Below are 288,358 nucleotides of genomic sequence, written 5' to 3' on the forward strand. Positions count from 1 at the left end.
AGGATAGGGTCCTCAAATGCATAAGACACAAATGCACTTGCTTAAAGTAGAATACATAGTTATACAGGAAGATTAAGAGTCAAAATAAAAACTATGCCTGGTTACCTATACTTATTTTAGCTCTACCCCAAAATACATTAACAACTGAAACATTCCAACTAGTGTTGAACAGCTGTGAGTTTCACAAACTGTCTCTGGACTTACTAAACTGGGCATAAAATATTGTGTATACTACTTCTAAACGAAAATGTAGGGCAGTTCTATTTTACTTTAACAACATGGCTTTTCTATAAGCATACTCTAGTCACAGAATAACCTTCAATGAAATCAATAAGCATTAAGAATTTAAATAGCTTCCAGGACTGGGGACAAAAAGTTTACTACAGGATACCAACAGTCACAGTTTGGCAAGGCTGAATAAGGAGTTCAAGATATGCACAAAGTTTAGCTGTAAAATATTTTACCAAGTATGGCTCATAATGATGAATTATGTGAAAATCAAGAATGTTTCTGATCTTTCAAAAATACTTTTAGCTTAAAATTAATTAAACTTCTTTCACAACAGTTTTAATGGCACAGAATTTTAATTTTTTTTCCCTTGCAATCTGTTCAGCTATTCAATAGACTACGATTTTAATATTTGGTTCATGTCTTGTAAATTGATCTATGGAAAATGAAAAGCGTTCAAGAGATCAGCTGTAGCCTAAACAAAAATCAAATATTAGCTCCTGAAGAGCATTAGCTGGGGTTTTCTACAATATAAATTATAACCTGCAGTATTTAATTCTGTGTAAGAAATATATTGATAAAATACTTGCACTTGTTTCCCTGCACAGTTTTCATGAAATCTAGCGCCTAGTCCAAAAGTCCTTCATCCTTATTTAAAATAAATATGGATTTTGACACATATTCACAGATGGCTACCTAAGAAATTTTAGTGTGTTTTTTGACATAACTGAAAAAATATATTCTTAGAAGCATTTGCAATTCTAGGTAGATGCTACTTGAGAAGTACACATGTAAAAAGGTGAAAAGACCAGCCTCTGTCACCATGGATGTGTCAGCGTCTCCATTACCCAGATCAAATTTAGCTATAGTTTGCATAAAGAGGAAGGGTGATTCACCTTGGGTCAAATATTCAGTGCTCAGTAAAAGGGTAAAATTTAAGTGACCTTATCTATTGCTGTCACTTGTCACTGTAGGGATCAATTTAACTTTACAGCATCCAAAGCATCTTTTATTCCTTTTTGCTGCCACAGCACAACTCAACACGATTCTTTCACTGAGTGCTCTTAGGTCCCCAGTGGGCACTTGAGAGTCTCAGGGTAATTGTGTAATAGAATACAGTCTGACTGGCTGCAACCTACTGGCTTTCTGGCACTCCAGAACAAAAACAAATCAAAACAAATCCCCAGCATCCAAAAACCTCTTTCACTCTTCTTGTCTACAAAGCATGATCATAGGAGATTTCATGGGTTTTTTAAGAGGAAAAAAGGGGAAAGGAAGGATAAACTTGAATAATGTGACTATCTAAGGAATGCTAACAAATTCAGAAAAAAAAAAAAAAGTTGACCACAAGCATTCAGTACAAAATTGAATTAATTGCATGCAGAGTAAAGACTGATTTAAACTCATAGAAGCATCATTAAGGAGAAATCTAGGCCTTCAAACAAGAATTTCTGATGTAAGATTAAATGCTATACAAGGTTATACCATCCAAAGTCTCAGTTTTTAATATATATTTTTCTTTAGCTTACCTGGTAAATCTGGCAAACAGAATTGGCTATGCAAGCCATCTACTTAACATCTCCTCAAAGTCAAACAGAATAAAGTTACATCACTTCTTTATCATATGCTCTTTTTAAAAGTTATTTCCAATTTTTATTTTTATTGTATGCAGGTGGTTGCGAGAATACACCAGCAAATTGAATGTGTTTATAAAAACAGTTATAGATCTCAAATATTGTTCAGTATTTAATAATGTTGTCATCCACCCTGTTTGCAAGCTAAAAAGTCAGATTTCCAGGGGAAGCTGAAGAAAAGATGATGGACCCTTTAGATCTAAAAAACACCCTAACTAAAAGTCCTTGCCATTTTGGCTTTGAAGTTAATTAGGGGAGGGGACTTAGCACTAATAAATTATTCAGTAAAATGTGCACAATTAAATGCCATTTATAGTATTTTAAACATTGACTTTCAAGCTTTCTTTTAAGAAGATAGTAGTCACAGAAAAACAGGGTTAGCAAGCTAATTATATGAAGCTATCATATGAACCTTTAAAGTTTTAAAATTACTACCTTCAAAGAAAGCCAGTAGCTCTAACTAAATAAGACAATGTGATGTTTTATCTGACTTGATTTCCAACCTCAAGGTCTGTATGTTTTCATTGTGCACCCAGAAATTTTGCAAACATGAATTTATTTCCCACATCCAGTGAGGCTGCTCAAACATTTAACTACGTATTTATATGATTTTTGAGGAAAACCTGTAAATCATCTGATAGGTGACAGGAAAATTAAAGGAAATACTTGCTGGTTTAGTATATATATGTGTGTATGTTTGTGTGTATATATGTGTGTGTATAAAAATTTGTTTAATTTTTTCACCTCAACACCCATTTCAGAGATTTAAACCAGTTCAAGGACCTAGGACTAATTCAAGGGTATGGAAGGTGTGTTACAGAGACAACTGGTCTCTGAATCAGCAGGTTACACATCACTGTACTGCAATCTAGAAGAACTTTCAATATTAAGACATTTGTCTTTTACTAACAAGAATAACTCATGTACTGATTGTGGTGTTTTAAAGTACACAGCCTTGTCTTTAAGTATCTAATTACAGCATATGTTTTGAGATAAACCTGAAAATATAAATAATGGGCTATTTCCATCTAAATGTCCGGCTCTTCTATTCGGGGTTGAGAACAATCTCTCCTTACAGCAATTATTCTGGCTAAACCCTGTTAAAGAGATGACCAAGATCATCAAAACTGTTCTTAATCTTATGGGTGGAATTAAAGCAAAATAATGAATTTGAAATACTGATTAGAGAGTGTGTATTTCAACACTGATTATTGAGAGAGTTATGAAATTATAATACTTCTTTTCAACTTCAAATAATTACAGCTCTGTATGAATTTTTGCCAAATATAAGAAACACACAATTTTTTCTTATTTATATGTTATTTGAAAAATACTGGAAATATTATGATTTGGTGCATACACTGTAAATACATAGACTTGTAAATACAAATTGGTCAATTCAATCCTTTAAAAGAAAAACTTCATTTTGCCTTAGGCTTTTGCCTTTTTTATTTTCTAACAAATAATTTTTAAATAAGGAAAAAAAATATGAAAGCAATAATTATTGTGCCTTTTGTAGTGCATCAAATATTCCACAGAAGACTTTTTTTTTTAAATGCAACATATATCAAATAATAGCAGTTTAATAAATTCAAGGGGCACCTTGATCAGAAGGCAAGAAAGAATATGAATGCCACACTAAGGAAACAAAACCTACTTGGCACTAAATTTATTTCATCCCAACAAAAGAAATTCAGGAAAACTTCAGAAAGACATACAAACAAACAAAAATAACCCACAGACTTTAAAAATGTGTAAAAGACATCTGACTTTTCACACTATTAAAAGAGCAGCCTCTGAGTCCTTTAATGGAATTAAGAAATTGCATTCTCCCCCTCCAGCTGCACTACAGAGGGCAATATAACCCCATAGCCAACTAAATAAAGTATCATTAAGAAGATAAGTTTTGTACTGATGTTGCAAGGCCTCAGAAATTAGCTTTTTCAGGATTACTTTGTACTTCTCTTGACCTTCCTGGAACTTTTTTTTAGCTTGTTTAGCTATAACAGCCTGACTAGGTGGCTATGACTAGTTTGTTTTATTTTTTAATAACTCTGCATTATATAACTGTAATCCTGTATATTCTCTTGCAACAAACTATCCATGGCTCTAATGTAATGGTGTAAAGCAGAGAAATAAAGACTTGGTATGACAGTGAAGGCTTTAAAAGCAGGTTGAAAACCACGAAATGTAGAGGACCACTGGCATGGGATGGTAAGAGAAGTGACCCAGGGCTGGCTCTAGAGAGCCTAGACTTGTAAAGTCAATTACGGACAATTAAAGGAATGCAGGGTAACAAGGAGAAAAGCAAGAAGTTTCCAGTACATGCAACACACTTTCTATACAGTAAATTCAGCTTTAACATGGACCTGCAGACCTGCAAAGAAAGGTCAAAGTTTGAAATATGTGTTAGGAGTACATAGAAATGATCCTAGGCAGCTCCTACAGTGACAGGAAGGCAATTACCATTAACATCATACTGCTTTTCTCAATGGACTCCGGATCCTGAAAACTTGCATGTCCAACTGAAGACGTTAACTGCAAGAAGCCAAGGAGGAGTGGAAGGGTGAATATAAATTCAAGGAAAGGGGTAGATAAAAATAAGTCCATGTTTAATGATTTTACTTTATTACTATTACTGATTCTTCCATAGAGGGTTTGTTAATTTGTTTTTTCTTTATTTTCCTGTCACAAATTTGAAGCAATGAATATTCTTTAAATAGCTGTTTAAGAGTTCAATTACACAAAGAAAAAATATTGTCTTTACATGTATAAAGCTGTTTATTTTTGCCCTTAGAAAGACAGAAACTTAAGTTTAGATCCCTGCAAAATGGTACTGAAAGATTATTTAGTGTCTCAACACAAATAAAAAACTTCTAGTTCAGTCAAACTCATGCAACCTGGTGTTGATTTGGAACAGTTTTCCCCACAATCTTCCACACTGCTTTTCCTTCTACATACCCTTCTTTTCTGTTTGTATGTACCAACATTTACATTTAAAAAGAATCCATGGGGTTCTTTTTGTTCAGGCATTTGAAGAAAAAAGATTTTTATGCTTTGCTGTCTACTTTGAAAATATTTGATTCTAACAGAATACTATTGGAATAACATTTTTCATTTCAGTTTCAAATAACACGAAATGGAAGAAACACTTTATATAATGCATTTATTTCTATAACAACCTACTCTGACAAGACCTCATTATACTTCAGGCTATCATCTGGAGCATCTGTTCACATATCCCTTAAACTGTGAAGTGGGCAATGTATCAGCACAAAGTGTGTGCTAAACCACTAGAGTGATACTAGGATCATCCCTTCTCAAGTGAAAATGAAAATGAATACCTCAAGCCAAACTTTTTTCTCAAGTGAAAATGAATACCTCAACATATGGGCTGCTACCTGCCAAAAAGTAACACGTAAGTAAAACATTAGAAGAGACTATACAGAATATGGTTTCTCTGTGGAAATATTTCTGCAGGACAAGCAGCCTACAGGCAGAGTAGGTTGAACCTATTCTAGCACCAGGTAACAAATTTCAAAACTGAAGGTATCTGTAAAGCTACTCATTTTCACATTTTTTTGCACACATATTACAGCTACTTCTAGCAGATCTGGAAATCTGAAAGACTATGGGGTTTGATTGAAACAAGTGCTATTTCCTTACTAACTGTGCTAATTCAGCAAAATGGTAAAGCTGAGCTGAATCATCATGCAAATCTGTGAGAAGCTTTAAAATACTAGCTGCAAAATGAATACACACTTTATATTTATTCATAAAGCCAAGAGACTAAAAATTTGAATCTTTCTTATGTCTGCTGAACTTTACAATACACTACAGAGCAAGAATTTTAATATTAAAAATTTAAGAATAAACTCTAAACCTAGTATGAGGTACAGTCACAACGATTTGGAATAGAATTGGCTATCATTTATATCACATTATTATAATGTGCAGAGAGCACACACTTCCTGATAGAGCTGTTAGTTATGTTTATGTTCCAGTAAAAGACACATGCACAGCATGCTTCATTAAAAGTAGCATGTAAGAGAAACAGGCACACTGTTTGCATCAGAATTCTAGCTGCAGAGTACCTTAAAAATATCTACCACTGCACTTCCAGCTTCATGTTCAGTTTTCAATCTCCTATAAACCAAAACACCTGAATATTAACATGAAGTTGGCCACCATTCTGAAACCCATTGACCACTTTTTCTCAGAAGAGAATAAATGTGGTAGAAGCTACATAAACACATTCAAGTGTTGTCCCAAAACAGACGACTGCATGCAACCAGCAAGTTCCAAAGAGGTTCTGCAGCTTTCAAAACATACAAAAATCTGATAAACACCCTCAGCCTTCTGAATGTCAGAAAGCATCCAGGCACAACTCCAGAGACAAGATATCCTTGTTGAAGATACTGCTCCAAAAGCTTAAGCTTAAGCTCCAAGAGCTTAAGCTGTCTTCTTTCTGAAGCTGATCCACAGGATTCCTTCTTCACTAGCAGTACAAAGAGATAAACCTTCCTCGACTTTTCTTCCTGGAAACTAAATTTTGTCTGAATAGGCTCTGCTTCAGTAGGGAAATATGCCTAGAAGATTCAAGATAAGCATCTTCCGTTGCTGCTGATCCAAAAGTCGTGACTGACCAGAAGGCACTACGGTTACGTGCCAGCATTTCAAAGTGCTTGCATACTCATGTGCTGAGCAGACTGGAAACAATGAGGCTGAATATATCTGGTCTCAATTGACCCCAAACTCCTTAGTCTACTATTTCCCATCTGCTTTATGTCTCACTGAATACTCATAATCAAGAATCAAAACAGTTCAACAGAGGAGGAAGAAATAGAATACCCAGAAATTTTGAAAGGTAAGAAAAAATTAAAGTAGGAGCAGTTAAAGGGTCGGTTAGCTTATTTTCTGATCAAAATTATGGCAAATTTCTTATTTTTGTTCCAGGAGATTTAATTAAAATGTGGTGAGATTTGATGTAGATGAGTTGTCATCTACAGGAGGACTCAGTACTTCAGTAAGCCTAAAGACAAGAAGCCTAAGGACATCTATGGATTATATTTCCTGGTAAGTTTATTATATGGATTAAAGGAAAAAGAAAAAGGAAAAAGAAAATGGCTCAGAAAAGTGCAATTCTCCAAAACGTATGGAGAACCCTATTCTTTCTAACAAGTGACTTATTTTATATGTCTGAAATGTCTTCAGTTCATAATTTATTTTAGGGATTAGAAATTTCTAAAAGTTCAAATGAGTCCCAGTTGTCATGTTATGCCAATGTAATGACATTGTTATATGTAATATATTATCACACTGACAATTTTGTAGTGCAAAGGGGAATGAAAGATAATGGATTACAATGAAGGACCTTGAAAAGGTAAGTTTCAGAGTTTAATGATTTCAGTTTAGGAAGAAATCCTTTTCAGGGTTGATCATCTTGTTATTTTATTTTCTCCTTCATTTAGGCTTAAAATGTTGGTAAAAATCTAATCACTACCAAATGTTTCCAACAACTCTATTTTCAATAATGGCCTTGCATCAAAGCATTCTATATTGCTGCCAGTAGCCTGGCAAAGTCTCTGAAAATTACAGACATTAAAAATGGTCATTCACTATATATAATTCTCTGGCCACTCTCCATTTTTTTAATACTAAATGAACAAAATCTAATAAATGATTTTTCCTCAGGCTCAAGACCTTCTTTTTCCTTAGAATTTAGGTGAAACAAGTATACATTATAAAGAAGAAAGTAAAATACATTTTACCAATTGTGGCATGTACCCAAAATCATAACAGAGTGCTGGAAAAGCATAAATTTTCTAAGTAACTTGTGATAATGTTTCTCCTGTTATTTGATTATATTCATACAAAAGTATATATCTTTGATAAAAGTAGAACTGCTATAAAGAGGAAAGAAAGACATAGACTGCAAAATAGCCCACAGTCATGTATCGACTTCCATCTGGAATTAGAGTTGGAGCTTGTACCAGACTTTCCCACATACCAAGTGCATAGTCTAGCAATTCTGAATTATTTGCTCAATTTTTCAATCTGAAAATGCTCAGTCTGAAATGCTCATAAAGGAGAAGTTGATTCTTATTTTTAAACATGACTTCCTAATTTTGTATATTGGGAAAAGTACTTGCAGGTAAACTGGACCATCTCTGAAAGCACTGAACCATCCACTGAATAGTGTTACTGGTAGAGCTTCACTAGTTTAAGAAAACTGTGCTCACTGTAGCTGAGGACACAAGACTGAGAATACATCCAAAGTTCTTCCCCTTATAATTCCATGCAATTTGAAGTCATTGTTCCTCAGGGATCAGTATTGACACCAATGGTATTTAATATCTTTTTCAGCAAAAATACGGAGAGTGGGATTGTGTGCAAGTTTGCTGATGACACAAGGTGTATGGTCTGGTTGACACGATGGAGGGAAGCGAAGCCACCAGATGGACTTTGACAGGCTTCAGAGGTGGGCCCGTGTGAACTTCATGAAGTTGAACAAGGCAAAGTGCAAGGTGCTGCACCTGGGTTGGAGCAATTCCAAGCTCAAATACAGTCTGGACAGAGAATGGATTGAGAGAAGCCAGAGAAGATGGACTTGTGGGTGTTGTTTCATAAGAGGCTCAGTATGAATTGGCAATGTGTTTTCAGCCTAGAAAGCCAATCAGTTCCTGAGCTGCATCAGAAGTAGTATGGCTAGCAAGGTGAGGGAGGTGTTCTTCTCCCCCTCCTGAGACTCCACCTGGACTGCTGCATCCAGCTCTGGGTTCCCCAGCATAAGAAGGATATGAACCTGCTAAAGCAAGATCAGAGGAGGGCCACAAAAGATGATCAGAGGGCTGGAACCCTTCATCCATGAGAACAGGCTGGTGTTGGGGTTGTTCAGACTGGAGAAGAACAGGCTCCAGGGCGGCCTTATAACACTTTCCACTCTCTTAAGGGGATCTACAAGAAGTCTGCAGGGACTTGTCACAAGGACATATATTGATAAGACAAGGAGCAAAGTTTTTAAACTAAAAGAGGGTAGATTTAGATGGATATTAGGAAGAAATACTTTACTGTGAGGGTACTGGAATAGATTCCGCAGGAAAGCTTTGAATGTCCCATTTCTGAAAGTGTTCAAGGCCAGGTTAGATGGAGATTTGAGACATCTGGTCTAGTGGATACTCTCCCTGCCCATGGCACAGGGGGTGGAAGGAGATGATCTTTAAGGTCCCTTCCAAGCCAAAATATTCTATGATTCTATGATTCTTTGCATGTCCAAATTTTAATGGCTGCAAAAAACTTGAAAATCTAAATACATCTCTGAAATTTCACTTGTAATGTGTGTAGGTGGCAAGATTTTGAGCAACATAAGGGCATCAGGTGTGGCTGCTTTGGCAGGAGATCAAAAGGAGTCACCACATTGGAACAAATATCCATCTTGCAGCCCTCAAAGGACTCCCCTCTGGAATGTTGTTGTTTATTTCCTTTTAAAATTAACATATAAAAGAATGTATATTTTGTATATTTTCAGATTCCAAGACCTACTATTTATTAGTCATAATGCATCTAGGTTGCATAATGGTCTAGGTTGCTTTCTCATGCAAGATTCATGACAGTTTTTAGTTAATTTATGGTACTCCTGGAGTTCTGAATGCCACAGCTATATAGCACAAGTTTAGGAAGATTTACTTGCTATCAAATATCATCCTCCAATTCAAAAATTTTTATATTAGGAGATCAGAGGATTAGACTCAAATAAAAAGGAAGAGCTAGCACTAATGTAATATGTCTTTTATGAAGAATTACCCTTAGATTTTTCACTCTTTTTGTTTAGTTAAATAACAAATAATTTCTGTACATAGATGTACAAGTGTGAACAGGTATAGATACATAAGTGCTTAAGTGTTTATATATATTAAAAATATGCACATATGTCTAGCCCTTGAGACAGCATGTTGTGCATTTGGATTTCAGATTACAGCAAACAGTTTGGATTATTTGCATGTACAAAGCTATATTGGCAGTACCTTTTAACTTTTTATACCTAAGTGAGGCTCAGGTGAGAGATTATTCTGAACGTTAAGATGCCATTGGAGAATGTTAAGTCTCTGACAATAAAGACATTTATCTTGATTTGCAGTGCTGCGTCATTCACTCTTGTCACTTCTTAGTTAATGGAGCATACCGGGGAGTTCAAGACTCTTCCCTGAGTCAGGCTGTTTCAGGTTAACTCTAATTCTATCTGGTCCAAACCATCAGAAACTATTCAAACTCATAAGATGGCTTTATTGGTATACAAGTGTTTTATCTCTCCCTTTTAGTCTGCCAAATACCTCCACCAAAGAAACTTAACCAATAGCTACCCATTTGATTTTATCAACTGATGCACTTCTTGAAGAAAAAAGCATATTAGAATCTATGCCAACTTTCTACTGCCATTTCACAACTACAATGGAACTATTGGAAGGCAACAAAACTGTGTAGAAAATGTTAACTCTTTAGCAGTTGTGTACTGCTTATCAATTTAACTCTATGCCACCACTAAAAAAAATGCACACTTACCAAGAACTCAGTATATTTTGACAAGAATGTGCTTTAAAGGGTATGATTGTATATCACTTTATCATAAGTGGAAAAAAAAAGAAACTGGATTTCCATTTCTCAAAGTTTTAATTGTCAATAGCACAACATTATTTCCACAGAAAGAAAAATATGACCGCCTGTTTTTTATTGTCACATGAATAAATCATTCCAAAGATTGACATACTCACAGAAGCATGTGATTTCTTCTCTTTGTTTTATTTTGGCAGTTGTGCACTTGTTTATTTCCTGAGGTGAAAATTTGGTCAGGACAGAAGGAATTTGATTAGGGTAAGGCAGAAAGGGAGAAAATAACTGAAGACAAATAAAAGGCCTATGAAAAAATAGAAAGCAAATAGGAAAAACTGGAGGGATGATGATGTAAAGAGCCTGAAGGAGACAAAGGTATGGAACTGAATCAAGCAACAAATCAACATAAAAGAATGAATGCCCAGATTAAAAGCTCTGAAAGTCATCTGGAATTTATGGCACCCATCATTTACATTTACCATTTTCAGCCACCATACTCTGCTCATAGCAGTTGAATTTTTCTGTACTGTAGAAATCATGGGGTTTTTTTTTTCTTCTCTGATTTAATGGCTTGGGAGTTCTTTTTCACTTCTTTCCACCATGACCAAAAAGAGTAACTGCTGAGGTGTTCTTGGTATTTCATACAGAGGAAGCAAATTGAGCTTTAAAGCTATGCAACAATATTGTTTCAGTCCCATGCTCAATATCACCTCAATCACTGTTTTCCTCAAAACATCTTAGTTCTCAACCCAGTATTAGCGGAGCCAGGTACTGCTTGTCTGATGAGACCAGATGCAACAATATCTTGGGTACTGCAGCTGCTTGTGACAAACTGGTTTTTGGCTACAAACTCTCTCTTGCTAGTGATTGGAAAAATATTTTTTTGCATATACATATGGTCATGCAAGTGCAAGGGTTCCATTCAACCTATTTTGTCCATGGATTTTTGAGATACTGTACTCAGAGGCCTGGCCCTGAGAGTACCTGCAACATTCCTGCCATTACATATCCCATTATGTCTGGTCCTGTTTAGCAATAGCCTACACTGGAGTAAAACTAAATGGTTCTGTTCTAAATAAAATGTACATTACTGAAAAGATGTCCCTGAAGTCACAATGAAAATTTGATAAATAAGTAATGCACCAAAAAAGCAAGAAACTACTTAGTTGTTTAATGAATAAAATAAAATCTATTTAATGAAATTGATAATATTTTCCCACTGCAGTATAATGTGACGTAACTTGGAGATTTTAATTTAATATAATATGCTACAATAACTATACAGTTCTGATTAAAACCAAACAGGGACCAAATTATGAATGTATTAATAATAATGCTTTCTTCATGAAATCCTATAGCATTTTTGTAGTTCCCTAAGGATGTCCCAGAATACATCAGAACTCCATAGTTATCCAATGATGTGTAGAGATTATACATTCTGTGTAATTTTTTTAGCAAATTAGTACTTACTAAAAATGATATGAATGAAACAAAGAATTAGAATTTAGGAAAATAGTACTCATTAAATTGGATGCAAAAGGGGAGGATGCCAGGGAGGAAACAACCCTAGATTATGTTTTCTGTCATTCCTTCAGCCATTCAACACATATTTTCTGGATCAGTGAAAATGGAAAACACCTTTTCACAGATGCATGTTAATTTCCTGTTCTCTCTCAAGCTTGTAGTTTACTTTTGCAGGAAGACAGCATGACTGATCAACTGTATTCCATGCGCAATATTTGGTTACTGATATTTTCTCAACTGAGAATGAAAATAAAGTAAGACTGTTTTGGTTTAGCAGTTTTGCACTATTAGTTACTGACTAACATCATTACCAGGGAATAAAAGGTAAATTCAGGAAATAGAAAGTACCACCCAAACATGTGATGTCCTGAAAGCTTTAATCCCTTGCCTTGGCTCCTAAGACAGGGAGAGTGCCAGAAGAGAAGGAAGCAAGGTCAGCAATTAAATGAAACATCCGTGCAAGCTCTTGAGAGGCTGCATAGTGTAAGGGGCAGTTGCAGTCTCACCAATTAAAGATACCTTGAGGTCATACTTACTAAACCATACAAAATGGGCTGACAGACTAACGACTCAAATCAGCATATGCAAACTTAGATTTTAAAATGGTTGTCTTTACTGCTGTGACAGCTGCTTTATAGACTATTGCATTGTTAAATGGATCAGTATTCCTCTGATGCTGTGGAAAACCTGAGATACACTCATAATGGGAGACTGACTAAGAAGACATTAAATACAGAACTCATTTAGGTAACTGCTCTCTTTCTTTAAGGACTTCACTGTGAGCTGGTTAACCTCAAGTCCGATAAGGGAATATAATTACCTATTACTTTTCTGCGTGAGTTATTCCCTGCTATGGGCATAAAAGAGAATGGAGAATGTAGATGAAGCAAATCCATTGCTTTCTCCACAACATAAACAATCAGAAAACAGTCAAATGCATAGAGAAAAGGGAATAGGGAGAGGAAATATTTTCACCAAAGGGAAAACCCTTTATAAGACCAGTCATTCTTGCAAAGAAATAAAGTGGTGATGCAGGCAGGAAAAAAATTAAAATTTTTCTCAGTATTCACTGGCAACATGCAGAAGACGCAAGCTTAAATTGCTGTCCAGAAGTTTTTGGACAGGCACTGCTCCCTTGAACAAATAACTAGTAGAAGGTGGACTAACAACATACTGGAATTAAAAGCCAGTTTTTCACAAAGCAAGGACTGAAAGTCCACTGAGTTCTGCCGTTCAAGAATATTTACAAAATGATGATAAAAATCTGGTGAATAGAGAGATGATAAACTTTATATTACAATATTCAAGGTCATAAAAATAAAGGTTGAAGGTGAAGAGCTCGAGAAGAACTTTTCAGGAATGGGCAATATGTTAGATGCAATTCAACAACTGCTATTTAAAAAGCATTAATACATGCAAACTGTTTCAGATGCTCCACCCAAACCTCTATTTTTTCTCTTAAGCCCATGCTACACCACCATGAAACTGTTATCTGCCAATATGTAAAATCTGTAAGTACTTCCACTAAGCAAAAATAAAGAGATGAGCCTTTAAAAACAAGGATTTTCTTTGCTGACACTCTCAGATTGAAATATTAACCCCTCTCTTTTTATGAGTGCAGCCAAAAGCCTTGTTCAGACCACTGTCCCTGTAGACAGAGGGACTCTGTCATATTTCATATTATCATATTATCATTCCTATTATTCAATATTTCATATTATCCTGTCCTTCAGTTGTTAGGGCTGAAGGAAGCAAATATCTATGGTTTATGCATATGCCCTAAAGTATTAGAGAGGATGGTCAGAAAGGAGAAAAAACATTGCAGAAATAAGAACAAGAAATGTGTATGAATATGAAAGTGTAACTATTTTTCAAAATTGCCTAGTGTTTCAGTTTGAAATACACTGTCTAATTCCATGTAAAAGTATTAAGTATAGAAATATGTTGTCATTTTAATTACTGAATACTCATAGAAAAACAAACTCAAATTAAGTGTAAAAATATAAACACCTAAAAGAATTGTTATGCAAATTATTGCAAAAAAGGAAACCCCACAGTTAAGCTCTTCCTAGTTGAATAAGATAACATAGAAATAACAACAGGAAATGCAGACAGAAAAACCTAAAGTATTTATCTGTACTGGAAAAGATTTTAGTTGATGAAAATATTATTTAAAGGACAGATTTAAGTTTGAAACTATTACCTTTAAATAACTTTTCTCAAATATATCTTGGTTTAGGCTTGTACAAAACAGCAAGAATTTGAAACATTCTGATTTCAATGGTTTGATATAGGAGGAAACAGTTGCAGTGAATTATTAAAATTTACTGTAAGCACTTAAATAAATTAATATAGATTTGTTTTGATAGCAGCAGTTGAATTTTGGCAGGGACTATAAGGATGTGCTGATTTGCTTCTATAAGAGCTAATGCTGATTCATTTGAGATCTTCACAAGACCTTTTATATAATCTTTCTTGAGTATTATATTATTTTCCTCCAATGCACTATGGTTTATTTTAGCTATGAATGGATGATGTAATCTGATAAGAACATATTCCATATGAAGTTGAACCTTGAGGTCTTTTTCTTTAATGTTTTTTTGCATTACTGACATTATGTCCATGCTCTGCTAGGTTCCCTTTTTCTGTTATGACAGAAAGGACAACTGATGGCTGTGATGGTGCATTCCACCCCCATCCTTTCCTTGTCCCACACTAAGACTTCAGAAATGCTCATTAGGCCTTGACAAATAGCACCTGGACTAATCTCAGAAACAGTCAGCTCCCAGGAACTAGTGCTGTCTAATGAGCTCCTATTTTTTAACCAACAGCTTTCATAACTTAAATTTCTTGCCTGAGAACAACATTTTTGTTATTGAATTTTTGAAGGAAGTTAGGGACTCAAATTGCTGCCAGGATGGAAAATTACTATGACTGAATCCAGTGCTCTTGCAACCATATGAACAGCAGTTCTAAGTGAGATGCTTTGAGCTCTCCTGGACCCCAGTGGGCCAGCAACCAGCAACCTCCCTCTGTGTGGGGCCTCTCAGAGACTGTGAACTCTCAAGTTTGCTGTACTTGGATGACTGAACAATGATGACACAGCCTGAGCTGGCAACCCCACTCCTTTACCTTTTGCCCATTATGAAGATGCAAAGATGTGGGTACTTCACAGAATTTGAGGGGAATTTTTCACAGGTATATATCTCACACATGCTCCTTTAGGTCTGTATGTGCTTGGCTGTGAATACACAATAGAAAATGTATTATGAATGTTGCTCTGTTAGATTCTTAAGTAGCTTAGATTCCTAAGTAAGATAGGTCTATAAACAAGTTATTGTTGTGTTTATAATAAATTCTATAAAATCTTTTGTTAAATTATTTAAAATAGGCTATAAATTTAGCACTTGTTAAGCTGAAGTGCTATTAAAACCTTTAGGCCTAAACCATTGGTCAAGTCCAGGGCTAAGTTTGGCAAAGGGGTCTACTCTGAACTTTGTGACTCAAAGGGAGAGTCTCTTTTATTCCTCTTTATCCTTACCCTTTTCCATCCTCACCCTTTTTACATCTCCAGACTCCACAAAGATAATTTTTGGCTGATTTTAGTTTTGGATTTATTTATTTTTCTCTGTGTGTTTTAAACATCTAGCAAGTACTAGAATGAAATTTTGCAACAGATCTTGACACTATTTCACTTTGAAGATGGTTTTGCTCAGACATTTGCCGATCCTTTGAACAACCTAAGACACTCATTTGCAACAAATGATCAGAGAAATGATTGTTTCCCATCTAGTGTAAGTAGTAAATACTGGAAATATTGCAAGGAAAGCCAATCCTCAAAATTGTGATGGTTTTTCCAACACAAGAATTCTGGTAAGTCAATATTACTTTAGAATGAAATTTCTTATACAAGAAACATATGACTACTGTCTTTGGAAACATTAAGTGTTTTTCAAAAAAGCAGCTTCTAATTGCATGGTACATGTTATAAGAGAAATGAAAACCTAAGCAAAATCATTACTCCACAACTTTAGCTTTCAGCTTGAGTTGGTGAAGATGAAGGTTGATCTTTTCTCTAGTTATTATCAAGGAAATGTTTGGAAGATCTCCTCACGACAAACTAATACACATGTTATCTACTAAATGACTATTTTTCACACAGTTGCTAAGATTTGATGTGAATTTATGCAGCCTGTGTGAAGACATCTTAATGAAATATGGCCTGAGTTGTATCTCTGTACTTTAGCAAGTAATGACATGTGCTAGAGACTACATGGCATGCTATAGACCAGCACTAACCACGGCTTTCTTTGCTGCCAAATAATTCCTACATACAAACACACCATGCACTAAAATTAACATCTGTCACATGAACTAAAATTATGTGAAGACTCTAACAAAGAAGATTTAAAGATACATTAGATCCAAGAGAGAATGCTACTGTTGGAAAATAGCAGGCAGAATAACAGCCATGGTGTACAGACTTCACCGAAAATAAGTGAATTTCCCCTGGAAGATTATATATAAAGCATACTGTCAATATATAATGGTATAAACAGTTTTCCAAGGCTGTAACATTGTGATGTATTTCAGAGCTAGGGTTTGTGGTTAAGTTTGTATTCCATACTACTGAAAGTATTAATTTAACTAATGCTTAGAAGGCATTTATTTGTCAAATTAGCATTGTAATTTCAGGTATCATTTTAACACACAAAACAGGCAAACTTTCTTCTGGAAACAGTCATAATTAGAGAAAAAAGAGAGATGTGTGATTATATCATAGAACCATAAAATACTTTGTACTGGAAGGAATCTTTAAAGTTCATCCAATCCCCATATGATGAGCAAGGACTTCTTCAAATAGGTTAAGTTTCTCAGAAGCTCACCCAGCTTAATCTTGAATGTTTCCAGGAGTGAGACACCCACAGTTATTTGGGCAACCTCTTCCAGTGTTTCACCATCATCATGATAAAAAATTTCATGTGTATTCATATTTATTTGTTATAATGAAGACTTCAATATCTTTATGTTTTAAAAAAATAGAAGACCTATTTTTAACTGCACAGTGCAAACTTATTGTGCATTAACTTATCCTGCATTTTTAGTAGAGTTCTTCACTAATCTTCTTTCTCCTTACTAAAGAGAAATAATTAATAAAATTTTTAATCCAAAAAAGCACATAACACCAGAAATTTTGTATAGTAACATAAATTGTTAAAAACCTTACCACTTCAGCACCAACATGCTGCAATCAATTATGTTTTCAAATAATTATGGTTTTTTAATACTATAAATCAGATTAGTTCATGCTGCTTCGCAGGCTTATCAGGTAGGTACAAATAGATACATAAGATGACCATTAATGCTTATTTATTTTTCCAGCTTTTCCTAGATTCCAGCAATTTATGTTTTTGAGATGGAGTTTTCTTGATTCACATTATAACAAAAGGATTCTGTCATTAGCAAGATTCTTGTGTGACCTTCAGAGCTGTGTCTCCAATTTTTTCCTAGCCTCTTGTTGGTCTATTCAGCCTGCAGTTTTTTGGGGCTACGTATTTCTCGAGCAAAAAACAACAAAATAAGGTGCTATTCTCAGTTGGAGTATAAATATAATTGTAAGACAATTAATAAAATTAACAAACCCCAACTAATTATATAGACCATATTAAAAGCTATAAAACTGGGCAAACTTTGACTTGTTGTAATCCTCTATAGCAGATTATTCTATATAGGAATCTCCATAATTTATGCTTTCATATGCTTTCCTCTGGATTTATACCTTTTAGCCTTCCAAAGAAAACCTATTAAAGCAACCAGTATGGAAAAAGCAGAATTGATCTTTACCACAATCCTTACTTACCACCCTATATTACATAAGAAAACATTATGCTGTTTCACAGTAGTAAATTTTGCTTGAAAATCCTTCTTTATAAATCCACAACATGCTAAGTATTCTTCAAACTGATTAAATCTTGAAGCATGAGCTGCAGGAATAAAAATACATAAGAATCCAGACACAAGTAACATGACTTTTTTTTTATTATTTTTTATTTTTTAAAGCAAACAAGAGAGAAATAAGTATTTAAACATTTCTAACTTAAGTTGAACTTCCAGTTTCTTCAAATGGACAAGGTATGCATAATAAAAGTAACAGCTACATGAAGATGTGTAGAAACCAAAGATTTGGAACCTCTCAAGTGTCTTAGTATTGCTTCAAAATGCTATAGAGCAAAATCAAATTATGCTTTGTTGTAGCACTGGCCACATGAGAGTTTAGAAAAAGAAGAAAAAAAAAATAAAGTAGCATGTAATTTTTTTTTACTTAATACTTAATTTTAAGTATTTACTTAATTTATTTAATTAATTGCGGCTTTCCCCATAACTAAATTTTGCTGGATTGTCTTAACTGCTATTTATTTAATAAAATTGAAATTGCAGGATAGCAATGTTATTTCTTTTTTCTCACGCACAATTATGCTGTTCTTCAAACCATATGTAGGTTTTCTTACCTCTCATTTTTAAATTTTTCTAATTCCCTCATTATAAATCATTACTTCTGTTATTTATGTCAATTTTATTCTTAGTTTATGCTTAGGATGAAATTTTATGTCACCTAAGTTTTCTAATCAAATGTCCAATCTTATTAAACTGCCCATTATAATTAGCCAGGAAAAGTCACTTCCAAGGAGCATTTTATCCCCTTCCAAGATGGAAATTTTCCTCAAGTTTTAATTTTCTCCACTACTTGTGATGCTGTGGCTTTGGCTCCTTCTCTTCAGGTAAATTATACTAGCACAGCTTCAGTCTTGCCATTACTTCTTTGCCTTGCTCCTACCCCCTCCCTTCAGCAAACCAGTAGGTTTGCAGAAACAGATCAGTGAACAAACCACGAGGCACAGTTGCAGGGGGAATATGGCAGCCTGAGTTTTCTCTAGCTTTTAAAGCACTGATTTTTACTCAATTACCTTTAGTTCTTGAAAATCTGACCAGGCCAGGTCTACAAAGAACTCAATCTCTTCAGATCCTCAGAAGTAATTATTCTAGGCTGATAAGCATCCTTTTGCCAATCTTTTTGAGTGTTCATTTTCTGGACAACTGTGAAACAGTGTCCTGTGGGCCTTCCAAGAGTGACTAACTCCATTTTAATTTGCTCCTGATAATTGTTATGTGCCTCTAGAACTGAAAACACATCCAAATTGTTAGTATTAATTTTTTGCTAAAGTAGAATACCTTTCTAACTGCTTGTAAAAATAATGGTGCTCATACATTTCTTCAGCATACAATTTTTAGCATAAATTGTAGTAAGTTATTTTATTGATATTTATAGGCAAATAAAACTATCAGGGCAGTCCAACATTCTACCTTGTTATGCTTTGAGGTGTTATTATTAATGCCACAAAATATGTTGCTCTATCGATTCTAAGACTCTTTAATTTCAGACAAACATTTTTGAGGCATTTCTGCAGATGTGAGAACAAAGTAGCTGATATGCACACTTAATTTTCAATGGAATAAAATTATCTACAACATGAGCAAGACTTTGCAGGTTTCTGTTTCTCCAGAGGCTTGTAATCATAGAAAGGATTGCTAACATCAGTAGGTATTAATTTCAAGTGAAGAAAGGTTTTTTCCTCTTGGTAAGGAAGACAAGGTAGTCTGGTTTGCAAGAACAACAGAAATACCAGAACAAGTAGCAGTTCTAAAAATAAGGTAAATTTGTCTACAAATATACCCACACATAACAGAACTGCACTTCCCCTCAAGTCCCCAAAATACTCTTACCAGTCAGGACACAGACCTCGATTCCAAAAAATACAGATTCAAGAAGAGCTTGAGAACATTGCCTAAAGTGTTGCTGACTGCTGCAAGATGTACAGCAATCAGTGCTCACATCTGTGGCCCAGATGTGCTAGTTTTGTCTGGGACGCAGCTAATTTTCCTTACAGTGCCTAGCATGGAGCTGCATAGAGATGTTTTTCCTATCCCTAAGGAGGACTTACACAGAGCCAAGGTATTTTCCACTTTTTGTACTGCCACACTAGTGAGGAAAGTGGGGGTGCACAGAAAACTGGGAGGTGATACAGCTGGGACAGATGACCGCAACTGAGCAAAGGGATATTCCAGACCATATGCATTATGCTCAGTATAAAATGTGGGGAGAAGGAGAGGCGGTCGTTTGGAGTGATGGAATTTTTCTCCTCAAGTCTCTGCTACGTATGATGGGGTCTTGCTTTCTTGGGGTTGGCTGACCACCTGCCTTCCCATGGGAAGTGGTGAATGAATTGCTGGCTTTTCTCTGCTTGTGTGCACAGCTTGTGCTTTCTCTATTTAACTGTCTTTATCCCAGCCTGTGAGTTTTCTAGTTCTTAGCCTTCTGGCTTTCTCCCCAACCCCACTTGTGGGGGATTGAGAGAGTACCTGTGTGGTGCTTGGTTTCTTGCTGGGGTTAGACCATGACAGTCCTTTTTGGCATCCAGTGCAGGGGCACAAAGTGTTGAAGATCATGTCAGATTTGCAGTCTTTCTCTCCAAGACTTAACTAGGGTATCTTTGTTTCTATATACTTAAATTTTCTTTTTCTGCTACCCATGCATGACTGACATACATGACTCAGAGTCTCATCTCAGAAGCAGATTTAGTCAGCTAATAACCTGAAGCTCCTTCTACAGTTCTATACTGTGGAAATTAAACCATTAGTACATTCATTGTGCATCTGCATTTGTGAATATGCAGATGTTGGCTAATATATAAAAGTGACATGTTCAAGTTTGAATTAATGATCTTACACTAGCTTTTACCATCCTTAAGGAGTGCTCATATAATATTATTTTCTGCCTTTGGTACAGTTAGATTAGCAACTTAGCCTCGCATTATTGGAAAAAAACCCAACATTTGGGTAATGCCATTTTCCTTTCCATTTCTCATTTCCATTTTCTCATTTTTGGAGAATGAGAAAAGCATGTAGGAAATGAAATTATTTGAAAGAACCTTACAAAAAAGTACATGGCAAAGCATTTTGCTATTGCTCCTCCTTTTTATCCATTGTCTACATCATTCATAATTGTTTAAATGGTAAATAGAATTAACAGTGAATTCAGATTTGTGTTAGATACTCTGAGATACTTTCTTCTTCTGGTTAGTTTGTCTCATATGTAACCTCTGTAAAGATGAGAAAATACCAGCAACTTGCTTTCCTAATGGGTAACAGAGATAGATGAAACTCAGAAATTAAATTTTGGAGTTTAATGTTGTATTCTATATGCAAACCCTTCACAAAGAAGGTGCAGACGAAATTGTCGTAGGAAACTAAACCTACCCAAAAGCAGGTGGAGTACTATTTGAAGCATATCTCTTCTAAAGGATGTGGAAAATACACAGTTATGCTACAATCTCTCCTCACTTTAGCGTGTTTCATCAATAAACTTACACATCTTGGTATCTATCCAGAAAGAGCCCCAAACAACCCTTCTGTATACTGATGCTTTTGTATACTACCACAGATGGGAGAGCACGTTCTCCACAGTCAAAACACCTCCTACGATCATTTTTTAGCTTGTGAATATAAAAATGGTAGAAGATGAATGAAGCCTCTAAGGAAGCTAGCAGAAGGAAGAAAATTATCAAATCATATGGGGTTTTTTGGTCATATATTTATGAATAGGAGAAGTGTGAAAGAAGCAGCTGTAAGTAAAAAGTAAAAATCAAAAGAAGGGGAAGATATCTAAAGAATTTTAGTTCACATTTATTAAAAAAATAAACTAGTAAAACCTACAGAAATCTGAAGATCTATGTTGAACCAGTTCTGGATAAGTATTCTGATAGCAAGGTCTTGTTTTTTTTTCAATCTATCCTGTAAACACTGTTGTGTTTGCTATTTGTGGCTTGGCTTTCCAGGTTGGACACTCATCTTTATGAAGTTCTGGCTTGTGCTTTTACATCCTGCTAAAGATTAAGTTGAATTCGGTGGGAACCTTTCAGTGAGAGGTATTTCAAGGATTAGGTGTGCTGTCAACTTTTTGTGCCCAGGTCAGAGTGTCTGACCTGAAAACATTTGAATATTAACTGCAAAATGAATTTTTGATAACTGAAACACAGAAGTATGTATATAAAGGAAAACAAAACAAAAGGTTCTCTTTTATAGAAAGGGGTGAGAAGGATGCCAGGTGAAATTAAAAATCCACTAAAAAGTTCAGAGCAACTATGGCTTGGTCTTGTAGACATGATAGAAGGATACAAAGGATCCTTTGCATCCTTTGCAGTGACGAGTCCCCAGGAATGGAATGCAATAAATCCTTATTTATTTCAGAATTGTTCAAAGAGATTCAAGCAGCAGCTGTAATAGAGTTAAACAATAAGTTAAACAAAAGGTCAAACAACAAGCTGGTGATAGCAGGTAGTATGAAAATATAACCTAGATTTATCTGAGATGATTATAATACTAAAAACCACAACATCAGGGAAATTTGCATAGGTAAATTATAATATAATGAACTAGACTAAGATCAGCATTAGGAATTTTGTGATATGCATCAGTGATGCGGCATGAGTGTCCAATTACCTATGTTTGTGAAACAAACCTGCTTTAGGGACAACTAAATTTATTGATATCTTTATTGACAACTAAATTTATTTATATTAATTTAATGTTGGGGGCTAGACTGAACCACAGCAGTGCATGTGGAGGTAACTGTACTGCCTCAGGAACACGACTGTGTTTTTGAAAGGCACTTTCTTTTCTTCACTTACTATTTTCATATTTCTTTCAGAAGATGAGGCAAAGTGAAGGAGATACTACCCCCAGACTAATATTCCTGTAGGAGCAGTCAGGTGATGTTCCAAGCCCTTTCTGCTTGAATGCTCAAAGAACCTGCTTCTTTTGTCTTTTAGATTGCCTAGGGAGCTGTTCCCTACATCTCCAATCCACTACAGAAAATCTTTTTTCCTCCCAGAACTTTCCCAATTTGTTTATCACATATCTCTGAGTTTTAGTTTTTCCTCTGCTTTGACCCTCCTAACCATAGTAAAGTTACCATTTCCTTCCCTTTCAACTGTCCACCTTTTTCCCCATTTCCATGTTCCACAGAAAAGACTGTAACAGCCAAAGCTGCTGAGCTGTCCTTGCTTGTTCTGTCTCCACCACCTCAATTTCTGGCAGAACCCATGCTTCAACACCTCCACCAGCAGGTACCTATTTTTTCCTGGGCACCACAGCTGGAGCACCCCAATCTTCTTCCAAACTTGAGCTCCAGAGTCATGCTCTGCAAGGCACAGCAGAAATTTCAGATGGTGGAAACAACCTCCTCAGGTGACATTCTGAGGGCAGAAATGAAACATGCAGAAAAAAAGGTGTTTCCTAATCTGCCCTCCTTCCTATTTTATCAGTTAATTGAAATGCTATATATACACCACTTTGCAGCAGTTTCAGGTCCCTCTTGACTCAACATAGACATATTGGCTGTCAGTCTTTGCTCCTTAGTCTGTGCTGCCAGTGTTTGGCCACTGCTAAGAAAATAAAAAAATAGCAGCTAGACATTTACTGCTTTTATCCCATTTTCTCCTTCTGGTAGAAAGCCATGCAAGGAGAACACTGATAATTTACTCTCTTCTAGGATACAGATGCTGAACCACACTTGGTATTGGAGCCCATTACAAAGGATTTACAATACATTTTAATTAATCAATCTCCAGAGTTTCATCTGGAATTAATACTACACACAGCTACACTTGGAATTATTTTTAAATCAAGTATGCCAGTGTACCATTTTCCTCTCACTCAGTCTTTGAATTTGGCAATAAAGCTGGATGAATTTTTGCCAAGGTGATTCATTTTATCCAGACCTCTAATTATATTTGGGCAATTATGGAGAGAGATGGGGGCAGTTCAACAAGTCAAGAGGATTTTATAAATAAAAATTTGTCTAGTATAATGGAAAGCAGTAGCTACCAAGTAAAATTATACAGAGAGCTAATGTTTACTGAAGAAAAATAAAAACAAAAACTGACCTTTCTGCAATTATGCAGGTTGATTTGCTCTATGAGAAAAATGCAAAATCTGGAATGAAACAGGAATGGGATTTCAGACTCATAAAATCCAAGCATACAGAACAAGTAAGTAAATTCTGCTACTCCAAGACAACAAAAAATGTACCTTGAATCCAATACATACTGAGAAACCACATTGGTCTTTAACTTCAGATATTTCCCAGTATGCTGTTTTACCTGGGTTCCAGTTACATAGTGCACAAGGCTACGTTTGGTAAGGGTGATCAAGGACCTTTGATAACCATCATTAGCTGGTTTGTCAGCATAGCAGTGAACTCTAATTTAAACTCTATTTATCTTTATCTTTACTCTTCTGTTTAATCTGCTAACAAAAATCTGTTGTGAAAACATAATGTATTTCTTACTATATCAAATTTTATCTCTGTTAAGAATTAGGATACAGTAACCACTTCAAGAAATCAGAGCAGAACTCTGTAGAGACTGAGCCCTATATTCTTTAGGAAAGAAAAACAGCACTGAAAATCAGCAGATGTTTAGAGGGTTACAGAGGGTTCACAATTTCATATCTGTCTTTTAAAAGATGAAACATGATAGTCACCACTTAGTTTTCTTGTAAGCACTTACTTCAAGCAAGTAATGCTAGAATAACAATTCAATTCTTTAACTTTATTGATACAGCACAAGTCAAGTGTAACATTGTCAAAATGACCTGAGAAAACATTTTTATAGCTGTTTTTCTGATGTGAGTGATGATTCTCTATATTTTGCTTGAACTATTCATTTTCACCAGAAGACATTTGAAGACAAATCTAATCATTTTCTGAGTCATGTTTAAAATAACTGTGAGACTGATTTTCCATTGTCCTGAAGAGTGCATAGTCATTTCACTGGTTCAGAATGGTCCCACTTCAGCAATCTACTTAAAGTACATGCCTGACTAAGTGTGTGAATGGTCCCATTGATTTCAAAGGAAGTATTTATATCTTTAACGAGAGGCACACTTGGAAAAGGCAGGCTGAATCAGAGCTGGAGCCAGACTCAGTCTCTCTCCAGCTTGTATACTGGCACTTCATTCCGTATACCCACCTGTTTGTGACACCTGCCTAGGCTGAGTGAAAGGGTGACCAGCCTGCTGGTTCCAGGTCACAAACACAACAATCCAATCTATGATGGGCTGCCAGATGGATGCAGTGCTCCTTTAGACAGATAAACACCATTATTCTAACCCGTGGTATGTGTATGCTAACTCACCCCATACAACATCATTGTATAAGACCTCTAAATGCACACAATTGTGCAAAACCAGTCAGCTAAATAAATACCAAAATGAAAGAACAATTGTAATATTTTACATGTAAATCATGTAAATCATAACATAACACAAGAATTATTAGTAAGATGTAGAAACAGCTGAAGTATGACTAAACTTAGGTTCTGTCTTTGATATACCATTTCCATGTTCAGGGCAGGATTATTCTGTTTCCACAACCAAGGTTCCTGAGGATGCTAAAGCTAAACATCATTATATACATTAAACAGACTGAATTGTATATCAGATCATTTTGCCTTTCAAATTCGTGTGTAATCAGCTGTGGTCACTAAATTTAGGTTATTTAGGTAATTCTATTATTCTATTCTATTCTATTATTTAGGTAATTCTTGCAAGATATGCACAAAGAGCAAAGACAAATAAAGGGTTGGTAGATAAAGAAGGTTTAAAGATGTTCTAACAACTGCATCTTTAATAAGCAATACTAACAGCATTTTACAATTTTATTTTCTCTATAGTTTAGTTACATTTCTTTTAGTTTTTTCCTACAGGTGTTTAATTTCATGTAAAGCAGAACAGAGATGGAAAGAGATCTTAAAACAAAACTGTATTAAAGTTAAGAGTTTTGAATATATTTTTAAACTAAGTTTTAAGTTATTTTCTTGTAAATATTTCAGAATTCTAGGTACACAAATGGTGTCTTAAATAGGAGTTCTGTTTTCTCCTCCACATCACAAAAATTGCACTAGTGTACGCAGATCTAACAAATAGCTTTGACATTCTCAGCACTTTCAGTATTACTCTCCAAAGTTCCATCTCTCTTTCATTGGTTGTTCCACCATGGAAAGACATTTTGCTACTTTTATGTTATGACCTCAGCCCCACAGAACTGAAAATAGGGAAACATAGGTTGGCTGAGGACTGCTTAGGGAAGGATCTCTGCTTCCATCTATTGGTGAACTGCTGGAAGAGAGGAAGAAGACCCTTCTCATTTCCTTACTTCCTCTATTCTCAGTGGGAGTTTTCTGCACAGAAGTCCTTTAGGCCCACAGTTACCCTCTTGCCCACACCTGTTGCCACAGAAAAATTAAGTGAGACCTTCTGAATGAGCTGGTAGCATTCTTCAGCTGCTATATCCTAGATCTGCCAATCTTATTGACAGGCAGAAAATATCAACCAAAGAACATGTCCCATTGCACTGTCCAGTCACCAGTTTTGCTGAGGGACACCAGACAGCTCCCCTGGGACCAAAATCACAACTAAAGACAACATCACAGCTAGTTATCACACAGAGAAAGTTATCACTTACAATATGCCTCTAAATGTAGCAGTCCACTGGGAGAAAGACAGAAAGCAGTGCTCTACATAGATTTACCTCAAATAAAATAACCAAAAATATTTACTATTCCCAGATTTTTAAGTGAAAGCACAAGTCAATGCATTGAATTCAAGAACTGCTAGACATTTAACCCTTGCTTTTCTTGTTCAAATCTTACATTAGCATAGTATTGACTAACGTAAAATCAGAAAATCAATAATATTTATTTCTTAGTAGTACACATAACCACTTCACTACATGTTGCTTTTTCCTGCATTGACTCTTTTTCCTTGTATGTATTATTGCCTCTTAATATCTACCTTCTTAATATTAGTCTATTAATAATTATCTTATATTTTTTAACATCTTTTCTCTGTAGTCAGCTTTATTTATTCCACTTCAATTGCTATTCTCCCATCTCCATCAGTATTTCTTTAAATATTGTAACCACTTGCCTATCACTTTATTTTCCCTCATCAGCCCACTGTTGGTATCCTTTATTTTCCTCTTCCGGGCATAGTTACTTGCTGTTTCAAGAATATCCCTTCACAGCCTTGCTCCTTTGAACCCCTCCCAATATATCTTCACTTCCTGGGCCACCATGTTTACTTCAAACTGTCACCCACAAGGGCACTGGAAATCTTTCTATTGCCAGCAAAAGGACTCCCTCAGAAGTCTTCATGTGGTGTATGGATCTGTATTCAAGCTAGTACTACACACTAAATTAGACAGAAAATTTCTATCATCTGTTCAGAGTAGCTGTAAAGAGTTGCACAGACGTCAGTTTGACTGCACAGCAACAAATTTTATTTGTCTTGGTAACCCCAGAGATTATACTACACACTGAGCACCATCTACTGGCATCCAATTATTTATACATATATGTAGATATAAAGCATTTCTCTATACTTGAACTGAAAAATAGTTCTTTTTTAAAGAATCTTCTTTTTCTTAGCAGATCTACAATTAGTTTTCAGATCAGTGCACAGTAATAGCTACAATTCTGTCTGGAAGGGAAAAAACCATGATATTTAAAATACATTATTTTAAATTAAAGCAAACACACATGTAATTTAACACATGCAATTTGTAGATAAATATACAAAAAACCAAACACATATTAATGGTAATCTTGGCTTTAAATCATCTATATTTTTATCTGAGGAAGCATACCTAAAGGAAAAAAAAAAAGGTGCTTGATCTCACAGTAATAACCGCAGATATTGCAGCATGAATATATATTATTGATATTCTAAAAATCTCTTGACTACAGAAAGACTCTGAAGAGGGAGAGATTTTGAAATACAAATTTAATTTGGACAAGTATTTGGTACATACACATCAAAGGAAGAACTGGACAGGAATTTTCTAATCAGAACAATTTTTTAAGAAATGCACTTTTCACCAGCTCAGAATGTTCTGAAGGGAGCTTTGATTTTCTTCTAAGCCTTATACTTTCTGTGAATAAAACCCAAAAAATTTATTGTAGAAAAAGGAATCTACTGTATTTAGTTTTCTTCTTATTCAAATAACAGTATTTCATGCCATTCAATTAACATGGTTTAACATCAAACTGGCTTCACCAATTATACTTCTTTACACTATAGAAGTGGTAGAATTTGAATTTCATGATGTTTGGGGTCTGTTTATTGTTGCTATTGTTTCACTTTTCAGACAGATTGTTTAATTTTTATTTTAACAGTAGGAATACAAGAGTTTTAATCCCATTTTACTAATGGAAAAGTTAGAATATACTCTTATTTAGATCCTGTGCTTTCCAAAAATGTAGAGGTTGCAGAGATAAGACATCCCTTTCAGTTTCTTGCATAAGGAAGGCTGTCAGGACAATGTCCATACTACACAACTGAGTGAGCCCAGGACTTGTACTTTTGCAAAGTACAAGTAGCATGGAGTAGCTTGTTGGATTTATGGTATTCAAAAAATATGATCAAATTCTCTTATTCTCCACCACAGGAATTGCTGCCGGAAGCTGAACACTGGGAACAACCCTTGGAGTTGTTGGAGTTCAGGTTCATATAAACCTCAAGCTGTGCCAAGAAAATGTTTAGGATTCATTAATTTATTTTTAGGGAACATAGGAATAGTTTGATGGACTAGACATTCATCTTTCAGTGCCTAGAAATGCTTGTTGATTACTCTACTAGCATAGACACACCCTTAGAGGTTTAAGATGTTAAACTAATCCTAGTGACAGGCTAATTGAGATGTACTTCCCAAAGCTGCATGTTATGCCACAGAAAACCTGGAACCACATATAAGGTGCACTAATTGTCTCATTTATGTGCCGTAGGGGAGATCTACAGGGGTTTTATTTATAGTTAAGGAAAAATTACATCATTGTGCTTGATATCATTGGCATGTATATGCCAATCAGCAAATTAATTCAGAGTAGTGACTCTGGACTTCATAAATATGTATCACAAAAGAAATACATTCAAGGATATTCTCCTGATATTCACCACCAGTTAATCTGTGAGTTCCAATGTACTTCAGCATATAATCTAATTTCAAAAAATAATAATACCTATTAAACAAATTCTGTTAAAATTCTGCTAATAACACACTGGCTTAACTAAAAAGCTTTTACATGCTTTTAAATGGATGATAACCTAAAGTTGGCCAAAAGAATTCTATGTGTTTTAACATAATATCTGATCCAGAACAGTAAAGGCCACAGTTTGGAAGTATAAACAGCACAGCACATAAATTTAACCACTGCCTAGCTTTCTCTACATTTTCTTGATGAAGACATTATTTCCAGAGCAAAGATTAGGTTTCCTCCCTAAATGCCAGTTAGCTACTCTATCCTAGAAGACTCCTCTGGGACAATATGCACAAGGACATTTGGACTAACCCCATGTTACCCCTACAGCTGCAGTCTTACAGCTATTCTTCCCCCCTGAATTGAGATAATGAGTTAAGCTTGCATCCTCTCCTGGCATTCTATCCTTGCTAAATTTTCCTCAACATAAAATATTCTTTTAAGCAAAATATTTTGTTGGTCTAAAAAGCTATTTAATTATACTGCATTATACCAGATGAATGCAAATGAATTATCAAAAATGCTACTGAGATTTAGCAGTGAATTTCTATACAGCTCATTACTTGTGCCAAAAGTAATGAAGACTTTCCCTTTTCAATTTTGAGCTTACAAAGGGAAAACACAAATGGGCATATATACTTTATGCCATACCATACCTTTCTCAATTAACTAGTGAGAATAAGCCTTCCTCAGACTGATAATTCTTCTGAAGATTTCTTTCCATGCTTCCACATTAGACCCTATGTGTGCTTTTAAACTGATTCGTGCATGCACCCCAAAGCTCTATCCAGGCACATTAAAAAAATTGCAATAAAATATGCATCAATATTTAAACACATTAGATATTCTTGAACTTTTACCTTGAGCAGTTTTTTGGTTTTTTTTTTTTATTTGCATAAAAATGTATTTCTTTAAAGGCTGAGAAGAGACTGGAACATGAAGATACACACTCTAGAAACAGGCATGCTTAATGCTAACTTTAAGGAACATTTTAGCTAGATAAAAAGTTTCAAGTTCAGGACTTGAACGAAATGGAATATTAAGGGCAAGTGCCTCAGTAAGTGTAATACATACAAGAAACAGAAAGCAAGGAGAATAAGTTTAACCTTCTAAATTCCCTCAAAATGTTTTGTAGCACTGAAAATTTTTTAATTTGAAAACGGATTTTTTCTGTTTTCTTTCAAAGTTTCTGAATGAAGAAGGGTTTCTGTGAATATGAAAAATTAAAATCAGCTGAGAAACCCTCCACCTTCACCCCAGGGGCACCATTACCTTAGCTAATAAAGTCTCTTAATGTTCAGGTATCTTGACAAAATGCCTGAGCATCAAGAAGTTAAATTCTACTTGTAACTCCACTGCTTGCCAAAATTATGTAGGCTACTCCTGGTATCTCCTTGCCATTTCTTAATCTACACCTTATCATCTCCACTTGGACTGAAGTGGCTCAGGAAATGCTAGATTTCTGTGGAATGACAGTGTATATATAATTTCTTAGAATTAAAAAAGCCCCTTGGTATTACCCATAAGCTATGACTGCAAACTTCAATATTACTTGATATAAAATTCTCGTGTAGCTTCACAAAACAAATAGATACGCAGCATCAGGCATATACTGTTAAAAGGGAGAATCTGACTGGTTTTTAGTTTTTTTTTACAGCTACCACAATTCAAAATCTCCCCCAGTTTTTACCGACAACACACTCAGCAACAGACTTGTGTTTCCTGTTGGAAGTTACAAGATAGCACCACCACAGGTGCTTTTCATACCGCAAGACTGATCGTACAGGCTCTAAGTTTTATTTTCAATAAACTAAAGATGGCTGCTGAGTTAACTTGTGCATCTCAGAAAGCCACAGAAGACAGTGACTTGTGAGAAGAATTTATTTCATTATGGATGCAGGCACACCTCAGATGTTGCTGGGAAAGAATCAATACAAGAACCACGATTAAAACCCTCAGTTATATTACACAAAGTTGGGGCTTACAACATTGTTAATCTATGCTTAACTCACACTATCTGGGGTTTCTACAAGCTGACAAAAACTGTCAGCTGTTTAGAATAAAGAACTCAGACAATATACTCCAGATGCATCTAAATTGCGGGTCCAGATGTAGTTACAAGATGTACCATGCCTGAGTGCCCCTTAGCCTCTCAGGGTAGAGACATTAGAAATTTAACCTATCACCAGCAATTGTCTTGAGGCTGTAAACTGGCAATAGTATTGTATCATTTTATCTTGATATTGTGCTGTTGGGAGGACAGTGTGATCAGGTAAAAGATTAAAAATTATCTTCTAATCTTCCTTTCCATTCTAATGTATTGCCTAAAATACAGTTAGTCTCAGGCTTATAAATCAACTAGAGGATCCCTCAGATTATTTCATGGGAAATCCAGGTCTGTACTCCACCAAAAAATAAATATGTGGTACTAATGAACACCCTAAAACCAGATACTGTTGTTGTTGTTGTTGTTGTTATTATTTTTATTTTTATTATTATTATTAATAATAATAATAATAATAGTAATGGGTTTAGTGAATAGTCTGATTCTTTAAAACACGAAATTCAGATTTACTTATTTGATCTACAGTCTGTTATCTCACCATGGAAGCTGGATACAGAAGAAGTTTATTAGCTAGTCTGGTCAATTTGTTTGCAGACACAGGACAATTCTCCATAGCTTTTCTAACTATTATGCAGCACTTAAGATCCAAATCAAAGGGCTTTCATTATATTCACAACACACATTATCTCAACATTACAAATTGTCCCTGATACTGTCTCCTTATTTTTATCTCTCTCCATTTTGTAACAAACCCTGTACCTAACTTAATTTTTTTGCTTCAGGGTTTGAAAGGTACTTGGTATAACGTGGCTGTTCTCAGCCAAATGCTGCTAATACTCTCTGTAAGCAAATTTCTCTGCTAAAGTGAGATCTACACAATTTGGATTGAAATTTGTCATTGTTAGGAGTGAATTTTAAAGTAATTTGAGCCTGTAATGCTATTAGAAAATCAAGGCAATCTAACTAACTTTGATGATATGTGACTGAGAACTTAGGGATACAACTTTTTCCAAATGTTGTTCCAAAAGGATAGGATTTTCAAAGGATTTTTTTACTGAAGCCAATCACAGTCCAGGTGGACAGATTGAACTTTTTTGAGCAACCCCAAGTATCCAGCTGTCAGATAATCTTTCCTTAATGGAAAGATTACACTATGTACAATCTTATGTATATTATAATATATAATATTATGTATATATATATACATACATATATATATATATACATACATATATATATATATATAAAATAAATGTAAGTATGAAAATCACTGCTATATGTCAAATTAGAGTGTCAAAACCTCACAGTATACATTTATAACATGTGCAATTATTTGAGTTTGAAAGGAGAAACCTGAATGCACATTCTGGATGTGTTTGCTGAACAGCTTCCTACCATAAGCACAGCTACTGTTTATATACCCTAAATTTCAAAGATAATAAACATCAAATTGAACCGTATTTTTTAGCACATTAATGTATAAGGTTTGAGAGAACACAGGACTTTTGTCAGCACTTTGAAAGAAATTAGAAAATAAGGCTTCCTCAAAAGTGACATGGAGGTGGGTTCCCCATTGGTGATGCCAACCAGAACCTAAAATACCTGAAATATATGCAGGAAGTTCATAAGCAAATGGATGAATCCAGAATAAATAAAATAAATAAATAAAATAAAAAACAACAAAAAAAAACCCCAAAAATAAGCAAAACAGAAGAGATGGAACAAATATTTATATGACTTATCTATCTTTATGATGGAAACTAATTTGCTTTCTGTTAATTAGATGATTGAATATAAAAATCTAGGGAAATTTCCTTGAGGAACCTCACATGCAAAGTACATAGCACTAACCAAAATTAAATTAAGTCTATAACACAAATCCTAAGAAATCATAATTGAACTACAAAGCACATTTGAAAGTGATAGCACATCTTTCAAAGAGTGCAAGTACAACATCTGTATTAAAAAAAACAACCTCAAAACCCAAAATGCAAATTTTTAGTTCAAAAATATCTCCCACTATGTTTTCTTTCCATCATTGGTGGAGAAGATCAGACCCTGACCCAGGTGCAGGACCTTGCACTTGATCTTGTTGAACTTCATGAGGTTGGCATGGGACCTTCTCTGAAGCCTGTCTCGGTACCTCTGGATGGCATTTCTCCCCACCAATATGTCAACCACACAACACAGCTTGGAGTAACTGTGAAACTTGCTGAGGGTACACTCAATCCCGATTTCCATGTTGCTGACAAAATTGTTTAACGGCACTGGCCCTGACACCAATCCCTAGGAACACCACTCAGCACAGGACTTTCTATGTGTCTATTTAAGACTATAGTTTATTGAGAGATGTAAAAGGCTTTTAACCAATAATAATCACTAGCCCAATGGGTTTCATGTTTTTGACTCCACTGGGATCCTTCATAGCAGCAGAGCTATAACAGTGGAACACGCAATGTGTGTGAATAAATCAGATAAAGCCCCTTTCCCTCCTTGCAGCTCTCTTTTCTCATTTCATCCTTCAGCTGAATTCTGGTTCTAGGCATCACGCACTTGTCTATGACTGAGGCAGAGTCTGAGCTCCATCTTCACTGTTTCTAGCAAACCTGTGCTTCATGACAAAACTAAACTTAACCAAACCTTGAACACAGTGAGCACAAGGAATTTTATGGACAAGTAGTTCTTAGGCTGTTTGCAGGTTGACTGATGATTGTGGCTACACTTTCTGCAAAAGACTGAATGGTTTCTGAAACAGCAAAGCCCCAGAGATTATTTGAATTTAAAATTATAAACTTTTAAATAGAGAAAACACCAAGAAATGTGGGGAAACAGGAAGGTTGACAAGTACTCCACCCTGCAGCCTTTGAGGGAAGGCCTTAATCATAGTCAAATCAGGGATATTTTTTCAAAGTTGCAGCCACTTGGATAGCTCATGTCATCCCTAGTCTGGCTTTCAATTCCCAGTCTGGAAAAGTTTCTTGATATCCATGAGGTTCAGGCTTCAAACTGCAAATAGAAATTCTTCCCTAGCCTTACCCTCTCAATTTTTAAGTACTTTGCATATTGAGCAAGCTCAATAGCCTCTAAAAGAAGAGCAATTTCCCATCTTCTTCCAGAGGACTTTAATGGACTCTCTAAAAGAGAAAAGAGCAAACAAAACCAAAGGGAAAATAGGACCATAAGGACCATAAGCCACATTTAACATGTGGCTCTACATACCCCTGCATAGCATCAATTTGCAATTGAACTCCTGGGTTGGAGCAGTATCTATTACTGTAAATCTGAACAATTTTAATACTGTAATTTTCTTCTTACCATGTGCCAAAATAGGATGGACTATGTAATGTAAATTCTGATTCTTTCCCTATTACTCTGTCTCCTTCAAGTGTTGAGTGCATCACACTTAGCAGCATTCTTTTCCCGCATAACACTGTCAAACCTTTTAGCATCTACAATTACTGCAATCTCATTTTGTAGACTGAAAGCCTGTTCTGAGACACTGGAACACCTTTCCATCCCTTGGGACAAGTTCTCCAGTCCTTTACCCCAAAGGGGATAACTTCTTGTCCATGACTTCCAAAGTGGCTGGCAAGGGATACCTTCACAGTTGTCTTGACCAGACGGACAGAACAGACCAAGCCTGCATGTCAGAGCCTGCATAAACGGCCTTGTCTTGCTCAGACTATGTGCAGAATGACCAGGTAGAAAATGCTGTCTTGAACATAGCCTAATTTAAGGTCAATGACAGAGCTCCTGCTTAAGCAGGTACAAGTTCAAGCAAAGAAGCAAAGAAGGCAAAGGTGGTGAATACTGCTGGTGTGTGCCAGGCAGGAGATGGAGCGCACCACTGTGCAGCTCACAGCCCCCACAGAGCAGCTCAGCTGCTCAGCAATGAGCGCTGCTGGGGTAGAGCTGCATAACACTGCCACTGCTCCCAAACAGGAGGACTGTCTCTCAGGTTCCTCCTTCCACTGGTTCTAACAGGGAAACTGTCTCAGAGGTGAGTAGCACAGAGAGGCTGATGTCTCCTAGCAAAAGAGGAACATTGCCAGTCAGGTTCTGACCTCAGCTGTCAGTGATGCTTTGCCCATGGGTTGAAATGCAACTGCTGCAGAGCTGCTCTTCTCTGTTGCTGGGAAGGTCACACAACGAGGTGCCGTTTCAAATAGAATCCTGATAAGAACAATGTGTTCCCAGGCCTGGAACAACGTAGCCCTATACACCTCAACTACTGCTTGCTTCCCATCTGAGGATGCTGGGAATACTTTCTGCTCTGTCTCTTGGTTCACTCTGCTAATCAGAACAAGAAGGCACACTTCTGACCTTTTCCTTCTTGGGGCAGGCCAGAAGCTGCACAAAACCTAAATGCGCCCTGACTTCAGAGAAGTCTACCTCTGAGTTCCAGGGAAAAGCAATGAGTAAGTGAGTCACCAGAACAGAGCTGGTAACAGATCTGACCAGGTCATACTGATCTCCCCTCTTCACCCTGAATCTCTGGTCTCTGTGCCACTGTATAGTCAGATAGAACATGTATTTCCAGTGATGATTAAACTGTTTTCATAAGGCACCAGTGTGACTCATAAATCCTATTATAAGGATTTAGTAAGAGATAGAAATCTGTGCACCCACAGCCCCTCTTGAAAATATGCAGCTTTGTGCTTTTCAAAACATAACCCATAATACAAGCTTAAATCACTGCAATTCATTTGAAAGTACTGGGTTTGAGCGATGACTATTTTACCCACTTGAAAGACTGGCCAAAAAAAAAATTAAACATATTTATTCTTGCAAATGTCATTGTGACAGAAACCTTTCACACTGTAGAAACAAGTAATTCAATAACCAAATTGGTAGAAAGATTTCATTATTCCTCTGTAAAATTCTCCTCCATAGGTAAAAAGAGGAAGTTAAATTGCACGACTCAACACTGCCTACCAGCACTGAGACATGAATAGTGTCTGAGTTTACATCATTGTCCAGAATCAGAACAATATTAGAGAAGATTTGGGAATACCTTACTCCTCTTCAACGTTTCTTTTTTCAATTTAACCTCAAAATCTTAAAAAAAAATTGGTTACCAGCAAGTTCAACTAAGAAATAAGAATCACATATATATATATATATATATATATATATATATATATAATATCTATTATATATTATATATATACATATAATATATTTATATATATATATATATATATAAATCATAGTCTGTATGAGAATTTATTAGAATTTTCTGTTTCTCCAAGGGAAGAATAAAATGAAATATGACATACATGTGCTTAATTAACATGTTATGGCTGTATTAGGAAAGAATGATCTTCCAGACATTTAAGAAATTTATATATAAACAATAATGCACAAAATTAATAACATAATGAAACTTATAAAAATTCTAAATTGATATCATATTATTTAATATATTTTTCTCTGGCTTTTCCTTATAATTTTAAAAGTTCTCCCATTCTTCCAGAATATTTAATAAATTTTGTTTAATTTATTTTGTAGGCAGATATTACAGAATTGTTACAGGGAAATTCCTCCTAAAATAAATGTACACAACCAGCAAAAGTGACTTTGCTGCTTTGATTGAAATAATATTGTAAGTGCAGAGCTATTGCCTCTGGCTAACAAACAGCACGAGCAAAGAAAAAGCATTACATGTTGCCAAAACATGAATCAGGATTTTTCTAAGTATGATATTTTAAGCTCATGATCCAAAGAAATACAATATAATTCTCCTATTAACTTCAACTGAACAGGAAAAAATTTTCTTATTAACAAAATCATATCTAATACTTGAGATAAACACATACTTGCCTTCAGCTAAGTTAGCTCCCAGCACAATATTCTTAATAGTCCTTGTGAATTTTATAATTGGAGAAACCAAGTGCAGTTGTGTTTTAAACTTGAAACTTACATAATATTAAAAACTCCTTTCTATAAATAGCATCAATTTTAAAGTCACCTATACAAAATATTCAGTTTTCAAACTCGTGTTCTTTCTATCACTGTACTAGTTTTCAGAACAATAACAGACATTACACAATTTAAGTGATGTAACTCGAAGTATTATGTTGGGGTTTTGTGAGTCAAGCATACAGAACAAAATTTTCCTTATGAATTTCATGGCAACATTTCATGACAAATCATGCTGAGAAGTAATTGTGACAGAAGGGAGGTATTGAAAGATACTCTTCTATCCTGGCAAGCCAATAAAAGTGTAGAGATAGTGAATCAACATTTTGTGTTAATAATGTCTAAGACTACAAAGGATCTAGGCTTAGTAGATGTAACAGATATGACTATATAATTTAGTACAAGGATAGTCAAGAATAAAGTGCTAATGAAGTAGTAGGAATTTGATACAGAATCTTAGAGCCAGACCAAAATATGATCTGAGAGTGCTAATGCTATCAAAGAGACTAAAACTGGAACTGCTTCATTATGGGAGATTAAGATCGCAAAATACTGATGGAATTTCCTCACCAGTTTATCACAGGGGCAAATTCCTAGAAGGATGCAACAACTGATTATTAATTGCCCTTGACAGTATTTTTTATCATGACTTTGACAGATAAGTAATACAATCCAGATGGACAGGTCAAGAGAGTTGACCCTGTAGTTGTGACTTCATTCCATGAGAGAAACCCCAATAAATAGAATTATCTCTGTAACGCAGGGTCTCAGTTACATATCATAAGGTGAAAAACTAGAAGACCAAGTCAGTGATGTGAGCTGGAAAGAGAAAGAAAGGGACTTCAGGAGTCATGGAACTCAGAGCTGGTAAGTGTTTTACTTTTTTCTTAGCTTTTCATTAACAAATAGGAACAAATCTGCTGGATTTGCATGGCTGCTAATAGGGGAGGTATAAACAATATAAACTTCTAGAAATAAACATTTAAAGTAAACTACTGCTAAGAAAAATTGTCAACCTGAAACTCACACAAAAGAGATGAATTTGCTAAAGTCTGCACCAGCAATTAGAATCACTTCCCAGTACCACTGTCAGATAATAAAAAGCACATAATCACATCTGAACTTAGAGAAGCATTACGGAAAAACCGTAATGTGAGATTTTGGAGTCTTAAACACTGTGTTCATTAGGACCACATCTGAGGAATCCCAATATGTTTTGAGTCATTCTCTGTCTGTGGTCCTCACTGCCCAGTAGCATCTGACTGGCAATTTCAGTGACTCCTTGCTGAATCTTTACATATCCAGCCAATCAGCTGGAACTACTCTTTTAACTTTCCACAAGACATCAAGCAGTGCCCATATACTTTGGGAACAGAAGCTACAGTCTCTACTCCCATCTCTGATGATGAACTTTCAATCGTCCAGGTGTTCTGAAAGGCATAACTTGGTCCATTGCTTATTCTCAGTACAGCTGGTTCACACATGCTTGAAATAATTTTACAACAATATTCTGCAATGTCTAAGATTTCCCTTTGATGTAGTATGCAACAATATTAAAGGGTTTTTTTTTCCCCACTTTCTTCTATAAATAGTCTATATATATAGGCAAAATAAAATGAACATTTGATTGTGCCTTCTATTTTTTCTTTCCCTCTCATTCTTCTGAGATTACTTTTTTTCCTATTAAAAACTCCAGGAGTTTCAGACTCTGGCTGATAATTGGCTAATACTTAATTTTTGGAACATTCACAAGCTAACATTTTATTGTTTTAGTTTCAATTTAATTTGTTTCAAACTTGAAGGAGTATAGCTTTTTTATATTTACTTTACCATCTTGTATCTTACAAAAAAAAAATAAAATACAATGGATGAATAGATGTAATGACATTGCAGCTACATGTCCCCAGGTTTGGCCAATATTGAGGATGACAGTAAATATATGCAAAATATATTCACATACTACACATACATGTGGATGCATGTACATACACAGCTGGACATACAGCAAATGTTACTTTAGCAGAACACACAGGAGAATTAAAAAAAAAAAACATTCCCACAAATGTGAGCAACACAGATGGGTCAGCCCTGTTCCTTTTCTCCATCTGCGCAGTACTGAAGTCAGCTACTGCACAAAAGTGAGCAGACAATATGGATCACTCCAGAGGCTGAATGGCCTTAAGCATTCAAGTCACCAGTGGCCTTAGACACTCAGGTCTATCCAGTAGCTTCCCCCCAGACATCTTGAGTCTCCCTGGCCACCCCCACCAGGACATACAAGAACTTGAGGTTTGCAGCCCCACTGCAGCTGATGGTATTTTGATTTCTTGTCATTACACACATATACATACACAGTACATTTACACTCCCTTTCCTCAACAATTCTCTCCAGTAAGTTGTCCAGACTGATGATCTTTGCCATTGCTGACCTTTAGGTCACCTTGTCTTTCTGGGAGCTGTTTTGGATTTATGGTCCCTTCAGCAGCTAACTCTCACATCTGTCTCTTCATTATTTCACTGGTGCTGTGCAAATCCAGAATATTCCACACAGAAAAAGAAGAATGGGGTTTAAAAAGAAGACGTGACACAGAGCAATCACAACCACAGGGCATAAGTGGATAAATTTGCTGGCTAGCCATCAGCTTAAAATCAACTGGTATCTTTTCTGCCTTTTCATATTCTTGTTCATGTGCATGTTTTCATGTGCTTGTTCCTTCTTGATCCTCCTTTAGTTGTCCTTTTCCCTGCCTTTGCTCCCCAACTTAAGAAACCCATATTCAGTTTTCCCACTTATCCTCTAGTGAATTTTACACATTCCTCAAATCTCTTTCTGCCCCATACTGGCCACTGTAACAATAGCTTACTGTAGTCTTCAAGGCATTCTAGGGAAGAAGTTTCTTTGATGGAACCCTCTTGGTGGGTCACACTGGGGCTGAGTGCTCCTGTGATAGCCTTAGGAGAAAGGTACAAACATTCCTTCTAATGTGTCTGGTCATCTGATCCTCAATGGGTCTTTTTCTTTCTTCATTATGACCAGACACTAGACATACAAACTAATAAAAGCTAAAAGCATTTTAAACTAATTGTAAAGCTGGAAATATCTGTCAGAGAATTACTGAGAGAGAGAAGTCAAAATGCAAATATCAGAAAGTCTTATGTTTTCATTTAGTTGTCTCTGAGTATAAGAAGCAAAAATTTTCAGGTTTTCCTTGCACTATCAAACCCAGGCATTGCCTGGCCTAGATTAATGAGAAAAATAGCAAACAAAGCCTATTAGAGTTTGAATTTTTTTTCTCAACAAAAATGTAATTGAGTTTATTTAAGGGAAGTTTATTTAAAGAAATTTTGCACTCGTATCTTTTTCTCTCTTTCAATGAAGTTCAACATTTAAAAGCAAAAAATGAGGCTACAGCAAGAAAATTTCTGGAACAAGCAATAACAAAAACTATGCATACAGTCCCTTTCACATATATTTTAAAGCCACTGGCCAGTTTAAAAAAATAAATTAAAAATTTTAAGACAGCAAAAGTATCCATTATATAAATTGTCCTAAGTCATATGGCAGCTGTACATGAACTGAGTGCCATTTCAGAGGGAAAGGACACACTCCTCTGGTTAGTACTACTTAAGTAGGTGGAGAACACAGGGAGAAGCTACTCTTTCCTCAGCCATTTATACATTCCTGACAAATTCCCCATTGTGATATTTTTGTCCTTTAAGATGTAGTTCAGCAGCTGATGTAAGAACTTTAAGCAGCTGATAGAGTCATAAAAGATTTGTCTGAAAAGGGTCTCTGGAGGTCAGCTAATTTGATTTCTACTTGAAGAGAAACTTTCCACAGAACTAGGTCAGATCAGCCATGGCTTTGCCTACTGAAGTCTTGGAAATCTCCAAGGAGGTTCCATCACATCTCTACGTAAACTGACACAATGCTATACATATATATATACACATCTATCTATCTATCTATCTATCTATCTATCTATCTATCTATCTATCTATCTATCTATAGATATATACACATCTATATAGATATATATATATAGATATATAGATATATACACATCTATATAGATATATATATATACATGGTAGATATAGATATAGATACAGATGCTATAGATATAGATTAGATATAGAAAGATACATATATATTTACTCCCATCCCCTTCAACTTAGTTAGGAAAGGATAATATCTTATATGCCAGTATCCAATTCCAAGCTGCAACTCATGGCCATTGTTCTATCACTTCTCCTGCCACTCCTGAGAAAGATTTGTCCATGACCTTTGTTATTCCTCTTCAGGTAGCTGCCAATTACCCTTACATTAAAACTGCATCAGCTTAAAAAAAGTCCAACCTTCTCACCAACTTATTCTAGTGCATGCTTTCTCAGTTCTTATTATCTTGATTTTTCCACCACTGGACTTGGTTTTCTCAACAGCTTTTTGAACTGGGAGAATAAAAGGCATAGGAAGTATTGCATGTGCAGCCTCAGTAACACCAAACAAAAAGAGATAATAATTTATTTTGATCTGTTAGTCACAGCAGTATAGCTCAGTATGCAATCTGTCTTCTATAGTGAGCACTGTCGACTCATATTCAGTTCAAACTCCAGTACTTTTCTGCAGGACTGCTAACTCACCAGTCAGTCCCAGTCTCTGCAGCTGCATGGGGTCATTCTGCTGCAGGTGTAGAACTGTGTTCATCTCCTTCTTGAACTACATGAGATTTCCAATGTCGTGATCAATCTGCTGCTGTGCATGTGTTAAAATAAAAGTACATTAAGAAAAAAACAAAACATCGAACTACAAACAAAACCACTTCATTTTTCCTTCTCATGCCCGGTTCAAAATCTCAGCCTTAACTTCTCTTGGTGTCTATGCAGAAGAGTTGTGGTACAGTGATGGGAACTGGCCAGGAAGGGTTACTGGGTTATCAACTTGCAGTCCCATATCTGGATGTTCAACATAATGAGCATTCTGCATTTATCTACCATTGCATTCCAATTACTAAATATCTCACTGACTTTATTGATGCAGCTCTGATGCCTGTAGCATCTTGCTAGTGGCAAAGCTTTCTGCTATGGACTTCTTTGGGAGAAAAAAAATCTAATTTTGCTGCCCACATCTCACTGACAATCATTGGTGAGAAGACTCTAAATAGAACTCTGGCAACTTAGTTCTTATGTTGTTATGTTCTTATGTTGTGGTCAACAGCTCCGTGTCCTGATGGACATTGGTATCATGTTGTGGGACCTGATGAAGCAAGTCCAGAGAAGGGTAATGGAGACGGTAAGAGGCACAGAATACCTCTCCTACAAGCAAAAGTTGAAAGACTTGGGGTTGTTCATCCTGGAGAAGGCTCCAGGGATACATTATACCAACCTTCCTGTACCTAAAGGTAGCCTGTAAGAAAGCTGGGGATGAACAAACGCAACTCAGAAAAATCATAAAATTACTTGAAGCCTTCCGTTAAACAGGAAAATATTGTCTGTATGCAGGCAGCACCCGTAAGAGCCAATTTCAAAGCAAACTATATAATCATTTTTGTCATGTTGTAGAAAAAAATTGAGGATTTTGTCATGTTATTAGGGATAAGTTTTAGAGTCTCCACATCATTTCACCTTAGTATCAGCCTTATTAAAAGTCTCATATCTTCTTGCATTAATTTTAAGTCCCATTCACATATAGGACTCATGGCATAAATTAACTTTATAGAATGAGAAAGATTTAACCTCATAACATTATTCTAATTCTTATATCAGCAAAAGTATTTTAATTCTTTTCTCTTTTTGTACCTTTCTTAGAGATTCCACTCATACCCTTAATCTATGAAATAGTACAGTAAAATACTGTGATTTCCCTCTCAGAATACCTGTATATTTCTTATTTTTGCCGGTTTATAGGTTGTAGCCTCATGATTCTTTATTGAATGTGGATGATTGAATTTTGAGTGCAAAAAGAAGTTCAGAGTGACCTAAATGGATGCCTCATACTCCTTGTTTCTCACAACTTTAACAGCATCTAATGTATCTCTGCATTGCCCTTCCTTCCAGCTGTGACCTGTCATATCTCTCAATTCATATCTTTAGTTACATGGCTTGCAAGGATAGAAAACCCACTTCTATGACAGTGCTTCTAAATGATGTGAACCGTACAGTCATGTCCGTCATCAGACCCAAAAATATCATGTCTGAACCACAGTTAAATGAAACCAAACTTGCAATTTCTATTTTAGCAATTGCTCAAGCAGGTGAAATGTCAGGAAACAAACTCTGCTTAATCCTCTGTTATTCTGTCCCCAAGCTTCCTTTAAAAAGGTTTAGCATTGTTTGGCACTGCTTATACTGGAGATTATGGAAAGGAATCAATTAATGGTTTGCACAGGAGTTACTTAACAAAATATGAATGAAATATTCCAAGATGTATCGGTTACAATAATTCAGATGGAGAATAATAGCTGACAGAACATTCTTTCAGAATTCTGCTACCTAGTTTTAATATTGATGATAAGGTGCAGTGCAACCCTTAGATATCAAACCTGGAAAATGGACACTTTTTCAGTTCAGTTGTGTCCTAGCTGAACCTCAAATGATGCTTAAGCCTTGTCACTGATACTAGCTATGTTAAAGTCAACCAATTTCTGAATATCATCATGCCCCACAAGGTTCTTTCTTTCATGGTCTTGTGAGCAAGTGATGACCACAGATTTCTGCATGAAAATGCAGCCCTTTGAAATGGAAGCATTTATAGTGAAGCATTTATAGTGAAGGCAGATTTAATTCTTGATGATGAGTCAAATTTGAATTGTATTTACGGGTTAAATAAAAATTTAGAATTCTGTATAGAGCTCAAGGAATATTTGCATTCATTTTTACTTGAACAGCTGAGAGGAAAAAAGATTGAATAGGTTTTTATCTTTCACATTTTGCTTAAATACAACCTGGGGAAAAAAAAAGCAAAACAGGAACTTTACCATTTTAATACCCTTCCTTAAACAGACCTTAAATGATTTAATAAAAAGGACTTCTATGTTCCCTCCCTTTGCATGCATTATCTTTCAGTATAAACGAGACATCACCTTTAAGGTTCAATTACTGCACTGTGTTACTATAGCAACTCCCAGGAAAAGTCTATAAGCAACCTTCAACAAAAAAAACAACTCTACTTCATTTATAAACACTCTAAATTAAGCAAAATATCCTCTTATTTTAGTTGTTAAATACCTGATTTTAACAACTATATAAAGCAATAAAAGATCTTTGCTTGTATCATGAAACCGGTGCTGCCTATAGAGCTCAGGGGAAGGACAGTCAAGGCTGGAGTTAGGGCAACATTCAGATGAATGAATAATTCTTCGTTAAACCTTATGATTAAAAAAAAGACCTCTTTGAACGTAACCTATTCTGTAAGTTAAAATGGCCACATTTCCAGTCATGGAAAACTGACACAGTTTCACTGAATTCAATGGAGCAAAGGCAATTTGCACCTGCCGAGGCCCTTCATATTGTATGAGATGAATAGTACATTCGTTCAGGATGAGAGAACTTTTTGATCATACTCTCTGAAGTGAATGGGAAACTCTGAAAGCAAGATGATGGCAAATGTTTAAATCAATATTAACCCAAGTAAAATTGAATTTGGATCATAACATTTTTCCCATTGAATGTTCAAGATGAAGTCCCTGTCCTGACCTTGATAAGTGCACATACACACACTGAATTTTCAGACTGTGATCTAAAATATTTTATGTCAAGGCCTATTGTTGAATACATATTTAAAAAACAAACAAACAAACACCCCCCCTCCAAAACCCCACAAACAACTACATATTTTACATTTTATGTGGAATCAATTAGAATTAGCTTGGAACCAACATTCCTTCTAACTGGTATTATTTTTATACCTTGCTGCTAAAAACACCTTTCCTTGGAAAAAAAATCTGTTTAAGAAGTGGGCTTTAGGATCAGCTATGGATTTTAATTCCAAACATATAGTACCTCAGTTACAGATCTGGGACTGTTTTCCAAACTGCTGGCAGTCCAAGTCCAGTGCAGAACTTTCCAACACTATATTTAGTGGCCAAGGAAAACCAAAACATGTATATACCCACAGATGTCAAAAGTGATTAGGCCAGATTCTGTGCACTCTGTCTTTTCAATTTTCAGCTTTCTTCCCCTCTTAGATATAGTGGAACGATATCTAAAGTAAGAAAAAGTAAGCTGGAAGGATACTCACGAACTCATCCATTTCCACCTTCTGCCTGAAATTGTTTGCAATACTTAATTACCATTTTTATGATGTTCTTTCTTACCTGTATTGGTTTGACCTAAGTGTAGCTGAGAGATGACTATTGTGTTTTCCTTTTGAATACAATGTCGAAGAGAAAGAGAGATGGAATTAGTATTACAACAGTACAACTACAAAATTTCATTAATAATGTATTTTGTACTTTAGTGAGAAATTGATAAAAAATTTTGGGCACCAAAATAGTCAGGTGATTTTCACTGGAGTAGCCATTTGGGAAGAAGAATATTTTACATTCACAAGTTTAGATGCATTAAGACAAAGTGTCTAACATGAGTTTTTAATAAATGCAAAAGCACAATACAGTGGGATCAGGAACAACGAGTAGAGAGAATGCATACTGAGATTTAGACAGATATGGTGGTTTTCCAAATGCATTATTGGTTTCATCTAGTATTATTAACTCAAAATCTTCTGGCTGTCATGAAACCTTAAAATCAGACTACACCAATGTCTCACTGCTGAAACCTTATAGAAGCTTAAATTCAGAATTAAGTGACAGAGATTTTGTTCTGAAAGGTCAGTTGTACACTAGATGAAATTTAAGAAGTTAAAGACTCTAAATCATTAAACAGTCTTACAGCTGACAGCATAGCTTCTTGAAATTCTATCCAATTTCAGCAGTGGCAATAGTAAAAAACAAAAAAAAATGAACACAGTAAATTTAATAATTCCATTAACCACAAACAAATGAAGATGGCTTCCTCCGTGGCATATAGTTAATATTCCATATTATTTAATTTTTAGTAAGCTTGTTATGCAAGTAAGCTTGTCATTTAGTAAGCTCACTCACTTCTCTCCACATCCCCCACCCTGGTGGAACAGGGGGGAGAATGAGGGAAAAAAAGTAACACTTGTGGGTTTAGATAAGAGTCCAATAATTAAAATAAGGTAAAATATAATAAAAATATAAAATAAATTGAAATAAGGTAAAATATAATGACAATACTAAGAACTACAAGTGATGCCCAATACAATTTCTCACCACTTGTTGGCCAATGTCCAGCTTGGTCTTGAGCGAAGATCAGCCGCTTCCAGGTAACTCCCCTCAATTTACGCTTTGGGCATGATGTCCTATGCCATGGAATGTCCCTTTGGCTAGTTCAGGCCAGTCTCTAGCGTAACTCCTCACTGGCAGAGCATGAGACACTGAAAAAGCCTTCATTTAGGTACCTAACTGCTCACCAAAAACTAAAACATCAGTGTATTATCAACATTATTTACATACTAAATCCGAAATTCAGCACTGTAACAGCTAGTAAGAAGAAAATCATCACAGCTGAAACCAGAATAAAGCACTAAGCTCCTTCAGCAGTATCTTTGTCAAAGCTTTTCTGACAGCATTTTACTTTAATAAAATGTGCTAGAACTTAGCCTTCAAGACCTTTATCTCTTGTTCAATTCCATCCAGACTAAATACATGGATACATGAATTCAGAAGTTACAGAAGAAAAAGTTCCATATTGCAAAAAGAATAGAACAAAATTGATTTATTCAGGAAATTTTGCTATGGTAACTTCTTTTTCTAGATATGTCCAAATGTTTAAAACCATATGACCATATTTTAATTTTTAAATGCAGAGTCTTCTGGAATTTTGCCCCACAGAAAATTTTTCTTCTGTTTCAAGAGAAAATTTTAAAAGTATATGCATGTTCAGAACATTTTTAGGGAATATGAACGCCACAGTTTCCAAAGTCCTTCTGTCTTGCTATAGCAATTATTTTACACATTGTTTTACTTAAACTAAATTGTTATCTTTAAAGTACATCTTCTTAGTCTAAACTTTATTATTTTATACATAACACAATAACAGCATTATCTCAATAGCTTTCCTATTTCTTGTTAAATTCCAAATAGGAAGAAAAAATTTTCCTGGAGTGAAAACAATATTCAGATTTATGCTAACCAGACCAACCGCAGTGGAAGTTGCAGGGGAACATCTTTCACCTAAGTGAAAGAAATGAAAAGCCAAGAGACAAAGTAAGCAAGAAAAACAAAGAGAAACCAAAACACTTGAGAATTGAAGAATAGGATAACCAGTGTTTTCTCCAAGATGACTGGTAAGCAGATGAAAATTTCAGTGTTAATAAAAAAAAACCAACCCAATAAAAAACCCCAAAACAAAACCAAAAAAAACACCAAAAAAAACCAAAAAAAAGAGGACACTGGGACAAATAAAACAGAGTTTTTCATAAACTACTTACTGATATTCCAAATAGGTAGGATCTCTAGTCTTCATAGTGCAAATGAGGTCTATTACTATCCTACATGACCATCTTAAAAACACTGTGTGCTGGTTTCAAGGTTAACAAGCAGGATGAATTATCCCCACGAAAATGCCTTTGAAAGATTCCGAGTCAGAGCTACAATTTAAAATGACAATTACAAGAAAGGCAATAGTTCAGAGACACTGGTTTAAACTGACCAAGCCAGAATACAACCTGAAACCCGGTTGGTCAGGGTGGTGGTAGCAGTCTGATTAAAGTGTGGCTGCAGTCCTCCTGGAGTGATGGAATGTGGTTTTGTTGAAGCAGTGATTCTGTAGAAAGGTCTGGCTCTTCTCTGGAGGTCCAGTGGTAGTTGTCAAGAGCTTTTCTCCTCTGGGTATCCAATGGTGGGATCCTGGTGTCCCAAACCCCAGATTACCTACAGGCAGGAATGTTTGGTACCTCCTCTAGGGTGGGGAATTTCACAATGGGGTGGTGTAATTCTGTGAGCTGTTCTAGGGAGTCCTTGGTGATCCACTAGCAGAGTTGGCCACCTCACAGCGGCAGGAGGTTCCCTGGAGGGAGTTATCACAATTGAGTGATGGCAATGAAAAGAAGAGAAGAAACACTTCTCCACCCATTTTTACTGCTCATCAGAAGGTAATAAAGATGGTGGTAGGATACATATTTTGGTTACAGCATTGTAACCCAGGACAAACCGTATGCCACAAAAAAAAACATACAAAAAACCCAAAACGCCAAAACAAAAACTAAACCAACAAATCCAAATAAAAACACAAACAAAACTACCCCCTACTCCCCCCCACCCATGCAACAACACTCCCACTAAAACTGGCAATTTTATTACTACTGTAAAATTCAAGTAGTAGAAGCCTAAGTGTTCCTCCATAATCTTACATATTGACACATACGTGAATTTCTGTGGGAGTTATAGCTCATTCAGAAAGTTGTCAGAAATTAATTATGATTAGGTAACTAGAAATTATCACAATGCCCATGTGTACATTTTGAAATTGAAGGTCACTCTGACAGTCTTAATTCTGTTATTTTCTACTATGCTATTTAAACTTCATAGATATAATTCCATAGTCATTGGTTGATATTTTTCATTATATTTGCTAAATTATCATAAGCAAGCAGGACAAGTAAATGGATTTTTAAAAACACACTAGTCATCTATATCTAACATTTGAAGTGTTTTATAAAGATCGCTGTTATGAGATCTTAGTTTTGCTGCATGATGCAATCTATAAAATAAAAGTTGCAGCAAGCAAGTTAGGCAAAAGTTTCTACATGCAAAACTTGTTGCTCATATCACACTTTAAAGAACTAGACTTATTTACAATAATCTGTATTTTAAATATTTTCAAATTTTCAAGGTATTCCAATAGTGTCTTTCCTTTCTATATCCAAGGAAGTACATCAAAAAAATAAATGCTTTTATATGGCCCAGTAACCTTGTTTGAAACAGTTCCTTATTGTGCATAAGATAGATGCTTAGCAGATAGAGTTTATTAAAATTAAATACTTACATTATAAAAAGAAAGTTGCTTAATAGGAGAACAGATGGCTAATGGGCTGTGACTAGCCACAAATGGATTGTGAATATTACAGCAAGAATCTATCAACAGATAGGAAAATTATTCTGGACAAGGACTGATTGCCTGGAGTCAGAACACAATCTAATTTTAAACCCTTTCATTTTGATTTTTACTTTTTTTTTTTCTTTCAAATAATACGAACAATATGATGGAGTCACTTTACTGGAAACAATTGAACAGAACTGACAAATTCATAATGCTTCAGACCATGAAATCCCAATTGGTCCAATCACAGATACGTTTATCATGCCTGTAGAGATATTATTCTAGTCACAAGTTATAGTCTTTCCCACTGTGATAACTACTTCTTTGAAACTGGCCAGTTTTTCAAAATAATACACTCAAATTTCTACCCAGCACAATCATTTCTTAATCAGAAAGTTCTTTCATAATTTAATTTTTCTTCTTAAAACTGCACCTGAGAAGCACTCTAATAGGGCTTTTAACATAAAATAGTCCACCTAAAATCTTTGTTCTCTGTGTCCATTTTGACAGTTTTTTGGCAGCCAAAGGTCAAAGCAAATGTGACTAAATTCACATATGACCACTATCTGCATAAAGAGCTTCCTTTTATACAATGAACACCAGTCTGCTTTGTTCCTATAATTTTTTGTAAGGATTTAAAATGTTGGCACAGGAAACCCTGACTACTTTGCTCCTACTCTCAGTTCCTAGAACCAGCATAAGATATAAAAGCTGTCCAGGACAATATAGTACAAAAAAAATCACACTAAGTTAAACCACTAGGTTAATTATAAATATTTATATGAATTTATTTAAGCCTAATTGGGCTGAATAATTAATTCCTGGTCCTGTTTCAGAAGCTGTCTTTTACTTTAGAAGTATAAGAAACTCTTAATATTTTTCTAGTACACAGATAAACAGAAGAGTATAACAGAATAAAACAGAAATAATTTCTCTTTGGACTAAATACTGTATTGTCATTGTCAGACACAAAATGATTCACACAGACACAGCTCGAAGTGTGATGAAAGAAGAAGAATTCTGTCTTTTCAGTATTTATAGATTCTCAACAATGACCAGGGATTGGATAGTCAGGTTACCACTTTCTTAACTACACTGGTCCTGAGAGACGTTTATCAAAAGGCATATCTTTAATGGAATGTATAAACATCGATGTTTATAGTTACTTTCCTGGGAAAGTGACTGGAAATTATGAAAACAATATCAAAAGGTTTGATTCTCAGGATGACACTGTATAGCAGAGGAATAGCCCATCTTCAATTACAGAATTCTAATGATGGGGAATCCACCAAAATCATACTTAAACAATGATTCATAGTTAAAATGTGCTTATCATATCTATACTTCATTTCTACTCTAAGTTCCAGCATGGGCATTAACAATATTTTATTTCTATCTAAGAGATCAGTTCACACTGAGCTACCTGTAGTCTAATCACCATTCAGTTCTTTCTCAGAAAACAAACAAACAAAACAACAAAACAGGCAGTTTGAGCTCACCAAGTTGCTTTCTATTTTTTTTCTCTTTAACTAATGCCTCTTCTCTGTACCTTCTAAATTTTCAATACAGTTATTTTGAGCACCTACACAAAAATCAAGAGTATTTCCATTGCAACCAGGACACACAGAGCACTCAATTTTCTACCTCAACATTCCCCAGTATTTATTGCTTTTTTTAAGAAACAGTTTCATAGTACAAACTACTGTTTTATTAAACATCTGATTATCTTCAAACCATTCAGAGTTGTTTTGGTTTGGCTTGGTTTTTGTTAAATATTGACACATATATTTTAAAATATGGCCTGTAAAATTTTTAATTATATAACTTTATATTAGGGGGTAGCTCCACTGCATCTCATTCTGCACATTACATAGTGAAGGGAAAATATATAAAAACCAATCTTTTTGTTATTCTAACAAATTCTATTCACATCCATTTCCCCGTATGCAAAATTTGGGTAACATACAACTACAGATATCTAATGCAAAAAAAGTCCTTAACTATAATAACATGTTTGAGAATTTGAAATTTGAAGCTAAAAAAATTCTGAATTAGGACTTTTTTTTTTTTAATTCCTTGCCCTCAGAACTCTAATTTGTCTTGTGTGACACCAGTACTACAATTTGAACTGCCAAGCTACTAAGTTTTCTCTTTCTTTAAATCACAGAACACTATTGCATTAAATGCTGCTAGCCTGCAAAATCAGAAAATAGTGTTAAAATGAAATGATGAGACTTGAGTGCTTATACCTATGACATTACCTGCAACTTATTTCTTCCAGGGTCTGAAAAGTCCAGTCTAGTAATCAGTGTTGAAATTTTAAAGACCTTCTACTGATTGAATCACAAAATTATAGTTTGGTAGTTTGTTTAAAACAAAAACTACCTAAGCAAACAAATAAACAAACCAACCAACCAATTTTGTGAATATCATGTGTATCAATAGACTGGATCTTTTTTGCCCACACAAAGGATAAAATAGTGCATTTAATTAAGTAAATGATGATCCATAAATGTTGTGACTTCATTTTAATTTGTGTCCACTAGCTGAGATCTTTTATTTTCTAAACAGATTCTAATTATTCGTTATACTCATGGGAAAATATTAGATAACCTACTGTTCATGTCTGTTAGCAACCAAATAAAATCTCATAAACACAGTAAAATGTATGAATCTGCTCCAACTGAATAATAAATCACGTATTTCTACTCAGTTAAATGATGGATGAAAATCTGTCAGAAGAAAGAACCTGGGCTGTTTTGAAAATCCAGATAATTCAAATTCTTCTCATATATACTTGGTACCTGCCTATTTAATCATAGACTGAATACTATTTCCTATCCACCAAGCAATGCAATCTAGTTTAGAGATTATATAATTATATTTGTCCTTTTAATATTTATTCCAGAGATACTGATATTCTATGTCCTTTATCTTAGAATCCTTCTCATTTCAATAGGATTATCAAGAGGTCCTTTTCCAAATACTTGCTAAATGCAGTTCTGAAGCAGCATTCTCCTACACTTATAAACATCCAAAAAGTACAATTTTTTTGCCCATGGTTAGCAAAGCTGCATAAAGAAGGTTTCTGTGAAGGCCAGATGACAAACAAGACTTTAAACTTTATTATCCAGAATGTTCCAACAGTCCAAGGAAAAGGAAGATTAGACTAATTGAAGGTAGCACTTAACAATCAAACTACTTCTAATCTTCAAAAGCGACCTCTGCTTCTTCATGCTCATCCACTGGTTTAAGCTAAAAATTTTTACACCCATTGTGTCAATGATCTCTTTCTTATAAAGAGTAAAAGCACATTCTCATGAGTATTGCAGAGCTACCCTCAAAGCAGGAGCCTTATGTGAAGTACAGGATGGAGGATGGAGCACCTCCTTTTGAAGACTTAAGGGTGAATCATGTGCCTTTCTCAGCTCACTTGTCTGAAGCAGCAGAGTGAGAGAGGATTAATAAAACCTAGCTTCTCCAAGATTTCTCTTTGAAATTCTAAGCTGCTTACTGTAAGAACCTTGGGAGTAGTCCTGCTCTCCTTGATCTTCTGTACTCTGCCCTTAGATGCACATGCTCAAATAAGAGTTAAGCAAAACTTTGGCCATAAAAATACCTCAAACTTGGAACTAGCTTGATTTTTTCTTGCTTGGAACTTTCTCAATAGGGACTCAGAGTTCAGATTAGCAGTTGCTTCCAGTCTGCTTTCTTCTATAACTGCAGGTGATTGCTATAGCATGCAGAAGTTGAAGAGGATGTTTCCAACTCATAGAGTAACTGACTGAAAGAGAAAAAGCAGACCAAGGGTTACAAGTAGAAGATTAGCTTGCCTTTGCACACCTGACACTGGCCAGAAATCATGAGAAAACAGTTTTCTGCTGTTGACATTAGGTGCCATTCCCTGATCAGAATTACTGTAATGAAGAAAAACTTTAGACGCACAGGTCAGCATAAAGAACAGCTGTAGTAGTACTATGAGTTTGGTTTTGGGTTTTTTGTTTTGTTTTAGTTTTTTGTTTGGGTTTTTTTGGTTGGTTGGTTGGTTGGGAGGGTTGTTTTCCATTTTTTGTTTTCTTTTTGTTTTGGTTTGGGTCTTTTTTTCTAGTTTGTTTTTGGTTTTTTTGGTTTTTTTTTAAAGAGAAGATCTTATATTATATTCCTGCTTTCAGAATGTAAAATTATATCTGGCTAGTTTTTCTGTATTTACTGGTTCTAGACTCCCATCTGTGTTTTTTGCAGAACATATTTGCGTGAATAAATTTTCAGGAGGACTTAAATTCTCTGATCCCTATATATTGAATTTTTTTCCTACTTCATATGAAGAAGTAACACACACCCAAAATGTTGCTCCAGGATTTTGACTTCACAAACAATTGTCTTAGTTTAAAAGACAGGTGTCTACTAGGGAAGGCAGGAACCTCCCTCGGAATGGAGAATGTAGACCCCCTCCCTCCAAATTATTACAATTTTAAATCAAGGGGCTTTCAGGCAGAGATCTGGGGATAGGAATAACAGTTCTTTACTAGTATAACCAGGCAAACAAACAACAATAACTACAGCATTAGCGAGAAAACAGAACCAGGGACCCCGTGACAGCTTTCTCAGCTGAGACGGGATGGAGGAGAGGCTTTGTTTCACAAACCCCCTCGGGCGGGCAGTCCCGGTGCTCCTGCAGGGCTCTGAGGAACACTCAGCTGGAACGGCAGAAATGAGCAAAAATCCCTGGCTGATAGATGAGATATATCAGAGGCTCTGGAGCTGTGGCTGGAAGTGCGGGATGTCCCGGCAGGGCAGGGTGTGCGGGTCTACAGCGCAGAGAAACCCAGAGCAGCGTCGAAGAAGCAGCGGGGCTGGGACAGCAGCGGTCCAGCTCTGAGAAGGGCAGATGGGTGAACTCAGGATTCCCGGGCACATGAGCACATGGGGTTAGGTCCTTCTTTTAGTGAGGTAGGTGTTAATAAGCTCCCAGTTCAGTGGCTGGCCTTATGAGAAAGGTTCACCCACAGAAAAGAAAAAAGCAGTACAGGACTGGACTCTGGCAGTGACAGGGAATTTTCCCTGCAGTAAGTAACAGGTTGACCATCCTCCTCCCCGTGCTGAGAGCAAGAGAGAGCAGCTGCCCCCAACCCCATCCTTTACCTGCCTCTAAAATTTGCGGTATCTCACTCCTCAGAGAGAAACTCCCAGAGAAAAAGAAGTGTAGCCAGATGCTACACTCCTCTCCCCACCTTGGGCACTTTTTTTGTTTTTCTTAAATTCCCATAAGTACCCATTGCTGGTTTCCTAGCAACTAATGGGAAAAAAAAATTATAAGCAAATAAAGAAAGAACCCCCAAAACAAGGCAAGATGCCCTCCATTGCTTCCTGTCTAAAACCTCTTAAGTCAAAATGTTGGTTCCTTAACTTTGTGGGCAGACACTCAACCATTTTAAATTAAGTTCACATAATCTGATGTTCCATCTCTCTTCCTTATTCTATTGTGATCCGTTTTATTCTGTTGCCTGAAAGCTAAAGCTGGAGCTGGAGGTCCCAATCTCCTAGGGAAGAAAGAGGTCTTCATCATTCTTAGTATTTTGCACCTCAGGGCTCTGTGTGTTTTTTGCTCTGTACATCTTTTCAGTTCTATAGCACACCATGTGATTGCTTTCCAAGGAGCTTTATGTATTAATCATTGTCAACAAGTACAGAAAATCAGGTCATCTTCTCTGTCTAGATATATTGGATGCAACTTAGATTTCTTTTTACTGTAGCTCTACAAGCTGCTTTTGTTATAAAGCCCCACAAAGCCTGTGAAATTTTTGCTAAAGGATAGTCAAGGAAACTAGGCTTGATAACTGTTTCTCTTCCCAGTTCTTTGAAAACTAAAAGCTTTAATTCAGTAAAAATTATATTAAATTCTTAATTTTAATTACGTAACAACAGTTTGTTCTGCATGGGTGTCCACCCATATGAATTGGTTGTGCAGAATTCTTGCTCATCTCTTATATAAAACTTAGTAGGCACATTTGTTCCAGTCAATTGATAAATATTTCAACAGATGAACGTCAACACTTTAGCATAAACATATGAAAATTAATTGAAACCTCCCAGGTGGTACAATGCAGGTGACAGATGCAAAAATGACATTGAATAGGAAGGGGATAAAGAAGACAAATAAGGCATTTTACACTGCATGATTTTGTTTTCAGTTTTGATTGCATGTTTCCTAAAAATACAATAAGCTAATTATAAATTTGTGTAATTCAATACACTTACTTTAATTTGGCCAGCAGAAAAAGTAAATCAGTAAGTGTAGCCAAAGGATTAATTATTCAAAAATCTATATTCAGCTTATTTTATTTTTCAGGTTTAGAATTGGTCTCAAATCCATTTTCAGTCTATGTCGCTTGCAAGAATTTTGATTTCTACAGTTCTCCAGGTGCAATAACCACTCTTCTTAGCATTAGAACATCCTCTTGGCTACACTTCTCATTAGCGAGCATATTGCACATCAAGTAAATCTCTGATGTCTCTTTCTTATTATATGAAACTATTTGAGATATATTTACTTCATTCTGAAAAGTCTGTTTAACTTGGCGATGCTGGATAGTTGTAATATTCTATGACATCTCTTAAACTAATAGATATCTTCTGTGACTATCACCTTCATCAGTTTATTTCCATTTCCATCTGGTAGAGTTACAATATCAGACTCAAAAGTAATTTGTTTTTATAGTACAGTGGAAAAAATGTGGTCTGGTTTTTGAGAGCTGTTTTTGAATGGGTTTTATTGTTGCTGTTTAAGGGTTTTTCAGCACAAATGCTGAAGTAAATAGTAGGCAAATGAAGCAAAAAACTAAATATCTGAAAGTGTTTTACATGTAGAAGATCATTTATGATGCTGAGGATGAGGGCTCTTACATTCCTTCTTAAGCAGTTTTTGTGGTTACTGCACAGTTTCCTTTGAAAATATTTTTTCCAGTTTATGGTCCTGTCATGTGCATGTTGTTTCAGGATGGCCTCTTAGATTTTACTTTTTTTTTTTTAAATTAGAATTGTTCTTCAAAAGCTATGACTTTTCATGTGCTTTTCTTTTAGGTCAGCTGAGTATTATCTTTTCCCTTTTCCTATTACACCTTGGAAAGAATAGACCATTGCCCTATATGAGATGCAAATGTTGCAATCCTTTAATGATACCCAGATCCATTTTGATTTAGTATATCTATTGCATTAATACTGGCAATGCAGCTCAGAAGATCTTTCTAATAAACATTACTTTAGGATGGCATGATTTAATGATTATCCTTTTTCTGTATCAGTAACTGACATATAGCAAAATGACAAAATAAAGGATTTTTAAAGAGACAAAAATGATAAAGTATTAAAAACAACCTCAGTATTTTGAAGACTATATCATATGCTATACAAAATCAAGAATGTTGCAATTTGTAAAAAGCAAAGGAGCTTTAAGCTTAAGAGAAAAAAGAGAAATGTTTGTGAATGCTCTTCCTTTCAACACAATGCCACAAAGAACAACAATGCCACTGAGTTTCAGCTTTAACCTCTAGCTATAACATTCAGCTGCCTAGTTCCCACCCCTACCTCTCTAGAAATCCACACAATGTTCACCGTGCAAGTAATTTATTCATTTCCAATAGCGAAGCACATAAGTGATGAATTTATTTTCACTATCTAGAACCTGGTAAAACAAATTAGACAGGAGCAAAATGTTTCCACTCTTGCCTCATATATATGTTTTTCTTCCTCCCTGCTGCATTTGTTAGAGACTGCATATGTGAAAATTATCAGCCTGTTACTTTAGAGTGATAGGGTATCCTGCGCAGTCCTCTCCCAATGGAGATTGTTTAGTCACTCCTTTATCAAAGATATTTCATGTCTGTCACCTTAATACTTTTTGCCTCTAGAATTTCCCATATCACTGAAGATGAAAATAGGTCTATGAATACAGTCTATAATCTCCGCCTCTGCTGAACTTTTGACTACCCTTTCTGCCAAAATATAGCTCTAGGTATGAGGTGCAGCAGGAGAGTGTGATTTCTAAGAAGTTTATTTTGGATGAATAACATTTCAGAATGTATTCCTGCCAAAGGGTTATCTGTGAATTCTGACTAGCATCCAATCCATATATCATTTGAGTCTGTTACAGTCTTCAACAATTCTAACTTGACTTCAGTTTCCAATTTTAGTGGTTAGTGGAACTTTTTGTTTTTTCCTCTCACTGAGTGTTTGTTCTGTCTCCTTTGTGTCAATTAAAACCATTGTCCTCTCCCTAATGTTTATATTAGATAGCTTTTACCAGCTTGTATTCCTTTTATTTACTCAAAAAAAATATTTTATTCTCATTACTTACTTACTTACTAATAGCTGTATTTAGTGTAAAAAATCTTGGGGACTAAGGTTTTTTTCGAGTTGCAGCTTGAAAGTTCAACCATACAGGACACAAAGATTGGAAGAACAACCTATATTTGTATTCCATTACCGTTTTCCTCTCTATAGTAAAAGTATAGTAAATAAAATCTGGGTAGCTCCACTTTCTATAACAAATATATTTCAAAAAGCTAAGATGTTCTTAGGATAGTACAATATCATGCTTGCAATAAAAGGACTAAAAAGGGCTTCTATGATCTCACCCAGAATACTATGTTCCAGGAACAATTTTTTCAGCTTTACTTCCTGAATGGAAGATATTCTGTTTATATCATGATGACATTCATACTTGTAGCACAAGGAGCACACAAATCAGTTTCATAATTTAGATCAAAATGCAAGTCTGTTCATATAAGTGTATTGAAAACACCAGAGAGGAAATCACTATCCGTTTGTTGTTTTTTTTCTGATGCTGACAGAAAATCAAATGGTGTAGGACACTTTTTATCCTAATAAGGCTGTTGAAAACAAACACTGATTGACTGACCTACCATTTCTGCTTGGAACTTCCTCCAAAAAAATTGCAAGAAGGTGTTAGGAAAATATAGTAGTATTATGTCAAACAAATGCTACAATTTTTTTAAATCCCCAAAAATCCAACTCCCACTAAAAGTTAGTTGTAAAGCTTTTATAAAGTGTAAGTTAGAACAGGATAAAACCCAGACTGATAACTTGGTTTTCCATATATTTTGAAAATTTTTTTTCAGCATTAAAAGAATTTTTACTAAAGACATTTAAGTCTGGCAGCAAAAAAACAGCATTCTTTTGATTACAATAAATTACGCAATCCAGATTTATAGCAACATATCTGCTTAGAAGTGCATATCAACACCCAGTAAATTGTCCTCTAGTAAAGCACAAATGTAGAATGTGGCCATCTGTATACTTATCTCCCAAACCTGCTTCACCTTCTACTATACCCTCCTCTGAAAAGATGTTTAACATTTTCCTAGCAATTTTCTAAGTGATAAGTCAGATTAATTATTATTATTGTTATTGTTATTGTTATTGTTATTATTTATCCTGGTAAAATCACAAAAGCTTACATTTAGGGCATGTCTAACCTAAGCATGGCTTAGGTTTGGGCTGGATGTTCTGATGGATGTAGGCTTCTGGAATTACCTCTGTTTTGGGGTTTTTTTTCCTATTTAACTATACTATTTACAATCCCAGCACTGTTCTCATATTGTGTTAGGCACTACAGACAAATGTCTCTAGCTCAGGGCCGATCACCTGCCAGCCTAGACCTTAGCAATCTTTATCCTGCACAAAATATCACTAAAGACTCTTGACAAAGCGTATTTCCTGGGGTCATACATTGTAAACTTTAAGTCTTACATTTTTTTCTTACAAAGTCCTGATTCTTCTTTCTCAGTCCTATGGGATAGGTTCCTGCCTACTCTTTCCATGTTGTGGCTTAGTGCTCCTCTTAAACGCAGAGCTTTTTCCACATTTCTGTACACAAATTCTTACAACTAACATTCCACTAATGAGGGACTTGCTCTTTCTTTTCATGGTTAGGTGTAATTTTCAACTTTTAGAATTACAATCCAAGCTTCTTTTTTGCTTTTTGAATCTTCACATTGATTGCTATTTTGATAGGCTTCTTCTAAACATAGACAAGTTTATACCAGAATCTGTTTTGTCTGGATCAGTCATCGATGCAAACTTAAAAAAAAAAAAGTACTTCTCTGTCCCTCATTGAATACAATGACATCATTTGACAATTCTTGGAACTGGGAAGTGCCAGTGGAAGAGACCTTTTGTTGCCAAATACCATGGTGGTGGAAAACTCAGGAGAAGACAGGGATTCCTTGGGTTCTATTAACTGGCTTCTGAGCAGAATCTAGCATTGTCTCAAAGGCAACAGATCCTATTTCCTTTTGAATTGGTAACCTCGAAAGAGCCACAGCACTTAATACTGATATCTCAAGTTACTACAGATCCTAGTGTTAGATGCCTGTTCAGCCTTTCCATTTCCTGCCTTTGGCAGTTGCACCATAGGATACTCTTAAAAGTGAACAGATGTAAAACAGTTATGACTCTTGAAAGTGCACTATAGAGAAGAGCCTTAGCAAAGAGGTGGGAATAACAAGAAATTCTAGTCTTCACAACACTGAAATCAAGTGCATCTTAAATACAAGTGGCTATCCAATCCTTATCTGTAAGGGTGTAGTGTAATTGCATCTTCTTAATACCATCTCAGAACCTGGGCTAAGGCAGTTTCTAAAATGGGAAAAATAAGCAAAGAGTTGGAACATTGACAGCAGCAGAATTAAAACTCATTCTGCACTACTTTTTAAAACAGAGCCACAGGAAATGTGTCCAAATGGTAATTAATTATTTTATGACTAAAGCTTTACTTAAATCATAGTTCAGCAGGAAGCTACCCCCACATCAGTCATACATACAAGTCTAGTGAGTCTTGCAGTTCTTAGAGGTCATTCAGAAGTGTTGAATAAACATTTGGAGGCACTGCATACCACTGCAGAAGAAACCAGCTCAGCAGGAGATAATTTAGGTTCATACTAGCTCTCATCAAGAGCAGCTATAGTGAGAACTTGGAGACGCTGCACCACATGAGCTGGCAATGTATGTTTGCAGCCCAGAAATCCAGTCATGTCCTGGGCTTCATCAAAAGGAGCATGGCCAGCAGGAAAGAAGGAAACTTTCCCCTTCTACTCTACTTTCATGAGACTCCAACTGGAGTGCTGCATCTGGCTGTGAGTTCCCCAGCATGAGAAGGACATTGGAAATAGGTCAGAGAAGGGGCAGAGTAGGAGATATGATTAGAGATCTGCAGTACCTCTGCTATGAAGGCAGGTTAGGGAAGTTTGGATTGTTCAGCCTGGAGAGGAGAAAGACCCAGGAAGACCTTAGAACAGTTTTCTAGTACCTAAACGGAGTTGCAAGAGAATGGAGAGAGACTTTTTGCAAGAGCATGTAGTGATAAATCAAGAAGGAATTGAACTGTCAGAGGGCAGGTTTAAATTACATGCGAGGAAAAATTTCTTCACTGTGACAAGGGTGAGACACTAGCACAGGTTATCCAGAAAAGCTGTGGATGCCCCATCCCTGGAAGTGTTAAAATCTAGGTTGGATAGGTCTTTGAACCACCTGGTCTAGGAAAGTTGTCCCTGTCCATGGCAGAAGGTTTGGGACTAGATGATCTTTAAGGCTCTTTCCAAACCAAACCATTGTATGATTCTATGATTCATTCTTTAGATATAATGTAGATCATAAGACAGTATTCACTAATATGGAAAATCTAAATTCTTCTATCACAGAAACATAAAATCACAGAATAAGCCGAGCTGGAAGTGATCTACAAGGATCATTGAGTCCCGCTCCTGGTTCTACACAGCACACTCCAAGAGTCAAACCATGCGCCCAAGAGCATTATCCAAACACTTGAACTCTGTCAGGCTGGTGTTGTAACCACTGCCCTGGGGAGCCTGTTCTAGTGCCCAACCACCCTTCAACCTATGAGTGAAGAACCTTTTTCTAATATCCAAACTAAACCTCCCCTGACTCAGCTTCATGCTCATTCTCGGAGTCCTCTGCCTGATCACAACAGTGAAGAGATGGCTGCCTGCCCCTTTACTTGCCCTCATGAGGATGTTGAAGACCACAATGAAGTGTCCCCTCAGTCTCTTCTCCAGGCTGAACAGTCAAAGTGCCTCAGCCACTGCTCATACGGCCTTCCATCATGGCCCTTTGCCATTCTCTTGGCCTTCCTTTGGACACTCTCTAATAATTTTGTGACTTTCTTACATTGTGGTGCCCTAAACTGCCCCCAGCACTGGAAGTGATGTTGCTCCAGGTCAGAGCAGAGCAGGACAATCCCCTCCCTTGTCCATCTGGCCATGCTGTACCTGATGCACCCCAGGACAGGGTTGGCCCTCCTGGCTGCCAGGACACTGCTGACTCATGGTCAGCTTTCCATGGACCAGAGCCCCCAGGTGTCTTTCCACAGCACTGCTCTCCAGCCTCTCATTCCCCAGTCTATACACACAACCAAGGCTGACCCATTGAAGGTGCAGAATCTGGCATTTTCCCTCGTTAAACTTCACAGGGCTGGAGATTGTCCATTTCTCTAATTTGTCCATGAAAACTTAAATCCTTCTTTTAATCACTCTGGCTCACAGCTTTCTTTTGCTTCAAAGCAGTTCAGCTTTAGAAGATATTAAATATCATCCTTTTTTTACCAGACATCTCTGAAAAATCTTACCATTTATCTTCTTTTAGTTACAAGATTTCCACTAAAACAAAACCCCAAACATCTGATACTCGATACCTACCAAGACTTTCAACATATTTCTCTAACATTTTTGCTTTAAACATTCATAATATCTCTAAAATGTAAATGTAGTAATATATTCCCTGGTTTAGATTAAGAAAGAGAATCAAGATAAATTTAGATTAACTAAAAAATAATCTTAAAACAAATAAATAAATAAATACCACGCCACGTTTCTGTACAGATTAGACTTTTTTAACACTGATGAAGAACTACCCAAAGTCATCCTTCTTACAGGCTGATATGGCTTAAACCTGTTATTAATTTTATTCCAGCATGATGAGTCACAGACAAATTTAGTCAGTCTTGGGCTGTATTTAGATGCTTGTCAAAATCCAAGTGAACAAGCACCCATTATTCCAGAATGAAGCTAAAGAAAACAGAAATAGTTTTGAGGGTTGAACATAGACATGTTTTACTCACCTTTATAATGGGAATAAGCAGGGAGAAGTCTGACTATTTCTGCTGAATGCAGAATATGAACGAAACAGGAAAATCCCATCAAATTTAAGAAGTCATCTTTGCAACATCTCTGAGGAATAAGAGACTTAATTTAAGACTGTCCAGTTAATATTTTTAATGCATTCATGAATAAGATACTAGATTTTGTTGTAAGTCTAGTTAACTCAAATGTGTAATACTTAGAACCAGACTGAGACATAAGTGCATTACTAGACCAGCACAAGTCATATGTACATACAAGCACTTAATAAGCTGATAAAGTGTACTTAAGTGTTGTCAGACCTAGCCATTAACTTTCTAGTACCTATGATCAAAGGCCCTGTTAAAATCTCCTGTGGTTATTTCACCTTACTTAAGCTTGTACATTGTTAAAGACTGACAAATCCCATTCTGTCCAGCTCTCAGAGCCAAATTCAATTCTAAACCTTTCCGTCTTATCATTCACGTCAAAAGTTTATATAGAACAAGGCTGAACCCAGCAACCCTAATCAACACCTGTCTTATACATTTAGGTTAGAGATATCATGATGCTTTCTTGGAGAACTCTTAATACCTACTGGCAACACTGGCTAATAATGTTGTCATGCAGCTCATAATTCAGACTAGCATAAATCAAATAAAAAGTAGAGTGTTTTGTCTATTAAAATAGTACAGCTAGATTAAATATTTCTATTATTGAGTTGTGTGTGCTACCTATATAAAGGCTTTCTTCAGAATATTAATTTCCAGAAATCCCAATTCCAATGCACATGTAAAAATTTCAGTGATTCAAAACAAATATAATTACTACTTTTTCATTACAGAATATGTGGAAGATCTATTTTTCAAGGAATGTTTTTCATTTCTTACCTTCATTTTTAACACATGTAATTCATATATGTGCCAAAAAACCCCTCATCTTCATGACCAGAAGACTATCCTAGTATTTCATGTATTTGTTTTGAAAAACAACCTTACATCCAATATTAGAACAACAGAAACATAAGGCCAGACAACTTTTTAATTAATTTATTCAATTTGTGCAGTTTTTATCACTTTTAATATTCAAGTCACAAAGAAGGAAAGCTTTGCATTCTGACTGTATTTTGGTCACACTATTCAGGTCATTTCTATATATAATGTCTAGAGAACATGCCAAGTATCCTTTGGCATGATGTTTTCAAGAAGACATTTATAGGTCCACTAGGTAATATAAGGTATTTATAGAAAATGGTAAGAGATATGCTCAAAAATAAGAGCAAGATGCTAAGAGAATAGCAACTTAACAGATGAGAAAAACTTCCAGACAGTCATTTTCAATTCCAGCTCTTCTTTAGATATCCTAATAGAGTTATAGAAAGTTATAGAAAACATCACACAGAGGAAGTAGCCAGCTCTTTCAAAAAGTAGAGGTATGAAAAAATCTGTAATGTCAAAATAGCCCACTTGTGTTTATCTAACATTTCTTGCTGGGATAACATTAACAGGGTATTTTTAATAGATTAAAGTATTTAAAAAATCAGTAATAAGAGATGGACTCTGCTCATAGACAGTGTTATTGTGGAATAGAACCCGAATTTTTGTGGATGGCATTCTTGATTTATCCACAATACTGTGTTATATCTTAATTATTTTAAAACCTTTGCCTGTGACAGTTTAATCTCTTTGTAATGGGTTTTATGGAGTCACCTTTTCCATAGATCTCCCTGCTTTTACTTGAGAATGAGTTTATTACCAAGAAACATTTTTTGGGGTTCATACTTGCAATAATGGTAAGTTTTTCCTGTTTAAACTTAGGCTTTAAAGCTTAGAAAAAAATATTTTATGATTTTGGCGGATGAATGTAATAAAACATCACCTCTTCTAGGCCTAGTGTCATTGATTTAATTGTGATAATGTTCTATAAATAGAGCGATTATTTCTGGTGAATAGCACCTAAACTACTGGTGAAGTGCCAATGAAGTTTCAGGGTTCCAGCTTTGACAAATGGAGAGTAAACCTGCTGATAAATAAATTATATCATATATAAAACATGGACTTTACTTCAGCCATGAGTAATACCACTGAAGTAACTGGGGATTACTTCTTGAATGTCATTACCTGATATGCACTTCCAAGATTAATTTGGAAATAGCATTGCACTAACTGTCAGTTCTGTTGTCCAGCAGCCTATCATATTTCCAAAGTGTCTTACCTTTAGCATCTGTTTTCTGAGTGACAATCCAATCCTTATTTAATTAAATGGGTTTAGTTCACATAACACAAATGTACAGGTATTTAAAGAGTTATACAGTTCGACTGTTTGAAAGCTTACTTTGAAAGCTTCTAGCATTTATCTGGTTCAAACTCTCAGCACTCCCAATAGCAAAAGGCTGAAAAAACCTCATGGCATAACCATATCTTCTGCCTGGTATCTTCAGTTTTTCTACCTACTTCCCAGCTGGTTTGAGTTGAAATTGTGGCCATCAAGACAGTTGTAAGATCAAAGTCAAAGCCTTGGGAACACAGTCTAGAGATAAAAAAGCAAGAGGTAATAAAATTTACTTGTATGACTCTCAGTAAGGCAACCTCCTAACCAAGGTACTAAGCTAGCCCCGCAACTCACTGGCTTGTGGAAATGCTCCTAGGTAGCTGCAGGCTTGCTAAAGCCTCATGGTTGTTCTGAAGCCAGTTCAGATTAACATGAATGCCTTAACATTGATCAGGTTCCCTGGTTTTCCTGACTTACTCCTACTAGCCAGTCCATTAGCCAATGGGCTGTAAACTCAGATAGCCTCTGACATGGTCTCCTCTGGAAATAAGAGTTAGTTCTTTCTATCTCTTCTCCCACTGACATCTACTGTATTGAAGAACAGCTTTAGCTTGAGTCCATATTCTTTCTGTCTGTGATCTGAGCACCTACAGAAAGCTTGATCGTTTGTCTGTATTTTTTTCCTATTCCTGATGACTTCAGAATACCTAGCAGAGCAAGCAGGTGTTTCAGAAAGAAATGTCATGTGAAAACAGGTGTTCATAAAAGAAAGAAAACAGTGCAGAGTTCCTAATGATTTTTGATTAATGACTTGAATTTTTCATCTTCATAACTCCTACATTTAAGACCATGAGCTAAAATACCCTGTGGTTATGCTTGTCATTACAAATCCTAAAATAATACATTCAGGAGGATTTTTATTTTATTTTATTTTTATTTTATTTTTTTATTTTTTACTTTACTTGAGTAGATTTACTGAAACCCCAGGTTTTGTACATGGTCTGGATTCAGATGCCCAGTAAGGAGGCTTTGGCAGCGAGGAGCTACAGGTCAAGCCTCTGTGAGGAGAAGCTAGGACTGCCCTGTGCTGAGCACTGCTAATTCCAGACACCTCTGTAATAGACCCAGTGCACAGCATTACTGAGCCATCAGCTCCAGGTGTGGTGCCTTGGGGAAAACATAAGTAAGAAAGGGAAGAAAATGCCACATGGTGAGAGTAGGAGAGAATGTGGGGAGATAGGAAAAACAGGCTTCCTGCAAAGCCCAAGGTCAGAGAAGAAGGAGGGACTCCAGGAGACAAAGCAAAAATTGCTTTCCAGTGTTTGGAAAGGACCCCATGATGGGTCCAGTGAACATTTCCAGTTCCCTGAGGAAGGACAGACACCAGAGCAGGAAAAATGAGTGAGTAGGAGTGCCATAGAGAAACTGTTACGAAATGACTGCAGTTCCCTGTGCTTTTCCACGGCCAGAATGGGCAGCAGAGGTAGGAAGAGAAGGTTGAGAGTGAAGGCATGACCAAAAATCTGGAAGATAGGGAAGAAAGACATTTTGTTTATTATCTTTGATTCTTACCATCTCCTAACTCTTTTATTTGGCATTAAATTTATTTTCCCCAAGTCAAATTGGCTTTGCCTCTGACAGTAACTAATAAGCCATCACTCTGATTTTATTTTAACCCACAAGATTTCATCATACTTTCTCCTCCCTTCCTGTTGAGGAGGGAAGATGGGTGGCCAGAAGGGAGTTTGATATTTAATCAAGGTTAACCCAGAAAGAACTTGGACTAAATTCCATTTTAGGAAACAGGAAACTAAATTATTTTTTTCTAACTGAAGTTTTCAACCACAAGACATGTTCTAGACTCATCTTGCTAAACAACTGTCCAAACAAATTTTTCCTTTTTTTTTGCCAAGAAACAAATTAACAAAGATTATCAGTTCTGTCCCATAAGTACAAGAAATCTGATAGCATTTTTTGTCTGTTTCTGAATCTAAGATAACTGGATTATTTTAGTTTCACTGAATCTAAAATGTATAACCAAAGTTTCTTTGAACTGTATGTGGGGTGCTTTTCTCAATATTGCCTAAAGTTACTTTAGAAAAAAAAGTGTTTGAAGTTCTATATGATTGGATCCAGAGGGTGTTGTCTTTTAATGAGAGAACATTTTTTACCAGCATATATTACCTTACTGAATACTTATTTCTGACATTTTGCAGGAGTTATGATAATGTTTTCTAGCAATTCAAAAATAAAAATTGTCTTGTTCTCTAGATTTATAGAGCTTAAAACATGTATCATTAAAGAAAGTATAACTGTAAATATGCAATACTGATTTCTGTTACAAATCATCCGTCATATGTTGTCAAGACCTGAGACCTGCTACCTGAAGTATTCTATTTGACAGACTATGTCCCTGATTAGTAGCTAAATAAGCTTTTCTTTTAAAGCTCTCCAGTTTCATTTGATTAGTCACTCAACATAGTTTTCACTTTCCTTGATAAATCTATAAAATCTTAAAATGAAAATCTCAGTTAATGTTTATATTCACTGAACAAGTTTGCCATGGATTACATTATGTAATTTTTACAATGCAATTTAACAATGAAAATGATAAAATGAGTTTTTATATATGTAGCTTCCTCTATTTTATTCCTTAAAGGTTTTTTTCATCTTAGGAACTGGCTTATTTTGTCAGACACTTGTATTTTCTTGGTTCTAGTTAAGAGGTGAATAAACAAGAATCTTTTCTGACAATTCAGATATCTAGCCACTAATATAAACGCATATTTAAGGAAAAGAAAAAGTACTACAGTAAAAGTTACCATTTTAACAGTGGGAGATGTAGATTTTAACAAAAAGTGTTTTAAATCCTTAGTAATAACTATGTGCCTTCCAGCTACAGAAAATAATGATGCTGTTAAGTCTAGAATATAGATACAATTTTTTTGTCAAGTAGAATTCATTTCAAGACCACCTGGAGCCCTAATAGAGACTAGAACAGTTCCAATCCTTAGACTGTTCTGGCCATTACAGTAGAAGAACTTAATGAGTAATTTACATATTTGTCAACATTTGAAAGGTAAACATGCATGCCTGTTTTGGAAATATAACATGGTTGAGAAGGAAAACACAAGTTTGACAGCTTCTACATCTTAATTCCAGCTTCAATTTTATTAAATGAGATTTAGATTCTACATTACTTACACATTTCGGTTGCCTAAATCTTCCTTCATGCAATTGCTTTATATCATATTTTTATTTGGTTATTTTTCAATAACTATGATGAAAAAGGATATCAGTACATATAGTACTGTATCTTTATTTTTCTAATAGATAAAGCTTTAAAAAAATCAGTTAAAGTGAAACATTCAGTCTTGTGAAGTTACTTAGGATAGGTCTCATTTTTTAACTCCATAAGCTTCAATAAAGTTCATTGAAGCCGTCTAGAAATGATTGATGATGAAAAAAATTAAGACTTTGGAAATCCATACCTGAGAGACTAATCTATAAGGCACACTTCCAGGGGCTTGACTAGCAGGAGATCTAAACAAACGGTGAGGCTAGAAAAGTGGTGAAAGGATATCTAGACTTATCTATGGCAATGTCAGCAAAAGCTGCATCACACAGCTATTTAATATTGAGGCTACAGAGGCCCAAATTTTTAGTGTTCCATCATCTTGTGGATACTCAAATCAAGCTAAAGAACAAATACTACACACAACATGAAAAAGCTTAATAACAGAGGAGAAGATGTAATGGGTCCAATCTTATGTATAGTCTTATACAATCTTATGTAATGGGTCCAATCTTATAATATCACCACATCACTGAATTCTTTTGTTATCTGTATTTAAGTTGAATTTTCTTACATAAATGACTCGCTCCTTTATGATGAGTGTTTCAAAACCTCCTTTCTTTCGCATTACACCTCCAGCCCAATAACTGGTAGTTTATACCATTTTGTTCCAACAGCTTTTTTGTTTTAATAGGTATTTTGGATCTTCAGTATTAGACTCTCTTTCATCACAGGTTTACAGAAAGCACTCAACTTCTCTTTCAGTTAGTGTTTCGATAGCTCCCCAGTCTTTTCTTAAATCCACCACTGCTTAAATCTTCATGAGCAGCCTTTCTATCTGCCTTTTGGTAGCTACTGCCTCCCCACTCCAGAAAAGATGGTCTGACTTGTTCAAGTGGAGTCTGATCACTGCCTTACACAGTACTTTTCCTTATAAAAAAAAAAAAACAACAACAATAAAAAAGGTGTTATTTCTGACACATGAAGATCTTCTTTCCACATGTTTGCAGCTGTTTCTTTATAACAGGAAATTTACTCATCCCTCTGTTTTTCAAACACTGTTGGGGTTTCATGTCATTCAGTTCTTCCAATATCATATTCTGAAGGTCTCAGTAATGGCAGTACTACCAAGCTATTTTCTATGGACCAACATCTGCTTCTCTTGCTCTGCAACAAGAACAATCTATGTAAAATAACTGCTTACATTTCTACTTTACAATGCTTTCTAAAAGACTGACACACATACAAAAATGTCCAGCCTCTGGAGGATTAAAACAATGCACCACAGTATGAGTTCTGCATATAAGCTCTTGCTCCAAGCCTTTTGTAGGAGGAATCAAAACATACCTTGAAATGGTATCCAGCCTTTATCTCATATCTTAGGAAGGCAAGACTTTTTGATCACTTTTCTTTAATTAGCTAGAATGTCAATACTGTTTTCTCCTCCATACTAAAAATACTTTGCCAGTGGTAGTCTAGATCCTTGGTTTTTTTGTAACAAAAAAGTAATATTACATTGGATAAGGCTCTGTGAAAATACTTATTCTGGTTTGATGGTTTAATTTCCAGATTCAACCAGTATCTTTGCCTAGTGCTCACTGAATCAGGTACATTAACCAGCTTGGGCCAGTAATAACTTAGTTATCTCTATAGTGCATTCCATCATGAAGTACAGACACATCCAAGCAGTTTCTAAAATTAAACCCACATTCCATTTAAATCAGTTCTCAATTAGAGAAACTACATGTCTAATACAACAGACAAATTTCAAAGGTTTCTTCAAAAATTGATATTTCAATTTTTTTCAGTATTATGATATTTCAAAAATAGCTTCTTTTAATTTTGCATGATCTTTCTGTTTTGATATCAGTCAACATCTAAGTTCTATGTGCTTTTAAACATTATAATGACAGAAAGTTGTGTGGTTTTATTCCTAATTCTTCATATTCCTTCTGTGATTTTGATTTATTATGTTTTTTGATTAGTTTCCTATATGCTTTCATAACACTTTAATACAATACTTAAAAAAAAACCAAAACAGCAAAGCTCCCTCAAAACAAAGTTAAATAAATGCAGTCAACATGCAACAACTATCTAATATTTTTACACTTTAATAAAAGAATTGAACAGCCATCTGAGGGCATGCTCATCTAATTGCCCTTCTACTTATCCACCTTACTTTGCAAAAAAGACAGCAGAAACTATAAAGTCAGACTTTTAGTTATCAGAGTACGAGTTTGCTTTTGTTTTGTTTCACCAGTCAAGTGAGATGAATTAGAAAAACAAAATCAAAGTGACTATCTCCAGCATGATGAAAAAAACCCATATTCTGAAAATTCAGTTTTTCCCATCTGACTCTCACTGATAAGAAAACACCAAAAAAAAAATTAATTGAGACCAAGAATATATAGAGTTGATAATGCTATTACAAAATAAACAGACTCCAATTCTTATAGTCCCAGAGCAAAAAGCAAAATATACAGTGGCACCTTCATTGCATTCTTATAATCAGCTTTCAAAATATGAAATTCAATGTCTGAGTTCCTTATAGTGATTAACGCATTCACACTGATTTTCTGCTTCTTCCCTGCAGATACACTGCAGCAATGAGTCTATTATTGTTCATGTGACTAACTACACATCCAGCTATTACAGATCACTTTGAAGCTTTCATAAAGTGTGAGAGAGAACATTCTTCTAAAGTACTTTCAGTACCTGCCAATTTGATAAATACATGCATTTACTGTCATAAATACAGGCAAGACTTAGAAAATGAGGGATATTATAAAATGTGTTGCTACTTTTTCACAATTTTTTTGACAGTTTTACTCAAGGTGTATGTGTCAGTGTGACTGAGGTGTTTTACACAGATAATGAGTGTTCCTAGAAAAACAGGCTTCCTTTATTAACCTTAAATATTCTCAAAAAAATACAAGTCCATGCTTTTAAGAAAGAGATGGAATGTTTGTTTCTTTTCAGTAGAATAAAAGTTGATTATACTACTTGGATTTTCTCTAGTTTAAAAGCAGATGGTATCCTCATTTGCATCTGCTTTATCTCAACTTTGAACTGTCCATTACGTTAATGTGTTTGCTTATTTTTTTCCCAAATCACCTTTAGTTCTTTTTCATTCCTTAGTTATACTTGCACCTTGATATTCAATATGCAGTACAAGGCCAATCTCAATTCCTTACTTCTGAAGGGAGAAAATTAATTGTGCTACACCCATATTTTCTCAATAAGACTGTTTGTTTTTACCTTTACATTACTTGAAGTGTTGAGGTTTTTTGTCAGTTTATTTTTTTCTTTTTCATTTTTCTGGCTTTCTATTTTGCACAAAGGGAAAACTAGTTTCTACAATTGGCATCTGTGTCTAGAATATATTTTCTACCAATTTGGAATTTTTTTTCCTGCTATGAGAGGCACACTGATGAAGTGTAAAGCAAAAAGTTTAAAACAAATTTATGTTATAATATTATTTCACTTAAAAGATAAACAAACTTAAAAGTAAGCAATTATTATTTTTACAGTTGAGGAGCAGACCTCATTTTTTAAAACTCAGTGACATATTTTCATTACCTTTTGCTGCAAAGATATTTTTTTTTCTCTCTTGCAGATTAGACTGGTCTGAGGACAGCGACTTCAAAAAGTCCTAGTGCTCCAGTTGAAAGACTCAAGACCTTTTGTTGCATTTCTTATCTGGAAATTCTGCATGAAAAGTAAATTCTTTATGGGTGGTACAAATCTTCTCTTATTGGCAAGAATTTGACATCTCCTTGGCTCCTAGTACTCTACTGAGAAAACAGTTTCTAGCTTTTTTCCTTTTATTTTCATATTTCCATAAAAAAAAATTACAGAGACAAATTTTCTTCCTTTGCTTCCTTAACTGTACTTACATGACAAAAAGTCCTTTATGTTCTACTAGGTAAACTTTGAAATTTCACGACTATTCAAATGTATAGTTAATTACAGAAAACAATGGTTTAAAAGTTTCCTTAATTCACAGCTCAAACAATTCCCTCATACATATTTTATTTACATATACTACATGCAAATAAGAAATAAATATATTTTTAGAATAGATAAATAAGATCAGGTCTATACCTAAAATTTACAAAAGCCTAGTAATTGTAGTGTCATGCTATCAGCTTGGTCCATAGCCCACATGTGGTGTTTTGATGTTAAAGTGCATGAAGTGAACATATTAGAAGAAAGATTTCTTACTGTTTAGAGAATCCTGAAAATATCTTTTATTGGTAGAAAAGTGAGCAACAAAGTGCTCCTCTTCAGAACAACTTGTCTTGATTTAGTATTTTAAAGTGTGAGCTTTAATTAAAAGAAAAGAATCTTCAATGACTAATTGCTATTGACATTTAAATATATTCTTACTTAGTAAATAACTGGCTAAAACCAACTTTTAAAAAAACACCTATTTCTTACAGCATTCCAATGCATTGAATATATCTCCCAGCAGGAGCTGATGTTTTAATGATATAATACTGTACTTCCTATAGAAAAGAATAATGTCAGGAAATATTGTAGGAAAAAATAATTTATCAAGACTTGAAAAGCACTGTACCAATAGATTCAGATAAGTCTGACTTCCACTTAGGGTTTAAAGGCAAGATTTACTTTCTTTCAGATCAACTGAGCCTCTCTTAATCACTTTTTTGAGCAAGACAAAATTAGAAGCAACCTTTTAATGATACTGTGATGTTAGTTCCATTACTGTGTTCAGGTAATACAGAATACACCCCCACCAAGATTTGTAAATAAAGTGAAAGTGCATTTAGTTATTTATTTTACATTTATATATAAGTATATAATATTTATAGCTGTCCAGATACAATGGAATCTTCTTTGATAATTATTTCAATTTCACTTCATCTTACAGCAGCCAGTGGACATCTTTCTTTATTAAGAAGTTCAAACTCTTTAAAAAAACTTAGTATGCCTATATTTACAATGAACATGCTCCTGGGCAAAAATAATGTGGAGGCTGCACACTGTTTTTCTATTCTGCTCTGTATATTTGCTATCCAATACTGTCTGTTAACATCATAGTTGTAATCAATAAACCCCACAATTATAAGTTACCCCACTTTTTGAACATAACAGTATTCGAGTGACCCTTGCCTTTAACTAACAATATTTTTCAGTCATCTTTACAAATCTTTTAATGTGCAAAATTAAAATTCCATGCAGTCTGAGGATGAAAACAGATAAGTAGTTTTCTCTCAGGAAGGAACTATTTAGATAGATTAGAAGCAGCACAGATATGTGTGTATATATGAAATAGCAAATCTACACAAGTTAACAGCCCTGTTTAATAGGCATAGTTACAGAGAGAGCAAGAAGCAGGGGAAGAAGATGGAGAGACAGCATTGTTTAAAAATTGCAATCCATTTGCAGTGCATTTCCTGTGCAGACTCAACAACACAAAGCAAAGGATTGCTCCTCATCAGCATGTGTTGTTTCTTCTGCTTTAGGGTAATGTTCAATTTGCCTTACTCACAAGTATTAAACATTATTGGTGTGCTGGTTGTGGATAGGATAGAGTTAATTTTCTTCACAGTGACTGCTAAGGGGCTGTGTTTTGGATTTGTTCTGAATGCAGTTCTGATAATAAAAAGATGTTTTTGTTCTTTGTGTAAGCTGGCAAGACTTACGCAGAGCCAAGGCCTCTGCTTTTCATATAGCCATGCTGGCAAGGAAGTTGGGTGTGGGAGGAAACACAGCCTGGACAACTGACCCTAGATGATCAAAGCGATATTCCATTCCATGTGACATCATGCTCAATACTTAAATGGAGGAAAAAGAAATAAGTGAGGGAATGTTTGGAGCGATGGCATTTGTCTTCCCAAGTAACCATTACGTGTGATGGGGCCCTGCTCTCTTGGAGATGACTGAACATCTGCCTACCTGGGAAGCTGCAAATTTATCCCTTGTTTTACCTTGTCTGTGTGCACAGCTTTCACTTTCCCTATTAAACTGTTTTTATCTGAATCCATGAGTTTTCCATCTTTTACCTTCCCAATTTTCTCCCCAGTCCTACTGGAGTAAACAAGCAGCTGTGTGGAGCTTGGTTGCTGGCTGGGATGAAACCACAACACTTGGGTATCTGTCAGCTAGCAACCCTGCTGTATTTCCATCAGTCCACGAGAGCCTGTGAAGGCTCAGCCAGTTTAGACTAGCAGACGATTGTAGAGCTCTTATGAAGGCTTCCCACTAGTAATACAGCAGTTCTTCCCCTGCTTCAGTGTGGGGTCCCTTGTTGATGGCTGGTCCGGAGGTCTGTACGACCCCCAGCACTGCCACTGACTATCCTGGATAGGGATCCCACAAGGAACGGCAGTCCAGGGCTCTCAGGCAGTTTCCAGCCAGGGGTAACCCTTATGAGCACAGTCTGAGGCTTCAAGTGATCGGCTCTTTTAGGTGTGACTTCAGCTCTGTGATCAGCTCAGCTCAGCTCACTCATGGGTTACCCCAGCCATCACACAGATGAGAGACAGGAGGCCATGTAGCATTCCACAGAGTTCTTTATTGGCAGGCTTTGGCACCGGGGGCCAGTGACCAACTTCCCCTGAACTGGGAAAAAGCCAAGGTTTTTATAGGGAAGGGGAGAACTGGGAAAAGGCCCAATGGTTTAAGACTGGGGTAAAATAACCAATTGTTTGCAAGGAGATAACATGGGGTCCCGAAGCAGGAAGGGGTCCACAGCTTAGTCACCATGACTAAGTAGTTTTGTCTTATCTTAGGGGACAGATCTCCAAGGAGGCAGCCTGTTGGAGGACTGGGCTTCCTCCACAGTTCCTCCCATGGGAGATGGTCCCACAGGAACTTCTCCAATGTGAGTCCCACCCACAAGAAACAATTCTTCACAAAATGCTGCAATGTGGGTCACTCTTCCATGGAGTCCAGTCCTTCACAAACAGCCTGCTCCAGCATGGGAACTCCACATGGTTACAAGTCTACCAGGAAACCTGCTACAATGTGGGATCCTTTCTAAATGGGTCTGCAGGTCCCTTCCAGGACCCTTCCCAGCTCTGGTCTCCCACAGGGTCACAACCTCTTCTCAGGCATCTGCCTCCTCTGGTGTGGTTTCCTCCCCAGGCTGCAGGTGGATCTCTGTATCCCCATGGATCTCCTCGGGCTGCAGGGGCACAGCTGCCACACCATGGTCTGCACCATGGGCTGCAGGGGAATCTCAGCTTTGGTGCCTGTAGCACCTCCTCCCCTTCCTTCTTCGCTGACATGAGCTGTTCCTCTCACATATTCTCATTTCACTCTTCCCTGACTACAATTACATCTGCACAATAACTTTTATATTTTTTTTCTTAAACATGTTATCACAGAGGTGTTACCACCATTTCTGGTTGGCCCAGCCTTGGCCAGCAGCATGTCTAGGAATCACCTGGCCTTGGCTATACCAGACAAGGAGGAGGCTTCTGGCAGCTTCTCACAGAAGCCACTCCTGTATCCCCTCCATTACAAAAACTATGCCTTGCAAACCCAACAGAGAGTTGCATAAGAAGGGACATGGTATGCTGAAAAGATAAAACCTTCTTTTTCACTTATCAGAAGAGGATTAAGACACACCACTTTTTTCCCATTGTCCATAGCATTTAGCTGACAGTTACCTGGCAGAATTAATATAGACAGCATTCAAATATTCTTGTATTTCTTAAAAGAATCTTAAAATAAACATGTACACAGAATAATTTTAATAATGAACTCTTTTGTTAAGCAGATTCCAGTGCTCTAAACTGTGACCTAGGGAAATGGCCTAAAACTGATTATTTTATACACAGACACTGATATAGCTCATTTCTGAAATACAGTGTAATATAAATAACAATTACATTACCTAGCAAGCTTCTCTAACTGTACCAGCTTTTTTCCACATTCTCTTTCCAAGCTCTTCTAGTGTTTGCTTGATCATGACACTGTTGTCAGCACGACAGCAAACAAAGTTGAGCTCTTTTCAGAATGCAAATTGCTGTGTTCTGACAGCAAACAATGAGATGATGGCCATTTTTATGAGTGTATAATCTTTATGGGCTTTGGGGCTTTTTTTCTGTGAAAGCCTTTGTTTGCTGGCACAAAAAAAATCAAGTTTTCATATGCAAAATTTTCCTAGTTAGATATGTTTTAAGAAACACCACTATGAGCCTTCTTTCTCATAAATTTTGTACAGACATGTATTTTTAAAAAAACCCACAAATAATGTAAAGAAAATTCTAATTACATATGAAAGCATGCAAAATTTCACAGTGAAAGGCTATGTTTTTAAGGAATATCCATAATTTTATGTTTAATTTAAACTACAATGAATCCATAATTAAGATTATCCATGCAATTATAACAAGAGCTTGCTTAATATAAAAAATTTTGGGGATTGTATCTTATCAGACAGTACAAGTTAAACTTTTAGAATGCTTGTTTCCTATAAAATCACAGGTTGAAATGGGACATCTTTTAAAAAATGTATATAAACAGGTTAACTTTTTAATTTGTCATGTAGTTTGTAAAAATTAATTTGCATTTTGAACACACACTGAGCTTTCTTGCTACTCAAAGAAAATTTTCCTCATGTTTACATTTCTGAAGCTCTCACAACTTATCAGAAGACAAATTTAGAGTAAAATAACCTAAAGCTTTAGATATCTTGGCAGTTTATAGAGATAGTACAGATGACAGAGTAATGAGCTTTTAAGAATTTAATCTGAAGCAGGGGAAAGATTCATCATTTATCTTAGGCTTTTGAGATTGATTCTTCACTGATATCTCTTCTGATTAAAAAAATTCCTCTGTTAAAGAGTAAGAAAAAGTTTTGTGTGCTTATTTTCTCTTTTTATTTTTCTGCTGGTTTTGTGGTTTTTGTGGGTTTTGTTTGTTTTGCTTTTTGCTTTAAGACATTGATTCATTGATTACATTGGAAAAAAACTTGCTCAAGGCACCCAGAAGCTTTTACATTTCCCACTCTGACACATAAATTATATTAAAGATGTTCTCACAGCTACTTAAGTTTGGCCCCATTTCCTATACAATATCTCAGAATTGCTTTATTGAGAAGAAATAGGAGATGAAGCTAAAGAGATTTGTTTACAAGGCAAACTGATGAGTTTTCCTCCAGAAGCAAGGAAGAATTGGGCTCACTAAGAAGGCAAGGCAAGCAGCAGCAGTGGTCCTCTGCTATAAGAAAGCCCAGTGACACTAGAATTACAACAGTCTCCCATCCTGTTTGATTCCATATAACATTGCAAAGGTCATTACCCTGCTCTACAATAATTTAGAAACAGAATAACAATGTCTGTTTTGATGATTCAGATGTCACTGACAAGTAACTGAGGAAGAACTGAGAAAGATCAGAGGGAAGTTTCTACGAAATAAGAGATTTAGATTATGAAATACTGTAGAAACTGTCAAAAATTGAATAAAAGAAGAAAACACCTTTTTCTGATATCTTAGATTTTATTTCTTCCATATTTTCTTTAAAAAGAAACTGTAGTGGAGATTATGGAACTAAATGGGAAATTTGACTGATATGAGAGACAAATTAGATCTAGACAAGGCAGTTTGGAAAGCATGGCAATTACCAGGAAAAAAGTTATGCTGGCTATAACTTTGTTTGAGTTATTTTTTTTTATTTCTCCACTAGAAAGACCACCTACCTTGAGGGCACACCTGATGCTATATTTCACTTTAACTAGGCAAGTTTTAATCACATGTATTAGTTTCTTACTTTTGTGGTTGAAAAGAAAGTTATTTACGATACTATTATACACTGAAACTTCTCAGGCCATACAGAAGCAGCAAGGGAATACATTTCATACACTAACAGCTAAATAACTAACCATGACCCAAAAGGATGCAGACACAGAGCTTTAACTTCTTGCTCCAAGAAACTTATAAATTCAATAGAATTTTTTAAAAGAAGATAGCTGTAGGTAAAAGACAGGAAAAACAACACAAAAAAAAGGACATTATTTGCATCTTATTAAAATTAAGGGGTAGATTTTGTATGCAATATAGCTTGCTTTCCTGCTACACCTTTATTTCAAGGTATGGCATGAAAAGAAAGACAAACCCTCTTCTTTAAATAGTAAAGGCATACAATGTGTTCTACCATTATTTTTGTTTCTTTCTTTTCCATAACTCTATGAAAACTGGAATTCAAATACTGGTAAACAAGTTGTCCTCTGAAACAAAACAAATAAAAGGAAAGAGAAATTGTTGTAGGTTTAATATACATGATATAAAACATGAATTACTTTAGAAGTTAGTTGTTGAATTTACAATATTTGTGTTTTTATTTTGAACAAACATGTATCTGTTAACTGTCAATATTCTGAGAAAAGCAGACAGAAATACTGAAAGTTAAAGACTTGGTGTACATGAGAGAAAATTAAAATACATATATAATAATATAATAGGAACAGAGATTTGCACCATGTAGCTCTTGCAATGCACTGGCAGTTACAAGGAATAAAGTGAATCTGTTTTTTTGCCTAATTGTCTTCAACAAAAGTTTATAGTATTTGAAAAAAGAGCATGACTCCAATCTGCTTTTAGAATAAAGCTCACAATATAACAATTTGTTAATTTTGTTTTGTATTCATCAGCTCCCTTTCACTACATGTTAATGAATTGTGCAGTGTCTTTCCGGCTTCTGTAGTATGGATTTTGGATGTATAAGTATTATTTGCTGCATTGTGATACACTTTAAAAAATAGCCTGAGCAGGTGTATGGTTGCTTGGGTCCCTGTGTGACCACAGCAAAGAACAGTAAATACCACAGAACTTTCTGAAATACTCTGCCTGAAATCTTCTTTAGAGAGCCAGTACCAAAAATAAAGGAGAACAGAAAAGCCACAATAATGATGGCATGTGAGGCATCTATGTTTCTTGAAGACACAAATAAAAGGACTGAAAATTAATGTTAGCAACCTCGGTTTGGAGACTAAAATAATGTAATAATCTGAGCCATGGCATGGCATCTCAAATTCAGACTCCATACCACAGCTTGGTAAACATACACAAGGAGATCTTAAAATTCTTTATCTATCCTAGAAATCAAATTTCTTGTTAAAATACAAAATTATTTTTAATCTTCTTTAAATGCAAATGTATATCAAATGTATTTTATGTTCCCAAACTCTCATGTGGATTAAATCTTATTTCTTTTCCTCATAACTATAAGTTTATCTAATTTTTTGTAATATTTACCATTTTTGTGTCATTCAACTCCATCTGTTGCTACCTTGCCTCTCACAATTTACCAGGTACCTGTTTCAGAAGACAGTACATATATTCAATGACTAGCAAGTAACATGTCCAGTCCAAGATAAAATTTTCTCTCAGTGGTTTAAATTGCCAACAGAATTCTCATTTAAACGAATGAAAGATGGTAATATAGAATAATATAGAATAAAATTATATAGAATAATAAATACTTCATAGTTCATCAGAATTACAAATCGCTTTACCAAGGCATAAAAAAAGTTTCAGCAAACTGTCCATAAAATTAAGTTGTGCTTCACTTAAAAATACTCCGCAGCCTGACAGGAATAAAATTCATATTGTCTACCTGTTCCTGCCTGTCAGCTTAGGGCATAAAGCAAAAATCCAAGTAGCATGAGATAGTCAACACCAGGAAGACGTATCTGGCAGCAGTGAATATCTGGCATATTAAATCATTTTTCAGATCAAAAGATAGGTGTTTTCTAAAGTCTTAGTTAAGGCTAGAAAAATTTATCATTGATTATATATACTTCTTGACTTTGGATTTCTCCCTTTTCAAATATATGAAAATGTAATTTCTTTTTCTTGATAGTCCATTTCCAGGCTTTTGATACTTCTTCTTTGTTGACCCTCAAGAAGACAGAAGTAACTCCCACTTTCAGGGCACCTCAGTCCTGAACTACATTCTTGGGGCAAATGATCTATGCAACTCTCTTACTTAAGGAAGCTTTATATTAACTACACATTGACAGTGCAGTATTCCAAGTTCCATGTATACGATTTTGGGTATACACGGGCTTGCAGAAATACACACTCGTAATAATTATCTGTTTCTGTATTCATTAGGATAGAATTATTATAGATGTTAGTTGGATAGAATAGTCACAACTGCTGACAGATAGTTTAAAGTCAGCTATTTATCTCTACTGATCTCAATCTTATATCAATGCCCTCTACTTTTGACATATCTCCTGGAGAAATAGTTGTCATGACCTACTTTATTTTAGCTCTTGAATTTTGCTACTATTTTCATCAGTTAATAAACATCATTAATTTTCCACAGAAACTTAGGCTTTTAGGTTTCTTGATTACACTTGATGAAACTACTCTGCAAATCAGATAAATGTTCAGTCTGAATACTCTGGTTAATCATGTTAACATTTTGTGACACAAAAAAAACCACTATGGTTAAAGGGAGCTTGAAAAATCTGCAGTACCTTTATTTCAGTGTAATGAAACTGGCCATCCTTTAAACCTACACATACCTGAAGGATATGTCATGAGGCAGTAACTGCTATATCTTGACATTGTTCTCTTACTAAATAAATTAGCAATAAACAGAGGGACATCAGAACTGGTACTGATTTAAATTTTAGTTAAGGCAAAGATTAGTGAAAGCTTAAACATCACACACTATTAACAGTCATATTTTTTGTATTATATTATAAAACCAATATCAATAGAAAGCTCAGGCAAATTAATTAAGACTTGTTACTGACTTATGGCCAAATATGAGATCAGCCATATAACATACACAACTGTCGTGGTTTTAAACCAGTAACTAAAAAAATTACTTATTTCTTGCTGTGAGATATGGATTAGAACAAGAGCAAAACAGGCAGAAAACTTAAAAGGAATAAAAAAAGTTTATTAACAAACTACAATAATAAGAACACCAGAATAAACTTCCAGAAAACCCCTTTTTATCTCCTACTACCCACCATTCCTTTCTTCACATGACAACAGAGACAAAAACTTTGGAACTTTGATGGTTAAAACAGTCCCAATTCCTGCTACAGTCTTTTCACCAGTCTTTGTAGAGAAACAGAAGTCTCTTTCTGTTAATTTATGGAGCTTTTCACAAGAAAACTACTTCTGTTATAGTTTTCTATTGCCCTGATGTCAGCTGCCCAGAACTGCTGTTATCAGAGCTCACTCTTCCCATTTCACATCACTCTGAGGTGTGTATGTGCCATGAGTCTAGGGATGGCATTTTAAGTTATTCAAAGGCAAAAGTCTTCTTCATCTGTCTCTGTGAGCTCTACTAGAAAACAGTTTTCTCATTGCCTCTCAAGGCTTCAAATTTTTGCTTCAGTGTTTCCAGCACTTCACTGTATCACAATCACTCTACTTTTTACTCAAAATTTACACTTTGAACACTCTATTCCTCCCTATATACTGTCATGAATTAAAGGCGTTCTTTCAGGACTTTATTGTCCATCTCCATAGCTTTAACAGAAAAATATTTCAGCTCGTAAGAGTATCTTCTTATTCTCTACCTTTTCTGAAACTTAATTCTTTCCCTTACTGTCTCTGATAGTTTTATAAAGTCTCTTTACATGTTGATCACTCTCTTTTTCTCTCTCTGGATAAAAGGACTAATCTGCAAGTCTCATCTGGGTAATGAAAGAGTTAAAATCTTGCCCAGGCTTTTGTAGATGGTTCTGTGACTTCTGCCGGAGCAGGAGCTGGAGCCGTCTGCGATAGAAAATTCCCCATGGCTGCTCTGGAGAGTGTGGTCGCTGTCTCAGCTCGCCGCTGGTCCAGAGTTTTTTCTCTTTCTTTACTCGGCAGTCTCTGGTGAACTCCGCCACTGCAGCCGAGCCAGGGACCGGCCTGGCCCGGCCAGAGCTCGGGACAAGCCCCCCAGCAGGCCCCATCTCCCGGCCGGGAGCCGCTGGGCCCAGCCCAGCCCCCGCCCGGCCGCATGGACTGGGCAGGGAACGGAAAGCCAGCCAGAGCTCTGTTACCTTTCACAGCCAGGAAACAAAGAGAACTAAAGTGCCTTGACTTTACATCTTAAGGTAGGGTTCACAAGTTGATCTCCCTTTTCAATGGTTAAAACTGCTGTCAATTCTCAGTAATGACCGATAATTGGTCAGGAGAAAAGACTCCCGTCAGTCCCAAGCAACTTCAACTTCCTTAGCTCCCAAAACCACCTTAAAGGTAAAGTTACCCCATGACAACAACCCAAACATGTCTTTCATAATGAGAGGTCTATATAAAATAGCATTTCAGAAAGTTCAGGGTGATAGCTTAGTTTAGGAGGAAATCCCATTCATAATACAAAGACAAAAACCTATTGTTGCAAATTTACTATTTTGATAAAGAATGTGCATATTAGTGTCTGAAGGTATTAGTGAGATTTTTCGCTATTAAAAACAATTCTGAAGAAGGTCCATGACTGCACAATAAGCACACAAATAGTTCAAGAGATGTGATGAATGCAATTATATTATGACCTTGATTTATCATAAAATAGCATCACAGCATACATGATAATATTGATGTCCTCTCAACAGACAGGAGGTCAGCTGTAAGATCACATGATGGACTCTGTTTGCTTTGGCATTGTAGTAATTGACAATACAAACTTCTGTATCTACTCAACTCACTCTTGCCCTCCACGGCAATCTGATGCTGGCTTAATCCAGTAAAACATCCTGTTATCTTCTCCAAAATATCCTGCACTTTTTTCCTACATCACACATTCTCTCCTCTGTCTCTAGCCATCAGCCTTCATACACAAATAACACAGCACATCCGTTCACATTTCCAGTACCATTCACTCACTGTCAGATAACTGAACAGTCAAATTTTTCCTGTTAATTTTGTACTTGTCCAGTCTTAAAGTAACCCTCAGAAACTGGACCCAAAAGAATCATTCTTCATTTAAGGCGAGTGAAGCATAATCATTTCATGCTGCTTTTAAGTACACATTTGGATGTTTCTAGCTACCACTGAAACAATGCCACTGTTCTGGAGACTAAGATGACCACTGGTTCAGGGATGAATTCTGTTTGGTTTCTATCTTATAAAGTCAAATCTAGGGTAAAACTTGCAATTGTTGAAAGACAGAAGATTTATCATCTAACTGTGTAGGAGCCATAATTCATAATCATAAACAATTCTTGTTAAATATTCATGTTTTAGGCATCTTTAAAATAAAACTTAGGAAAAAAACAACAGCAAAATTACCAAAAACCTCATATTTACCCTTTTTTTGTTTGTTTTTGTTTTGTCTTTTCTGTTTGTATTTTTTGTTTGTTTGTTTGTTTTTATTTTTCAGTAGCCATTTTAGATTTGCATATCTCCAGAAGAAGACTAATAGGTGATGGTATTTCCCTGGCCTGGCACATTCACTATGTAGAATATTTAGCAGAGCTGGAATAACAGAATAGGGTTATTATTAAATCGACTTCCTAGCCAATCCTCAAACCTTTTCTTTTGTCCAGGTCACAAGATTTTGTAAATGGCAGGTTTGAATCCAGTGTGGCCCTTGTTTTAAATAGAAATTACTAGTTACTATGTAAATCCTAACATCACAGATTCTTTGTGCCATTTGTATAACAGTTGTGAATCCCATGGCACAGCTGTATAATAAACTTGTGTGTATTTTAATTCTGATTTTAACAGATTTTTGCAGCATCATCTGCCCTTTTCTCCCCTCTGCTTCTAAGTGTTTTGCTACCACTCTCTAGCACAGAATCCAAATGAAGTAACATCTCCCTATTCTGAATCTCACCCTACAACACATACACTACCATCAATATTAAGCCAATTAAATAGTTTTGCATAGAAAATTATGCACCATTAAATCTAATTCTGTCATTGTTTATATTGCTTAAAAGCTATTCTTTATGCATTCAAGAGAAGAAACACCATCTTTAGCAACTAATTTAGTTTGCCAATAATGTAGCAACACAGCAGTATAGAAACTCTTATGGGTAAGGTTGCAAAACAGAAGTAAAATAACTAATTTCCAGAAGGCTTTAAAACAGACTTATTTCTGTAGGGACATTTGTTTGTTCTGACTGAGCATGAATTAACCTTTGATTTGTGATAGCATATAAGGAAAAAATTAAACTATTAATCCCATAGCCCAAACTAATTAGAGGTAATATTCAGTCAGGGAAGCATCCTATCACTAATTAACATAAAAATAAATATTTTAGCTTATTTTTTGTTCTCTAGGCACATCTCAATTCTAGTATATTTCAGTGAAACTCTTTTCCTTCACCCTTCAGATCTATATTGTGAGCTAATTTCTTTGGCATTTTCAATGCTAGACAAGAAATCACCACAGTTAAGTTTTAAGTAAGACCAAATAAAAGAAAAGATAAATGTTTCTAGACAACCATACTGCTTTGTGAAGTACTGAACTGTGCTATAGGTTGACATATCCTTAAAACTCCTGCTAAATCATGAAGGCTCAGAAGTCAGAACAGATTACTGAAATGTTCTTAAGTGGATTTTTGACATCATTTTTACTTGAGCTATGAGGATATACTACAGCGTAAGATGACATTCAGAAGTGTTTTTTGACATGACACACATTACTACTTGTCAGAGTTTGCAACAGAGATCATAGTAGGTATAGACTTTTCATATATTACATGATAGATAATGGATTCTTTGAAAGCTTTTTATGATGTAGTACATTAGCCTATAGAGTAAAATATGACTATGTGCATTTTTAAAGTTATTACATGCTTCATTTATATTTTATTAAATGCTTTGAACTACTGAGATGATACATGCAGATTTCTATCTAATTTTCTACTAATATGGCACATAATTTCTTTGTTTTACTGATTAAATAACCTCAAAGTAGCTGAAAAATATTGCTATTTTTTTTTCTTTCCATTCCTCTCTTCCTGAATTTTTAGTAGATGCTCTATATTCTACTTTGTGGCCTGTGCATATGTGTTTCAAAGTTTAATTAAATAATTATATAAGCCAGCCCTGGTCCTTATCCTAACATGCAATGCCCTGAGACACTGCAACACTTCAAAAAAAAGATCACATTTTCCTTCCAGTTAGAAGGAAGATGATGTTAGACTAAGCACTCCATTCTCATTTCTCCAGAGTGGGTTTAGACAGTTTTCTAACCTGGTGGGAGGAGACAGGTCAGTGCACATCCCTGATCTTCTTCACTTTGATTCTATATATCATCAATAGCAGAAGCCTACAGAGATTAAAATCCAAACTAAACTTCTGTTTAATCATTTAAGCCACATTAACAAATGTCCACAATCACACAATCTACAGGCATAAAATCTAAATGTAGGAGAAAGCTTTCTTGAGCAGCCAAACTGAATCTTTAGAGGCTTCAGAGACTTTTGAAAAGTAATTTGCTACTAGCTAAGTCTTTTCAAGGCACTTCTTACTAGCACTAATTGAAATCTGAGCCACTAAAATGATTACTTTTAAGAGATGTGGATTTTCTTTTCTTCTTAACTACAGTTCTTTTAAATAGAGAAAATTAATTTCCTTGAGCTTGCTGATCAGTAAACATGACTTTTTTATTAAAAAAATATATATACACATTGCTTTAAAAAGTTGTTGCGTTAACATACCAAAAACTTCTGTTTCTGCTGAAGTCATATTGCAATTCCTTTTGATTTACACAATACATGTCCAATTTCTTTTCAATAAAGTTTAACTTCATATCACAGCTTCATTTATTTAGTTTGTGCTGGTGTGATCTCTACTAAGTAATATCTTTCTTTTGGGAAAATGTGCTTCCATATAATATATGTAACATACTAGAATTTATAAACACATTATAATTAACGAAAGAAGGACAGAACTGTAAAAAGAGAGGGACAAAGACCACTTTATAAGTGAACATAAATATAGGTAAAAATCCTGTTTTGGTATTTATTGTCCATATACTCCCAGTTGAGGATACTTAACAACAAAAGATAGTGGAACTCACCTTTAATCTCAGAAGAAATTTATTTTATGACGATGAAATGCTATGAACAACTGAATGACTTCAAATGCATGATAGAACCAAGCAAGTCTATTTAAATCCTGTTTTGACAGATTTTTTTGATGCTTAAATATCCATTAAACACCAATAGGACTAGAGCATTTTACACTTTGCAACTCTTGAAAATCCCTACTGCTCTCACAGTACATAACTTGTGATGTACTACAGGCAGTGTAAATTTAAGGATTTATTCTTTCAAATGGTGAGTTAATAGGAATTGAATGGGCAAATATACTTCAAAGGACAATTTTAGTTTACTTCACTCCTCAGAAGAAAACAGAGTTATCTCATAGAGAGGATGAATTAATACTGAGCACAATGTTTGAAGGATCTTCACTGAAGAATTTTTAAGAGGAATTTCCAGAGGAGAAGCAGGATTTATTGAGTCACTACCCAAGTATTTCCTCTGAATTCAAGTATTTCAGATACTCTCTAGGCAAATAGCATGACCCTTAGCATGTATTCCAGAAGGATACACATCTTCTGCCTGCTCTGAGATAACCTTTCAAATCATCTGCTGTGAGAGTACACAGGAGAAAGAGCTTCTTCCATTGACAGCCATCTTTGATGAAATGTGACTGGGAAAGAGCCTGAGCCAGGAAAATTGAGAAATGAAGGAGAGCTGGAGGTTGTGGTCACACTAGGGGTGGAGGGCTTCAAAAAATGTTCTTGGTTCATTTACAGATCTGCAATTTTAGAATAGTTTCATTTCCCTGGGTGCTGATGAGGACAAACAAGACCTGTAAGGGGGTTTATCGGAGCTGACTGCCCCTAAAGGTTTTGTCAACATGAAACAGAAAAGGCAAGTTATAGTTACTGAAAACTCCCACCTGTGGGGATCAAGGCACCAGTCTGGTGGCTTGACCCAAGCTAGCATCTCAGCTTCATTGTTTTGCCAGAGCTAAGTTCCAGGATGCTACAGAGGGACTACTGAGGCTTGTCTGCCTCTATGTTGTTATTGCTTTTCCGTTTGAGCACTGTTGGTACTGCTGGGAGTAATGCAAAATATATTGAGAATGACCACAAATCTCTGAGGGCAAGGATAACATGGGCATGTGGGGGCCCATGTTGTGTCTGGTCAAGCCTGTCAGTCACTAAGGCAAAAGACTAGAGCAGAAGTGGTCTCATCCAGCAGGTCAACAACTGTCCGTGTGTGCCTGGTGTCACAGCCAGAGCTTTGGCTGTGGGATCCTTTCTGTACCTTGCAGCAAGCACCAACTGCTAAGGTCAACATAATGGCTCACAGTAGCAGGATGAGAGCCAAAGAACACAAGTTCAAACATCAGAAATTCTGATTAGGTATTAGAAAAATATTATTTTAAGGTTGTGGAATACAGGAACACATTGCTTAGAGCAGTGGTGGAATCTCAGTCCTTGGAGACTGATCTGTGCACAGCCTTGAGCAACTTTATCTAATTAAATCTGTTCTGAGAAGTGTGTTCAACTTCTGAAGGGTATTTCTGATCTCCATGATTCTAGATGAAGAATGATGGGCACCAGCTCTGCATACCATAAATTACTAGCTTTCCATACTGGTTATTTAAAAGTATCTCAGAAGACTGTCTCAGATGCTTTTATTATGGATACCTAGGACAAGGCTAGATGAATCTCAGCCCCAGCTTCTATTTTGCTGCTGTTTGAAACCCTTAGGAATTTAGGCACCTGAAAGCCTTAGCGCCTTTGATATTTTGTAAGTTCAAATCTTATTGAAAATCATTTGTGAGACCAAGGGCTTCTTTTTATAGTTCTGACAGTATTCCTAAAGTATAACTTTTTTTTTTTTTTTTTTTTTTTTTTTTAACCATATCACTATACAAATTATTCACCATTTCATTGATGAATGAGAAAGGCAGGTTTTTTCACCTGAGTCTTAGGAAGAGTAATGTCTACCTGAACTCTAATATCTGTAAGGTTTTGTCACTTACTTTCTAGAAACAGTTACAGAACAAATTCCTCTTGAAGCAAAACATCTCTATGTTAAAGCCCTCTTTGGAATACTTAAATTCTTATTCTGTACACCTGTCTCTCAATGCTTACTCATATGAATAAAACCATTGATTGGCCTAACTTTTTTTGTATTAGTGACTTATTACCCTGCTGGAATTCTTGAGTAGTATAATGGTTACTTTGTATAGTAACCTCTGTAATATCCTTTTGAGATTTTTGATGTTGGTTTAATTCTTCTAAGTTGTTTTAAGTACAGAATAAGAGAGAAAAATGTGAGCAGAAAAATATAAGACAGCAGAGGCAGAGGGGACTGTCTTATTTCTAATAAAAAGTTCTTAATAATTGAACTGACATTTACAGAAACATACCTTTTGGCAGTATTACCTGACCAAAATTGTTCAACCTTATATTACGAAAATCACCTTTCAATTGCATGTTACATCCCGTTTTCAACTATATAATTGCCTGAATTATGATGCGTTTCTATTAAAATAAAAGTATAGATCCTAAACTGAGAGAGTGGTAATGTGGATGACTAAATAAAGTAGAAGAATAGCGTCTCTAATTCCTGTTTTATTGCTGAAACTAGTAAGAATTTAGGCATCTATTCCTCACAGGAATGTAGGATCTGTTTCTATCTGATGTAAAAACTAAAGGCCCAATGAAAGTCCCTAAAGTAGCCACTTCCAAAAATGAAACCAAGTAAAAAATATTTGTTAGCAAAAGATGTGTTGTTACAGTTTGTCAGCATGAGCATAAATCTGGACTTGTTAAAAGTTCTTTGTATAAGATGTGAAGAGAAGTCTGTTTTGGCAAAGAAATCAACGCTAATGTTTTCACCTCAGCAATTCTTATCACCCTAGTAGCCAGGCTTCACATGATCTATCACCCCAGAGCTCACAAAGTGTACTCCAAGATTAAGGAAAGGAGTTCCTTGCAAAATTCATTCATAGCAGAGGCCTGGTTGCATGTGGGCACTGCAAGGCAGTGTCCATGTCACCAGACTTTATGCCAATAGCTGAAACAAGGCAAGAGAACAGATATTATACACTGATAAAAAAGAGTAGGAGAACTGAAAATTGAAGTGAATCCGAGATGGAATCAGAAGGCTTGATCTAGAGAATCAAGATGTTGAACTAAGATAGATGAACATTAAAGACTGAAGAAGAGGGCTCATCAATGATGCTGAAAGGTGATAAGCATTCTCCATGGAAACTACAGGCAAAAAACCTCTGGGACTGGAAGAGATCAGGGCCAGACCAACTGAAAAAGGAGCCCAAGGTTAAGGCTGTTTATGGAGAATATGAAGTACTACAGATCATGACAGTGGGTCTGCAGGCAGGTGAGAACAAGAAGAACCAGTCTAGGAAAAGGCTGTGGAAAAGGAACATAAGCAGGTATAAATGAATCTATCTGGGAAAAGATGGTGGAGTTTTTTGTCAAGAAACCCCATCTGAGAGATATCTACTAATGATGCATTCTTCTTTTAGTGGGTGCCTGGCTCATATATGGAAGATTGCCTAGTATGTGTTCTCAAGGATATGATCATCACCTCGGATTTGTCCCTCATAATCCTGGAATGTCTCACTAAATATTTGTAGTGTTTTTTCATTAGGAAATCTGATCTTCATATTCTCTAGGAACTGGTTTAAAAACCAGCACACCTCAGAATAGCAGGAGTATAAATTCTTTAGTGGTAGTAAATAAAATCAAGAAAAATTGAAAAAAAATAAAAAAGAGAAAAAACAAAGAAAGAAAAAAGTGAAAAGAGGAAATAGGAGGGAAAATGGAGGGCAAAGGCAAAGAAAAGGAAAAGGAAAAGGAAAAGGAAAAGGAAAAGGAAAAGGAAAAGGAAAAGGAAAAGGAAAAGGAAAAGGAAAAGGAAAAGGAAAAGGAAAAGGAAAAGGAAAAGGAAAAGGAAAAGAAAAGGAAAAGGAAAAGGAAAAGGAAAAGGAAAAGGAAAAGGAAAAGGAAAAGGAAAAGGAAAAGCAAAAATGACTGGTGAAAATATTACTCTGAGGCATAAGACTGACACACAATTACAGATTCTTTATTCAAAGTGGTGTTTGAATAGCAGGGGAACTGAAGAAAAAGAGTGTTGAACAGCTACTCTAGAAAGTGAACCTATTGCATCCTATGTGTGGTATCAGACAGATTTTCTGTACAGAAATATATTCTATAGCCATATAATTAAAACCTAGTTATTATTGTACAATGAAACCTAATCCTCACATGTTCTAGAGCATGGAATGTAGCTTTAACAATTTTCTTTATATATTTTATGTGTGCAGAAGACCAAAAAACATGTTTCCTTTTATTTCATTTAAACTTGAGTCACTCCAATTAGGATTTTATGCATGAATCTTCCTGTTATACTACTTAGAATAGAAGGTTTTCATGAAATATTTGCTTTGAATCTCAGTGAAATAATTTTTTAAATTACATAGTATTCTCCAGGCAAAAAAAAAAATTTACAAGCAAACAAAACTGAGCTTCTTCTTGAAAATGTTCAGCATTGGTTATTTTCCTCTTGGAAGACAGTCCTAAACCTTTATTATTTAGACTACAGAAGGTATCGCTAATTTTTCAGAATTTGTTTTTTCTCACCCATCTGTTGTGATGCTGACAATTTTTTTGTTCAATTAGTTTTCTCTCTTTCTCAGTCTGAAATACACTGTAAATGTATGGGTAGCAACATAAATCTTCTGTATCTTCATTTAGATGCTTCCAATATGCCAAGTTCCTTAAGACCTACCATAAAACCAAGCCTCTCAACACAGAACAAAAGACTTAACTTACTGTAGAAGACAATGTCTCGAGTCTGCAGGTTTCTCTTGGTTCAAGTATTTGGCCCTCACCACAAATCCCCTTCTCTCTGCTCTGGCCCCAGACAGTTTTTTTTCCATAAAGACACAGAAAAAACAACAGAGTGTTTTAAAAGAAGGTGACTATCACTGTGCTTCATCTGAGTCCCAGGTCCTATACGATTTGTATGAGATAGATTTGCTCTAAGATCATGGCCCAGATCAAGGCCATTAATAGTCTGAGACAGAAAAAAAAAAAAAAAAAAAAAAAAAAGACAAAAGAAAAAACATAAGTACTAAATAGTAAACAAAACTTACAAGAGGTCTTCTTCTTCATGTTCCCAGGAGCAGGATTGTGAGCATCCAGAGAACATTACCATCAAACAGAGGGGTGCTCAATGAGCAGATATTGAGCAATCATTTCTGAAGTGTAGTTTCAGCAGTTCAGTTCTGCCTGATCTGAGTGACTGAGTTCCATGTTAATTAAAGCTGAGTTCTGTAGGTTTTCATTCTTTATTTCAAAGACCTGGACGTAGAATTTGGGCCCTCAAAAGACAGTATATTATAAGCATTTAAGCCTTGGGTAATTACTTAATTCTCATTGTTTAAAAGATGTTATAAACTAGATTTTGCAGTATTGTCAGGGGAATTCACTACCTGCCAAGTCACAATCTTTTTTAAGCCTCTGAACTGGATGGGGTGTATTGTAGGTTTTTTTTGTTTGTTGGTTTGATTGGTTTGTTTGGGGGTTTTTTGGGGTTTTTGTTTGTTTGGGTTTGCCGTGGTTTTAAAGCACCAACTAAAAAATCACTAGAAAACTTACTTATTTCTTGCTGTGAGATATGTATTAGAACAAGAGCAAAACAGGCTTAAAACTTAAAAGGAATAAAGGGAGTTTATTAACAAAACTACAAGAATAAGAACACCAGAATAAAACCTCCAGAAAACCCTTTTCTCCCCCATGTCCCGGTTTAGGGCAAATTTGGCAGAAGACCTCCAGTGGGGCTCCCCCCAGGGAAGCAAACCCATGTGGCCCTTTTCTCCCACCCCCCAACCGGTTCGGGAAGAGATTTCTCTGAGAGAAGTGGAAAAAACCTGTTTATTTCACAGGTACAGCACTACCCAGCACAAAAATGAATGATATCAAATTACAAAACCTCTCGCCGTTCAGAAGAGATGACAAAACTTCAGAGGGTCTTTTTCCTGTGGGTGTTCGCTCTGTTATCAGTCCCTCTGGTGCTGGAAAATGCCACTGCCCAGGCTGGGCTCCCAGTAGTCCATGGGTGCAAGCTCCCGGTGCTCCTCCGAGTCCCCAGTCCAAAGCAGGTTCTATTTGTTTCAGAAAAAGGGAAAGAAAACAGTCCAGGAAGACCTCTCTGCTCCGGCTAGTTGGAAAGCCAAGGCGATCTGTGTCTTGTTGTCTGTCTGTGCTGTAGTCAAAACTCCCGATGCGGGGGGGAGCAAGTACAGCCTCTGATAACAGGCTCGGTGCTTCTTTTCCACTCACTTTTACTCTTAGATGAAATTTTAAGAATACAAAACCTGTGTCTGGGTTAGGTGGACGAATGGGGATACAATTTAACATCATAATCAACCCAGGACATTCCACCCCTTATCCCCATATCGTCGACTTACTGCCAAAACTAACATTCTAACTCTGCACACCTTTACATACATAAAAACTTCCCCTCCATTCCACCCAAAAAATACAAGCAATATCCATCATGCCCCTGTCACTCCCCACACCAAGCTATTGAATCCAGACCCCCACGCTGGAGAGCTGCAGGATTCCCCACTCTCTCATTTTACTCACTCAAAACACCATCTTTCACTTGCTCATACCTTCAACACTTACACATTTCCGTCTATTTCATGTCTGCGTGGTTTAATGTACAGACAATGGCAGTAACCTTTTACCCAATGATCAGGTCTCCCTGAGGTACACATCGTGTTGTTCCATCTCTCTGCATTATCCACCATGTACAACCTGGTCCTTGAGCAAAGACAACCCCACGAATGGGTTTGTCTGTGCTCGAGGTAGAATTGACCCAAACTGTCTTCCCTAGCAGACCTCTGACATGTACCACTGGGACTTTGTCTCCGTCTACTACATACAAAGACTCAGACTGGGCAGGACCTGCCCGGTTGGTGGAACCTCTGGTGTTGACTAACCAGGTGGCCTTTGCTAGATGTTGCTCCCAGTTTTTAAAAGATCCTCCACCCAGTGCCTTTAAGGTGGTTTTTAACAGTCCATTGTACCTCTCCACTTTCCCAGCAGCAGGTGCATGGTAGGGGATATGATACACCCACTCAATGCCATTTTCCCTAGCCCAGCTGTTTATGAGGCTGTTCTTGAAATGAGTCCCATTGTCTGACTCAATCCTCTCAGGGGTGCCGTGCCTCCAAAGGACCTGCTTTTCAAGTCCCAGGATGGTGTTCCGGGCTGTAGCATGAGGCACAGGGTAGGTTTCCAACCATCCTGTGGTGGCTTCTACCATTGTGAGCACGTAGCGCCTGCCTTGGCGGGTTTGGGGAAGTGTGATGTAGTCAATCTGCCAGGCCTCCCCATACTTGTATCTGGACCACCGCCCACCATACCAGAGGGGCTTCAACCGCTTGGCCTGCTTGATCGCAGCACATGTCTCACAGTCATGAATAACATGAGAAATGCTGTCCATAGTTAAATCCACCCCTTGGTCTTGTGCCCACTTATAGGTGGCATCTCTACCCTGATGACCTGAGGCATCATGAGCCCATCGGGCTAGGAACAACTCTCCCTTATGTTCCCAATCCAAATCTATTTTTGACACTTGTATTTTTGCAGCCTGATCTACCTGCTTATTATTTTGGTGTTCCTCATTAGCTCTACTCTTGGGGATATGGGCATCTACGTGGCGGACTTTCACTGGTAGTCTCCCCACCCTGGTAGCAATATCTTTCCACTCTTTAGCAGCCCAAATTGGTTTTCCTCTACGCTGCCAATTAGCCTCTTTCCACCTCTCCAACCATCCCCACAGAGCATTGGCCACCATCCATGAATCCGTGTAGAGGTAGAGCTTTGGCCACCTCTCTCTTTCAGCAATGTCCAGGGCCAGTTGAACAGCTTTGAGTTCCACAAGTTGGCTTGATCCACCTTCTCCTTCACTGGCCTCTGCCACCTGTCGTGTGGGGCTCCATACGGCTGCTTTCCACTTCCGGTTCATCCCTACGATGCGACAGGAACCATCAGTGAAAAGAGCGTAGCGTGTTTCCTCTGCTGGCAGCTGGTTATATGGTGGAGCTTCTTCAGCCCTTGTCACTTCCTCTTGTTCTTCATCTGTGAGACCAAAATTTTCACCTTCAGGCCAGTTTGTAATTATTTCCAAAATCCCAAGGCGATTCAGTTTACCAATACAGGCGCGCTGTGTGATAAGAGCAATCCACTTGCTCCATGTGGCACTGGTTGCATGATGGGTGGAAGGAACCTTTCCCTTGAACATCCATCCTAGCACCAGTAGTCGGGGTGCCAGGAGGAGTTGTGCTTCAGTGCCAATCACCTCTGAGGCAGCTTGGACTCCTTCATAGGCTGCTAAAATTTCTTTTTCTGTTGGGGTGTAATGGCCTTCAGACCCTCTGTAGCTTCTGCTCCAAAATCCTAATGGTCAGCCTTGAGTCTCCCCAGGCACTTTCTGCCAAAGGCTCCAGGACAGACCATGGCTCCCGGCTGCAGAGTAGAGAACGTTCTTCACATCTGGTCCTGTCCTGACTGGGCCAAGGGCTACTGCATGGGCGATCTCCTGTTTGATCTGAGCAAAGGCTTGTTGCTGCTCAGGGCCCCAATGGAAATTATTCTTCTTCCGAGTGACCAGGTAAAGAGGGCTCACAATCTGACTGTATTCAGGAATATGCATTCTCCAAAACCCTATGGCACCTAAGAAAGCTTGTGTTTCCTTCTTATTAGTTGGTGGAGACATTGCCGTGATCTTGTTGATGACATCAGTAGGGATCTGACGCCGTCCATCTTGCCACTTTACCCCCAGGAACTGAATCTCGCGAGCTGGTTCCTTAACTTTGCTCTTCTTGATGGCAAAACCGGCTTTCAGGAGGATTTGGATGATTTTCTCTCCTTTCTCAAACACTTCTGCTGCTGTGTTCCCCCACACAATGATGTCATCTATGTACTGTAGATGTTCTGGAGCCTCACCCTTTTCCAGGGCAGCCTGGATCAGTCCATGGCAGATGGTGGGGCTGTGCTTCCACCCCTGGGGCAGTCGGTTCCAGGTGTACTGCACTCCCCTCCACGTGAAAGCAAACAGGCCTGCATTCTGCTGCCAGGGGAATGGAGAAAAATGCATTGGCAATGTCGATAGTGGCATACCCCTTCGCTGCTTTGGACTCCAGCTCGTACTGGAGCTCCAGCATGTCCGGCACGGCAGTGCTCAGCGGTGGAGTCACTTCATTCAATGCACGATAGTCCACAGTCAATCTCCATTCTCCTTCAGATTTACGCACAGGCCAGATGGGGCTGTTGAAGGGTGAGTGGGTTTTGCTGACCACCCCTTGGCTCTCCAGCTCTCTGATCATCTTGTGGATGGGGATCACAGCATCTCGAGTTGTTCTATATTGTCAGCGGTGTACCGTCGAGGTGGCAATTGGTACTTGCTGTTCTTTCACCTTCAGAAGTCCTACTGTAGATGGATTCTCGGAAAGTCCAGGCAAGGTGTTCAGTTGCTGGACACCCTCTGTCTCCACAGCTGCTATTCCAAATGCCCACTTGAATCCTTTTGGGTCTTTGAAATACCCACTTCGGAGGTAGTCTATGCCCAAAATGCATGGGGCCTCTGGGCCTGTCACAATAGGGTGTTTCTTCCATTCATTTCCAGTCAGGCTCACATCTGCTTCCACCAAGGTAAAATCCTGTGATCCCCCTGTCACGCCAGCAATAGAAACAGATTCTGCCCCTACATGTCTTGATGGGATTATTGTGCAGTGTGCACCAGTGTCAACCAAGGCCTCATATCTTTGTGGTTCTGATGTGCCAGGCCAATGAATCCACACAGTCCAAAAAACACGATTTTCCCTAGCCTCTACCTGGCTAGAGGCAGGGCCCCTCTAAGCCTGGTTATCTTTCTTTCCTTTGGTATATATCTTGGAGGTTCCTTCAAGGGGATCGGACATGTCATCATCATCATACCTGGCAGTTTGGCTACGGGCAACTGGAGCTGCTTCCCTTTTGGTGGAACTTCCTTTGTGACTCTTCTCCTCCTTCAATTCACTCACCTGTTGTGCCAGAGGTGCAGTAGATTTCCCATCCCATCTCCTCATGTTTTCTCTGCAATCACACAGCAAGAACCACAGCTCAGCTCGTGGGGTATACCTTCTCTCTCGATCTGGGGAACGCCTGCGTTGAGTGCTGGGACCTCTGATCTGTACTGCTGAGATTTGGAGAAGGTCCTCTTTAATCTCATCTCTAAGTTTCTTGTGATTCTCCTCTATCTTATCTTCTAATTTCAGCAGACGTGTTTCCACAGCTGCGATTCTTGCATGGGTGGGGCCATGCACGGCATCTGCATATGCTCGAAGCTTCTTCGCCATATCCAGCACGGTCTCCTCCCTTTCATCCCGTTTCATCATTGCTAAAGCAGATGCATATTCTTGTGGCCCAAGTCATACCAATTTTCGCCACATCACGGATGTACATGGCACCAAGTCAGGATTCTTAGTTGGTATGTCATCTGAAAAAACTATCTCTGCCACTGCCATTTCTCTCAGGCGTTGGATCCCTTGTTCAATGCTTTTCCACTGTGTTTGTTGCATGTAGAGGTCATCTACACACAGATATCTTTGGGCTACACTTTCAAGGACCCGTGCCCAGAGACTGCGAGGGTTAGCCCCCCTCATCATCTCTTGGTCGATAACCGGATCATGTGACAGGGATCCCAGATGCCTCGCTTCAGTGCCATCCAGAACTGTAGCCTCACCTGCAGCATCCCACAGACGGACTAACCAACTAATGATAGATTCATCAGGTCGTCAAGTGTAGTCCTTCTTCAGGCCACGCAGATCTTTCAAGGAAAAGGACTCAATATTAGCCTCTGATCTTATGCCAGTTGCTTTGACTCTTGGTTTTACGTCAGGAGGCGTTGAGGGTCTTTCTCTTGCATCATCATCATCATCATCCACTGGTCGATCGGTTTTGTTTGTGCACTTTCCACTTCTTGTGCTAGTAGCAACAGCCATTGGTTGAGGCTTGCTGTCTGGTTTAGCTACCAGCTTTGTAACTGGGAGGTTGGCTGCAGCCTGAGTAATTGGGGTAGCTGTTGATTTATCTCCCTGTCCCCTTCCTCCTGTTTGCTGCCCTACAGTTATCCAGCAATGCACGGTACGCATATGCCAGGGCCCAGCTTACTGAAATGATCTTTTTTTCTTTGGAATCATCCTGACACTTCTCTTTCAGGTATTTCCCTACCTCAGCTGGATTCAGAATTTGTTCATGTGGAAAGTCCCAAACTACAGGGTCAGAAAATTCCTTCAGGATTTGGCCCATATCCTCCCATTCTCCACCCCACTCAGGATTTTCCATGCTTGGTTCAGGGGTCTCATCAGTCCCTCTAGAAATCTCAGCCCTCATTCTAGAGAGGCTGAGGACTGTATAGAGCAAAATTACCAGATTAAATGCCAGAAAGATGTTCTCTTTAACATTCAGGGGGAACTGAACACTCTCCAATAGTGATGTAACCGATTCAGAGGAGAAGAAGGAAAGGAAAGGTTGAAAAGCCTCGTTCCCTGCTCCTCCTCTAACAAACTGGGTGCATAACCATACCCATGAATCCTTTATACTTGGAACAGACTCCAGCACCTGAATAAACTTCTTGTAAATCATAATCACTAGGCCCAGCCCAATAGCTATTCTAATCCGTGCCCCTCTACTGTAAAAGCTATGTGTTAGGGACAATACTGAGGCTAGTTGTGGATAAGAAAATAAACCAAGGGACCATAAAGGTATTAAAACCTCAAAAAAGCCTAGCGACCAGAAACACATGAAGGTCTGCACCCCAAAAGACATTATTAATTCAAGCAGCATGGCTGGATGGCTAGGGACTGCTTTATCTTATCCCAATACAAAGTAATTGCCACTTCAGTACAATCAGTACAGGGTTTTTCCACTCTCTCGTGCCCCACGTTGGGCACCAATGAATGTATTTCTCCTAGTTTAGGGCAAATTTGGCAGAAGACCTCCAGTGGGGCTCCCCCCGGGAAGCAAACCCACATGGCCCTTTTCTCCCACCCCCCAACCAGTTCGGGAAGAGATTTCTCTGAGAGAAGTGGAAAAAACCTGTTTATTTCACAGGTACAGCACTACCCAGCACAAAAATGAATGATATCAAATTACAAAACCTCTCGCCGTTCAGAAGAGATGACAAAACTTCAGAGGGTCTCTTTCCTGTGGGTGTTCGCTCTGTTATCAGTCCCTCTGGTGCTGGAAAATGCCACTGCCCAGGCTGGGCTCCCAGTAGTCCATGGGTGCAAGCTCTCGGTGCTCCCCCGAGTCCCCAGTCCAAAGCAGGTTCTATTTGTTTCAGAAAAAGGGAAAGAAAACAGTCCAGGAAGACCTCTCTGCTCCGGCTAGTTGGAAAGCCAAGGCGATCTGTGTCTTGTTGTCTGTCTGTGCTGTAGTCAAAACTCCCGATGCGGGGGGGAGCAAGTACAGTCTCTGATAACAGACTTTGTGCTTCTTCTCCACTCACTTTTACTCTTAGATGAAATTTTAAGAATACAAAACCTGTGTCTGGGTTAGGTGGACGAATGGGGATACAATTTAACATCATAATCAACCCAGGACACCCCACTACCCAACCATTCCCTTGTTCACATGACAACATAGAGACAAAGAAACTTTGGTGTTTACAACAGTCCCAATTCTTGCTATAGTCTTTTCATCAGTCTTTGAAGAGAAACAGAAGTCTTCTTCTGCTAATCTATGGAGTTTCTCACAAGAAAACTATTTCTGTTATAGCTTTCTATTTCTCTGATGCCAGCTGCCTGGAAATTCTGCCATCAGTTCACTCCTCCCATTTCACATCACTCTGAGGTGTGTTATGGGTCATGAGTCTAGGGATGTCACTTTTAAGGATGAGTTATTCAAATTCAAAAGTTCTTTTTATCTGTCTCTGTGAGCTTCTCTGGAAACAGAAGTTTTCTCTTTGCCTCTTAACAGCCTCAAATCTTCAACTATTACTTCTCCCCACTCTTTTCCAGTACCTCACTGTGTCACAACTACTCCACCTTTTGCTCAAAATGCAAAGTTTGAACACTCTATTCCTCCCAATATACTCTGTCATGAATTAAAGGAGCTTTTTTTCAGAACGCTATTGTCCATCTCCATAGCTTTAACAGAAAAATATTTCAGCTTATTAAAACATCTCCTTATTCTCTTTTCCCCATCTAAAACTTAATTCTTTTCTTCACTGTCTTTGATGGTTTTATGATGTCTTCTTCATGTTGATTATCCCTCTCTCTCTCTTCCCCTCTCTCTGGGAAAAAAGGAGTAAACTGTAAGTCTCATCCAGGTAGTAAAAGAGTTAAAGTCTTGGAAAGCTGCAGATGTTCATGGTGTCAGGTACCAGTTCAGCAGCAGAAATCACAAACCAATCCAGGCCAGCCGGCTCCGTTTATCCGCCCCCCGCCCTCTGCGGCCTTGTCCAGCCTGGAGGGGATGGGGGGGAAGAGGCTGAAACAGAGCCCTGTTACCTTGTCAGAAGCCGGAAACCAAAGAGAGAGAGAAATTCCTGGTCTTGAGTCTTAGGGTAGGTACTCACAAGTTGATCTCACTTTTCAATGGTCAAAGTCACTGTAAGTTCTCAGAAATGGCCAGTTATTGGTCAGGAGGAAAAACTCCCATCAGCCTCCAGCAGCTTCAACTTCCCTAGCTCCCAAAGCTATCTTAAAGGTAAAGTCACCCCAGAACAGGGTTTTTGTTTTATTTTTCTTTTTATGTGTTTTTTGGGTTGTTTGTTTTGCTTTGTTGGTGGTTGTTTGTTTGTTTGCTTTTTGATTGGACAAACACAGATATTAATCTATTGTCAAACAAGTCTGTTATGAGAAAGGTTCTAAAACTTGATTTTGTTTTTACAAACCTGTGGCTGAAAAACCAAATGACAGTGTCAGAACCAGGAGTGTTATCAGGTGAAAAAAATTATCTGATTCTATCTTCCATAGGTTATTAACTAAAAAGTATTTAAACTATCTGGTCTGACTTCACTGATAAAGAGAAAAAACACATAGTTAACAGCAAAAGCATTACATATAAGCTTTAGGGCCATTATAAGCTGTATGCGGACAAAGACACACTTAGTTTTGTAACATCCCACCCAAACACTCAAAGGTGAGCTTGAATCACCACATTCTTAAGTTCACAAAGGAGAGTAACAATAATTCTTAAGAGCTCTGCCCAAATACTCTGCATAAAGGCATGAGGGCTGATTGCCACCTGCTTTCATTCTGACTAACTGGTTAGCCACGTTCACCACTCTGCTGTGGCACTGGGATGCTGTAAAGCAGCTTGAATTTACTGAAAGTGAATGGGGCTTTCTATTTCCAGGAGTCACATCCAAGTTAATCAGTAACAGGTGATCTCTTTATTTAAAAAAAGAAAGACAAAGAAAAAAAGCAAACACATCATGCAAATTGATGCTGATATTCTAAGTAGTTGTAACAATATCCCTTGTTTGCAAAGTTGTGATTTACACTAAGTTTAAAAAACTACCAACCATCAAAAACAACAAAAGCAAATAAACAAATTGAAGAAAAATGAGGGGTAGCAAAATAGTTTTATATAATTCTGACACTTCTAGTCTTTCAAAGTAATCTAAAACAAGTCCATCCATGACAATGATCAGGTTTAACAAATAGACAACTATGAGAAAAAACTGCAGTATTCCATGCTCATTTTAAAAAAAATAAGTAATGTGCAGAAATGTGTGAGCTTAGAAAAATACAATTATATGAATCCTTGATTAGGATTCCTTGGTATGAAAGACTTGATAACAAATGATATTTATTCTCCTTTTGGCTGTTATTCTCCTTTTATTTCAGTTATTTACAGATAGTGGTTATAGAAACTGAGGATTAAAATCCTTGCAATATCCCAGCCATAGACAATTTTTTTTTCTGATGCTAAGATATCATTTGCTTACTCAATCTCTTTTCATGTGTATGCATTTCTTCTGGTGCGTGTACAAGAAAATCAAACAGATAAAGAATTTGTTAGCAGAATTTGACCCAGACCTAAAAATCACAATTTAATGTATATTTTTATACATTTATACTCTAACAACTAAAGACCCTGCTATGGGATATGGATTCCTGCATATTAGACACTACAGAAGTATGCAGAAAAAGGAAACGGTACCTATATATTGAGAAGACCCCCGAGCTGTTCACCAGTCTTCACAGAAGTAATCGTGAATGCCAGTTTATTTCTATCTTTAGCACACTTTTATAGGGTTCTACAGGGTCTGCAGGCAGAACAAGCTACTATTGGCTAACACACACAGTTTACATTTTTTCTCTTACACACAAGGATATTGTTTTACTTTACTCTCTCTTCTGCATGAAGGTTTCAAGGACTTTAGCCCTTAATATCACGACTTAGTTCAAAGGCTGGTTTGTGCATACAGGCCTTTACTAATATATAAAATATAGCAACAAATCCCCCTTTCTCTTTTTGCACAAACCAGGCTTTGGATAAAATAACATACAACTTAGACTGTCGTCCCAATTAACATTATAAGTAAAGTCCGTCCCCCTTCTAGCACAAGAGACCGCAACCATCTAGTGATGCCCCAGCTGGCGAACCAACTTCCAGTGGGATCACTATCTTCTTTCAGGGCATGTAACCCATCCTGTAGCTGTTGTAGTTGCTCATGGATGGAAGCTGAATGATCAGTAAGATCCAAGCAGCACATGCCTTCAAACTCTCCACAACTATGTCCTTGTGCTAAGAGCAAAAGGTCAATTGCAACTTGATTTCATAATACTGCATGATATACACTACTCACATCGGCTGAAAGCTCACTTAACATTGTGGATGTTAGGTTCAATTCTTCCTTAGTCTAACAAGCGAGCCTTTTTAGAGTGGCTAAACTTTAATTCATTCAGGCTTCACTTTGACTGTTTGATGTTCTTCATTTTGCTAGCTATATTCAACAATTGATGTAAGCTTGGGTGGAACAAAGTGAGTTTCCCAAGATAACAGGGTCTTCCATGTGGATTAGCAGGAATCTAATTCCATGCTCTATCTCCACAGATTAGGAATATGGAACTAGGTGATCGTTTTGGTAATTGTCCTGTGAGATTGCACCACGAATAAAGGCTTTACTTTCAATGGTAGTAACGAGATCAGCTATAGGGTTGACTGCAACTCAGTGCTGCATTACTTTGTTAGAATGACTTTTTGTCGGGGGTTCAAACATTATCCATCCACCCGAGGTATTGGTGGAACATAACAAATCCAATTCTTCTGAGGGTTGTAACATTAAGAACTTTGGTAATTTTTGCTTGCTAACAGGCTTCAAGTTGTCTTAATGTGAAGCCAACAGTGCGACTGCACTCTTGCAACATTGCCAATCGATTCAGTTGAGTCTCGTTACTAATTAAACTTTTAAATGCCGGAGGATCCCATTCAGGGACTCCTGGGAGACAGGTGCGAAAGGATCTCCAGGTGTGGCTAGGCTCAAACACATTGACCTTTGGCCAGTTCAATGTGCCAGAGTGACCCATATGTTCTGTCACTTTTGGATGTTAGTTAGCAGATAGTTGGTCATGACTATACACAACACAATTACCATAAGCATTTTACCATGTAAATGACACCATATTTGCAAACTCACAGCTAGAACTTCAATCGTTAAATGAACTTTCAAAGATGCTTACACTACCTCTTAAAGAGGGAATACTTATACTTTATACTAACATAACAATTACTACACAAGCTAAACACTTAAACTATTGTCTAACTACTTTTAACACAGGTGCTCTGGTATATATGTAGTCTAAGCGTGAAAGCAATTTGCTGAAAGGGTAAACACACAACTACAATTTGCCTTATATACAATTAAATGGAGTCTCTACACTTCTTAGATCTTCTACAGAATTTCTCCAGCACGATTCAGTCCTGGAACGTTCACTGCTCCCATGATGTCAGCTGGCAGTTGATCGGTGACTGAGGGCTTTGATGTTCAAGTTGTTCTTCAGATCCTTCTAAATCTTAAAACAAAGGATACCTGAAAAATTGGTAGAGACACAACATCATAATAACAACACAAAATTTCTGTTGGCAACTGTCTATATAGTGTTCAGACACAACTGTGTCCTGACAGGTTCACTTCTGATCCATGTCTGGAGTACCAAGGCTGTGTGATGACTTCTCTGTTCACTGGATCTCATGTGTTCAGAGACAGACAGTCTGGTCAGATGGACAGGTGACCTTTCTGAACCTGCCAACAAAACACAGACACTTCTCTCCTTGAAGTTAATGAATTACACTAATTAAATGCTTTTAGGACATCAATCTCCCCCGTCTTCTTAAAAAAAAAATAAAAATGAGATGTACTTCTGTTCAACATTAACACAAAACCATATACACAATTAATAAGAACTTATACTAGTTAAAAATCAATTAAATCTTAAACATTATTAATAACATATATAATATAAAACTTCTATTAATTACTAAAACACTGCACTAGCATCCCATAGTTAGCAAACAAACAGAAACAAAAATCAGTGAAGGATTGGATCATCACCTCCGGAAAATGATTCTCTAAGCCCACTTCAAAATTGATCCAGCTGTCATATTAATAGGGTCAAATTGCTGAGTCAAAAAGTGACTCAAATACTGATTTGGGACAGAAAATATCTGGATCTGTTGGCAAACATTCTATCCAGGTAAAGTCAAGGCTTGGCCAGGGCCTTACTTTAAACTGGAAAGATGCCTCTTAACTCATTTCTAAAACAAGGTTCTCAATAGTAGCGGCTATGAGATGCTTACAGCACAGCAAACTGTTAAAATGCATTTGTACAAAGCAAATGATCAGGAGCCTTAGGTACCAGACCAATTAAACCATTCAGCAGTTGGTTTAATCTGGAGCCTCCCCCATGGCAGCTGATCCTCAGCAATGGTACATCTTCTTAAAATTCTGGAAATACTGAAAAATAAGAAAGCTATGACAAACAAAACTGCAGAGATTGCAACAACCAATAGAACTCCCAATGAAGTCAAGGGTGTCACAGACTGCATTCACTTCTATCCACAAGCAGGTGTTCACCAGTGCTCCATCACAGCTGTCTCAGCTGTGGCCGTCCTCCTCTCTCTAGGAAAACAACTATACTTTGCAGTTTAAACAAGTGTCTCCAACAAAACATAAAACAATTTCAATCAAACAATATCTAAACTCAACAATAATTATATATGACAAAAGGAAATAACAAACTTAACCTTAAAAGAATATCTAAGTTAGAAAACTTAACTTAAAAACATTCAAGCCTAAGCATTATAAAACTTGACTATCCTTAATTCTATTAGCACTTAATCTATATTAAATGAAAACATAACTTAATCTTATTCTGTTACTACAAAAAAGCAACTAAAAGTTTGATATATACCTTTTAAACACAATATAACAATAGCATGGATTCACTATAGAAATTATAAAGATGTAGCAAACACATCACAATTCTATGTCATCTAGCTTTGAAAATAACCCACAATAACTGCAAATGTTACTAAAAATACTTATTCATAATAGAAATTTGCCTAGTATATGCTTAAATTGGTTAGGATGTTAAAGTGCAGTTTTTCTAGAGAAAAACCACCACAACAACATGGGATTTGGCAAGTTGCCATCCAGCTTTTGTAGCACTTTTCAAAAACATTAAGTCCAATTTTTAAACTAAAATCTAAAATCCAAATTGGTATATATGCAGTTATATGTGTTTTATAACAAAAAAAACTTACATTAAAATTCCCTTATTAAAATTGTGAAAAAAACAAGCAAATAGATAATATATACCTTACCTTAACTTTGTCTTATACAGTAAAATTCTCTTGACTAATTATTTTTTAAACCACAAATCTCTTCTGTAGATAACATTAATTGGAAGAAGGTTTTCCTAGAAGCTGTAAATCACACCATATTTTAACCTTGGATTCTAAAACCAATTATTGCAAGGCAACTTCTGTTAGTATTCACCTTAAACACTTTTTTTTTTTTTTTTCAAACCTTCAAAGAACCACAATAATTTCTCTAGTAAAACTCTAAAAACTGCAATTGCATAAACTCATAATTACTTAAAACACAAAATTAACTCCAAAAAGGTATACAAAAACACTCCGAAAACCCAATAAATCACGACCGTGCAACAAACCAGGCACCATCCCAGTGCCCCCCCCCGAGAGAGGGAGCGGGGGGGGGTGGACTGCCCGCCCCGCCGCTGCTGCAGCTCTGCTCTTATCTTTCTTCACATTCTCTACATACTCTCGCAGCGAGGAAAAACGGAGAGAAAGAAAAAAAAAAAAAAGCCTCACAAAGTTAACTTTAACAAATGCAGTTTTTCTCTCAATCTCTCTTGTCGTTTGCTGATAGAGGAAAAAAGGCATAATTTTGCAAAAGCAGGCGATTTTACACGAAAAGTCTCTCACGGCCAGGTACTAACAACGGTGATCATTGCAGTTTATCAGCTTCTAATTACAAGGATGAATTTTGAACTAGATACCATATAGTTTGAGATTTTTTTACTTGAAGCTGTCTGAGCCACCTGTTTCTGCTCAGCTGTTTCTGTAATTGTTCAGAGTGGCCTTGGAGCTTTTCTTGCGCTGCTTCTACCCCCAGGGTGCCTTTGTTCTCTGCGCTCATCTCGCTGCTCCCCCATGTCCCTCTGTTTCGGGTGGAAACCAATTTAAATTTGGCTTCTTTTCTTCCAGGGTGGTAAAGATGGAACTTAAATAAGATAGCAATGTTAACAATGACTCCAAAAATGAAGCAAATAGTTCTGGATGTATCACATCCTGCCATAACTGAACAGATTCTGTTCGTTGTTTCAGCGTTCCCTGTGGAACTTTTTTCTCATTATTTTCTTTTTCCTAACTCTCTCTCCCTCTCTCCATGGGCAGTATAGATAGGAGAGCTTGCCCAGCAGTGGGAGGTAAAGGCATCTGCCGCTGTGACGCAGGTAGAATTACAGGGCTCACATCCTCAGCATATCTCACTTTTCTGTTTTTTAAGGTATTAATTACAATCTGCCAAGTTCGACCGAGAAACACAGTGTCCTTGCTCTTTTCCGTAATTGCTGTTTCCCATATCAGAGCCGATATATCAGTCCGTTCTTGCCCCGCAAGAAGCAGTGAGCACTGCAAATGCTCAAGACAATTAGCCCATATAATGAGCATATCCAGGTCCCTTTCCTGGGCTGCTTCGCCTCGTTTAACGAGGATGCAGAGAAGCAGTTTATTTACTGCCGCAAATTCCACATCCATGCTGACAGCACCCGCAAGGGGGAAGGTTGCGACCCTTCTACACACGCCCTTGCCTCTGGGCCCCCCCCAGCAGCCCTACTTCCGCGTCTAACCGCTCCGCGTCTCACCGCGCTCAGGCTGCCTATCTGGTGCCGATCCAAGCCCTCGACGATTAATGCCCAGATCCACTCCGATGACTCCAGAGTCCTTCTGCCCGCAGGGTGTCCCTGGTCGGAGCGCCAAATATTGAGATGACCCCCGAGCTGTTCACCAGTCTTCACAGAAGTAATCGTGAATGCCAGTTTATTTCTATCTTTAGCACACTTTTATAGGGTTCTACAGGGTCTGCGAGCAGAACGAGCTACTATTGGCTAACACACACAGTTTACATTTTTTCTCTTACACACAAGGATATTGTTTTACTTTACTCTCTCTTCTGCATGAAGGTTTCAAGGACTTTAGCCCTTAATATCACGACTTAGTTCAAAGGCTGGTTTGTGCATACAGGCCTTTACTAATATATAAAATATAGCAACACCTGTATATCAGCTCTATATTGGTGAGATAAAATTTTATGTCAGCAAGACAGAGAAGAAGCCACTAAACAGTGAAGCATTTGTACAGATATACACAAAACAATGCACAGGATAAACAGCCTATGTATTTTGTGTCACTTATTGCCATAAACTTCCATGTCCTTTATTGATTCACACAGGAAATCTTACTGCCTGATAGTCTGAAAAAGAAGTTTGATTCATTTGGAGCTCCCCAAACCTCTTCATATCATCTAGGTATTAGAAAAAATATTTGAATGATGAAGGACCTTCACCTTCCAGGTAGACCTCATTGAATATTCATGCTGAAAAATAGCGCAAAGTAGATTCCTCAAATATCCTCAAGATGTAAGACAACTAAAGAAGGACAGAATTATATATTTTCTTGGTATCAACTCTGTCAGAGTAGATAATTTTAACTAGACTAGTAAGGTTTTCTTCTATTAGTCCCTTAGCAAATTACAGTCAGACAGAGATGCCAACTGGTAAGAACATCCATGCAGTACCTCCCAGATGTTTATATATCAGCTGTCTGCAGCAAGGAGTAATCATTACACAGTGATTAGAAAACAGAATAATGACCCTGTTCATGATGGTGCATCAGTCATAAGGGATGACAACCATTAGTTTCTGTGGTGCTACAGGACATTTGGCAGTAATGACTGAACAGAACATCAGTAAGAGATCCATGACTGAGTGGTTGTGTCACTGCTTGATTTACTCTTTTTTAAACACTCTTGCATAGCAGCACAGGAATGCCTGAAGAAACAAGTGTCAGGAGGAAGTGGGGATAGGTAAGGAGCCCAGAAAAAACAGAAGCAGAGTCTTGAAGAGATTCATCAATCTAGATATGCAAACATCCCAAAAATGCAGAGGTTACTGAAGTGCAGAAGCCTAGAAAGAAGTGTACTAACAGATTAAATCACTGTGTTTTTTGAAGCCAGTCAAAATCATTGCCAAACATCTGGCAGCTGATGGCAGCTTAAACTTCACCTAGTAGACATGTCCATGAAATTAGCTCAAAAAATAATAACCTGGAAAAAAGAGAAAATAAAAAAAATAAACAGATATACTGAGTCTGCAAGGCTCACGACTGAGCCTTTGTTTGTGCCTGGATGAAACATTTTCTTAAAGAGGGTATATACTGGGTATTTAAAGTGTGACCACGGCCTGGAGATATTGTTTATTTCCCAGACCCCACTGGGCTGCAGGGACATGACATTTTCACCCCTGAAGCAAGTAAAGCAGCTGAGCTGGTTTCCTGCTTGTTTTATTTTGTTTTGCAGTTACATTTCCCATAATAAAAAAATACAAACTGCTCCCTTTTCAGAAATACTATGGATCTTATTAAGCTCAGTCTGTCTGGGTTTTTTTTGAGATTGTGACTGACTGCTTTTAAAGTTTTGTATCTGCGTGGTAGCTTTGTCCTTTGTTAGAACTTTTTTTTCTTCTTTATTTTACATTTTTATTTCCAAAGCACCCCCTCATTATGATCCAACAAAGTCTAGTATTTCTGGTTAAAAGTAGTTTATGACCCATTGCTGGCTGGTAATATACTTCAAGTGTCTCTTCTGTAAATAAGTGGGGCAGTTGAAAAGATTAGCAAAACAATTTGATAGACATTTGTTAAAATTTGACCAGTATTCTGAAGAGTGCAAACAAGTCTGCTGACTTCAGAATACAAATTTCGGTATATCACACTGAAAACAAAACAAAAACCTCCAGCCTAATAAATATAATTATTGGTTCCTCCAAGAAGTCTAAATGGACAAGTCAGGTTTTCACTAATTTTGTGACTGAAGATTATTTTCTTGTAATTACATGAAGACAGTATTTGAAGGTGGTTTTTTTTTGTTTTTTTTTGTTTTTTGGGGTTTTTTTTTTGAGTAATTGCACTGGGGGAAAAAAAATTCATTGTTAGAATAGGGAGAAATTTCTTACATAGCTTTTACACTGGTCCTGCCATTTATCATTAATACAATACCTATATTCACTTAATTCATAACCTTTGCTATTTAAGCTGTACATGAGGCTGTGGAGATTCACTGATCTGGAGGAACCTCATCAGTATTAAATGTACTTGTTCACAGAGGTTTAAATAAGACCTGATGTTCATCTAGAAAGGATACTGGGGGTTAGACAAATCTAAAATATACAAATTCTACCTAATTTTTAATCACTGACTGCTAAGCTTCATTTATGACTGAGTGGCCATTGAATTAATTGCAATATTATAAACTCAAAAATGGTCCTTCTTCAGAAAAGGCACAGGGATATGCCCTGAAGAATGTGTTGCTAAACATAAGATTAGCTAGCCTGTGAAGCCACAGCAGAAAAGCCATTAATTTGTAAAAATGAGGCTCAGATTGCAATTATTTTCTGTCTTTCTTGATAAAGGTGACTTCCCTGAGACTCCTCTATCTTCATAATATGCCTCAATACAGCCATTATAAGAATGCATTTTCAGATTGAAAGGATGTTGAATTCTCAACTAAGCTCCCGCATTTGGAATCAGATATATTAGGATCCACTGATTTAAGAGCATTTTGCTAGGATTATGTGTAGCTGAACGACCAGAAGGGAAATTATGTGAGTGTGTTATAAGTTCAGGAAAATAAAGTCTATTTTTTTGTGTTTGTGATATAATGTAGTGTGTTTGTTTAGACATATGAAGCTGAGATTCTTCTGCATCTCCTTTGATGGAAAAGGGTTACTCTTGCAAAGTACCTCATAATGCTGTAATAATAATACAATTTCAAACAATGATCAAGCTGTTTTCCTGATGAAATATATGAATTTAAAATAGTGTGAATTATATTGTTAAATATACATTTGAAGATTACTTGAAGACACTGTTTTGGCTGCAGCAAACTTGCTAATCTAGTTTTAAAAACTATAGAACCATATTTCTAGCTTCAGAAGATAGTTCACACTGCTCAGGCAAAATAAATTCAGCTACAAACAGATTGTCAACAACCTTCTTTCATCTTAGTCTGAGATCATTGAAAACATACCAAGCCTAGTTCACACTGGAAAAAAAAAGCAGGAATGAGTTTTCTATCTTCAACATAAAAAGAAAAAATTTTGAGGCACATATACAGAGAAATGGTGTCATTTCAGTATTGCTTAATAGCATAGCACTTGAGAAAGAGCATGTGTGCACCACAGAGTCATTTTGTCTTCACGTGTAAGTCAAAAACAAGACTGTGATTTGCAACACACTATCAAACTGATTTCATGTCAACTAAAAAGTTGAAAAAGCTGAAATTTCATTTTAGTCCCTGAAAAACTCAATTCTGTTTTTGCAAGCATTATGCCATTATTGTGTTTTTCTCTTTTGCATTCTACCCAAGAAAACTTGAAAAATAACTAAGTATTGTTTCAACTCATGGCTGATGAAACTAAAGACCAGCATAACAAGGCAGAGCTTGGAAGAAAATCCTACTAGAATTATAATTACAAACAACAAATATAATTGTTAAATTACAAAGTCAGGGCCCCAAACATAATTTAAGAATTCCATGACAAACCTTAAGTGTTCCTTTTTCTTGTTATATTCATGATGGATACATGAAACAAGTGGGAGATATATTTTCTCTTACTGAATTCTAGCATGTCAAAGAGAAGATTTAAATGTACCCTTTAAAGTGCACAAAAACAAGTCTGTATCTACTTGGCTAGACGACAAGTCTCCTCTGGACACCCACAAAGGAGCCCAGAGACACAACAGAGAGAGGAGCAGGCCCAAATCACCTCCAGGTGGGAGACTCCCTTGGGCCATCCAGGGACCTTCAGCCCAGCCAAGGCCCATCTGCCAAGGCCCAGAGAACCACTGCAATGCTTCTCTTCGTGGCAGGTGGCAACACAAAGGAAGAACTCCTGAGGAACATCAGGACTTCCAGGACCCTCCCTGAGCTGACAAGCAGGGCTACAGGCCATGGAGCCCATCCTGTGAGTTGTGGGGAGCAGCTGTCTGTCACTTCTTGGACTAAGGGGTGCTGCTGTCCAGAGGTGCGACATAGGGGTGCAGGGCAAAAGCAGTTTGGGGTAGAACTGGACTTAAGGGATATTAAGAAAGCAGGTTTGTGTATGAGAGCACCTGCATATTTCTAGGCGTGAGAATTCAATGGGATAAGCTACTCAGACCAGGGGAATCCTGGACAGCTGGAGTGGGTGTGTACCGACAGCTGGAGTAAGTCTCTGCCCTCAGCGGCTTGTATGTCTGTGTGCCAGCACCTGGGAAGCAGGGATCATAGCATTTCACTGAAGCTCAACCAGCATCTCTAAGTACCACAGTGCAGCATGTGACTGTCCTTCAAACTCTTTTTCTTGCATATTTTTATCCCCACTAATGTGCCCCACACATTTCTTACTCCTGAGGAGAAATGACAACTTTACTCTCCATTGTCATCTGTAGCCTTGAAATGAAACAAGAGGAGGTAGTATGGTAGCAATTCTAGTTGGTTGGTTCAGAACCTCCAATACATGAGATTTTGTGTCAGACACTAAGTTAATTCTTGCAATATCACCTTCCTTATCCATGTCTACTTTTCTATTTTTATAATGCTCTCCAAATTTCCTCACCAGCATCACAAAAGAGAATATATAGAACTGAGAGAATATATTGAATATAGAGAAGTGAAATTGCAGCTCCAAGGTTCACTAAGAAATGGTAGGAAACTAGTTAACAGAATGAACAGCTGCTGAAACAAAACTTGCTTCATATGACACAAAGCTATGTGTCTTCCATTACTGAAAGTGTAAGGTACATATTGGGCTTTTTTATGATAGATAAAAATAAAATTGCAGCACCTATGATAAAAAGAGAAAGAAATTCTACAACAAATATTTAAGTTAATCCATAAAAGGCACTTATTGATTATACCAGATTGTCATATAATGATAAGTGGGGTTAGGCATCTTGTTTCAAAACAACCTCCATTGAAACAAAGAAGCAAGATAGGGTAGAGGAAAAATGCCTAGGAAAAATAGCAGACATTTAAACAGGAAAATGTTAGGGAAAAAAAGTACAGCAGTGTCTTGGCAACACTCCTAGTTAAAAGCCTAAATGAACATTCATTCAAAATGTCATTGCTATTAAAACAATAATAATCAGTTTAACTGATGTGAATAAGTGGGAAACGAGATCCTTGCCTCTAAGTCTTTTGCTTTGCTCCTCTATCTGTCCCATCATGTCAAAAGGATTATATGCAAAGCTAACAATTTCCTTTCTTTCTAAAATATTCCATCCTACTGCAATTAATACACAGAGTACTCCTCATAATAACTTCTTAACACTGGTGTATCTATGTGGTGAAGGGTAACATTGGGCAACAGCTCCCTCCTGCCTAAATACAGGATTAGGTCCTTCTAGGAACTCATCATCTCAGGTTCTTGTTACAATTGAAATAAGACCCCCTCTCATAATTCTGTACTACCAGAATCAAAAATAAAACATGCAAATGAAACATCCTTAGAATTATTCTAAGAATCCCAGTTCCGTTGCCATCTACTAAATAGCAATGGGCAAGCACTTCAGTAAAACAGCTGTCATTTTAGGCTGAAAGATGCTGCTTGCAGAAGAACCAGTGGTGCTGATGCGTCCATATAGAGTGAAAACCAACACAGACCAAACAGACCTAGGTGTGCTTCCCAACTGAAAGTCCAGTAGTCCAGAGATGTGTCCACAGCACCTGCATCAGTTGAAGCACAGCCAAAATTAATTGCATCACAATTGCATACCACCCAGTGTTTCTGATCCCAGAATCACAGGGATAGTGGAAAAGGTCTTTGCTAAAAGGTGAAGGGGGGAAATGTAAGCATTGTTTAAAGGCCTTATGAGGCTCATTTAGTGTTAAGGACAGGTTTAAAGAACTCGCCCCCAGATTTATGTTCATAACCAAGAAAATTAATCTGAATTTCAATGAAAGAAAGCAAATGACAAGAATAGTTGTAAGATTGAAAACCCAAATGCTCAGAGCAATTTTTACTCTGTATTTGAAAATATTTGAAACAATATGTATATACTCTTAAATATATATAATTGAAAATTTATTCAAGAATCAAGAAAACGTTCATTGACTGAGTTTCTGAAAAAATGTATTTTTCTGAGAGATTAATTTTGACTTGTTGATAATAAATTCTCAAGTTTCACACATTACTATGAATAAAACAAAGCCTCCAACCTCTAGAGATTATGGTCCAAATATGGTCTTCTAAAATTCATCTTTCTTCCTCTTCTTTTTCTCCTTCTTCTTCTCCTTTACTTGCTATTTATCCTTCTTTACCACAACTGTCATTATGATCATTGAACAATTAATAATATCTGTATGTGAAGATGGATTATAAAAACTGAAAACTAAGAGAAATTATTGTGTACTTGTTTATGGTGGCATAATTTCTTGGCTTTATTCCTCAAATTTTAGCTAATGTAGAAAATAAGTAGACAAACATTTAAGATTCTATATTCACTGAGACTGTTTTTTCTCTTAATTGTGCTATTCAATAATGGATTGAGTAGCACAAAAATAGAGAACAGGCAATGGATAGGACATTGAAACTGATGTTCTAGGCCTCTAGATTTGCAGACACAAATTTTTGTACATTTTCTTCCACCAGTACAGAAAAACAGATCTGGATTAGGACTGAGCACTGTTACAAAGAAACCTCCTAGATGGCCTGCTAGGAAGTGACACGCTTCCTAAAATGCTGGGTGACTAGAAGGTAAGGTAAAAAATCAATGAAAGCTTCTGAGAGCGTTCACTGAAAACAATAAAATTCAAAAACCATGTCATTTTCTGTGGACCCTAAATATAGAAAAAAAAAACCCAACCCTTATTTTACACTATATTTCAAAAAGGTAAACATTGGCATGAAGTTTGTTTTTTTTCCTTCTATCCTGATACTTTGTATATTTCTGGCTAAACCCCTTAGCATGACTTTTGCTCCTATCAAGACAGATGTCTTCACTAGAGCAGACAGAATTGTGATGATAGCACTTTGCAATGCTGCAGACAGCTAATCTGTATAATCTCTGTTTTAATATGGTTTCACTCAGGCAGCTTTTCCTAGTACATATTCTGAGTCTGGCTAAATATTGGAACAAGAGTAATGTTATATTGTTTGAGGTTGGAAAGACAGATGGAGCTTTTATATTTGCTGCATATTGAAATCTAGCACAGAACTATTTCTTCTTCTAGCTGTAAGGTAACTGCTGAATAAATTGAAGGGGAAAAAGCAGGTGTGGAGAAGACGTTTTAAATCACTTCAGTTTTGTACTTCCTGTAATTGCTAATATCCCTCATTTACTAGAGCAAAAGCATTAAGACTTAGTCTAGTCAAGAAGACACTTTATTTTTGAAATAACATGGAAAATACTTTTCATGTCAGATTGTGAAAAAGCTAATATATCAGCATAGCCTGAAAAAAATAAAAGAATGCCTTCACCTTTGTTGTTTCTTATTCAGGGCTTGTTTGATAGAGGCAATCTGGATTTTTTTCAGTGTTTCAAATGTATTTCCTCACTGTCTTGAACTGCTATAGTCAGCAAGGATATAACTACACCTATGTTACCTATGTTTGATTCTACCCCTTACAGCTTGTGTGTTACACCTTTTCATGTTGAATCTTGTGAAATTAGTGATTCATATATTGGAAGAAATGTAAAACAGGGAATCAGTTCTACAGGCTTAGGCATACAGGCAAAGATGATACTTATCCTACGGATATTTAACCTAATGTTTCTGGCAGTATCTCCATTTCCTATTTCCCCATCACCTTGCCTGTCTCATTGAAAATCTGATTGAACAGTACACCAAAGATTCTATCACCCATACCCTAGGGCAAGATTAGTCATACCAAGGTAATTTCTGATAAATCTGGATGTAGTGTGGTCTTTGAAATTTCTCATAAAGACACTGTAATGATCTTTTTGAATATTTAGCAATCTCTGACATTTTCTGTATATATAACATAATATCCAACATTCTATTGTTGCAATTACTTTTGTCCCAAAGATTTTGGGAACTGATTACTGCCCTTGGCTTAAAAAAAACTAACAGATGACTACCATTATATGACTTCTGGATTACTTCCTTCAGTTCTTTTCCCTGTTCTTTAAATTTTCTCTGCCAGCCCCACATTCTAGACTTCTGACAACACAATTATACTGACATCCACTGAGATATATCCATTTCATTATTTTCCAAAATGTGATGACCAAAATGGGATCCAGTACTCCTTGCACATTACAATGTTTGATAAAGCAGAAGTCTTTCAACTTATTATGAATTAATAAGAGTATTGACAAACAATACTCTTATTAATTCATCCTAGTATAATCTATTTTTTTGATGACATAATTTGACAGCAGCTTGTGACTCCTGAAAGCACTGGATGCAGCTGATTATTCTAAGTTTAGAATTGAATTTAACACTGAAAGCATTTTAATTTTTCGGTGTGTTAGGTATCAGCCTGCTTCTATAGAAGTGAATTTCCTAAGATCATGCTCCAGGTAAGTATGAGCTCACAGGTCCCTAAATAGTAATTTAATTCACTGATCATCATGAAACAAATTTCACACAAGGATAAAAATTTTAAAGATGTTTATCTTCTTGCAAGTGTGACTCAAGGGAAAAATGGTAGAAATATTATAATTGCTGAAAATGTTTTGCTAGGATGTCTCGTGGGACATCAGTGAACCTGCACACACCAGGCATCGTCAGACACCCTTCCATTCAAAATGTTTCAATGTTTTAAATAGAAAAAGTACAGGAAAATGAAATCAGATCCAATTAGTTCTAGTGCTCACTAATTTAATATTTACTTGAAGGTTATGATTTTTATAGTTGTGGTTTACTTATGTTGGGCTTTGTTGACACTGACATGCTGTTGCTCAAGATATGATTTCTAAGTTTGGCTGGGGTGCAGATAATTTTCTTCATCAGTTTTCTTTCTTTTTCTCTTATCTTGAGCCCCCCTCAACTCCTCCCACCCACTGAAAACCTGAGTGCCAGACAGACTTCTTCCACAGCACTATTGTATTTCTGAATCTTAAATGCTGTTTGAACAACTTGATTTTTTGATATCTAAGGAAAAATTAATTGATTTTTGGTACCTGTAAAAGTGCAAATATTTCTGTCACTGAGGAAATTCTTCTAATGTACATGAATTTGAATTTTATTCATGTGTTATCTTTTGCCTTTACTCCAAGGGCTATTTAAGGTCTCCTTTACAGTCTTATTTTATGAAGTTTATTCTGCTTTGGAAAGTTCCGTGGAATTCTATGCCATGTATAAGGGAAACTATAAAAATTTAATCCACAGGTAATGGGAAATCAGTGTTGCTATCATTAAGCTGAACTTGTAAACAGAGAACTTTCATATGAATGTGAAATATATTGAAAACATACAGGTGAATATGGACATAAATATTTAGAGCTGGCTGCTGTATACATGGTATTTTTTTAAGAAGGAATATAAATGCCGAACTCTGAAACATTACTTCTTTCCCTCCATTAAATAAACAAAATCTTCAGCAAACTGAAGAACAGAATCATCCAGAATGATAAAAATTAATAAATAGGAAGTAAATATCTCACAAGGATTCAACTCTCATTAATCAGTTTCCCACACTATATAATGGGGTTTTGTTTATGATCTTACTCTTTAAAATACAGAACCCAAATCCAAAAGAAGTACTAACACCTAGATCATTCCTGATATGAGTTAACAAAAGATAGAGGACTTCTGAGTCATTCTTGGAAATATTCTTGTCTAAAGCTAAAACTGCATTACACAGTAAGTAACAAAATATTGCAAGTATGCTGTAGAAATACCAACTGCTGGAAGGCAAAATCTTTCTGGATCAGGAATAACATCCTTGCAAAGACAGAAGGTAAAACAATGGTACTGAAATTATTTGTTGTTAACTTCTCCTTACATCATTAAGAAAAAAAAATCTATGTGACACAATGCTACCGATATCAAATGGAATAAAAGTGTGAGGTCAAAAAATATTGGGGGATATTTATTATTTAGAAATTGTATTTTCCTTTCCATATTATTAAAATCAACATACTGATTGTGAAAGAACAGCGAGCACCAACGACTAAGGGTTGTCTACATTAAAGTATTCTTAGTACAAGGACCAGTTGAAAAGGAAGTTTTATGAAAACTGCTTCACTGTACATCTGAATATAGAGAGAAATAGTTTCTTCTGTAACTTGTGTTCACTCATATACCTTTAATAGCTCTTTTTTCCCCCTAAATTCTTTATTAAAATACAGCTGTTCAGGTTTTATTAAGAAGTCAACATGTCTCTCAATAATGAATTTGAAATATGCCACTAGTAGTTAACTCAGTGCTGGTGTGTCAGCTAACATCAAATTTAGTGCCATGCACAATAAGATTTTTATAGGCCTATAGCAACACTATTTTTTTCCCCATTTAAGTACATTTTGAATTAAACTTTGATGCATTTTCTTCATGCTTTCCACTCGCTGAAATACTTTGAAAATCTGTTTTTCAAACTTCTGTCCTTACTCTTGTAAAGCACTGTTATTTCCCTGGTTTCCTCCAGAATACTGTGTCGAGAAATAACTCTGACACATGGCACTCTGTATTACAAAGCCTATTCAACTACAGGAAGTCGATGTTCCATATGGAAGTTATTCCTCAAAAGCTACATCTGAGTAAGAACTTACCTATAAGAAAAAAAGCATTGTGTAATTTTTAGATACCTACATTCGTCATTCAACTACTCTGAAGCCTAATGTGCATGGAATCCTAGACAGTTAATAGAGACACCCAACACTTTCCCATTTACTCAGGAGTCAGGGACTCTTCAACAGTCATATTTAAAAGTATTCCTTGTCACATGACAGCATCCAGTCCCAGAAAAAGCAGTAAATTTGGTCCAGTCTTCCTCATTCATGTTGAATTCCTAGTGCTTTCTGTTAAGAAGACATGGATGCAGTCGAAACACCAGTATTATGCATTTAAACAGAGAGAGGCCTTCTGAATCTAGTCCTTTACACAAGGTTACAGAGCTTCAGAAAGGAAGTGTCCTTTGCCCAGCTTAATAACCACACTATTTGCCTCTTTTCTAGCATAACTTTAAAATCTTGTTGCTGAAGCATAAAAAGAAATAAAAAAATCTGTAAGTATTTAGGCTTAAATGTAAAGGCATGATTTCTATCTTAACAAGTGTGCTTTAGTGAATTTGGGAATCCATGCATGTATGTGGGAAAGCTTCCACACTAGTAAGCAGTATTTTGTGCATCAGGACTATCAGCTTAAACTAATGCACAATGCACTACAGTGTAGTAGCAAACTCTAGTCTAGCCTGCTTTAGCCACAGAATCAAATGTTCATTCTCTAGTAAAATATTCAACTTAAAAAACAAAGAAAGCCTATACTGGCAAGTTCTGCATTGTTGGTACAGGCAGCAGATGATATTTCTTCTGAATGCCCAAAGCAAATTAAGCATACAGAGATGGGCTCTCACCTATTTAGCTACAGGGGTCTGACAGCTGTAGTCACTGATCTAGGTAATGAAGGAAATGAGGAGGAAGAAAAATTATGGTCTCAGCTATATCCGGATTGCTCACTAAAATATGCAGGTAAATATTGTTGAAATAACTTTTGATCACTGCAGTTAAATAATTTTGAGACATATTGGATTATTTATGATTTATTTTTAAAATATTATTTTTATAGAAGATTTAGTCTGGATTTCAGAATTTTACCATGTGAAGCAAACTCAGTAGAACCACTTTACTATAGGGCAAGACTATACTACATCTTCAGAAGAGCTTTGAATCGCACTAAAATTAGGATGACGCAGAAAGATAAATGCACACAGAAAATAAGTGCAAACACATATGCTCCAGAAATGGCCAAAGATGGTTCCTCATCCCAAAAGAAGTTAATATCTTCTGTTTCTCTGCCAGTGCTCACTACAAGATTGAAATTATAATTTAATACTAATCTTTATAACACCTGACAGGGATCAGGTAAATAAAGTATTGCTTCAGGAACAAATTAAATAAATTTTAGGTTACATTAGAGGCTTATATGGAAGTAGCTGGAAAAAAATGCTAAATATCACAAAAATTAAAAAGATCAGAAAATAGATGCCCAGTGTAAGAAAGTTGTTTAAAATCTGTCTGTAGCTGACTGAAAAGAATATTTTCATTTAAATCATGTAAATTATCCCATCCTAAGACATCAAGAGGTGCTACCTCTTCCATGGCAACTCATACCTGACACTTACCAGGGCGCCTGAACTGAAAAGTTAAAGTACGTTTCCAACTTTAAGGTATTTGCAGGTGGGCAAAATATATCTCACTCTGAAGTTCTGTGGGAAAAGTTTTCTTTAGCAATCTGGAGAGTAACTAGCTGCTGACAAAATTTCTAGCTCAGGCTTTCTATCAAGCACTTCTGATAAGCAATCCATATTCAGGTGCATGAGTGATCCTTTAGAGGCGCTAATTTTTTTTTCTGTCAACTAATGGGAGTGTCTTGACAATAAGCTTAAAGTAAATGCCACCTTTTGGTGACTAGATGGAAGTGAAAGCAATTAAATTTTAAGTTATATTAGGACATAAATCCTTAAAATGTATGGCTGTATATTTATCAGAGGGGCTAAATTTAATAATATTCTCTTTACATTTTTTTTTTCAGTATCATCACCACTCTGCATTGTTTCTGTCTTGTTGAATATAATGGGAGGCAGGTACTATCTGAAGGCATCACTATTTTCTGTTTTCTTCAAAAAATAAAGTACCTTCTTGGTACTGGCCAGTGTGTGCAGAGAAGACAGACCTGACAGAGTACTAAAAAAACCATATTACCTTCTACTGAAAAATTATGTGGCAATATTTGCCTTATTACAAAATAAAAGCCTATTGCCTATTAGGAATATATGATGATAATATACTATGATGATAAATGTGCGCTGAAGATAAAAGTTAGAATACATTAGATAAGAGTGCATTTACGTGAGGAATATGGCATCTTTTCTACATGGAAGTGAATTTTGAAAATTTGACTTTGAAGTTTAAAGGTGATAACTACAGAAAAGATGTAATGGGAATTAAGGGTAAGACATATTCAATAAAGCAGGAAGAAAAAATATATGTTCTTATATCAACTCTCAAAATGCACATTTTTCCAATTACATCAATGGCAATTGCACATGTTTTGTATAGACAGAAAAGTTTAAGGTAAGCAATCCCATAAAAACAAAGCAATTAAAAGTTTTACTTGAAATAAAAATTCAAGTTTGGCACACTGCATTGTGTATAGGTTTAACAGCACAGATGGTATATTATTTTATGTCCTTCTTTTTTGCTGTTATCTACAATAGTTAATTGAAATATGTTCTTTGATTTAATAGAGGGGAGGGAAGAATTCATGTCTCTTTAATGAAATAAACTATTATCAGTACAAGATTCATAGAAAATGATTTTGGTAATTGTAAAAGACAGCTGTCATGATCATACTGAAACTATGATTCAGAGACACTAGGTAAGACATTTATGTCAATTAGATTGTATGTATTGTCTTGGCACATTATATTCATGGTGTTGTTTAAAGTCTGTTATTTCACAGCTCATTGGTTTGCCAAAAGAAAAAACCCCACAAAATATTTTCCACTTTAGAAAAGAACTTAAACTCCAAAGATATTTGTTATCCAACTAATAACTATTAACAGTTGAAACAAGGGCAGATTTTATCTTTGAAATATCTCTATCAGGTTTTTTTGGGTCTCATTTTGATGGAATTTGGTATGTGTTATGCTATAGCTTCACACCTGTGAAACAGTGAGAAAATCCTACATGTTACCAAATCTTGCTTACTCATGGGTCTTGCTCTTGTCCTGGGTCACAGAGATCAGAATCTTGCTATATTTTTATGTAATAACAGAATTGATGCCTTATAAGTATATAAGTATATGAGACCTCTCAAAACATTTCAAGACAGTTTTATCCTCCCGTTAAATAATAAAAATTCTTATTAACCATAAATTATTAATATAGGCAGATTTTCATAATATTCCCTTCCCCCTCAAACTGAATTTTTAAGCCTATCACAAAAATTTTGCTTCAGGGATTTTAAGGGAGGTCATTCAAGGAGTACAATATATGTGTGTATATATATATATATATGTATATATATATATATATATACATATGTGTGTGTGTGTGAGCATAACTAAATACATCCTAAAACAGAGAAAAAATACTCCAAAAATTCTCCAATGTAATTGCTATTGTTTTACATCTAACTTTCTTTAGCACATTTATGTTTGTCATTTCTTTTGACTTGATGCTAAAAAGTATTGATTATTTCTCAGAAAAGTATGGTTTTTTCTGTATTTTAGGAGAATTTCTTAATACATGCAAGGTTTATAGATATTTACTATTACTAAATCTGCAAATGTTTGGTGTTTCTTCAATGCTAAAAGAGAAATCTTTCTCTTCTTCTGAACCTCTGAACTGCATGTTTTGCTAGAAAATACTATTGGCAATCTTTGTCAGGCAACAAACATAGGTCAAGCTTACACAGGTTGTTAAATCACCTCATGAGATCGCAAATAACTGAAACTTTTGTGGTTTGATGGACTTCAGGGACAAGTTTTCTTTGATATTTTAGGTTTGTTTGGAGGCTTTCATACCTGCCTTTTTATCCAAAACTATGGCTTTGGAAAAAAAAAACAAAACAACCCTACTATATTGATAAAAATGTGAAAGTAGTTTTCTACTATCTTATACTTTTGGAAAGCAGTAAACATAACAAAACTGTATATTCACATAATATCTTACTTTTTTTGTTCCAGTTTCCATTAACTGTAAAATGTAAAAAGCCATTATTTTTATAATATATTTTTCTTTCTATTTGTATTTCTCTAAGATGTGTAACTTTGGCCCTGAATATGAAAAATTTTCTTCTTATGGTTAACCTCTATATTTAACAAAATTACCCTTACAGCACACTCTTATTTGAGCAACACCAAATTATCTTGGCCAACCAGTGGTCCTCTTTTCGTACCGGTCATCCTTCAGGAATTCTGCTTACTTGACTGCACAATAATTTCTAACACCAAAAACCCCAAACAAAACAAAACGACCCAAAAAAACCCCAACAACAACTAAAACCCAAAAAACAAACAAAAAATAAATAAAAAAACAACTGATAATATGCACAATACTGCACATGGGAACAAAATAAGAAGAAATTACAGAGAAATAGAACCTGAGTCAAAGGCTCAGTTAGTATTTGCTAATAAGCATGCTCCAAGTATCAGCAGAAACTCAGAGAAATTTCTTGTACACTTCACGCAGGGAATTATGGCTCCAATTCCAACACTATGAAAGTATTTTTTTCCTATTTAAGTGTTCTCTTGCAGTGTTTCCATGAGTCAATTGTTAAAAATCAATGCTTATTTCCATGTGGTGGCCTATTATATTTTTAATTGAATCCAGATTTAAAAATAAGTAACAAATACTCTCTCAATTCATGTTCATGAAATAAACAATTCCAGCTGTGGCATTCTTACTAGAACATTAATATTGCATTTGGAATATGAAGCCATTTATTCTTGGTTCTCTGCTGAAAATATTGGGAAAACAGACGTGGTTGATTTTTATTTTGTGCAAGATTCATCTCTAATTTAAGACTGCATAACTGCCTGGAGGCTGGAAATGGATAACTCCAGTATAGTAAATAAAATTTGTTTCATTCAAAGCCTTTTTCTCTTTCTGGAAATCCCTTGCTTTTTATCTCCTAGATATTCTAAGCAGCATGTGTTTTTATAGGTTTTCATAACAGTTCCTTTAAGTTTTCTTTTAGAGTGGAACTGTTTTATTTTCCCTTAGGACTGGTAAAGGTAGACATTTCATAAAAAATGAAATTATCATAAAATTTCTGGTCTACCTTCCTATACCTAAGAGTGCCTTGTTTGCTTCTCTCTTCTAAATCCTGAAAAATTTCTAGGTCAAGACACAAACTTGTTCGTTAAATTCAGTCCTGACAAAGCTTTTTATTAGTAGAATAGGGGTCATATTAACTGTAAACATCATCTTTAATTTCAAAAATAATATTAAAAATTTCAGTGATACTACTACTTCAGTTTTTCTGAACCTAAAATATCTAGAGATTTTCAGTTTCTAGTGAGGATTTTAATTGTTAGACCAACTTTTATGTCTTCCAAAATTAGAGCCGGCTGTCTTCTTAGGGTTTTTACTGGTGAACACTATGTGTATCCAGAACTGAACTAGAACTCTGTAACTAGTTTAAATACTTTAAAAAAATAAAAATTGTGGTGTTCAGAATTTGCTATATGAGAGCTGAGATTTGAGGAGTAAGCTAATTCCAGTAGATAACAAATGCTGTGTGTGAAGAAGGTAGCCTTAGGGATTTTCTTTATTGTGCTATTGGCATTCAAAGTCATGTAAACAATTACCTCTTTCAGCTGAATATCATCTAACATATGGATCTAATAGCTTTATGCCCATTTTAAATCTAATCAGTCTTCAACTTGGCTGTCATTAGGTGTGAAAAAAACCCAACAGATTTGAAGCAAAACAAAATAATTCAGGTCTGAAAGGACATTCAAGGAAAAACTTGTGATATTTGCTAGAGAAAGACAAGTATTATTGGCTCCATTAGCAGTGCTTCTGAAGGGGCCACTGCACATTCCACTAAAAAAACAGTTTAAATGCTAAACCTGGTGTGTTTACAAGGGTACTGTTATCACTGAAGGATTTCACTTCCATGAAAGCATACCCTGGTTTTCCTTCCTCATCAACATTCAGTTAATATTCTGGTGCAAACCGGCCAGGTGGATGGTAGCAAAGGGGTTTGAGATGGAGTGACCAAGATAAAATGCACTGGGTTCACAGACATACTAAAGACTTTCAGACTGATAAAATCAAATTGTTTTAATTGATGAAGGCCTTTTTGTCTCTGCCTGGAAAATAGACAGGCAAATTACAAAATGTTTGTACTGAACCTTGTTCTTTATTTTTTTATCAGGAACAAACAACTTTCTCTTTGTGATAATTCTTTTTTTTAACTGTATGAATTTTCCAGTTTTTCACTACTCTGATCATGATCAGAGAGGGTTCTGCAAAGTAGCAGAGAGAATTCTAAGTAGTACTTTCTAAACTACGTGAATACTAACAACCAAGTATTTAACAAAGCCTGTGTAATGTCCTGGGAGAAGCACAGAAGGTGTATTTAGAGAATACAGGTGCTTTAGAAAATAAAAGGCTATATCTTGCTAAGTATAAGCTTTCGCAGCTGTAAGCAGTGAAGCTCAGTGAAGCTGCTTAATTTTAAAGGAGGTTCTATTTATAAAGCTAAAGTATCAAACAGAACCATAGAGGGACTGAAAAGATCCCAAACTTATGTTGCATAAAGTAAATAAAAGTACATGCTGCCATATTTGTGAAATGAAAGCTTTGTCATAATACTGAGTTTTTTATAATAGTTGTTGGAAAATTGCTCTTTCCACTCTAAGTGTTCAGAGAATCTAATTCTGGTTCATCAGATTTATGGCAGAATGTTTGCTGGTTTTACCCTTTACTTAGTTTCTGAAGTACTTCAGCAAACACAAGTTTTATAAGTGGAGGGGTAAAAGGGAATGTTGCAGTGTGTTTCTTGTTAATGGTATGTTCTGTTATTACCTAGGTTGATGGTTTGGTCCAAATGAGACCCTCCCACCCCATGTTGTCAATCTACCCTGAGTCTCCTGTCAATCTGTTTTAGGAACACCGCATGCTTGGAATTCCACTTCGGAAATCCGCTAAACTTTGACGCTTGATTAGTCCATGTGACCTGATTTCCCCCCCTACCTCCCTCATTGGATGATGATTTTGTGAACTCTGCCTTTTACCCTCCCCAGGATATCTCTGATTAGCTGATGCTTTGTACCCTCCCTTCGAACCACCTCCTTATTTCAGCTGTTGCACACTCGGAGTTTCTGTCTTTTGCTCCCAAGATTCCCCAGAGCAATAAATCCTTTATTATCCCATGCAAAAGACCTCCCTCTCGTCCTTGTCTCCTCAGAGCACAGACTGACAGCCAAAAAGCCATAGAGCAAGTGCTCTATTCACACCTCGGGTCATCCTGCTCCTAGGGTGTGACCCACCCCTGTCTCAGGCCGAAGTGATAGAGCCAGATGAGCTCTGGCTGGATGCGTTAAGGGAAGGAGATTTAGTTCTGTGAATTGGTTCCAAATATATAAAATCTGTCTTCTTGCAGACTTTATTATACTGTCTAATGTCCTTATGTATACTATGGATATACCACCCATAATCATGACCACAAACTAGTAAGATCCTGACTCACATTTTCCTACATGGTAAATTGTAATGATATCCACTAAAGTATCTCTAAATTTTCAGGCAATAATTTCACTGAGATGCAGATGGAAATGTATTTTGTCATGCATTCAAATATATATAAATCCATTTTCTACTCCAGATAATGAGTATATGTTTATTTTTGGGAGACACATATGAAGAAACACCAGAATTTAAAAGAAATTTTGTCAGGATCAAAATATGGTCCTGCATATGACTGGAAAATTACTTGAATGCCTAAAAACCTTTAAATGTTGGGCTATCCACGTGCCCCTGCAATTTCCGGGGAGTTAAAGGGTTATAGGAATATCAGTGTTGCTTTTGGTTGACAAAAAACCATCTTGATTCCACAGTTGTTTTGTGACAAGCCTCAAACCACTCATACTCCTTAAAGCTGTAATTTTGCAAACGGTTTTGACTAGCCTGACTCCAAGCACAGTGATACATGATCAGCTGAAGTACCAGAGGCCAACATTTGTACCTCTAAGAAACTATCTGATCAGAAAAAATATTAAGATGTTCTAACATAAGACTGTGAATGATGTCACATATGGTTTTGAACACCTTTTTGAGTACCATTTCTGAACTAAAACCTCTTGCTTAAGACAGAGAAGAGGAAAAAAAAAAAGAATAAATTTTATTATCTTTTTTATGTTCCATGCATAATGCTTATGTTTCCATTCTACACTTTTGCCTTGAAACAAAAAAACCCAGTTTTTTTTATTAGACCAAACAGTATGCAGCACTTTGCAGAAAGAATTGCAAGTTAAATTTATAAAAAACATTTTTAAAGATATATTTTCAGTGGGATGAGGAATTAATCAAAATTTCCAGATATCTTGAATCTTCTCAGTGGTTTCAAGGTTATGCTTTATCCTTATTTCTGAGTTATTAACATACCACTTCCACTCTGAAAGCAAATCAATGATACCTGTCTCGATCCATCCTCCTATCAACTGAAAAATAGCATAGTGGGAGAAGTATATAAAAACAAATGTTACCAAAAATGCTTATCTTTAAAAGAAGAAGAACTTTTCTGAATTAGGTCTGGTAAAATAAATACTTCAAAAATATCTTGACTGCAACTAAAGCAAATAATGCTTCTAATGAATGAAGTAATGATTCTTAGTGCCATTTCAGGAAGGAAAGTCCACAGTGGTATCTTTTATCTGTCATTTCTAATTCAAATGTTTTAGTGTTCAGCTAAGCATGTAGTCAGGGTGCCATGAGGTCCAGTTTCTTCCTATGGGCTTTAAGATGGGAACACTTGAAACTCCCTGTGACCTGCCAGGGCCCATACCACCACCTCATCTAGGTGACAGGCAGCCAAGGAACACCAGGACATCCCCAGCCCCAGGGATTGTTCAAGTCCCTGGGCTACGGGCCAAGGATGGGTCAGAATTTTTGGAAAGTGAAGATGCCCTACAGCACTGCTAATGGCCCCAGGGTCTGAAATAGACTCTTGGATCATAGGGGCAGAAGCAACAAAGACATCAGGACAGTAGGTCCTACAGTGCCCTCAGGGCTCTGACAGAGGGACAGTGCTGGTCAAAGGCACAAAGCCTTCTCAGACCAAAGGCAACATGTAGAAGAAGATAATAATTATATGAAAGTGTGTTATTTTCAAATGTTATAAAGCTTGTTTATTTTTACTCCAAGGCTACTTTTACTATTTACTTCTTCACAAATGACTTTGCTCCTCAATCCATTGCATTTTCATTCCTTAAAAAGCTTCATTTAAAATATATATAACACTATCTTTTGTACCATGCTGCTTAGATTATTTACTATCAGTGTAGATTATTGAAGTGCAAGAAGCTTATTCTCAGAGAAATGAAACAACTATTAACAGTAAATTGGACTTCATTACATTTTCATAAGTCTTGATTTAAGATGATTATAAAATTAAAAGTTCATTGCTATAAATGTGAATGTCTCCTTCCTAGCTTATTTTATTAGTTTACTTTTACAGCCCCCAGTCTTGTCAGTAACTTGGTGGTTAGTAAATTATTTTCACAAAACACACTGTATGTTTCTTTTACATGCAGTCAGTATACCTGCTGGTTCAATTATTTTATATAATTATGTATTTGTCAGAATTTCTTTGGCTGGATTCAGTTGCTATGCAACAATGTCAGAAACTTCATCAGAAACTTCATCACACATTGTGTGATTATCACAAGTGAACTAAAATACCCCAAATGCCTTAGAATTCCAAGAGCTCCATTTGACAGCTTCTAGATAGACATTTAAAGGGTAGAAAATCCCCCATTAATTTTTAATTTTTTGCACATCTTCAAAAATATGACTAATAATTTCACAATTGCCAAATAAAATAGTGTCTCACTAGTGTATTTTCCTTGTGTTTTGACAAGCTTTAAGTAAAATCAAGTCCCATTCAGTGATATTTTTTTATATTTTCTGGAATCAGCAGCCCTGTTAATATATCAATCTGGTGGCCTCTTGGTTATGTCCTTTCGCTGTCTTTGCTAAGGAATAGCAGCAGATGCAGCATCTTTTCTGCAGACACATTCACCATTCCACTTAGAAGCTTTTAAACAAAATACAGCACAAATGCATTCTACCCATACTGAAACAGTCTTAACTCAGTTGTCAGTTCTCAGAAAACCTTCAGAAACATAGTTTTTATTGGGTTTTCTTTAACTCAGTTGATGCAGTCAGACTTTTTTGAAAATAGGTGGAGTAAATCACAGAGTGAAGTGACAAAAGCTAAGGTGTTTGTGAAAATACTATGATTTATGAACCTTGTTTTCTTAGAAATCTCAGTTAAAAAGCTCTTCATGTTTTTTATTCAAGTAAACTTATCAAAGACTGCGTTCATGACCATAAAATGAAATAAAAGGTACATTAATTGTGATACAGAAAATATGAATAGTATCAGTTTAGTAGAAATTTCCTTTTTTTTGCTTTCTGTTTTTCTTTCTTTCTTTGTAATATTTATGCTTTTGTACATCTGTGATTAGCCAGCAAGCTAAGTCACATTTCTGATGCCCAAATGAATGGCATTTTATGTACACACATATATATATAAATAAATACAAATCTATATACACAAATCTATATATATACAAATAGATATATATATGTGTGTGTGTGTCTGTGTATGTGTGTGTTGTATATTTTAAATTCAGAGTTCCACATGCTTCAAACCCTGAGGTGCACTGCTCATCACTGGTCTCTCTCTGGACATTGAGTCACTGACCAACTCAAGTACAAACTTCCAGCCAATTCCTTACCCAACAAGAGGTCTGTTGTCTTAGGTTATAATGTAAGATGTAACCAAAAGTATGTATTCCATGACCATCTTCATAAACTGTTAAAAAACAGGTGGGGCAGTGTTCGATATCTCTTCCATGACTCATCCCTGATAACTCCTTCTGGGAGCTATCTCTGCTAATGGGCAATCAAGTCTCACTGCATGTCTCATAAAATTACATCATCACATTGTGGAATGCTCTGCCCAGGGGTAGGTACAAAACATTCCTGCCTGGATACAATCTGAGTTTTGGAACACCACAAGCTGCACTACCCACTGGATTCCCAGAGGACAAGAGATACATAACCACCACTGGACCTTCATAGGAAGACCAGACTCTTCCACAGGATCACTGCTTCAACAGAACCACATCTATCACTTCAAGAGGACTGCAGCCACCATTTAAACAGATTGCTACCAAGACTAACCAACAGGATGTTGGGTTGTATCCTAACTCTGTCAGTTTAAGTCAGTGTTTCTGTATTATTGCCTTTATCTTAATTTTCCTTTTGAATTATAGTTCTGACTTGGAATCTTTCACTGGTTTGTTTTGAAACCAGTACACCCATCCATCAAATCCATGTTTCTTCATTTTAGAGATTGATGTTGTTCAGAAAAATGTCAAATGCTTAGCACAAGTAGGGGTAGATGATGTTAGTCACTCTTCTCCTAACCACCCAGTCTGAAACCCCGCTGTAGAAAGCCATGAAATTTTTTTCAGGCATTATTTGCCTTTAGTGAAGCCGTGTTGGCAGTCACCAATCACCTTCTTGTTTTCCATATGCCTTGACATCATGGAGTATCTGTGTCATCATTTTGCCAGGCACAGAACAATCTCTGGATGTTCATTTCTTTCCATATTAAAAATGGGATTTATGTTTCCTCTTTATATGTATATGTATATGTATATGTATATGTATATGTATATGTATATGTATATGTATATGTATATGTATATGTATATGTATATGTATATGTATATGTATATGTATATGTATATGTATATGTATATGTATATGTATATGTATATGTATATGTATATGTATTTTATACATCTTTATATATCTTTATTCATGCACACACATGAACACTACTGCAGTAAACTTGTATTTATTCAAATGTTGTCTGAGTGCTAGAAAAATACTTGCCCCTGAAGGTGCTGTTACTTCAAAGCTTTGTAGTATACTAAGAAAATCCTTTTATACTTATAATGGAAATTTCGGATAATGTACGAAAAAAATTTCAAGGGAGTTGGTTAGACTATGATTTTCTTTGATGTGTTTTGGGTGGGAGGTGTTGTGTTGGTTTTTTTTTTCTGCAGCCTGTGAAGAAGCACTTCATGGGTTTCTTCAAGATCCCTTTAAGCACACTTTTCTTAAGAAGGGAAAAAAACCTAAGATAATGATAATCCAGAAAAAAAAAAAGGAACCAAAAAGAAAAGTGATATTTTCAATTGCTATATGAAATGTCATATAAACATGCAAACTTTTGCCCCAGAAAACTATTACAAATTATAGATTGCACTGCACATGGATTAATTATGCAGGTTTTCTAATTATGATAAACTTAATTACAAAATGAAATGTCATAAAATGCTCAAGGGCATTCAGTCCAATCTTTATGGTGTACTGAGAGCAATAGCAGTTTATATCAAATATTGTCAGTACAAAGACACTTAAATTTGACATATAAAATATGATGGGAGATTATAAATATGACAGTTCTAGATTTCTTTGAGGCTGGAAATACACTGAAATGTCCAGACTCCCTGAGGCATGTCAATAACAAAAAGAAAGATTGTCACACTGTACATTACTGTAGGAGTGGAAGAAAAAAGCAGAATTCCTCTGGTATTAATTACCCCTGGTTTTCCTAATTAGGTTCATCCAGTTCTAGAAATGACTCTTAGGAAGAGTTTTTAAGGTTTCTAATAAAGGTCATGTTCCCTACATATATTTATTCATTCTGTGAATGGAATATTTACCTACTTAATATAATCTAAATGTTTCTTAATAATGCCTTGTAATGGCTTCACTAAGCCTGCTTGCTGAACCATTCCACAGCCAAAATTATTCTGTGTAGGGAAAATTTATCTTCTAATGCATTATTCTGCTCTCCGCAACTTTGATGTCTATTCTAACATATCCTCATTGATCAACTTAACCTCTATAAAACTTCTGTCTGTATATTTACACTTTGGGAGCTTATTTTACATTTTTCATGCATGATTACCAAAAGTATTTGCTTTCTTTCTCAAGAAGATAGTACTAGAAAATTATCCACACCTCTGACAATCATATGCATTATTTATCTGCTTACAGCATTCACTGACTGGATAATTTGAGGTGTATGTATGTGAAAGCTATAATCATACAGGGAGAGTCTATATATTCATGTAAACTTGGTCCTCTACTGAAATTTAAAGATCCATAGCTAAGTTTTGAAAAGTAATTAGTATTGTCTCCCTTTATTTATAAATTAGTTAATCAGCTGATTCTCAAATTTTATTTAAACTAATTAACTCTCTGATTCACTGGATGTGGTAATAGAAAGAGAGAAAAATATTATGTACTGTAATAATGTCAATCTTCATTTGAGTTTAGGGAATAAAACTTATGAAGTACGTTTTGACTAGCTGTACTCTAAGATAATCATAAAAGACAAGTAACTTAAATAACTAAGATTCACTGAAAATCTTTCACTGAGAAATTATCCAGTTACCTAGCAGAAATTCTTAGTCTAGGCTTTCGCCAGTTGTTCATTGCAGTAGAATCCTAGCTGGACACCTGGCTTTAGTAACTGAGGAATCTTTTTGGAGAAAGGGATATTTTTAATGTAATTTTTTAAAAATTAAATGTAATTTTTTAAAAATTATTGAGGTTTTATTGAAGACCAACAGTTTCTATGACAGTTCAGAAATCTTGAGAGAAATAGAATAAATCATAAGATAGTTTTCTTGTTATTTTAAAAAAAATCTAATTCAGAGTTTATAGGTATGTCAAAAACAATGACAGTGCATGTACTTGAAAGCTGCATTGGAGGAAAAAAAGAGTTTTGCATTATGCGTCAGTAATAACGTCATATCTGCAATGATTTTTCTAATTGCCCAAAATGAGAACACAACCTCGACCTGTGTTGACAAGATAGTACTTATTGACATCTAAAATTGAAAGAAACCAGTCATGAAGAGTTGAAAACCATAGTAGGATGAACAGGCAAATCACACATTTAGAAGATAAAAAAAAACCTCACCAAACAACTTGTTTAAAATTAGATATAAAAATATAGATATAAATTATCTAGATAAATATAGATATAGATTATATATAGAGATAACTATAGATATAGATAAATATAAACAGATGTATCCATTGTGACCTCAAAAATAGAAGTCTTTCCCACACCAAAGCTAATAAGTTACACACCTCAATTTCTCACTCCTTCCGTATCCTTCATGCATGTATCTAATTGGTATTTCTATGAAGAAAAGACAACACTATATGATTGCTGTGTGTTTTATTCAGATGAATATCATGCTATTAATAGTTCAAATACTGAGAGCTAAATAATCTAATAAGTAACCTAATAAATAATAATAAATAATAAATAATAAATAATAAAAACAGCTAATAATATAACCTGTCCAAAACTGAAATTCTACATTTGCAGTACATGACTTCTAATAATTTTTATGATAATTTTTATCCTACAAGAAATCTTATTCATTGATCTATTTTGTGGTTATATGCTTTCAAACTGTTTCTACTTGTAGCAATTAGGAAATAATACAAGTTTGTCAAAAGTTTACTCTGTTTTGATTTGATAAAACAAACTATATGGATCTACATAAGAACAGCTCTTCTAGCTCTTTTAGCTGTTCATGTGTGCATTACCACAACAGTGAAGCCCAAAGATCAAGAATACCAAACTGAAGTTGGAAAGCGAGATAAGAATCTGCAGCCCTGTAAAAGACATGCCATTGAGTAAATGGGGATGTTAGTCAAATGAGATTTATGTGACTATTAGAGTATGTGATTAGACTATAATTGTTACTTGGGCACAACAACTGAACGACTTTCTGCTTTTAGGTGTTCTCAGCAAAATAAATAAGATACACACATAGTGCCTATGGGGTACCATAACATATCTCAAATTTCAGCAGTACTACAGTATGTTGGGTTAGTACCAAAAATACTGCCTTGTAAGGTGTCAGTGCACATCAGCTAATCCTGACAGTTATCTGCTCATGGGCTCCTATCCCAGAACAAAGAGGAAAAAGCCTCTTATCCAAAATCTTGAGATGATCTGTATTATTTCAGTGAAAGCTAATTGATTGGTATTACATTGATCAGAGGTTGAGAGGCATACTTAAAACCACTTCCTGTGAATCATCTGAAATCTGTAATACTTTATGTCATCAATGATGTCATGTACTTTTAGGTGTTTGCTGTGAAAATTATGCATATATTATTCCTGTATGTAGCAATATATATGTATGAATTATTCTGTTATAAGACAAGGTCTACAGTACTCTTTGGTAATTTATGATTCTGTTATATATAGTTATTATATAGTTTATATAATACTTAAATATGATTGTAGTAACTACCCTTTCTGTACAGTTAAAATAGTGTTTTTTACCATTTTTAGAGTAATTACATATTTCTATAATTTTATATATGTGGTGAACTTTATTATACAAGTATATTAATCTTTATTATTCAAGTATATTAATCCTAAAAACAAGTGTGATGAAGAAATTAGAATGTGGTAGAATATTAACTTCAAGTGTTCCTGAATCTTCTTGTAGCCAGAAGTGGAGGATGTCAGCCTTTTCATTATTCCTGAAGAATATGTACACCGCCTGTATTTCTTTAAAGGTAAGGTGGCAGGTAGCAGGGTGACTAATAGAAATCTGCTTGTATCACTATAGAGATGGGTAGAACTGAAACATAGCATCTCACACATTTACAAAAAAAAGTTTGCTACCTTCTTAAGGAGAAGTCATGGAAGCAATCGATTTCTAGAAATAAATTTTCTTATTTTCTAGCTACTAAGAAAGGTGAAAAAAAATATCAGTTAGAAAGGAAACACAAGTCAAGCTTTACTTTCATCTGGTAGGCAAAACAGAGAACACTGCCTATCTAAATTCAAAATTATTCTCCCGGCTAAGAAAGCCTATATCATAATATCGATCACTGTTTGTCATAAGCACAGAATTTACATTATGTTTGCTATGACATCTTAATTTCTTGTAGAAAAAAAAAAAAAGAAAGCTGGAAAATGCTGTGGAATAGAAGCAAGCATATTCTAAACTGTATTTAAGTAAAGTTTAAAATGATTTCATCTTTTAAGAAGTGATATTAAAGTGAGCTTGACCATCTGTCCAAAAATCACATTTTAATTAGTGAAAAGGTCAGATCTGATATTATTTCATAGACATCTGCATTGATAATGAAAATCAAAGCATTTATTTACACCAAATATGGTGTCTTTCTCTAATAACATTTTCTGCAGCACTTTGCCAGCTCTTATGTTATACATCTCAAGTGTTTTATCAGCCCTACACTGCTGGGTGAAGACTCTAGTACTCTGCAGCAACCTGTGTCCCTCTGGCAATTCTTTTTCTAGAATCATAGACCCATTCAGGCTGAAAAAGAACTCTAAGGTTGTCAAGTTCAAGTGTTAACCCAGTGATATCAAGTCAATCCTAGAACATCTCTAAGGGCCACATTTACATCTCTGTCAATTACCTCCAAGGATAGTGACTCAATCACTTCCCTGGGCAGCCTGTTCCAAAAAATGGTAATCCTTTTAGTGAAGAAATTTATCCTAATATTCAATCTAAACCTACCCTGGCAAAGCTATCCTTGTCCTACCACTTTTTACGTCAGAAAAAAAGACCAACACCCATCTCACTACAGCCTCATTTCAGGTAGTTTTAGGTTGAGAGAAGGTACCCACAAAAGTCACTCTGTCACTCCTCAGCTGATCAAGGGGGAAAAAAGATGTCAAAAGGCTTGTGTGTCAAGATAAGGACATTCATCAAGTACTGTCATGAGCAAAAAGAGTCAATGTGGGGAAATTAATTTAATTTATTGACAATCAATTCAGAGCAGGATAATGAGATGTATATTCAAAACTTGGCAACACCTTCCCTCCCACCCCTCTCTTCTTCCTGGGCTCAACTTCACCCTCAATTTTCTCTATCCTTACCTGCCTTTAGCAGTGGAGGGGGATGGGGAATGGGGGCTGTGATCTATTCATCACATTTAGTCTCTGCTCTAGACCCTTCACCATCTCTGTTGTCCTTTTCTGGACTCTCTCCAGCACCTCAATGTACTTTTTGTAGTGAGGGGCTCAAAACTGATCACTGGACTTAAGACATGGCTTCACCAGTGCCCAGTATAGAGGGACAATCACTGCCTTGGTCCTGCCAGACACAGTGATTTTGATACCAGCCGCTGGCCTTCTTGGCCACCTGGTCACGCTCTGGCTCATGTGTGAGTTTTTTTGGCTGGGCTGCTTTCTACCCCAAGCCTGAAGCATTATACAAGATTTTTGTGACCCAAGGACAAGACTGGGCACTCAGTAAAATTGAGCTGCAAACGATTAAAGAAAAATACGAAAAGAGCTTTCCTTAGAAATACTGGTTCAGTTGGCTGTATCATGAAAGATTTTGTCTTGTTACTATGCTACTATAGATGATAATGCAGTGAGGAGATAAAAAGGCAAATATCAGAAGCTCCACACAGTTTATTTAAGCAATTTGTATTTCAAGATATGGATTGTAATGGAAGATTTCAGATCTTAAGACAACAAATAAAAGTGACTAAAGATCTTCTTTTGTGTAGGACTGATACTACTGATGGAGTTCTATCAGAGGAGAAAAAAATCTTTATGCTGTATCTGGTATATTATGAATAAAACATTCATGGAAGCCCCAGGGCTATTTCAGTTCAGATGATATTATAATATATGACAAACTGAGCACAGCAACAAGAATTGTCATAGAACATAAAAGCATGGTTTGATTTTTTAGGTCCACTCTTCATTGAACACTTCTTTCAGTATGTTTTGTACTCCTGTGTTTGTTACTGCATGGAGAAGCAGCGGTTGCTCAAAAATGGGTCAGAAAAAAATTGGTGAATTCCCCATGATGACATCGAATGTGCTGTTTTGTTGAGGTTTTGGAGAAGTTTCTCTACAGGACAAGAAGAGAGACAACAATAAAGGCAACTGAGACTTACAAAAGAATAAGTCAGTCAAGACTAAACCAGACCACATTTTTAAGAAATAAGCAGAGATGAAAGATCAAGCCAACGGCAACAGATAATTGGACCTTATTTCCCTTGAAGAAGATAGCCCTCAGAATATGATACAGTTATTCATAGGTTCCACCAAACTTAATCCTCTACTTCAGAATCTCATGTACTAACTGAGCCAGTGTATTTATGAAACACCAAAAAGACAAGAGCTGTTAGAAACTGCAGCTGAGGTTCTGAACTCAGCTCAGACTTTGCTACTACTTGGCAATGGCCCAGGCAGGAACACTGACTCCTGGGGCATCAGGCTGCTGATCAATTTGTCTTGGAAAGTGGCCAGAAGTATGGTGAAGAAACCAGTGCCATACTGGCAATACAAAAAAAATGTTAACAACATTGCCTAACGCTGAAGGAAATCCAAATGAAAACATGCATTTAAAGGGAACTAAGCAAATTTAGAAAAAACTATTAGCTTTGGAGAAATAAAAGAACAGGAAGAAAAAAAAAAAACAAACAAGTGACAGTGGTAGTTAGGATGGTTTACATATACTTTTGAAAAAAGTATCACACTGTAAGCGTGTGACCTGGATACCAGGTTTTACTATTTACAAATACTAAGCTGACTGTAAGTTTGTTCTTCCTTGTGTCTGAATTCTCATGTAAATCCCAGGCTTTTTGCTGAATTAAAAACATGTCATGGAACAGCAAATTTTCTATAAATTTCTTCCTTAAAGTCCAAGTTAACAAGTATTAATTATAATACAATTATTTTGCATGTAGAACAGGAGAAAAACAGGAGAATTGCTATCTATTAATGCTACAGCATTAATGCATAAAACACTCGTTTGCATGCATTTGAACCAAGATAAAAATACTGTGTTTTGATATTTCACATTCCTTCTATAGTACAGAAACACTTAAAGCAGGATAAAAGGAACTATGGGGATTTTAAAAGTTATTCCATATACAAATAACCCTGTTCCTATTGAAAAATTCCCACTGTTTTCAGAGAATGCCAAATAACATCAATTCTCAGTACATTTTAGAAGAAAGAATTGAAGTCTTCTGTGCTGTACTATCTTATTGACACAGTTTTACACTACCACAGCTTAACAAAAGCCAAGAAAGATGTGTATTTCACTCTCCAGGACTGAGAAAAATTGAAGCTTATCAGAGTTTCTTGGCTCCATCTGAACTAGTCGTTTATGTTTTGAAACAACACCATTAATCTCTGAAAATTTGTCATGTCTAATTTCAGCAGCAAAATCTCCTTTCAGCAAAAGCTCCAAACTGTAGATGTAATGGTCTTCAGTGAATGTAACCCTTTTCCATTACTACCATTGCAACTTTGAAAATCATTTTGCCTTCAACAAGCACAACAATTGATACAGACCCTTTTCTTTAAAATATAGAGTAAAAACAGGGAGCAGTTGTAAAACTGTAAGTGTATTACAATTGCACACTTTGCAATTATTAAAATTGCTCTATCGTTTATAATATTTGCACCAGTAAGAAGAGAGAAGAGAAAGAAATCAAATTATGTAACAGCATATTGGTTATTTCTCTGCTTGCTGCAGAATCTGAGGCTGCTTTATTTTAAATGTTTACTACATTAAAATCTCATGGCTGTAAACATATTTATACAAGAAAACAGAATCTTAGACTAAAATCACGTAATTTCCCACAAGGAGAACAGTATGAAGCACAAACTATCTTAATAGGCTGCCATCATTTAAATGGCAAAAATGTTGTCAAGTTCCACAAAAGTTCCCCCTTCCTCTCCCAAAACAGATATGGAACATTCTACAGATTTAAAACTAAGATGCAGCATCTCTGAGAGAAGTAAAATGCAGAAGACATTACTTCTGTGACAACAATTAGATTATAAAGAGCAATAAAGAACAACATTAAAGGTAATATAACAAATTGAAATCAAACACTGACAGGGATAATGGGTAGAGAGGGTAGAGAGGCCCTCCGGAGAGATCTGGACAAACTAGAGAAATGAGCAATCACCAACCATATGAAATTTAACAAGAGCGAGTTCTGTATTCTGCACCTGGGATGGTGCAACCCTGTATGTATGGGCAGACTGGGGAATGAGATACTAGAAAGAAGTGCCATGGAAAGGGTCCTGGGTCAATGGCAAGCTGACCATGAGTCAGCAGTGCCCTGGCAGCCAGGAGGGCCAACCCCGTCCTGGGGGGCATCAGGCACAGCATGGCTGGCCAGGCAAGGGAGGTGCTGGGGAGGATGTGGGTTTACCTCAAGCCCTGTGTGCAGTTTTGGGTATCAAAATAGAAAAAGTACAAAGCTGTTAGAGAGCATCCAAAAAAGGGTGACCAAAATGATGGAAAGCCTCATAGGCAAGGCTTGTGGTGGGCAGCTGTTGTCACTTGCTTTGTTCAACTTGGAAAAGAGGCTGAGTGGCATCCTCATGCAGTATACAGCTTTCCCAATAATGGCAACAGAGGGCCAGGCACTAATCTATTCTCTCTGGTGACAAGCAATAGAACACAAGCAAATAAAATGAAACTGCATCAAAGGAACTTCAGATGGGACATTAGGAAAAGGTTCTTCACTGAGAAGAAGGTTGGTTACAGAACAGTCTTCCTGGAGAAGTAGTCAGAGTACGAGTCCTGAGAGATGTTGAGGAGCACCTGGACAATGATTTTAGTCATATGGTTTAGTTTTAGACAGTCCTGTGAGGAGAAAGAAGTTGGATCTTTACGGATCCTTTCCAACTTAAGATTCTAAGATTCTAATGGGCATTTATTTTTACCCTTCTCTGAGCTTTGACATGAATTTGTCATAAAAGACTTTAGGTTGTGTAATTAAAATTGTTTTTCATGTCCTATAAACTGTTTGGATGACTATGCAACTATATGGAGTCTTACTGAAGCAGCTGGGATATTTTGCTCATATAAACACAAATGAGAAAAAAAAAATGTTCTTTACAACTAGCCCTCACTAGAGTTTAAATCCAGCAGAGGAGCACTTGTGATAGGCAATCAAACCCACCACATTTTGATTCATTTTGGATAATGTAGCTAGGAAAATGAGATACAAAGTTGGAAATAAAACTTGTTAGAAGTAAGAAAACATGATTTTATATTATGATATAGAAAAATCCCCAAAATTTTAAAATGTAATTGGCTTATTTGGAAGTTGACACAGTCTCCACAAGAGTAAGTCAGGCAAAAGATGATTTGGCAATAACTTCTAAATGTAGACATGAAACAAATCAGGAAGTAGTGTCACTCCCTGACTCTACAGGAGTAGCAAGGTTGCAATAAATTGATGGACCCATTATTGATATTGCTCTTTTCCAAAGGGGTGCTGTAGTTTATCATAAGTTACAGTCACATTTCAGGCTAGGTTGCACTGTGACATATCAAATTTCTTGGCAGAAACCCAGCTACAGGAGAGCAGTTTTCTTAATGCTTGCTTACTCTTTTCCCTTCAAGCACAAGTTCAATAAAATGGAACTATGCTTCTCCATGTCCCATTAGATATCCAGTTCATAATTCATACTGAGATATTTAAGCTGTATGTTTTTAGACATTCAGCATCTTAATAAACCAGAAGACACAGGAATAGAAAAACCCTAAAAAAATTAGAAGACGGTTGTACTTTTCTCTGTTATCAGTTTTGCCTTTGTGGGAATGAAAGTGCCTGGTGTCAAGAGTGCCATTAATGGCACTTAAGACAAGAGGTTTCAATTATTGCATCTTTGACCGAAGAGTTTGGTGAACTTTAATTTTTAAATCTTATTATGCCATAATGATGTATATGTATATAAATGATGATAATATAGAGCCAAACTCTATGTGGCTGTCTAAATTAATTTTTTGCAGAATAAATTACTGAATTTAAAGGAGTATTATACTGCTTAGTTTATTTGAAATTATAAATTATTTGTTTTAGAAAAAAAAGTTATTATCAACAGTATTGTTATATGCAACATACCTAGTGCGCAGTTTTCATTCATCATTAACCTTTTCCCAATGCATGGTATTTAGGGTATTTCTATATAATATTTTTTTATGATTCTGAAATATATATCTTTGAATTAGAAAGAATAAAGTGTACTGAAAATATTAGTTCACCTCCATGATTCCTGTCAAAATACTGTTTTTAAAACAGAGAGAGGGAAAGTAGTCAAAATATATTTGCCAAAATTAACATATTTCTAGCTTTATAAAACATTGCAGATTTTGTCCAGCTATTTTGCACTCAGCATGGGAAATTTTGCACCATATGTCCAGCTCTAATTTAGAATGAATATTCATCTTATTTGGAATAACAGTCATGAGAACTATCAAGTTTCCAGTTACATGGTAACACAACAGCTCTCTTTGGGTTGTTTGGGGTCTTTTTTCCCCCTTTTTCTTCCAAATTAGCGCTTTGACTCTGCTTCAGTTAAAAAGATCTCCTTACATTTTTAGACTTGTTTACCGTGAAATTATGAAGGGTTAACTTTAAAAATATCCTAGTAAATTCCAAATATAACTTTTCCTTATATTAATATGCAACACATTTTAATCAGTTTTTTTAGATGCTCTACACAGACCCAAAATAGATAAACTTCCAAAATTCAGATTGAATCCAAGTCCTATTACACAATGGCAGTAGCCAGAATACCAGTCAGAGAAACTTCTGGAGAAGGAGTATTTGTAGTGTCCACATCTTTGCAGATTATCTAAAGCAAATTCCTTCATGCTGTTGTCACTGAGCTGTTACAGTCAGAATCAGCAGATGGTTAATCAATCCCAAAATGCCCTTCAGGAGCTACAACAGCTGTGAATCGTCAGCACGAGTAAACTTATCCAGAGTAAATGGGAACTTGGATCTGTGCAGCATGGAAACACAATTGTTTCCTTTCCACAGTACAATAAAATGAGTCTGCAAACATTTCTTGCAGTTTGAACTTTCCAGAATAAATTCAGTAAGATTTCTATAGCAGCCTTGTATAAACAGTCTATGTATAGCAAATCCAAAATCAATTTATTAGTGGACACAGTGTTAATTAAATTGAATTACTCCAGGCTGAGCAAAAGGTAGCATCTGCAAATTACAGATAACAGCCCTGCAGTTGATAATCTCAGGAAATATTTGCAAGTTTCAAATAATTTATGGACCAGCATTTTTATGTACCCTCAAACACTGGTATACATATTTGTATTCAAAGGGTAGGAAAAAAAAAGCCATTACTAGACAATCCACATCCCATTTTACAAACCTCCCCCTTCCCTCACCACTGATACATAACTACTTCTAATACATAAAGCACAGAGTTCACAATATTTCATACTCTGACATCACAGACTAGGACAACAGAATACATCAGAAGAAGCAATATGTGCTTGGAAAACAAAATATTATGTAGAGTAAAATATTCAAAAGCATTTTAAAGTTGCTGTTCCAGTAGATATGATCAATTCACTTACTTTTGACTTTTAGGTACTCTTCCATGTCTAGGTATAAGATTGTGCTTTCACATATAAGTATTTTAAATGGACATGGTGGTTTTGGCAGGGGTAATTTTTTTCACAGTGGCTGGTACGGGCCTGTATTTTGGGTTTGTGCTGAATATAGGGTTGATAATACAGAGGTGTTTTTATTATTGCTGAGCAGGGCTTATACAGACCCAAGGCCTTTTCTGCTTTTTTTATGGCTGCACGGGTGAGAGGGCTGGAGGTTGCAAAGAGACTCAGCGAGGACAGCTGGCCCAAAGTGACCAAAGGAGCATCCACAGATTCACAGAACAGTTAGGATTGGAAGGAACCTCTGGAGATCATCCAGTCCAAGCCCCCTGCAAAGGGAGGGTGATGTGGAGAGATTGCACAGGAGCTCATTGAGCTGTGTTTAGAATGTCTCCAGGGAGGGACATTCCATGAGCTCCAGGGGCAGCCTGTTCCAGTGTTCTGCAACCATCAATGCAAAAATGTATTCCTTATATTGAGATGGAACTTGCTGTATTTTAGCTGGTGGCCTTGGATTTATTCTGCTTTTGAACCCTTATCACATATAGGATTATTTCCCCACAGCACTACTTTAATTTTATTTTTTTTTAATTCTACAATTCGTATATTGTATACAATGAACTTCCTCTCTTTTTGTGAAATAGGTTGTTTTTCAGTCTCTCACTGCTTACTGTGGAGACCTTCTATGATACTCTGTCAGTGTTATCACATTGCTCTCAGTTATGCTTTTGGGAAAGAAAAAGGTTCACTGTTTGTACTATGGAATTCTTCTCCACACATAGTGTTTATGTTCCTCAGATGTTTCTGGTCCAGACCTTCACTGGTAGAAATTCCTCAGCCAAGCCCTCACCCATTTGCTGAACATTTCTACTTCAGTGTTTTCTAGTAAGTCAATTTTCCCAGCCCCTTGATTTTTTTTATGCTATGTGAGAACAGTTATATTTGGCTTTCTGGGGCTCCTCTACCCAAAGAGAATGGCTCATTCTTTTAATTCCTTACAAGTGAATGTCAACTGTATAAAAATCCTTGGATGTATTTTTCAAGCAGAAGAAAATGTATTCTTTTACTCTTATAAAACAAGGTATAAAGTTTCAATATTGAGCTTTTTTTTTATTCCTGGATAGTCTATTTAAGAAATAATAAAAAATAACTTAGTACTCTATATAAGAGTATTTCTGTGTCTCAAGGGTTTATCCCTCAGACTGATTTAATATACATGGACTCCAAAAGAATTACAGAACTCTCTTTATATTTCTGTTTTCAATTAGTGAAAATTAGTGATTTAATTTTCAAAAAGTGGCAAATTTCATAGAGTGCTTAATGGATTCTCTTTAAACTAGCATCTGAAAACAGAAACTGTGTCTCATTTGGAACTACTGACACATATATCGAAGGAAAAAAATAAAAGTCATGTAAAAGCAAAAACAAGAAACCAAACAAGCAACCAAAAAATACCCACAAAACCCCACATCCACAAGTAAAATTTGAATATCAAGATACTAAAATTTATACTATAAATTCCTGTTGCTGATACAATTTGTAAAAATGATTGGTTTGATTTTGGAACAAGAGAAGGTTGGTCTTCGTCCTGGTATTCCAAAAATTAATTGAAGAGAAGGAAGAGAACTGAGAAAGAATAGTTTACAAAAGTAAACTGGATGTGTATACTAAAGCAGTATTGAGAACACCGGATGTACTTATGTTGCAATACAACTTTCTTACAGTGATTTCTTTGCAGAGAATGTATAGAAATATTCAAAGACCATCAAACACTATTTTCTCCTCCTTTCTAGTAAACACTATGAGTTACTGTTTATTATTGAGATTGCCTGCAGAAGAGAGACTACTCATGAAACAGAGAAATAAGGAATATTCTGTCAACACTAAAGCTGGTCAGAAGTGGATAACTTTAAAAAGAGAAGGTAGGATGTCAAACACTCAGGTTTTGTTATGACTGAATATTTGCCTTTGGCTTAACAGCACTGAAGTATGTAGTATGAACTTCTATTATAGTATTCTATATACTATGGAGTATGTGTTCTATTAATCCATGTTAGGTAAAAATCCCTGAGCAAAGCATATTTCTTATCATAGAGAGTTTCATTTTGTAGGGTTTATAATACAGGGATTCAAGTCAAGTCCTGAGCTTTACAAAAACAGAAGAATAAGTAAATGCCTGTGCTCTATCTTAAAATAAAAAAATGAATAATAATGCTGTTCTATGCTTTCATGGTTTTCACTCAGGGTTTTTTAGTTGGGAAAGGGGGAAACAAAAACTCCTGCCACCAAATTCTTGTATTTCACCCTGACATTTGTTCAAGTGAAAACCTTTCCTAAGGGAAGAGAAATCTTTCACGTACAAAACAAACAGCATGCCAACTCCAAACATTTGGTGGGAAACCCAAAACTATTCTCAATTTTAGCTCAAAGGAAATATGCATAGGCATGCAGTAAGAATGGGCTGAAAATATTTAATTAAGATGAGCTCAGGGAGAAAACAAGAACCCATAGATGATGCATGAAGTGCTAGAGTCTGAGGTTTGCTAGCAAAAAAAGTAATCAAAACCATGGCCCTTCAATTTTTTTTTTCTAGTTTTCTCATTTTCCCATTTTCTATGTCTTCAAAAAGCCAGTTACAGCTGTCAAAACATGAACCAGAATTTTGTAGTTGGAAAGCACGACTTTACATAAACCCAAAGATCTTTTCTTGAAGGAACTAATATTCAACTGTTAAATTAAGCACAAATATATCATGCTAGACAAAAAGACAATGCTAAAACCTCATTGTACAATCTGTTAGATTTCTTTTTGTTGTTTGGATTCACTTTCACTGGGGAGGATAGAACATATGGAAATGCAATTGTACCAAAACATTGGAAAAGCAATTGGATCAAAAACATCAGAAAAGCAATGCTTTCAAGTTTTGAGGTAGAATAGAGCCAGAAAATAATTTTGTGACTTAGTTTTGTCTATTTGAGTTTTGTCTATCTTAGTTTTGAAAATTATGCTTGTCTTCATCTATGTTGAGAAGAAAAAGACAATCTTTGGAGTTCTGTATACCCAAAACCTGCTGCAGATACACATATAAAACAAGAACCAACAAACTCATTGTGACCACATCTGACAGGCTCATGAAAATATGTAGTTTCTTTAAAAAATATAATTCTTCCAACCACTAGTAGGAGGTATAATCAGTTACCATTGATTAATCAAATGTTTAATCAAAACCACATTTCAGCAGAATGACTAAGGTTTTTGAGGAATATGGGACAACACTACTCAATGAAGTCTTCACAAAGACTGATAGCTGCTGCAGTAGATGAACCTCCACAAGCTTCATTTTTCAACATCATTGCCTCTTATTTCTCATAGCACAACTCTATTAAAAATATATCTTTGCTAACAGTTAATCTTTCCCTTTTACTTTAGAACAAATCTTGAAGTTGACATCTTCCCTAACAAAATACTATAATTAAATTTCATCCTCCATTTTTAATTTTTGACACTTGCTTGAAAGTTATCATTAAAGATACTTCAGTGATTCCTTCCAATTTTACCACTAGAACCCACCTTTGTGTAAAGTCTACAGAAAAACAGAACAAAGCCTACTCTCACAGATAGCCAAGATAAGCAGCCCAACCATCTGACCACAATTTACTTCATTTTTCACTTTATCATTCTATCAGAACTCATCTGTTTTACTTTATAGTTACATTGTAACCTGTTATATTTTAATTTTTTTTTCTTGTTTTCTTGAACTGAATTAACAGTAAAGGTCCTGATTGGCATACAATATTTCTGATGAAAGAAGCATCCACTAACACTCATACAGTAAATCAGAGGTCTCTGTTTTCCTTTCTCTTAAACATCAGGATAAACACACACCCAAAAAAAGTAAAAGGCTGGTAATTCAAGTACTGAATTAATAAAATGGCTTTCTTGTTGTTTGTTTTTTAAAATACAACATAGGGAAGAAGCAGGTATTTGAATACTTCCTGCTTTATCATGTTAGTCTCAGACTTTTTTCCGGGCAGAACTGCTGAATTGTTTTTGAGATATTTGCTAAGCATAAATTTGGGGGCAGACTATTTAATTCAATTTATAGTTATGAGTACTTAATCAAATTTTGCAAAGCTTACTTCAGATAATTTATTTTCATTGAAAACCTTAAGTATTTTATTTCAAGAGCCAAAATGCATCATCTTGATAATTTTTTTTTTCCTTGATTCTTTTTATCAAACTTATTTAGAGAAATAAGATAGATAAAGAGATAGGAGATACCTTCTAGAGAAGAATTATTTTGTTATAGTTTGTGGAGCATCTCTGCCTAAAGAGGCAGGAATTTGATTTTAGACAGGCAGTGTTAAGGTGTGAGGTATGGCTTTAAGTCCCAGGAGGACCATAAAACCCACCACCCTGCCTTTGTTCTGGATTCTTTGTCTCTGGTTTATGCTCAGTTAATTCCTGTGTCAGTGAAGCCCTAATAAATGGACTGCTGAGTTTAACCAAAAGGAGACCCATCTTATTGATTTCCCATGTTGGTCACCAGTGGCTGCACCTTCCCTGGACATGACTTGTTTGCGGTGCCATGCAACAATAGTTCACACACCAACTCTTCACTGAAGGTGCTGTATTCACATCAGCCTGGATTTTTTGTTCCCAAGGTTGGGAGCCCAGCAGCATTGGTTAAGACAGAGATGAAGAATGTGTTGAAAAACTGCTTTTTCAGTGTTGTTGGGAACAAATTCCCCTCTCCCCTTTGTCAGCAGGCTAATATTTCCTTCTGCTTCTGATTGTGGTTTACATCCTTGAAGAATCCTCTTGTAGTTTTTGACATCTCTGACTAATTTTAATTCAAGCTGAATGCTAACTTCATGTTTGCATGCTCTGGAAATGCCATGTAGTTCTCAACATGTATCTGTCTGCTCTCCCATCTCTGGTACACTTCTCTTTTGGGTTTTACCAGACCCAGAAGCTCACAGTTAAGTCAAAGGGATCTCTTGCTTCACTTCTTCTAAAGATGACCAACAGTTTTTGTGCTTCCAACAGTGTTCTCCAAAAAACTGCCAGCACTCACTAGCTGTTTTATAGTCTATGGAAGATTCCTACAGAATCCCTCTCAGCTGAGCTCTGAGCAAGCTGAAGCTTGCTCTTCTAAAATCTGTAAACTTTATCTTAGTTCTCACCCTCATCATGCTCAGCAGAAGCCCAAACTCCACAACGCAGTGATAAGTGCAGCCAAGACCGTAATAAATTGAGATAGTAGAAGGAAAGTTTTCTTGGTTTGTGAGTAGGAAGTCCAATGGCTGCTCATTCCTTGTTGGCATATCTAATGTGTGTGAGAAAGCAGAGTTCTGCTCATTCCAGGAACTTAGTGGGTGACCTGGGATTTTTCTGGGTAGTTGAAGTCACCATAAGAACCAGGTTCTTTTGACCTGAAACTTGCTTAAGTGACCCAATAATTACTTTCTTGAGCTTATCATCTTGGTTTGGAAGCAGATGCCCCCTGTAAGATGCCCCTCTGGTCTTGACCCAGAGACATCCAATAGGGGTTTTACAGTGGCTGCAGTTTACTTCTAGACACCTAAGGTTCTCCTTAACACAGAACATGACTTTGACTCCTCCTCCTCTTCTTCTTCCCCATCTCTTTTTAGGAAGCAGCCTAGAGCCATCCTCCATGATCCACCAGTCATGTGAGTTGTCCCACCATGCTTCAATTTTTCCTACAATATCATAACTTTCTGAGTGGACATGGAGCTCCAGTTCCTCCTGTTTGTTCCCCAGGTTGCGTGAAAGGCCACCACTTGAGGCAGCTGGTCTTCTAGTTCTCATCTTGAGAGTCAGCTAGGGACAGGTATTGCTGCTCTGGTTCACCTGGCTAATTTCCCAGTTGGAGATTTTCTACTTTGGATTTGTCCTGTCCCATGCAGTGTATTCAGGGGAAGATAGTTGTACATACTGTGGGAGATGTGTGGGAGAAAAAACAAAGTTCTCCGGAGGTCCAATGAAAAACAACTTTTACTTGCAAACTTTAGAACATCTAGATAGAATAAAGCATTTGGCAACTTTGGATTATCCAAATGGAATATTGGCAAGGTTTTCACTGGATTTTTACATCAGGCTTACAATATATTTCAAGAAAAAGTAGGAGGAGAGAGAGAGAGAGAGGTTAATGAGAGTAAGTATTCGTGATATTGAGTGATTTATACAGAGCTCATATATAAGAAGTCCTGAACATGAATTATCATGGAAACTTTAAATATATATAACTTTATTCCAGATGTTGTAATGGCTGACTACTGCAGTAAACTTATATTCTGCACTACACCTAATGTGATGCTTTTGTACTTCCTAGGTGACAACAGATATAGTTGTTTCTTGTTTTGAAGTCAAAGATTAATAGCAGTCAGCTTCTTAGCTGTAAAGCACATCAGAAGAGCTTATTTTAGTGTCACTCCAACACTTTTCCCCACAGAAAACATGGCCTTGAAGATGGAAGAATGAACAAGAAAAGGAGCAAAAAGAAAAAATTCTGGTTCTTAAGAACACTTCTCAGATCTCTCACGCATCTAAGGATGGCTTTTCAGCTTCTGCTAAAAGAAAAAAAAAGATTGGTTCTCTTGAAAATAAATGTACAAATGTTATTAAAATTTCTTATATCTGTTCTTTTTCCAGTTAAGATCTGTTTTGCAGTAAACAGGGTGCCTCGTCAAATATCACTTACTAGTTTGTACATTGAACTTAAATGCCCATGCTTTTTTTTCGCTGTTACCATACACTATTATCACTAACCTTTAGCCTTCTTTTATTGTATTATATATAGAATTGAAGGGCAAATAAAAATTTAAATTAAATTTCTATATTCACGTAATCAATATCATAGCATAACTCAGTTTACAAGATCTAAACATCACACACTAGTCACCTATTTTTCTGGTGTACATGTACTTTCTCCCAACTGATTTCCCTGAGAAAATTTAGCTCATACAAAGTTCACAGTCTTGTAAGAGGAGATTCCATTCCTTGTGATATCCACTTATTTTAAACCTGGGTTACAAGCATCTGAATAATGCAGGGGTAAAGGTTTACAATAAAGCCACAATACATTAAAAAATACTTCTTGTACCAGGGCTATTAATCAGTAAGTGGTAGCAGCTCAGAAAAGTAAGAGAGAAAATTAAACTGCCATAAATGAAAGATAATCGATGTCTGACAATGTCATGTTCCATTAAGTGATTTACCAAGCACACTCTCACTAGCCCTGCAACCTCTGGCACTGATTTCCATAGCAACAAATGGTAATGTTACCATCTGGAGCACATCCAGCAACAGGGAAAACAATCTCTAACAGTGGAGTTCAAGAAAAAAAAAACATTATAGAAGTCTAAGTGTATACTTTACAAGAAATAATCACATGCTGGACAAGCCTGTTTTGTGAAAAAGTTTTTTTCCTCATGCCTAATAGTTCATGTTTTTTCCAGTTCCTCTTTCTAGCTTGGAAGGAGCATATATTGAGAAAAGACCTATTAGATTAGGACAGAGGCAAGCTGAAAAGTTAATCATGGAGGAAGATGCATTATGTCACACCATTATTTCTGAACCTGGTACCTATGGTAATTCCTCTTTTACATCAAGGACCACCTTCCATGGTAGAATTACTGGATGACACACAACATCTCCTGGAAACTCATATGTAGAATTTTCTACCATCAGCCAGACTTGCACTTTCAGGTCATAGGCAGTCTGGTATTAACTCTGCTCAAGGTAAGGAATGTAATATCTTTTATTTCTGATTCATACAAAATATTTCTCTACAGCTCTGAAGTACAGGAGTTTGTCTTTTAGAGTGAAGACTGTTATTTATCCTGGTGGTTCCAAGCTCAATCCCAATTACAATAAATTGTTAGCTTTCTGCACATAGGTAGTATGTAAGCAATTACATTGGATACTCTTATCATTTATTATAATAGTTTCCAAAGACATAAAGCATCCTATCATCCAGGAACACCTACAAAATAAACAAAAGAAAATATTTCCATTCTTTGTGAAGTCTCAGGCTGTTTTGAGATTTCTGAAGAATATTTGTTGATTCATTATTATGAGATAGTATGTTTTGTTGTAATTCATCAGATACTGCTACAAGCATTTTCTTGGATCCTTCTGTTTCTCTGCACAAACTTTATAAACCAGTGGTATTCTGTTAGATGCACTCTGATGTGGTAAGAAGTGATGAAGACCAGTGTATCTAAATAGAACAGATATTTTTCAAGCACACAAAAAAAGTTCTTTCAACAACAACAATGATCTTCTTTGCCAGATGCTGCTACATTGAATAAAGCCTCTGACATTTGCTTCCTGACCTTACTTCAGTGATCATGAATGTGGCATCCAGAGATTAACAGTTTTCAATAAAAAATGGGCAGAGCTTCTGTGGCTAATGCACATGAAACAGACACAGCAGGCTGATGACAGATTCCCCAGGCTAACACTGAGTTCTCTTCAAAATAGAAAAGAATTGTAAATATTTCTGGAGAAATGTTTTAGCAGGTGTCTTCCCTGTTGCTTTAACTTGGCCTTTTTGGGGATTTAAAACTGAAAAGGAGAACAAAGCAGTGAGTTGGGCAGTTAGAGCCAATTAAGGATTACAGAAATCACTGAGGAAGATCAAGTTTTCAAGACACACGAGATAAAACATATGTGTTTGTAGACAATGAGCTGTTTCTTGCTGCTCTTTTGTTTCACAGAGGTGGAAGAGTTTCTTTACCGAGTTACACTCAGATGATGTCATTTATATGTGTGGCTGGGGAAGCACATAAGAAAACTGGGTATCTTAGTGTACGGCCTGCAATCTTCAGGAGTTTTCCATTACACACTTAATTTAAAAGCTAAGGCATCTTACTCTCCATTATTTTACTAATGATTTGTAGCCAGTTTGATAGAACCATGAGGTCTTTCATTCCAAAAATATTGCATTGGACTTTTCCTTTATAGACTGCATACAGTTATTCTCTTTTTTTTTTAAAAAAAAAAAAAAAAAGATTTGATACTTTCCAGATCACCATTTTATATTGATAGACTAATTTTCCTTCCTACCTTAAATATAAACCCTGTATGTTATATAAAATACTATCACTTCAAACAAAAATGCCATTTAATACTGAAGCTTTTAGTATCTTCTGCTAACTTGTTTAGTATCCCTTCCTGTCCTACATTCAAGTCATTTACAAAGGTTTTGAAGAGCAAAGAGCAGAGGATGGAGTCATGAAGAACCCCACTAGCAACAGGTTGCCAGTCTGATGTCACCCTACTCACTATAACACTTTGTGTCTGACCTATCCATGATGTGTTTATCCAGCTGTGTGCCAGATATTTTGTCCAGAAGGATCCTGTGAGATACACTATTGAAAGCTTTACTGAAATCCAAAATGATGGCTTGCTTCCCATGGTAACCAGGCTGTTTATCCTTTTATAAAAGGAAATTGGGTTCAATAAGAAGGACTTTCCTCTCATGAGGTTGTGCTGGCTTTGAACAATGACTGTGTTGCCTTTCTGGTGTTGTTCGACACCCCCCAGAATGTTCTTCTACATAACCTTACCAAGCAAGAAGTGAGACTTACAGGCCTGAAGTTTATGAGGTCATCTTTGTCCCTTTTGAAAACTGGGACACTGTTGGCCAGTTCCTAGCAACTGGAACCTTTCCAGATTTCCCAGACTATTAAAAAATTGCTCAGAGGGACCTTGCAGTGGTGCCAGCCAGGTCTTTAAGTATTTTTGGATTAATCATATCAGGATCCATAGAATTATAGGGATCTAGGTAGAGAAGAAGTTCTCTCACACCTTCAGGGTCAACTGGTATTCTCTCATTCCCACAGCCATGGTCCGCTAACTCAGGGCACTGACCTGAGTGCTGAACGTGAGAGCACCTCTTAGTGCTGAAGAACAGGCAAAGAAAGCACTGAACATCTCCACCTTCTCTATGTCTCTGTTAGTGGGGTGATGTGATAGATTGGCATTTAAGAAAACAAAGAGAAACACCTAAGGAAGTTAAAACTGCTGGAGGCTGATGGGAGTTTCTCTCCTAGCCAACAACTGGCCATTTCTAAGAATTGACAGCAGTTTTAACCATTGAAAAGTGAAATCAACCTGTGAACACCACCTTAAGACCTAAGCCTGGGAATTTCTTTGTCTCTTTGTTTCCTGGCTGTGAAAGGAGACTGAGCTTTAGCTGGTTTCCCCTCCCCTGCCCAGTCCATGTGGCCCGGGCAGGGGCTGGGCTGGGCCCAGCGGCTCCCGGCCGGGAGATGGGGCCTGCAGGGCTTGCCCCGGGCTCTGGCCGGGCCAGACCGGTCCCTGGCTCGGGTGCAGTTTCTGCGGTGACTGAATTCACCAGAGACTGCCAAGTAAAGAAGGAAAAAAGCTCTTGACCTGCGGCGGGTCAAGACAGTGACCACACTCTCCAGAGCAGCCATGAAGAATCTTCCATCACAGACAGCTCCAGCTGCTGCTCCAGCAGAGATCACAGAACCATTTACAAAGCCTGGGCAAGATTTTAACCTTTTCATTACCCAGATGAGACTTGCAGATGAATCCTTTTTTCCAGAGAAAGAAAAAGAGAGTAATCAACATGTAAAGAGACTTTATAAACTATCAGAGACAGTAAAGAGTTAAGCTTCAAAAAAGGTAGAGAATAAGGAGATGCTTTAATTCAGCTGAAATATTTTTCTGTTAAAGCTATGGAGATGGACAATAATGTTCTGAAAAAAACTCCTTTGATTCATGACAGAGTATATTGGGAGGAATAGAGTGTTCAAATTTTGCATTTTGAGCAAAAGGTAGAGTAATTATGATACAGTGAGGTGCTGGAACAGAGAGGGGAGAAGTAATAGTTGAAGATTTGGGGCCGCTTGAGGCAAAGAGAAAACTTCTGTTTTCCAGGGAAGCTCAGAGAGACAGATGAAAAGAACTTTTGAATCTGAATAACTCATCCTTAAAAATGACATCCCTAGACTCATGGCCCATAACACACCTCAGAGTGATGTGAAATGGGAGGAGAAAATCTGATGGCAGATTTTTCTGGGCAGCTGGCATCAGAAAAATAGAAAGCTATAACAGAAATAGTTTTCTTGTGAGAAACTCCATAGATTAGCAGAAGAAGACTTCTGTTTCTCTACAAAGACTGATTAAAGACTCTAGCAGGAATTGGGACTGTTTTAAACACCAAAGTTCCAAAGTTTTTTGTCTCTATGTTGTCATGTGAACAAGGGAATGGTTGGATAGTGGGAGAAAAAGGGGTTTTCTGGAAGTTTATTCTGGTGTTCTTATTCTTGTGGTTTTGTTAATAAACTTTCTTTATTCCTTTTTAAGTTTTAAGCCTGTTTTGCTCTTGTTCTAATCCATATCTCACAGCAAAAAATAAACAAGTTTTCTAGTAATTTTTTTAGTTACTGCTTTAAAACCACGACATTTATTTGGTGCATTGGCCAGGAAACGGAATTGAAAAATCTAAACCACTACAGGTGACCATCCTCATCCTGGGAGATGTAATTTCTGCACTGCCTTTTGCCATTAATGTATTTAAAACCTCCTCTTCTTGTTCCATCCCATGTTTCCAGCCTGTTTCAACTCCAGTGGAGTTTTGACCACATGAATTTTCTCCCTGTGGCAAGCAGCATCTCTGTATTCCTCCCATGTCACTTCTCCTTTCTTCTATGGGCATACACCTTCCTTTTTTACCTTATTTCCAAGAGGAGATCCCTGTTCTTCAGCCAGCCTTCTGCCTTCTCTTCTTGACTTCTGACGTTCAGGGATTGCCTGTTCCTGTGCCTGTAGGAGGTGGTGCTAAAAAAAAGTGACCAGCACTGATGGATTTTAGCACCTTCAAAAACATTTTACCAGGGAACCTTACTCACCACTTCCCTGAGCAGCTTGGAGTCTGCTCTCTTTACATCCAGAGTTGAAATTTTGCTGGCACTTTTCCTTCTGTCAACAGAGATGTTAAACTCAGTCGCTTTGTGGTTGCTGTGGCCAAGATGGCCACCAATCTCCACTTCACTCACAAGACCTCCTCTGCTGACAAGCATCAAATCAAGCAGCATATCTTTCCTAGGCAGGTCTCTGAGTGCGTGTAGCTTGAAGTTGTCACCTTGGTGTTTTAGGAATGTTCTGGATCTGTTCGTGTCAGCTGTGATGCTCAAAGTCAATTTCCAGCAAGTTGAAATCTCTCATAAGGACAAAGGCAGTTGATTTAGATGTATCTCTTAGTTTCTCAAGGAATAATTCCTTGGCATCATTGTCCTGGCTAGGTGGTCTATATTAGATTCCCACAATGACATCCATATTATTTGTTTGTCCCTTAATCATTACCCAGAGACTCTCGGCCCCATCACTAACAACTGTAAACTCGATACATTCCAGCCATTCCATTACATTGCAACACATCCCTGCCTTGTCTGCTCTGCTTATCCCTCCTGAGGAACCTGTAACCATCAAATACGGCCCTTCAGTCATAGGACACAACACACCAAGTTTCACTTGTGCCAATGATGTCTAAACTCTGAGACTGGTACAAAGTTATAAGCTCCTCTTGTCAGCTTCTTTGCATTGTCGTGGGTGGGAGAGTGTCCTGGTTTACAGCAAATTTGGGAGAGAACTTCTGAATGGGGTCCCAGGGTCCCTCCAGAAAGCAAATTCAAGCGGCCCCTCCTCCAAATGGTTCAGGAAAAATATTTCCTTGGAGAAAAGTGGAAAAAACCTGTTTATTTAACAGAAATTGAATAATATTAAACAATAAAACATCTTGCTGTTCAATGAGATGGCAAATCCAGAAAAGGTCTTTTTCACATGGTGTAGATCGGCTCACTCTGTTTCTTATCAGTCTCTTCGGCACTGGAAAGTGCCAAGGCCCAGGCCCTAGGCCTCACAGGTGTGAGCTCCCAGGGTTTGTCTGGGTTTTCAGTTCAGAGCAGGTTTGAACAGATCCAAGAAAAAGGGGAAAACCAGTAAAACAGTCTGGCGAACTCTTCTCTGCCTCAGCTATCTAAAAACTAACTAAAAAACAATGGAGAGCTCTGTCCCGCTGTCTGTGCTGCAGAAAGCAGAATCCTGAGCAGGATGCGGGGGAGTGAGAGCTCTTTCTGAACACAAACTGCGGGTTCTTCTTCCCCCCCTTCGCTCTCAGAGCCAGTCTTAAAGGTGCAGAACTTAATATGTAACATTAACAAGGCTACTGGGGATACAAGCATCATAAAGTCTCCTCAGGACAGAGAGCTATCTAGCATTTCAAATATTGTTAATAGTGATATATTTGGCCACTTATAGTCACAATTTTTTGCATGGGTTTCCCCTTCATCTTAGTCTTTCCATTCATAATCATCAGATTAATCTGATCTGTAGTATTATTGTACTTGGACATAAGTAAGCCTAAGAATTATTAATAAATTTGACATGAAGTTTGGTATATTAGCTCTCTTGCCATATTTCACATTCTGTTACTTTTGGTCTTGTAGATGCTGTGATGTACAAATCACATCCACTCAAGCCTGCAGAAAAAGTTGCCTAAAAATTGTTACTACTCATAGTAAAAGTAGAAACTCGTAATTCTCCTTTCTCATATCTAGGACAGAAAAGTATTTTTCCAAACAGACCTGAAAAGAAGATGTGACTTTACTCCTGAAGCTGAACTATCTCAGCTTACCATGGTGGGGAGGGTGGGGGAAATAGAAATGAAAATACTATGGACAATACAGCATCTTGAATACATCACAACAAATAAATGTACTCCAAATCATTTATTTCATCTCACAGCATTTGTAAGCCTCCCAGCTATGAAGATGTTGTAAAAGCAAAAGAAGAAATACACCTTTGAATGTTTTTTTTCAACCCACAGAGTTCAGTGATACAATCTAAGCCACAAACTGGTCAGCTTTTAAGTGGCTCTTGAAGAACAGTCACAAATCCAAAGACTCACCAGGAGAAAGGACACGTAAATTCATAAAGAATTCTTTCCTGCTGTTGAGACCAGTTGCAAGCTGAATGCCACTCTGCAGAAGCAAAATTATCACTTTTTTCCCCTTTAGCAAACAGAAAATACTGAAAAACCATAGCTGCATCAAGGGGATTTGTGTAGATATGTGAATTTACTGTTCAAATGAAATTAAAAAAACAGTTTGCTATATGTTTTAACACTTAGGGAATCAGTGACTTTTTAAACTTCTTACTGTGATGGTATAAACATGCTATCTTTAATGCTGCCAAAGCTTATTGAAACCCCTGGCAGGTAACTTCACAATACTCCACACACTATGAATTTTAATTACATATAAGAAAATTAGGGTTGAGTTTAATTACTTGTGTGCACTTTTGATAAGCACATGTTCTGTTTAAGGATGTGGCTTGCAGATATCGTGACATTCAGATCAAATGAATTTGCTCACATGCTGTGCATTTTCTTTTGAAATTAATTTAAATTATGAAGATTCCTTACCTTTCTGGGGGAAAAAATCATGATTATTCCATGAAGCTCCACAAAAATAAAACAAATTTCTCTTATGTACAAAGCATGCAAGAAAATTTCACAGCAATGATATATTTCTTGTTATGCACAATCCTGGACAAGGAAAAACACCAAAACAAAATAAAAAACCCAACAATTTCTTCCTTTTTCCTATTTTATATAAAATAACCAGATCAGCTTTGCAAAATAACCGGGAAAAACATGATAATAATTGCTACTTGGTTTATACATGCATATTATTCTCTTTAAATAAATGCATTCTACTCTCTTGTCTTCTCCCAGAAGAAGTACCACATCCCTAAACAGGTAAGTGCTCCTGTCCAATTGCAGTTCAGACAGCATGTCCCCAGTTAAATATCTCATTATGCTTGCTGCTAGCTGACAAAATCAAGAGCCTTCCTGTTGAATGCATGCTATGAAATTCTGCTATTCATTCAAATGAAATATTGAGATGACTATTCATTATCTATTACAGATGAAATTCAATAACGAGGAGCTGCACCTTTCCTATTAATATTCATTCCCTAGCTTTCTCAGGGTGTTTTCGATAAGGATCAACATTGCTTGTGCTTATTTCCTCTGAAACAGTAATGTAAGGATCACTGCTCTATCCAGAGACCTCCTAAGAAGAAGGATGTTTTACTGACCACTGGCATGCAGCAGTGGCTCACAAAACAAGCAGAGTTTTGTTGGACCTGCTAGGTGTTCCTTAAAGGCTCTGAACAATGAAAATACAAGTTGCATCAACAGCTCAGAATAATGTGCCCACTTCCTTTTAAAGGAAGCTTCAACTGTGCAAACATGGTGTACAAAACAGTTTTTGCAGGGTCATCTTTAAAAAATACTGCCTTTTTGAGTTCAAAGGCTGAAAAAATCCACAAGCATGAAGAACTGTTCTTGATAAATGGTTTTCTTACCAAATTAATGAGAAAAAATAAATTAACAGAATGGTGAAGATGTAATGACTAAAGTTAGAGGAAAAATATTGCTTCTGAAAGAGGCCAAAGCACTCTCTAAGTACTACTTTATTAAGATAAAAGAGAAGAAGAAGGGAGACAGGGAGGGGGGAGAGTGGAGGTAAAAGGGAAAAACAAAATAATAACACATTTTAATTGTACACTGTGGATCCCTTCTGCCTCTTGGGAAGTGAGACATTACAGAAAGTGTTCTTAAATCAGGTTTACCAAGTAGAACACAGTCCCTGCATGGCTGTCATTGTTTTCATTTAAAAAGCAAACAGTAGAAAAACAAAAAGAAAGTAAAAAAAATCAACTCCACTAGTGAGTTTTTTTGTCTCCCACCTGGTATGGTCACAACTTAAACTGATCACAGTGATGAAAACTTACACAGGAGGCAGTGTTTATCTAAACTTACTGTTCTCTCAATAGCCTAGTTCAGGGGGCAGAAGAGGGAAAGAGGAGAATGTGAAAAACGACCTTACAGAAAAATAAAGAAGGGCAGGGAAGACTATAGGACATGCTTGTTATCAAAGGAGTACTGTTTTTTTTTTTTTCTACCTATACACTGGTGATAAGTGATAGCTTTCGAAGTGCTCACTGTACCAAAAATATTACATTAGAGACAATTTTACAATCCTAACAAACCATCTTTCAGACATTTCTTTCCAACCTAAGTGACCCCAAAATACTGTAACTCTAGGGCATTAATTCTATACCACAGCATTTTATACATCACTTCATCAGGAGACTAATAAAACAAAGTGAGATATCAAGCCGGCTACAGAAATACTACAGGTTATTTGAGGAAAGATATTACACCTGCAGCCATAACCCAGAAGTTGTCTAGTCTCTCTCTCTTGCCAGTCTCTCTCTGGTTCCATGAATCTGACAGCCAGGGAGAGAAGAATAATTTCACTGTTTTTTGCACAGGTGCAATTCATGTAGCCTTAACTCTTTCTAAAGGTCATATTCCCCAGCTCACGCTCCCCCAAATGATCATGTTTCTTGTAAAGCTATTGTTCCTTCTCCCCAGAGATTTAAAAAAAATCTTCTACCCACTCAGTGCTTTTCTTGCTGATCTGAGTTCTCCTGTCATGTTTGCTGTAGACTGTATATACAGTAATACTAGGTCTTTAAAATTTCCATAATTAGAGTTTTGGGAAAGCTTACCCCTCACAGAAAAGGAAATGCATAAGTCTTTTTGCTATCTTATTTACTCAAAATTTCATTGTCTTAAAAAGCAGCATTAGGATTGGAATTACAAATGGTACCTTAAAATGTGATAATCTGAAAGAGGTCTTCTCACTTGCCTTCTAATCAAATCAATTTTCCCTCCCTTCCTCCCTTCCCTTCCTTCCTCCCTCCCTCCCTCCCCTCCCTCCCCTCCCTCCCCTCCCTCCCCTCCCTCCCCTCCCTCCTTCCTTCCCTTCCTTCCTCCCTCCCTCCCTCCCTCATTACGCATCTCCTTACACACTTCCTTATACACTTCCTTCCTCAGCAGTAATGAAAATATGTTTTCTTAAATTTCTTGGTGAAGTAATGAGGAAAGAAAACTTGAAGATTTAAAGACATTAGTACATAAAAGATCTCTTCATTTTTTTTTATTTTGCCAACAATAAATAAAATAAAAAACCAAAAATAAATTAAATTAAAATAAATTAAAATAAACTAAAATAAATTAAAATAAATAAAAACAATATTGGAAAAGTTGAAGCTGTTAATATGTGGATTCTCTATTAAACCGTTCATAATTTCAAGCAGGGAAAATGCAATGTAAATCCCCACACATGTAGCACACCTGATGGATTTCTTCAGTGTATTTACACTAGACTAAACCACCACATTACATTCAAACTGAAAAATATTATTAAGAACTAACCCTGTTTGGACAAGCTGAGGCCCAAACTGACCAGATTTCCCAGCACTCATTTCAATAGACCATGCCTACACCTATGGTAAATATGATATGCATCATTAAGTTGAAGGGACTTTACTAATCATGGTCCATTTGTGGTCAGCCTGTTTAATGATGCCTTCTTGCACTGTAACTAAACTGTTTACATGCCCCTGGAGTCAGAGTGAAATCTATTTTTTGCCTTGAATCACAGGAAAAAAACCCAAACCAAACCAGCTTAGATTAGGTTTTGCAGAGTTTTTTTCTTAATTAGTTGGATCAGTGCAAGTCAAATTGACAATGGCAGATTATATTGGGAATTATTTGGAATGGAACAGAACAGAAACAGAACATAACTCTGGCTGGAAAATACCTGGTAAACCTACATAACTTATTCACTATGTGGTTTTCATCCTTCCTGCTAATTAGAAAAGAAAAATTAATCAAGTTAAGAAAAAGACAGGCTATTACATGAAAGAACATTTGTTAATATGAATTAGACTAAGATTTTAACTTGAAAAGGAGAAAAGAAGACAAATATGATAGAAGTCTAAAAAATTGTAATTTGTTTGCAGGAGGTAAAAAGGGAACAACTATCATATAGAGATTTAATATTTGCCTTTCCTCCCAGCATAAGAACTCATGAGAAGCCATTAAAATTATCAGGCAAAATGAAATAACTGAAGCAAAAGAGAGGTACTTTTAATAATGCACTGATGGTAGAACTCCCTGCATGAACAAATTCTGGACACCAAAAATGTAAATGGGGATTAGACACCTGAATTAAAAACAGATCCATGGATGACCTGTAAACTTTCTGATCTGCATGTAATCTTTGCCTCCACCAGCCCCTAAACCTCTGCCAAAAGGTGGGAATATATAACCAGATTATAGATTAAGATTACTCTATACATGCCTGGTGCCTTCTACTCTTTCCCTAAGCAGCTGCTGCTGGCTTCTACCGGGAATGGGTTGCTGAGCTGGCTGAACTTTTGGTCTCATAGCTCTAGATGGTGATATATGAATTAATTCAACCCATTTAACCTGCTTTTGAACTTAAATGAGTACATTAAAATAACTCGTGTTCCCCCACACTAAAATTTCTAGTTCTCATAGAATTTAAGCCTAGTGTCCAAACTATGTCCTTCCAGGAATAGCAGGCCAACACTCAGACTGTCCATAGAGATGCACAAGTTACCAAAATTTAAATCCTGAACTATGAAAAACATTAAAACCCCCAAAGCAAACAAACAAAAAGTTAGTGTCACTTGATTTTCCAAAGAAAATTTAGTGGTGTAAATGGCCCTTCAGAATCCCACTTGAGAGCTGGGTTCAGCTTTGAAAGAAGATGCCTGCAGATAGCACAAATTTGCCTCAGTTGAATACACGTTTACAAACTTTGTTTCTTTTCTTTTTCCATATGGCAATGACATACAACTTTAAAATATCTGCTATTATACTTCATAGCACCTACTTTTAAGAGATAAATCTGCTATGTGCTATTAAAACAGGACCAAAATAAAGAAGTAAAGGGAAACAGAATGTTCTCATTAAAATACTGTCAGTCCATCTGGCCAAGCTTAATGTGTGTTCAATCTAAGGTGAGTTATAGATTTGAGGTGTTTGATGTCAATTTGAGGAGATGGGTCTGTACCCTTGGCTAGCATAACTTATTTCTTTCTATATCACTTTAAGCTGAGTTGTTATCTTTTGAGGCAAGTCCATTTTGTGTGAGACAAATTTAAAGTCATCTGATTTGACACTGGTTTATGAAAATCTTGGAGATGGTCAGTAACATTCAGACAAAATATTTCTCCATCATTTTACATATATAAAATCTAGATTAAAATTACTTTCTAATTTGTTGTGGTTAGGTTTTATAAATTTCAAATAGACTGTGTGGGTGTCAACATTATCATTTTTGTCTTAGCATTAATTGCCAACAGTCAGGTGGGCTGAGAGGGATTCAGAACTCCTGTGGCTGGTTGTCTTCAAGGCTGAAGCTTTGCAGCTTGCAAGAGGATTCCTTTGTACTTAACCAGCAGGGCTGGTCTAGAGGGAGTTTCTGTGAGTGTTGGGAGCTCCTTTACAGCTGCATCAAAAGGAGGGACCTTTTCTGCATCACTGTTTTCCAGTTTTCCCTGTGTTAGAAGTTTTTTCTCAAAGATGTTCGTGAATCTTCAGTTTTAATTTCAGGTATCATTGCTCTACTTGTCTTGAGTGTTACCAATCATCACAAGTGATTGTCTTACACTTTCCACTTAATGTTTAACTTTCTCACAAGAGTTTTTGCCCAAAGAACTGCTGAAGCTTTCTGACTTTATCCAAAGCACTGCACCGCTGCACTCTAGCAGGGAAGTGCTGTTGTTATATGTCAGGGGTTAAGATGCTGGAACTCTTGCAGGTAGTCAGCAAACACCAGAATTTATGAAGGATGCTGTTTAATGGGGGTAAGGATGTGTTTTTTACATTGAGCATCAAAAATTTTCTGATGCATTTGTGAACACCAAGTTCTCAAAACAAAAGTCACACATTCAGCAACAACTTAAAGCTCCTGCATTGATCTCCTCAAGAGATCAAAAATTAATTAAAATTAAGCAAAATATACATATGGAGACTGACAAGTGCTAAGATGTATCATTATAACAGCCTCTCATGAATATACCAATAATTACATTGTGTTTTCAAGAACATTTGTGTTGATGAATATCTTTCTATATATTTGATAACTAAATTTGTTGGCTTGTTTAAACATGTATTTATGGCACCTCTTTTGTTACTTGTCCATTGATTTTTTAATTTTTTTTTACTTAGAGGGAAGTACAAAGAAACTGACAACATTCAAATCACTGAAGTTTAGAATTAAGTTGCTAAAAATGAATGCTTGACATGGTTGCATAAAAAAAAAAAAAATACCAGGACAAGCTGTCTTTGTGACACAACAGAGGCAATCAGTTCCTAAGCTGCTGAAATAAATGAAAATTTCAGCCAGCTGCCAGGCTATTAAACTGGTTCTGACAGAATCAGGGATCAGGACAGCCACATAAGCAGGTGAAGGCCAAGTGTTTGCCTGGTCGCAGATGTCTGTAAACTTTATCTACAGTTAGAGTCACGGTAAGAGTCAGAAAGTGTTTGTCTGGCCTCTGTAGACTTGCAGCAGGAAGACAAAAGTATCTGCTTGTGGAGGTCTAAACATTTAGCGTTGCTAAAGATAACTTAAAAATTAGATGTGTCTGCACTTCCTAAAATGGGAGATTTAAGAAGATACTTCAGGAGAGTGTAAGGTTGTGGTAGGAAATAAGAAAAAGGGATTTGTAAAATCCTTAGAAAATGCCATTCTTTTATTCAGCCCCATTGCAAAATATCATTCCTTATCAAGTTTAGAAGCATCATCTCTCACAAAGTGACCTTTGAGCTGGAAATGTTCAAGTCATCAACACATGTGTTTGGAACATACCAAGTTAGGTCTTTTTTGGTTGAAGTTCTTTAATATTTAGATATGAACAAGGGTCAGGGAAGGACCACAGAAAGAAAGTTACTGAATCCACATTTAATTTGCCTCAGAAAGTTTAGCTAACAGAACTCTTGGTGTCCTGACATGTACAGAATGGCATGATTTTTAAAGAAACTTGATGTCACAGTATTGTAACAGTACAGCTGGCCTGGACTGGACAAAGTACATCTGACCATAACACAAATCCAATTCAGCTAGCCTAGTTCATGCCTGAACATGTCCCTGGATAAGTTACAGAGGACCCTCAGCCATCCCCATTCAAGAAGAGAAGCACATCACTGGCCAGGAAGCTGGGCAGGGAGAGAGATCTCAGCCTCTGGCTGTATAGCCTGAGAGATTTGAATTGGGTATTTAAGTGACTACTGAATAACAAATGAGGTTGTTTGTCTCATGAGCACCTGGAGCACAAGTTGCGGATTTTCTTCTCCCCACCCACGACCGGCATGTTACAGCTTGAGACTCGAAAAACCACACAATCCCTTTTGCTATTATTTGCTCAATTTCAAGAAAAATACAGTCAGCATTCAAATTCCCATTTGATTTTCATGAAGCTTTAAAAATCCTCCTTTTCCCAGTGTTTTCTATTTTTTTCCATAGCTTGAATTCTGATGGCACTGGTTTACACATATCATAATTTTATTATCTACCAGTTCAAAGCACTGTATTATTTCCCTTAAATCTTCTGTTTCAGAGGACATTTGAAAAACATTTTGAATTAATGATGCTATAATTGTAAGAAGGAGAATGACAGTGGGTATTTTTATCATTGAATCTGAAGAAGAAAGCAGCAAATGTCTTACATGAGTAAAAGTCTCATATGAGTTAATGTAGTTTGCAGTGAAAATTACATATGTTCAATTTATATTCCTTAAAGATCTCTTATCTACTCTTCAGACAAAAATTTAGGGACTCATGACAGAATTATTTCAGAACAGAAAGAACACCAGTAGGAGTAGGAAGAAATCAATCTAACACATAGATCCATCATGAATGTAGAGTATACAAGCTGCATGTGTCTCTGCCCATTAGCAGGAAACCACACAACAGTGTTTAATTGCTCCTGCATGTCTGAGAACTGCAGGTGGATGAATGTTGCTATATTTTATATATTAGTAAAGGCCTGTATGCACAAACCAGCCTTTGAAATAAGTCGTGATATTAAGGGCTAAAGTCCTTGAAACCTTCATGCAGAAGAGAGAGTAAAGCAAAACAATATCCCTGTGTGTAAGAGAAAAAATGTAAACTGTGTGTGTTAGCCAATAGTAGCTCGTTCTGCCTGCAGACCCTGTAGAACCCTATAAAAGTGTGCTAAAGATAGAAATAAATCGGCATTCACAATTACTTCTGTGAAGACTGGTGAACAGCTCGGGGGTCTTTCAATAGATGAATGCATAGCTTACAACAGTTTACTACTTCTTTAGTACTATGCATCCCTTCAATAGCTCTGGACTTGATTTCCGAGATTCACAGTAAGCATAAAGCTCAATGAAGCACAAACATTTTATTCAATTCTTCATTTCTTTACTCTCTTACCTTCTTAAGCTCTCTTTGACCAGGAAATTTGGAAGCCTGGATTCTTTTGGCACTGAATGTTATTAGATCAAACTAATTTAAGGAATTATTTTTCTGTCTCCTTTATCCCTTCCCTTAATGCATTGTGTTGGAACTATAGTATCCCAGAACAAATTCAGGGATATCCCAAGACAGACAATAAAGTAGGAAATATATCCCTCTAGCATAGTAGGGGAACATTTGGTGACATATTCTGTCCTCTGCACAATGTGCTCGTTTCCTATGAACTCAGAGAAAAACACCATGGGATCAGAACCTGGAAAACTTACCATGCTAACTTGAACAAGGTCTTAAGTAAATGCCTAGATTCAGGCAATGAGTTCTTATCTCTGAGAACTCAGTTATGTGTTCAGATTTGGCAAAATTAGGTTCACAATGAAATGAAGAGAGCTTAGTTCCCATTTTCCTGTTCTTTCAGAGAAATTTGAAAAGAGGAGAGATGTAGTTCAATGAGAAAATAATTAACATTTATAACTGCTAATATTTCCTTCAGGTTTTTATTAAACAAAATCCTTTAATTTGTGAATATTAATAAGGAAATCAAGGTATTTACTCTCTGCAGTAAAGAGTGTAAAATAATTTTTAATTTTGAAGATTTTGAGACATGATTTAAAAGTTATTTAAACTTTGGTATTATTAATTTTTACCGTAGTGTGGAGGGAGTTCAGTTGCCAGTCAGAATGACCATTAAACAGCTTGTTGAGCAGAAAATAGGTTTCCAGTGTTACTTTGGCTTTTTTTTTAACAAAAAGTACTCAGTTGTATATGTGGGAATGAATGCATTTTGTCAGTATCGTTTAGTTTCCCTAGAGTTTCAATGACTGAGTCAATTTGGTGCAGTTCCAACACAAATGCCCAAATTCAAAGGGGTTTCATTGACTGTTTCCCTTCTTTCTTATTCTAACAAGAGGAAAAAAGTACTGAACACCTGTCACTGAAACTCAGTTTTTTGACATGAAAAAAATGAGATTTGAGGTTTTAAGTAAGAGCTCTTTAAGGATATACTGCAATACTCATTCAGGGAGATATTGCAATGGCTGGGTAGAAAACACCTCTCTCTGACCTGACCTGACCTCAGACCTGCTACCTCATCCCAAACACATCCAGTGGCCTGAGCTCCAGACTGAGCTCTCTGGCCTCCATCTGTGTCCATTGTTGGAGTTTGAAAGAAGCCATCCATCTCAGTTACATCAGGCCATCGCTTTCTGACAGACCTCACTGCAAAGGAGGTTCAGGCCTTTTCAGCATATGTAAAACACTGTGTAAAATATGCTATTAAGAATAAGGAAACACCTTTTTTTTTTTTTTTCATTGTCCACACCATCTTTTTGATTTCTCTTTGTCTGCATTACTGACTCATGTGCCTGTCTCCAGCCTCTTTCCTTTGCTTCTGCTGGCTACTGTCACATGCCAAAGAAACCATACCAGTAGCATCACACCACTGGTTTTGCTGAGGGCAGACCCTGCACTCCTACCTCTTTGTCCCCCTCACAAGGTTTTATGCCTTCTTGTGGCCATGCTTCTCAGCCCCGTAGGTAATCTGACAGCAGCAATTTGAGGTAACGAGCCTATTTAAGTTCCTTTTGGAAACTTGAGAAAGCAAAGTGTTTATAACTTTCTTTGCTCCACCGAGTTCAGACACTTGCTGTAAAATTAATAGCTGGTGTCAGAGCTAAAAATAACTGCACTTTTTAAAATAGGTATGTCCCATCTTGACATACTTCATTTTTTAAGTGCATGACACTTTGCCTGAGAGGTAACAACCTTTATTAGGATCCAATGGCACTAAGGTAGTATTATTTTTCACTCTGTTTTTTTCTTGGTTCTCTCTGTGCCAACATAGAGAGATTTCATTACTTTTCCACACAACAACTATATGTAAATATATATATATATATATATATATAATGTGAATACTTATGTATAAACATGTGAATATATACATATATATTTACTATATATAAATATATATATATTTACAATAATAAATGAAACTTTTGTATTTTCAGAAAGTATCCCTAGTTAAAAAATAACTTTGTAAAATTCTCTAGCTTCACTACTGGTAAGAACTTAAAATTAATGTGGTTTCACAGCCTTCAGGGAGACTTGAAAAGTGAGATGTTCAATCCTCTCCTTGCATGATCTCAGTCTTGGGATGGGTAGGAACAATCAACTGAACAAAGAGTGCTCCCAGCTGAGAGAAAATGTATGGAGATAGAAGGTAGGAAAATACAAAATTTAGAGGGTTCTGTGTCTCTATCAAGTCAAGGAAGGTGTGAAAAAGAAGATCAAAACAAATGCCAGCAGTTCTGAAAGGCAGTCAGCGTGTTAATTTTCACTGAGACCATCATCTCACTTCCAAACTGGGGCTTATTCCCTCTCATGTCTGAGTGAAGGGAAAGCTTCTCTCACTACAATTTATTTTTGGGTCTGTTCTCAGGGTATTGGGAGCTCAATCTGGCTACTGTGACCTGTTCCAACATAAACCATGTGGAGGGGGAGAGAGGGTATGGCAGGAACAATCCGAGAAGTTACAGTTGAGTCACATTATTTCTTTATTAATATTTTGTTTTCACAAATGTTGCAGCATATCACTGCCCTCTAATTCACACATGCTTCTTCTTTCTAGTCTGATAATTAGGTATGGACATGACTGTCTTCATATTAGTATTCTTTCTATAAGGAAACAGTGCTTTACATCAAAAAAATGTGAAGAAATAAGAGTAAGAAACAAAGTAAGATGATTTGTTTGTTTGTATTTCTCCAGAGAAGCTTAGAAAGTATTAGTACAAACTTGCTCTTCTTCAGGACAACAATAACATTCTGGAGGATCTTTTGTATTTTCAGATTCAATTAGCTCATTCACTGACTTATGAATTTTGCATGTCTAAATGACACATCTTGATTTTGATTGGTCTTCATTTGTATTAAGTGATAAATATAAACCAACCAGAATGTAATAAAAAGTTCAAGTTAAAAAACAAAAACCAAAACTCAAACCCAACAAAACATTTAGATAATGATGATATTTGGATGATTAGATATTTAAAGAAACGAGACTTGAAATTAGTGAAATTTTTCCTATAATCTTTGGAATGTTTTTTTTTTTCCCCTGAATTGCTATAAATGCTCTTAACCATAGAATTATCCAGTCATTCAAGAAAAAAAGCATAACCTGTCAGCATACTTCTATTCTATTGACTTTTCCTATAGTATGCTAGCAGTATTAAGTTATTCACTGAGTGATTTGGCAAATATTTGTTGTGACTTACTCTCATTCTCCATATTTAAGTGATCAAAATATTTTATAATTTTTAGTTAATTGATTCATAGAGTTTCATAAAAATTCCCAAAACACAAAAAAATATGGAAAATGGTAAAGATTTATGAAAACAAACAACAGTGTGCTTTTGATAGCACCTTAAAATTTTTGACTGTTGTATGTTCTTGTATTTTCTCTACTGTCATTTAAAGTAACCCCTAAATGGCCTATCTTCTTTGATAGGCTTCCTCTTCATGCTCATGAATTTCATCTTCTTGGATTCAGTATTGACCTAGTAGTCAGCTTGATGCTCTTCATCCAACTTCATTTATCTTGCTTGAGTAATCAACCATTTTGGCAGTACACAGAAGAGGTCATCTCTGCACTGCTCACCAGAAGCCATGCAATATTTCCAGTTTTTTCAATCAGCAAACAAGGTTGTTTGCAGGGCTACTGTGACAACAGATGTTTTTGAGGGTTCTTAAGCAAAGGTTACAGTCACAGAGTTACAACTTCACATCATTGTTTGTGAGTGTATTTCTGAGTGGATAATTTAAAGAGTCTAGTGTCCATGTCTGGCAATTTGTCACCTATCCCAAATGGGACCAAAATACAACTGAGATGATAACGCTAATAAATAAATAAATAAATAAATATCAGAGTTAAGCAAAGGGAATTCTCCATTCTCCGGTAGCAGTTGACCATCCTTCAGTGTCTGTAAGCTTGTTGTCAGAGTACGGCACTACAGCCAGCCAGCTTGTGAACATGTTTTGGTTCGGCTCCAACAAACCCCTACTGTGTTCCAAATAATATGGAAGCCTTTACTTCTTGCTCATTTTACAGAGGATACACACACCTGGGGAAAAAAAAAAGAAGGCATATTATGGCATTAATTCTGCTGTTCTGTCCTGTTCTCAGCCGTGCTCTTCACTGCAGCACTAAAGCTGAAACTCACTATTCACACTTGTCTGCTATGTAAGTAAGCATCCCAATTTTTACCCAGAAACAAAATCATTCAGATGGCCAAAAACTGAATAGAATCTGAGCTTGGAGCTATTTCAGGAATCATCTTTATGATTTATTACAACACAGTATCTTCTTACTGCTGCTGTTCAGGAATAGTATGAGTGAATCAGCTGAATTAGTGACAAGTATAAAAAACTTTCTACCAATGTCTGTGCCCCTTGTAGAGTAAGGAGTAGGTAAACTATGTGTAGGCATACCTGCAGCAGCCCTGGGAGACTAAGTGCAGGATGCCAGTAGTGCCAGAAGCTAACCATTGCCACAATAACCTTACTTCTTTTTCTCCAGGAAAAACAAAACAAAACAAAACAAAAAACCAAACCACCCCCCAAAAATACCCCAAAAGATCAAACTCTGAAGTGAGCAGTTCTGAAGAGGGCTGAGATGGCTTTGCTTATCATCGCATTCTGCCTATTATTGTCAGATGTAAAGCTATGCTGAAAATTTCTTGCCAGTTTTGGTATTCTCTATTTTACTATGACTTGCACGATGCCTTGTCAGATCATCTAAGCCTGCTGAAGACTGCTTCAACCTAAAATAGAGAATATTGCCTCATTTATCTGGTCAAAGGAAATGACTAGTAGATGGTGGCTGAGGTTGTCACCTAAAACTGAAACAGTACTCATACATTCTTATTTAAAATGTGCATTATTATTAGACACATTCTGCTTTAATTTTTCTGCTGGAGATAGACTGTAAAAGTTAATTATGAGCCAGAAATACTTCTCTGTGAACTGTCAAAGCCTAGAATATAAGGGGGATAACGTGTCTGTCTCACACACCAATGCCCAGATGGCAGTGGAGCCAACCAAGGATTGTTGGTAATGACACAGTGTGGAAGGAAAAGGGTGTGGCTAGAAATTGGGACCATATGGAGGTAGGGCAGCCCTTTTCTGGGATAGATATCCTTCTTCTGCCTCATGGAGACAAGCGCAGCACAGTGCAGTGCAAGCGTGCAAATGAGGTTGAGAAGCAGGTATGGATTGCATGGGAGGATCAGGAGCACTAAAGACCCTTAAAGCCCTCAGCCATTTCTAGAAAGGCCTAGAAGAATGGACTGAACACGATAACTCATTTGTAGAGGAAGTGGGAAACTCAGCTCCAGGGTAAGGTTAACTTCTCTATGAAAAGGAACCCCCTTGTGGCCTAGGTGTGCATGTACCCCAGGGTCCTGAAGGTCCCATCAGCTGGACCAACTCTGGAGACAATACTGGTGATCTCCCTCTTTCTCCCTTTCTTCCTTTCTTTCCCTTTCACACTCTTTTATTAATCTCTCTAGCTCTCTTTTTCCTTTCAACTTACATCTTTATCCAAACCCCACTTCAATGTGCTTATGCTGCCTAAAGATTCTTAGCTTTTTATGTATTCTTTATGTATTTGCAGATTTGCAGACCTTTATATGCCTAGGTATAACTTCTAGTACTTTTCCAGCTTTCTTTCTCATTGTGAAAAAATGCTTATTGATGCATTCTTAAAATTTTGTTCAGTCTTGCTTGTTTGTTCACCAAGGACATTTTATTTTGCACTATGTAATCTTAGACATAGGAATGGTAGGGTAGGGAACTGAGGGGAGAGCTCCAATGGGGAAGAAACAAGGGGAGATTACTTAACCAACTGCTCCTTTAATTGGACAATATTGGTTACATATTCCAATTTCTTGATCTTATAAAATTGTACAGATCTAATTCTCAGCATGGTTTTTCTCCATATTATATACCTGAAGTCTTTCTAGTAAAGATTTTCTTTTATGCTATCAGTCTTATGTTGTCTGGAAAAGTTTGTGTTCTATTCCTAGGCATCAGTGGTAGAAAATCAAGGCTTAATTTATACCAATTTCCATGACAGGTGTAATTTACTAATAAAACTTTGTAAACTTTTGCACACCTTCTGACTTTTGAAGTTCTTTTCAGCCAAGAGCATCTATGAATCTTGTGTGTTCTCCCTTCTCGTTAAGGGTGAGATGCTGCATGGACACACATATACTGAAAATCAGCTCAAAAACTGCAGGAAACAAATTAAAGGGAAATAAATGTTAGCACCTTCTTTAGTATTCAGTGTAACAGCCTTGTTTGTTGTTACAAGGCATAACAGCATTTTTGGTTTAATTAACAATTTAGTTTAAAGAACAGTCTGCACAGGGAGCTGAAGTAGGACTGGTGTGACAGAAAAAAGACACCTTGTTTTATAAATGGTATATAAACCATTTGGTGAACTGAACACCTGACTAGATAAAATATATTCTTATTGAAAATTTCTTCCATTTTTTTTTTGCACAGAGAAACTGACCTGATCAGGAACTTTATATAATAATGTAATATACGGTAGGTTTTTCTTTCTGTTTTATTAATCCCAACTGCTTTCAGTATGTAAAATCTATTCTATTTTTGGCTGTTAGACAAAATTACATGTTATTCAGTAAAAGAAATTTGTAATTCATTAGCTTTTTCAACCACTGTTTTGGCTGATATCTTTTCCCTCTGTTTCTCCAGGGAAAGTTTTGATTTTTCAGCACTCAGCTTATATGCTAGTCCCTTCCCAGCAGAGCTTTTTATTTTCAAATGGGACGTAATGTAGAAATCCACAAGCTAGGTCCTAAGGTCGCAGAGCTGTGTTGTTATGAGTATGCACCTCAGTAAATGAAAAGACCATGTTAGGTGAACCATAAAGTGTTGTTTCTAGTGTAATATTGATTTTGGAGCCTGCAAGTTAGGCATTGGTATGGCAAGAACAGGTAAGCCCTTCTTTGGATCAAATCTGTATCTACCTGGTTGAATATTAGACATTTATGTAATAGAGCTAAGGTGTTAGGTGTTGACATCACATCACATCACACTGGGCTTTATATGGAAAATCTGGAAACTAAAAGCAAGAGATCTCAGGAAAGCTTTACAAAATAGGATGACCTATTTAAGGAGCGATAATTTTCAGTGAGGTCAGAGCTGTTCTTTTATCAAAATAAGCTGTGGGTAAAAAATATTTTGAAAAGTATGTGTAATTCTTGAAAGAGGCATTGCTACACTGATCAATAAATAAGACATATGACAACTTTACTACCTAGGTGTCCTTACGAAGTCTCATTGACAAATTACTCTCTTGCAAGTAATTTGACACAGTTCTAGTTTGCACACATCATAAAAGAAAAGCAAAGATACTTCTAGCTATGACACCTGATATGCTATATTATATAAGGCTTCCTTAGTAAATTATTCAAGGGATATTAATTTTAAACATCTTCTCTACTGAAAGTCCAAATAAATGCAATGTTATCAAGGTTAATTCACTCTCAACAATAGCCATAAATGAATTCAAAGGCACATAAAATGAGTAGAAAGGTACAAGAAATGTTAGCAATACTGAATTGCCATCCTGGAATCAGCAACAAAATGTGCTCTCTCATGTTGTTAATTCATAGATTATGAGGGACGTGGATTTAAAAAGCTTTTCAAGTCAGTAGTTCTGGACTCCATCTTTTAAAAATAAAATTAACATTATAAACTTATTTTGCTTCAGTTTCTAAATTAATTCAACTATGTTTTAATATGCCCCATGACAGTATCACTGGAAAAGATGATTATTTATAAAGTCTTCTGAATTACTATTGAATACAATTTTTCACTTTGTTTGTGCTTTAGATTTTTTAGAGGTTGTTTTTGGTCATGAGAAAATTTCAGTTATTGTGTTGACACTGTTACATGTTGATTTCAGTATTATCAGACCTTTGTGTTCCTCTCAGTGTCTAGGGCCTAGACCATTAAGAAGCTCTATAAGCAGCCTTTACTCACAAAATGTCAGGGGCAGATTCAAACAAAAGAGGTACTGCACAAGGCTGGGAGTGTTGGGTAAAGACCTCTTACTGAACTGCCATGGCAGGACAGGCCCTGCTCCTTACCCAGCACACAATACTGGATTATGTGCCAGTGATCATCCATGCTGAGCAGGTAATGCTTTGTCAACAAGGCTTCTCTGCTTCACTCTCACAAGCAATGGTAGGCTTTTGGTCAGGAATGCTACACTTGGCATTCTGCTTCACACTTAAATCCCTGGATGGCTGCATCTTTAGATTTAAAATGTTTAGTCATTAAAAGATATGAACAGATGTATGAAAGAAAGGCGTAAATACTGTCATATTTTTGATATTGTGTGGCAAAATTTGGAACAGGAGGTAATATTTATGCAATCAATAACAATCAGCAATAGAATCAGAGGGGAGCGGGCTGTGTTAGAAACAGTTTATTTTTTTATATTTACATGCAAGTTGTGTAGAGAGAATTTACCACAAGAAGACTCTAGCAGTCCATAACTGGGGACAGTAATCCAAGGTATCCTTTTAAATAACCTTACTTTAATCTTAGACATCCAGGCTAAGAAGGATATATAGATTCCAAGGCAGAGATTCTCTGACTTCCAAAATTATCAGTGATGTGGTAGTAAAGCAATTAGTGCTGCAATAAATTTTGCTTTTGCTATTGATAGCAATACAAGCACAGTATCAACCAACAAGTTTTCTTACTCATATGATGGAACATGCAATGCTTTTACATTTCTAAGAAAAGAAACAGAAAGAGGCTAAATGTCTTTAAGTCTGCCATTAGTTCTTCACAATCATAGATTTTATCAGGATTTAACTTTATTTATTCACTCTGCCTTTTCAGCTTAGTGTGTAGTAGAGCTGCTGCAGCTTCTCAATACCTCTGAGAGGAAGATAACATGGGGTTTCTACCTCTACCATCTTTCCTACCTTTTACCAGATACCACTGAGGATATATATATATATATATATATATATATTCAAGAATTCTGCTATTAATGACTAAAGAGAACCTTTCTAAGAAACTGCTGCCCATAAGTGTTCTATTCCTTTTTTTTAAATGCAGGAGTTTTTAAAGTTAAGTCCTGCCTAAGGACGTGTTGTCAGTCTTCCATACAAAAGAATAATCTGGACAGCTTTTTGGCTGTAACAGTGGTTGTTCATCTAACTCATCATATGTAGTGTAAGATACTCTCTAAAATCTACTTCTACCATAGTAAAATATGTAAAATAAGAGTCAAGACAAAAAAAAAAAAAAAAAAAAAAGTCCTGGGTTACCAATGATGAGTGCCTTGTTATTTTCTATTCTGAAAAACACATACACATATGGTAGAATGGGTAACGTCCTTGCTTCAGATTTTGTACACTTCCATCCAGTCAAGCCAGATAAATACAATTCATGATGGCTTTTTGTGTGTAGATAAGTTATGACAGAAAAATTTACTTTGCATAAAGATAGAAAAACAAACATGAATATATACTCTTCCATTGTTTAAACTACAATTATTTGTTTTGGTTTGCAGTGTTATGTGTAGACTGTTCAAACAGGTTTTAGAAAAGGATTTGTTTACTACAGGAATATAAATACAAATGAAGAGACACAACAGCACCAAACACAATTTTTGGCAGAAAATATTTGCTTCAGCATACTGAGGATCTGTTTCAAATATATTTAATTTTTAAGTTACATATTTTTAAGGTTTTTTTCCAAATATTATTGGTATATCTGTGCTGGGGCTTAACACCATCCAGAAACAGCTTCATACAACTGTGCATTCTCCTTCTCTTCACTGGGATTTGGAAGAGAATAGCAAAATAATTGCCAGAGAACGCTTTGTGGGTTGAAATAAAAACAGTTTAATAAGGAAAGCAAAAGCCAGACACACAATCAAATCGAACAAGGAATTAACTCAGCACTTCCCATGGGAAACAGGTCTTCAACCATTCCCAGGAAAGAGGCACTCCATCACACACAACCGTGACTTAGGAAATCAAACACCATCATTCTGAACATCACCATCTTCCTCTTCTTGTCCACCTAGTTGAGTATGAGTCCATATGGTATGGAATTTCCCTTTGGTCAGTTGGTATCAGCTGTCCTGGCTGAGTGCCCTCCTAATTTCTAGAGTATATACCACCAGCCTTTTCACTGGTGAGGTAGGGTGAAGAGCAGAAAAGACCTTGACTCTGTGTAAGTGCTGCTCAGCAGTAATGAAAGTGTCTCTGTGTTATCATCATTGTTTCCGGAACAAATCCAAAACCTGCTCCCATAGCAGTTTTTAAGAAAACTAACTCTACCCTGGCCCAAACCAGCTTTACACCACCTACCTTTCTGAGCATGTTCAAAGTTCCCCTACTGCATCCCAAAGATCATCTGCTGAATAGGTTACTATAATAGAAAGAAGTTTCATAAATTATCATTTAATTGTTATAATTCACTAATAGACTCTTTCCTTTTTGTTGTATTGGTGTATTTTGTTTTGTAATTATTTGTTCATGTGCATTCAGAATATTTTATCTGCATCTTTTTCATAAATTTTGTAACAAAGTAATCTTGCCTAAACAAATGTGAGAATGAAATCATATATTTCAAGAAGACAAAATCCAGAAGTGTCTTTGATTTGATTGACTTTCTTCCTGTGAATCTCTTTACCTGTCTACCACAAAGACTGAATTTTTGGGCAGCTTCCCCTCAATCATCCCCAAAGCTATTATGGGCTTGATGCAGAAATACAGCAGCTTCTTTCCTAGTGCAGCCTAGAGTATGATTCCTCTAAGTATCCTGCTTTTGGCTTAACATTTTTATTCCATAGTAAATCAAATAGTGTTTAGAACTGAAATACCTAGGAAACATCTAAGTGTCAATGTTGTTTACTAGGATTGCTTGAATTTTTTCATGAACCTTTTCTACTTTCTTTGTGTTTGGCCTGATGCTTCATTTCACCACACAAAAGCTGCCTTTCTAACAATTGATCACTGTCTTTCCATGGAAAAGTTTTCATTATCCTGAAATCCTAAACTTGCAGATATTCTCATTTGTTTTATGGGAACTACACTGACCATATTGCCATCTTTGCATAAAATCCGTATTTTTCATGACATGGCTTTTGAAATTTTTTTTTGCCTCTTTTTATGGAAAGAAGTGCTATAGCACAAAAAATATTCTAATGGAAACCAAGTCTATAGGGAAGAAGAAACACAAACTCTAGCTCCCTGTGGAATATTACAACAACACATAAAAATCTAAGTACTTGCAGAACTGTTTGAAATCTTTACATTAAAAAATCTATTATTTGTTTTTGAATATTATGCAAGGATTTTTTTCAAACTTACTCTATATTTATATGGTTTAGTGAGCATCTAATTCCTAGACACATTGTTGGTAAGAGACTACATTCTGACTGATGCTTGTTAGTAAGGGATGTGAAAACATTTTCTTTTTCATATTGCTTATGTTATTAGTAGTATTAGTATCTGATCATAGTATATGGTTAGACAACCTTTCTATTAGCAATGGCTTATTGGGAAAAAAATATACTTACTTATTTTTTAATACTTATCTGTGTTTTTAAATATACTGAGGCTAAAATTGCTTGTGTAGTTCTTTAAATGCATATTAAAAGACACCTTAAATCACAAAGATAATAGAGATAGATTCATCCTTGCAAATGGTTTTCTCACGCAGTAATATACAAAAGCCAAGAAAATTAATTTTCCTCTCTTGAAAGACAAAAGTATTTTCTGGAACCACATTATTCCAAATGTTTGCACCGTATTTAGAATCATTAAATTTGTATTATATCAGGGCTGTGGTTACTAGAGGTTTGGGGGTATAGTACTGAATTGTTTTTTTTTAAAACTTGAAAATATTTATCTTAGAATAAGACAAAAAGTTAACTAGAACTTGAAATGCATTTTCAAGTTTAATCATTACATACTCTTGCAATAAGTACAAATGGAGCCAAATACTCATTCACTCATCTGAATTAAATACTGAAATAGTGGGAACTCCATCATATACTCCTTATTGCTCTTCATTATTTTATTGAACATCCACTGAATGTATTGAAACTCTTTAGGGACAGATTTTTTTAAGGATACAAAAATGCAACAGGGACCATAAAGTGACAGTTCCCTGGGACAGTGGCACTTGTGGCTAGATTTTTTGTTCATCATTGAGTTTAGTGATACCCTAGTTTAAACTAGGGCCTCAAGAACTACCTCCCTTCCTAACAGAAATTTGAAGGGATCACTTTCCAATGTAAGTACTTTCCTACTGACATGTGAGAAGAAAGATGTTACTTCAAAACCGTGAATATTCCTCTATCAAAGTAGATTAAGGACTTAAAAATGTTTTCATCTGAATTCTGTATTTGAAAGCAGATTGGGATGGTTAGGCTGAGCTACCCTACTCCACAGATAATAAGTAAATCAAATTCTGTGGAAAAACAGAGGTGTTGTCCTACTTCTAGCAAGTATTAGCTATTTCTAATCCAGTGTGCATATCTGAAAATAGGAGTCAGTAACAGCTAATGCATTTTCAGAACCTAAAATAAGAGTGCTTTTAAATATTAGGAATAAGAGTAATTTTTAGTGTACTGTTGTTTAGTGTACTTCATCCTTTTTGAGACAGTTAAAATTAATCTTATTACTGTGGTAATTTCATAGGCAATTTAGATGAATGTTTACAATTAGTAGACGCCAGCATCTGGGAATTTTTGGTTTGGGAATACAAACCCTTATTTAGATAACCTATACATTTACCTTTCTTATTAAGTATCTTTCAAAAAATCAGTCTAGCAATTAAAGCACATGATAGTATAACCTTTAGTAATTTGCAATTGATCATCATTTTCAAGAAAAATACTAATAAGCTTTCCTTTTTATTACAGCCCTAGCTGGACAAACACTGTGCTAGTGTCATGGGGTGACTTTACCTTTAAGATAGCTTTGGGAGCTAAGGAAGTTGAAGCTGCTGGTGGCTGATGGGAGTCTTTTCTCCTGACCAATTATCGGTCACTTCTAAGAATTGACAGCAGTTTTAACCATTGAAAAGTGAGATCAACTTGTGAACCCTACCTTAAGATGTAGAGCCAGAGCTCTCTCGTTGTCTTTGGGTTTCCGGCTTCTGACAAGGTAACAAGGCTCTGTCTCGGCCTCCTCCCCCCTCCAGGCCGGACAAGGCCGCAGAGGGCAAAGGGGGAGGGGAGAAGCGGAGCCGGCCGGCTTAACTTAGTTTTCAGTTTCCGCTGCTGGACTGAAACTTCACACCATGAACTCTTGCAGCTTTTCCAAGACTTTAAATCTTTTACTACCTGGATAAAATGTACAGATTACTCCTTTTTCCCAGAGAGACGGAGAGAGAGACAATCAACATGAAAAAGACAGTGAAGAAAAGAGTTAAGTTTTAGATGGGGAAGAGAGAATAAGGAGATGCTTTATAAGCTGAAATATTTTTCTGTTAAAGCTATGGAGATGGACAATAGTGTTTTGAAAAAACTCCTTTAATTCATGACAGAGTATATTGAGAGGAATGAAGTGTTCAAAGTGTGGATTTTGAGCAAAAAGTAGAGTAATTGTGATACAGTGAAGTGCTGGAACAGAGTGAGGTGAAGATTTGAGGCCTTGAGAGGCAATGAGAAAACTTCTCCAGAGAAGCTCACAGAGACAGATGAAGAGAACTTTTGCTTTTGAATAACTCATCCTTCAAAATGACATCCCTAGACTCATTGACCCATAACACACCTCAGAGTGATGTGAAATGGGAGGAGTGAACTGATAACAGATTTCCGGGCATCAGAGAAATGGAAAGCTATAACAGAAATAGTTTTCTTGTGAGAAACTCCATAGATTAGCAGAAGACTTCTGTTTCTCTACAAAGACTGATGAAAAGACTCTAGCGAGAATTGGGACTGTTTTAAACACCAAAGTTCCAAAGTTTTTTGTCTCTATATTGTCATGTGAACAAGAGAATGGTAGGTAGTGGGAGATAAAAAGGTTTTCTGGATGTTTATTCTAGTGTTCTTACTCTTGTAGTTTTGTTAATAAACTTTCTTTATTCCTTTTAAGTTTTAAGCCTGTTTTGCTCTTGTTCTAATCCATATCTCACAGCAAGAAATAAGTAAGTTTTCTAGTAATTTTTTAGTTACTGCCTTAAAACCACAACAGCTAGGAATGTAAAAGCTCCAGGTAACTTTCAAGGATAATTTTTATTGCATCAGTTTGAAAAGAAAATAAATGAACAGTTTTTACATCATAAGATATACAAATAATAGCAAAAGACCTTCCTTACTGGGTTGGTAACTCATGCACAGCAAATTGTTTTCCTCTGCTCCAATAGATATCATCCATGTACATTTGTTTAAATTTCAATCTTTTTAAAAGATTCATTTTCTTTATTTGTTTTATAGCATTGCCTTAATCACCAGGATAAAGGCATATTGAATTCCTAAAAAAAAGAAAAATTCAAAAGAGAACATAATAAACTTTCTTTTTCATATTCCAAAGCAGAAACCTATGAAACTAACTCATTGCAATTTACAAATCTGAAGAGAGCTCAGGAATTTCTACTTTTATTCCTATAGGATCTATAAGTTTATATGTATTATTAACTGACTCATGCAGGAAGAGACCAGATGGGTTTGGATTGTTTAGATTTGTTGGAGGAAAACTGAAAGAGGAACTATTCCTAACTGTAAATACGTCATGAAGTGGAACTTAGCTTACTGCTCTTTTCATTGTTAACTATAATGGTCTTACTCTCGGGCAGCACAGTTCTGTGACTTGCATATTGATACACTGTTATGTCCTGATCCTTCTTTACCTCTTCCACTAAAGTACATCACTTCCATTTACATTTAAATCCCTTCTTCAGACATTGAATAAATAGAATCTATGTAAGCTGTAAAGACGCCTATTCCTAAACCATCATCCAGAATGCTGACAATTAGTACAGATAAACAGCAACACAAATCTGAAAATATTTGCAACTTCCCTAGTTTCCTGAGCTCTGTTCAAGGAGGTAATAATGTTAGACCAAATTATACCTGACCACTCAAGAAATTATACTTTCTATTAAGTAAATAATTCATCTGTGGTTCCTTCCATTTAAACAACCCCATAAGGTGCATCGTCTACATCAAAATTAAAAACAGCCAAACCAAGAAACAGCCCATCAATATTGATTTTTTTTTTTTTTTTTTTTTTTTTTTTTTTTTTTTTTTTTTTTTTTTTTTGCAAATTCAAACATCTGCAGCTCTTCTGGAATCTCTCACTGACTTTGCTTTGTCAGCCTGAAAAATGAGACATACACTTTTTATTCTCATCTGGATTAGGACAAAATTAGGAAAACACTACAATAAAAGAAAGTGAAAGTGGATATTTTTCAAAGATTTCTGGTTTTTGAGAGTAAAAGGAGATTTCTGAGAGAATAAGTCAAAAAAAGCAGCTGATGTAACTGTATTTGCTCATGTGGGGAAGTACCTTATACTGATTTTTATACTCCTGAAGCAATTATATCTATCATTCAAAATATCTCCCTTCAACTCCCACCTCCTTTGGCTGTGCTCGTGGCTGGAAAATGAGGACCAGCTACCTCTTGGTATGGTGCATACCCTCAGGGAAAAGACACCATGCCATCTACAGAAAATTAGATTAATTGATGAGTATTTCACTTCTACAACTTTGAGAATTCAACTCCATAATCTTTATGGGTCCCTTCCAACTCTGAGTTTTCAGTGATTCTGTGATAGTGAATCCTGTGATGTCTCTCAGTCTTGATTGAATTAAGAGATATGTGTCAAAAAAAGAAGCATTTTTACCTTGGGTCATGCAGAAAGTAAGTAATAAGCTTATCTCATGGATCCCATTATAGAAGATATCATTGACTTATTAACTGATCTTCATGAATGAAATATTATTGAGAAACAAACCACTTAAAATACTGAAACTATTTTTTTTCAATGGTTTAACAGTGGTGTGGGTAAGATCAGAATTAGTCAACTGCAGTACATCTGTGACTAAACTGCCCTCTGAAAATTAGCTTTTAAAAGAATATGCAAGTGGATTTGCAGTTAGGAAAAGTAGAAGGAACACAATGTAAGTCTAATGATTTGCTGAGAATTACATTTTAAAAATAAGGGAAAACACGTAAATATAAATTCATCTCTGTCAGCTTACAGCAAAGATCTCTTAGCAACTCTTGTAGAGCTTATTTATTTTTGCATAAGTACAAAACTAGTGGTATCATCTGGCTCTATTTTATCAGAAAACCAGGACACTTTCTAAGCACATTAGCTGAAATCACATCTTTAACATTTATTCTTTCCACTGAGTCAGTGAGTCAGAATGAGTTTTATTAACAGTGAAAGAGACTACAGCAGGTATGGAAAATCATCCTTGATCTTACACAGATCAAAAAGAAAATTATTATGCATTTTATATTTATTTATGTATTCACCGTTGATGACTACATCTCTAAGTGAACATTTTCCTGGCTGTGAGAACAGGAAAGACAAGCCCTCACTGCTGTGATTTATTTGTGGAAAATGTAATGTGACAAGGCTTGTTTATTTTACCATATCTGTTTTTCCTTACTGTACAGTCAAATATAACCTCCAGTTAGACTTGTCTTTGAAATCGTGTGATAGACCTGAATGTCACTTCAATAACAATGTCTTTTTGCAATGCAATTTTTTTAGTTCAACAAAAAAGTATATTGTTTTGTTACAGATTATCAGAACAATTGTATGTGAAGTGTGTATTTGGCATTTAGTAGCATAGCACATAGTTGTATTCAAGCATCATCCACTGATGAACTCCAAATACTACATCTATCTTTTAAGGGAACAAACATGTACCCAAGCTTTCTATCTAAAGTAAATTCAGATGTGATTTGGACCATCCTTAAATGAGTGATGAAGTTGTATGTTGAGAAATTTCTTCATCAAAGGCTTAAATTGCTGTCTCATGTTTGAGAGGCCACAATCTCACCTCCCTGGGTAAAGTAATGAACCCCAACAGTAAGATTCAGATCAGTCAATAGATATGGAATTTGAATAAAAAAAATAAAAGTTGGCAGATGGTTAGATAAGTTACTATTCTCTTTCAGCAAATCATCCTCTTAAAGATAAAAAACAGGTATCTATAGATATTTAAATGACAGGCCGTTGATGAAAAACCACAAAATATGTGTGCAAAAATTGGAAAAATAATGGAAGAGTAAAAAAATACATGGAAATAAAGAAAAAAAAATATTGTTAAACTTTTGAGTGTAAAATGATGTTCACAGAAATTTTAACAAATACCTAAACTATACTGGAAGAGTGAGTTTTACCATTCAAATCCACAAAGTTTTATATTTCAAACACATTAGTTAACAGTTCATCAGTAAGACAATTCCCTGTAGTGAAATTATTTAACTAGTTTGGTTCACCTAAGAAAACCTAAATAAAATAAAAAAAACCCCAAAACTTAATACCGTAAGTCTTAACTGCTTGCTTTTGTCTCTTTTATTTATTTATTTTTTTACTTATTTATTTAAAATCAACCACACTTTGCTTGTGCTTTAGGGACACAACCTAAGAGAAGTTTCTTTTTTTGTCTTTCTGATTGGAATACAAGTTAGTTGGCTCTTCATTTCTTCCATATGTGGAAGGCATGAAGGTCAGACTTTGAAAAAGTCTCAGGAAAAAATTAATCTTCAGCTGTGACATATATTTTCTGGTAAACATAACTTTCTGTTAATTACCAAGAGACCAATTTGGAGAAAATGTTCCCAATGTTTTAGGAGACTATATAATCTCATCATAATTAATTGACTTAATCAGTCCAATATAACTTTAAAGAGTACATTTCACCTTCATTTGCCTAATTTACTTGTTTAGTCAGGTAAATTAGGAGCTAGGTCTTCTTTCTTTAGTCATCTCATCAGGATATCTTCTGGTTAAATTGTTTAAGATATTCTCCCACAGATCTTAACCTGTGTAGATCTTTACCTTCTGAAACTTCACCAAAACCCTGTTTAAATGCTGTATCAGAATCAAGTCACAAGCCCAGTTCCTTGGCCAAATAAATCTGGCAGCCAAACCTATTCTAGCTCGGTAAAACCCAACCTGAGACTAACAGGTAAAGTAGCACTTATATCCCCTTCCATATGAAAGTTCAGCTTTTAATATTCATATTTCCAAGATGTTTTTGTAGGTCTGTTAACAATGGAAGAATTAAAAATGTTTTCTTCTCTTCCCTTGAACATGTTATCTCTGTTTTTTCATTCTTCTCTTAAAACCTTTCCAGCTGCTCATCTAAAAAGTTGACTGAGTGAAAAATTTTAAAGCCAAAGAAAAGATATGGTCAGGGTGCCACAGGGGCCAGTTACCAGCATGCCAGCCTGGACACAAGCAGGGCAGTAATGGGGAACTGGAGCAGCTTCAGCCCCAGACACTGAGCATGTCAGTGGGATGGAAACCAGTCAGGGTAGGCTGGGTTGGGTGCCCACAAGTAGTCCTGCCTCAGTGGGGCCTGTGGCCAGGAGGGTCAGAACCGTGGGGAGCTGGAGACTGGCCCTGATGTGGTGCTGCAGAGGCAAGAGCTCATGTCCTGAGAGGGGTGAAATGGGATCCTGGGCTGTGGGCAGGATTAGGGAGCCCTAAGGATCAAGGACAGTAGGTCCTACAGCATCCTTATGGTCTATAACTACACATTCATTGTACAGAAACATTGTAAAGAAACACTGCAATGTTAGAAATAAATCTTTTTATACTTTTCAAGTGCATCTGAATGTAAGCAGTAGTTTCCCAGACAATTAGGTCTTCTCTAGGTACATTATTCTTAATAAGAAGCTTCACAGTGGTTTTCAAAATGCTTCAACTTCCTGTGGAGTATTGTGTTATCCTTCCTAATACCTGTACTAAAATCTCAGAACTATGAAAAGTGATTTGCAATTCATTAGTTTTATCACCTCTTCCAAAAAAGCTTGTTTTAGAGATCAAAGAGAGATCTGAAATCCCAAACATCTGATAAAATTAAAACTGTTAGAAGATAAGGACTGGCTCCAGCGTAGAACAACCTATGCACATCATAAGCAGCTGACAGAGTCTAAAAGAGGTTGTGATGATAATGAGGTGGCAAGGGAAAATTCACTTAATCCTCTCACTTTAAGGTGTCAAGAACTAAAAGCTTTTCTATACTTTTTCCTATTCCTGCTCCTTTGGACTAGTGTTTTGATGTTGAAATGGGGGATGTAAAGAAAGTGAAATAAGGACATCATCCTTTTATCTTTCATGGCATGATGCAAAGCAGAAAAAATATTTGCGTTTCAGTATTTCTTTCTGATAGACCAGCATGAAATATAATTTTATATCATATTTTAGTCCAAGTAAGCAATTTACATGATGATACATGATACAGTTCTCCAAAAAAAGGGTGTGGAAGGATGCGTTCTCACCCAGAAAACGCAAGATATGTTGGATGTTAACTGAATACAGGTGGAGGGCTTAACAAAATGATTTTCTGTAAATCAGTGAAATGGTAAAATGTCATAAGAAATCTGAAGAGCATGAGCAGTGTTTGGTGCATGAAAGGCTTATAAGACTTCATTGACTAAATATCAACATCAGGATCAAAGCATAGAAAACTCCATCATCAGCAGTATTGCAGTTCTCTGGAATTCTTTATCAACTGAAAATGGTCTCTAATTAGTGAATAAATGGCAACTATGAATATGCAACAGAAAGTATCCTAACAAAATTAAGGGTTGCCTCTTTTTGATATTTTGATCCCTAATGTAAACTTTCCCAATACTTTTTTTCTGAGTAGATAATGCCTGTGGGATGACAAAGAGAAGTATATGCACTGAGGTGATACATGGGCAGGGTGAGAGACACATGGTTCTCATACGGATGACACGCCCCATGCATGCCCCAAGATGCAAGCAGATAGATTTTTCGTAGCAACATAACCTTTGTTCCAGAGTTTACTCTTGATGTTCTGATCATTTGAGGTTCTGATAGGAAAGCAAATGTCAGAGAAGGCACTTCAAGATGTCCTGAATTCACATCATTAATGCTGTCTAACAAACAGGGAAATCCTTATTGGCATGGTTATCGATGATCTTCTGAAATCTGTAATGGTCAGAAAACACACACTTCACACTTTCCTATTGGCAAGAAAGTCTGTGAAAAAGAGAATGTATTTCTTTGGGTTTCTTAGATGATTGGCATTTTCACACATTTAAACAACACATTCAGAGGATACAGAAACTCCATTTTGTGCAGAGATGAAAAAGTTGTTTTTACTGAAAGAAGTCCCATGGCTATACAGCTGGCATCTCTGAAGAGGCATCATATACATTTTATGGCTCACAATATAGTCAGAAATTAGGAACAGTAAAGGCACTCTGAGGAAGTCCAGTATTGGAACCTTCATGTGGCATAGGTTGAAATATATATCACTGGAGAATAAAGTTACCACACAGCATGCACAGACCACAGTAAAAGGCTACATGTGAAGGAAGATTAGACACTGAAGTACTCAGAATTTTTTTTTTTAGTTATTGCAAGCTGTTCTGATATTTACTGTTTGCCTAAACATATGTGTAAGGATACATTGTGCCTACTCACAGCATGTTCTGCTATTTTCTCTTTATCTTAGGCATCAATCAACTTTGAAGCTTTTTCCTCTTTCATAACACAAACACACTTTCCAAGTTTATATGGCATCTGTTGTTCCAGCAAAAAACTGCATGAGTTTTTATTTGGGCATATATTTCTGTATCCGTACACATCCATGCATAGGGACCATGTTGATGATTGGAGAGGGCTGGAATGCCTCTCCCATGAAAGCACATTTAGACTTGGGGTTATTCAGCCTGGAGAAGAGAAGGCTTAAGGAGGGCATTGTAGGAGCCTTCCAGTATCTGAAGAGGGGCCTGCAAGAGAGCCAGAGAAAGACTTTTTACAAGGGGGTGATAGAACAAGGGGGAATTGTTTTAAAATGAACATGGGTAGGCTTAGACTAGATATTAGATATAAATGCTTTATTGTGAGGGCAGCTGGGCACTGAAACGTTTCCCAGAGAAGCTGTGAATGTCCAGTTCCTGAAAGTGTTGAAGACCAAGTTCTGAGGGGGAGGAATTAGGTAGTCTCTGAAGTCCCTTCCAACCCAAACCATTCTGTGATTCTATGATTTCATGATCTTTATAGAATGAGGTAAACAGAACTGCTGAGAAGTATTTTGGACAGCTCAAACAGGTATTACTATTACTACATCAAGAGAAAAAAACCAAAACTGTTGCCATAAACTCACTATACATTTAAAGTCAAGGCCAAAAAATTTCCAACAGTCAAAATTCTTCTACATCAAAATGAAAGAATGACAGAATATTTGGGTTATAACTGTCTTCACCGCTAGAAATTAAGGACATTTCCTGCAAGCTATTTGAGGTGTCCCTATAGTCACACCACATTATTTCCTCACTCAGCTTTTTAGACTTAATAAACCTTTATCGTGAATATCCAAATTGGGATCTCTCATGCTTGTTAAAGTTAAAGATATTTTCTTCTGTTTCTATTCTTTCATACATTTACATAATTAAATCCAATGTGGATGCATTTACTTCACAAAATGGACAGAGTAGCTCAGGGTACATGGTTTAGTGTTCTCCTTTTAGACAAATGAAATGTGTCGTTCTAATTAGGAATGGCCGGAAAAGAACGACACGATTCTCAAGGGAGTCTGGACAGGAGAATCTCTAGTTTATTGCTACAGCCATGTTATATAGACTAGTTCATGGAAAGTACAGAAAGGAAACTCTTATTGGTTAGTAAAGTGCTACATTACCATCATTGGTCAGTGGGGTTCACCACCCCCTGACTTTCTCCTGCAAGGAAAACAAGAGGACAGACAAACAGCACCTGGCAGTTGTTTTCTGTCTCTGAGGATTGTTTTGAAATCCTCCTATGAATTTCCCAGGCTAGCTTCTCAGGCAGGGCTGGCAGGCCATGGGGCCTGCAGCTTGCTCCAAAGCTAGCAGCCATAGAAATGGTTATCAAAACCAAAAATTTTTATTTCCTTGTGTAGAAATAGTCCCTTTCCTGTAATGGAGTGATCAACTATTGATAAGTGTGAGCTTCATTTTCTACAGAAAGAGTTAATTTCCCTGTTCCTTTGTTGCTATTTCAAAGTCAAAGTAAACTATACCAGTTAGACTGCTTTATGAACTACAATGGCATACTTCTGAATGAAAGCCAGTATTGGTTTTCCAGGGACTATTGCTGTTGGAGCAGACATGACAAAAAGCAGATCTTTAAGCAACTTTATTTAAGTTTTTTTTATATAATACATGTATTATGTGTTTTTATACATATAATTTTGCATATTATATACATAGCATTTTTATACTTTTCTGACCTTACAGTGCAACCCATCTAATCGGCTATTATTATACTGCTTCTTAAGTTTATTGGTGGGAGCACTGTTTTGAGAAAACATCTCTAAAAATCTAAAATACAGATAAATCCTGTTTTTCCATGGTGTTTTTCACAGCACAGATGTTCTGTTTTCTTCTACCTTCATCATCTTTCTCTTCTCATGGACACACAGGAATCCAGCTGGCTTCTTTATTCGGCTGACTCTTTTATCTGACCTCCAGCGCACTGTGGGCCCTCTCCACAAGGGACCTCTTGAGAACATCAAGCTCTCCAAAAATTTGGCCAAGTTAGATTCACAAATATTACCTGGCCTAAAACATAAACATGTTAGTCCTGCCCTACAATGTATTCTTGGATGAATTGATGATGTGGAAAGACTCTCTTGAAAAATGAGTACGTCCATTCAGTACACCACGTGTGCCTTCTCACTGGATTGGGATGAAAATGAAAAGCAAACCAGCCTAGTGGTCCAATCCTACTAGTAGATCTAAACTGCTAGCACTTAGGCCATGCTGCAGTTTTTTGACACTGCCTCTTCCACTTTTCACTGCTCTGAGTTACTAGCCTGAACACTTGACAATACTTTTAAACTGTTCAAGTTAATCTAATTAGATACATACTTTCCACAACCTCTTCAGAATGCTTCCTTGATAACTTTCTAGAGGTTTTTATTAAAATTCATTAATGTTGTACTTTTTAGACAGATGCCTTTTATTTGTAGCTCTGCACTCATCCATCAGAGCCAAGAATGTGAGCACAAACAGAAGCTCTGAATAATCTTAATATTTAAAGTTATATTGTCACCCAGGACACACATCAAAGAATTTTCTGTGGCTGACACATGGTAGCACATTATTTAAACAAGGCTTTGTCCTCAAACAGTAGAGCCTTTTAATAGCTGCCCAGCATTTGTCTTATTTAGCCATGAAAGGAGGGTGAACTGCTGTCTTTGAAAGGAATCTGATGGAAATGAGAGATTTTTTTTTTCAAAGGGGACAGGTTCTTTAATTTTCTCATCTGATGAGTTATATCTATTTTTTTTTCCAACTTAAACAATTCCCATATACATCACATTCTTCATTGCATTCTTAAAATTATTCTAGTCTTGGCCAATTTGTTGTCTCTTAGCATTCACTTCAGAGAATTCCTCACAGAATTAATAAGTGTTCATGAAATGGAGGTGAAAAGAATAGACCTATTTGTGCAAAACTAACAATTCTCACTGTTTTATGGTTTTTGTGCTTGCAATTATTTTATAGATCTAATTTTCATTTTTATTGCACATTCTGCTCCACAATTTGGGTCTTGGCAAGTTGAAAGAATTAAGGAGATATTTCTCAAAAGTGCAAAATCTTTCATTTCAGAAATAATATTGTAAGTACTGCTACTGTATTATGTGGTTCCCAGCAGATGATTTTACAGGATGAGTCTCTTTTATGTAGAAACAACTCAAAATATCAATTGGTAGTTTACTCCTATTCTTACCCTGTGCAAGGTGACTTCCATTAAGAAAACTGAAAAATACATTTTTATGACTGTGGTATTGTAATTCTGGCACAGTTTTTCACTTAACTTCAAGAAAATATAATTATATTTGCTGATATAATAATCAGCACCAGATGTGTCCAATGTCTTGATTATAGAATGAAAGCTATAATCCTTGTTTTCTGTGACTTTGTATTAGACTGCAATCACAACAATTTAAGGTGTAACATCACCCATTGCACCAGCTATTCTGAAGCTAAATTATGCCTTGCCTCTAATGAGACTGAATACAAATACAAGTACCTGCTGCTGCAAAGCAAACCTTGGGGGGTCTTAACATTGGTTAGCTAATAAAAAGCAAGAATATTCAGTATGGGTCAAATACACATGTTATTTTCTGAAGCAGAATTTATTAGGCAAAATCCAGCCAAGAGATTTGTCGATGTCAAGAGCTGCACTGTTAATGACAGACATTGAATACACATGTTAATTTTCCACCGTTCATATAGTGCAGGACTTTTTTCTTTATCCAAGAGTTTTCTCTTCTATCAAAATTCAAGTGTTATAAGTAGAATTCAACATGTTACAAGTTTCTCTAAAAGTAAAAAAATGTTCTTCCAGATGGGCTTTCTTTCATTCTTCCTTCTTTTCAAAAGACATAATGAAAGAATATATTTTAAGTTATTTTAAAGATTTCCTTAATTTATCAGAAACATAATTTGCACTTATTTGGGTGTTTGGGTACAAAGTATAGAATGAAACCCAAAAACCTAATGAAATTGAAAGAATCACACTGATTGTTGAAGCTGAGCATTTTTGTCACACATTTATTATCTTCCCTTCTTTTGTTGGCTTTTTGTTTACATGGTAAATGTATTAATTAGACTTTGCATGGATTTCATAAGCATTGCTGCATGTCATGTTCCATTAATAGATGACATATTTCCCATGCAAAATATTGATTATGAAAAAAAAAAAAAATAGAGCTGAAAATGTTTCATCCAAGCTTAAATTAAGTTTGGATTGTGTATTGGGCTTGCATGGCCAGAGTTTTGGTAGAAGGGGTTACAGGGGTAGGTTCTCTGAAAAGCTGCCAGAAGCTTCTGACAGAACTTCTGTGGAAGTGATAGTAAAAGGTTCTAAAATCTTAGAAAATTCAGAGACTTAGAAAGAAAGTTAGGTTTGGAAAGCCCTGGGAAAAGTAGGCCCTGGGAAATGTTAGGCTTTGTGCTTGCTAAAGATCAGGTCAAACTGCACCTGTGTACTCAGGATATGATAAATGATACAATTGTTAGATGTGATTAGATATAATTATAGTTTAAAGAACATGAGGAACAATGTTAGGGGGCTAGGGGGGATCACGAGAAATCCATGCTTGGGTAAAAGCAATGCTTACAATAGAACAATGTAAGTTTAATAATTAATATGTAAGTTGTATAACAATAGAGTATAAAACATGTTCAACTCAAAACCAAATCGGGTCAGATTTAGGTATGTGTACCCCTGACACCCAGAGCTCTTCAATAAAGCACCTTCATATAATCATTCCATGATTATATGTGTTCCTGAATGCTAACATTTTGGCGACCCCAGAAGAGACCTTGTGAGTGCTGCTGAGCGAACTCGCGACCCGATCACACTCCAGCTGGCACCGAGGGATTCTCAGGGAGCCCATCAGCCTTGACCGTCTCTGCTGCTCACAACGTCCCCGGGAGAGAAAGGTAAGGTGCTTTACTTGGTTTGTGTGCCTGCCAGCTAGACGCAGCGAAAGCTGCGCGTGGTTGGGCTAAAGGAATTCCTGTTGGTATTGCCTAGGCGCCGTCCATCAGACAACTGTGAAAGCGTCACGGGTTCGGCATTTGGTGTATTGTAGTTGCAACATGGAGAAGGGTTTTGGGCTGCTTTGCTCCCATACCGGGTACTTCTCCTTTGGGGTGCTTATTAGCACATTGGAAACTTTGGGGAAGAATTACATAAGACTAAGATAATTTTGGCCAGATCTCCCACAGAAAAAGACCCCAGCGACCCTGTCTCATCTGTTGGTAGCTGTAACCTCTTCTCTCTTTCTTTACTTTGTTTTCCTTATCTCTCTCTCTCTCTCTCTCCTCTATCGCATAACCCTTGTTGTTGGCACTAAAATAAAGGTACATTATTGTTGTTATGATTTAAATTGAAATCCCTTTGTGTCCTTTTGCACTCTGAGATCAAACAAACCTCTCACGAGTCCCACTCGCGTTAGCGAATCATGACATTTAAATTGGCATCACAGACAGGATTTCTGACAGACAGAAGGGGCTGCAGGTTTGTTGTGCAGTCTGTATTAGGGGAAAGACATTTTGTTCCAACTGCACCTAGCCTGACACTCCCAAAAGAGTGAGCGGTGTCTAGAAAGCAAGGGTGGTGTGGATGCTAACTCTGAAACAGGGAGCACGGTGCCTGTGGTGAATTGCAGGCCGCATAGCTTTCTCAGTCTTGCCTGGGAAAGTGGCCTGGGAATTCATAGGGAGGAATTAAAACAATCCTCAGAGATAGAAAGCAGCCTTGCAGGTGCTGTTTGTCTGTTCCTTGTTTTCTTGCAAGAGAAAGTCGAGGGGTGGTGAACCCCTCTGACCAATGATGGTGATGTGTTAGTTTACTAACCAATAAGAGTTTTCTTTTCTGTACTTTCACATATCGGTCTATAAAAAAGACCTGAGGCAATAAACTGGGAAAAATTCTCCAGTTTGACTCTACAAGAGTCGTTTTCTCTCCGTTCCCAATAGAGCGACAGAGGAGTGACTTGAATTCCCATAAACTGCACACACCGAGGTGAAAAGCACCCCACACTCACTTGAGGGCTCCGTCTGCAGAATTTCACAAAAGGTCTCTTAATGCAAAAGGGCGGGACTGTTTTTGTTGTTGTGTGTATGAATTTTGACTGCTTGGTGTAGCAAAGAGACAACCAGAATTTTAAACTGAAGGAGTGCCTCCCAAGCAGATTTGGTCTTTTCACCCATACAGGGAAGCAAAAAGCTGTGTGTGTGTGTGTGTGTGTGTGTGTGTGTGTGTGTGTGTAATTTAAGTTTATACCTGCCTGTAGTGGTTTTCCCTTTGTAAAAAAAAAAAAAAAAAAAAAAAAAAAAGACTGAAAATGGCAGTGCAGAAGTTAAAGCGGCATTTTATGCATGTTATGCTCTGTTAGCAAAACACAATGGCAGACCTTCTCCAGGAGGGAAAAGTTGGTGCTTAATAATTGGTTTAATTTGGAAAATGTGATTGACAGAGTATGTTTACAACATGAAACAAAATTTAAACTGGGCAAAAATAAAACTGTATTCTGCTCAGTTTAGGGAGCTTGTCTTACAGCAGCTATGGAAACTCGCTGTAAGTAAAGAAGTGAGGAAAAAACTACAATAGAGTCCCTCCAAAACCTAGTTAAAATTTTGCAAAAACAATTGGGTGAAGAAAGGAGTAAGATCAATCTGTTGCGAGCAGCCCTCCATGATAAAAATTCAAAAATGCTGACTCACTAAAAAATAGAAGGGAGGGAAACCCCTCTCATTAATCAAATTTACCCTCTAAAAGAGCTAACTTGGATAAAATTGTGGGGAATACTGCTGTCCTAGTTTGAAACCTCTAATTAAAACAGAATATAACTATCTCAATGATAAGGATCTTGGTCTGCACATAACCACTAAAAATAGAAAATGGGGAAAAAAAAAAAGGAAAAAAAAAAATAAAAGAGAAAAGAAAAAGGGAGTACGGGCATCTCCCTCACGAGTCAGAGACAGAATACGTATTCCAAGTGTCTCACTGGAGGTGATCAAATTCAATTGAGAGAACAGGAATCCAGTGGTCACTGGGGACATGAAGTCTTCTTAACAACAAGAAACAGACATAACTCATGGTCCCTAACTCAGCACACAGCTTACTGGGCAGAGGGGCTTAACCCCTTGGAAAGGGGGAACTTTATTGCTATAGTTTGTACCCCCAACCAACTACTGAAAAATATTCAGAAAGCTGCCTGCTTACAAATGATACACAAAAGAAAATTAATTGTTGGTTATGAATCACCAATTTGTTACCTGTGAAAACTGAAATTATGGATCTGTAAAAAATCCCAGAAGGAAAGATTCAGAGAAAGCAAAGGGTGTTAGATACATTGGTTCTCTTAATGAAAGCCCCAAAAAAAGAGAAAACAAATCTCTAATTGCCAGTATTAGTGGTCACTAGAGATAAAGAAAGGGGTCTCCAAAAACATAATGGGTGGCTTATCACTTAAAAGTTGAGTAAAGTAGTCTCTAATTGGCTTCATTGTATCGAATGCCCCATTGTATAACCCAGCACACCTCCACAGGCTCTGGGCTGTGAGCCAAAGCAGTCTCCTTCTCAGCTTCTGGGAGTGGAGCCCAAACAGGCTTAGAATCAGGGAAACTGGTAACTGCCTCTCAGGTGTGAGCAGAGAGGTGGAAGTTAGTTGTCTTTAAAATGCTCACTAGAAATAACAAAACTGGAGACATACTGGTTATAGCAATAGTGGGTCCTAAACATGCACCTATTACTTCTGTAGTTAACACTAGAGCCCAAATTTCTGTGTCGACCAATACAGACTAGTACAGGATTTGAGAGCAATAAATAGAATAACTAAAGATATTTACCCAGTGGTAGCTAATCCTTGCAGATTGTTAACATCCGTAAAAGAGAAATATAAATAGTTTACTGCAGTTGATTTAAAAGATGCCTTTTTCTGCATACCCCTTGACAAAGAAAGTAGGAAACTCTTTGCCTTTGAATGGGAGAATCCAGAAAACGGAAGGAAAACTCAGCTCACCTGGACACAACTTCCACAAGGATACAAGAACAGTCCAACCCTATTTGGAAGTCAGCTGGCAAAGGAGCTGAGAATGGACAAGTACCAAGAGAACAATACCTGCTGTTACAGTATGTTGATGATGTACTGATAGCTGCAGAAGAGAAGACAATCTGCATAAAGGTAACAATTGAAATTTTAAATTAACTGGGAATGGGAGGATATAAGGTGTCTGAAGAAAAGGTACAAATTGCCTGACAAACTGTGATTTACGTAGGATGTGAAATCTCACAAAGGCAATGTAAGCTGGGCACTAGTCGTATTCAATCTATTTGTGCCATTCCAGAGCCCCAGAACCTACATGAGCTACAAGTTTTCCTTGAGATGACAGAGTGGTGCTGTGGATCATGGACTATGGACTAATTGCAAAACCCCTGTATGAAGCCCAGAAGATGCAGCTGTTTACCTGGGTCAAACCACAGAAGGAGGCCTTCCTCAAACTGAAGGAGTCATTGACAACTGCTCCAGCATTAAGACTGCCTGATTCATCCAAGGATTTTCACCTGTTTGTGCATGAAAGACTACACCTAGCACTGGGAGTACTGACCCAATGTTTGGGCAGCTGGAAAAGGCTGGTAGCCTGCTTTTCCAAACAACTTGACCACATGAGTGCCGGATGGCCTTCATGCCTGCAAGCAGTTGCAGCCACCGTGATGCTGATACAAGAAGCTAGGAAACTCACGATGAGTAGACACATAAATGTCTACATGCCACATATGGTAATCACTGTTTTAGAACAAAAGGGGGGCCATTGGCTATCTCCAAGCAAGACGATAAAATTCCAGGTAATCCTGACTGGGCAGGATGATCTCACACTAAAGGCAACTAACCTCTTGAATCTAGCTTTGTTCCTAGGTACCACAAGTGAAGAAGGCCCATTAGAGCATGACTGTGTAGAAGCAAGAGATTACACCTATTTGGCAAGAGAAGACCTGAAAGACATCCCACTAGAGCAACCAGAGTGAGAGCTATTCACAGATGGAAGCAGCTTGGTGGAGAACGGGACCAGGTACGCTGGATATGTGGTAACAACAGTCAATATAATAGTAGAGGCTAAAGCATTATCACCAGGGTAGAACTGGTTGCCTTAACCAGAGCACTAAAATTGAGTAAAGGGAAAAGGGTAAACATATGGACTGGCTCAAAGTATGCTTTTGGAGTAGTGCATGTACATGGAGCACTGTAGAAAGAGACTACTGTCTTCTCAAGATACACACATTAAACATCAAGATGCAGTCCTGCAACTGATAAAAGCAATACAAAAACCTGAACAAGTAGCAATTATACACTGTAAAGCACACCAATCAAGAAACTCCAAAATTTACAAGGGGAATCGAAAAGTAGACTGGAAAACTCGACAGATTGCTCGAGAAGTGCATACAACAATGGCATTGATACCTTTAAAAGTTAATGTATCTCAATTTAATTTGCCTCCAAAACCAAAATATTCAATAGAAGATGAGAAATTGGGACATTTGCTAAATGCACAAAAGGATTCAGAAGAGTGGTATGTAACTGCATAAAGACAAATAGTGTTAACCCCCTTGATAATGAGAGAAGTTCTACAAATTAAACATAACAAATGTCATTGGGGTGCAGAGGCATTGGTAAAATTGATAAAGCGAAAATTAATCTCAGTACAGATGCTAACAATGGCAAAATCAACTCAGTGGCTAGACACAGGCATAGCTAGGAAAGATTAGGATAGGAACAGAATCAAGATGACACTTAGCAAGAACCCTCTAGTAGAGTGGAATTTGGGTGGGTCCTAGAGTCTTTGCTCAGTCCCATAGCAAACTATCAGAATAGAGAAATGTTGTACAAACTTACAGGTCAGGTAGATAGACTGGCAAGAGTCATCCAGGAAAGATTTAAAGAATTAAATGTGCAATTACAAGCCACCACAAAAATGACTTTACGAAATCAATTTGATTTAGATTTGCTACTCCTGAAAAGCATGGAGTGTGTGGTTTTTTAAAGGATAGATTGATCATTGTTGCGTCCACACCCCAAATGTAACTGCAGATGTAGAATATGACATCAATCAGTTGCAATAAATAGAGCATGGAGCACAGGAAGAGCAAAAGGATTTGACTACAAGTTAGTAAGGCAAAATCTTCAAAGGGTTAGGGTGGAATGTGTGTTCATGGATTAAATCTATCATTGAGAGTGTGATAATCTTACTAATTGTATTCTTAGCAATTTGGTTAGTTTGCAGCATCTTGAAAGGAGAAATACAGAAGAAAACATCCTGGAACCAGAAAATAATAAAGGCACTGACACGAGATCCACACCCACCATCTTCTGGTTCTCCAGTTCGTGACAACATCCAGGACAACGTTTACATCTATCAAGGATTCAAAGAACACCAAGTATCAACTCAGAAACAAAGGACTGTATCAAGTGAAAACATTTGCACTTATAGTGAAGTGAAAATGCTTTCAAAGGGGGGAATGATAGTAAAAGGTTCTAAAATCTTAGAAAATTCGGAGACTTAGAAAGAAAGTTAGGTTTGGAAAGCCCTGGGAAAAGTAGGCCCTGAGAAATGTTAGGTCTTGTGCTTGCTAAAGATCAGGTCAAACTGCACCTGTGTACTCAGGATATGATAAATGATACAATTGTTAGATGTGATTAGATATTGTTTAAAGAACATGAAGAACAATGTTAGGGGGCTAGGGGGGATCACGAGAAATCCATGCTTGGGTAAAAACAATGCTTACAATAGAACAATGTAAGTTTAATAATTAATATGTAAGTTGTATAATGATAGAGTATAAAACATGTTCAACTCAAAACCAATTTGGGTCAGATTTAGGTATGTGTACCCCTGACACCCAGAGCTCTTCAATAAAGCACCTTCATATAATCATTCGTGATTATGTGTGTTCCTGAACGCTAACAGAAGGACCAAAGATGGATGTGCCACTGGGCAAGGCAGAGCCAGTTAGAAACAGTGGCAACACCTTTGTGATAACAGATTTAAGAAGTAAGAAATAACAGAATTTTTGCAGAGTTGTAATTGCAGCCAGAGAAGATCAGGATGACAACGTGTGAGAGCAACAACTCTGCAAACGCCCAGGTCAGTAGAGAAGGAGGGGGAGGAAGTGCTCCAGGCATCTGAGCTGGGATTCCACTCTAGCCCATGATGAAGGCCATGGTGAGGCAGCTGTGCCCCTGCAGCCCTTGGAGAACAGCAGGGATGCAGAAATTTACCTACAGAGGACATCCTTGCTGGAGCCTGAGATGAGGGTGTTGACCCCGTGGGAGGCCCATGGAAAGAGGGACATTTACTGTAACAGACCTTGAAGGACTGCACCCCATGCACAAGTGACTCACATTTTAGCAGTTTGTGAGGTACTGTTACCCATGGGATGGACTCAAGGAGAAGTTCATGGAGGGTTGTCACCCATGGAAGACCCTGCGGTGGAGCAGGGGAATGACTCCTCTCCCAAAACAGTGGAGTCAACAACCTGTGATGAACTGACCATAACCCCCATTCCCTGTCTCCCTGCACTGCTGGGGGAGGAAGCAGAGCTGGGAAGAAGGGAGGAGTGGGGGACAATGTGTTTTTAAGGTACTATTTTGCTTCTTATTATCCTACTCAAAATTTCCACACACAGTTACAGATGAATATGAAAATTCTGTTACTGGAAGAGTGTATCAGTAGAATTAGTGCTATGGTTTTTTTCTGCAGTTTACCATTTTTTAGGTATACCAATAACATTGTTGTCTTTTCAAAGCTTGAATATGCAATGTCTAAATTGCAGCTGCTGTCCAAATACTTTTCTGTTTCTTTCTGGCCTGATCCTAGCCATGGACATCATGTCCTTACCAGGAAGCACAAATAACACAAAAGATATATGTTTATTTAGTATAGTGAAATAGCTGTAATGTTTCTAATGTTTTATCAATAAACACTGTAATTAATTTGACTAAAGGTAAATGTGTCCAAATGTTTTCTCTGTAAGTTGAAAGATTATATCACTGTCAGGAAAAAAAAGTCTTGGCTCACATATTTTATTCAGTGCTGAGAGTGAAGTTTACGGATGAAATGTACAACATTACCCTGAACTCAGACAATCCTAAAAGCTTAACACACAACTAATTAAACTACTGTCAATGAAGAATTCTGAAAGTAGCCACAGGAAAGTGTCTGAGATTAATTGCCTCTAGATTTATTAACTTAATAGAAATTTATGATGCATGTCTTAGGTATCTCCCAGACAGCCATGTAGTCAAGCCGCACTTGTAAAAGACTATGTTTAATCCATACCTTTCTGACTTGAACATTTTGTCATGGTAGAGTTCCCATTGCTCTTCAGTACCTTTTTTACTGCTTTTCTGAGACAGAAAACATTCATTTTAGCAGGCTGCAGCATCTGCAAATCAGGCCTTATGATATATTGAAACAAATGAAAACCATCCAAAAAACAGCTGCTGAGAAGATTTAAAAGGGTAAGATATTTTTATTTGTCAGAAAAAGATTGATAAAATCTATATTTTGGTAAGATGAAGCTTTCAATAATACTTTCAAAGAGAAATATTCTTAAAATATTTATTTCAATAAACTCAAAAATTTTCTTTACTTTTTGTACAACGCAGTACATAATAAATATGTCCAAAATTACAGATTTTTCTAGTAATTGATCCAACATGTTGATATTACTGTAACAAAATTATGATCTTAATAAGTGTTTCAGTTACATATTTTGAAAACAACTGTAATATGCCAACGTTTCTAAAAATCTCTGTGTAATTACTGCATGGTCTAAAGGCCAACTGAAAGTGACATTTGAGTCAAAAAGGCAGAACAGTGAACTGACCCATGTGGGAAAAAAGCCTCTGTGAGGGAAATTTGCTGGGGAATCAAATTATAGTACGCTGAAAAAGTATTAGATTTCTGGAGATATTTTTTTCTCATATTTCTGAAATTTTGGTAAACAAACATTAAGAAATTCCCCTTAGAGTTTTATGTATTGTAGTTTTTCTTTTCTCCTGTTTCATGGCCAATGATCCAGTTATTTTCTCAAGCAGTCCTTTTTCACTGTGTTACTAGATAAGTAAACTATTAGCAGCAGTGCTCCCCAGTGTGTTTCATGATATTCTCATTGTCAGTGTGCTGAATTGATTCAGAAGTTAAATTATTGCTTTGAATAAATACTTGCAGAGGTTTTATTATCCCAATTTTATTTATTTATTTATTTTAAGGCTAAAAGGTTCTTTTAAATGGTATCCAAGCAATATCTATGAAACCAGCTTAAAAAGAAACAATTCCAAGGTCTTTTTTCTAATTAGGAAATCTTGAAGTAATCCAACTAATTGATTGAAATGCAAAAAAATAAATTTCAAAATGAAGTTAAATAAGTCTTAATGGCTGATCATCCCTAGGTAATTCAAAAAAGGGTAAGCACAATTTTGTGGGAACTATCCACTTATGTGACTGGGAAAAAGCTTTGAGTGATGTTCACACAGAAAGTAAAGAATTTTTATTGCTCTCTGCTGGAAAACTTCAACTGTCTATTTCAAATATGGAAGGTTTTTTTCAGAAAACAATCTGATAGTCTGGAAAATATTTTAAATTTTATTTTAAAATTAAGTTTAATAATATCTTTAATTTTTAAAATATCAAGTTTTATTTATGTTATTAATATTGTCTTTATTATTATATACTTTTATAGCATAATAATACATTATACTGATAGCATTATAGTATTATATACTAATATATAATGCTATTATGTTATAATATATTATTGTCTTATAAAACATTTTAATTATTAAAAAATAACTATTATTAATAATATCAATATATGATGAAAGAATAAATTTATTTATTAAAAAGCATAAAATTTGAGGAATAATTTTTTATACTTTTTTCTTCTTTATTCCCTCTTCTTCTTTCACTCCACACTATAATTTTTCATATCAAAACAAGACCAGTCTCATATACAGTTGCAGTTATTGATCCCTCTTGTCTTAGTCCTTTTGAATTCACACACTTTCAAGTCATTTCAAGAAATATGACAATTAAGGATCTAATTAGATTCTAATTTCATTAGGGTTTGTCTCTACACATAAATTAAGAATCATTCATTTTTAAGACTTAACTACTTATATTCTATTTTAACATGCTTGAGGTAGCTCTTGAAACAATTAACATGCATCTGCAAAAGAGTCTAATAGTAGCTTCCGTAGATTTTATTGCTCTGCCTCCCTTCTCATCATCATCCTCTACCTTCACATTTTTTCCAAAACAGGGGTGGGTAAAAGGGACAACCTACATGACCATAAGATCATGGCTTCATTTTGCCTTAGGTTGTAGCACTAGAATACAGAAAAGATTAAGTGATATCAACTGAAATAAAAAGAAATCTGAAGCTTTGTCAAATTTCTAATTTTAGAGCTGAACTGGAGCTCAAAGTGCTGAAATTAGATAATAATTAAAAAAACAGTTTTTACTTCTGGCCAGTACCAAATAAACTGGCTAACAGTTCTTCAAGAAACTCTCCAAAATGGAGTAAGCCCTCAGAAAATAAGACAGCTGTTCTTTGACATCTTGAAGACAAAGGGAGAAATTACTTGGTAGAGTGGAAGAGACTGGTAGTAGAAGATGACAAATCCTCCCCTCAAGGAAATACAAGTATTGGAATAAAAATTTTGGATCTGCAGTGTTTGAGAAACACTAAATGAGGAAATACTGCCATGTGAAGAACTTAATCCAAAGACATATGTAACATAGTTTTAATCCGTATAAACCATATCATGAAGGTCAAAAAAGCATCTGCCTCCATAATTTAGAATTTAATTGCTGATACGAACTGACCCATGCACAAATATAGATTATCATTGTGAAATCAGTGAGCATCTTGTTTTGCTCTATGTAAAATTACAGAAAACCTACCCAGTCCCCATCTTAAAAAATGTCTGGATAGGATGTAGAGTCAGCTATATACTTCATGCCATTACGCATATGCAAATTTTTGGCGCATTCAAGTTTAAGTTGCTTTCATCTAACTGTAGGAATTTAACTGAGATGCCTGGCTTCCACAGGGTCTCTCTAGAGTCAGAGGAGAGAAGAAAGCATGTCCTCCAGGTAATTCAGGCCATCAGTCTCATAATGTGGAAGTGCACTGATTAGAGGGATAGCTTAGGGTGATGAGGATCCTCTATGAAGTACTTCATACTTGAGGTTAGATTGACTATATCCAAGGGTTATGTTTTAAATAGAATTTATATAAAGCCTGAAGCAGCTTGGTCTGATTTAATTCACTGAGCAACTCATATAATATACACTGTATATTTAAGAAATGTGCAACTTTTATGCTGTCCTTTTGACTAGCATAAGAATATTCTGATGATTCATAGATTAAAAAATAACTTATTTTCACAGATCTACTCTCCCTGCACTGGCAAGTCATAATGCTCAAGGGGTTCATGGCAATATGCCAAAAGTTCTTACCTTTCTGTAGCAAAATCTCCCTGGTTTGCATAATGGATTCTGTCCATTGCAATGCCTGTGTCTAGTCATCCATCTTTTCAGTCCTGAACATCCTCTGCCTGAGCACCAGAAGGCAGAAATAATTCAACTTCTCTTTCAAGAAAACCTCTTGTTTTTATCCTGTTGTAAAACCACTTTTTTTGACTTTACTTGCAATCCCTCACATATAAAGATGCTTAGGATTCTCTTAAACCACAAAAATTAAGACAGACGTAATGACGAAAGCATGTCAAATGTTATCCTTACATATGTTTTGCATCTATTGATAGCTACTCCAGATGCTTTTGTTCAAGTACCAAGTCACATACAAGCTTGCTTTTTACAAGAAAGTAAGGAGTAGAAGTCAGAATTAGTATGCAAATACTACTAAGAAGAAAGATACTTGATACTTTTTTCTTTCTTTAGCAGCAGGCACACATTTTAGAGGCTGCAAAGTAGTATAAAGTGAGGTGCTTGAGAAGGCAGCATACACATCCACATGACTGTTTACCTATACTAAGCAAAGGGTGCTGCAGCTTGGCCAGTTCTTCCAGACAGTAGGTGCAGGTGATTGGAAGACAGACATCTCCATTGCAATGTATGATTTCCCTGTCCTACAGCCATTAGAAAATTTTTTTTTTTTGCTTTCATCACCACCTATTTCTGAAAGAGAGTATCAGTATCACAATAATTCCCTGATGCACAAAACAAAATTTCCTAATGACCTGTATCCTCATTAAAATCTTTTTGTATTGACACATTTGTTACTTTTGATGTTCCCTTTTTCAGAACAATGGCAAAAATGAATAGAAAAAACCCTACCTGTTAAGATTTCAAGGGTGAAGTAAGTTGGATCTTGATTTCAGTCAATAGGAGAATGCTGGCCCATGAATCTTTGGAAAGACTGTAATATATATAAATAGAAACTAGATAATTCCTCCTATCAAAATAATTATCATGTCCTCCATAATTACAGTTTGCCAAGCATCAGATGTCATAATAAGAGCTAAATAAAACCATAATGTCCGTCCATCTATCCATCCATCCATCCCTGCATCCATCCACATGCTTCTATTTTCTATGTATTGTGCGTTTCTCGTAGATACTGCAAAAATCATTTTTCTCACTTAGATTCTGCCTTGATTCAAATACTTTTGAAATAAAGAAAAAAAGATAAATCTTTATGCATTACAATGAATATCTCAAAGAAAAAAAAAATGTATAGAAGGAAAGACAGCAAAAGGATCCAAAAAGTAGTTTGTAGCTTTTGTTTCTTTGTTTGTTTGTGGGTTTTGGTGGGGGTATGGTGTGGTTTTGCATTGGAGTTTTTTTTGTGCCAGTATATTTAGGACTTGGTCACTGGAGCATCGTCACCCATGGTGATGTCAAGCTGGGGAGAGGTGTAAATGTACTAATAAATCACAAGACTTTGTTGTAGTTTGGTTGCATTTCACTGGAGCATGGTGAGAGTTTCATAAGCAATCTGGGTGTTGTCAGAGCAAGATGTCTAAGAGGGCTAGCACAGTTCCCAGAATTCCCTCTTCTCTTCAGTCCAAGAAATGACTGTCCCCAGTGTAGATACACATGGAGTAGTTTTTGTCAAATCCTCACATTTCCACTTGTGTGCACACCACAGGACAGAACTCAGCACCCTCTATAAACCTGCTCAACAGGTGCACAGCCAGACTTGTTTCCATGGCTATACTGTTGTTTAGTGTCACAGACAGCAGATTCAAATTTCCATCCATAACTGCAACCTTCAGTTGTTCCACTGTCTGTGGTGAAAAAAACCTCTGAAGTCATGGGTCCCAGGCTGTAGTCTACCAATCACCTATGGTTTACAAATACCCATTAAAGAATGTAGAGAAAAAAAAACACAGTCTGTCAAGTCTGTACTCACATGAGACATAAATTGCTCCTCCAAATACCAGAGGAAATATATCTAGCTGCGTTTCTCCTGCTTGCAAGAAAATAGCTGTGTAACTCATTGTTTAATTCTGGGGAAGTTACTTAATTTTATTGTACTTCTATTTTCCTGTCTGCTAAATGCTTTGAAATTACAAGGATTATCTGTATCAGAAAAAAAAATGCTGTAAACTAGCATTCATTAATGTTATACAATAGTTTGAGATTATTAGATAAAAGATGTTAATATTTTGATATTTTTCTTAGATTATATTAAAATGGTAATCATTTATAATTAAAATTTTAAAACATACAGACTTAAATGCATGAAAATGTAAACATGGAATATAAATAAACAACTATAAAAATGTCATTTAGAAGAACTGATTGAGTCATGAAAGGCACAATATGCCTGTAAAAATATTTTTAAAACAGCAGGAACCTCATTTGGCTGCATTTTCAGTAATACCTGTTGGTGGCTTGCTAGGAAAAGACATTTTCCTTAAAAAAAAATCTGTTAAAAATAAATAACCCTCAAGTGTGTATTTGAGAGGAAAACAAAAGTGCAACATCTGTAAAATGTGGAACTGCATCTAAAATTAGATAAAAACAATCTCTTGCAAAAGTATTAAAAAAGCAACATGCTGTTAAAGCAAGTTTATGATACAACCTGAATGGCTTTAAAAATATGTTTCAAAGTTTTCGGGCGGTAGAAGACTCTGTAAAGCTCTTAGCTATTTGGTCTGACCACAAAGTTGATTCTAATTTTTGTTCTGGGATTTGGAAATAAGCCAGTTCATGATATTTGAATATAAAGGGTAGAGATGGAAAATTTATCAGAAATTTAAGGTAAATACTTGCACTTTTTTTGAAAAATAAGTTTTGAAACACAAACTTTAGACTTAGTAATTATAGTTGTGTGATTCACAGGACTAAAATTCTCCATTGCTTCTAAAACTTATTGCTACAATCTTATAGGCTTTTTAAAGATCTCTACCAATACTGACATAAAAATATACAATAATACAATACAGAACAACGAATTTTTTTGAGAGTTCAGCAGTTGGTCATATTCAATAAAATCTCTCAAGAGACACTTTTTCAGGTTAATACAAGAAGCGTATTTTCATCCTGAAATATACTATTAGTCTGTATATGCATTCCAGATTGGACAAAATATTTGCAGTTATGTTAATGAGCAAAACAATACCACAGTTGAGAGCCAGTTTCTGACTATTTGTGGAAAAGAGACTGTATATGGGACCGGGATGATTAAAACTCAATATTTAAGTGGCACCATATGCGTGGAGTTCATCTATCAATAATAAATCTCTGATTATGAAGCAAAGGAATAGATTCTCCATCTCTTTCCTTCCATGAAACTGCTTTATAAGTTCTGAAAACTAATTATCAACCACTGCATATTAACACAGGAAAAAGAGACATGTCAACCATTTATCTGGAATATTCACTGAAAAAAATTAAATACTAACTATTTTGAAATTTAAAGAAAATCTAGTTTTTCTTGTACCTGAGAAGGAAACCTAGCAGCAACTATATCCCAAATTAGCACTGTGAATAAGTGCTTTTTACATGAGTACCTCTACATTTACAGATTTAAATTTGCAGCTGTAGGCAGTTTCAGTTGATATAAAATCTAATGATAACGCCACAGTTAGCATGTCACTTTTAAGCCAGCTGGTATGAATAACCACTGAAGGGTGTGTTTATTCAACTAAAATCTATCTACATCTGTTGCAAACTAAATCACTACTTAGGAAATTAATAAAATGACCAGTTTTTAGAAGGAATGAACAAATCTTTCAGTGAATATTGAGCTTAAGATAACTAAGCATGAATATCTTAAATACTGCAATACATCTGGCCTCTACTTCAGGCTTCTACTGTGAGACCTGTACAATTACATATGTACAATGTACAATTACATATGTACATATGTACAATTTACATATCCACAAAGAAATAGTGATTCCTATGATTGAAACTGACTATTCAGAGGTGCTTAGTTTACTAAGAGATCTGTATTTACTAAATCATAGAGCCTGAGAAAGCCACAGAGGAGATATGAAAAGGCTCTCACATTTAATGATGAATGGTTTGGATAAGATTGCTAATCACTATTCAAAATAAGGGAGGTTTTACTGCAGTGATGAGAACAAAAATAAAGTTTTTTTTGCAGGAAAATACTTTTGGGAAATAATTTAACAGCCCTATTGGCAGATTACATTTAAACTGGCAAAGTAAGACACAAGCAAATAATTTGGATTTATATCAAACCTCAACCTCAAGTTAAATAATTATCTTTCTAAAAAATTACTAGTTTTTTATGGCCCTTAAAACACTTTGTAGCAACATAGCTCTAGTTATACATCTATATTAATGTATTCAATGATATTTCTCCGATACCCATACTGGCTATTGTTTCATGTGCTAAGCATCGGACATAAATTCCCTCATCCCTTTCAACTGATAGATTTTTGAGATTAATTAAGTTTAAACATTTAGATGTTTTTTTATTGACCCTGAGTTTGTGGCAGTTATATATATTTCCTGAAAAACAATACTCATACTTTCACAATGTAACACAGATTATTGTTAGTTTACCAGACACAGATAAAAACTGAACACAAAAGTACACAACTGTATAAACTGCACAGAGTAGTCTGAGAAGATGTTTTGGCATATTTTCTCTTTACTGGCCATTGCTACTGCCTTTGTAATACAGCAGAATAGAGGGAAAGATGCAGGAAATTTACACAATCTTACAAGTCTGTTCACATACTATGATCATTATTTTTCTCATTACTTATTGAATTTCATTACTTTTCAATCTCTACCCACTTATCTAAAATAAAAGTCTAGCTGCAATGATGTTCAGTAAACACTATCTTCTTATTTATGTCATCTTTTTTCATTCAAGTACAAAAATGTGAGAATGGGCTAGATTCTCCCATCACACTGATATCAAGATCTTGTCAAATCCAAAATTAAATGCAGTTCACTTGCCTGTAGGAGACTGATTGACCTATTGTGACATATTTTTATCACACATCTACATTCTGAAAAGTACTAATCCAAGTTCAAGATTCTTTATCACCTTCACAGCCCTCTATCTGACAGGAAGATATATAGAGGCAAGCACCAGGTAGCTAAGGTAAAATATGAAGATATTGATTTTTCACATTGTAGCAGATTAAGTAACCTGTAAAAACCAAAAGTCATCAAGAGCAAAAAAGATGCAGGTCAAGTGCCCTCATGTTTTCAATCTGACTTGTTGTTTTTGGATGATAAAGAGGAAAACATTTTTATTTCTTCAAAAGGCTGTATTTATTGCCTTTCTTTAAAAGCTGGAGTGCTAGTGGTTGATAATATATCTTATTCTGGACTGTAGCAAACATGTACGAAAAGATCCACTAAATCTAAACCTAAAGTCAACTGTTTCTATATAATGAGAGGAATGTTCCTGCCACCCTTTCTTTTTGAGGAAAATGGTATCCACATATTCAACACAAAATAAAATTGGTTAAAAAACTGGTCCTTGAGAAAAATCCTTATGCCTGATGTTTCTGATATTACTTAGGTATGGTCACTCCTCCATTATTCTTTCCATAGCAGAGCAAAAACAGAATTCTCAGTAAACACAAGGACATGATATTATGACATTGTTCTTGCACTTCTATAAAAAATGTTTTCTGTTGGCTTGCAATAGCAGGGAAATGGGGCCCAGAATGATGTTCCTGTGACACGTGGCTTTTAAAGGCCAGCCTTGAGCAGAGATGATTTAGAACCATCCAGAAAGTTACTAACATAAGAATGAAGGAAAAACATTTTTCTCTTATGATGAACTTCAAAAACAAGTCTTTGATTAACCTTCCAAACTGACATATCACTACTCGATAATTTTGACAGTAATAATGTAGGTGAAATTTTGAGGCATATAATACCTGGCAATATTTTGATGCCCTAATTGCTTCTTTTACTTATGGCATTCTGAAATAATTTGCAAGGAAAACGAAGGATATTTCTTTTATAAAATCTTAGGTTGTTTTCAAGATTTTGTTGAAACCTTGTTGCAATTTTCAAATGTGGGAATGAATAGCACATTTAAAAGCTCTCTGAAGTCAGCAGATGAATCTTTCAGAGATTTATATTATATAACTGTAGGGTGTAATTCAGAGGAAGAAACATGGAGGGTAAAAGTTGTTTTCAATTGCACTCAGTTTGAAATGAAAGAAAAATTTAGCAGTTCTACTTGCAAAATCAAAGCAAAAAAGAAGTTGGGCTGATGGTCAAGAATTCTGTATCATGCAGAAGAACCTAAGATCAGGAGGAGGTAAAGTTAAGTAAAAGATGCATAAGGGCAGCAGAAGTGAGGATGAGGTGTGTGGGTTCAATGAACTGTCACACAATCTAAAACGTTGCTGAGAAGCAAGAATAATCAGTAAAATGATCTCATGTAATAAAACCCCAGACTCACTAGGGCCAAAAATCCATCCTCATCTGGATGTTGTTACTGATCTTCTCTAAGAGATTATTGGCACTGTTACTGGGCTGGCAGCTGAAATGAAATGGCTGTTCCAAGGAAAGAGGTATCAGACACAAACTTGGATATGATCTTCCTCAGAAAGCAGCATTCTGGTAAGCACAACAGTAGGCTGAACATGTGAAAATGGTGTTCAGTTCTAGATCTTGTTTAAAATACCAAATCAGTCTTCATTTCAATACACAGCCTATATTGTGTGTATTTCCTCTCCCTCCAGCTCTGCTCATCAGAGATTCTTCCTCTTTTGCTGGGATTTCTGCAGAGTCTTCCTTCACGTGAGCCTTGTAATTTTTGAGAAATAAAATGGTCCTCATAGTAAAAGTAAGGCATTATTTGGAACTCTTGTATCATTTTATCAGGAAAATGTGAAGACCCTTAAAGGCATAGAATGAAATTTCAAAGTATGACATTTGTACAAATCTTTGGATGGCTTCTCTTTCCTGACCAATGCAGTATTTTTGATACTGTATTTACTGTAATTACTATAATACTGTAATACTGTAATACATCACAGAATGAAGATGGAGAAGACAGTGTTTCATACATTCAGACAATTTGTTTAAAATATATTGGAATTTCTTGTTATTTTAGTTTGTAATTACCTAGTACCATGTAGCTTTTCTCTTTTTACTGTTGACTGGCTACACTGGGTTTGTGTCTGCGTGAACTGTGAGTGAACTCTACTGTGAACTGTGAAAAATAACTCTCCAGATGATTGCACATATTTAAAAACAAACAAAACATGCATTAAGCAAAGCATAAAAAAATGCTGTGGCAATCCAGTAGAGTCTAGGGAATGGGGCAATATAGGCATTCAGTCCTGAATGTTGAGAATTAGAGCTGCTATGTATTTTTCAGATATAGCTGATCATGCAGAAGTACAACAGTCAGCTGGAGTTTAATAAAAAGGAAAAGAGCAAACTAGGTGATGAGGAATAAGTCAGCTGTTCTTAGGTCAACACACAAGTGATAGAAATTTTCCAGTCAGGAAATTTTCTGACACTAAATTGTTAAATAGAGGATTGCCATCTGAGCCGTATGAGCCCTATGATGACACAATCCAAGCCATATTTAAAGAAAAGTCAAGAATATCTCTGTGAAGAATGCATGAAGGTATTTTTTAAATGAAAATGAGAGACAGCTTATTGTGGACAGTTAAGCTGGAAGAGCACAGCTTATAAACAAAGTCTTCAAAATGCTCCTTTTCTATTCCTTTTCTCTTTTCTCCTGTGGAGTCAATTCTGCAGTTAAGTAGCATAAATAACATATATTTCCCCTAGATTGCTGCACAAAAATCAGTCAATATGAAAATCAGAGAACCATTTGGGATTAATGGGAGAGGACTTTAGCTGATGTTGGTCTTGCATGTATTTTCATCAGCTGCTCAGAATAAGGAGAAAAGATTAAGCTGTTGCCTGAATTCTGTTTACCTCAATATGGACTTAATAACTTATGTACCAATTTTGCCCTACATTTTTTGGGCTTTAAAAGATATTAGGATACATGAAAATATTTTTCATTGAAAAATTTTCAGTCTGTAACAATGGCAAGCTGTTCATTTATTTAACTGGCTTTCTTATATGTGTGATTTTTTTGAAAAACCTTTTGTCTCTTGTGGGTTGAGGCAAGAAAGCATTTAGAAAAACAGTAGCTGAGACAGAATTAGTCAAAAAGCACCAAAGAGGTCAAATAGATATTAATAATTAAATGATCTCAACACATTAAGTGGAGATAAGGAGTTCCCTACAATGCCCTATGAAATGTCTACTTATGCAAGATAAGAAACTTAACCTCAAAATAAATTTTACCATCAGTTACCAAAAATTGTTGTCAATTTTAGTGCGTCAAATGTGATCATCTGTTTATGAACCATATATCTAGAGTATAACTGGTAATTTGAGTGGAAGATGGGTGTTCAGACTGGCTCTGTTTTGAAATCATACCACCCTCCTCTTTCCCATCCTCCTACCCTAAAATTTTAATACTTTCTTTCCAGTAAATGTTGACAAGTCAGTGTTTCCCTATTGCTGACATGATAAGTTACATAATCCATAAACTAAAACACAATTAAAATATCACAATAAAAGAAGCAGTATTTTTAAAATAAAATTGCAGTTCTTTTAATTCTTAAATTAATATTATCTTTGTACTGTAGAGATTTTAGTTTAAAATCTGTACAGTTGCATTAAATTCTGGTTTTATGGAGGAACATTAATTTGAAGTGCATTTCTCCTTTGATGTTCCTGATACCAAGAGCTCAATTGCTTGAAAGGCTGCTTAAGCACAGATTTCTTAGTTTAAACAAAACATATTGTGTTTTTTGTAGGTCCCTTAAAATATTGAGCAGAAATATCAGCAGAAATGACTTGATTCTTATCCTGTACTGTTTTTTATTCTTTTTCTTACACTGTAAATTAGACACCGGAAATTTCTCCCCACAAGCTTAATGTGAATAAATGTCTACTGATGGACATTATGAAAGGGTAAGGAAAGAGAGATGCACCGATTAAGAAATTATATATTCATAGTTGTCAAGTTGTTCATCAGGGTTTCCGGGCCTTTAAGGAGACAAGAGCAGTTGTTGGTTGTTGTAAAGTTGTTTATTGTATGAATGCATCAGTCTCGAAGGCAAGGAGTTCAGAGAGTTAAAATCCTTGCTAAAAGCTTTTGGTATAAAGTCTTGAATTCTGAGCAGCAGCTTCCCAGAGTTTCATTGATCTGGGTAGCAGAAGCTGTTGCAGTAGTTCTTCTTAGGGTGATGATGATGATGGTGCTCCTGTTCTTCTTCGTGTGTGTGCGTGTGTGCGTGCGTGCGTGTGTGTGTGTGTGTGTGTGTGTGTGTGTGTGTTCGCCTCTTCTCAATACAGGGTATTAAATTCATAAATCATCCAATCAGCTAAAAACATGTTTCTAAAACATTTTTTCTACACCAATCTAAGTTAAATTCTTAATTCATGAAAGCAGCGTTAGTTTTACCTAAATCCTACATACAGAGCATTATCTGTTTATGTGTGTAGTCCTATCTGTTCTATCTAGAAATGTAAACTATGTTCTTACTATGTTTTCGTTGTGTCTGGGACTAAGTTGAATCTGTGAAGGGTATCATTACTGAACTTTAAACTAGGCTTTAGTGCTTTTCACTAGCTAACACAATCTCTTAAAGCACTTAAGCGTTATTTTTACTTACTTAAAACTAAAACCAACACTCTTATTTCATATCTATGTGATTTTATATATTTTAGTTCTTTTCTCTCTCTGAGGGACTCAGAGAGGATTTTATTTTAGATTCCAGCACATAGTGACATTGCCACAAACTTTATGTCAGCTTAACTGAACTCGTAGCATTCATCAGGACTGTCCCATTGATATGTCAGTTTGATGTTTCATGTTGAAATGCACCATGTTATAGGCAGGCCCGTAAATCTTGAGCACTTAGCTATCGCTAAAGGAAAACTCACATATCCTGTACAAAATTACACCAAAGTTGTCACTCTCTAGGTTAACAATGACAGTGGGTATTTAGCTACACAAATTTTTCTGGCTGCTTACCATCTGTCATCGTGTTCTGTGCTTTTGCTGGCACGTAAAAGCTGATTAGTCCACATCAGCAAGTGCTGCTTTGAAGAACAAATTAAAATACACCGAAAGCTATCCAGTACTTTAATTGCCTCCCTGGAATGCATCCAAATTATAATATGTTTGCATGGATAAAAATGATAAGAGAAACCTCCAATGGACCACAGAACAACCCCATGCTATTTGGTTAAGGTCAGAGGACCTCATCCAATTGGGACACAAAGCACCTCAAATCCTGTTTAGTTTTGGACCTATAAGAAGGACATCGAGGTGCTGAAGCAAATCATGGCAATGGAGCACAAATCCTACGACAAGCAGCTGTGGGAAATGGGGTTGTTTAGCCTGGAGGAAAAGAGGGCCAGGAACGATCTTATCACTCTCTACAACCACTTGAAAGGTGTTTGTAGCCAGGTAAGGATCTACTTCTTTTCCCAGGCAACCAACAACAAAACAAGGGAAAATGGCCTTGAGTTGTGCCAGGGAAGGTATTCACCATATTTAAGCCCTATGTGTAGTTCAGCTGCTTACAGGAGCACAGATATTCCTATGGTTTTAACAAGGTTAATTTTTAATTACATTTTAATTTTTTTAAGTGTAATATCATATACTGGCCAAGTAAACTCAAAGAACCTAAACCAGAGAGTAAAAAAAAATGCAAGGCAAATAAGGAATTTGTGCTACCTAAATGTTACACTTCTCAAGTAACTAGCTAAACAGTGTGTTGCGTAAATCATTTGTGCATATATTTTTAAATACAAAGAACATAAAATTTCTATGGATACAGGCATAATATGATACATACCTGTCATCTCTTTGTTTTCATCTAGCATGTATCACCAGTGTTAATCTTTTCTTTTTTTCTATTTTATCTCATTGGCATGAAATAATCTAAATAAATGCAGTTGGGCCTGCATTTTAGAAAGCAAGTTGCTGAAAATGCTTGTTAATTTGTTTTATCATGGAAGTTCGTAAAATACAAAATTACTATACCTCAATCTCCTTTTTCAAAGTCTGTCAAAGATGAAAAAAAACAAAACAACAAACCGCAGTAAACCCAGAAATTATTTTAACCAGAAATTTATCTAGAAATAATTTAAGTTCAAGTAGGAAGACGCAAAGAGTGGAACCTATCTGGAAAAAAAATATTATATATTATGTATTTATAAAATATACGTGTGTGTGTGTATTTCTACCTCTTTCCCAAAGCATTAGGTGTTTGCCATGCATCTAGATTTTCACTATGTCACCGTGGAAATTAAACCTTCTGATCCTGTTTTCATAGTTTTTAGCCACTTTCCCAGGAAAGTAACTATAAACATCGATTTGTATACATTCTTTCCAAGAATCGTCTTTTGATGGACGTTTCGCATGACCAGTGTGATTGGGAAGGTGGTAACCTAACTATCCAATCCCTGATCATTGTTGAGAATCTATAAATACTTGAGTCACAAAATAAAATCATCCTTTTCCTCATCATACATTGAACCGTGTCCGTGCAAATCATTCCATGTCCTACAGTGACAGTCACTGTATATTTATGCAAGTGCTGTCACATCTGTGGTTGCCTAAGTATGCCTTTATTGGTTCTATGATGTTCTTGCAATCCTGGCATAGAAGAAATACTTCTATTCCTCATAATGACCAAGATAAAATATTTTAAGAGCAGGGTTTGCAGCTGCAGTCAGCAGTCAGTGCAGAAAGCAGTACCGCACCTAGTCTGCAACTAGAACACAATGACCAAGCATATGTTCCTGAAAATATTTAGTATTTTATACTGGATGTCTACAAAATATTTAATTTAATGTCAAGATGGCTTTTCCTAATTATCCAGTACTTTGTGGTATGAATTTTGACTATATGCCAGGTCTTCCCTTTGAACAATGTTGTGACAAGAATCTATGCCAACAGCACTTGGGTTAAAATATGCTATCCATACATATTTTAGGTGTCAGGCATTCCTACTTTTTTGAAACAGTTTCAAGAATGTGGAATTTACTCAGCTTTTCTATGTATAGCAATTAATTCTTCCTTTTGTCCCTTTCCTTCATCATTTCTTTCTCTCTGTATGTGCAGGGGTTTAAATATTCATCTAAGATCAGGACATTAACTTATTTCATTTCATTCAGCTTTCACATTTGAGTCTCAGTGGTAGAATATATGCAAGATAAAAATGTTTTAAAGGCTTCGAGAACATATTAGAAACAGATTTTTGATTAGGCTGCAATGGTCATGATATGAATGAGTACAAGTAAAGTGTGATATAAACAAAAGCATAATGGTAATGTTTATTATGCCAAAACTTTCTACTGTTTGACTCTCCTGGCTTTTTTGGTTTTATGATATTCCACTGGTTTGTATCCACCTCTTGAAATGTAAGCAATGTACTTTAAATTTTAAAAATGCAATTAACTCTACACTGAAATTTGGAATATGACTCTCTTATTTGGTCTGTGGCAGTTTGCTGCTAGCTCATTTTAGATTAGTTCTCATTACTAGTTGGGCTGTGAAAGATACTCATTTAGCACCATATGCTTAAGAAGTCATAAGTCTTAATATTAAATTCTGTTGCCTCCTCTTGGACATCAGTTCATTATAACAGACCTTGTTTGCATTCATCACCAAGTGCTCTTACCAGAAAAGGTAAAGTAGCATTTCATGGTTTATCTGCCAGAAATCCCAAATAAATAATTTCATTTCTCTTGGTTAACTCCAGGTTCTCAGCATTGATACAATGAGAATAAAGAACACACTTTATCTGATAGCTTTTCAGGGATCAATGAAAATAGGGTCTTCAAGCTGCAGAGAAACAGAAAAGAAGCTCTCAGAATAAGTGAAAAGAATCTTTAAGTCGTATATTTTCTTCCCCTAACCAGATCCCTTTGATAAATCAGTGTTTTCTGTTGCAGCGGCCTCAGGGAGACAAAGAGTTACATTGTCCCACCCCAAACCCCTTGTGAAGGGCGGCCCAGGAGTTCTGATTGGGTTTGAGTCCCTGGGGGGTTCTCCCTTGGTGTGTTTCTAATGGTCCCTGACCCTGAACTCCACCCTCAAAGGTGTAAACCCTCGGTTCTGTCCCTCAAAAACCCCTGCTGTGCCTCTGTTCCGGGCTCTCTGTTCTGGACCTGAGTTTGTTCTCATGCTGAATAAATGGTTTCATGAACGGGAGCCCGTCTCGTTGGTGTTTCATGCTGGTCCCCAGAACCCTGCTGCTTCCCTGGACAAGATCCTGAGGTTGCAGGCTGCAACAGTTTTCAAAACAAAATTCTACATGATCCTCAACCAGCTGTGGCTCACATACACATATTTGGGGATTTTTTTAAACAGTGAATTACACACTAAGTAAATTTAAAATTCCTTTTTAAAAGATATGGTCAGTTTTCCCATAGAGTTGGACAGCTGGACATTTATTTGGCACATTTCAGTGAAGCTGAAGGAGATAAATTAAGTCATGGAAGCAGTAATCATGCCCTGTCCAGGCAATAAATCCTGCCTCTCAGCAGGACAAAACAGCCTGGGGAGAGTTATCCTAACGTGGCCATATTTTTTCAAGAACCTGATCTAGCTCATTAAAGTGTAGTAATGGTACAGCTTCATATGACAGCAACATCTCTGGTGGATGCAGTCTTCATCTGCACACTATTCAGTTCAAAGGATAGAACTGATTTTCACTGAGAGTTTCTTACACAGACACTATTACTGTGCTATGTTTTCAAGTTTAGCCATCAAAATAATCATTCCCTTCAGCACTAAGAATCTCATTAGATCTGTCATTTTAAATCATCCTTCCACCCCTGTGCTACTACAACTTATCAGGAGCTTTTGAAAGCACCTTTGAGGTGGGTGGGTGTGTGCTTCATAATGAAAGGACCTTTATAAATGCCTTTGGTGTGTTTTGACAACTTAATATTATATTAATTTCAATTCAGACAAACAATACCTACTTGTGCCCTAGGAAAAAAAAAAAAAAAGCCAAAACAAAAAAGAAAGCTTGCCTAGAAACAGCTGAAAGATACCTAATTAACATTCTCTTCTGTTAATGTGTAGGTCTGAGCAATAAAGGCTGTGTTCTCCCCACAACACCACCGCATGACTCAAAGCACAACACCATCCAACACTTTGGCAAGAAATAAGAGCTGTCAGATTTCAGGACGTGGTAAAGCCCCACTGTACCAATGAGGAAGATAAGAGCTAGTTCCAGGAATCCTGAAATAATTCCCTAAGAAAGCAATATATTACTGTTAACGCTGGGATTGTTTCTACAATTTTTATTACAATTTTTTTATCATAAATATGGATAGAAATCAACGTTTTGACATGTAACAGGAACACATTTTAAATGCAGCAAATGACTGTGTAAAAGTATTTACATTTACATTTACATTACAGCCAAAAAAGGTTGGTATTTGGCCGGTAATGAAACAGTAAGCTTGTCCCATGTTTTTGAAGACAGAAAGCAGTATTTTAAAGTTATACAGAAAAATAAGAAAGCAAAATCAATTTAATCTATATGCCTTAAAATTTACTATTTTTAAGATTAATAATAGCAAAGAACAAAACACAAAAAACCAACCAAACAACAAAACAAAAATAAATAAATAAATAAATAAATAAATAAATAAATAAATAAATAAATAAATATAAAAGATAAATGGGAAGGAAGTACCTATACATATTTTCAAGAGTGACACTGACCTTCATTTCACTTCACTAGTATTTGAGGGCATCAGACAAACTTTTATATTTCTTGGATGTTCTTGGTTTCAAAGTCACTTCCTCCAGCAGTTCGATTAAAAAGTATTCTGGTTGGTGAAAAATAAGTAAATAAATAATTATGTTGGCAAAAGTGTTATTTACAAATATTTCTGCGAATTGAGTCAAATGCAAAGTGGAAGTCAGAGTCTTCAATGTAAACAGCTGGGGACAGAAAGAATTTTCTCACCTCAGACATAACAAAGGTGGTAAACTCAGTGAAAGTTGGTGGTGCCAAGCAATAAGACAAGAGACAACCGGCAATAACTGATGCATGGAAATTCCACTAGAATATGAGGAAGAACTTCTTTACTGTGCAGGTGACCAAGCACTGGCATAGGATGCTCAGGGAAGTTGTGGAATCTCCCTCACTGGATATCTTCAAGAACTGTCTGGATATGATCCTTTGAAATGTGCTGTAGGATGATCCTGCCCTAGCAGGGAGATTGATAATTTCAAAATTTACCCATTCTGTCTTCTGTGAAAAAGAAAACCAAATTTCAAAATGGTGCCTTAAGACAAAAGAGAAGATTTTAGAAAAGAGACTGTACTGCACAGGAAAAATTACATGATGATTCATAATGCCATGAAGGACATCAACATAATTAATGCAAAGACAGTCTGCAAGCACCCTTAATCCTCCAGTATGTATTAAGCTTGAAGAAAAGGAATCACTGTTACAGAAAATGGGTAAGCTTTAATCTATATCTATACTGTCCTTGACACTTGTTCTGAGATTCTTGATTATTACCAGTTCACATGGTATGGCTAAGGATGTGCAGAAGCTTTATGCTATAGGATAGTAAGCATTTTAACCAATTTAATCTTATTTCATTTGTGCAAATCATCCTGCAACAAATATTGACATCATTGCAAATATTGAGTATAACTTTTTAAACACATTATGCAAACAAGATTTCTATTTGGTAAGCATTACAAACAAACCATTTCAATATTTCTTGTGATATTCTGCCTGGATGAATAAATGCGGTCTATACAGATATCTATTTATTATACTTAGGCTAGTTAACATTTTTACCTTGATCTCACATTGATGTCTCTATTAAAATGAAATATATTTTTTCTCTAATTTTAAAGGGAACTGAATAGAAACAGCTGCTGTGGAGATATTACATGATAGATGGATAAACTGGAGATTATCCTAACCAAAGTCACCACCTAACTACATGAGAGTACTATTTCTGCTACTCAATCAAATGACTGAAATCTCAGATAAACTGGAGAAACAAAAATTATATCACAGAGTAAAAATGACAGCTCTCATCTGGAGTTAGCTTAAACTTTACTTACAAAAATGTTCTGAATAACAACTCATCTTCCATCCAAGCCAGCAGCACTTGTGTCAGAAGCATTCTAGAAAAACAAACAATATGAAAGTGATTAAATGTAAAAAAAGCATTCTCAATTTTTTTCAGTAACTTTTTACTTTTTTAAAGTAACTGTTGTAGATTTCTTTTAAACAGGGCATTAACATCTCAGAACTTACTAATGGTATAAATTACCATTATTGGAAGTGGGAACAGAGAGATGAAAAGAAAAAAATATTCCATTATTCATTTCCCAATATGAGGAATTTTGTCTCTAATTTAAATGCAAAGTCTTGATAATGTAGCCATGGAAGTCAATACTGCAATGTCAAAATTTTCCAATAGTTTTCTTTAAACAAGAAACAATGTTTTCATCTATCATTAGCATAGGAAATTGTTATGGAAACACCATTGGTTACACTGTAGGCCATTATAATAGTAGTTGTCACTGCATATTTCGGTATGTGTGATTTTTGTTTAAATAAAAGTGTTAATGTTATTTCTTAATATTTTACATATAAATATCTTATGTACTTCATACTTTACATGTAAAAGCTGTTGACCACAAAACATCTTCAGAATTATGAGAATTATGGTGGAAAAGAGCATTGGACAGGATACTTTTCAGTGTGTTCTGATCTCAAAGATTCAGCACAGGCACCTGTGTTTCTGCCAAAAGTCTTAAAAATAGCAATGGGCTCATTTGGCAAGTGATGTTAATTGCATTCTCTTTGCGTTCAGGAACTTGGAGAGCATTTTTGTGTTTTAAATTAAGCCTCCTCACCAGGGACCAACTTCAGAAATGGATTGAAGGCATTGGAATTATATAAATGGATACCTTATTCTGACTTATTAATATGCATATTGCACTAATCTAAACTCCCTTTATATTCTCTTTAGATTTCCCCAGGCAATTCTATAATTTTTTCCTCTCATTTCCATAAATTTATCAATATGTTACATCCCACTCTTTAACTTTGTCTAGTCTATTCACATAAAAAAGAGCGAGAATGTGTTTAATTTCTAGGTTGAAAAGTAGAGGCACAGGAAAAGGGACCCAAAGGAACAAAAAAGCAATAGGTAAATGATATAATTACATTATGCATCATCTAATTGAATTTGTGCTAGTTTCTAAGTGTACTGGCAACTTCCATATGTATTCTTTTAAATATTGGTAAATGGAATGGATGAAATTATGCTAACGACACATTTCTATTCTAAATGAATAGAAATATAGTAACTGAATTTTGTAAGCCATATAAATACATTAAAACAGTTGAAAAATTTCAAACCCATTACATTTCAGAAAGTAACCTTGTAATTGATTACCTCACAATACCTTAACACAACCTCTTGCCTTAGCTCTGTCTGCTTTCTAAAGGACATGTTGATTATCTACACAGTATATTAGACTTGCAAGAATGCAACATTCTATCTGGTTTCCCTTGAGAAGGAAATTACAGGCTGTCTACAGGGAAGGGATGAACATACCCACAAAATATTTATAACTTAATGTGAAATGAATCTGGTAGTCTTTTCTCACCAATTGCTAACTTTGTGCATGGGTAGCAGGCTGATAGGTGGATTCAGAGAAATAATCATTTGGAATTATTAAATATATGACCATATGGATACATGTACATGGAGGCTGAGAAAGCAGTTAGAAAAATTTTTGCTATATACTAGCCTTCTTCTTTTTACTCTTTTTTGGTCATCTATGTATAGCCATGGTCAGAGATGAAATACCAAAGAAAATAAATGAGGTTTTAGTCTGACTCACCAGAGCTTCTCTCACAGGTTTTTCATCTTTGCAGTATTCAAGTTGCATATATCATCATATCCATATTCTCTTCAACAGAATAGAAAAGAGGGAGGAAAGAGACAGAGAAGAAAATCCTAAAAATTCAAACAGGCCTTGTTAAAAGGAATGCTAAGTTCCATGGATACCAGCTAGCATTAAAACAATTTTTTTAACTGTGAACTGACCTAAATGAAAGTGAAAACCATCCAGAATTGTAGAGTCATAGAACGGTTTGGGTTAGAAGGGACCTTAAAGATCATCTATTTCTAAATCCCTAGCCATAGGCAGGGATTCTTCCACTAAAGTAGGTTGCTCAAAGCCCCATTCTATCTGGCCTTGAATACTTCCATGCAAAGGACGACCACAAGTTCTCTGGGCATCGTGTTCCAGTCCCTCACCCTCATAGTAAAGAATTTCTCCCTAACATTAAATCTTAACCCACGCTCAGTTTAAAGCCATTCCCCCTTTCCCTATCACTATGTATCCTTGCTAATTTTCCCTCTCCAACTTTCTTGTCAGCTCCCTTGAGGTACTGGAAGGCTGCTATAAGTTTTCCCCAGACCCTTCTCTTTCCCAAGCTGAACATTCCCAACTTTCTCAGCCTTTCTTCATAGGAAAGGTGCTTCAGTCCCCTGATCACCTTTGCGGCCCTGCTCTGCACCTGCTCCAACAAGTCCATGTCCTTCCTGTGCTGGGAACCTCAGAGCTGGACGCAGCTTTCCATGTGTATTTTCTATGTAGAAAACACAATATTATGTTGCATTGTTTTAACTCATTCAAAAACAGAGTATTAAATTATTGAGTATAACTCTATCTCTAAACCCTGAAGAGGGCCCACATGTGGTACACGTATTTGGAAAGAGATTGTAACATACATGTGTGTTAGCATATATGCTAACATATACCAGCAAGTGTGTGCATGCATATTGCATTGATGTCAATTGCTAGAATAAAAACAGTAAATATTTTTGAGATCTGGCTTTGAAATTTCATGTTTATGAAAAATAAACTGCATGTCTTATCATTAAGAAGAAAATGCTTTGACAAAGTTTTCAATGAATCCCATTTGATCAGAATAGTGCACCCATAATTGACTTCTAATGAACTATTAGAAAGGGAGTAACTGTCCTGACAAAGCAGCCTATCCTGACTTTTTTTGTTCTGTTTTTAAAGATATTTCTGAAATTATACCCTCAAATGTCTCATTGCCAAGACAAGAGACACACAGTCTATTTGGCTATGAATCACTTATTTGAAAGAGCTTAGTTATTATATAGGTCTCTTATGAAATTTAACATTCTGTTTCTGTCTGGAAACATCTGTTTTCTGAATGAGAAAAAACCTAAAAACCTTTTATATATCTTTTAAAGAAATGATTCTGTCCTGCTAAATTACCATTCAATGCATTGAGACCAAAAGAGGCTGTTGAACTTGTACATTAATGGATTTATAGACCTTGTCAAGATCATAAAGATGAAGAGAAGTCCCTCAATTGCTTTACGTATATTTCTTATTGCCCTTCATGAGCTAAGTTATTGTGAGATAGGTTAAATACTCTTGACCATATTTTGTGGGTTTGATCTTTTTATAGGGTATTGATATCTCCCAAAAATTTCAAAAGCATTTAGAAATCACAATGAACTTCCTGAATAAGTTAACTACAAGCTTAAAATTTATCAGTAATAAAGAACAAGACCTAAAAATAAGGTTATTGGAAAGGGAACTAGTAATAATATGCACGTCTTCAAAATAAATAATGCAACGAGTTTAAAACCACAGAATCTCCAATTGTTTCATAAGCTATAAGCAGAAAAGATGTTTTCTACGACAAAAAATACAAAAGGTTGCTGTTATTTTGATGAATAAAACATCAGTTTTATTCAGTGCTTTACAACAAGAAGCAGAGTTACAGTATTGTTCTCTAAAGTAAATTTCCATTAAACTCTTGTTTTGAACATGTAAAAGCCCAAAGTTCAGCAGGAAGTTGAATCAGTCACTCGTACTTTTCCCCATAGTCATCCAGGAGAGGAACTGCAGGCCCAGGATCACCTCACATCATACATACATACGATTTACTTATTCCCATGGCCATTGCCACAATAGTCCTCCATCCACAAGCCAGAGTGATAGACATGCACAAAAGGTGTTAGAACTTGCCCATGGGCTGCAGCGCCCACTGAGCAGCCTCTCTCTCTCCAGTGCCTGTAGACAACAGCTATGGAGGGCAACCAGGCCCCTAGCTTGGACCTCATCACAAAGTGCCTGAAGACAAGGTGAGGAATACAGGTGGAGGGACAACAGTGTCTCAGGATAGGAAAGGCTGCCTGGAACCCCAAATAATCATGTTTTTATGATTCCACAATTGGAATAATAATAATAATAATAATAATAATAATAATAATAATAATAATAATAATAATAATAATAATAATAATAATAATAATAATTAGTGAAATTAAAATCATTATTTGGAATTGGAATAATAATAAATAATTATGATTACTCCCCACAAAAGTACCAGCTTTTGTTTTGCACAAAGAGAAGACTGAGAAGCTAAAACTGCTGGGAAATGCAGGAGTAATCAACCATGCTACATGTGTTCTCAGAACACAAATGGAGCAATTTTAAATTACTCTGCTGACACCTGATGGGGCATTTTATATAGAGAAGCAGAAAATTATTCATCTAAGTCAAAATTTGTCTATGAAGAGTATAGGATACTTTTTTCTCCTCCCAAATGCCTTTATCTGTGCACTTAACTTTATGACATAACCTGTGTGCACTCCCATTACTTGATAAATGGAGAGGTTTTTAGAGGTCTGAAGAGGACTCCTGTTGACTTTCAATGTAAATTGTGCACTTTTTATTATCTCCCACCAGATCTATAAATGTCCTTACTTGTTCTGTACTTTAAAGAATGTAGGGTTCCCCAGGCACTGGGTCATTAACTTAAGTGTTCTCTTTTCTTGCCCTAGATAAGGGGTCGTGGTTAGTTAATGTGGATATTTTTAAGAAACATCATTAAACATTCATCATTACCTATTAAAAGGAGCCAGAACCAAAATAATATTTCAGATGCAAAAGATTTCCAGTTTTCAACATGTGCAAGAATGGCTAAATCAAGCTTTTTAAAGCTTTTAAAAAATGGCTAAATTTACTCTTTTAAAGTCTGCGATTCTGGTTTTCATTATTACTCTACTCCTTCCTCCACAGCCTGGTAGGCACAAATATCTGCAGTCTCAGGCCCTCCCCTCCCAAGTAAGCAGAAGACAACAAAGCTTTGCAGTGATTTGGCCTTTTCCAAGTAAAATATTGAGTTCTGAAATGATTTCATGGCAAAAGCATTTTACAGCTGCAAGATCTGTTAGAATACTGTGGAGCTGATACTTCATGCGCATTAAAATTTCTGCTTCCAACAAATTAAAGGCTGTAGTTGATTTGCATATGTCTTTTCTGAATAGTCTTTCCCACCCGCACCTTTTTTTTTTTTTCTTTCTTCCTGTGGACCAGCAGTCAAATGCTCAGTCAATTAGCAAGTATTGAGAGCTGCATGATTTTCTGCTCTTAAAATTCAGCTGTTCCCCACAGCAAGGCATAGGACAGGTGCCTTTACATTGTTAGATTACTGCATATGGTGCTCTGTCACTTGCCATGTTTCAATTCATGCTGCAGCTCTAGAAAAAAAAACATTAAGAAGGAGCAATCTAACAGAATTCAAAAGTTTAGCAAGTGCTTCCTTCTAGTTAAAATTTATTATTGCAATTGCTCGATTAATAATGTCTATACAATTTGTAAAGCTCAAGGTTCTGCATACAAAACTAACACTCAAGAGAATCTACACTGAAATATTGCTGAATCTTATTTTAAAGAATTTTTATATTTCAGTGTAAGCCTGAATCTTATCTATTCTAATAAAAACAGGGTCTATATTTGCTTAAGAAAAAAAAGTAATATTAATCAGACAGCCATTTTCCATACCACTCACAAGTATATCAGAATAGGGAATCCACTGATATGACCAACACGGTTCAATGTGCTCTCAAATGTCATATAAGATTGTAATACTGATTAGAGTAATAACAGTCTGGTTTGTTCTGCAATGAAGAAGCACCCTAGGAGGTGGTGTAATTTGCCAGCAATTCTGTTGCATTTTTCCCAAATGATATATAAACTGCTAAGTAGATGAGTTTATTAAATATTTTAAAAAGCTGTTGCCAATGTAAAGCTATAAATTGAAAACTGAATTATAAATATTTAATATGCATGAGACTAATGCAAAAGAGGCATGGTATAAATAAAGAGTATTTGATTACTGAAATTATGGCATTGGGGCCAGACTGGGCATTAGTACAACATTTAACCTGGAGCTCTATTTTTCTTTTGCCTACAATAATTCAGTTTCTCTAAGAGATTTTTATTCCTTGTTTTTTCTCTTTATTTATTTATTTTTTTTCATAATTAACCTCTTCCAAAACCCCCTAGATATCAGGCTTTATTTTAGAGCTAGTCAAACTATATTACAGTGTAAATGTAGCACTTATCTTCTATTTGCATATGATTAATTAGTAAGTTCTGATTTCTGTGGATATTTTTGACAAGTAAACATCTTCCAATGTCAGCTTTGACAGTTCACTACTGACTGCTTTTGGTCACATGAATTCATTTTTCTCCAATCTTGAAATTTTAAAATATTTGAGTAGGATGATGTGCACTGACAAATTAAACTGCAAACATTCAAGCACGTCTTCTACTGAGCTTCTTACTAGAGTAATGTTTGCTCCAGACTTCTTTATACTTTGGAATCCTAGAAATGTTGATAATTCTTGGACAGTGCATAAAAAATACCCACAGCACTTGTATTATTCTTTGAAAAATGTTTGTGAAGCTCTTATCTTAATTTGACTAGTTCTTTCCTACACAAAATGTCCTCTTTTGGTATCTGAATATTTCTCTGAATATTTCTATTAATATTATGTAGGCAGACGATCTTCAGATTTCCCTGTCATAAACTGCTAGATTACAAGGGAGGGAAGATTTGCCTTAGGATGGGATATGACCTTAGGTTAATTAAGGCATTGGCACAACTCACATAATTTCAGCCACTTTGATGAGGCACTCTGATTCAGACACTGCTAGTCCATGCTCCATGCTCTGCTGGCAGGAGGCAAAACCAAATTTTGCTGACCCAAGGAGATGGACAATTTTGGGTTTTTTCCACTCATTATCAAAGTCACTATTTCTCCCATCAGCCCATCCCTGTCCCAAATATGTGAACTGCTCTCTTGAGGGTAGGAACCTTTCTGTAGTAGTCTTATTAAGTGAGCTGTACAACCACCTGTCTGAGCCACCCTGTGCAGGTGTTTCATCTTCCTCTCTCCATGTCCATCACATCAGTACTCATTGAAGACCACCACAACTGCTACCTTTAAGTATAGATCTCTTCCCTATAGATATAAAAGCATAAGCAAAAGATATGATGAATGATTATGATTTATCCCAATCAGAATTTGGAAGAAGGTCAGAGGAATATACTGTGGCACAGGCAACTGCAGGCAGACTGTTCAAATAAAACCTATCACCTCCAAAAAAAACTTCATGAAACCGCAAAAGAACAAAACCCAACCAAACAAGAAGCAAAAAAAAATCCAACTATTTTTTTGGGATATTTAGGATGAGATGGTACTCAAATGGGGAATTTTATCTCCAAGTAGTTGGTCAGTGTCTGTCCAGGTGGTGATGGGAGTCAATTTTAAGGGTCCTTAGCCATACCAGTAGAGACTTCTCAAACTGCTAGTTCTACTAAATTTTTATAAGCAAGCTGCACTGTGATCCTATGTGACCACTCCAGGGAATGCATGATTTATTTATATTGATTAACTTAAACTATAACCAAAATATTTTAATTTTCTGTGTGCAAAAAGACTATTCTATGAGAGCATGTGTGCAATTACAAAAACTGTTTTTGCAAAGTCTTGAGAAGCAGCTTTCCTGTGTACTCTCTGGGTAATTCTACAGTAGGAACTGCCTGGGGAAGTTTCTGCAAGGTCCTTGAGCCAGGTCCTCAAGCCAGGATGTTAATCAGTATGTTTAAGTGTACAAATCATACCTATCCATCAGCTTATGGACAGCAGGATATTCCATGGGGAATCCTGTGGAGGACTGCCTAAAATTCCCACTTCAAGCATCCCCTGTAACCACAGTTTCTCAGTAAGCCAGTCAGAAATTCAATCTGTGACCCTGTCTCAAGTCAGCCCATTGTTTCATTGGTGTGGAAAAGAGCTGACAAACATCTGGCCTACCCTAGGAAATGATGAGAATGCACACTGCATAGGCACCTGATCACAGTCCTCACAGCCAACTGCAGCTGTATCTTCAACTTCCACTATGTTGTCATTAAAACAAACTTCACAGGCTTTTCCACAGTGTATGTTTGGGGATTTTGGGCACAGGTTCAATTTCACTTGTTTTACTTTATTCAGAAATTTTAGTCCTTTGAGAATAAACGGCTACACTTAGATGGGATGAACCAGTTTTTATGTGACTTTTGATCCAGCATCTTTAAGCTATGAACAGAATAATACTAGAAATTAAGCAAACTTTCTTGCTCTGAAGGTTTCCAGAAATTGTTCTGCCCTTTTTCTGCATTTCTAAACATTTTTGCATTTTCTGTTGTTGAGAGTATGAGGGTAGAAGAATTCTGTATAAAACACAAGTGTGAAGTCAACTGTTGGCTACATTTTGCAAAAGAGCAAAGGATATAAATAATTCAAGATGTACCATTCTTATATGACCTTTTACAGCTCTAAACACTGAGTATTTCCTGCTGAAGTGCTCTGGCTCTTTGGAAATTTAGGTTATCTATAGAGCTGCCATTGCAGAAAATGCAAATAAAAAAAGCATTAGGTACTTCTCTGAAGTTCTTACACACTGGTTTTTGTTTGCCAGCCATATTTCAGTATGTTCTCATTTAGATAATTTCTCTTTTTCTTAATCTCTATAAAACCTTTCTGACATAATAAGGCATTTTTCATCTTATTTCTATCTACATCAAGCATTTTTTTGTTGTTTTGCATTTTGACACACAACTCCAGATAAATGCTCATTATCAAAGTCAAAGTATCTTGTATACCAACTCTTCCTAGTTGATACAGAGATTATTTCAATTAATTATAAATAATATCAAATTGGAAATGGAATTTTGAAGGTTTAGAACAGAAATCATCTCATTTCATATGAAAATATGTTTTAACATTTGGGATTCTTCTAGATACTTTATCTAATCCAAATAGAGGAAGGCAATTAACTATTGGAGTTTTTTTCTTTTCTTTCCAAGATAAAAAGAAATTTCTTACAATGAGATATATTTATTGCACACTTGGATGACCATATAATAGGCCAACCTGTAGACTTGTAAAAATATGTACCCATAATATGACAAGCATATTTTGAATTGATATTTGAAATTCTTTGCAGTGATACCACGAACTATAAATAGCAATGTGTTTTATAACTGATTAAATAATGAATCACAAAACACTATCTTCTCACGAGCAAGTTTTAGAAAAAAAAATAGGGGATGCAATATGAGCTGGAGTTTAGTGCTCTTAAAAAAATCCTCCAATTTTCTGAAGGGACCCACCAATTACAGCTTATTTCTGAGGCAGAAAATGGGAAGTGACAAGTTCAACATTTGACTTGCTTGCTAACTTTTAAAAGAGTAATGTGAAGTAGCTGTACCACTTCCATCCTCTGAAGTTAGGATTTTCAGTTTAGATGCGAAACATTTCAATATTTACTGGGCCTGGGAATGTCTTCCAGTTGAGAAATATCTAACAAACTCCATTGTGAAATATGTAATGGACTAGAATTAGAGACTTTCACTCAAGAGATGGAAGTCAAATGTTTGAAAGCCTAGTGCAGGGCTAGGCAGAAGAAAAATGGGCACAACATGTTACTGTTGGACACAGAATTATTCACACGGACGTAGCTCAAGGTGTGGTGAAAGAAGAAGAAACATTTATTTGTTCTTTCAGTATTTATAGGTTTTCGACCGCGACCAGGGATTGGATAGTCAAGTTACCGCCTTCCCAATCACACTGGCTGTGAGAGACGTCCATCAAAAGGCATATCTTTAATGGAATGTATAAACACCTATGTTTATAGTTACTTTCTGGGGAAAGTAGCTAGAAATTATGAAAACAATATTGAAAGGCCTGATTCGCAGGGCAACAGCAACACATCGCTTTTGCATGAGAAAAGCAAATTTACCCCGTCATGGACTTTCCAATGTAAAAGTAAGCCAACTTAGACATCCACCAGTAAGTAAAAAAATGCTGTCTCTGTCAAGCTCTTCAGTGCTTATGCCCTAAAGCGCAGTCTTGGATTGGGTACCTGGAGCCCCTGCCATGACTACAGGAAGGTGTTAATACATCTGGATGTGATCCAGAATGCCTACTGAAAAGCAAGACACATGCTTTACAAATCCAGCCTCTCTACAGACTTGAGGTACTTCATGCAGGCTACTGAAAAGTGAACCTTCCCTATGGAATTCAATGTCCCGATCCTTACCTTGACAAATATGTCCAGCCCACACCTTTACTCTGTTAAAGGCCACAGGTATGACTGTGTACAGGAGGAGCAGAGGTAAAGAAATAGATATTATCAAACATTTTGTGTTGTGTCTGTTTGGTCAAGATTCTACTGACTGAGTGGGATAGATAGAAGGAAGAGACTAACGACTGTCTAAATAAATGATCTAGGAGTGATAAGAGTTAAAGATGTGAATTACAAGCCCTATTCAAAGAATTGCTTCTATGTTTTCAAGCGTATAATTAATGAAGGACAAAATACCAGTTCTTGAGGGAGGAAAAAAATATTGTCCAATGGAGTGCTCTGGGCAGACATTTGTACCTATGTATTAAAGTACAAACTGCACTTATCTCTGTCTTCATGAAGCACTGTAACTCTTAACATGGACCCCCCCCCCCCCACCTGACATACAGCTCAATTTATTAATTTAATAATTTATTGGTCTAAGGGTTATTTTAAAATATTTCTGAAAATATTGGGAGTAATAGTTACAAGACTTTTAAATGTATTTATACAGAATTATCTAGGTCTTGGATATTTTCAAGATATGGTAAATGTAGTCCCACTTTATAGCTCTGTCCTTCAAAGGGTACCCCAAATGTCTTTGTAAAACCACAAAAGACATCAAAATTATTGCAGCACTTATTACAATAAACAGCTACATAAAACACACCACTTGGCTGCATTTTGAATCTGGAACAATCATGAAATGTAACAGCTGCATGGTGTGCAGAATAAAGCACATATAGTATACGCTGATACAAATCACTTTCAGCTAACTTTTTATGATACGCCTCTAAACAGTGTTTGTGTCTGAATTTGTAATTAGTGTACTGAACAGATGGAATAAACTGAAATATTGAAGTACCCATAAATTGATTCATGCCACCTTGTGATTGCACACTGGAATATAATTTGTTCACCAAAGATTTGCCTTGGTGGATAATATCCCTCATGATCAGAGGAGAGAAGTAAAGGAGGAGTTTTTTATAGCCCTAGTCTCTATTAAGGGGCAAGTTCAAGGAAGCAGCTGCTTTATTGATCAACTTTAAAAGACAAAGTGATTGATAATCATAATGCCAAGCACTCAGAAATACTCTAATTTAAATGTTTCCTGGAAAGTCTCAAAAAGTTTTGACAGCTGTGAACATTCTCACAAGAGTGAATATATCCATGTCTTTTGTCCAGTTTCTCACCTTCAATGTTTCTAGATGATATTTCAAAGAACCTATTTAATGAGTACATAGAGGCTGAGGTCCACCGTGACCAATATTTAAAAACATATTGTTGCTTAAATCAGTGACAAGAACTTGACATTCCCATCACTCTGTGGCCAGATGAAAGCACAGATGTGACTAAGAAGGTCTGGGATCTGTCCTTGGCTACAGCACTGAAAGAGATATTTGCTGTTGGCACTTCACATTTTAGTTTTCTCATATGTAAAATGTGGATAATAAATGATACATTTCCCAATAGCTATAGTTCACTGCCACCTGAGTGGATGCTATGGTTGGTCTGCTGGAATATCCAGTAAAAAACTACCAAAAATTAGCTGTCCATAGATGTTAGATTATCAACAACAGAAAATGACCAATTTCCACATTCTGTACTGCTTAAAACCTTCTAGTGAGCCAAGAATAGTTACAAACCCATCCTGCAAGCTGCTTTTTATGGTTGTGTCTTGTGTCCAAACATTTGTGTAAGTCAGCTGGCTACAGCTGCTATGTTACTTAGAAAGACAACTGTCTTGAGTAAAGGCAAAACAATGTTTTCTTAGTTGAGACAACACTAAATTTCCTATTTTCTAAGTTCCACGACTCCCTAATTTGCAACGGAAGAGAGGTTATAGTCCTTGAGAGTAGCGTTACAGGCATTGATCATTGGCTTGCATACACAACTCAGTCCTGTATTCTTCAGCATACATGAATTTGGACTAAAGACATACAAAAGCATATATATTTAATATAATGAAAAATGGAAAACTAGGTGTGACATTTCAAGCCTTTCCCTGAATTAGTGAAAGTGGACACCCTGGAAAAAGATCTGTAGTAAGAGAAAAAGCTACATCTGCCACTCAAGTTTTTATCTTGGAAATGTTTTGGGCTTCAGTTTTTCTTTTGTCTTTTTCCTAATAAATATCACTACAGGTCAGCTTCTCACCCCATTAAAAGAATGAAAAATACTGGATGGACAAAAAGAATTTGAAGATTTTGCTCGCTAGCCTTGTTCCTCATATTCCAGGTTCTCAAGAGAGTTGAAAACATGGCAGACAGTATAGTTTAGCTGAATAGCTGAAAAGGGAGCACAATTTCTATGTCCTGGTGTCCAGCGCCAGCCAACAACTAAGCACTACATAGCCTTTCATTCAGTTCCCACCCCACCCCTCAACTGGATGGGGCTGAGAATTAGAAGGGTAAAAGTAAGAAAATATGGGGTTGAACTATGGACAAATTAATAACTGAAATATAAACCATAATAAGATATAAAATAAAATTAACTAAAAGAAAAGTGGGGGGGAAGGCAAACAGGAAAGGAGAGAGGAGGGAGGAGAGCAATGAGGAGAAAGAAGAGAGAGGGGAGCAAAAAGGAGAGATAGAGTATCAACCAGCCTTTTTTCTCAGGCTTGAAGCAGATACATAAAATAAGGGACTATTCACAGCAGAAAGCAAGACCACTTAGCACTTTGTAAAGAAAAATTGTATTTCAAAGAAATATATCATAACAGATGGAAAACTGTGTGTGCTAGGGTTTGTTTTAAAGTACTAAAAATTTACGCAGGATGAAATAGACAGCATAAAACAAGAAAATAAACTTCTATTAGCAGAAAAGGATAATTAGTATGCTGAAGGGTCAGAAAAATATAAAATTAGTAGAAAGATCAACTTTACTGAAAATAAATACAATTAGAATGGAGTCATTCAGAGCAATTATAAAGGAACTAGCCTCTCATCAAGCAGACTGGAATATACCGTAACTACTTTATGCACATCTATATTATTCATTTTTTTCCACATGAAATACAGTATATATAGGAAGATATGTTTAAAATACATTACAGCAATTTAGATGGCAAAGATTTTTTCCAAGACACATGAAGCAATGCAAATTGAAGGTCTATTTAAAACTGGTGGCCATTATTACTTCAATAAATAATAAATCAACAATTTGCCATCAACTTCAGCATGCACAAAGCTAATGCACAATTCATGGACCAGCTGATGCATGACTCTCTGTGCTCTAATTTTTTGAGATATATTTACATGCCAAAGAATATACTCTGCAGCTGAAAAGAAGGAAATGCGGAAGTAATGTAAAACTTTAGGAAGATTCAGGAAAGCGTTGAACCAGAGAGAGATGAGAACACTTAGTAAAAAATAAATTCAAAGGACCATATCTCACTTTTAATCCTTTTACCAAATGGGATGAGAAAAACTGTCCTAGTGAGTAGGCTGATCCACATTTTTGCACTCGGAATTTCTGACAACTTTCCCTTCTGGATTATGACAGTGGTCACTGACAACATCAGCTCAATGCCTTGGCTGCATTAATTTGGTAGAGCTGTGATTGTGACATTTGTGTCCCTCTACAGGGACCAAAGCCAGGTGGATGACAGAGCCCCAGCCCTGTTCTAGTCTCATCTCTGCTGGACTTTTGAAGAGTGGGCACTGTATAAAGATACAAACAGAAATCTTCATCACCTCTGTAATGATTCAAGAGATTGATTTAGAGAGAGCACAGCTGGAAGAATACAGATAGGCCCCCTTCCCACTGATAGTCTGCTAAGGAGTGATTTATTATTTTTGCTTTTCCTTGAAGTACAATATGAACTTCATGGGACATTGATAAAAGGAATATTTTGCTTTGGCATATTTAGCCACCACTTAAACTGTTGACAGTTTTTTGGGGTTTTATCCCCTAGTACTGTGACTCAGGAAGTAATTTTTAAAGAAATAATACGCAAAAGAGGAAAGGGACATGCAAAATAAATTAGAGATATTTATTGTATTTTTAGATGGTACAATGAAAGTATCTACACTTATAAAGGACATAAAAGACAAATATTCAGAGGTCTCTCTTAAGAAATATTTTTATCAATAGCAATTTTTGCAGACAGGACTGTATTGGCACAAGCAGGTTTTAATCTGAATCTCTTTATACATTTTTTAACAGTGTGTCATAATATAATCATTAAAAAAAGGAAAAGTTTTTTCTTCTTGCTTGAAACTCATGGGCCTTTGCTTCCCCCAAGCCTATATTTAAAAACTTCACACATTGGTTATGAATAGAATCATAGAATCATAGAATCATTTAGGTAGGAAAAGACCCTTAAGAATATTGAGTTCAATTGTTAAGTCAGTACTTCTAAGTCTACCTCTATACCATGTCACTTAAATACCTCTGGGGATGGTTTCTTCATCCCTGCTCTGCGCAGTCTGCACTAATGCCTGACAATATTTTTCATTAAATTTTATTTTTTAGTGAACTGGAACTTTTTAGCAAATCTCCAATCTAAACCTCCCACTGTGCAGAGTGTGGCCATTTCCACTGGTCCCCATCACTTGTTACCTGGGAGAAGAGACTGATCCCCACCTGGGTACAGCTTCCTTTCAGGCAGTTGTAGAGATTGATAATGTCCTCTGAGCCTCCTTTTCTAGAGGTGAAGCAACCCCAGCTCCTTCAGCCCCTCCTCACAAGACCTGTGCTCCAGCCCTTCACCAGCTCCATTGTCCTTCTCAGGACATGCTCTAGAACCTCGATGCCTTTCTTGCAATGGAGGGCTCAAAAATGAACACAGGTTTTGAGTTGCAGCCTCACCTCCTGTGCAGCTCAGCACAGGAGAACAATCACTATCCTTGTCATGATGGCCACATTACTTTTGATACAAACTGGGATGCAATTGTCCTTCTTGGCCACCTGGGCACACCCTGGTTCATGTTCAGACAGTTTTCAACAAATGCCTGTAGGTCCTTTTCCAATGGGCTGATTTTCAGCCACTCTGTCCCCAGCCTGAAGCACTGCATGGGGCTGTGGTGACCAAAGGGCAGGATCTGCCACTTGGCCTTGTTGAATCTCATTCAATTGGCCTCCGCCATTAATCCATCCTGTCCAGATCCCTCTGTAGAGCCTTACAACCCTCCAGTAGATCAACACTCACACCCAATTTGGTGTTGGCTGCAAACTTACTGAGGGTGTACTTGATCCACTCATCCAGATGTTTGCCAAAGATATTAAACAGGGCTGGCCCCAATACTGAGCCCTGGAGAACACCACTACTGGTGAGACATCAGGTGAATGTCTCACCATTCACCACTGCTCTCTGGGCCTGGCCATCCAACCAATTTTTAACCCATCAAACTGTATGCCTGTCCAACCCCTGAGCAGCCAGTTTCTCCAGGAGAATGCTGTGGGAGAGTGTGAAAGGCATTACTGAAGTCCAAGTAGACATCCACCACCCTTCCCTCATCCACTGAGCAGATTACCTTGCAATAGAAGGAGATCACATTGGTCAAGCAGGACCTCTCTTTCAGGCCCATGCTCTCTGGGTCTGATCCTCTTGTTGTCCTGTATGGGCTGAATGATGGCACTCAAGATGAGTAATGGCACTCAACCTGCCCTGTGACTTTCCCCAGCACTGAGGTCAGACTGACGGGCCTGTAGTTCCCTGGATTTTCCTTCTGACCCTTCTTGTAAGTGAGTGCCACATTGGCTAGACTTCCACCATCTGGGACGTCCCTGGCTAGCCAAATGATGGTAAATGATGAAAGTGGATCAGTGAGCACTTCCATCAGTTCCCTCAGTACCCTTGGGTGGATCCCATTCAGTCCCATAGGCTTGTGTGTGTCCAAGAGGTGTAGCAGGTCCCAAAGCAGTTTCCCTTGGATTATAGCAGCTTCATTTACTCCTTGTCCTTGCCTTCCAGCTCAGGATACTGAATAGTCTGAGAACTGGTCTTATTATGAAGACTGAGGTAAAGAAGGCATTAAATATCTCAGTGTATTCCTCAGCCATGTTCACTACATTTCCCCTTGCATCCAGTAGAAGATGTAGATTCTCTTTATCACTCATTTTGGTCCTGATGAATTTACAAAAGTTTATAGTGTCTTTTGCTGCAGTATCAGGATAAAGTTCTACTTGGGTTTTGACCATTCTAACTTTCTCCGTGCATAACCTCATGATAACCTTATAACCCTCCTGAGTTGCCTGCCCCTTCGTCACTTCTTTCTTCTTTTAACCTCAAGTCCCAGCCAAAGATCTCTGTTCAGCCAGGCCAGTCTTCTTCCTCTACAATTCATCTTTCAGCACATGGAGACAACCTGCTTCTGTACCTTTGAGGTATGTCCTGTACATTTTTGAGGCATATCTAGTGTTCTGGGACTCTTTTGTCCTTCAGGACTGCCTCCCAAGGGACTCTCTACCAGCCTTCTAAAAAGGCCAAATTCTGCCCTCTGTAAAACCAGTGTGGCACTTCTGCTGAACCCCCTTCCTTACTTCTCCAAAAACTCTACCATTTAGTGATTGTATATGTTTTAGTCTATTTCTTTTGAGGGTAAGGAATAAAGACACATATTCTCTGACACATCAGAAAACAGGGAAAATGAGATTCTAAAGACTAAAATGGTAATGTCTTCAGTGATATGCTGGATAAGTGTACACAGAACAGAGGGAAAAAACAGCAGTCCTTGAGGTACATAGTTTAACCTGATTAGCTCTAAATGTTACTCAGTTACTCACTGAACTACAACATCTGTATAGACATGATTGACAAAAGTGTCTGCTTTTCAACAAGGTCAGTGAAAATGTAATAGATCAAGCCTGCTCTAACAAGTGGTTACTTGGGAATCAGTTGGTTTAGATGCAAGTTACTGCTCCTGTTCAGGAAGAGATGCAGTCAAGGTCATCCTGAAGTGGTAATTGTCCACTTCCACTATCTTCTGTTCCACTCTTTCCTCTATCAACACACCTTTAGCTTAAGAAGTCCCCTATTATAAACTATTTGTGGGTAGCAAATGGTCTTGATTTTCATGAGCTGCTGTTGTCCATCATTAAGGAAGTGTTCTGATAGCTCTGAATATCAAGAATATATTTTGAAAATACTTTTCTCACCAAATATGCATAACCTATACAGTCAGAGCCATTATGTTGACAACTGATGAGAATCAAAGTTCTGATTTTCACCACATATACCTGTATCTTAGTTATAGTGTTATTTAGCATTCACAGGGGTAATGAGTTAAACAATTTTTCATAGATACCACTAAAACTCACATTACTATGCAGAAGCCATAATCTGATTGACACTGCCAAAACTCGTGTTTTACAGCTGCAGTTAATCTGTTCAGTGCTGCACCTACATCAAACAACATCTTTAATGGCTCATAAATTATAAATGTTGTAAAAAGAAACATGAAGGCAGAGCATGAAATGCAGTTAAAAAGGGCACTACATTGGTAAAAAGCAGTAGATAACAGCATGCTAACTACATTTGCAGACAGGTTTCAGGGATCCAACAAAGGCATGGTACTGGTATCCATTTATGTATTTTTAAGATTTGTTTCTTCTGCATTGAATATTATTTTTTTTCCTAAATTATCACTGTTTCAAAGCAATAGCACAAGTCTTCTAACTTTTTTTCTTTTTTAAATAACAGCAGTAACCATCAAATTGTGTCATGAAAGCAAGATGATGAATTAATGTAGAGAGGTTTTTCAGGGCAAAACCCAAGAATTTACATTCATAAGTCATATTGATTATTATAGACTTAGTAAGTTAATAGGACTGTAATCTTGGCTTGCTTTCTATGCTGTTATTGATGGAAAGTAGTATAAAAGTTGTACTGCTTATCAAATAAACAAGAACAATTTCAGAAGAATACTAAGAAAACAAGAGCTAAGGTTTATTGAGAGTTTGGGTTGAGATTTTTGGAGATGGATGGATTACAAATTTAGCTCTTTTAAACAAAGTCATTAAAAATTATGCACTGTTTCTTACCACCCTACAATTTTGATGTCATTGACATGCTACAATTGTCAGCAGAATTTATGGTTTTGTTACTTTTTTTTTTTAACCACTACAACAATATTTCTTGAGGATTCAATGTCCTGATAAATGTCTGTGCTCTTGGATGATTGAACAGAGATAGCAGAACAGTTTATATGATCTTCATATAAATCCAGGGGTTTGTTCAGTGTGTGCCAGGGAAGTCGCTCCCATTTATGGCCCTTTGATATCATACCAGGGATCATAGCAAAGTTGATCAAAGTTACCTCACAAGGGAAAGAAAAACAAATTTGGTTGTTTTTTACCCCAATGCTCTACATATTCTGCAGAAAGGTAGGGGAATGGTGTAGTCTATGCAGTGCATTTACTTTCATCATAATTTGTATTTGGGATCAGGCTATCTCAGTTTATGTTAAAATGCTATTAGAAATAAGGAAAAGCATCAACTTCTATACCTGTAAACAAAACACTGTAATTGCAAGAGCACATTAAAAATACCCCACTGCACAAGTAGCTGGCTACTTTGGACTCATCTCTGTAACAGTCAGAGAGTTTCTGAGTTATTAATGAAAAACAAGATTCCTATGTATGCAGCGGTATTTTAAATTGTCTGTTACATTAGAAATATTACACATAGTAATGATTAGTCTGACTTAAAAAAAAAACAAAACAGTTTCTAAAGACATATTTAATTCACCTAAATGAGCAACTTAACAAATACAAATAATTGTGTGTCAGGTTTTTCATGTCAGTCCTAAAAGGTTACTTCTTAGTTTGATGGATTATCTGCAGAAAAGTTCAATTCAACAAGTGAATTTTTCAGTGTCCAGTCAGGACCCCTCCTTCCCTTATTTCAGCAATTATTTCACTGACCGTGTAAGACAGTTCTTGCCTTTGAAGCAATAGGTACTTGGATTATTTTGAAGCACAAATAGGTGCATATAATACCACAAGAATAATTTTCCTAATGCTTTGCTCTGTGATTCAAGATCTCACATCCTGAATATTCATGTAATTTACTCAAGCCTCCCAGACTGCAAACACTATGAAAGAAATAAACCGGAGTTAATTTTCTTCAGTTATCTGGAGTTTACTAAACATGAATTTTTTTAGTTATTTTTATAAAGGCTTATGTAATACTGGTCCTTGTATTATTTCCACAATACCCTTCAGGAAGGCATTGTTGAATAATACATTCATTATTTCTTCTTAATCCGTGTGCTTCAAATAGTACAATTATCAGCAGAAGAAAAAGTGAGGGTTTTCCTCTTTAAAAACAAAATAACTAACATGGCTTCGTGTCTTCTTTCCTAATAATATTATCTTTTGGTAATATTTTCAGCAAATACAGTATACTCTCGCCATTTCTTTTCTAAGGAAGAAGCAAAACAAATCCCAAAAACACTTTATAGCAACTAAGTTAATATTTTTTTTTTCTGTGTTTCTGGCATGATTTACTTTAATTTAATTTTATCAGGGAAGAATTCATCTAAAGATTACAGTCAAATTAAAAAACATAATTTTATATAAGGTAAGAGCAGTAAGTTTATTTTACAGTTAGCTAGCAATAAGGTAAAAAATTCAGTATAATATTATTACTATTACTAGGGGCATGGCTTTAAAAACCATTTAGGTCTATCTAGATTTAATGAACTGAGAAAAAATGTTTCTGGTATTAGTCTAGCACCCATAAAGAGACGAAAGGGAAAGCTTTGTTACCTGCCAAGGCAATAGCCAACTACATAATAAACGTGCACTTACTGAATACACACTCCATTTAGAAGAATACTAAGTCCTGGACACATTCAAAAATAGATCTATAAAACCAAGGTAATGTGGTTTCTCACCTAAATTTTAGATGTAATTTTTACATTAAAGTGCATTCTGTTTACAGATGTGCCATGGGGCAGAATTAAAAAGACACAGCTCTTACCAGCTAATCTTTGCAATACACAGAATACTACAGTGAAATGAGACAGATGGCCAGATTCATAGGTGAAGAAACATACTACAAATACACACACACACACACACACACACACACACACACACATACATATATATATTTCTTACGTAAACACCAAGATGCACAATAAATCTAGAAAATGAAGTTTGGCAATGAAAACTGCTGACACTGTACATACCCATATGTGCATGTATTTTTATATTTACAAAAATTCAGTTTCTTTTTTCAAAGTTAGTATAGCTTCACAAAACCAGCTAAACTAAATCCTACCTCATAAAATATGACAATTATGAACAAACACAATATTTTCCCCATTGATTCTAGGAATGTCTTAAGCATGAGTCCCACAAAATATAGCACAAGTGTTCTACAGGACACTTCAAACTGATCCCCATCAATCTAAAATCTAAGCCTGTCTGTGCAAAGTTTAATCTTTCACAATGTCCCTGCTATGTGTCTATATTGTATTTGTACCTTGCAGTCCTCCTCTCAGCTTATAATTCAGTGCACTAAAGATATTAAAATATGGTATGAAGGAAACTCATGACATATTCTTTGGTTAGAGAGAAAATCACATTCCTATCTGATCTTTACATTTCGCATCAGAAACACCACTGGGGCCAACAGGATATATTGTAAAGAAATCCACTGCTAACCAGTGAACCTGTGTGTCTGGTGAGCTTCTCCAGATCTTACCACATTTTTGATTAACAAAATTGGATGCTGCAACTTGAGATTCTGTTCAGCTCAGCACAGCATCCCTCCTGACCAAGGACAAAGACCCTCAGTTGAAAGTTCACACACCACAGACTATGGAAAATCATTCACCACAGAGTATGCATATTACAGCTTTTTTGTCCAAGCCAGTCTGCAAGTAGCAGTGGCCATAAGCAGCACATTGGCATGTTAAGGTAGAACACAGGTAAGTTTCCTTACTAGCAGCATAATATAGCATTGAACAAGTTTCAGAGGTGAAGAATGTCCATCTTGCAGATTGCCAAGACTTGGAGGGATGTAGCTACAGCTGAACTAATCTAACATTGGAAAGCTGGAAAGGAGTTTGGACAAGATGACTTCCAGAGGATCTTTTTATGGTTGTCTGAAAACTGTGTGATGACCATATTCTTGATCTATTTAGACAGAGTGAAAACACAGTAATAAGTTTGGTAGGTTATACACTTCTTGCAGTAGACTTTATACTTCTGCTGGTTTAAAGGGACATCATTAATCATTTTACAGCTCCTGCAATGTTGAGATTAGCAATGAATCCACAGTACAGTAAGAACAATAACAAGACTGCCATTCTACACTCTTAAGAGATCTAACTTGAAATGGGGGAAATAAGAGATTAAGGCCCATATCCATTACAGACTTTCTGCCTAATTTATACATACCTTAAGTCATGCCTCAAGACATTCCACCTGAAGATACCTTGTGTTGGCTTCTTCCATTGCCAGATATCCTAGATGTAGTGCTTCTCTATGGTGAATGACGACAGAACTGATTTCACATGGATGGTACACTTTCAAACATGTTTAATAGATCCACCTATCTCTACATCCTATGGTCCATTTAAATTTGGCCAACTTGTATAGCACTCAAAATAACAGCTGGTTGCCCAGCCCTCTTGTACCAGCATTAAATTGGCACATAAATATTTAAGGAAAGGATGATCTCACAACAATCACTACAAATGCAGCAAATGCTCAAAATATAATCACCAGCTGGAGATGGAAGAGGAGAAAGACTATTTGCCCAGCCAAAATGCTGAAATTTTTATACATCATACCTTCTGTAATCTGTTAGGCAACTTACAGGAGACAAAATATATCTTTTTAGAGCCATTGTAAATATCAGACTGCGAACAGCTGGGCATTTAAGCCAGTTCTAGCATTAGTGTTTACTCTCCTGAAAGAATAGTTACCTTCCCAGAGAAAGTCTATCAAGATTTTAATGATAAGCAAATTTATTTTGTTTGTCCTAGGTATTGCAACAGAATTAAAATATTAAATCAGAACAAGAAACTACATATAGTGTATCTTTTCAATTGCTCCTGAATTTCACAGTTCAATATCTTAAAATAGGTGTGTTTTGATACCTTCAACCTACATAAACATAGCATTACTTCTCTTTTCTGTCTTAAGAATATGTAGAAAAATTAATACATTTCCATTTTTGTCACTACTTACTGGCACGTCATTAAGTTTGTTATCTTAAGCTACAAAAAGACAGCTAAAGAATTCATTAGACCTCATATGACTATTAGAAAAGGGTGACTTTTACCTCCTTGAACTTTTATAGTCACAAATTACTTGTGATCTATAGCATTTTCTCTCTAGTGTTCAAAGTGGTTTAAATTTCTTTTCAAAATGCATGCTTTTCTGTTTTATCAGCATTCATGCATTTGCTTCTGATGCTATGTTGTCTGTCAAAGGTGTAGCATTAAAAAGTTACTTCTTAAGATAGCATTACAACTCAGGTGAAGATTAAAGAGCTTGACTTTTGAAATATTCAATTACTCATCAAAGTTTGTGAGTCAGTAATTTTCCCCAGTGTCACCAGCAATCACACCTGTTATCTAACTATTTTATTTTTCAGCTGACAAAATATCCAATGTTTTCACATGAAGTAATGCTGCAGAAACTACATTGATTTTTATTCTGCAACATTTTTACTAGAAATAAGGACATATATTGCGTTTGCCTTTCTTTACTGTCCTGTCTAGCCCCCTTGGGATTTCTTAGATAAAGGGGATTTTGAAAGAGAACATTTGTCCTAGCCAGCTGGAGCCAAGAAAGTGTCGTAAACCACACACATTAAATGACATAATGTTCCATTCTATGTGATCTCTCCAGACAACACTTGTTTTCCACTGTGCTGCAGTCTGCACATTTTTCTATGCACACAGTCTTCCTACTACTTCAAAGAGTATCAGGAGACAGGTAAAACAGATTGCAAGAGACATCTGATGCAAAACTTGACGCAGCTGAGCAACCTCCAGTACTGCTCTAGGTTTTCTGCAAAATATAAGACCAAGGACTTAAATCTTTGGTAGATAAATCTTTAACAGGTAAAATTCTCAACAGCTGAACTTCAATTATTTTTAAAATCTCAAAGTTGAAAAAATAAGATTTTTCCTTAATGAGATACTTCTTTCATGCAGCAAGGAAAGGTATACTGTGCAGCACGTAGATCAGATCACTCATCACAAGTAAACTGAGATCCACAGAGCTAAAAGCACTGGCACTGGAATACTATATTTATAAAGAACATTCGATAGATCGTAGTTATAAGTACACATCTCTGTGAATTGAAATTTTAATAAAATATATTATTGGTTCACAAAACCATTAAGAACAGTTGTTTTTTAAAACCAGCTAGAAATTAAGCTCCAAGTGGATGCTTGCCTACTCCTGTCCCTCCAATGAAAAAGGGACAAAACGGCAGGGATAATGATTTATTAGGAAAACAGCAATAAGATAAGTAAACACTAACAGCAAGAATACTAATAAAAACAGTTTTTAAAAGAGGGTGATTTCATGCAAAAAATGCTCATGCAATCCCAACTGGCTCAATGCTACCACAGCCAGCAACACATGGGTTCCCAAGGCAAAGGAGAAAATGGTGGAAGTTACCACAGCCAGTGTTTTACTCCCTCAAGACAATGAAGAACAATGTCAGAAAAATCATCCATACTCACACTTCTTCCCCAAGCCTGAAACAAGGAAAACCTGTGGACAAACCCTCCAAGCTGGACCATCTTCATGATGTCACCCCACTACTCTCTACTGCACTTTGCTCCCAGGACAAAAAAGGAACAAAAATGGTAGTGGTTCCACATCATATTCCCTTTGTCCTCCACCAGAAGCCATGTCCCCCAGTGATGATGTGCATGATATAGAATAAATAACCTAGACATACCTACATGGATCCAGGCTCTACACTCCCCTCAGCAACTATGACAAAATTAACTCTGTCCTAGCCAAAACTAAGACAAAAACACAGCATGGTTGTACTTGGATAATATAGTTTTTCATCTGAGTTACATTCTTTAATAAAAAAGCTAATATAGGAACTGAACAGGCTGGGATGGACAGTGACTTAACTCAGGTGACCTGTACAGAAGGCATAAACCTGAGACCTGGGAGTATATACTCCCAGTCTATACTGAGAGGATAGAAATTAGGATGCTATTGTGATCATTCCATAATAGGCCATGTTTCTGGTTCTGGCTCTCAGTTGGTTCAGGACCTGTCACATATAAAGTCATGTCACTGGTCCATATTTGTGATTGGATCCCTGCCCTCAGGTACCCGTATATATTGTTAAGTTCACCATGCCCCTTGGGTTTTGGAGCTTGCCCCCAGAACATGTGGTTTCTATGGTTTGTTATTTTACCACCATTAAAGTATTTTGGGCAACTCCATCATTCCCATCCTTCTATTTTGCTACATGCACCCAGCCAGACCAGACCCAGAGTCACAGCGAGCTGACTGTGACAAACTAATGACAATAATTGTTCTTTTTAAATTAATGGGACACCTTACACAGAAATCCACCACAGACACTGCAGAAACTGAAGAAAATATAACATATACCAAATTAATTGCATTTTCTCTACAATGCAAGTAACTATGTCTGAAAAGGCACTAATATACATTTTGCTATTATTTCTTGAAATCTGGATCTATGTGTCTGCAGTAGCCAACAGTGCTATTGCAGACTGAAAGGATAAACTTTGGAGTGCTACTGAGTAAAACTTACCTAGGTATGGCATTAAAACTTCCTGCTTTCCTAGACATCTCCTCAAAAAATTTGACAGATCAATTATTATGATTATAATTTTGACCTGGCATAGCACTTCAGCACTTTACTCCAAATCCATTTTGCTAGAAGTGTCAGGAGAGCACAAAGGCCTGCCCCTATTTGCTTACAATCTAAATATAAAATAATGCTGATTCAGATAGTTGAGGGACAATCACTAAGACAATATTAGCCAGCACAACAGCAAACAGAATAACTTTTATAGAATAATTATCAGTGTTAGTTTAGCATTTTGGACTGGTGCTAAGGGCTTCCTGCCATTTCTTTTTCTTCAAATAGAGCTCTTGCTATTACTGCAATTCAGCAGCATTTATGAAGTGAATTTTGCCCTTAAACCCAAATTGAACATTAGCATTTTGCAACATTACTCTCTTATATGTTCCAGTATGAAGTGAAGCCAAAGTGGGTTCAAGGGATGAGGGAATCCAGCTCATAAAATGTTAATTATTGCTCCTATAAAAATGTTAATTAACTCAACTCTAAAATGCCAACAGAAATATGAGCATCATCTTCATTGTGAACTCGGAAGTACTGGTGGTCTGATATGTCCTGCAGAGGAATAGTAGCAAAAGAAAGTAGATCAGGATTATATGTTATGAAAATGAAACAATGATACAATTTCTGACTTAATTCTATGCATGGAAAAGAAGTAAGTCTCAGAATACTGAGAAAGCAGGCTTCTCTCAGTTCCCCTGAACAAGTTTCTGAGCAGTCAGTGCAGCAGCTGTGCACACCAGAGAAACATTATTTCTACCTGAAGCTAATAATTTCAGAGTAGATCTCTCAGCAGCCATTGAAGAACCAACCAGGCATACAGGCTCCTGCTAGTTTCCTGTTGTTCAGTTAGTCACCTTCTCCTTGAGTTTCACTTTTCTTGTTGATATTTATCTTGATTTGAACAGTGGCATGATCCATGGGATGCCCAGGCACTTCAGTGATTAATCAGTGCAAATCCTTTAGTCCATGAACAGTGTGAGAGTTTGTGACAGATGCACTTGACCCCTTGCTGTATTTTTGTGCAGGCTGACTAAGGAGCAACAAACCTCACACCCTATGGTAAACCTGTGAGCTGGAAAGTTTCTGTCTCATGTACAAGGGAGTCAAGGTGCCTCGGAAAAATATTTTGTAACCGGGCTTTGAAGCCCCAAAAATACAAGTTAACCAAAGTACAAAACTAGAGTGTAGAGCTAAATAAAGACATTTAACGTGTCTATATCACTGACTAGCAGCCAACTACTTCGTTCTAGAAATGTTCCCATCAGGATGAGCACGGTTTTGAGCTCTCCCTGAAATACAGCATGCCAATTACTCTCCCCTTGAGTAGGGACGGCTCATGAGGTTTAAGATCCCTTACCTGAAACTAAGAGTTTTTCCTTGTCCGAGATGGAAAAATACCTTTACTCACAACAGATCTTTGTTAAGTGACTGATGACACTGAAATAGAGCTAATGAAACATTACCAATCCATGTATCAATATTAATTACTATAAATTATGTATAGATATTTTCATGAGATATAAACCATTAGCCAAAACTAGGCTGTCTAAGAAGTTGAGAAAGCAATGGGGTCCATTCTGACCCTCATGACTCAAAGGAATGGTTTTCCTTATCCTTTGTATCTCTGGTCTCTGTGTGAAACTCAATTCTAACTCAATGTGCCTTTGTGTGTGTCTTCCATGCAGTAATTAATAAGGTGGACCTCACTGTGAAACTTAATTGAACCTTGATAAAACAGTAACAAACTTTGTTAGATTCCATTGAATGTATTGAAAGCTGTCAGACATATTGAATTCTGGAAAATTATTATTTTACCTTTATAAAACATATTGCTGCTTCTCACTTTTGGGTGATGAGCCTTCATTCATCTGCAAAAAATTGGGATTGTCAAAAGTGTGGCAAGTAGTATCACAGATTATTTTTGGAGTCATGAAATAAACCTGAGTCCCAGCTTCTCAGAAAAATGTACTTGTGATAAGTGGCATGATTGGGAAGCTGTGGAAGAGCAGCCAAAAGTGGCCAGGGGGCATATAAAGGATGGAAAATGGAAAGGAATTATTTGTAAAATGCCAGGTATCTGCTAGGAAGTTGCTGATCAGGATAGGAGGAATAATAATAAAAAGGAGTAAGACCTAAAGAAAGAAATAGAAGACAAAAAGGCAGCTGAGTTAATACTGTACTTGAAAATTGAACAGCTGCTGAAACTGTTACAGAAAGAAATGTGGAAAGAATAAAAGTTAGAAGAAAAGATCAAGATTATGCTTATGGAGGCTCCTTATCAACCTGAGACTGTGCAGATTAGGAAATTAATTCCCTGAACTGTGGGATGGGAGAATGTAGGGTGACAGCAATGATAGCAACCAAGGAGATCATTCTTTGTTTTCCAAAGCCAGAACCATCATTAAAACAGAACAGTCTGACAGACCTCAGGGTGGTGGTGATACACTGTGTTAATTATTGAATTATTGTTGATAAATTTACACGAAAAATATGGCAAAAAAGGTGAAATTGAAACATATTTGTGGCAAGGTTTCTGAACATCCCTTACTGAATAATGCTGAGTTGACATGAATCAAACAAGATTTGGAATCCAGGACCTCTCTTAAATATAGGACCCAAACCTGCATATGGGGTGCCATGTTAGCACCAGCAGAGTAGCTTTGCTGACCTGGGAAAATAGATGGTATGGAGCAAGGTGAACCCATAAGATGTCTCAGCTCTCCTACAGCCATCACAAAATTTGCCTGCATACAAGACGTGCATAAACAAGAATCCAGTGATATGCTATTATCTCCTGCAATTGATTATGTGATACTGAAACTACTATTTAAAGGAGTCCTAGCAGTTCTTAAACCTACTTATTTGCAAAATAGCATGAAATTAAAAGAGACTCAGAAGACAATGAGGGATTATATGATAATGATCTCCACAAACAACTCCCTACCTGGGCAGAATTAATGCATGGCGTTGCAAACCATGCTGCATTTGTTTGCAATGTAAGATGTAACCGAAAGTATGTATTCTATTACCATCTGTTAAAACCAAGTGGGGTAATGTTCTTTATCTCTTCCATGACCCATCCTCCCTCCAGGGGGATATGTTCTATTAATGGACCATTGAGACTCACTGCATGACTGATAAAATTACATCATCCCATTGTGAGATGCTCCACCCAGGGGGAGGAGCTAAGATTTCCTACTGGGATACAATCAAAGACTTGGAACACCACAGTCAGCCTTTCTCCACTGAATTCTCAGAGGAAGACCAGGCACATCTACACCACCACTGAACCTTCAGAGGAAAACTATACTCTTCTACAGGATCATTGCTTCAACGGAACCACATCTGTCACTCCAGGAGGACTGCAGCCACCATTTAACTGGACTGCTACCAACACCCTGACCAACATGGTGCCAGGTTCTAGTCTGACTCTTACACTGGGGTTTTTTAGTTTGTTTTTTTTTTTAACTACTGCATTTTTATTTTAATTTTCTTAATAAAGAACTGTTATTCATATTGTCATATCTTTGCCTGAAAGCCCCTTGTTTTCAAGATTATAATAATTCAGAGGGGGCTGGTTTACATTTTTTTATATCAATGCAGGTTTCTGCCTTCCTTAGCAGACACCTGTCTTTTCAAACACATGCTTATGAAACCAAGACACATGCTTATGAAATAGGGCAGGACAAAGCTGAAAAACAGACCCAAGACCCTTAGCAGGTGGTGAACACAGCCAATGAATCGTTTGTTGTGATTTCCCACTGCTGGAATTACTTTTGCCTAAGTTACTGCTCAGTTCTGCTGACTCCTGGTAGATATAATCCAGACAGCCCTTTCATCTTGGTATTTTCTTCCCTTTTCCTTAAAACAAAAACATTCACAGTGCCATTGCTTAATTATAACACCCCAGCCACAGCTAGTGATTAACAACTAAAACTTCATTGTATAGTTTGTCCCAAACCTTGAGGGGCTAGATGCCCCTGCACTACCTGATTCAAAGATTACTAATGTACCATAATACCTGATTTTTGGTGAAGCACAAATAAGGTTTTCTGGCTAATAATGGTATTGGAAAAACTGCACATTATTTCCAAAAACTCACACCCTGTACTATTCACTGTTTTGGCCAGTCTGAAAACCAGATAGGAAGTATAATTTGACAATTGATTATCAGTGCTTGAATGCTGCTAATGACTTTAGAACTCAGTATTGCAATTTCAGCAGCCACACTACAAACAGCCCCACAGTCATGGACGGCACTGCTAGATGTGAAAGAAACATCTTTTCTTTTTGCTTACAAGAAGAAGATAAAGAAGAATTTGCTTTTACTTCGGAGGAGATACCTTTAACAGACTCCAGGGATATGAACCTTCACCTACAATTGCCCATGCTGCACTTGCTGAAGTTTTACAGTCTCACTCCCTCAAGATGTGGAACTGCACCAACATACAGATGATATTCTAGTCAGAGGATCTTTCCCTGGAAATGTGAGGGAAGCAGCAGCATAGCAGGCGAGAACTGCATAATACAGAAGTTGCGATCCCATCTGATAAATATCAGGAACTAAGTAGAAAGTAAAGTATTTAAGTACTTGGGGAACAGTGGTCACTGCAGTGTTTCCTCTAGCTATCTGAAAAAAAATGGAACAGCTGAAAATACCCCAATCTAAGAAAGAGTTACTACAGTTGATGGGAATTTTAGACTATTTGAGAAGGCATATAGCCAGACTTGTTACAATTGTTCATCCATTATATTAAATTTTAAATATGGGCAAACCCTGGATGTGGAAATCAGAATATAACGAGGAGCTAAAAACTCTGACTGAAGAATTAAAAACACTTTAGTAATTTGGATCAGTACACCCTCATAACCTTGTAAGAACTGAATAGATTCTTATATAGAACTGAATATGGTACTTACTTATTTCAAATTGGTCCTGACAGACAAAAGACACTTTTATTGTCCAGTTTTACTGTGCTTAAATAGATGGACTTGGATACTCTGCATAGGAAAAGGAGCTTTTTTCTTTACTCGAAGTAGTGAGACAAGTTGAGAAAATATACCAAAGACAGACTGTACAAAACAGAGGACCATTTAACTTGCTAGAAGCAGTCCTAGAGAGGACTGCTCATTAAGAAGGAGTTTCACCAAAACACACAGGCAGAAAATAGTTGGCTTATTTGACAAGAATTGGAGAGGAATGCCGGTAATCAAGGGACACACTAAAGTTTCCAAACTAAAGATTCTTTTAAATGCAGATCCATTAATATTATACAAGCTTTGAAATCTCACCAATTTCCAGATCAGTGAGGGAAACTTCACCTTACCAATTTCAGTGAGGGAACAGAAGACATTTGATTCACTGGGACCTTGCAAAAAGGTTAAACAAGGCTGCTGCACTGAACATTACCACTGGCAAACAAGTGATGAAAGAAGACAAGGACAGAAGACACAAGAAGCATGCAGGGGAGTGAGTGCCATTTCTGAAAACAAACTTCATGCTTCTTCTCAACCCCTTCACTTTTGGAACTAGTCTTAAAGGTGCAAAACTCATCCAGCACAAACAGAACAGAAGATTGGGAATAAAAGCATCATCAAATCACCCCAGGACATAAACAAACCCACAGGACATGGTAACTTCTACCTTAACATGTCTAATGAAGCCAAACATATCCAAAATTGAATAGTGGACAGCAAGAATCTGATCTGATTCTGTGACATCAATCTGATCATACAAATCAAACTTACATTTTGCCTAAGTGTTTATATTCTGTATCCATGAATATGGGCATGGGTTGTAGACACATTTCCATTATAGATGGAGAAACTGCCCTACAATATGATCATGATTTTGCTGAAGGACCTATTAAACTTGTCTTTTTATACAACTGCACATGGGGAGCAATAGCAAGGTAAACCCAACAAGGCATGGCAATGCCCAAGAGTAATGGAGACATTTGGATTCATTATTGGAGTTTGTGTGCCAATTTACTGTCAAGATCATGGTTCAGGTGCCACAGTGGGCACTGGGAAGTTTAATATTTCTCCTATTCCCACAACACTACTTTCTCTTATTTCTTTTATTTCTCTTATTCCCACAACACTACTTCCTCTTATTTCTCTTATTCCTCTTATTTCTCTTATTCCCACAACACTACTACAACACACCTACTGCCTGCCAACCTAGTTCCTACTATATTAATCCCAGAATCAACCAAACCTTATTCCCACAAATTACTGAAATTAGACCTTATTCAATTAAATACACAGGTCAACAGTGAGTGTTGTTTAATTAATCATGCTTCCTCAAATGAGTGAAACTATCAATATCTTGGCAATTAAACCTATTTGTTCACTATTTTTAAGTATGTCCCCATGCAAGATAGTTGGAGTAGTTGCATGGATCAGCCCTCACCTCTCAAAAAAATCAAGAAGATATGTGACTGATATCTAACGACTAGGATTAGGGGTGTTAAACAGTATGAATGCTGAAGTTTTAGCCAACAAATAAGCTCTGCAGCAAGTAATTTATACAAGTTAGAACATCCATAACAATCTTTGCTATTGCTTTGGAAACTAACCAATGGCTTTTATCTGATGTATTTTCCCAATGGAAAAGCAGGAAAGGGACCACCAACTAATTGCAAATGCACTACATGCAACCCAAGTTAACGTCTGTCTCACTCTTCATTGTTTTTCAGGCTCAGTTGTGGGTACAATCTACTGTGGCAGCAATTGTGGGAAAAGGTGAAAAGGTAATCTGGGATAGTGCAACTGAGTTTGAAAGGCAATTCAAATCCTGGTGGTGTCTAGTCAATTTTACCTATGACTCTACTGACAGTAAATCCACAACTTTTAGTATAAATATCCAATGCTTTGGTATATACATCTCACATCATTGGGCTGAAATTAAATCATAATGGAACTGCACTCTGTATAATAGAACAGAGGATATGGGCTCAACAAAAGGGAAATAAGTTGATGTGACTGTTGATGTTGATAGATGTGTTGGGTGAGAAAAAAAAGGATTTGTGAACGCAATGAATGCTGTTAAAGCCTAAGACATTTGTCTTGACACTGAACAAGTATTTTCCATTTTGAAATATATGCTGACACAACCTCTGAAACAGTACATGTGTATATTGGAAATGGATGTATTATGAGAACCCTCTGTGATTTTATATTTCTAGGCAATATCACTGTAGATAGAAGGAATCACTCAAATGCTTGTAGATTTAATTTTACTGAAATTATAGGCTCTGACTTTAACTATTCAGTTCCTGCCACTTCTCATCAATTATTACAATCTAACTCTTCGTTGTATCAAGATTTACCACCTAACTCCATTGGAACGAATCTTACATTGTTAAGAATGCTATTTCAGCATGATGATCTTTACTCATTGCAGAAAAAAGTTCAGGAAAATGGACAAAGATCATGCATTACTGCTCATCATGAAGCAAAATAAATATGTCATGTTCTGAAGACTTCAAATGATGGAATACTTAAGAAAGCAAATATTCTGCATTCATCATGTGAAATCACACAATAATGTAAAAAATACCCATAAAATTCATAGTTATTTTTCACACTACAGGCTGTTTTATTACCATGGATACTCAAGTGTGTCAACAGGATATATAGTGTTTATAGCATAAAGACAAGAGGTGCCAATATCAGGACACTATGACATGAAGAAGTAAGTTGACTCTAGTCAGAGAGGAAGTGTGATACATCCACTTTACCCTCACTGCACATTCTAACTCAATGTTTCTTTGTGTTTCTTCCATGCAGTAATTAATAAGGTGAACTTTGCCATCAAACTTTATGAACCATGTTAAATCACTGTTAATCTTTGTTGAATTCCATTGATTATATTGAACTGTGTCAAAGTATTGCCTCAACAAGACTTATTTCTGTTTCCCTTTTTTGCGTGAGGTGCCTTTCACTCATCAACAACAGAGTTGTAAGACATCAATGTAACAGACCATGAGTCAGCAACCAAATGAGATCTTGGAATTCTTAGTTACACTCAGCCCTGGTAGTAGCAGATGAAGAGTCAGACAAATTTCAGAACAAGTGCAGCATATACCTCATACCCTGGGCATCTGACATTAGTCGATGCTTTCCCAATTACTTTAATCAGAGCAGAAACAGACAACTAGAAATACAAAAATAACCAAATGACTATATCACCCTGAAATTACAGCCTTCTGATTGTATGGAGTGTTGTATTTTCCTATCATTTATCCTTTTGATTGTTTGTAATCTTGCTAGTTTCTTTGTTCATTTTTCTTTTATTTTTCTTTTTGTTAAACCAAAAAGGGTGAGATGTCGCCCCGAAAACTCAGCTTCTGAGCTTGCTAATGTAGTTTTCTAAAGACTTTCCCAGGACAGTAACTGCAAACATAGATATGTGTACATTCTTTCTGTTACACGTCTTGTGATGGGCATCTCTCATGGCCAGTGCTGTGAGAAAGTGTTATCCTGACCATCCAATCCCTGGCCGTCTTCGAAAAAATGGCCTCAACCACAGGGAAAAACCCCTCAATTCTCCCATACTCACACAATCGCTGAAAGTCAGCATTCAAAACATCAATCCCCCTCTGATCAAACACCGCATGCCATATTTCCATAACCAGGCCCTCCGTAAGAGAGAGCCCAAAACCAGCCATAGCCACAGGCTAGACAGTACCCTGTAACCGTCTCGTGCAAGACACGTCGGAGGTCACCAGATGTTGCCGCTGAAGATGAATAGATCACACGGACACAGGTCGAGGTGTGGTGAAAGGAAGAGTGAGTTTATTTTTCCTCCCAGGATTTATAGGCTTCTGACCACGGCCAGGGATTGGATGGTCAGGATAACATTTTCTCACAGCACTGGCCATGAGAGATGCCCATCACAAGATGTGTAACAGAAAGAATGTACACATATCTATGTTTGCAGTTACTGTCCTGGGAGAGCCTTTAGAAAACTACATTAGCAAGCTCAGAAGCTGAGTTTTCAGGGCAACATGACTAAGCAGAGGATTTTTTTCTTCTTTTTTTTTTTCTTTCATTAAAATTGTAAGAAAGAAGAAAGGAGAAAGCATAAATAAATAAATAAATAAATAAATAAATAAATAAATAAATAAATTTAAGTAAATCTATTAAATTTTTAAAAAGTAAAAACTGTTATTTACCAAAATCAATGTTTGCAGCATACTCCAGTAAAACATATACACTTACAGATTGCAGAGAAAAAAAAACTTCATTCATTATTTTAGGCTAACAAAAGGGCAACACTGGGAAATATCTGACTCATCACTTAAAGACAAAAACATTATGATAATCAGTTTTACTAAAAACATCCCTACAAAATGCTTTAGCTTTCAATAAATGCTCTTGCTTCAAGGAGACGCTAAAACAAAAAGTAATTAGAGAAATTCTTCTTATTCAAATGAGCCAAAAGATCACCTGTATAAAGTGATAAAAATTTAATTAATATCTGCCTCTTGCTCTTTGCTTAGTCTTTTTTTTTCCCCCATTTAATTCTGATTCATTTTTAAGAAGACATTAACTTGAAAAACTGAAAAGCATTCTCTCACAACATGTAGAATAAATTTCATTCTCTTCTTGACAGCACCAGGCAGAGATGTTGACACCCTGAATATGTCACTGGGTATCAAGAAAAATTGGCAGTAGACAAGTTATACTGAAAATACATTTATTGCTACTTTGTCATGGCTTGTTCATTGAGCACAAGGAAGTGGTTCTATATCACACCTTCTTATTTAAAAGCAAAACTGTTTACTGATTTAACTGGTGGCTGATTTATGTGACTGCCACTGCCTTGCAGATTTCCTACTGAGTGGGCAGACCACCACTTAAAATATTAGCCTTCTTAGTACAGGGAATAGAGGTCTAGTAGCTCTCATTTCTTCCTGCCAAAGATGAATGAACCACTGCTCATGTCAGATCAAAGATGTTTATAGAAAATTTCCCTTTCCATTTGTCAGCCTGATACATTTCATAAGGGTTGAACAATATTTTGAAAAGTTCTTATTGCCTTTTTTTTCAGGTCACACACTTCAGCTTGACAAGTTTCCTTGTGTTTGGTTTTGAATGGAAATATGAGTGTGTAGTCAAATTCAAAATGGTTTATCTGCACACATTAAAAATTACTTAAAACATGTTCTTCCCTTAATGATGAAGCTTGAAACCTGTATACCTATTTAGTTTACCTCATTTTTGCAACCTTTGAAAATAAAGCCTCATGTTTAGTTATAAACACATTCATTGCTAGGGCACTGCAAGTGGACACAGTGCTAAAAAAGTCTCAACAGAAGCACTTCACAATCAGGCTGGACTTTAGTACACAAGAAAAACTATATATTATACTCAATGAAGAAAGAACAGGTATAATTAGAGAGCAAGACTAGTAGAGTATCTATCAAAGTAGAGACAGAGACCAGTGCAGAGTTACATAGACTCTGACTGATTGTGAAGCAGCAGCTTGGACTAGACAGTGAAGGATGGAGACAGCAGAAAGAAGCAACAGGAGGGAAAGTAGAAGAAAAGATGTACTAACAGCTAGTCTTTGACAGAATGAATGGACTGGAAGAAAACCGAATGTGAGAGAAAAAGGAGTGGCCACAAAGGAGAGACAGAAAGAATACCAGTTTGAGACTTTGGATGAAAGGATGAATTTCAAAGGCCTCTTTCTCTAATGGGAAAATATCCAACTTGGTATTGGCAATTTCTTCCCATGTAAATGATCTCTTTTGAGAGAATAATAATTTCTGGTTCCACATTGCAAAATATAATTGTTGAAACATAAAACTTTCAGCCCATTATAGTTATGTGTGTTTTGTCATGATTTTCAATAGGAAACTGAAACACTAATATGCTGGCTGACTTTGAATTATAATGTCAATTAGACAAAGCAGACAGCTAAACTCCATTTCTATAAATGTGACTACAGGAGAGAATGAATTCTCTGCTGGTATTAAAGATAAAATTCAGAGAACTACCAGGCTGACCCAGCTAGCATTTACTGTACTCTGTATTGCAAAGGAAAAATACTTGCAGGTTCTTCAAACTGTGAACAAAATGAGCAAATCTGGGACAAATTAGCCAACTAAATCATTAAAACGAATCATCAACTTGACTCCCATCTGCTTGCACTGCATCGATGGAAATAAAAAGAGCAACTCTGCCATCCATTTTTCTTGTGTTCCAAATAAGTCCAGAGAGTCCTATACTGAGTCAGACAAAAACAAATGCATAGTTTTTTATAAATGGTTAGTGGTGTGCATTTAGCACATTGTGGGCCCTATGAAATGCATTCACAGTGGTACTCAATCTAGTGTTTTAATTACTGTAAGATCTTCTGTAGCAGTCATATAGTAGTATTTTGAACTTAACCTACAGGTACATCCTTAGGAACAGCCTTGATTATCTGGGTTTTTCAGCTTCTACCAAAAATCCTTAAAAATTTACATTTTTACAAAAATACATAAATTATAACACTTTTCCATAAATCTTTTTAAAAAGTGAAATAAAATGGGCAAATGTGTCAATTCTTCAGAGTATGAAGGCTAAAGAAAAGCTAAGTCATTACAGAAGAATTAAACAAATGGATTTTTCAGTCAGGACTAACTAATGTGGAGACTTTATGCTCAATACATGAGTTACCTACGTCTAAAAAGATTCCACCTGCTCTTAATTAAGTCTGGGATTACCTAACCTGTGGGAAGAGATAGGATAAAATTGAGTTGCAGGCTGTGGGACATACCAGGAGATTGCTGTGGCAGGCAGCACAGAGAAGCACATGGCAACACAGAGAGGCTTGTCTCTGCCTGACCTTGGGGGCAGGAGGTGCCATGTGGCAGAGCCCTGCAGAGAGGAGTCTGCTGGAAACTGACAGATGGGTGAACAGGGCATGATCACCCCATAGAAGGACATTTAGAATGCATGTTGCTGACGTGGTAACATGGTCCTGTAGTGAGAATTACAATATCAAGAAATACTGTGCCTTGACAAAGTGCATAAAACCAGCTCGTTTCTTTTGAACAGATGATTCAGATTCCCTGCTGGTTTGGGTCCATGTCATGGTCACTACACTAACTAGTGCTACTTTGCAAACAATAGTCCTGAGTCTGATCCCATGCACTACATCCAGAATCCCCTTCAAACTTAAGATACATGTTCTTTACTGTGTAAAAAAAATCTGAGGACTTGCAATACTTAAATTTTTTTTTCAAGTTTCTAAAGTAGCAAGCTGGTAGTCTTGTTGTGATCATCGCGATACAGCTGAAGTAGTTGTTACTGCCCACATCATACTTCTGAGATCTTACCCCTTTCTTCAGCTAAACATCCCTGGGTGCAGCGAAACCTTTGCATGCTCAGCTTTTTATGCAAACTACGAGTCATATCTGAAGTATATGCTAGCAAACAGGAGCTATCACTCATGTATAGAATTCATAAACAGATTTTCAAAAAAGAAAATGAGGGAAAAAGAACAGATTACTCTCCTTTTTTTCTAAGACTGATCCTAGGATAGAGCTCCTAAGATCTGGAAGTCCAGATAGTAAACAGATTACAATTTTGACAGCCTTTATCTTTACTCCTTTCTAAATCTGTCACCTATGAAAAAATGAGGAATGTTGCAATTTAGCCAGTCAGCATGTTCGTGGCAGGAAGAATGTTTAAAGTTAATATAATTTAGGCAGAGAAGATTTCAGTACAAAATCACATTTCCTTTCCAACATAGCCCAAAAGAGCTACTATAACCAATACTACAGTACTTTTGTTTAATCAAACATTAATATTCTCAACTTAAAAATTTCCTCTATTCATATAATCTTTGATATTTTTTCCCATAATACTTACTAGTCTTTTATATACTCTTTAGTTTTACAGTGCTATTTCATCAGCTGTACTTCTGAGATATCCCTATTTTTCAATTAGTTTCCCTTTCCTTTTCCTTATTTAAATTTAGAACTTGCTGCAAAGTATAAAATGCAGAATGAGTACAGGTCACAACAATATCCATGAAAAAGAAATAAAATTTAATAGAAAGAATAATATACTACCTTAAAAAAATACTTCATTGCTTATTCAGCAGTGCTTTGTCATAACAACAACACTAAAAATGGTAATGTTATCCATGTGATCAATAGAATAGACTCATAAAAGCAGTTATACTAGATATACACCAAAAGATATTAAAACAATCACGCACTGAAAATTCTAAGAATATTAAAACAATCACTGGCAACTGCCCAACTTGTTTGTTCAGGCAATAGAAACAACTGGAGATGAATTCTTGAGTTACAATGAAAGGTGAAAAAACCTCTTATTGGTGATTTTTTTTTTATCATTCAATGATATTTCACCATATCCTTAGTAACCAAAAGACAGCTATAGACTACACAGACACAAATATTTGATACTCAAAAATCATTAGCTAAGTTTCAAATATGCGTAATCTTTAAGTGAAGCTTTATTATTTTAGGAAGTTGAAGGAACAGAACACAAATTTTTTGGCTTTTATTTGTCAATCCAGTTACTAAGCAGTGTGTCTAGACTTGGGATTCTGTAGATGTCTGGCAATATCCCAGTCATTACATTTTGAAGCACAAACATTCAGCTAGAAGCCATCTCATTGCTGAAATCATAACAGCTGCCAGAAAACAGGTCAAGAAGAGGAAAAGCGGAGCAGGGAACAAGGTACTATAGTCAGCCTATTCTCTTGGAATAAAGTGAAGGCAAGTAAGGAGAATCTAGCTACATAGTGAGCTTGCTTTATCCTTCAGATGATCTCTATTTTATTCCTGAGCTCCGGTATAGAGAGATCTTCATACAGGAGGAAACATATGTGCGGTTGAACTGGTGGATTTTTTCAATGCTGCCTCCCTTCAATCAGCAGAGATGCAAACACCACCAGACCTCTCTGGGTTGATATGTACACCCACCACAGTCTTTTGTCTCTGGAGGAGGCTCTTCCCGAACAACATGAATATAAGCCATTCCATGCCAGCCACCCCTGAGGCTTGCTCAATTCCTGGTGCCTTCACAAAGACAGCTTTACCTTTCTGTGAAAGAGAGAGTGCATGATTTAACACCCATCTAGGAGTTTAATTTATTAGATCTATTTCCTAAGTTCAAACTCCAGTGAAGAATGTTATAACAAGGGATGTGAAATCAATGAAAGCACATAAGTTTGTCAGGGCTTTGCTTAATTACGGCCATATAGTTTTGCAATTTGCTGAATTAAGCTCTAGCTGATTTATAGTCCATTTTTTTTGCGTATTTTACCCCATTTTCTTGCATATTTTTTACTTTGTTATACATTAATTATACCAAAAGACATTTGGATCACCAAGAAAATGTCCACTTAATAACTACCTGACTTTCCTGCCTGTAGTTCAAAATTTGCCATTGCTAAGATCCTGTTTATTTTTTCAGACATTTTTATAATTTATCAATGAAGAAATGTTTTCCTTGGATGTCAAATCAGATATTATCTTGATGTCAAATGGTCTGCTTTTTGCTTAAGCAATCTTCTGAAGCTTTGACATTGCTACTAATGCAAGGCACCAGATCTCACTTAACTATCCTCTGCAGATGTAATTAAGTACTTCCAAATGTTTGGCTTAATTGCATTCCTTAATGTTCTGAGTGATGTTTTGCACTTTTCCTTCAGTTACGAATTGCATTTATAGCTTCCAGTAATCCCATTTATCATTGCAATTTGCTTAGCTTGAAATGTGCTACATTAATTAGTTCTTTTCAAGTCTTTTGAAAGAAATGTCAGGAGATCATTAATTCTATATGGGCAATTTATTATTGCTTAAGAGAATTACATATTGCAGTCTGTTTCTTTTAAAAACTGTTTAGTTTCTTTTTAGAAACTTCTTTCAGCATTTCCCTGTATAAAAATTATCTTACATGATCACCTTTCATAAACCCTCCCTAGTGAGTATCATTGTAAATTTTATGGCTATAAAAGGCTCCCAAGCATCCAGCAACCATTCCAAACAAATAGCGCTAGGGTTTTTTGGGTTTTTTTTTGTAAACTGTTATTCTAAAATGAATTTACAAAGCTGTATATATCATAGGAATAAGTAATTTCCATGATTTATTACTATGTAACATGGTAATGATGAAGGTACATGATACAAAGAGACACAGGGAACCAATAGTGGAACTGTTCTTTTTACAGTTATTAATCTGTAGAAGATTGATTATTTTCATTCTTGAAATAAAACTAGAATACAAAACTGGGTTTGTTCTCTTGGGTTTCAGCATTGTGTCCTGGTATAAGATTTTACCACTTGTTCATGTGCTTGATTTCAAACACATCAGTTGTCACACTGAGCTTAGTGCCTTTAAGCACAGGAGTAAGATCAGTGTTATTCACTAGATGTTGACTCCAGTCCAGGGGAATTTCTGAAGCCATCTGTTCCCCTCCTGAAGAGGAGATGAGAAAGATCGAGTATTAAAAAATACTCTAGGAAAAACTCAACTCCTGAATCTACTGACATTCATACTGTTATAATTTAGAAGGAGATCTAGTAAATGGTGGAATAATGTGAATACTAAACTTCGAAATCAAGGTGGTAATTAGATATGAAAAATATTACCTGTCTAAGGAAGATTAACAGATGTATGGCTCTCAGCTTACACTATAAAATTAAAGTGGGAAGAGTTTCAACTGCTTGAGAAATCAGCAGATCATGAACTCATACTTCTCATAATAGAAAAGGCACATATTCCCTTCTAAAATGCCTGTTTAGATGCCCTTGATCATGTTTTGAGACAATGAAATGAGTAGTTTGTTTTATTGACCTGTTCCAAAAGGAAACATACTTTTCTGAGGTTTTTTTTTTTTTTTCTGTTTGCTTGTTGGTTTTCTCTTTTTTTTTTTTTTTGTGCTTTTTTGGTTTGGGCTGGGTTTTTTTGGGTTTTTTTTATAGGTGGATTTTTTGTTGGTTTTTGTTTTTTTAATGTGAAAAAAAATTAACACAGCTTTAACTGTGTTCTGAGTTCTTTTACTAGTTTTTGTTAATATAATAACTAAATCTTGGTTGCTTGCCTAAGTAAGAGAAAGCTATAAAGCAGAAGCTGTTTTAAAAAAATCATAGACTCTGTTATCAATCCCTTTGAATTGTTTTTTGAAACACAATGACATTGCAGTACATAAATTACTTGTAAATGAGCCACTAGGGAAAGAGCATGTTTCTTTGGGAGGACTGTTATGATTCAGTTTATATACTTTAGATTTCACACCCTAGAAGTAGGGCAACTAATCACTTCCCATAAAGCAATCACAATTGTGAAAAGAATTATATGTTATGAAAACAAACAATTCTTGTAAAAAACATGCATGTTAAAGGCATATTTCAAGTTTAGAAGTTATCTAAAAGTTTATTAGCCTTTTAAAGTCTAAGAAGTACTGTGGAATTTATTTATCTTACTGGACTCATTAATGAGAATCAGTAATTACTATCTTTAAGAATCTTGACTTCTTTCTTCACCTTAATAGGCAATGGGACTATATCATACATTTTGTGGATCGGAAGGAGACTTTTTGAGTTGGTCTTGTTTTTGCAATATGAGTGTTACACTATGACAAAACTTGAAGACACAATATACAGATTATAGAGTTTTGGATATGATGGATTAAATGGATTTCACTTTAGCTGATATGAAAGCAAACCTAATTTTTTCTTGATATATCAGTTATTAAAATATAAATATGAATATAAAAGTTCACTATTATCCACACATGATTGTTCAAATAACAACTCAAATTCTGGATTACACTGAAAACTGTCTCCATGAACTTATTAATATCTCACTTGCTTTATGAAGAACAAAATCCCCAGTAGTACTTGACTGGAATTATTCAGAAGTAAGCCTGGAATGGGAAGAAAACTAGGAAAAAACTATGAAAGAGATTCTGAGTAGGGAAGAAAATTGGTCTTTATATAAGAAACAGAGCAAAGGATTAAGGAATTAATCAAATATCAGAGTATGATGAAATAATGATTCAATACAGAGTCCCTGGCCCTACTCCCCAGGTTTCTCTTACTCATAAAAGTAGGAACTTGCTTAGATTAGGACAGACTTATTTAGTTCTTACCTTGCATTTCCTTTTCAGGTTATTACTGTCTGTACCATAGCGCCCTTGTAGGCACCTCTTGTCTTTTTCCTGTGAGATACAGAGGGAAGCAGCAGGCTATGCAACAATAGGATATTCCAATTACTACTCTCTATACACAGTATCTAGCAATAATAGAATATTATTATGCTTTTCTTTCTATCTATTTTAAGAATGGATAAGATCGGCATCTCTGCAGAGGCTTTCCAAGCAGATAGGTTTTTTTCAGAGTAAAGTTAAGAACTACATGACCTCCTGGGGGCCCTTTCTAAACCTGAACTTTTATGATTATATCAACCCTTTGAAGACCTACAGATTGTGCCTTTTTCAAAGTAGAATATTCTCTCATCACTGGGACAATGCTTGGGTAATAGCTTAAATTATAGCTACCTTTTTATATTAATACACCCAGCACTCTTCTTGACCTTTAGATACTTTGCCATTATCCTCTCTGGAATGAGAAACAGTTTTACATCCTTCTGCCTCAGCACTATGCCATTACCATTTGAAATTTCTCTTAGAAATAATTAACAGAAATTTAAGGAAAGAAAGTCATCAACATGTATTTTGCTGTGATTTACAGCTTCTAATGCAATACTTACGTGTTTTAATGGCAACATAGAAAATTGAGGTTATATAAATCTTTCTAGTCAAGAAAATTGCTGATTACTAGAGTTTATGGTATATGCAGTTTGTTCAAGATTAAAGCATTTTCATTCATGTTACTGGCTAATCTAGATTCTTTTTATGCTTAAAGCTGTACATATGAAGCTGCAATTGCAACTATCACTATTTATAAACTACAATCTTCAGTAAAGTTTTTAAACATACACATGCTTCGCAAAACATCATTATCATCTTCCAGAGTACCGCTAATCCACAGGCTGGAAAAATGCTACATCTTTTCATTGACAAAAAAAAATAAAAAAAAAATAAAAAATATATATATGTGTGTGTATATATATATACACACACATACACACCCTTATTTGAACAAGTAAATCCTTTGACCTTTAACTGAAAATTAACCCTGTCAGTGCTATCCTAAATGCTCATAATGTTTTAAGAATTACAAGCAATAGAGTATCTAACTTAAAATATATAGGCATTCTGTATGGATCTTTTATAGCATAGTTCCTTGAGCCATTTCCCAGCATCATAACAGGGCAATATTTCAATTTATATTTAAAAGAATTAGAAATTCTCAGTGTTCAGAGATGATAATTTTCTATCTAAGTATACCTTAATACTGAAATTTAGTTTGTGGAAAAATATACTATAGTATTACAAAGAACTTACGCAGTGTAGTGTGTTTATAATTTTACTGCTATATAATTTCAATATTTTCAATCATCTCTTACATCGAGCTACAGATGCTGTTTGAATAAATGAGTGAATTAGTGCCTCAAAACACTAGACATATTTTGACCCAGATACTGTTATAAGTTTCCTTCTGCAATAACACAGGAACTATCTTCCCCCATCCGTGTAAAACACTCAGACAAGAAAAGGTTGACTGAAAAGACAGGTATTGTAGAAAGATTATATTTTTTTTTTTCTTCAATCTTTCTGGTCTTCAGAATAGTCAACATCAGCCAAGAATGGCTTTGAAAACTGTGGAAATAGCAAGAAGGAGGATCCTGTTATTCTCACTTCAGTGGCTAGTAAAGTTATGGAGAAGCAGTTTATTCTGGGAGGTATTGAAAAACACCTGAAAGACAATGCAGTAATTGGTCACAGTCTTCATGAGAGGAAAGTCCTGCTTATGAAACTTAATTTCCTTTTATGACAAGGGAACCTATTTGGCTGATCAAGGGAATACAGTTGATGTGTTCTTTTTGAATTTGAGTAAAGTTTTACTAGTGTCTCTCACAGAATCTGTCTGGACAAAATGTCCAGCTCACAGCTGGCTAAACACATCATGTGATGGGTGAGCAACTGACTCACAGGTCAGGCCAAAGGAATGTGGTGAATTCACCCCAGTGAATGGGGTGACATCAGACTGGTGACCTGTCACTTGTGGGGTTCAGCTCCATCTTAAGCCCTGTGCCCTTCAATATCTTCATAAAAGACTTGGACATAGGACTGGAAGGTTTATTTATTAAATTCACAGACAGTGCAAAGCTGGGAGGGGCTGTTGACTCCCATGAAGGTAGGGAGGCCCTTCAGAGGGACCCTGACAAATTAGAGGCTGGACAGTCACCAACTGTTGAACAAGGGAAGAGCTAGATTCTGCACCTGGGATGGGGCAGCCCTGGGCATATGCACAGACTGGGGAAGGACATAATCAAAAGCAGCCCTGTGGAACGGGACCTGGTTGGTGGGAAGATGAACATGAATTAGCAGTGCCCTGGCTGCCAGGAGGGCCAAGAGTGTCCTGGGGGATCACGGCGGACCTGATGGCCAGCTGGGCAAGGGAGGGGATTGTCCTCTTCTCTGAGCTGGGGAGCACTCACCTCAAGACCTGTGTGCATTTTTGGCTGCCACAATATAAAAAAGACATTAAAATATTGGAGAGTGTCCAAAAGAGGGAAACCAAGATGGTGAAAGGCCTTGAGGGGAAACTGTGTAAGGAGGAGCTGAGGTCACTTGGTCTGTTTAGCCTGAGAGGAGGAGACTGAGGGGTGACCTTATCACAACCATCTTCAGCATCCTCATGAGGGGAAGAGAAGGGGAAGACACTGATTTCATCTCTGTGGTGACCAGGACAGGACCCAAGGGAATGTCCTGAAGCTGTGTGAGGGGATGTTTGTGTCAGATACTGGGAGAAAGGGTTTTCACTCAGAGCATGGTTGGGCACTGGAATAGGCTCCCCAGGGAAATTGTCACAGCACCAGCCTGACAGTTTAGGAAGCATTTGGACAATACTCTCAGGCACACAATGTGACTCTTGGAAATGGTGTTGTGCAAGGACTGTAGCTGGACTTGATGACCTTTTAGGTCCCTTCCAACTCAGCATATTGCATATTCTGTGAAGCTAAGTCTCAGGCACTCTAAGGGTACTGGGCACATCTGAAAGTCACCCTCAACTTGAAAACCCTTTCAATTTGTCAGTTCAGTTCAAGAAGCCATATTGACTTAAACAACCTTTTATTTCAGCACACATTTTTTTACATATCTATTATCACAGCCAGTAATAATTTAGATATTTTATAGCAATTTAATTATAGTGAACTTCTCCCTCCTTAGTTCGATATAGAAATTATGAAAATACAGATCTGCATAATGGCTAAGATGGAAATGATATCATCATCACTTCTCTCAGCTTTCTAGCAAAGTGACAAGGAATGTTGAACAATCTACAAATTTCAGCACTGTGCTTTTGATTAAGGGAGAACAGAAAGCATATAGATAATATATAAACTATGTGTATATATGCAAACAGATCCTTTTTATTTAGGAACATGAGGACAGTATAGGATTTTGGGGGTTTTCTTAATGTGTCAGAGACTGATACACTTTTTAGTAGATTCTTTGTCACAGCATTGTCACAGTTTAGCTGGCCTGGACTGGACAAGGTAAATCTGACCATAACACAAATCCAATTTGGCTAGCCTAGTTCATGCCAGAATAAGTTACAGGGGACCCTCAGCCATCCCTATTCAAGATCAGTCGGAAGGTCAGAGATATGGGCAGAGAGAGATTCCAGCCAATGAATTATCTAAGCCTGGGAATTTTGAATTGAGTATATAAATGAGCTCTGAACAATAAAAAAGGCTGTTTTGTCTCATGGGCATCCGGATCTCGAGTTGTGGATTTTGTCTTCCCACCCACATCTGGCACGTAACAATGCTTTGTTAGTTTGATGATAACAAGTGATACAGTCTAAACGTGTGGAAAATTAATGCCTTAGTCTATCAGTAATCTTTGTAGATCAGAGTAATATACTTACTAGTAATGCCTATTAAATCCTCTTAAATACCTTGAAGTAACAGTCCATTAAGGATTAACTCTTTGGGGAAAACTGTCTCTGTTTTTATACACCACCTAGCAGAAAGAGGAACTCATTCTTTGTTTGCTGCTTTAGGAACTGGTGATACAGAATTACTAAAATGGCAGATTTTTCAAAATGGAGTCAGTAGTAAGTAAGAACAAAATGGCATTGCAAGACTGGTGACATATCTATTTAATCACTGATACAACATAAGCCATTAGTTATTCACCTGAAAATGAGGAAATCAGGCTACACTTATGAGCAGGAGAACTGATTGTTTCTTGGAAATTTGTAATGCAGAACAGAACCTGGAGGCTATAGCAGACAAGCCACTGAACACAGAGTCAAGTGCAGTACTATGGGAAACAAGGTTAATGACATACTACCAAGATAGTGGGTAAGACTAGAACCATAAAAGGAAGCAGCACGCAAATTGTTAATAGGTTCCACACTACAAAAAGACTGTTTGAAAGACAAAAACAGGCTAAACTGATTTACTTAAGGACCTCACCCTGTATGGAAGGAAAATACCTCTAACCTTAAAGATGATTAGAAAATTGCATTTCACAGGGGAATCTTGGGTACAAAAGTGCTCTCTAAAGAGGCAGCCAGAACCCTCAAAAAGAGAAATTAAAACAAAACAAGAATGTACATACACTTTATAAAAATGCATGTGATTAGCAATTATAAAAAAATAGCAAGGGAAGATGAAAATTAAGACGTGTGATCATGATGGATATGTTCTAGCATAAATACAAATGATCTTCATATCAGACACAATACACTAGTGGCCATCAACCTGTGGCCACCAAGTAAATCTCAACTATTTTTTATTTATTTGGAGTGTCATACTAGATTAGTATCTAACTTTTCCAGTAAGGCCAGAAACAACTTGGATAATGTCAGAAAGGGATGCATTGTGACCACAAATAAGGAAGTAATAAAGCTATTAGAGAGCATCCAAAGGAGGGGTCAAAGATGGTGAGGGGTCTGAAGGGTAAGTTATATGAGGAATGGCTGAGGATACTTGGTGTCCTCATCCCAGAGAAAAGGACGCTGTGGGGAGACCTCATAACAGTCTACAACCCCCTTGTGAGGGGAAGAGGAGGGGCAGACACTGACCTCTTCTCTCTGGTGACCCATAACAAGTCCCTGATTTTGTGTCAGGGAACATTTAGGTAGGATATTAGCAAAAGGTTTTTCACCCAGATGGGGGTCTATAACAGGCTCCCCAGGAAAGTGGTCATGGCAACAAGTCTAACAGAGCTTAAGAACATTTGGACAGATCAGGGCAGTATTTTTGCCTAAAAATTTAATTTTATCTTCAAGTATACTTTTATATATACATTAGGTGATAATGACTGAGAGTTTCTGATCTTCCTTGTGGTTATTTAGTCACAACAGAAGACTTGATGGCCTCTTGAGAGGTAAGTACTTATAAGTACTTAAAAGTACATACTGATGCCCAGGGGTGGCTCTTGTCCAGTTCCACAGATGATCAATCTGGAGTATACATTCCATAATTTGATATAATTTCTTGGGATCAACATGCATTTAAGTAGTTTCACCATGGCAAGCTTACAGAAATCTCCCTCTAGTCAGCTATTGGGTAGACAGAATCATGGATGTCATCTTTAGCAAATGTTAAACAGAAGGCCAGTGCCTGTGCAGTGCTGTTGGAGCATGAAATTGTAAAATAGAAGTCCTGGAGTTGATGGCTGGTTTCCATGGTTTAGGAATGGTATTCCCCAATCTCGACTTCACTCTGAAACACTCCAAACCACATGCCACTTGTTCCTCCACTCACCTTTCCCCTGCAGCAGGCTGGAGAAGAAAACTGAGAGGCAAACCAGGTAAAGATCACAGGTTGAGATATGAACAATTGTTTGAAAACATCAGTGAAATAAGACAATGGAGAGCAACAGCAACGATACTAATGACAGAGTGTACAAGAAAAGAGGCATGTGATTCACACATGATTGCTCACACCCAACAATACCCACCCACTCCCTTCACCACATTACATAACCCAAAAGGGAACCTTTCACCCTTCCCCAGAAAGTGATGTGAGGTGGTACAGAATAACCTCTGGGTCCTGCCATGCCCCGTCTGGGCTACTGCAAAAATTAATGCTGTCCTGGCTGGAAACAGGGCCCTGACAAAACTAAATAGACAATAACAACAAAAAAATCCCACTTTGCTCATTTAGTTGTTTTGGTTTTTTATGCATGTAATGCATGAGTCCTTGCAAATTCGTCTTTGAAAAAATAAGTGAAGAAAAATGTGTATTGTTGTGAAAATCTATTCACAAATAGAATCAAATAAGGAAAAAAAAAGACTTATTTATTTGAAGATCAGCAGCAAAATACATAGACAGGACACAGTCTTTAATTATGATGCCAAATGAAATCAATGTAGTACTGGACAATACTCTGTTGTGTTCAAAAAGTTTTAAGACTTTCAAAATTACAATTAGATTTAAATTAGCCCTAAGTCTCAAAAAATATTTTGCTTCACAGAAGTATAACATCTGCATACTACATTTAACACTATTTCACACTATATTGTTTTAAAATATTTTTAGGCAAAACATAGATGAGAAATTTAATTTTTCACATTTTACATCTTGCTTTGCAACATCTACAGATTCTTTAGCACTGTAGAAGAAATATCCCCTTTTTACAGAGTTTTTCTGAAAATACATTCCTATACTATGTAATGTTTTCTTTCTAAATGCTGTAGACACACCACAGAAAGCCAGGGATTGCTAGGGATTAATGGTATAGTATTTAAAAAACATGTCAGTTAGAAGAGCTCAGTTGATGCATTCACACCTTAAAAACAGTAATGAATTATTTTTATTTTCCAGTAACTAGAGATTAAACAGCTTCCAAAATCTGTGTATCATTTTCAAAATTATAATCTTTGATACATGAAAAGGGAATGTGTAAGAGAAGGAAGAAAGTTGTTTACATAGTTGTTCAGCAAGAAGGTGTTCTTTTAGAAATTGTTGCAGTGGATATGAATCCACATGAAACTACATAGAACCATTTAGATTAGAAGAGACCCTTAAGGTCATTGAGTCCAAATTTTAATCCAGAACTTCCAAGTGCACCATTAATGTGTCTTTAGGTGCCATAACAGCACATCTTTTAAACACTTCCAAGGATAGCGACTCAACCAGTTCCCTGGGCAGCCTGCATTGCATTTCCAGCAGACATCTGGACACTGAAGTCCTGCCTGAGAACAGACTTCATCTGCCTGCTCATCCTCATTGGGTGGTCTGTAACTCCCACCAGGCACATCCATGGTTTCTAATACATCAATAAACCTTGTGTCTTTCCTACCACATGAATCTCCTTCCCCTACCTCCACTGAGATGACAAAGAGACCTGAGACCAAAGGATCTGGATAGAAAATCATGCCTCAAACATTGGCATGCCCAGACTTATCTCTAGACACCTTGGGTTTTTTCCCTTTCCCTCTTGTAGTGGTTTAATCTAAATCTAGTTTAAAGTTTTTCAATTAGCCCTCCTAACTCCTGCAGAAAGTTCTTTTATTTCCCATCTGTCACCAACAGGTCTGGTTTTCTTTGGACCGATCCATATCCAAAATATCCTGCTGGTGGACACCAGTCTCAGAGACAAGTTTGCTGGTTTGTCCTGCTTATTCCTGCATCATTCCCTGCAACTGGAAGTATTGAGGAGGACACACACCACAAATACCATTTCCCCCAGTTATTGCTCACAGAGATTATGTAGATATTCTGAGATTCACTAAGGTGGATCATTACTGTGATACTGTCTCAAGGACAAGTTATGTCTACAGCTTAAAAGAATAATGTGAGCAAATGTAAAAGATGGCATATGCCTGGGGTGGATATAAAAATTCAAAAGATGATTCATGTCTAGAAATCTGCATCAGAAATGTATCGTGTTTGAGTCTGGAAATGTAAACAACTGTAAAAGCATTGTAGGTAAGTACAGAGATTACAAGCATGTAAGCAAGCAAACTGCAAGACTTAATGGCTAAGCCCTGGCACAACCACATCAGAAGCAAGACTAACTTTTAAAATTAATTAATTAATTTATTTTTTTTTCATTTCTGGTCAATCTCTAGGATTTCCCCTGAATGAATTTCATATACCTTTTAAAATATTTCCTAGGAGATATAACCAGAGGTTACAGGTTAGACACAGGAATACCTGGGTGAGAGAGCACAATACTGGACTGTATGATCTAACAGGCCCTTCTGACCCTGAATGTAATTAGTTTGTAAAACATGTGCATTTTGTTTCAACAAAAAGTAATAGCCAAAATACTTTTGCAAAAAGCACACTAAAAATGCAATTAGGCTGTAGATTTCATCCATGAAAGAATTAATTTCAATTGAGGATGTTTATTTGAAATGCTGACAATAAGTGAGTACAGTCTAACAGGTGCTCCTATATTAACAGCACATTCTGAATGGAAGATGAAATAATTTAGAGCAGTATTATTTTCCATTGCAATTTTCACAGATCTTAGTCAACTAAAATAACCATTTTGGTTAAAATTGCACAATGTTCTTATTTTAATTTACTTATAAGTATACTCTTGGGATTGTTCTATTTATCCAGCTTGTGCATTGACATTTGACTGTATTGCTGAGTTTTACACATATTACTTTCCTTTTAATAAGCTGTTTCTGAACTTGATGAAGACAAGTGAGGACAGAAAGCATATTATACTTGAATATGATACATGATATTTCAATCTTCACTGCACACTAGGTGCTTTTAAACTCTATAAGGTTTAGATATTCTGCTGGGATTTTTTTTAATTTTGTGTGGGGTGGGATTTTTTTTGGTTTTGTGGGGGTTTTTTGTTTGTTTTTTTTTATTCTAGTGTTATTACACTGCTTTATATAAGTTTCTTTTACTAAGTTAAGAGGGAAGTCCAATAAATATGTTTATAAATACATCTAGGTGCAAAGACTATTGGGAATTCAGTTAAAATCTGTCTGTATTTGAGTGTATCTCATCAGCACTTAGAAAAAAAGCAAAAAGGCAACAAGAGGAGCAAAATGGGTTTCTACTTGCTGCTTCACAGGGATCTGATGAACTTGACTTTTCCAAAGCACAGGGAAAAGACATCAAATAGTTAGATCAGAATACAAACACTCAAAGGACTCAGCTTGGACTCAAAAGAAAACAGTACTTGTCATTAGTTAACCACAGGACTAGCTGCATACAGTACAAAAAAAAAAAATTAAAAAATTTCTTTTCAGAAGAGTCTGAAAGGCTTGGAGGAAAAAATATGAAGTAGATAGAACTAGAAGAGCTTGCAAAATCTTCATGGTCTAAAAGTGGTCAAGCATCCTTTCTCAGCAGAAATACAACTGTAGTGGTTTAGGTTCGCCAATTTGAGTTTCCCAGTCATTTCCATGAATGGCTTCTTCCCTCTTCACCAAGTATCAATTAATGCAAAACCAGCACACAACTATAGGCATTCTATTATTTCATTTCTTCTTCCCCCCCAGGTCCAAAATGGTGGCTGAATTTCAAACCTTTGTAAAGTTTACATTTCAATTCATAATACCAATCTCAGACATAAACCATAACATAAATGCTGACATAAACAAAACCAGGACTGCCTGTCTGATACTGAGACTTTTGGATCCAGTATTAGTCAAAGGATGTAAGTGTTCACTTCACAACATTTCCAATACTGGGAAAGAGGCAATACTGTGGAGCTACAGATTAAAGGGATGCGTAGAGATACAAAACTAGAGACAGCACTTGTATTCTGCTCTGACACAGAATTTTAAGCATCTGATTAAATGAAAAAAAATGCAGAAGCTTCTGAAGGGTCTTGCAAGAGGAAGCTTTGCCAGTATTAAAAGAAAAAAGAATCTATTTGTCTTTAACAATGTATAATGAAATGTGAAATTTGTACAAAATTTGTACAAAATTTATCTTGCTACTGAGCTCCAAATCTGTAAGAGATGAATAAGCTCTGAATGTTGTGTTAAGAACAAGTTTCTGTATTAAAATTAAATCTAATGAAAAATTAATTTTAAGACTTTTGTCCATATTAAAGGAACTTTGTCAGTCTACAATCAACTCTAAAATCACGGCAATACTTTCCCTCCCTCCACCATTTTGATACCAAATACTATTCTATGTAGCAACTCTAGGTTTGCATACAGATGTCCATGAAGGATGGTGCAATGCATTCTTCTTTTTTGTCTACTGCCTTGAAAACTGGGATTAATATATTCTGATATCTCCCTGAAGTCATTATAAGCAACAGAATTTGACACATATCCTGGACTCCAAGACAAATTAGATTTTTTTTATTTTTTCAACCTTTCAGAATTACATCTTACAAAGTGGGCAAATATATAAATATACAATATATAAATATACAATATATAAACAGGTCAAGGTATGGCAACATTAATAGCTAAACATTGCAGAATCAAATCTTTGCTCTAATTTAATTCAAAGTTACTATTTTTACTTAAATTTAATCACTCCAGTGTGACTAAGACAGACTGTGTCCCCAAGAAATTCATATCCGGTTTGATAGCCATAACCTTTATGGTAAAGTTTATGTACGATTGCCAATTATACTGGATAACAAGTGGCTTATTCTGCTGAGATAATGATTACAAACTGCAATTGCTGTTACAAGTACTGAAATAACAGTGTTCCTAAGCATTTAATAACAGTTTTCAGTTTATTTCACTAGACACGACTGAAAATGAATGCTCCTAGGCCCTTAGAGTTATTATCTATTGTATAATAGCAAATACCTCTCATGTCAAAGAATGGTCATAGCAACAAGCATATGATAATGTCTAAATTCAATGTTCAATGACTGTGCTGGTCTTGAAGCTGGTAATGTACTCCCTCTGCAGTGACAGACCAGACAAAAGTAGGACAGAGGTGAGAGAGAAAGAAGGAGGAAGGGAGAGAGGGAGAAAGGGAGGAAGGAACAGGCTGTGGACTCAGCTCTCAACTGTTACTGACTCCTAGCAAGAGTAGAATGAACTGTTCTAAGGTGAGCTTCCTTTTCTGTGCACTTTTAGTCTAAAAAACAAGCACATCATTGTAAATCAAACATTATTTTGCCTAATTTTAAACTGAAACAGCAGAGGAACTGACTTCATCCATAGGCAGCAGACAGGAGATAGCTTTTGCAGCCCCTCTTTTCTGGGTTTCTGGAAGTCCCGTAAAAGTCAGGGACATAATGGAGAAGGCATGGTGACCTAGGCCTTTAAGCATGCTTGGCCCTGAGCAAAACGGCAGGGATTCCCCACACCAGCATGGGCTCCAGACACAGCCTGACTTTTCCATACAGTCATCTCTGCACAATTTATTGGTGGGAAACTGCTGCGTCCCACCAGTTCGATTTCTCGTCTGATATGTAATCTGGAACAAGAGCAGTAAAAAATGTATTAAACATTATTTAAGTGAGCACCATTTGGTTGAGTTTATGATGCCTTTCTTACCCTGATATTTAGCTGACCACAAGCAAGAAACAGCATGTGAATAAATTCTATCCCAATAGGATGCATCGTGACTATGTTACCAGAGCTATCAGGCTAAACTATATAACTGAAAAATATACTGTAGGGCAAGCTACCCTTCCTCAGGCAACTTCCTACAGCTAAAGCCTGTTAGTTCTTGTTGATTTGCTTTGGAAATATACCTCTTCCCAGCCTTTTCCTTTCTTTTATCTTCAGCTATAACCAAGCTGCTAAAACCAAACTACTATCACATTATTAATGCCGCAATACACTGACTTTCTGCAGTTAAGATCTGATTTTGAATTGTTCAGAAAGAATATCATTACAGAATTTTTAAATTCACTTGGTAGCTGAAGACACCAAAATGGTTTTAAAAGGAAACAAGTTTTAAGCACATTTTGAACACTTTCTCAGCCTACATGAAGGGAAAATAAAGACTAGAAGGAAAGAGACAACAAAACCGAATATACACAACACATCAAAACCCGAACACAAGACCAAAGTTTAGATGATTAAATGCTAATTAGACAATTAAAATAATTTTAGTTCCAAACAACAGATTGTGTTACTGGGAGCAGCTAAGATTTTGGTTCATCAGCAGTTCGAGAGCTACAACTGGAAAACAAAAAACCCAGAGGCAGTAATAGCTTGGATAGAAACCATCCTTCTGAAACAAATAGGACTGAGAAATAGGACAGAGCAGGAAATGATCTGTTCTGGGTTTTTTTGGTTTTGGGGGTTTTTTTGCTCGTTTTGTTTTGGTTTTTTTTTTCCACAGTGTCAGTACTTTTAAGTGCTGGAGTCAGAAGCTAACTGCTAGTGAAACTCTTGCACCTCACAAGACCATCACAAAGCTGACCTTGCTCCCCATGTATTAAGATGGAGGATGGGTATGGGGAGAAAGGCACATTGAAGGGCAGGAAAAGATCTGGCAGAGAAGATACAAGTTTTAGATGCCATAATAAGGGATACGATTTGAAGAAACTACAGAGGTTTTTGGACCATAAACAATCAGAGGCTGGTTCAATATTGTATCCTAATGCTTAAATTCAACCCTAAATACTCTTCAGTACCTTTTCCAGTTCTCATCTACCTTATTTTGGCTTCACAGGCACTTACTGAGGATGCGAGTAAATGGTGCATGCATGTCTAATGAGCCTACTAAGTTTCCTGAAGCAAAGAAAGGATCTTGGAGGCAGGAATACATAGGAACACAGGAGAAGTCTGAATACTAAATAATTAAGAAATGAGATAGAAAGGGCAGGGTAGATTATAAAAATAAGGGAAATTTCTACAGACCTCTTAATCCTACTGTGGTGTGTATCTGCAGCAAACATCAGCACCATTCAAAGACTTAAAAGTAATTTTGTATTTATTACAGTAAGGAAAACTTGATATGACTCCTGCTATATCTTTCACTTCTATTTCCACCCTTTGTTTTTCTGCTAGTATCATGAGATAATTCTTTTTTCTGACTTTGTTATATTTATAGGTTGTTATGTCATGGGGTTTTTATACCTATCTTCTCCTAAAAATCTTCTGAGTCACCATCCCTGAAGAAGTATGTTGCTTCATGCCATCATTTACTGATGGACTTGGCTGTGCTGGGCTTATGGTTCAACTTTAACATCTTGGGGTCTTTTTCAAGCTAAATGATTCTATAATTCTATGATTTTCTATCAGTACCAAAGCTGTGGATCAGTCAGAATGATTTCTACTCAAAATACGACAGGCTTCCCCTCATAATAGTAATCTGAGATTAGCTCAGTTGATAAGACCCTGGTGTTAATAATGCCAAGGTCATGGGTTTGAACCCTATATGGGCTCAATGTTCCTTCTGGGTGCCTTCGAACTGACTATTCTGCGATTCTGTAAATATCATGAATCTGTATTTGTGAATAAATGATTTTCAACCTTTTTCAGTTTATGGACCTCTAAATATTTCCTATGACAATTGTGGAATTTAATTTTGAAAATTTAATACAAAGACAGCTTTGTACATGTCCTACAAATTTCCATGTACCACAGATAAATGATTGAAAATCTCAGACTTATGCTCTAGCAAAGCAGATCAATAAATCCAACCACCAATGGGTACTTCCATGAATTTTGGTAAAAGATTTCTGTTGTTGCAGAAGCTACTGCCACTTCCACATATTCTCCAGAATATGCTTTTTCAGGTATCTCTTTCACAAAAGTTCTAAAGACAGTGAAAAGAAATGTAAAAAGAAGGAAGTGTTTTAGCATCCCAATAAAGCAGTCATTACTTACATACAGGTTTGCCACCATAATTATTTGCAAGAACCAAATTATGCTAACCATGGAATGGTTTGGATTGAAAGAAACCTTAAGGACCCTCTAGTCCTAATTCCCCTGCCATTGACAGAAACACCTTCCACTACACCAGGACACTCAAAGCCCTGTCCAAACTGGTGTTGAACATTTCCAGGAATGGGGCATTCACAACTTCTCTAGCTAGAAACCTGTTCCAGTGTCTCACAAGTCTCACAGTAAAAAAATTCTTCCTAATATCTAAATCTATCCTTTTTTAGTTTGAAATCATTACCCCTGTTCCTATCACTACAGACCATTTTGAAAAGCCCTTCTTCAGCCCTCTTGCAGGCCCTCTTCAGGTACTGGAAGGTGCTATAAGATCTCCCTGGAGTCTTCTCCAGGATGAACAATACCAACCCTCTCAGTTTGTCTTCTCTATGAAAAAAAAGAAGCATAATTTGCAAAACAGATTAGATGTTTGCAGTTATTTTTATTAAAAGTAAATTCTTTGACTTGAAGGACTTAGGAAAAGATCACCAGATGGTGCTTTGCACAACCAGGCTGGATGTGCCTAATAGCCAAAATGGCTAGAAGCTTACAGTGAGGTTCTTAAATTTGTACTTTCTCTTTTTGGCAGAGCATACCAATGACACCTCAGCGGATTGGACAGCCACTCAGAATACTTGTCTGTCACATTGGCATGCACAGTGTCTGTGCATGAAGTACAAACAGTTCTTTCAAAATTCAGGGAATGAAAAGCTAAGAAAAACAATGAGCAGGAATATTTTTGACAGAAATTGACAAACATAGACTGGAAAGCTTCCTGCTGTGCCCTAAAGGCCAGCTCACTTAACATTTGCAGTGCTTGAGTTTTTTACCTTTAGGAAAGCCTAGAAGAAGGTAGAAGATAGGTGTACCAAGAAACCCCACTGTGTCCTAGAAGGGAATTATTCATGCTCCATACTCAGACATATGTCATTACTTTCTCAACAGAATTACAAAGCAATAGCTGAGAATTCAACAAGTAAACTACCAAATTTCTTACAGAATATGTGAACACGTAGGGATAAAGCAATATTAGGATTAAGAAATTCTAAAATATAATCTACAGACTTGAAAACAGTCTGTGTGCATTCAGCATCATGCCTACTTTTTTTGATGACAGAAGTTATCTTTCACCTTTCAGTTCCTAGAACCAAAACAGACAGAATAGAAATGGAACTTTATTCTTTCCTTCAATTTAATTTAAAAGTCAGTTAAGTTCAAAGCAATAGATTCGAGATTCCCCCATGGAAATCATTTTAAGGCAGGGATGGCAGTGTTGAGTGAATTTGTAGCACAGGAGAGATCAATAACTGAGTGAGGTGACAATCTGTGAATGTAATATATTAAAAAAAAATAAAATAAAAAAATATGATATGAAAGTCAGTGGGTACTTGGGTACTTGGAGGAATAGAAAGACAGGTCTTCAGGAAGCTGTATGTCAACAGACCCTCATGCTAAGCCACATGAGTTTCACTGGAGCTAAAAGCATTATGTTAACCATTGTCATAGTGAGATACTGTGTACACACAGATAAGCAAGCAAAGGAGGACTGTATGTGGCAGCTCAAGAAATGTGAAAGCTGTCATTAGTGTCTCTGCTACACAGTGCTGCAAACATAATTAAAGCTTAGGTAGCTTTGTTATAGCTCCGTTATACATTTCTCCCCTAACTTTTGATTTTGTTGGCCAATTTTATCTGTGTGTATTGGTTTTGCATGGCCTTGGGTTTTCTTTTATTGGGGGAGTGGCTACAGGCCTGGCTCCAAGCTGCTAGAAGCTTTTTCCATGTCCAGCAGAACTAATCACTGCTGGGTCCAAAGATGGATGTGCTGCTGGCCAAGGCTGGGACAATTAGAAATGGTGGTAATATCTCCATGATAACATATTTAAGAAGAAAAATAAACATAAAGTTGTTGCATAATTATAATTCCAGTTAGAGAAGAGGAGTGAGAACATGTGGGAAGAACAGCCCTGAAGACACCAACGTCAGTGGAGAAAGAAGGGGAGAAGGTTATCCAAGCACCAGAGCTGAGACTCCTCTGCAGCCTTTGGTGCAGATTATGGTGAAGCAGCAGTGCCCCTGCAGCCCATGGGGGTCCACGGGGATGCAGAGATCGATCCGCAGCACGCACAGAGCTGTTGCTCGTGCAATGGACTCACACTGGAGATGTTCATGAACAATTATCTCCTGCAGGAGGGACCCCACTGTGCAGGAGAGAAACAACTTCTTCTCCCTGAGCAGCTGGAGAAGTCTCAGGTGATTAATTGACCAAAACTCCTAGATCTCCCTGTCTCACCTGGGGAGAAGGTAGAGCTGCGAAGGAGGGAGGGGTGGGAGGAAGGTGTTTTTAAGGTCTTGTTTTACTTCTCATCATCCTGCTCTGATTTGGTTAGTAATAAATTCATATCTCTTAAGTTGAATCTGTTTTGCTCATGATAGCATTTGATAAGCAACTTCTCCTGTTCCTTATCTCAACACATGAATCCTTTGTTATATTTTCTCTCCTTTGTTCAGCTGCAGAGGGGAGTGAGTGAGTGGCTTTGGTGAGTGCCTGGCATCTGTCCTTAGTCAACCCATGACAATGTTTGATAACAGGACAGACTTTTGAAAGTCATTGTAAGCATTAGGGGAAAAATGAAAGAATTGAAAAACCAGTAGCAAATGCCCCCAGAGAAACCCTACGTTGTAGCTTAAGCCAAATAAAAATTATTTGACAGTATAGAGCCTTCATGCAAAATAAAAAGACTAAATCTGGATTTTTAAATTCTTCCAGTTATAAACTATTTACATGCTAAATTAATATGAAAAAATATATATTTCATTTAATATGTAAAAATATGTAGATCAAAATATGTAGACATCACCATGTCTTAAAAAATTAGCCATAATAAAATCTTTGAAAATATGGTTTTCTACAGATATTGTGCTATTTTGCACTTTACTTCAATGATTAGTTATGCTCAAAATATACTAAAAACCCGACATGCATCTAACTAAAGAAATAATACAGACATGTTTGCAGATGATAAACACCTTCAGATTTATAGGTACTATGTTGCCTGTTTGCTCATATACGTCACATGTCTTTACTTCTCTCATTAATTTTAAGCTTGTTGTAAAAGGACAAAAACATTACATGGGATGAAAATAAACTTCACAGTCAATGTTTAATTGCATCAGAAAACCAAACATGTAAAAGATTTGAAAAATTTTCATAATAAATCTTGAAGTCATAGTTCTGACTTTAATTAACATAATTAAATCTAGTAGCTTTTTTTAGAAATACTATATACTTCAGCTGAAAAAGGGGCTAAATCTGAAGTTTAGAAATAGACAGTACAACATCTGCAAAGTTGTAGAGCCAAGTGACAGCAAAAATTAATCCCATTTCAGAAGTATCATTGGCATGTGTCCCTGGCCAAATTCCAGTTTGGAGTTTATGTTCTTTTTATATGTCTTTCAATATATAAAAAAAACTTTAAAGGAATATGTGTCACTCACACCTAATGTACATATGTCTGCTCTCTGTGCAGGCATAAAATGAATCTGCAGCGTGGGTGTTTTCGCTTTACCTAGAAGAGATATTTGGTAGATTAAAATAATCTTGCAACATGAAATCCACAAGCACATACCTGAACTTGACTTTATACGGTATTTCCATGTTTTCATGCACTTGACTTGATATTTTCCTTACCAGGAAGAACCACTAAATGAATTGTTCTCCCTGCTCCATAATTTTTCCTTTCTGTGCCTTGTTCCATGGCACAGTTTGTACTACTACGGCAACATTTCTTCTTGTGTTAGACTGGCTTCCCACTTTTGCAGGTTCAGGAAACCCCTGACAAGCTGTTGCACCATGGCACCATCATATAATCTGCCATACAGTTATGTTCCCATCCCGTGGACTTCACTGGGGAAGAGGAGAGGCCTGTCATTTACATTTTTCCATACAGTATATTCTGTTTAAATTAGGTACAAATCAAAAAATGCTGTGTAAGGGGAGATCATGTTATGTTCCCTAAAGATCAGAGATTGTGAAATGATGAATAATTCAAGTTCATGTTTTTTGTCCAAACCAAATGCAAGTTGTTCATCTCCTGCACAGAACTGTGTTGGCAGTGTTCTACTAGGTCTCCATTAAGGACTGCTCTTCTTGATGAACTAATCAGAGCACTGTAAAATGACTCTAGTTGTCCCTCATTATCAAACTATACTGAAATGGGTTCACAGATGGGTGAAAGTCAATAAAAATGTTTTCATCAAAATGCTGCTTGTTTCTCCACAATCAAATAATCAGACTACTTACAGCATGAAGAACATATCTTGCAAACACATGCTTAAAACTGATCATGTGAAATAAATTCAACAGCCCTACTCATGGAATGTATCTTAACTAATCACTAGATTAGAAAGCTTTAGCAATTAAGAATCACAGGCTTTGCAGAGTTTTGGTGACTTTACCTTTACACCCTGCTTGTGCTATTATCTTGACTTTTATATTTTATTTTTTTTTAATGGAGACTATTTTTTACATTTAAATAATAGACTAAAGAAAATTTTTAAAAATATCAGTTTGATCATAATAATATAATAAATATATTTTATGGCTGTATTACAATACGGAGGTCATGCCTTTGATCCCTCACAACACAGCCATATTTTCTAAAGCAGTGCATGTTAAATACCACCATCTTGAAAAAATTCAAACCCAGTAAGTTTTGGTTTTCATTATTGTCATGAGTGATGCAAAGTTTCTTGTTCGTTTGATTCCACAGTGTGAATTTAAGACATTGAATTACTTCTAAATCTCATATGATTGTTTATGCATCAGGACAGACACCTTTGTTTTGCAGGAAAACAGACATACCATAAAATTATCTATGTCATATCAGGTAGGGCACTTCTGCCATGTCATTTTTTTTGCATCCTTTAGTTCTGCAATTCCTTTCTTTGCACAACACCAAACAACCTAAAATTCCCGAGTCACCAGTGCAGTGGTACATCCAGAAGATGATGGAATGAAGCTTGCTATCCATGTGCTTGATTCCTTCTCAGCTATATAGATTTCACACTGAATAGTTTATGAGCACCTTTTAACCAGCTATGGCAGAGTGGTCATGATTACTCAAGGGCCTGCCTCTGGACCAAGAGTACTGTGAAACTGCTCTATGCAATAATTAACCTGTGTAAAAATAATCAGTGCAAAGTCAATTGAAGTGCATGTTGTCAATACACATTCAGTCATAATTATAGGTAATATTGCATTTTCTTGTCCACTTCAAATGCACTTTTTTGAGAGCTATATCATTATTGAGATAAGGGTGTGGGAGCATATTGTACAGTGGCTTCTCCAAGTGCACATTCTGGATTTGGCTGCTATCAGTAACCAATGAACCTGTACAGTAAAATCCTACAAGACTACAGGAGGACTTTGACCTGGGGACAGGAATGCTGTGCAGTGTTGGGGTCAATAGGAACACAGGCAGAAGGCAATGGGAAAAACCCTTTGGTTATGGAGAAGAGAAAGTTCTCCCCATACCACCTCCCGTTCAGTTCTATGTAAATGTTACTAGAAAGTTCTCTGTTCTCCCTACTGTTATTGGTTTACATTTGATGCAGTTTTTTACATATTTCTAATCACCCTTCCCTACTGGAACCTTACCCTCAGACTCCACCCCAAACTTAGCTCATATAAGTTACTGTATCACCTTGACCCTCACCTTTTTGGTTCACCCTTTATGCCTTTTGGATTTTCTGTTTGTTGTTTTTGTTATAAAGTTTGTTATATTTTGGGTCACTAAATCAAGCCCATCCTTCGATTATGTCACCACATCTTGCCCGGCTGGTCCGGTCTCAAGGTCGCGGATCCTCTGCCGTGACAGTGCAGCATGCCATGATCCACAGGGCACAGTTTGTCCAGTGCTGCAGCAGAGGTTTCCAGCATTACATGAGATATAAGGTTGCTATCACTTTTTCTATAGTTTCCATCATGTACTTCATAATTCAGTTTACCAGCTTAGAGTGATAATGCTTTACTTACTGAGATCCTAAAAAAAATGCCACCTCAGCTCAGTACATAATAATTAGAAGCAAGTACTCAGTAAATCAAGTATTGAATGAAAACAGATACAAGTATAAGAAGCTCATGATCAGATAAAAAAGCAACCTGCATTTTTTTTTTTTTTTTGTGACTTGCCTCCTTATTTCAAAAATTCAAGCAAAAATCAATAAGCAACAAGTTATCTTTTGTGTTTGGGTTCCTGAATGTGTAATAGGGGGGTTTTTTAGGGGTTCTACCCTAGAATAATGTATATTAATGTATATTTAATTGCTGGCTTTTTTAAATTGTGGAACTTGAAATGGATACTAAATACTGAATTCTTACACATAACCTACCTGATACTGAACTAGCAGGAGGTCCAAGTCTGAAGTTTCTGAACAAACTGAACAAGCCTCTCCAAAGATTTGCATTTAACTTTGAAAAACATCTGGATTGTTTTGAATGCCACTTTTAATATCTTTGATTGCATTAGGTTTTTGTTTAAAGAGCATATAACTTTAGAAGTTTAAAAAGAAAAAGCCCAAAACCAGAAACCGTAGTTAGGAAAATCATACAAAATACTGGGTGAGTTTTGAATTAGGTTTTTTCATGCCATGTACACCACTACCAGAAAGGATTTCACAAGCATAGATTAGAATAGAAATGAGTCAACCATGAACTTGTACTTTGTGATGTCAGATGCTTGTCTTCCATCTGAACTTTGAACCATCCTTATCTTTAATCACATTTATACATGCTGCAATTTACTTTAAAACATGCTATTTAAAATATCCTGCAAACTTTTCAGTATTTCTGTGCTTTGTAAATAAAACCATAAAGTTTGTAAATAAAACCATTTGTGCTAAAAGCAAAATGAAGGCTAATATATTTTATTTGCCCATTAATGACTGAATTCTTTAGTCAAATAAGCTATTTTGTCAAATACATAAGGATATATCCTGCTTCCACTTCAATGAAATTTTCCTTGATTAGGAAGATGTGTCCAATGTTTTCAAAGACTGAAAAGAGAATTTATTCAGGCTACCGTTCTACTTGCAATAATGCAAGCTATTTCTTACTACACTAGTCTAAAACCTATATAAAATGGGGAAATCACACAATAATTTCTCAGCTACTACAACACTGCCATTAACAATCTAACAGGTAAAAATTGGTGGAGTCACTTCTGTCTTAATGGACACATATGGACAAAACCTAACTCAGCCCTATACTCCACAGTGTAACTCAGGTACATTAATAGTTATTCATGGGTCAATCAGCTGGTTATGTAGTGGCTGAAATCAAAGCCATATCACAACCTCACAAGAGAGAAAGCAGAACATAGCCATCCCAAAGAGCACAGTGAGAAAAGGAGAAGGAGGATGAATGTGAGTCTTAGAAAAGCAGACTTGTTCCAGTCTGCTGGTCCTGAATACAGAACCATGACTGGAGTACATTTTCCCTTGTTGGTCAAACAATATCCACTGATCCCAGAGCTCTGAACAAGACAGTTAACTTTCCAAGGCTCTGGTAGAGAAAAAGGAAATAAGCCTGTTTTCCTGCCCTAAGAACTTGCTCATGTCAGTCATTCTGACAGATGGCTCTAGTCAGATTATTGTATCTACCAAACTAGACAAAAAAGATTATCATTATTCATGCTGGTGCTGTGGACTTGTATTGAATCACCATCTGCTCATGACTGATCTATATAACTGAACTCCAGATTTAAACTGGATTAGAGTTCCCTTTTACCTGTTTCATGTGAAGAATATGAAAAAAATCACAATTATCATAAATTATCTGCAATTAACCCACTACTAAATTTACACATCACTATAATAATAAAATTAAACAAAAGTAGATAATAAAATACAAAAATAATGTTAAAAAAATAAAAAAAATAATGTTAACCCTATAAGCTCACACTGTCACTGCAAATAAGCTACAGTGTCTGGAATCAGCCTCTTCTTCAGGTTGTCACATATTAAAGAGCAGGTACGCATGAAGGATTAAAACAGAAACTGTCTCTGCATGCATCACCACATATCTTTATATTCCAGTCTGCAGCAGGGACAAAGGAAAGCAGTAATTCTTAAACCATAAGTAATAGTTATGAAGTAGGATGCTGAGTGATTAATCAAACTTGCCACAGCTCTCTTATATTTGGGCTCTATACTCCAAAGAAATCTCCATCTGTCTCACTCTAACCTTTCCCCACACATATAGAATGATCTGGGTAGACTTGTAGCTACAGTCTCCAGGCATAAGGCCGAGTTTGAACCTTATACTTTAACAAAACAATATAATGTAATTTGCCAAGTGCTACCAGAACTGTTTTGTAGATAGGAAGTGTATGTGATTTCTCTTTAGCTGAGTTTGCGTCTTTCCAGTGTGTTCTCACAAATGTTCAAGCAGCTCAATATGGAGTGCTGACTAGTCAATAAATCATGCTTATCCTAAATCATGCTGGATAATGGATTTAAAATTGTATTCATCTTTGAAGTTCACTGATTCTAATTTAGACTTCAAGAAGGCCTTAAGAGCCTTTTTTCCTCATTCTGTCCCTTAGGTGTAATTATAAAACCTACCACTTATAATATTGCCCAAATTTTATGTAAATATTTACAGAAATCAGACTTGCCCAAAGAAAAAAGAAAGACACTAAAATATTGCATCAATTTTCAATTATTGTTCAATTTATTTTCTGATATCATGACAGTTTTCAAACTTACATTCAGCCCACATTCAGAATTTACAAGCAGAAAGTATTTAGGCAGATGATTTTGAGCAATTATCTGTGGTTATATTTTCAAGCTACTTTTCAAGTAAGTCACAAAATTAAATAATTTATCATAAATTTATTTACATCTTCCTAGTTCTACAAGACTAAAAGGCAGATGATTCCTCCAGGTTGTGGCTCTGGGCCTGTATCACACTCTTAATTGCCATTTTTAAAAAGTTAGCAAATCTCTAAATTTTCTAGTATTGAGGAAAAGTTGGAAAATTACCTGCTTAGCCTTTCATGAGAAATAAAAGAAATAACACAAAAAAACCCCTTTTTCTCCCCCTTTTTTGCTAAACTGAAAAATGGCCTTATGACTTTCAGCAGGATGACAAGCAATCATCTGGCGACATACCAAGCCAGCAAGTAATGATTCTGGCCAGCTGGCCAAGAACATGGCTGGCTCCTTCCCAGCTTACCCGCTGTCCAGCTCCTGACTTCCTGACAGCTTCCACCATTCTCCCCCAGCCAAATGCCTTATCCTCTCGCTGGCTGTTTGATTTACCGCTGTTCTGAGCTCTGTGTGTCCGCTGGCTGGTAGAAATGGTTGAGCCTGCTCTCCAGTTCCCCTGATGCACAGGCACCCATCTGGTGTTTGGGATGACTAACAGAGAGAGGGGCCAAAATGGCTGTTAACCTTTGCCAGAGATTCCAGACTGCTGATATTTGCTTCCAATGTAAAGCAAACCAAAGACTCCACAACTCAGGATTCTCTATAAAAGGACAATTCCCTGGTTCCTCTCATCAGCTCTGACTGAAGTCTAAACAGCACAGAAACAGACTGGAGTGCTTTTCCATTTTCAGATGTATCCTAGTCCATGCAATGTTCAGTAAGATTTTCTTTGTAATAAAATAACACTATGTTGAAATAGAGATAAGAAAATTATTTGTGAAGGTCCATATTCTATATCTCTTTATGGGGAGGCAATGTGCAAAACACATGATAAAGAATAATGAACAACATGTGAGTGCACTCTCCTGCTTCAAAGAAAAGAGAAAAAAAAAAATAAAGAAATAAATTTAAAGCTCCAAAGGTCTCAGATTAAACCTAAGATAGGAAGAGTACAATGGAAAAAGAGGTTCTGATGTTTGTGTATAAACAAATTTCTTCAAATTACCTCTTCAGAATCCTGTATCTGAATATGATATATGATATTGATATCTGTATATCAAAAGCATGCAAAAACAGCTTTCAGTGGTCTCAGTCTATATATATATATAGGTGTGTGTGTATATATTTATATATATATATATATGCATTAATATAAATATTATACATTATTTATATGATTTTTTAAAAAAACCCTCACCATAAGATGACAATTCTACTGATTCTACTGACTGACCTGGCTGGGTTCCCCTCTACAATAGTGAAGACATTTAACCATACTGGTAGATGCATGTATTTAACATTGTGTCATGCATGACTCCTTCCATGGTTAAAAAAGAGGTAAAATGGAGTATAAACTAGAATATAATAGAAGTTACGTGTTTCTGTAACATGACATTCTTGAGAAATAAGAAACATCCCATGCAAGCAGTAGGTCTTATGTTCTTTCTGCCTAAACCCCCTCCGCTGCTACCACCCAAAAAAAACAGTGGTGACAATTTGTGGAAGAACCTGAAATTATTTTTGCTGGCAACAAGCAAAACTCAAGAGACCTATAGCTAAAAGCACTTAGATGCACTAAGCCGTCCTACTTCAATTCAGTGCTGCCATCATAATTAATTCCTTCAATGCAATAAAGAAGATGTTACTTCAGGAAACGAAAGATCATGAAAGTTACTCACAAAGGACAGGTGAAAAGGCAAGGCTTCTATCAGCTTCCAGAAAGGATTATCTGTAGTTTTATTCATAGCTTTATCCATGTTTGAGCTGAGTTAAAATCTCCAGTCCCTCTTCCTGCTCCCTGTATTACAACACTGAAATATGGATTCTTGGAGATTCTTGGAGATTAGTTTAGTTATTTCAGTACTCATAACCCATACTATCAATGAATATTTACAAGAAAGTTACACAATAATTTTCCTAGGCATTAAATAATCTTACAGTTTATTCAAAAGCCTAGATCAAATGGGATCCACAAAACTGACAGATTCTTAACACTGAGTCTAATAAAAACTGTGAGGAAAGGTATAGCTTTATTAGTCATACTTTTCCTTGGATGAGTTTAGACATTGCTAAGAACATGAAGAAATACAGATGAAACCTTCATACTTTACATACTCCCTTTTAGCAAAACTACCACAGGTTTATTTAATTATTGACTCTGAACATTTTAGTAAGAAATGGTTGGGGCTGACCCGACTCCTTGTGGACCCTCACATAGCTCAGCCTAGGGTAAGGAAAAAAGAGAGAGGATGAAGGAGGCTGTCAGGGAAAGACTTTCTAATTTTCAGATCTTATTTCCATCAAGCACAGGACTGGATGAGACAGAATTGGATTAGACATAATAATGCAATGTCACCTGCTATATTTATTAGGCAATGTTGGGAAATAACTATATTAAGTAGCAAGGCATATTCCTGTTTACTAAGCCATGGAATATGGAGCCATGGAGAAAACCCTCATTTATTCTAAATAAAGATGAAATATTTCGTAAAAGATTAAGTACATTTTTACTCTAGAAAATGTGGAATTCAGAACTTATGAGGGTAAACATTTTATATTTTTAGATAAGTGAATAAAATATAAAAGTACTCAGCTAAGATAATTTCTTCCTATTACCTTGGCAATCTGTTACATTAACTAAGGGAAGTCTTATTAGCTGAAAATAGGTGTGTGGCACAACTTTCCATTTTTATATGAAACTGACATTTCAGTGTATAACCACATTGCACAGTGTAACAGAGTGGCATGACAAAATGATAAAATAGCAGCTCTCAGATGCAGAATTGAAGAAAGAAAAAAACCAAAAAACAGTTGAGCTAGGAAAAATGTTGTTAGATTCTACAGCAGTTATCCCCTTTCCCTCTCCTCCCAATTTCCTTCCTCCCCAAAAAAGAAAGCAATGATTTTTCTTCTGAAGATATTCAGCAGTCCCATCATCAATATTATTACAGGCACATGAGAGATTCTTGTACCACTGCTTCTGGTAAGGAATGAAATGTTTGTTTTATGTATTGAAATTTTTAGCCTGTTTTTCTTTGCATTTTTTTTACTCCTGACTTTTAATCTAGCAGCTCTCCTATTTTCCAACCACAGAATGATTTTGAAACACCCATCCTTCTTTCTAGATCAACACATGTACTGACAATGACAGTTTTCAGATTTTCCTTTTAAACTTCATAATGCAGCTAGACCACTTTTCATGGCAATATGAATCACAAACATAAAAATTTGTGAATTTCTGGGTTGAACAGAATTTTGAAGTCAAGAGAAAAGCCCATTTTTAATTCAGGCTAATATTATAATGGAAAAAAAAAGGATGAGGATAATATTGATGTCAACTTCACAGTGAAACTTTACACATTTTTTTTTTTCCCCAACTTCCTTTAAGACTCAGTTAAGATCTGTTTTGTTCAGCAGTGTAGGATCAGGACCAACACACATTGACAGTCTTAACTCACTTTGCAAGGAGCTAGTGAAAGATATCTGTACGTGGCAGATAGCTTATACTTACAGAGTGGATTACTTTAATGTTTAAGGTGAAAATCTCATTTTTTGTCCAGCTTCAGAAAATGCATTTTGTAGTTCTGGAAGTTATTTATTTGTTGCAATATGGGACTAAAACAACAACACTGCAAGAAATTTCTGCAAAGTCATATATATTTTCACTTTTTCCTCGGGGGGAAAAAAACCCCTCACCTCCTAAATTTGATGCACACTCTTCACAAAGAATGTTTTATACACCAAACAGCTGTCCCAGCACTTTCTCACAGCACAATTGCAGTGCCATGGACAAATGAAACTCTTAAAGAAAAGTAGTTTAGAGCAGAGGGGTGTCTGTACAAAAAAAATAATTAGTTTGAGCTTGTCCAAGCCAGGCTGTATTAAAGCAATGAGGTCTTGAATACTTTGTGGTTCCATGGAATTGCATGAGTTTCCCCTTCCATGAGGTGCTATTGGCTCAAAAGTATTCTATGAAAGAACCACAAAAAAATAAAACTGATGATATTTATTTGCTTCAGATGAATCTGTAACTCAGGTAACAAGTATAACACAACTCTTAAGTTTAATGTGCTATCTTTCAAATTTCTGCATGTAATCATCTTTATATCAGATCGTATTACCAGATATGTGATATATACGTGTCTGGGGAGGTTTAGGTTGGCTGTTAAGAAAAGGTTCTTCACCCAGAGGGTGGCTCAGCACTGGAAGAGGCTCTGCAGGGAAGTGGTCACAGCACCAAGCCTGAGAGAGTTCAAGAAGAGTCTGGACAATACTCTCAGGCTCAGGGTGTGACTCTTGGAGTTATCCTGTGCAGGGCCAGGAGTTGAACTCAAGGAGCCTTGTAGGTCCCTTCCAACTCAGGATATTCTATGATTCTATGTTTAGGAGATCAGCAAGAGGGGAAAAAATAGGGGAAAACATGCTACATGTTGAGCACATTTTTTCAATTTACCATTATTCAAAACACTCAGAGTTCTACCTTTTGCTAACACGTTTTGGAAAAACTTGATTTTATTAACTGATTTTGCATTTTTTTTTCAATACTATTGACATATTTCATTCATATTGGTTAGTCACCTTCCAGAAAGAATAAATTCAATTTCTGAAGCTATGAGACATTTTAAGGAAATAGGTATTTTCAAATATACATATATGCACATGTAAATATATATTTGTATGCATACAAAGAAAAAATACAAAAGCTACATGAGAATGAGAGATCTTAGTTTTACCACATTTGTTACTATTAGCTCAATGCAATTCAGACATTTTTCCTGTTTTACTTTTGTTGTATTTTAGAAGTATAAACTAGATCTGAAACTGCAAATTTTTTCAAAAACCAGAAAACTCAGTTCTGTTCTGCTCTAAATCATTATCTCACTGAACTGTTTTATGCCTTTTTGATCAACAGTAGTTCATTCATTGTCCTGGCCTTCCGTCTTACCATTTTCTCAGCATATATGCAACTAAAATTCCATTCACAGGACACAAGGTATCATACTCTCAAACCAAATCCATAATCTGAAGGAAGGCCTGAGGAAAATTGCTCTGATGTGTTGATTTACAAGAAACTCAACATGACCCAGCCATGTACATTCCTAGCCCAAAAGGCCAGTCATGTCCTGGGCTTCATCCAAATGAGCGTGGCCAGCAGGGTGAGAGAGGGGATTCTGCCCCTCTATTCCACCCTGGTGAGACCCCACCTGGAACACTGCACCCAGCTCTGGGTTCCTCTCTACATGAAAAGGCCTACCTGTTGGAGTGAGTCCAGAGGAGGAAAAATGATCAGAGGGCTGAAGCCTATCTGGAGTTAGGCTGTTCAGACTGAAGAAGGCTCTGGGGAGACGTTATTGCAGCCTCCCAGTACCTGAAAGGGCAAGAAGAAGGACAGAGAGGAACTTTTCACAAGAGCCTGTAGTAATAGGGCAAAGGGATTTTCTTTAATTTGAGAGTTGATTTAGATTTAGTTTTAGAAAGCAATTCTTTACTGTGAGGGACATAAGACACTGGAACAGGTTGCCTGGAGAAGCTGTGGATGCCCTGTCCCTGGAAGTGTTCATGGCCAGGCTGAATGGGGCTTTGAGCACCCTGGCATAGTGGAAGGTGTCCCTTCTCGTGGCCAGGGGTCTGGAAGTAGATAATCCTTCAGGTCCTTTCCAACCCAAACCATTATATAGATTTTATGATTTTAAATGTGCTTTTTACACAAATATCATCCAGAAATTTCCTAAGGACGTTATAATTCAAGTAAGTTATTGGCAACTAGACATCTATAGAACTATTGTTCTAATAAATAAACTAACAAAGTGCTGCATCTGAATTCTTATCCATACTATAGTCAAAAAGAAAATACACTGCATGACAATACAAGCAATAGACTCAAAATCTTGGAAGCTATAGTTACTTTTTCTAGCTCAAGGGAAGCCTACCTGACCTGTCACAGCCGTTTGTACAGTTCATCTGTTCAGAGGCATAATGCTTTGAGATCACATATGGTAACTTTGTAATTTTCTTTTATATTTTTAAAAGGATTACCTTCTGACCCCCTAGAAAATTCTCCATTTCCTCCTTACATTCAGATTACTTTTGTATTTTCTTCTTTATTCTCACTTCAACAGGTCTTCACTGACATGCTTTGTACAGTAGGACAATCTAGTGTAGTTAAATTTCAGGAGAAAGGTAATTGAATTCTAATGAGCAAGTGGGATCAGCAGTGATAATTTCAGGTTATAAAACGTGAGTTTTTCACTTTCAAACTAGCAATGCTGAAGCTAAAGTCAACTATTTGAGTTCCAAATTTCTATGAATGTAAGAAAAAAACTGAATTCCTGCTCTTTGGACACCTGTATTACAACAGCTAGCAAGGACCATCATTCCTTATGATGATACCATGTGCCTACCTATAGATGTTTCCTATGGTCCTCAGAAACACAGCACATGAAACAACATGAGTTCCAGTTCTGACAATCTTTATTTCTAGTGCTATATATTTTAAATATATTTCTGCAACTACAGAAACATTGTTGAGTATAGAAATATACTCAAATACCCAGAGACTAGTACTTTCTCAGTGTTCAGTCCAGAATGTTTGGGACATACTGCATAAGGATGCCACGTTTAGATAAAACAGCTGAGCTTGTTCAGCTGTTAGCTTCTTTTATAGATGTGGGGCCTTGTCTTTCTTCCCAGCTTTGTCATTTTTTTTCCCACATATTTTTACTACTTTGGCTCTTCTTCTGATGCCTCAAGTAAGCCTAAAGAAAATTATTTGTTCTCCTCCTCCCACCCACTGTCAGCTTAGTGAGATAAACTGGCATGCATATTAAGTACTCCAGAAGCATAAAGGAGCTGTAAAGAAAAAACGTACAAAGGCAGGAAGACTATTCAGTCAGGGTTGGGAAGGGAAGAGTGGGCTGTAGGGCAGTTCTACCTGTTGTGCAGATAAGTTTTTACACTGATTAAGCTTTCTTTGTCTCAACACCCACATACACGCACATAAAAGTTATCTGGGTCTTATCCAAATAAAGACAATGAAAATTGCAGCTATTTGATGTATCTAAAATCAAGTCACTTGCACCTGTGGCTTTAGGTAGCCATGACTAACAAACACCTTTTCATCTACACTGCAATTGTTTTAAAGTATTGATAAAGCAGTCTGATGCACTGCTGTTCCCTTCAACAAAGATTATCATTCTTCTCATTTGTAGAGAAAGAGAAAGGGATACATTCAAACAAGC

The sequence above is a fragment of the Poecile atricapillus genome, chromosome 2, assembly GCF_030490865.1.
Source record: "Poecile atricapillus isolate bPoeAtr1 chromosome 2, bPoeAtr1.hap1, whole genome shotgun sequence".
NCBI classification, from domain to species: domain Eukaryota; kingdom Metazoa; phylum Chordata; class Aves; order Passeriformes; family Paridae; genus Poecile; species Poecile atricapillus.